Below are 288358 nucleotides of genomic sequence, written 5' to 3'. Positions count from 1 at the left end.
TATCTAGAATCTTAGTAAATCACTATTGTAAAATGCGCTTTCACTTTGAGCTTCATTTCAAATAAGGTCATCACAAAATATATGTCTAGATGATTTAATAACTTAACTCATTGTATAACATTATTTATTTATTTATTTATTTATTTATTTATTTATTTATTTATTTATGTAGAGACGGAGTCTCGCTCTGTCGCCAGGCTGGAGTGCAGTGGCGCGATCGCCGCTCACCGCAAGCTCCGCCTCCCGGGTTCACGCCATTCTCCTGCCTCAGCCTCCCGAGTAGCTGGGAATACAGGCGCCTGCCACCATGCCCGGCAATTTTTTTGTATTTTTAGTAGAGACAAGGTTTCACCATGTTAGCCAGGATGGTCTCAATCTCCTGATTTCGTGAACCGCCCGCCTCAGCCTCCCGAAGTGCTGGGATTACAGGCGTGAGGCACCGTGCCCGGCCCTATTCATTATTTCTTAAAGCTAGGTAACGTCCTTCTTTTAGGTGTTTATAACAGAAACTTATCTTGCTCCTACTATAACACTTACCACACTCATATTAAATTGCCTTTTTATGTGTCAGTCAACCGCATTTTATTGCAAGTAGCTTGAGGAAAGTGACTGTGCCTTATTCATCAGCAGTTCCTAGCACACAATAATAGTTAGATAAATATTAGCTAAATGACCTAAAGAATAAGTTAATAAATGTCCCTAATTTTTATTGTAGATTGACATACAATATATTTGAAAACCCCAGTTGGATGAATATCTGTTTATTTCAAGTGGCATTGTTGATAAATTTTTCCTGTACAGAGCATCAAAGGCAAAGAAAAGGTCAATATTTATCACTACTTACAGATTTATCCACAAGATTATAAAAATAGCCACTGCCAGAATAGTGTTGTCTAGGGTCCAATTTGTAAGACTGCGATTTGTCAATAATAAAATGGCATGTAAATATTTTGGATAGTATATCGAAGAAGATAGTAAGTCTATGTTTTGAGAAGAGTATCAAAATTATCATATTTAAGGATTGGGAATTACTCTATCCCAGCTAGATATCAGATGTAAAATGTTCAATTACTTGATAAAACAAAATATGTGGTAAAGATCGACATTCACCATTAAGTATAATAATCTCAAATTGTTGAGTAAAAGGAAATCTTACCCTGGAACTTAATACAGAAATTTTGCAAGCCATTTGGAGGGTTGATTTTTGAGAAATAAAAATTCCAATTAAATGAAATGCTTTATTCAGGAAAGATCATGAGTAGGCGAAATCCTTAGGGGGAAAAAATCAGTGTGGAGCTTTACCAAGGACAGATCAGGCAGTTGCTACCTGACTCACTAAATAGTCTTCAGTCTTGGTAACCCTAGAGTGGGAAAACCAGACATTTAAAACTCTTGATGTGCTGCTATATGAAGCCCAGGCTTGAAGGATTTTTGTTAAAAGAAAAAGAATGAGCATGATTCTATTCATGTCATTGGAGATAACTTTCAATTGTCTAGAAATATCGAAACTAGAAAAGAAATTCAAGTGAAATAACATTTCAAAGAAGTCAACAGACTAATCCAGATCCTAGGGTATTATATCATGAATCCAGTTTCTTTTAAAAGATAATGGGATAAGAAAGGGGCAAAAGGGCTGCTGCATATTAAATGGCATTTGAAATCTAATGACTACATGCAATGTTGGCATTGTTTTGAACCCGATTTTTACAAAATTCGGTGAAAAGACATGTTTTTTTTTTTTTTCTGACAGTGTAGTCATTTGACTATGGATTGGGATTAGATAACTCCCCCAAATACACTGTTAATTTCATTAATATTATGTAAGAAGATTGGCATAGGATTCAGAGATGAATATTAAAATACCTAGGACAAAAATGGTATAATGTTTGAGAGTTGATTAAAATGTTTTAGCAAATATAAAATAAGACGGGTAACTAGAGCAAGTCTAGTCAAACTATGATAAGTTTTTAATGCTAAGTATATGGGAATTCATAATGCTAATCTCTTACTGTGTAAGAAAATGTTATTTTTTAAAAATCCAAGATTAGATACATATGTTCTTTAAAATCCATTATGCATGCATCACCTTTCAAAAATCGTAGCTACTCTTTATTCTTCGGCCACCACGGTTTTGTGTAAAGTCATGTATATCAAAGGTTATATAATCACCAGTCCCTAAGCCAGTGCCATTTACCTAATGTGTACTGAGAACTGTAGATAATAATAAATGAATAAAAAATTCAGCCTCTGGTTCCCAATTGATTTTAAGATTGGTGAATATTAAAAACAAATAAACAAGAAACTAATATAGAAACAAGGCAAATCATACTGTGTTAACCAGTTTTCTGGACATTATATGTGAAAGTTTTGTTTTATCTTAAAACATTTTGTTGCCATATGGCCTTGATAGTTTATAAGTATGTAACAGTATTGCAACATTCTTTAGGTTAGAAGGCTTACATAAGAAAAAACGAATAGTAATCTCATCTTTGTCTTTATTTCACATTACAGCAATTGCTGAGAAAGATAAAGGCTTAATTTATGCATATTATACATAATTTGTATCCTCCCTTTCTTAGGTAATATAGTTAATGCTGTCATTATGATCATTGTAACAACCAATTCACAAGGTTCAGAGAGGGGACATAATCTAGCCTTTCCTTAGGGGTGAGTTTTTTTTTGTTCTTTAGCCAAAGGATACTGTTGTGAGTCAAATAAAAGACATTTGAACTTTTATTTGAACTTTTAGTTGAACTGCATGGAAGATTTCTCTTGGAGAGCCAATGTATTTCCCTACCCAGAGTGAACATATATTTTTTATATGAGAAGGAGAATTATCATATTTCTATCAAGTATATACTCATGGTATATTCTTTTTTTAGACTCTATGCAATATATCTATGTAATAAAACTGCACTTGTACCCTTTACATTTATCCAAACAAAAATAACAATATAACTATAAAAATAATGCAATTATTAAAAATAAGACCAGTTTTTAGGGTTGGAAATATTACTATAATCCTATTTTGTGAATAGTGAGAAATCCTATTGTATGTAACACTATTAGCTGTTACATGGTTTAATTAAATTTTCATTATGAATTTAAAAAGAGTAGTGCAAATTTTCATATTACTCAGTGCCTGAAAATAACATAGGTGGTTAAGTAACACTTCAGTCTACTATGTGTTTAAGGGAATTCATTGTTATTTGTCTACTCATTTTTCAGAGAACTGCCTGCATGACAGTTTACATCTATAAGCATTTCAAACATATTGTAATAAAGTTATCAGAAAATAATACAATAATTAAGAAATATTGAGAGATGCAAATATAGATGCAAAGAAGCTATAGACATATTCACACAAAAATCAACTGGAACGTTTCTAATTTGTATCCAACTAAAAAATCTGGTTATATTAGGCATTCATTAAAAATGATTACTTGTACTTTTCCACATGTAAACAAGGCTACTGAAGACAGATAATTATATTAGAATTAAATCATGTAGGTCTTTCCTATGAAAACATTTATGCTGTGCAACTAGTGAACCAAAACAACAATCTTTATATCTCCATGAGTATCATTAAACTTCAATAAATTATTAAGATTTGGTAAAGCAAAATAGGAACACCTGCCACTCTGTCAGCAGAACAGATGGTCAATAGTAAATTTTCAAATAGTCATTTCCCAAATTGACAAGAAGAGTCAGTTTGACACTTGGCACACAAAACCATATGTCTCTTGTGTAAAAAAGATCTATGCAAGTCTGAGGGTGAAATCCCATTTCCATTTTTTTGTTAAAAAGGCAAAAGAACCAATTGTTTTTAAGTATCAATGTGCATTTTAAATGTCTGCCAGGTGCTTAACATTTCATTTAATATAAATTCTGTCAAATTACACATTATAACTTAAACTCTCTGGTGAATCCATTGGTGTTTATTATATTATTCTTTATACGTTTTTTTTTTGTATTTAAAAAGTCATGAAATAAAACCCACACTGCTTCTAGTGACAATTGATCCTTGTTCTTTCCAAATATAGCATTTTAGATATTTTCACAGGGCTGCAGTTACATAGAATTCAAGATGATATTTTTCACATACTGAATAAAAAATAAAATAATTCAACCTGAAATGCAATTTAATTTTGCTTTGAAAGAAATAAGAGGCCCTGTAGTGAGGTTAAAAGTCAAATAAATAAATATAAAATAGGTTTTCTTGCTGACTAATGAAAAGGTATATTACTAGTTTGACTTACCAGTTATTGTTAGTGGATCAAAAAATCACAGAATTATCTTTTTTATTATATTTAATGACATAAAAATGTTATTGAATATAATTATGTTCTAAATATGCTGAAGTAAGAAATTTGCAAATTTCTTACTTCAGCATATTTAGAACATAATTATATTTCTAAAACAGGATATTAAAAATATTTCTAGAAATTTTGTGAAGATATGTTAACTAACATAGTTTGCCCAAAAACTGTGCTTAGCTAATATAAAGGTTGATAAAATTGAGTCATTTTATTGAAACTGAATGGTTGAATTATAACCAATTCAATAAGTGTACCTCAATCTGTCCATACAATTCAAGAAGTAATTTCTGAAGAATGCAAATATGAAAATGCTTTACTAATTTTAAATTTGACAAAATCTTTCTGGTACTTATCCTCTTTGTGGATGTGATTAAGGTGCTTCAAAGTTTTTGAGCCTTAGTTTTCTTATCAGTAAAATAGACATAAATTACAACATTTTCATGTATATCTTATAGATATTAAACAGGAAAAAGTCTTTAAAATTTCAAGAACAGTTCCTGAGTATACATTAGTTTCTCCCTGTGGGTTCCTTAACCTCAAATTTTGATCTCACTCAGGCCAACATGTACACCTATACACCCATCCATACACTCACACAAACTCAAATATACATGTGTACACATACATGCTCACATATACATACATGCTGATACACACACTAATAAAACACACACACTCACAAAACACACACATTTGACTTGTCCCTACATGGACATTTTTCCATATAAAAGGCCGAAGTGTCATCATTTCTGAACTGCTCTATAAGAGTTCTGTACATCTTACTTTTGCTGAAACACATGTACCTTCAGGGTTGTAATGACCCTGTATCTTTTTTTAATACCCAATGATTCATGTCTTCTTAAGCTTACATTCACTTAAGACCTCTGCATAAAGAAGGCTTCTATGAACATCGTATTATTTTGTCGTAAAAATGATCATTATATCATGGATAATTATATATGATGGATTATATTGAGAGATTTACTAACATTTAGCCACTTTTCTATCCCTGAAACACAATTCAACTGATTACAATGTACTATAATATTATTCAATATGTTGATAAATTATTTCTATGATTATGTTTTTATTTATTAAATCATTATTATCTTTATCAACTCCTCATTCCTCCTGTGTTTCTTTTAAACATATTTTCCCTTACTGGAATTTCATGAATTGTTAATTTTTAAGGTTTTTTTCCTACGGAAATGATCGAAGTTATAATATTTTCTCTAAATACTGCTTTAGCAATATCTTGTAGGTTTTCGTAAGTAGTGTTTTCATTATTATTTTTATTGTGTTTTGCTTTATTTGTTTTTCATAGTGATACATATTTTGGGGATACATGTGATATTTTGACAATTCATGTAATGTGTAAAAAAGATCAAATATGGGTATTTGGGATATCCATCACCTTAAATATTTTTTCTCTTTATACTAGGAACACTTAAATTATTCTCTTTTAGCTATTTTGAAATGTATAAGAACTTATTGTTAACTATAGTCACTCTATTGATCTGATGAATGCTAGGTCTTATATGTCTTCTAATTGTATGTTTGTAACCATTAATCAACCTCTCTTCATCCCCTTCCCCCAGCCCTCTTCTCTTTCCCAGTCTTTGGTAATCAGCAATCTACTCTATCTTCAAAAAATCCACTTTTTTAGCTCCCACATATGAGTGACAACATGCAATATTTGTCCTTCTGTGCTTGGCTTATTTCACTTAACATAATGTCCTCTAGGCTCATCCTTGTTGTCACAGATGATAGGATTTCATTCTTTTATATATCTAAATATTATTCTGTTGTGTATATATAACACTATTGTTATACACTCATCCATTGATGGACACTTAAGTTGATTTCCTGTTTCAGCTATTGTGAAGTGTGCACATGTGGTAGCGCAGCTTTCTGTTTCATATATTGATTTCCTTTTATTTTGGATATATAACCAGTAGTGGAACTGCTGGATCATATAGTAGTTCTAGTTTTAGTTTTATGAAGGACCTCTATATTATTTTTCATAGTGGCTTTACTTATTTATGTTGTTACCAAAAGTGCATGAGGTTTCCTCATTCTTCACATCCTTGTGAGAATTTCATCATTCTCTTTTTGATAAAAGTCATATTAATTGTGGTGAGATAATATCTCCCTGTGGTTTGTTTGCTTGTTCGTTTGTTTTAGAGACAGGATTTCACTCTGTCACCCAGGCTAGAGTGCAGTGGCATAATACAGCTCACTGCAGACTTGAACTCCTGGGCTCAAGCCACCATTCCAACTCAGCCTCTCAAGTAGCTGGGGTTACAGGTATGTGCTACCACATACAGCTAATGTTTTTTATTTTTATTTTCATAGAGACCTAGTCTCCAACTCCTGGCCTCATGTGATCCTCCCTCTTGGGTCTCCCAAAATGCTGAGATTACAGGTGTGGAGTCACTGAGTCTGGCTTCCCTGTGGTTTTGATATGCATTTCTCTGATGGTTAGTCAAGTTGAGCATTTTTTTTTTATATCTGTTAGCCATTTGTATGTCTTCTTTCAAAAAAATGTGTATTTATATCTTTTTTCCATTTAAAAATAAAAGTATTTTTTCACCATAGAGTTGTTTGAGCTTCTAATATATTCTGGTTCTTAATCCTTTGTCAGATGGATAGTTTGCAAACATTTTTTTTCCCATTCTGTGTGCTGTCTCTTCACTTTGTCGATTGTTTCTTTTGCTGTGCTGTAGCTTTTTAGCTTGATGTAATCTCATTTGTCTATTTTTTGTTTTGTTGCTTGTGCTTTTCTGGCCTTATACAAAAAATATTTGCCCAGACCAATGTCCTGGAGCATGTCCCAGAATTTCCCCCACAAAAAATGTTTTATTTTCTAATAGTCTCATAGGTTTACTTCTTAGATTTATGTCTTTAATCCACTTTGATTTGGTATTTGTATATAGGAGAGGTAGCAGTTTAGTTTTATTCTGCTCTATATGGTTATGCAGTTTCCCCAGCACAATTTATTGAAAAGGCTCCCCTTTCTCCATTGTCTGTTATTGGCACCTTTGTTGAAAATAAAAGTTAGTTGTAAGTGAATTCATTTATATCTGGGTTCCTGACTCTGTTTCACTGGTTTATGTGTGTTTTTATGGCAGTACCATACTGATTAGATTACTATAGCTTTGTTTGTTGTGTATTTTGAATCACATGGTATGATGCCTCTAGCTTTTTTTGTTTTTGTTTTTGTTCTTGATTTTTTGCTTAGGATTCCTTTGGCTATTTGGGGTCTTTTGTGGTTTCATATAAATGTTAACTTCTTAAAAAAAAATTCTGTGATCAATGCCATTGATGTTTTGGTAGAGATTGCATTGAATCTGCACATTGTTTTAGGTCGTTATTGACATTTTAACAATAATAATTCTTCCAATCTATGGGCATTCAATAGCTTTTTATTTTCTGGTTCCTGATCAATTTTTTTCATCAGTATTTCTTCAGTTTTCCTTGTGTATATCTTTCATTTCCTTGTTTAAATTAATTTCTAGGCAGTTTATGTCCTTTGTAGCTTTTGTAAATGAGACTACTTCCTCAGTTTCTTTTTCAGATAGTTCACACTTGGTGTGCATAAATTCTACTGATGTTTGCATGTTGATTTTGTATCCATCAACCTTACTGAATGCATTCATCAGTTCTAAGAGGTTTTTTTTGTAGAGACTGTGTTTTTCCAAATATAAAATCATGTCATCCGTGAATAAGGCTAATTTGACTTCTTCTTTTCCAATATGGATACCCTTTATTTCTTTTATCTTGCCTAATTGCTCTTGCCAAGATTTCCAGTATTATGTTGAATAAACTGGTGAAAATGGACATCTTTTTTTGTTTCAGATTTTAGAGGAAAGACTCTCAATTTTTCCCCATTTAGTATGATGTTCATTGTGGGTTTGTCCTATATGGCCTTTATTATTTTGAGATATGTTCCTTCTATACTCAGTTTGATAAGAATTTTCATCATAAATGGATGTTGAATTTTTTTCAAATGCTTTTTAAATATCTATTGAAATAATCATATGATGTTTCTTCTTGTTTCTGTTATTGTGATATATCACATTTATTGATTTGTGTATGTTTAATCATCCTTGTTTCCCTGGGATTAATCACACTTATTCATGGTGACTGATATTTTTAATGTGCTGTTGGATTCGGTTTGCTAGTATTTTATTGGCAATTGTTGGATCTATGTTTATAAATTATATTAGCCTATTATTTTCTTTTTCTTTTCTTTTTTTTTTTTTTTTTTTGGTGCTGTGTCCTCATCTGGTTTTGGTATCAGGATAATAGCCTTGTAGAATGAGTTTGAACATATTTCTTCCTTTTCAGTTTTTTTTGGAGAGTTTTAGTAGAATTGATATTCGTTCTTTTTACTATGTTTAGTGGAATTCAGCAGTAAAGCCATCATATTTTGGGCTTTTCTTTGATGGGAGACTTTTTATTATGGCTTTGATTTCATTACTCATTATTGGTTTGTTCAGGTTTTCTATTTCTTCATGGCTCTATGTTGGTAGGTGGTATGTGTTCAGAAATTTAACCATTCCTAATGAGTTTTCTAGTGTGTTGGCATATGGTCATCCATAAATCTTTAATGATTCTTTGTATTTCTATCGTTTTGACTGTGATATCTCCTTTTTGTTTCTGATTTTATTTATTTGGGTTTTCTTTTTTTTTTTCTTAGTCTGGCTAAAGGTTTTCCTGTTTTGTTTGTCATATCAAAGAAGCAAGTTTTAATTTTGTTGATATGTTGTATTTTTTGTCTCAATTTTATTTATTTATACCCTAATATTTATTACTTTTTTCTTCTACTAGTTTTGGATATGGTTTGTTCTTATTTTTCTAGTTCCAGAATTCCCTTTTCCCGTATGTTTCTGGGTAAGTTCCTTGAGATGCATCATTATGTTGTTTATTTGACGTCTTTCTACTTTTTTGATGTAGGCATTTATTGTTAAAACTTCTCTCTTAGCACAGCTTTTGCCATATCCCATAGATTTTGGTAAGTTTTGTTTCCATTTTCATTTGTTTCAATACATTTTAAAATAATCTTCTCAGTATCTTCATTGACTCATTGGTCATTAAATTACATGTTGTTTAATTTCCTCATATTTCTATTGTTTCCAGGACCTGTTGTTATTAATTTCTAGTTTTATTCTATTGTGATCAGAAAAGATACTTGACATAGTTTCTACTTTTTTGAATTTATTAAGCCTTGTTTTTTTGGCCTAAGATATGCTCTATTCCAGAGAATGTTCCATGTGTAGATGGAATGTATTCTATAGCAATTGGGTGAAATGTTCTGTAAAATCAGTTAAGTCCATTTGGGCTACAGTATAGTTTCACTTTGATGTTTCTTTTTTGATTTTCTGTCTGAGTGACCTCTTCATTACTGAGAGTGGGATGTTAAAGTGCCCTACGATTATTGAGTTGCAGTTACTCTATCTCCCTCTTCAGATCTATTAGTGTTTGCTTTATATAGCTGGGTGCTCTGGTGTTGGGTGCATAGATTATATATAATTGTTGAATCCTCTTGTTGAATTGAAACCTTTATCATTATATAGTGACCTTGTCTCTTTTTACAGTCTTTAAGTTGTCTATTTTGTCACATATAAATATAGGTATACCTTCTATTTTGATTTGTGTTTTGTTTTGATATTTGTTTTTAAGAGAAAGTAGGCAATTTTCTTTTGCGTATGGTCCAGAGTTCTGTCAGACAAACAGAGCCACGATAAGAATTCTAGATCCATGATAAGAATTATGGAAATAAAAGGTATATTTTAGAATTTATTTAAAAATTGGAAATAAAAATCTGAAAAATAAATGAGAGAATCAAGTAAAAAGTAAGCAATCAGTTATCCTAAGTCAGTAGTACAGAAAGAAAAGTTGGAGCTTAAGGAAAAATGTGAAAAACCAGGCATGGCCAGCTGCCCAAATGGGACCACAAAATAGACAATTGTGACAAAACTAATATGAGCTGGCAATTCTTGGAGAGCTGTGTCTTTGGTGTAGCTCCTGCATAGATTAGTGTACAGCACCAATTGGAAGGGTAGGGTGGGTAGGGCTGTTAATCAGAAGGATCAGCAGTCCAGAAGCCTAATTAGACCTGTAGCAGAGTAAAGCCTCTGACCTTGTCAGGCTATCATAACCTTGTGATAATACTGGCTCCTTTTTCATTCCCCCCTTTCAAATTTTATGAAAGTTCCATTTCTGGCTAGATGTTACACAGAAACATACAAGAAAAGGGAACTCTAGAAACAGCTCTAAGCCCTGGCTGTGTTGCCACAATAAAACTTTGTTGAAGAAGGGGGAAAAAAGCTAGTTTCCTTATATTATCATTAATTTCCAGGTATAATACATTAAGATCAGAATTATATCTGCACTTTTCATAATTTAGAAAATATCGAGGCATTCAATTATTTTAATATATAGTAATTTTCATAAGTATTCAAGGTATAGTTAGCAGAAAGTTGTATTCTCAATGTTTCATGTTTCAAAGTTTGATTATTAAACCTTCATTATTTTTGGCTACTTCATCTTTCTTAATTAGGGAGGTAAATAATTAATTGCCTTCTAATATTAATATGTTGCCTTTACTTTTCTGGGTTTTTTTTGTTTGTTTTTTGTTTGTTTGTTTGTTTGTTTTTGAGATAGCATCTCACTCTGTTACCCAGGCTGGAATACAGTGGCACAATCATGGCTCACTGCAGCCTCAACTCCCTGGGCCCAAGCTATCCTCCCACCTCAGACTTCTGAGTAGCTGGGAATACAGGAGCACACCACCACAGCTGGCTAATTAATTTTTTTTTTTTAGAAACAAAGTCTCACTTTGTTGCCTGGACTGGTCTCAAGCTTTTGGGCTCAAGCAGTTATCCCACCTCGGTCTCCCAAAGTGCTGAGATTATAGGTGTAAACCACCACAACCAACCTAATATTAAAATATCTCTAATTTTCCTTGTATCTTCTACAGTCTCTGCTTTACAAAATTTGCTGCTGTGATATTTGAGGCATATATTTTATACCTATTTGTTCTTCAGTGTTACTTGCAAAGTTTGGAGTGTGTCATTTTAATAACTGGAATCAAAAATATGTGAATTTTAATATTTACTGCTTTATAACATTTAATACTGTTTGGGTCAAATTCTTTCTTGTCTAATATTAAGAAAAATAAAAGTAAAACATTAGCAGGAATCAACACTTAGCATATAACTAAAGCAGTGACTGAGCTAAGCCAAAAATAAAAAGAAGGCCTAATTCTTAATATAAAACATTAATTTGAGATTTGCTTTTTGACCCAGTCTAAAAACATTTTTTTCTTTATGTAGATGGGTTAAAGTCATTTACTTTACTAAAATGACAGACATTTGGCCTCCATTCTGAGTGCTGAGAAGATGAGAATATGGATTTCAATCATGCCAATTATTAAATATAATTATACTTTATCATTTACTAGAAGAGTAATTGTTAACATGTTCAAAATTCATGTATCAGTTTTTCCATCTATAACATTATGATAATAATATTACTTCTCTCCCAATGCTATTATGAGGAGAAAACAAAATACGTACGAAAATTAACAGAGCACATACATTTTTTGGAGATGTAATTGATGACAAACAGTAAACGTATGATTAGAATTCATATCCTCACATGTTCTACAGTTTATAAATGATCTTTATGATACAGTATGGTCTAAAGCACATAATCCCAGGACGCAAAAATAAATATTTTGACAATATTCTAGTTTTCAGGATGTAGAAAAGATATTGCATATATTTGTCAAATTTTGAATTATTTATAAAACAGATTATTTTGGCCTTCATCCTTCTATTTCCCTTCATGTAGCTATATTTTATTCAATTTTATATTCAATAGTTTTTTCAATTTTATATTTCATAATATTGACATACAGTGCTATAAGTATTTTTTTAACTCTTAGCAAAAGAAAGTCATTGCACTCAACCTAAGCACATTAGTGCATGCAATGTTGGTATTTGAATGCATTAATAACTTTGAAGTTAACTAAATAAACAATATTTAATAAGTGAAGAAGGATGTGGAGAAGTGAACACTTCTAATTTTTTATAGCATGATTCTTACATTATTTTAATTGAAGAACCATTTCTGGAAATCAAGGGAGATAGTTAATTTCTTATTCCTCAGCACTTCTATGAAACCCTCTAATGATGGCAAGACAGTTAATTCTGAAATCAAAGGGGAAATCAAAGAAAAGATCAGAGAAGCAACATCTGATGGAGTTGAAAAATGAAAAAAAAGTCTCCACCCTGTGTATTCCTAGAACCATAATAAAACTATAAATAGCTGTGTACTTTATACAAATTACAAAAACTTCTTAACCTCTGCCCCAACTTTGACCACTCTCTATCAGGAAAAAAACATGGCATCACCTACAAGCAGCCCCATGTCTGTTAGTCAAAGATCTGTCATTGTTTATAAGGACAGTTTGGCTCTAGATTACAAACATGAACCAGATATTAGTTAAAAAAATGGGAGTTTTTCTCCTTTCAAAAAGAAATATAAGATATATCCAGTATCAGCACAGAAGTTGTCACCTCTGTCTTTACCAAAAACAAACAAACACAAAAAATGGGCAAACCAAAAATTAATGATTTCTTGCACCCATCAAATCATGAGCATCCAGAGAGGTACTTGAAGAGAGAGCAGCATATCTGGAAGAGAAGCCACTGGAGCCATAGGTTGATTGGGACACTGAGATGGAAGTTTTGAAGAATTGTTAGAGGCTATGAGTGGAATAGTGTGAGGCAGAGTAACTCTTTAGGACTGCAGTCTTACACAGGTATTCTCACTTGCATGGACTTTTCCTCTAGTAACCTCACCAGGTTCCCATTCCAAGGATCTGATAAAATCCCCCCCACAATCCTAGCAGGCAGAGAGGAAGCATAACTTTTGTGAAATAAGCTCAGTGCCTTCTCCATAAAAAAGAGCTACTATCCAGAGGAAAGGGCTTTGTCAGAGTACAATTCTAAAATTTTATCCCAACTGGAAGAAAAGAATAACTCATCACTCCAGTCTTTTCCAGCCTTCTTATGACACTTAATAGGAAACACAAAATTACACAAAACTGAAATCAGCATAACAGCAGATAGGGCCTCAAGGAAAAAGATATGCAATGCTGACTGGTCATGGGGGGCAAAAAGTTACAACCATGGGGAAATATTTGTGAAGGCCACAATCTTTTAGTAAATAGGTCTACTAAAAGACTGAGATTTACTTGGAGGATGATAGAATGTTTCCCATCTCCCCTATCTTATCACACCAACAGGTATCCAGAATAAGAGCAGTGGACTGTAACTGAAAGAGCTGCAAGACTTAGATTCAAGAGGGTATATCAAAATCAAAGACACTGGAGGAATTTAAAGGCTCTGGTGCCCATAGTTACATCAAAAAGAGACCACAATTTGTACTCAGACTAACATAAGTCCTCACAGTAAAGGCCTATTTGTCTGAGTTTCTGTAACTTAACACAACATATCCAGCTGTGGAAAAAAATACAAGCCATGACAAGAGACAATGCAATCATCGAAACCAGGCTGAGATTTGACACATATGTTGAAATTCTCGCACAAGGATATTAAATGAACTATGACTGATTAATATGTTAAAGGGAAGAATTAGACAACACGCAGTAACTGATGGGTAAAGTTAGGAAAGATGGAATCTCTAAGAAAGTGTCAGAAGGGAATGCTAAAAATCAAAACTGTGGTAACATAGAACAATGCTTCCAACAGGCTTATCAGTAGACTGGACACTGCTGAGGAAAAAATTAATGAACTTGAACATAGGTCAACATAAACTTCTCAAACTCTATTGCAAATATTTGTTTTAAACAAAAACAGAATAAAACCTCCAAGAACTATGGAAAAATATCAAAAGGTATAGCAAACACCTAATATGAATGCCACAGTGAAAGAAAAAGAAAAACACTGAGAAGAAATATTGGAAGTAATGATGTCTGAAAACTGTCCACAAATATTGACAGACACCAGACCAGAGATCCAGGAAGCTCAGAGAACACTGAGAAGCATAAATTCCAAAAACAAAATCAAAACATTTATACATATCATATTTAAAATTTAGAAAATAATGAACAACAACAAAAGGATCTTGACAGAATCTAAACAAGAAGAGGAGAGAAGCTTACCTATCCAAAAACACGGGTAAAAATTATATTAGATGTGCTACTGTAAATTCAGGTAAAAAAAATCAGAAGCTCTACAGGGAAAAAAAGAGTTGAATGGAATCTTCAAGGTGTTGAAAGAAAAATACAAAGAATTGATCAACCTAGAGTTGTATATTCAGTAAAATTATTCTTCATAAATGTAGAAATAAGACTTTCTCAGATAACTAAAAACTGAAGTGTTATGATTCTCTCAGATTTCCTGTTATGCAAGAAATATGAAAAGAGTTGCTTCAGGCAGAAGAATAATGAAATAAGTCAGAAACTTGGCAATACATAAAGAAAAAGCGAGTATTAAAGATGTAATAAAATAAGTAAAATAATATATTTTATTTTTCTTATTCTTAATTGATCTGAAAGAAAACTATTTGTATAAACACATAAATAAATGCAATGTACTGAATCAGAATAGCATAAAAATAAATAAATAAATGATAATAATATCACAAGGAAAGAGAGAGAAGAACTGGGAATGCTTTGTCATAAATTTCTCATAGTACACGTGAAGTCACATAGCATTATTCGGAAGTGCGTGTACTTATTTTCACACTATATTTTAAACAATACAGTAACCACTGAGTTTTCTAAACTTAAATGATAATCTAAGAGACAAGAAAAATGAAAAGATAAAATATTTAGTTAAAAGTAGAAATGGAAAAAAGAAACTTACAAATGTAATGAACAGAAAACAGAAACAAACAGGCCACTCTTGCTATCAAGTGTCCATTCTTTTATTCCTTGACTTAAAAAGGAAATAGTTACAAAGCACATAAATAGTAATCAAATAATAGTAGAAATTATTTTAAATGTGAATGGTGAAATCATACGAAATACCAAGAGAGATTCTCAGAATGGGTTTTGAAAAAAAGAGTCAGAATGGATTATGAAAAAAAGAGTCAATTATTTTGTCGTGTATAAGAAAACCACTTTAAATATAATGGTTCAGGTAGGTTAAAAGTAAAGAGGAAGAGAAAATATACCTTCCTAACATTATTCAAAAGAAAGATGACACTAGCTATATTAATTTCAGAAAAGCAGACTTCAGAATAAGGAAAATTATCAGAGAGTAAGAGGGGCAGTACCATTCTTCAAGAAGACATAGCAACTCTAAATATGTATGCACTTAGCAGTGGAATGTGAACATGCATGAGGCCAGCATTACACTAATACCAAAAAAGTTAAAGACATTATGAGAAAGGAAACCACAGGGCATAATCTTTGTGAAACTAAACACCAAAATCCATAGCAAATCTTATCAATTTAATCAAGCAATACCTAAAAAGGATAATACATCATGACTACATGGATTTCATTCCAACAAAGAATGCTGATCAAACATTCATAGGTCAGTCAATGTAACTCATCATCTTAGCAGAATAAATAAGAAAATAGAAAGATCCTATCAATAGACGCAGAAAAAGCAGTTGACAAAACTCAATTCCCCTACATGATAAAGTATTGCACAATATTAGAATTGGTAGAGAATTTTCTTAATCTAATAAAGATTTATGGATACTTATACCTAATGTTGTACTTAATGGTGACAGACCAAGCTGTTTTTCTCTAAGATCAAGAATAGGTCAAGGGGCCGGCTTGGTGGCTCACGCCTGTTATCACAGCACTTTGGGAGACTGAGGCAGGTTGATCACCTGACATCAGGAGTTTGAGACCAGCCTGGCTAACGTGGTGAAGCTCCATCTCTACTAAAAATACAAAAATTAGCCAGGTGTGGTGGTGCATGCCTGTAATCCTAGCTACTCTGGAGGCTGAGACAGGAGAATCACTTGAACCCGAGAGGCGGAGTTTACAGTGAGCCGAGATTGCACCATTGCACTCCAGCCCAACATGGGCAACAAGAGCAAAACTCCGTCTCAAAATAAGATAAAATAAAATAAAATAAGATAAAATAAGATAAAATAAGATAGATAAAGTAAGATAAAATAAGATAAAATACGATAAATAAAATAAAATAAAATAAAACAAAATAAAAAAATAAAATAAAATGGATGTCCTCTCTCACTACTCCTAGTCAGCATTGTACTGGAAGGCCCACTGAGTGGAAAGAGATAAGAAAAAGAAATGAAAGTTATAAAAACTGGAAAGGAAAATTAATATTGGTTTTATTCATGATTACATGACTATGTGAAAATCCCTGAGGAATCTAAAATAAAAACAAGCTCCATAAGTGTTTGCTGTGCATAGTGAATTTCTTCTAAATAGTGTAGCATGGAAGGAAGAGGGACTTTCCAGTGGAGAAACATGGCAAACCTTACCTCAGCCAGGTGATCAAGGTTAACATCAACAGTGATAAGCCATGTTGCTAGCATGTACCCTTGATATGATGTGATAAGAGTGGCACTTTACCTCTATAATCTTCCTTCCCCAAAAGTATAACCTCAAAGTAATTATAAGAAAAACATCAGACAAGCCACAAACCTAGGGAATTCTATAAAGTACTTGAAGAGTTGTCGTCAAAATTGTCAAGGTCATCAAAAGCAAGGAAATTCTGAAAAACTCAGTCTATAGCAGCCTAAGAAGATATAGCCACAGAATGTAATATGGCATTCTCAATGAAATTGTGTAATCAATAAGTGACGTAAGGTAAAATATGAAGGAATCTAAATAATATATGTACTATAGTCAATAATAATGTATCATTTTTGGTCCATTAATCATGATGATTATAACATACTAATGTAAGATGATAATAATTGTCACGACTGAGTTGCGGATATAAGCAAACTGCCTGTACTATTTTCCCAACATTTCTGTAGGTCTACAACTATTCTAAAATTAAACCTTTATTAAGCACTTTCAGATAAAAAAAGACATCTAGAGAAGACTACAATTCTACAAAAGCCACAGCGAAACTAATGATTTACATCCAAGAAGTGTTCAAAATTTCTGGGAATGCAGCATTCAAAAATCACATAATCTCTTTTGTTAGGGAAGTAATATCTAGTGGGGACACAGAAAAATTGAAATACGAGGAGAGTATCTATCCCATCTTTGAGGAGTAGAGAATTCCTTGTGGAAGGAATGTGTATGCTGATATTTATACCATGTTCGAGAGTTAATCAAGGTAAATGTGTAAAGGAGTTGTAATTCAAGAAAAGAGTGGGAAGAATTTTCCAGACTAAGGTCATGAATACAGTCTTAAACATTCTACTTACCCCTTTTCGTTGCAGCTTCCTCTTGCTGGACCTAAAATTTACTCATTTTCTCAGGGTACTTGTAAGAAATATCTTCCCTCCTCCTTCTTCTCCTCTTCCCTCACCTTCTCCCTTTACTCTTTCTGAGCTTTATCTTCCTTCTCTTCCTCATCTGCTCTTTTCCCTTTGTCTCCTCTTCTTCCTCTTTCTTCTTCCTCTTCTGCTGCTTCTTTCTCATGTTTTTTTCTCCTGTTTCTCACCTTCTTCCTCTCCCTTTTTCTCTGTTTTCTCCTCCTCCTTTCCGTCTAATCCTTAATGTTCTTTGTTCTTAGGACTGACATTAAGAAATATCCAGAGGAATGTCATTAATTATTATTTTATCAACACCTTCAACTGGATTTGGATTAAGAAGTCTGACTACCATCAACTAAACTGGCCTCAATTTCTCCTCCTGCTGAGTCTGAGGACCAACAAAAAGCACTAGAGACTACAAGAACACAAATAGGAATGGAAGGGTAAAGTGACATTTAAAATAAGACTCAAAAAGCAAGCAAACATAGTTATGAAAAGATTTTATTTTTAAATGAGTTTTCAATTCTACCCTTGCCACCCCACTAAGTAGTTGCATGATAAAATTTCACTGTTGCCTTTTTATAACTCCAGTTATCCTTCTTGTGCCTAAACTATGCCCTTGCTGTAAATTAGACATTTTCAAAAGATATTTTCACTCATTCTTTTCTCCACATTCCTATTTAGCACACTAGCAGTAATGCGTCTTCAAAAAAAATTATTCAATCAGAGCATAATACAATTTATTACTTCCTCATATTAAATGAGCTGACACCCTGATGATCATTGAGATTCAAAACAATTTCCAAAGCTTCTTAATTTACAGCACAGTCTAGTTAAAGCTTTGGGGGAATCTGGTCATATAACATTTGTTGTGCTATCTGTCCAATGAAGGATGAATCTCCAGATACACTGAGCACATGACCATGTGATTTGTCCACTCACCACAGTGGCCAGAGATGCAAAAATACCATTATTAGTTCAGAGACTGGAACAGTTCTCTGCACTAAGATACTTTTCATGTTTATTACACTGTTTCACCTTCTGTATAATTTAATATTCAAGCTGTGTAAGCCTAAATAGCTCAGCACAGCTGGTGTGGTGTCTCGTTATTTCTCACTTTTCCTCTTATCTGTGCAATTTTAATAATTGGGAGCCTAAAACTGTTATGGTAAAAGGATAAAATTATTCAAGAAATTCACATACTTGGCACATAGTCAGTGAGAAGCTTAAATCAATTTTCTTGAACTGTCAGCCATGATGTAGATCTAAATGGAAAGCTAGAGTTTAGTCAGATTCATTGCTTATTGTTTGCCTCTGCAATTATGAAATATGAAGGTTGGTAAGGGTTGTTCAATGTATTTTATTTTTTTCCAATTTGAATGGCTCTGGTAAGTTATAAATATTTTGCAATTTAATCATAGAAATAATATCCCTTTTTTATTTAAAGAAATACACATTAAAATGTTTTCCTGTTTTTGTTAGGGAAAGAAGCAATAAGTTAAATCAAACTGCACAGTTTTACCTTGACCTCTCAGCCTCAGCAATATGCTTTCTCATATTTGATTCAACTAAATGCAATGTCTATGCAGCTCCAGATTTAAAATATGAATGTTAGAATATAGTCTTTCTTTGTTCTACAGTGACTTATTTAGATTGATATCTTAGCATTTTTCATCCAGATGCTTTTTTTGTGATAAAGAATTAAAACTTGTATTTTTATAAGTACAAGTTTGTTTACAGAAAAAGTTGAACACCTTGTGGAAAATAGAAAGATTTCATATTGGATAAATCTCATTCAAAGTTAATACTACACATTTCTATTCACTGCTTCCTAATTCTAAAATGAAACTGTCCATTAGGAAATATTGCAAAGGCTAACTGTTTATATTGAAGTGCAGAAAATTGCCGCTTTTTCCTTTTTAAGTTGTATAACAGAACATAGTTTTTCTGTTTTTTTGCTTTTTTTTTTAAACTGCCTACAACAATCATGTATTGTCTAGGTGTCTAGGTAATTGTCATTTGGCGTCATTTTAATTTAAATTTTAGATGAGCAAATTAGTAGCATTTTGAAGAGGGGGGACATCTCATCACATTCTTATTCTCACATTGAAAATGACTCCATTTAGCTCAGTCCACTGGGTATTAATTCAGTAACTGAAATATAGCAATGTAGGATGACATTGTTTCATGGGTGTGCCTCCGAGTGGAATCCTAGACAAAGTGATCTGCATTTTACCTTTCTTCTTTAATTTTGGCCCACACAAGCAAAGCCTACATCTCTCACAGGACAGCACTCCAGATTTCTTTAACTACCTATCATCTCAGGTATTTCCTTTCTCTTTAACTTCTGAATTATTTAGAGACATGAGCCAGTTTGTGAAAAGAACTGTCTTTTAGCTGTTCTTTGGATAAGGAAATTATTTTTATAAATGTAAAAGTGACTTTTGTGAGCAAAGCTTCAGTGAAGTTCTGTATAGTGCAGTCATCTTTCCTGACTCACGCTACTGCTGTTGATTTGTTTTTTTCTTGAGGCAGAGTCTCACTCTGCAGACTACACAAATTGGTATCACGTCAGAGTCACCTTCTATTATAAAGACACAGGCACGTATATGTTTATTGCATTCTTTTGCATTTGCTGAGGAGTGTTTTACCTCTGATTATGTTATCTAGTTTAGTGTATGTACTATGTGGTGATAAGAAGAATGTATATTTTGTTGTTTTTGGGTGGAGAGTTCTTTAGGTGTCTATCAGGTCCATTTGATCCAGTGCTGGCTTCCAGGTCCTGAATATCTTTGTTAATTTTCTGTCTCAATGATCTGCCTAATAGTGTCAGTGGGGTGTTAAAATCTTGCACTATTATTGTGTGGGAGTGCAGGTCTCTTTGAAGGTCTCTTACAACTTGCATTATGAATCTGAGTGCTCCTGTGCTTGGTACATATATATTTAGGTTAGTTAGTTCTTCTTGTTGAATTGAAGCTTTTATCCTTATGTAATGTTCTTTGCCCTTTTTTTTTTTTTTAATCTCTGCTGGTTTAAAGTCTGTTTTGTCTGAAACTAAGATTTCAAACTCTGCTTTATTTCTGTTTTTCATTTGCTTGGTAGATTTTTCTCCATCATTTTATTTTGAGCCTGTATGTGTCATTGCATGTGAGATAGTTCTCTTAAAGACAGCATAGCAATGGGTCTTGGTTCTTTATCCAGCTTCACTCTGTGCCTTTTAGTTGGGTCATTTAGCCCGTTTACATTCAAGGTTAGTACTGATATGTGTGGATTTGATCCTGTCATCATGATGTTAGCGGGGTTATTTTGCAGACTTGTGAATGTGGTTGCTTTATGGTTTCTCTCATCTGTGTACTTACCTGTGCTTTTGTAGGGGCTGGTAATGGTCTTCCCTTTCCATATTTAGTGATTCCTTTAGGAGCTCTAGTAAGGCAGGTCTGGTAGTAATGAATTCCCTCAGTATTTGCTTGTCTGAAAAGGATCTTATTTCTCTTTCACTTGTAAAGCTTAGTTTGGCTCGATATGAAATTCTGGGTTGAAAATCCTTTCCTTTAAGGATGTTGAATATTGGCCCCCAATCTCTTCTGACTTGTAGGGTTTCTGCTGAGAAGTTCACTGTTAGTCTGATGAGCTTCCCTTTGTAGGTGACCTAACCATTCTCTCTAGCTCCCTTTAACACTGTTTCTTTCATTTCAAACTCAGAGAATCTGATGATTACATGTCTTCGGAATGATCTTCCTGTGAAGTATCTTACTGCGGTTCTCTGCATTTCCTGAAACTGAATGCTGGTCTCTCTAAAAGGTTGGGAAAGTTCTCATGAATGATATCCTGAAATATGTTTTCCAAGTTGGTTCCATTCTCCCCATCTATTTCAGGGACACCGATGAGTCATTGATTTGGTCTCTTTACATAATTCCATATTTCTCAGTGGTTTTGTTTGTTCCTGTTATTTCTTTTTTTCTCTATTCTTGTCTGTCTTATTTCAGAAAGTCACTCTTCAAGCTGTGAGATTCTTTCTTCCACTTGTTCTATTCTGCTATTAATACTTGTGATTTCATTATAGTGTTTCTTGTAGTGTTTTTTAATTTTTTTCAGGTCTATGAAATCAGTTTATGGTTTTTTTTTTCTATGCTGGCTATTTGTCTGTCAGTTTCTGCATTGTTTTATCATTATTTTTAGCTTCATTGGATTGGTTTTTAATGTAGTCCTGTAGCTCAATGATCTTTGTTCCTATTACTATTTGAATTCTAATTCTGTCATTTCAACCATCTCAGCCCAGTTCGGAAGAAAGAAGGCACTCTGGGTTTTTGAGTTGTTAGGCTTCTTATGCTGAATCTTTCTCATTTTTGTGGGATTATTTTCATTCAATATTTGAGGTGCTGATCTTTGGATGGGTGTTATTTTCTTTTCTCCTATTTGATGCCCTTGAGGAGCTGATTGTAGTATAAGGTGAGTTCAGCCAATTCGCTTTTTTTCTGTAAGATTTTAGCAGGTCAGTGCTCAGTTCCCAACTCCTAGACTTTATGCTCTAACTCCAGGAGACTTGTATTGGGCGCTGACCTTGTTTACTGGCTCTTTGAATTTAGGAATCCACTGTGCAGGAGGAGGTGAGGTGCTCTGGGACCGCTGATCACTACACTCCAATGGGTGGTGTCAGCTAAAGCGTTTCATAGCGTAGTGGCAGCAGGATCCACCCTCATTTTCAAGTGCTAGCAGCAGTGGTGACGGCCGCTGCAACAGAGTGCTAGTGGGTGCTGGGGTGCCTGCCTCCCTGCCAGCGTTCACCAGTGTCAGAGGCAACGCAGCTCAGGGGAGTAAACGGAGCCTGCTGGTGACTGTGCACATGGCCTTGCTGGTGGCGGTGTTGGCATGGGGACAGGGCAGTGGCTGCTGCAGGTCTGGGTGCCTCTTCTATGCCCTGCAAGCAGGAGTGGTCGCTAAGGGTAGGGGAGGATCTGCTGTTCTCTGCCTAGTGTTAGAGTAAAGGCGGGGTGCTGGTAGGGCAGGGCTTCCTGGATCTGTGCCCGCCAAGGCTCTGTCTTCAATGGCAGTGGGGGTGAAGTGCTCTTGCGCAGGCTGACAGAGCAAGAGAAACAAAACCCATCTGCACAGACACACTCCAGCAAAGCAATGTGGTGGGGCCCAGGGAAGCTGCAGTGTGGAGAGGGAGCCTGCAGACTGGTACGTGGCCCTAGGGGCCGCCCTGCTGGGGCTCTCCATCAGTCAGGCATGGTCCTTCAGTACAGAAGCTATGGGGCAGGCCCCCAAGGCACTTGAGGCTGCCTTGCAAGCAGGCATGGTCACGCAAGGGCCCCAGGAGAGGTCAACAGACCAAGAGGTGCTCAGTTCATAGGAACTGGTCTGATGGGCAAGACCACCCTGCAGAGTTGAGAACCACAGTTCCTGTAGCCTAAGTCTCCTATGGGAGCAAATTGAGCCTAGTGGGATGGCCGTCCCTGGCCATGCTCCACCCCAGGTGCTCCCACACCAAACCCTCTGGGCTCCACATCAGTTGGCTTGCTGCCCCTACGAGTTCTCTAAGCAGCTCTCTCTGCCAACTTGCATGTCCATGGTGGTTGAGCGGTCTCCTGGTGGGATTCCAGAGGCCCGTGGGGATAACAGGTTTCTCCTTGCCAGTTCAACTCACCTGTTCCTCCAGAGCCTTTGGGGACCAGGAATTAGTCTGGGTATGCTGTAACCCCAGATAGAATTCCCAGTTTTTTTCCCATTCAGCCTAGCTTCTGTGTCTTCCCTCCATCTGCTCTCAGTGGCTTCCCATGAAGATCTGTTAGGGGAACGCTCGTCATCAACCTGTTTTTGTGGGAGCTGTTCCACCTGGCTACATCTAGTTGGCCATCTTGCTCTCCTCCCTAGCCTTTTAGTTTTACCTCTGTTATTGATTTCAAATCATTCCATTGTGATTGGAGATGATACTTTACATTATTGTAATCTTTTGAACATTTATTAAGAATTATGTTATGGGCTAAGATATAGTCTGTCCTGGAGGATTATCTGCATTTACTTGAGAAGAATATGTATTCTGTTTTTGTTGAGTGGAGTGTTTTGCATAAGCCTGCTAGGTTCAGTTGGTCTCTACTGTTGTTCAAGACCTTGACTTTCATTTTAGTCTTCTGTCTGGCTGTTCTATTAATTATTGTAAGTGGGGTATTTACCTTTCTAATATATCTCTAGCCTTCCATTTGTAGTTACAAAAGTGTTTTGGCAGCTGCCAACATCTTCATTTTGTACCACACTGGAAAATAAAATAATAGTAGTCACTTATAATGATTTGTACTAATCCCTGGGTTCGCTTTTTCCGATTATCCAAAATTATATCACTTGGCTATTTGTAAACCAATTGCTATGGACAGGAAAATGTGCTGCTCCTGTTGCCTTAAGTGAATGAGGACCTATTCCTAGATTTGAGAGTAGGGTTATCCCTGCCCAAATCATAGTCATGAATTCAAAGGAATAAATTGTCCCCCTGCCCCCACCCCCCAAAAAATGAGAGTAAAGGTCTTTAGTTATGTTCCCACAGAAGTGGACTCTAAAACAACGATGTGAATACAGTTTATCTCACCTTGGGAGATGAAGCAGTAAGTCTCTAAAGGGTGAAGTTTTAAGCAGTTTTCTATGTAGGCAACTGGTGACCAATCTCACTAGAAAATTTTGGAAGAAAAACGTATTGATTACTGGTTGATGCCCGATTCAAAAGGGTGGTAACTCCATAGACCTTTCCACTTGGTTGGTAAGAGGGCAAAGTGGGGTCAGGCAGTTAGAGAAAGGCCTTAATCAAAGTCACAAGGGATTGCAGTTGGAAGTAGTTAGCTCTTGGGACACAGGAAAAGATGCAAAGGGGTATATACTGTGCATGTTCAGCCTATAGTATAGAAATACAGATGTGAAAACCAAAACAAGACTGAATAGATTCTTGAGAGTCCAGAAAAAATATCTACCACCACGGCTCTAAAAAATTAAGCTTATCTAATTTGAAAATACAAGTAGTATTTATTTATTTTGCTGTTTTAAATAAGTATTTTTTAACTTATTAAAAGGTTGCCAGTTTTAACTAATTGCTTCATAAATTTTAATTGAATAAAGCAATATTCTGCTTACACTGCATTCTTTCTTCTTTTTATTTTTGATTTAAAATTTAAGAAACTATTTTTCAATGTATGTGTGTGTGTGTATATATATATACACATATATATATATATGTCAATTTAAATACATCTTTTTTGTAAAGAGCTGAACAGTACTTTGGGTTTAGCATAGCTTCAGCACATCACATGTTATGTTTTAAAGCAATGCCAGAATCCACAATGTTTTGGACACAATGTCTTTATAAACCTATTTAGGAAAAGTAATAAAAATACAACAGCTTTCATCCCAAAATTATTCAAATGTGCTATCCTCAAGATGGCCTACTTTCTAACATTTTAATAAATTAACCCTCTACTTTCCATATTGTCTCATAAATGCAAGAATGCAATTCTTTTGGCTACATTCAGCTGAACTAAATTAAGTGCATAAGAACCTCTTAAGATTTTTCTTTTGAAAATATCTTTATTTCTAGAAAAATATGTAATATGTCTTTTAAATATAAAATCTGTATCTTTATTTAAATCTAAAATAAAATTATTCATAATTATATATTATTTTTGATATAAAAATTGTTTACAGAGCCATTTTCTTTACAGTTATCACTAAGCAGTCTATCAATATAGTATTTTACATTTCGGCCTTCCATATTCAGCAACTATTTTAATTTTCTACATCACCTGTTTAAAATAATTGTAGTCAATTTAGAAATAATCTTAGACATCTGAGATTAACCACTTCCACTCTGAGATTTAAACACAAAACAAAACAGAACAATAAAATACATGGTGTATTGTCTGAGGCGTATCAAACAATAGTGGGCATTGCTGATTGCCTCCCCAACATCCATTTCCCTCTTTCCTAATGGAAAATCTTCCTTGGTGTCATATATCTCAGGGGAAGCTCTTCCTCCCTCATTCTCAGGAATGGTCCTAATTATATCTGCTTGTAGTAATTGACTAAAAAACAATTTGATTAAATTAAGGCCAATGAATTATAAGTGAATCTTTATGATAGCATAGAGATTATATCTTAAGAAAGGGAAGTTGGAAAACTATCCCCCTCCTTTGTGAATGAAAAAAATCTAATTGCCCTTGGATGGCATCCTGTGTTCTTTATGGGAGAAAGTCAAAGGATGAAGCTAACACTGTGTGTGGCAGAAATGAAATTAGAAAAGCAAATCCAAGTATTTGATAACACTGCAGAATGACTGGTTCAATATTCTTAAGCTCACCCTGTCTCTGAACATTTTGTAGACGAGCCAATCACTTTACTTATTGTTCAAATGAGTATTTATTTCTATTATTTTTAGTGATACATAATGCACAGCTACTGCTCTTAGCCATTTAATGTCCTATATTTAGCAGTTTAATCTATAGCTTAGAAAAATCATAAAGTGCTTGTGGTTATTTTTAATTTCGTATATTGTAATTGTATATGATTTATCTCTGTTTTACAAATAACTCTAGCTTAAAATAATGAGCTACTTTTAAGCAGCATTCAATAAAGCAACAAGAGGATTGTAGAGAAGTACATTTTCCCCAGATTCCTACAGTAACAATAATATTTCTTATAGAAGATAACATTGTCATCTATGTATCTAATATCAGATTCAAGTATACACAATAAGCAAGCAATGCTATCTCTAGGAGTCTACTTGAAACTTAGTGTGTAATTTTGCTTGAAATACATAAAGACAACAATGATTAGTTACCTTTTGATAATTTATTGCCTTTTTGTGAGCTGCAGTTGACTAAAATTTTTTTAAAATGGTCCTGGAATACAATGATCAAGGAGGCATAATTTGAAGCTCATGCCATATAGTGATGTATTTTTTTCTGAGCAACTTGTCTATATTTTTTTTCAAAGCAAACATAATGACAATGAAAAGGTAGTAAATTTGTGTGTAACTTTAGGTAATTAGCTTCCGTCAAACTTTCTCTTTATCTCACTGGCAATATTTCTAAGTCTTGATTCAATTATGTTCTGTAAACTATGAAATCAGTAATGTGTACTCAGATATAGGCTTAGTGCATCCAAGAGACTGAGAGTTTGGGAAAGAAAATGAAAGTAGGTAGTAAATTCCAAGTAAGCCTAAACATTGGCATTTGGTAATAAAAGAAAATTGAGAATGTAATGACCATCAATGTATCCATGAGGTACAAAAGTGTGTGTGTGTTTGTACATGTATATACACTAAATATATATACACACACTACATATATATACACACACTACCTAGGTGTGCATATATATTACATATGTATGTAGACATATATATTCTACATATATATAGGTGTGTGTATATATACATATATATACACACTACCTATACAGACAGACACATACACACAAACACACACACACACACACACACACACATAGGTACAGTTGTCTCTCAGTATCCATGGGGAATTTGTTCCAGGACCACCTGGTAGATACTGAAATATATGGATGCCCAAGTTGCTTATAGAAAATGGTGTAGAATTTGCATATAACCTACCCACATCCACTTATATACTTTAAATCATCTCTAGATTACCTATAATACCTTCTACAATGTAAGTACTATGTAAAGAATCATTGCACTATATTGTTTAGAGAATAGTGAAAAGAAAAATAGTCTGTACATATTTAGATACTTCAGAGCTGTGGTTGGTTGATTCCATAAATGTGGAACCCAGAGGTATGGAAGACCAGTTATAAACACAAATATATATATTTGTGTGTGTGTATATATATATACGCACACATGCAAATATAAATATATGTGCACACACACATGCACACACACATATCAATTGTCACAAAGAAGTTAAAAATCACACCTTGCCTTATAACATAATTTGAGTTCACACCTACAGCATCCTCAATGCTCTAATCAATCTCATGTTAAAGCAATGACAATGACACAGTGAAAAACTGATCCACTCACTACAACATCTTGCACTTACAAGGATCATTTCTGGAATTAGAGTCATAGTGAAGCACTGGCTAGAGATTGCCTTAGAGAGTTGCATTTTATTGGATGGACAAGTGACTTTGATGATGAAAGATTATTGTTATGTTCCTTATGCATGCTTTGCAACTACTGCTATACTACCAATAAATATTGTTTAATAATTTATTTTCATAGAACTATGCTTAGATAACACATTAAAAAACAAATTTATACAAACATGGCATTATTTAACTAATATTTTAACCATTGCATTCCACAGGCAGGCTACCTCGGTAACATTAAATACTTAAAACAGAAGAAAGAGATAAAGTCATGTTATAGCTTTGAGTTAAGAAACAAAGGGTAATTCAAGCCTGAAATGGGTAATCTTTGATTTACAATCAGAGACAGGAAGCAGTGAATGGAAAGCCCAGTGACTGAGATGAGATACTGCATACAAAACAAATGCCTAGCTGATTTGTGATACTACCTTGTGCCTTGTACTGTTAATAGAAGCTCACAATCATTTCATTCTTAAAGTGAGAATTCATTAGGCTGAAATGAAACATAAGTCTCTATAGAATAAGAATAAGGAAAATTATCCCAATAGCTTTGCTTTTTTTACATAAAACTTTTCTTCAACAGCAACAGATAATTCAATATAGCCTATGGACTTACCACTACATACAGAAGCAAAATTTTAAAAATCATATATTTACTCTTCTATATGGATTAAGAGGTAAATAGGCCATATTTGGATGAGGTTTAAATACAATAATAGAATGAATATCCATACTCTATTTCTCAAGATTATCTCTGCATACATGACTTCAAATTTTACTTAGCAAAGGTTTATTGAGTATCGAATAAAAAAACACTGTGTGTATGCTGATATAGAAAAAAATCTCTGCCTCACAGAACTTAAATTCTAGTGGAGAACCTAGTATCTTGTTGGAAGGCATCTTTCATTTCCTATAATTTATCACGCTCTTTTTTTGCTGCTCTTTGAACTCAGAGTTTCTTTTGTTTTCATAAAAATTACTCTTACCTACTTCTACTCATTCTCCAATATCCCAAATATTACTTCTGGAAAGGTTTTCTAATTATATAAAATTTAATTTAGTGCTTACACTTTATATCCTAAGAGTAGCTGATGCATACTCTATTATAGTGCTAATTATATTTTATTGAAATTGAATTGGCTATCTTAATAAGATTTATATGTATTATTGGGTCTATTCCAGTGTCTACAAAACTGCTTGAGACATAAAGAGTGCTGAATAAAATTTGTTTAATTTAGGGGATGAATAGGCATTGTGTTATATTCTCTTTCTATATAAAGAACCGTTATGTATAAGTATGTTCTCTTTTATTTTAGAATGGATAAGATTAAGAGTTAAATGTTTCTTAATGAAGCAAAATCAACTATTTAATTTAAGAATCTGGTCAACAGATGAGCCTGGAAGACATTATGTTAAACAAAATAAATCAGGCACAGATAGATAAATAATGTATATTCTCATATATGGGAGCTAAAAAAAAATGAGCCCATGAAAGTAGAGAGTAGCATTGTGGGTTAGAGGCCAAGAATGGTAGAAGGGAAGGGAGACTAAGGAGAGATTGGTTAATGGTTAATTACAGCCATATAGGAGATATTAGTTCTGGTGTTCTACAGCTAGATTATGGTTAGCTATACTTTATTGTGTATTCTCAAAAAGCTAGAAAAGAGGATTTTGAATCTTCACAACACAAATAAATGATAAATGTTTGAGGTGACGGTTTTGCTAATTACCCTGATTTGATTATTATACATTGCACACATGTATCCAAATATCATTCTGTATTCCATAAGTATGTATACTTATTACCTGTCAATTAAAAATAAAAGAAAAATAGAATCTGGCCAAATTTATCTATAACATTATTTTTAAAGAATTCACTTTTTTTATTTTTTTCTTTTTGTTTTGATGTTATTGGGTCATGTCAAACAAGCAAGCAAAATAAATTAGATTTTATATTTGGTGACTTCTCAAATAAGCATTGAGAATATGGAAGCATACAGTGATGGAAACGTTTTATTAGTATGTTAGAACATAATTGGTAGTTTGTTCTACTAAGATTAAATGTAATTATGAATCTAAATTCATTTAAAGACAATATAATTTTCTAATATGCAAACTATATTTATTAGTCACAGTATGAAATGAGGAATTGGATGGACTGAGCAGGTAAAAACATTTGATAAAAAGCCCTATTCTTACAATTTGTACCTGTACAATTGTGACAAGTTTTTAATTTCTCTCAGTATCTACTTCACTTTTTAAAAAATCCAACTTATTGTTATATTATAAAATGATACTCTTTTTAAATGTTTGACATGTATATATTAGAACTAGAGTAGTTGCAAAAATAATAATAAAATGTCAATGCTTTAAACTCTATACTTCATAATATTGGCTTAGCAAATTTTCTTTCTTCAGTGTAATGTATCACTGACAGCTTAACAAATTATTGAAAAAATGAAAAAGAAAAAAATGAAGACAATTTGTCTTTTCAGTCTTTGTGTATACTAGATTTGAATGAAAAACTATATTATGAATTGACCCTAAACTGTAATCTTAAAATAATCTGATAGCTATTATCTGTTCTTGTCAGAATATTTAAAAATCTCTCTATACATGGTATATTTAAATAATTTTCCTTTCGTTAAATAAAAATCTTGTATGCAACATACTATGAAAGACTTAATTCATAAGGCAATATTATGAATGGAATTCTATAGAGGTCATTGTACATATTTATTAAGATTTTAAAATAAAGCTTCTAAGATACAATGTTTAATTTCTTTGCCTAACACAAAACACTTCATCTTCTATGTCTACAAAAGTTTTAAAAGCTTGCATACAGGTAAATGTTTGAGGAACATTTACCTGTGAAATAATTATTTAAAAATTAATATAAAATATTTGAAAATATTTATTTAAAATATGTTTTAAATTGAAATGAAAATATAAAAATATTTATTTAAAAATTTTAAAATATGTACTTAATATACTAGTACAATACCACCTGGTAGAAAGTGTTTATTTTTATTTTTCATTTTTTCAGAACAGTATTAGTCATTGTATGATACTGCAAAAGTCACACCTCACTATACTAATAAGCACACTGCAAATAAGTGACAAATTTGTTTGAAAAAGCCTTTTGTCTAAAGTCATGATTATGTCCTAACTGAATGGTAGACAGAAAGAATAAATTGCTGATTGTTCAGATTATACACAGCAGCTAATAATCTATAACACTGGATAAGAAACACATTACAGTTATCAAGTAAAATGATACTTTTCATATAGTTGAGATTAATGTGAAATAATATGGCTAGCTTGAAGCATATTGCTTTAAAATATATAACCCAACTTCAGATTTAAAAAAAAAAAGATTAAAAGTAAGCAATATTAACGAAGGGCAAATTATTTTTCCTCTGAAAATGAAATGAAAATCTCTAAATGTAGTGAAGTACATCCAAATTAGATTTTTTTCCTTTCCTTAGTCTTTCTTCCTTTGGCGTGTCCTTAATTTTTCACTTGCTCTGGATTTAAAAAGTGGTTTGACTCTCTTTCATTTCCTAACAAATCTGGTGCCTGATAAATGTTCACCGAGATCCTCATACTCTGGGGAACTTAGATCTGTATATATTAATCACAATGTGGATAGTTTATTTTCCTTTTTTGTTCTGCTTTCCTTGTCAAAACTTGAGCTGATATATGGACCCAGGAAGAAAGTAGCAACCTCAGTTCGATGTAATTCATATAATACGAGTTTGAATTTTTGTTCTCAGGATTTCCTCCTTGTCTTTGTGTTTTGAAGAGGCTTTAAATCTTTCTTTTTTCCTCTTTCGTCACTGTCACCATCTTTTGCAATTTCTTTGGCAGCTTCCTCACCATTCTGTTCAGGTTTAAAAAATCTTCCTATTACAAATGGCTTTTAACACATCCGTTCTCTGTTCTTCTTTTCACGGCATTCTAATGTTGCTTTGATCCCTTTTCTTCCCATTTCTTCTCATTTCTCCTCTTTTTTTTTTCTTTTGGTTTTCATTCCAAATGTCTTCTTATATTGACACTAGATTACTCAGTAGGTAGTTCACATTGATCTGGCTACTGTTTAGAAAGCAGATTTCATTTTAAGTAGAGAAATGGGAATGTCTGAAGAAGTATCCTTTGTAGAACAAAACACTAGGCTGCTGCTTTCAGATTCTTCCCCACTTTGGGGAAAGTGGGGAGTGATCGACCTCTAAAAATACTAACAGTTTATAATTTTATCCATCTGATTATTTTAAAACCCATAAAATTATTAATAAAATTCAAACCTTTCTGTATGTATTTTTCAAGTAATTTTGTTAGTGTAGTCTATTTCTTCATATACTAGAATAGCTCTAAGTTAGAAAAAAACAGAGGAAAGGAGGAGCCAAGGCAGGGATTGTTATCAAATCAAATGGGATAAAAATATATTCCTCTGGAAGCATGTGCTCATTCTCTTTAATTGAGCCCCTATTTGTTTCTCAATTTTTCTCTGTTGCAGTATGATAGCTTTTATCCTCACTGTTTTGTTTCTCCCCTCTTCTCATTTATACTGTCAACTTACATTTAGGGCAGTGAGAGTTAACTAGCTCACTGTGACATTGCAATCAATTAATCACATTTAGCTTTCCATCCTGACTTCTTATTGGCTGGTTTGTAATTGAGCCATGGGGCAAAAGCCATTTCCAGCCGCAGTCTGTCAGCTTGTTCAGCAGTTCATTTATTAGTTTGATAAGATAACCTTTCACAGCAACATCTAATCAAAAGCATCAAGTTTCACATACAGTGGAATTATTCAGAAATTCACGCCTAGATTTTTCTTGGGTCAGATATAAGGGACAGAATTTTGTTCTCTGGGAATTCGAAATAGTAATACAGTGTGTAGCCCCCTGGCCATTAAGCTCTGGGTCAAGATTTTGATAAAGACCGTAGACTATAAGGCACTTGACAGCTAAGTTCCTGGAGTACAGAAATGTAATTTTTTCCCTAACTTTAAATTTTATTATATAAATCTAAATTTACTAAGCCATAACATTTAGAAATGTTAGTAAAGTACTATATTTTGTAGAGAAATTTTAACTTTTTCTGTATTTTATACTGTTTAATATCTAGTAAAAAATTATCCTGACTTCACTCCTTTTGTATAATAAAAATGGCACATCAGCAAAAAGCCTCATTTTCTGTAGAGAGACATCTTTACTGTACTATTTAGTTCAGTGTAGTAGAAGGAGGCAGGGTTCCACTTACCCTAGGAGATATATCGCCAATACGTCAGTACTAACTCACAATACAAATACAACTCCCATCATATTAAATCCATGGCAGAGCACAACAGAACAGAAAGCAACATCACATACTCTCTAATATCCAAGTCCCTACCTCCCTTACGGAAAGTATTACAGTCCCTTTTCTTTTAATCTTTTTATGTTTAATTTTATATGTACATAATATTTGTACATATTCATGGGGTACACATTATATTTTGGTAGAAGCCTACAATGTATAATGATCGAATCAGGGTAATTGGGATATCCCTCAGCTCAAATGTTTATCATTTCTTTGTGTTGATGGATGAAGGGGGTTATGTAAATGCCAGGCCATTGCAGCCCTTTTAAGGACTGGACAATTTTAACAGATTTTTTAGATCCAGAGCTTCTCCGTGAGGTTGGTTGAGGCTGACACACCCGATCAGCATCAGAACCCAACTACTGTCATTTTTATTTTGCTTTATTTTCCAAGATGGCAGATTAGAGGCTTTTAGTGTACCTCTGCCACTTGGAAATAACAAGATAGTGCATAAAAATAAATTCTGTGAGCTTTCATTCAAGAAGGAAAATGGAAATCCACCGGAATCAGGAAGGACATTCCAGATCCCTGCGAGGAGAACGTGGGCAAACAGCCCCTGTGATGGATCCGACTGATAAAAGTGAGTGAAGCCCCAGTATGTGAGAGCAGCAAAGAGCCTCCTTCTGTGACTCATCTTTCCACTGTGAATCTGAGCAATAATCCAGGCCAAGAGATAGCACTTTGTTTTTCCCCAGTGTTAGAGCTAACTTGGAAAGAAACTTGGAGGTGTTTAGTGGGAAAACGTGGGACGAAGAGCAGGATGACATTTTTCATCCGAGTACATACAAAGTCAGCTATTCTTTGGAAACCTAGTAGCGTGGCTAAACAGGCATTTTATTCTTGGGCCAAAAACTGGAGTGCTTGCTCTGGAGTGGGACAGGCACCTCCACAGGCAGAATTGCAGAAAGCTCCTCAGCAGTAGATGCTGAAATTCTGCTCTCTCCTGGTGCAGGTCTGAGGTAGGAGGAGAGTTGCTCCAGCTACAGTTTCTACTGGGCAGCAAGACTTGCAGCCAGGACCAGTTTGACAACCTGGAACCCATTTGCATGCACTACTGCTGTATGCCCCAGCCTCCTTTCCTGAGATAGTGGTGCAGTGAGACCCTGTATGCTCCACTCCCAGGCAGAACTCCAGGCATTTGGAGCACACATTTACCTGGACCAGCAGCCTGAGCCACTGTACCCTTCCTGGGCATAGATCGTGATGCAGGGGAGCCCTCTCTGCTGCTTCATGACCAGGCAGATATCAAGGTATTTGGAGCACCTGCTCATCCAGATCAGCAGCCTGAAACACCCTCCGCTTCCTGTGCGGAGATTGTGGTAAAGTCGGGCCCTCTGTGCTCACTTCCCAGGCAGATCTCCAGGAATCTGGAGCACCCACTCTCCTTGATTAGGAGTTTAGGCTGCCCTCACTCTGCAGAGAACTTGGGGCCAAGGAGGATTCCCAGCTCCATGCCTAGGCACACCTCTGGTTGCTTGGTGGCTACCCACTGGATTCTCCCTTGGCACTGGTGCTTATGTCTGCTATTGGGGGACCTGCAGGTAGGCCTGCTTGGTCCAGCCCTGCCCATCTTTCCCCCTATCGCCCCTGAGGCAGAGCAGGAAACTCAGACCTCTGTGCATTCCACAAATCAGCCCCTTGCTGAGGCAAGAGAGAGCTTCTCCCAGTAAACAAGGATCACATAGAAACCCAGCCACATTGGCTGCAGCTGGCTCTTACACTTAAGTGCCATCTACTGTCTTGTAGGTCAAACCACATGGCTCAATATAAAATGTGCCAACATAAGTGCATAGGGCTATAGAAGCAAAACCAAAAGACCCTATCCATCATTCTCTATATTCACACCCACTAGGGAGAGAGTAGGAAAGAAAAAAAAATAGAAAAATAAAGAAAAGGAAAAAATCTTAATCACATCAAAATAATTACAATTAGTAGAAGTGCCAGCATCTCCAGATGATAAGGAACCAGGGCAAGAATCCCGGCACCATGAAAAATCTGAATGTAGTGACACCACCAAAGGGTCACAGCAGTCCTATAGCAATGGTCCCTAACAAAAATGGAAACACAGAAATAGCAGATAAATAATTCGAAGTGTGGATGCAAAGAAGTTGAATGAGATTCAAAACAAAGTTGAAAATAATCAACACAAAGAAACTTCCAAATCATTCCAGAAAGAAAAGGAAGGGATGAATATCTTAAAAAGAAATGAATCAGAGCTACTGGAATTGAAAAAAATCACTTAAGGAATTTCATAATACAACTTAAAGTGTTAGCAATAGAGTGAACCAAAGAGAAGAAAGATTTTCAGAGTTTGAAGGCCAGTCTTTCAAACTAACCCAGTGAGACAAGAATAAAGAAAAATGTTTTTAAAAAATGAACAAAGCCTTTAAGAAATATAAGATTATGTAAAGTGACAAAATATACAAATTATTGACATTGATGAGAGAGAAGGAGAAAAAGTAAACAACCTAGAAAACGTATTTGAGGGAAGAATTTAAGAAAATTTTCCTAATCCTGCTGGAGAGGTAGACAGTTAGATACAAAAATTCAGAGAACATCTGTGAGATATTATAAAAGACAAAAATATTCCCCAGGTATATAGTCACCAGACTGCAATGGACGATGCTAAAAAAAAATCTTAAAGGCAGCTAGATAAAAAAGGTCATATCATATACAAAGGAAACCCCTATCAGGCTAACGACAGATGTCTCAGCAGAAACCTTACAAGCCAGGAGAGAGTGGGGGCTTATTTTCATCATTGTTAAATACAAGAAATTCCAACCAAAAATTTCCTATTCCACCAAAGTAACTTCATAAATGAAGGAGAAGTAAAATATCTTCCAGACAAGCAAGTGCTAAGGGAATTTGTTACCAGCAGAACAGTCTTAAAAGAGTTATAAACATGGAAATGAAAGATCAAAGCCTGCTACCACAAAAACATACTTAAGTACATAGCCCTCAGATTCTATAAAGCAACCACACAATATAAACTACAAAGCAAGAAGCTAACAATTTCAAAACTTCCCATATCAATATTAACCTTGGATGTAAACGGTACAAATGCCCCACTTAAAAGGTATAGTTACCAATTGCATAAAAGAAAAGACCCATCCATCTTCTGCCTTCGAGAGACCCAACTCAAAATGGATTAAAGATTTCAATGTTAGACTTCAAACTATAAAAATTCTAGAAGAAAACCTCAGAAACACTATTCTGGACATCAGTCTTGGAAAATAATTTATGACTAAGTCCTCAAAAGCAATTGCAACAAAAACAAAAATTGACAATTGGGTTCTGATTAAACTAAAGCGCTTCTGCGCAGCAAAAGAAACTACCAACAGTGTGGACAGACAACCTACAGAATGGGATAAAATACTCACAGACTATGCATCTGACAAAGGGCCGGTATCTATAATCTATGAGGAACTCTTAACAATTAAACAAAAAGCAAATGAGCTCATTAAAATGTGGGCAAAGGACATGATCAGACCTTTCTCAAAGGGAGATATACAAGAAGGCAACCAACATGAAAACATGCACCACATCACTAATCATCAGAGAAATGCAAATCAAAACTGCAACAAGATATCATTTGACACCGGTCAGAATGGCTATCATAAAGGAAAAAAAAAAAGGTGCTGGCAACACTGCAGAGAAAAGGGAATGCTTATACACTGTTGGTAGGAATGTAAATTAGTTCAACCACTGTGGAAAGTAATTTGGAGATTTCTCAGAGAACTTAAACTGTCATTTGACTCAGCAGTTCCATACCAGTTATATACTCAACAGAAAATAAATTGTTCTACCAAAAATATACCTGCAGTCATGTGTTTATTGCAGCACAATTCGCAATAGCAAAGACAAGAAATCAACATACATACCCATCAACAGTGGATTGGATAAAGAAAATGTGGTACATATACACCATGGAAATCCATGCAGCCAAAAAAGAATTAAATCATGTCCTTTACAGTAACATGGATGCAGCTGAAGGCAATTATCCTAAGCAAATTAATGCATTATCATAAGTGAATAACAGAAAACCAAATATGGCATGTTATCACTTATATGTAGGAGCTACACATTGTTTAGTCATGAATATAAAGACGGCAACAATGGACACTGTGGTCTGCTGGTCAGGGGGCAGGAGCAGGAAGAAAGTTAAGTTTTGAGAAACTAACTTTTGGATACTGTCCTCACTACCTGGTTAACAAGAGCATTTTTATCGCAAATTTCAGCATCATATAATATACCCATGTAACAAACCTGCACATGTATCTCCTGATTCTAATATAAAAGTTGAAACTATTTTTAAAATACAATAAAATAAATAAAAGTTAAACAAAAAAGAGACAGAAACTCAACTACTCCCACTGCCAGACCCTGCTTCCTACTTCTCCTTTCCACAATCTCAGAGTCCATCCCAGTCTCCTTCCCAGAGAACTTAACCCATGAAATGTGGTAAGAATTTTTCACATTTTATTCATGTTCTCAATTCCAGTATGCTTTCATTATGCAAAAGCATAGGTTGACTCAATGCTACTAACTATGATTAAGAGTAAGGAAAATGAGCGTTTCTTCATTTGACTTACTATGTACTCACAAGACGAGCTGCTTAGAATGAAGTTAAAATGTTTCATTTGTTGAGTACTTACTATGTTCCAGCCATTTTTCTAAGTATTCTATTGGTATCAGTTTTTTAATGTAATCCGCAAAACAATTGAGGAAAGAGAAATATGGCATTTAAAGTAATGAACAAAGTTATATGGCTCCCTGAAAGTACCAGAACCTACATTTTGGATCTCAGGCAATCTGATCTCAGAATCTCTATTGTTAGTTAATTTGGAGAAGGTTTATTCCAGTGGTTCTCACATATGTGCATGCACATGTATCAGAAGTACCTGGGAAGCTTGCTAAAACACACATTGCTGGGCCCCACTCCCAGAGTGTTTCAATTAGTAAACTGGGGGTGGGGTCAGAGAAAGTGTATTTCTATCAAATTTTTAGGTGGTAATCCTGCCAACCCAAGACTACACTATCAAAACCACTGGTTTCAACAATGCTATAGACATCCTCTTCATTTATCTAGGTGTGATATAGTTGAATCAATTATCTATGGATCTAGACTAATTATTTACACAGTAAATGAAGTAAATGGATATGCTACTCTATTTTTCAGTTGCTTATAACTGCTATTGTCTCCCCATGAACAAGGGAGTTGAACCTGGATTAACAATCTATATATACACTTTGATTTGTTTGTTGATAACAATGCAAAGATCTGAGAAAAGCTAAGTGGTAGAGTGGTTGTGGTTGTGGAGTTCTTTTACTTTTAAAAAATTTTATACAATTCTTCATTATTTAAAAAATAGTGTTTAAATAAACACATTAACTTTATAATTAAGCAAGAAGATGAAGAAAAAGAGGGAGAATGGAAAGAAGAAAACAGAAAAGCAGCTAAGCCATTTTCCCTTGGCTGAATAGGTAGTCAGTTCTGCTATAACGTGACATGTGCATTTTAAACAATTCTTTTGCTACACAATATTGCATAATAAAAATCACAAGGATTATGGAAATATGGAGAAACAACACAAAAATTTTCTCAGTGACATACTTTTTAAAAGGTAGAATCCTAATAAAAATTACAGCAAATTTTATTTATGTTAAGTAGTTAAGAAATGCAAAAGTAGTACATAAATATATTAGAATGCCTTGGAAAAGACCTGACACTTGCTACAGGAAGTGCTGATGTTAGGTGGCTCATTTTTCTGAAATGTTGGAAGGAGCATTACTTAAAGTTGGATGTGAAATTTCAACACATCCAACACATGCGGATGGGAATGGTTAATTGTCCTTTGCATTAGTACCAAACATTACAATTGCAGCAAATAGTTTTTATTTTTGACACTGAGGCATGATTTTATTCTTTCGGGATGTAATCTCTTGAGTCATGCATCTCTGAGTGATGCCTATTTCATCAAAATTGAAAAGTCGATCAAATGTGTAGTCTTCTTCAAATAATTTCTGTAGAATGCCTGGGAATTTTTTTTTTTTTTTTTTTTTTTTTTTTTTTTTTTTTTTTTTTTTTTTTTTTTTTTTTTTGCCCCTCAAATTTCTCCTATGCACTAATGGCTTGACCCAAAAGCTAAATACGTAGGAGATTATAGCAATGTTTGAAATCACTAAACCAGTCACTTCCACCACTCAAATGAGACCCTTCTACAATGTAGGCATAGCAATTTAAAGTCTTCATATATACATAATGCTTTTTTTTTTAATTGTGAAAATGGTGCTTCCAAAATTTTTACAATTCGTCCATCCTTAGGCTCAAAATGGTCTCCCTTTTACTATTTCTTTAGATCGTGTTCTTATGGCTTCGCAGCATTTGAAGTTGTTCTTTTATTTTTGTGTCATTGTCTGATGTTCTACGATGCCGATTTCTTTATACCTACAGCTGGAGATACCACATATAATGTAGTTTCTCCCAAAATACTTTATTATTCCAATCTCTTTCTTACTGTCTAGATTTCCTTTTTTCATTCACGGCTTGGTGTTCTGGGATTGGAAGTGTTATACCTATTTAGTGTTAAATCATATATGTGTGTGTTTGTGTGCAAGTATATACATATGTATTTTATATATATGTGTATAAACATACATAATCTCTCACGAATGAAAAAGAATTGCAAAACACACCTTAGTTGAATAACAAGCAACATGAACCAAGACTGAGGTAGGTGGCAGATGTTTGAGGCCTATGCATGTGTGTCTTTTGTGTATTCCTACACAGCTCAATTCAGCTGGATGTAGTTATCTGCATTCAACTAGGGTTTATCAGAAACAAATCATGCCTAAGCAAACATGAAATTTTCATTATATTTAAATTGTTGACTAATATATCAATTGCATGGAGTAAATTGTTTTAAAACAAGCATTATAGCAGAACTGACTGCATATGCTTGTGAAGATAAAATATAAAATCATAGAAGCTGTGGCTGTTGGAGAGTAAATATTGAAAATATGCCTTAGAAAGGTTATAGGGCTGCATCTGCTATTATATATGTCATTTATTTCAATGTGTTTTATAGGCTGAAGTCTTCTTATTGGCTGACAGAGAATTTATTTTCCAGATAAATGCACCCAAGTTAAAGATTTGCATTTGTATCTTCTTTTTTTGCTTAGCACAAATCACTTTGCACCTTTGGTTCTTGGCAAACAGCATCAGTTGAAGAAATTTTGCTGGCAACATTTGACAAATATACCCATTTAAATGGTTCTTATATCTAATACCATATTAAATATTTTCTCCTAAAAATAATATCCTTTGTTCCACCAGATTCTATGATTTCACATATTACTAAAGCTGACAGTTACCTCTGAGACCAGCATTTTATTACCACAGGTTATACATGAAGAAACTGAGGTTCAGAGAGGTAGAGTGCTCCCTCTATTCCCACAGGTGTTCAGAGGTTACAGCAGGGCCTATATTACAGACCTTTCTACTCACATCACTGTGATTGTTTGCATTAAATATAGTTTTGTTTCTTATTGCACATTTTACTCTCTAATCACTTCATACACTCTCCCAGATAAAACAACAAACTTTTTAGAACTCTGAAACAAAGAGAATCCTTTCTCAAACTCACTGTCAATTTATCTGAGATGGCTTAACATAAAATCAATATATTTTCAAGAACTTCCTTTTGACCCAGCCATGCTTAGCAAACAAGGAAAGGTATTTCTGTGCACTAAGTGTAACAGGCAAAAAAGCCATTTTCAATTAAAAAAATTCAACAGAACTAGAAAAGCCAGATATAACTGAAAACACTCTCCTGTGATTTTTATATTTATGCCTTCTTTCCTTCTTTAGATCACAACTCTCAAAGAAGTCTCCTTGAACTGCCAGGTATATGCATATCCAAGGGTTTTTCACTCATTACAAAAGACATAAATAGACTACTGTCTTTGAAGTTAAAAAATATTGAGACAGACTTAGGAGTTCTGCCTGTTTGTAAAGACGGCGTTAGTTAACCTCTCCGGGGATCTTTATGTAGAAGAGAGATCACTCTTGGATTGGTTGTAAAGATTAAGTAAGAATATAATAATGGTGGTCGGCTCATAGTAGGCTCTGAAATGTCATAGATATCATCATTACTTCTGTAAATGTAGCATTGCACCTATTGGTCACAGTGTGTGAACTTTAGAGCGTCATCACTTGAGTTTGTGTCTAGATTGCCACTTCCTAGATGAGTATCTTTTATCAAGTTCCTTAAACTTGTTGAACATCACTTTTCTCGTTTATAAATGGGGTGATATTATTAGTACTTACCTTATTGGGTTGTTGTAAGAATTAAATGAACAACCTAAAACTTTGCATGTTATTTCACCCTCCACCCAGCCACCATAAAAATTCCCTATGGGGACTGTTGTGGAGTTGGGGGAAGGGGGAGGGATAGCATTGGGAGATATACCTAATGCTAGATGATGAGTTAGTGGGTGCAGGGCACCAGCATGGCACATGTATACGTATGTAACTAACCTGCACATTGTGCACATGTACCCTAAAACTTAAAGTATAATAATAATAAATTTAAAAAAAATCCCTAAATGAATTTATATGTTTTCCCAATGGCACAAAAAACACAGGAAGTCAAACTTAAGGTTAGCTACTCTTATTGGAGGCAAGTTACAAAGAGAACGAAATACAATGATCCATGGTTTTCAACTAGGTTTAGTGCTATTTTTTTTTATTTTGTAGTTTAGTCCTGATCTTATGTTGTAACAAAGAGTATGATTTTTAAAAGTACTATAAAGCCTAGAATTCTTCTGTGCAAAATCTTGACTATGTAATTTATAAATGCATTACATGTTTCACTGACCAAATATACCTCATACAAACAATCACATTCAAGCACCTGGAGAATTCTAGAAAAAAAGGAAATTGGAGCATAAAGGGATACTGAAAGCTGCATAGTGAAACTGTGGGTGCATAAAGCTACACTTTCAGATAGGGAGGCAGCTTTATGTCTGCAGTTAAAACTTAATCTACCATTATAACTCAAACCCAAGGTCTAATAGGAGAGAGGAGGCACTGCATAGCGAGAGCGAGACTTTTATTCATACACAAATAGCAGTCAGGAAATACAACGCAATTATATAGAGAATTCCAGGCACAATAAATAAATGCACTCTTGTTAAATTTGCCTCAATGTGAAGGTAATATTTTAACATTCTGTTCTCAGCCTTTCAAATTGATTTCCTTTACTTGTCGTACATTTTTAAACAAACAACTGCATTAAAAAAATAAAGTCATTTCAATTGTTGAGCAGTTAATACTAGTATCTACCTTATTTAAAAGAGTCAAAACAAGGTTAATGCAGGTGTATTGACATCTTAACGGCTCCTGACAAGGTAATAGCTCCCTAAGAAAAGTAAAGGGTAAAGGTGTGGATACTGTAGCAACATCTAACATAATAGGATAAAATTATATTAAGTATATTTTTTGCTTTGTTTTCAGGGGTATAGTATATAATAGCTTTTTGAGAATAATGGTCTTACTGAAAATCACTACAAGAGTTAACTAAGAACACAGACATAAAATGTATATTAAAATATTAATACAAGTTAGTAACTAGTATTCGTTAGCTAGTAAATTAATAAAAATGTTAATATTAATATAAATACTAATATAGATTAAATATAATATGAGTCAATGCACTAAAAGTTGTATATATTTCTTTTAATATGCATAAGAACTTTGGTGGTAGGTTTTATTTTTATCCCAATTTAATACACAGGGAATGAAAATACTGCAAGAGATCAATTACCCTGACCAAGGTCACGGCAACTTAGAGACACAGCAGAGACAAAAGAGCCCAGTACCTGATTTACTTTTAAATATCAATCAAACACATATGAGTTTTTCTTTTGTGTGACTTTTAATTCAGTTGTGCTGACAACATTTTCAAAATCTATACCTATACCGAAGTCAACTGATAAACCCATTTTAACATGGTGTTTATGTTCCTTTTACACAATCTGTAAATTAATTGCATTATGGTTTCTGCCCACTCACTTGTCATTACAGTCAGCCTTGTTTGGTGGATGCACTTCTCAAGGGTCTGCAGTATTTGAACAATTCAAAGCAATATTTATGAATTTGCAGTGATCCTTCCTTAATAACTGAGACAAGCCTAGTCATTGCTCAAAATTTTCAAGATATTCTAGGACTTTCATTGTGAAATTTCCTTTCTGAGCAAAGCCACATATACTTGTATTTTTCTCACTTCCTAACTCCTATGCAACAGGGTGTGCTTGCTTTATTTCCCTGTTTTCTAGTTTATAGGCTGTCCTCTGAATTAACCTGGTCTTCTATTAAGTCCAAACCACATGAACCACAATTTTAATGATGCCCTGTTTGTGCAGCATTAGGCTTTTCTCAGGACTTTGTAGAAGAATGTCTGGGTTTCTAATTTAGCTTTAAAATATGCTATGTTTGTATTCTTGGGAGTTAAATAATTTTTGAAATCCAATTCTTTCATGTGTGAAAATGGATTAAATAACAGTAGTAACCATATAAAGTTGGTGAAAGCAATGTAATGAAACAATTCAATTAAAACATGTTGGCTGACAAATAATATGTGTTAATTGACATTATTAGCATATAAAATATCTTTACCATGTTTAACCTCCACCATATATACTAGCTTATGATCATTTCACTAGTTTCATCTTCAAGTATTTTCAGAATGAATCTATATTTTTATTACTAATGCTTTCTCAATATCTTGATGGCTAGTTGGAACTATTACAAATAAATTCATTATATCATCATAAATGGACATTTTCTCTGTTGTCTTCCTTAGAAATTATTTCAGAATTTGGCACTTTTGACAATAATTGATTTTAATTCTGATTTTTTTGTTTCTGCAACCTTTACTATTCTTGTGTCTTCTCCCACCTCATCAGCACTTTCATATCTTCATCACTTCTCCTCCTATTCAATGAAACTCCTGTCATCAAAATATGTCATTGTTTTACCAAAAGGGTTTGGATTGCAACATAAATCAGACCTTACCTAGCACCAACCTACATTAGTAATGTAAAAATCTAGGTGAAACTCTTGTTTCTGTAGAAATTCATATCTGTCAGACAGTTTCCTCAGTTTCCAAATTGATTTAAAAATAACTGAAGATCCTGAAAAATGTGTGCAGATATATTATTCTCAAAAAAGTTGTCCCAGTTTTGAGCTCCTTAGTTTTATGCTCTTATACAGAAAATTCCTAAACAACAAGCTCCTTTTAATCACGCATCCAAGCCCCACTAATCCAGATCTTTATTAATAATAGGCAAATCAAACATATACTGCTAAAGAGCATTTTTTTAAAAAAATACCTCAGTTAACTTTTCATTAGTACTACCATTAGTACTTTTCCAAGGACGTGTGATCAAAGTTGTTTATTTTCTTCTGCAATGAGACTTTCAGTAGGGAAGGAGTGAGTCAGTTATATGTATTCATTTCATGGGCTATTTTTTTTCAATCCAATCCTAGAGCTGGCATTTCCCCGAAATCAATGTCCACATCTCTTAACAAATTACTAACTCAAATATTCCTGCAAATGCCCTGCTATCACTTCAAACTCAATATCTTCAGAATCACAAACATCATCTTTTTTTATTTAAAATTTGTTCTTTCCATATTTTCAATTTGTCTTGATCACCTCAGTGTCCTGGTAGTCATTCAAACTTGCCTGGAATTCAAATCTTCAAATGTGTCATGAATTGGTCCTCATTTACATTTTCAAATCTACTTTCCAGTCACACTTTAGCCAAGTGGTACAGCTACTTATTACTTACTGTTCTAGTCTATATTCTCTCACCTTTAATTCTTTTCTCAGTTCCTTTATTCAGAAAACCAATTTATATATTTCATTATCTCTGAAAACCCCGCTTAAACTAAACTTTCTTTCTCTCTCAAAACACATCTATAGATCTACTTCATCATTAAAGTAATTTTCCCTTTTTATTTATTGCTAACATTCAGATAATATGAAAAATTCAAAATGAAAGTGATATTCCTAAGTATACCTGCCATTATCCATTACAAATTTGTAGTTTCCACAGAGCAAGACCTCCAGTGTCTTATTGTGGATAGCTTTCAGCACCTAGCTAAGTGTAGTTTTGATTTTAAAAAAATTTAGATGTTGTGGATTTAAATCAAATTGCTTCTTTGAAAAGCTCAAATTTTCTAGATCAATTTTCAATGAAATGTAATGAATAATATTTTTTCTGAAAGCAAAGCTGTGAGGAATGAAATAGATTGTAAGTAATATTTCATTTCATATAGAATCTCTTGCAGATCCAGTTTCTGACTAAAAACACTAGTAATTTTCTTCTACTTTTCCACTTGCTTTGCCTTATTTGCCCACACTGAATTACATGTTTTTCTCAAATGAGCTGCGATCTTGCGATCTTTAATGCTTCTCTGTTTATCCATAATGCTTTCCTTGCTCCTTCTGCTCCCTTCTCATTGCCAACCTAAGTTTTATTAATTCATCAAAAAGCAGTGAAACACTGCCTCTTCTAAGAACGCTTACCTGAAATTCTTTGGAGAACTTAAACTCTTCTTCAGCACCTTCACATAATGCTATGGGTTTAATGTGTCCCCAAATTTTATGTGTTGGAAACATAATCCTCAAAGTGGCAGTATTGTAAGGTGGGACCATTAAGAGGTGGTTGGATCATAAGGGTTCCACACTCATTAATGAATTAACGGAATAATGGGTTTTCATGAGAGTAAAACTGGTGGCTTTATAAGAAGGGGAGGAGAGAGTTGAACTAGCACACTCATCCCCTCTGTCACATGATGCTCTGTGCTGCCTTGTGACTTCATAGAGTCGCCACCAAGAAGAAAGTTCTCACAAGTTGAGACCCCTCAACCTAGACTTCTCAGCCTCAAAGTTGTAAGAAATAAAGTTCTTTTCTTTATAAATTATTCATTTTCAGGTATTTTTCTTAAAAGCAACAGAAAACACCAATACACATTACCTCTACTATAATATGTACTATATGTCTTTGTACCGTCACCCTCTATAGCCCAGGCTCTATGTGATAATACAATAAAACCACATCGGAACAACAATTATAACTGAAGAAGTTTGAACCTTTACTCAATATATTGAGACATCACAACTGAGTGGTGTGAATTCTTAGCATAAGCTAAGTACTTTAACTCGACTGTTCTCCATCACCTTCAATGTTTCCCTAATGGAGGCATATGTCATGCTTTCTCGCTTCTAACTATCATTGAAAACTTTACTTAAACCCAGATGTCTTACTGTGGTCTCTCCTTTCTCATTTAATTATTTAATATGGAGACAATTTAATCTTTCTATATCCTTTAGTATTCTTTTTACTGGCATGTTCAAAAGGTAGAGGAGTGTGGTGAGGGGAGAGAGAGAGAGCACCTAATGAGTTTTTTATTTTAGTAAAAAGGAGGTCTGTATGCATTGATATGTATGTTTTAAATATCAAGGATAACTGTAATTTTATGCTTTTGTACATAATAAATTTGTAATTGTATGTGTGTATGTGTAGTGGGTGTGTGTGTGTGTGTGTGTGTGTGCTTCCAGGACAGGAATATTCTATTCAGCTTTATACTCATAATGTATAACCCAAAGCATATTCCCTCATGACTGCTTAATTTTGGTAAAAGGAAATGAGTTAAAGTAACATTTTCATAGTTTGCTTTCTTTTAAATTTTAAATATTTAATTTTTATGGGTACATAGTATGAGTATATATTTATGGGGTACATGAGATATTTTGAAAGAGGCATGCAATGCATGATAATCACATAAGGGTAAATGGGTATCCATCACCTCAAGCATTTATCACATCTCTGTGTTACAAATGTTCAAATTATACTCTTAGTTATCTTTAAATATACTATTGTTGACTGTAATCACCCTGTAATTCTATTAAATACTAGAACTTAACTCATTATGTCTAATTACATTTTTGTAGTCATTAACCATCCTCAACTTCCCCCCATTCCCACTACCCTTCCCAGCATCTGGTGACTCTATCTCCATGAGTTGAATTGGTTTTAGTTCCCATAAATGAGTGAGAAAATGCAAAGCTTGTCTTTCTGTTATAGCCTATTTCACTTTTTTTATGTAATGTTCTCTGGTTCCATCCATGATGTTGCAAATGACAGTATCTCATTCATTTCTATGGCTGAATAGTGTATTTGTATATTATGCATAGTGTATAGTGTGTGTATTGATATTAATAGTGTATATGTATGTGTATATGTACTACATGTTCTTTATTCATTAGTTTGCTGATGGACACAGGTTGCTTCCAAATCTTGGCTATTGTAAACAGTACTTCAGTAAATATGGGAGTGCAGATCCCTCTTCAATATACGGATTTCCTTTCTTTTGGCTGTATACCTAGCAGTGGGATTGCTGAATCACATGGTAGTTCTATTTTTAGTTTTTTGAGGAACCTCCATACTGCTCTTCATAGTGGCTGGACTAATTTATATTCCCACCAACACCAGATGAGGCTCCCTTTTCTCCACATCCTCATCAGCATTTGCTATTGCCTGTCTTTTGAATAAAACCCACTTTACCTGGGGTAAGATCATATCTCACTGTGGTTTTGACTTGCATTTCACTGATGATCAATGATGTTGAGTACATTTTCATATACCTGTTTGCCATTTATATGCCTTATTTTAAGAAATGTCACCTCACAGGTTTTGCCTGTTTTTTAATTGAATTAATTTTTTTTTCTATTGAGTTGTTTGGGCTTCTTATATAGTCTGGTTATTAATCCCTTGTTACATAGGTAGTTTGCAGATATTTTCTCCTACTCTGTGGGTTGTCTCTTCACTTTGTTGATTATTCTCTTTACTGTACATAAACTTTTTAACTGGATATTATTCCATTTGTTTATTTTTGCTTTGGCCATATGTGCTTTTAGTGTATTAATCAAGAAATCCCTGCCCAGATCAAAAACCTGGACAGATTCCCCAATGCTTTCTTTAAGTAGTTTCATAGCTTGAGGTCTATTATTTATGTCTTTAATCCATTTTTATTGGATTTTTGCATATGGCAAGGGATAAGAATCCAAGCTTATTTTAGAAACTAGAATGAAATATTAGCAAGCTATGCATCTATATATGGATATCCAGTTTTCCCTGCATTACTTGTTAAAAAGACTGTCCTTTCCCCAATGTATATTCTTGCCATCTCTGTCAAAAATGAGTTCACAGTAGATGTATGGATTTACTTCTGGGTTCTCTATTCTATTTCATTGGTCTCTGTGTCTGTTTTGATGCCATTACCATGCTGTTTTGGTTACTATATCTCTGTAGAATAATTTGAAGTCGGGTAATGCAATTAACCCAGTGGTTTTTTGTTTTTTGTTTTTTCCTCAGTATAGCTTTTGCTATTCTGGGTCTTTTGTGCTTTTGTAGTTCCATATAAATTTTAGCATTCCTTTTTTATTTCTGTGAAGAATGTCATTGGTATTTTGACAGGGATTGCATTGCATCTGCAGATTGCTTTGGGTAATATGAATATTTTAACAAAGTTAATTCTTCCAATTCATGACTATAGAATATATTTCCTTTTTTTGTGTGTCCTCATCAACTTCTTTAGCCAATATTTGTATAACTTTCATTGTAAAGATATTTTACCTCTTTGGTTAAATATATTCCTAGTATCTTATCAATTTATTTTTCAGATTGTTCTCTGTTGGCATATATAAATGCTACTAGTTCTTATATATTGATTTTTTATATGTACCCTGCAACTTTACTGAATTTATTTATCAGTTCTAATAATATTTTTGATGGAGTCTAGGTTTTTCCAAATATAATTCATGATAAGATCATATCATCTGCAAACAAGGATAATTTGACTTTTTCCTTTCTAATTTGGATGCCCTTTTTTGTTTCTGTTATCGTAGAGCCTTACCTAGGACTTTCAGTTCTACATGAACAACATTGATTAAAGTGGGCATCCTTGTCTTCTTCCTCGTCCTTTTTTAGAGGAAAGGCTTTCAGTTTTTTCATGTTGAGTATAATATTAGCTGTGGGTCTGTCATACATAGCTTTTATTGTGTTGAGGTATGTTCCATTTATACCCCGTTTTTTAGGGTTTTTATCATGAAGGGATGTTGAATTTTATCAAATGCTTTTTAAGTATCAATTGAAATGATCATATGGTTTTTGTCCTTCATTCTGTTGATATGATGTATCACATTGATTGATTTTCATGTGTTGAACTATACTTGCATCTTTGGGATGAGCCCCACATCTTCATGATAAATGATGTTTTTTACATGTTGTTGAATTTGGCTTGCTGGTATTTTATTGAAGACCTTTGCATTAATATTTCATCAGTGCTATTGGCCTATACTTTTCTTCTTTGATGTTTCTTTGTCTAGTTTCAGCATCAGAGTAAAGCTGACTTCGTAGACTGAGCTTTGAAGTATTGCCCCTCCTATATATTTTTTTTATTATACTTTAAGTTTTAGGGTACATGTGCACAATGTGCAGGTTTGTTACATATGTATACATGTGCCATGTTGGTGTGCTGCACCCATTAACTCGTCATTTAACATATTTTTCACGATAATTTGAGTAGAACTGGTATCAGTTCTTCTTTAAAAGTGTGGTAAAATTCAGCAATGAAGCCATCGTGTTCGTGGATTTTCTTTTCTGCAAGACTTTTTATTACGGCTTCAAAGTCATTACCTGTTATTGGTATATTCAGGTTTTGGATTTCTTCATGGTTCGATCTTGGTAGGTTTATTGTTTGGAATATATCCATTTCTTCTAGGTTTTCTAATTTATTGGCATAGAGTTGCTTATGGTAGTTTCTAGTAGTCCTTAGAATTTCTGCATTATCAGTTGTAATATCTCCTATTTGCCTCTAATTTTATTTTTGTCTTGTCTGTTTTTTCATAGTTGGGCTAAAGGTTTGTTAATATTATCTTTGTAGAAAACTAGTTTTTCATTTGATTGATTATTTCTATTGTTTTTTATTTCAATTTCATTTGTATCTGCTCTGATATTTATTATTTATTTTCTTCTACTAATTTTAGGTTTGTTTTGCTCTTGCTTTTCTAATTCTTTAAGATGCATTTGAAGTTTTTCTATGTTTTTCAATTTAGGCATTTATTGGTATGAACCTTAGTATACCTTTTACTATATCTCACAGCTTTGGTTAGAAGTATTTTTACATTCAACTGTTTCAAGAGATTTTTAATTTCCTTCTTAATTATTTATTTGGCCTATTTGTCATTCAGGAGCATATTGTTCAATTTTTATGTGTTTATATAGTGTCTAAAGTTCCTCTTATTATTTATATCTAGTTTTATTCCATTGTGGTCAGAGAAGATACTTGATATGATTTCATTTTTTTTGAATTTTTAAAAGTTTTATATTCTACATATGGTCTATCCTTGAGAATAATCCACGTGCTGAGAAAAAGAAAGTGTATTCTCTAACCGTTGTGTTGTTGTCTCCAGCTATTATTATATTGAAGGGTCTATCTCTGTCTTTAGCTTTAGTAATATTTGCTTTGTATATTTGGGATCTCCAGTGTTAGGTGCATGTGTATTTACAATTCTTATATTCTCTTGTTGAGTTGACTTTTACCCTGTCGGCTCAAGTGATTCACCTTCTTCAGCCTCCCAAGTAGGATGGGCCACAGGTGTGCATCACAACCCCTGGTTAATTACTTTTTTTTTATTTGTTGTTAAGAAGAAGTTTGCTTATGTTGTCAGGAACTCTTGGACTCAACAACCCTCCCACCTCAGCTTCCCAAAGTGCTGGGATTACATGTATGGGCTACTGGGCCCAGCCAGAAAGTTTTTCAAAATTAATGCATCTTTCAAACATAATAGTAAAATACAATTTTTAAAAAATATATTTTTAAATTTTAATTTTTTTAACCTGTTGTAGTATTATGGTACCTGGTTCATAACTCCCATACATTCTTTTTTTGTAATGTTAGGTGTGTTAGGCCTCAGGACCAGGAATCACAAAACAGAATATTTCTGACCTTCTCCAGCCTTCCTTTCACTTTCCCCAAGGCAGGACTCTAATCTTCCCTTGCTTTTCTGATTGTGAGCTGTAAGACCCTGACCAGAGAGGGTGCTACCTTATACCCTGAAAGAAGGACTGCAATGCTATGAAGCTTCTGTAAAAACCCAAGAGAACTTGGTTCAGGGAGGTTCCTTATAGCTGAACACACGGAGGTTCCTGGATGTGGTGCACCCAGGGAGGGCATGGAAGCTCCCTGCCCCTTCCCCTATTCCTTGCCCTATGCATCTGCATCTCTCTCTGTATCCTTTGCAATATCCATTATAATAAACCAGGAAATGTAAGTTTAGTTTTCCCTGAGTTCTGTGAGCTGCTTAAGCAATTACTCAAACCCAAAGAGAGGATTGTTGGAAACCACAACTTGATGCTTGTTGGTCAGAAGTTCCGGAGACCCAGGTTTGCAACTGGTGTCTGGGGGCATAGGTGGCAGCCCCCAACCTGTGGGATTTGACACCATCTCCAGGTAAACTGTCAGACTTGAATTGGAGGACACTCAGCTGGTGGCCACTGCTTGGTATGTGGGGAAAAGTCCTCACGCTTTTCATCACAGGCATTTTGTTCTGTGTTGATGATTGTTGTTTCAGTGGGCTTTGAGTGCAGAGGAAAAACATGGTTGGAAAGAGTTTTTCCCTGAATACCTGTCTATACCAATATAATTGATTTCTGTATATTGACCATGTTGTCTTTGAACTTGCCCAAATCATTCATTAATATTATTAGATTGTATGATACTATGCACAGGATTTTCTAAATACACCACAATGTAAGCTGCAAATGATGACAAATTTTTATGCTCTTTTCAGTATTTATATCTTTTATCTCTTTTTCTTGACTCATGCTTCTTTCTGAAGTTTACTGTAAAGTGTTTAATAAAAGTATGGAAGGGAGACAATCTTGCTTTGCTCCTTATCATAAGGCAGAAGTGTTCAATATTGCACCAAATATAATGTTAGCCGTTAAATTCTGGTGGAATGGATTTGTCAGATTTAGAAGTCTGACTTTTTTTTTGATAATTTTTTTCTTTTGTTTTCTGTTTGTAAACATGCATTAATAATGAATTTTGTAAAAAAATTTTTCTCTATTGAGATGATAAAATATGTTTCAATAATGTAATGGTATTCATTGTTTAATTTCAAAATGTTAAACTAATTTTGTAAAATTCAATTAACTCTGCTGTTTATATTTTCCTTTGTGTATATTCCTGAATTTAGTGTGCTAATAGTTTGTTGATAAATTTCTCATCTATTGCATAAGGGACACTGGTTTGTAGTTGTTTTTTGTTTACTTATTTTTTGTAATGCAATTATCTAGTTGTAGTATTAAGTATATGCAACTAATGAATAAAATTTAGAAGCATTTTCTCTTCTAATTTCTGAAAGAGCTTATGGGTAATTGGCGTTATCTATTGCTTAAAAGTTTTTTTGAACAAACCAGCAAAATCATTAGGGCTTATATATATATTTTTTTTAATTGAGAGATTGCTAATAACAAATTTAATTTTTCAAATAGAAACCTTCCTAATGTGTTTCTTTTGACAGTTTTGATTTCAAGAAATGTGTCATTTTAATTGGTTATTAAATTTGTTGACATGTTTGCATAATATCTCCTATTTTCTCTTTCATGATATTTATCATTATTATATTTATCATTTATTGAGAAACAACTATGTAGCATGTGTCTTGATAGATTTTAAACATTTTTCTTTTTATATAATTACAGATTCAAAGGAAGTTGCAAAAATATTGTACAATTAGGTTCCATGTACTCTTTATTTTTACTCAATAGTAATATCTTAAATAACTCTCATAAAATATCAAAGCTATAAAATTGACATAGATACAATACAAAGAACTTATTCAGATTTACCAGTATAACATTGATGTTGTCACATGTGTTTACGTGTACATGTATATTTTTATGTGATTTTATGAAGTATAAATTTGCATAATCTTTTTTAAAATGTCTGTATATTTAGTAATGGTGCTTCCTCTTTCATTTCTGATTTTGGTAATTGGTAATTAGTATATTTTCTCTCTCTCTCTCAGCTTTATTATTAGGATTTAAACATTTTACTAGTCTTTCCAAAGTACCAGCTTTAACATGGTTGATTTCTCTATAGTTTTTAAAAAAATTTTATTACTTTAAGAAAATCTGCACATATTTTATTTATTTTATTTCATTTACTTGTTTGAGCTTTAGTTTTTTTTTTTTTCTTTTTCTAGCCTTTTCAAGTGAAACGTTAATCATTGTTACTGAAGTAGGAGGTGGGACTCGATTCTGGAGATGGGGCTCAGACACCAGAGCAAATTGAGGACTAGCTGAATCAGGGCTGGGATAGAAGCAGCTTTCCATATGATACACTCACCACTGTGCAATGTCAATTTACCATTGCCATGACAACCCTGGGGCATTTTGCATGTAATTAAAACTGGGTATAAATATGACTTCAGAATTGCCTCTGGGTTGCTATTATGGCCACACTGCCTATGAGGCCCTGCTCCACAAGGAGTAGAATCTCTGCTGCTATATATTGCCACTTCAATACAAGTAGTAGTTTAACACCACTGGCTCACTGTTGAATTCTTCCCTGGGTGAAGCTAAGAACCCTCCCAGGCTAAGCCATGATTTTGGGGCTTGCCTATCCTGAATCAATAATAAAGCATTATTTTGTTCTAATATAGGCACTTAGAAAATAAATTCTTCTCTAAGCAATGCTTTAACTCCATCCTATATTGTGTGTGTGTGTGTGTTTGTGTCAGGGTCTTATTCTGTTGCTCAGGCTGGAGTGCAGTAGTACAATCATGGCTTACTGCAGCCTCATTCTTCTGGGTTCAAGCAATCCTCCTGCCTCAGCCTGTTGAATAGCTGGACTACAAGAACATGTCATCATGTCCAGCTAATTTATTTTAAATTGTATTTGGAAAGATGAGATCAACAGCTCAGAATGTTGATCTGGGCCTCAAGTAATCCCCCTGCCTAGGCCTCCCAAAGTTGTGGGATTACAGGCATGAACCATCACACCTGGTCATCCTACACAATTTGGTATGTTGTTTTGGTTAATATAACTTAATTCCAAATATTTCCTAATTTCTCTTGGTATTTATTCTTCAACACATGAGTAATTTATAATGTATTGTTATCTAAATATCTTGGAATTCTCTATTCATATGATGCTTATTGATTTATAAATTGCTGTCAGAGAACATACTCTGAAATTGAGTTGTGACTTTCATCAGGCCTTATTTTATGTTACATCATATGGTCTATTTAGGTAAAATTTCGGCGTGCATTTGAAAAAAAACGGTCTATTCTGTATTTGTTTGATATAGTGTTCTACAAATTTCAATTAGGTAAATGTGATTGATAATGTTATTTAGATCTTCTACATGTTGACTGATATTTTTGTACTTGTTTTACACAATTACCAAGATGATTTAATATTCCATATTATGATTATGTATTTGTCTAGTTTTCACTTTAGTTTTGTAAATTTTTGTTTCATATAATTTAAAGCTCTATTGTTAAGTATGTACACATTGAGAAGTGTTAGGTGTTTTGATGAACTGAATCTTTTATCTGATACACACACATTTAGGATTCTTATCTATTCTTCTGAAATGATCCTTGTAAATGGAAATGTCCCTTTGAGACGAGTCTCTGTCACCCAGGCTGGAGAGCAGTGGTGCAATCTCAGCTCACTCCAACCTCTGCCTCCCAAGTTAAGTGATTCTCCTATCTCAGCCTCCCGAGTAGCTGGGACTACAGGCGTGCACCACCATGCCCAGGTAATTTTTGTATTTTTAGTAGAGACAGGGTTTCATTGTGTTAGCCAGGATGGTCTCGATCTCCTGACCTCATGATCCACCCGCCTTAGCCTCCCAAAGTGCTGAGATTACAGGCGTGAGCCACCCTGGCTCGCCAAAAATGTCCTTTTTTACTTCTCCTAACTTTATGATCCTTAATGTTTCCTTCGTTCATCTTTTTCCACCTCTTAAATTTCACCCTGTCTTTGTCATTTTATTTTAAAGGTGTTGTGTAAGCAACAGATAACTGTTTATTGTTCTCAAAAAAAAAAAAATTCCAGTCCACCACACTCGGCCTTTTAATTGGGAAGTTTATCTATTTTCATTTAATGTAATTGTTAATACGATTGGGTTTAAGTCTACCACTTATTTGTTTTCTATTTATTCAATCTCTTTCTTGTTCCTACATATCTTCTTTCCTTGCTTATTTTCGGTGGTCTGGCTATTTTGGTAATATTCTTTCCTTGAATTGTCTTTTTAGTTGTGTATCTTTTGTATCTTTAGATTTGCTCTATAATTTACTATATGACTTTTAAATTTATTAAGTCTATGTTCAGCTGAAATTGTACTCCTTCACAAATAATATGAGAGCCTCCCAAGCTGTGAGACATATCTCTTTTTTTGTATGCCACCTGCTAGCTTATGGCATCACTGGAGAGTCATCCTTGCCTTTTTATATGCCAACTGCTAGCTTATGGCATCACTGGAGAGTCATCCTTGCCTCCAGTTGTACCCCTTGTGTTCTGCTCCTCGGTGGTAGCTAACCATTTTGTAATCCTGCCTCCAGTCTTCAAAGGGTGGCTACACAGTATTCAGTGAAGCTCAGATATGCAGTCCTCAATGAAGCCGTCACAGGCTGGAGCTGAATTCTCTTAGCCCTTTTACTTTTGCTCTAGTTTTTGATTCTCAAATTTTTGTATTTCCACTGTCTTGTATTGTGGAGAAGCCCTGAATGCTTTAGGATACTCCTTATTCAGATCTCAAACCCTGTCTCCAGTCATAAGTTTACTAGCCTTGGGGACTCAGTGAAAATAGGTAAGAAAAAAGGGCAGGCAGTTGCAACTCTGTGGCTTATATTCCTTGGGATTCTAATCCATTATGTAAATCCACATGTACTACCTATTAAATGCCCACCTGGTTTCTCCTTAAACCTATCTGCCAATGTTGGATTTATCTTTATAATCTTACTTCCACACTGTAAATGATGAAATGATGGAAACAACTAGTAGAAAACACGTGTTAATACTTAGTATTTGGTTCTTCTAGATTTGTTTGTGCTTCCAGCTATGTATTTCTTTTAATGTTAGCATTCTGTAGCTTACATGACTTGTTCCCCTGGTTCAAATGAAAGTGACAATCTCTTGCTACTTTCCTACACTGTAACCAGTAATTGTGCTTCATTTTCCACTTAACCCTATATTTCAGGCTCTCCCATGAATCTACAATTAAATCTAATTACAGCTCCTGTTTGTTGCATAAACCATGCTATAATAATCCTTTTACCTGGTCTTGGCCCCATAGATCCCCTCAAGTCTGCGTTACCTCCCACAGGCTGTGTTGACTCTCCTGGCATCTGTCTCCTTATGAACTTTAGTTAAATTTATTGGAAGGGTTGTTTTTAATTGCTTTCCAGAAAAATCATGAGAAACAGAAGCTGAGTCGACCTTTCTTAACCTCTTCTACTATATTTTTGTTGGTTCTATTTATATCTTAGGTGGCTGGTCAGATTTTATCAGTTTTATCTGAGGCTGAACTCTCAGCTCCTCCGTTTGCCTCAGTATCTACCACAGCATGCTGCTTCTGGACAAGCCCACACCTGAAATGGTACAAACAATTGTACCATTTCTTCACCTGAAATGGTACAAACAATTTTCCTACCTCTCTGGTCCACTTCCTGACTTCATTGAGAAACCATTTCACAGGGCTTTAGATCCACCATCCTAAGCATCTGCCAAAAGTTCTGAATGAAACAAATTGTTCTCCAATGGGATGGTGGAAATAGGAAAGAACCAACGAGATGAGTTATTTTTCTCCCTTGGAGTGTTCCTAGGCAAATATTTTCTATGATGTTTCTTCAGTGATTTGCAAAATTTCACGTGCAGAGCCATTCATTAAGTCTTCCTGTGGCTCATTGTAAATTGGAAAGAGCTCCAACACAACACATTGCATTTTTTCTCATTCTCCCTGACCTTCCTTCTCTTCCTCCACACCTTTATTGTCCGGGATTTCTTCTCCCAAATAAAGCTTTAGTATCCATTTCTTGTCTTCATCTTTGTTCTCTAAGAACTGGAATATAGTGGTTAATAGTGCAGTCAGATCAGCTTGGCTCTGCCACTTCCTAGGTGTATGGTTTCTGAATGTCACTTCATCTATAGAAACATCAGTTTCTTATTATATAAAACAAAAGTAATATTAATAAATAATTTTGGGCTACCCTCTTTGGGTCCCCTCCCTTTGTATGGGAGCTCTGTTTCCACTCTATTTCACTCTATTAAATCTTGCAACTGCAAAAAATAAAAATAAAAAAATAAATAATTTTATGACTACATCAATGTAGTTAGAAGAGCCCTAGATAGGAAATAACAATTAATGTAGCCTGACTGGTCAGCCTCCAAGTATTCCCTGCCTCTACTTCACATCCTTTCTCCCAGTCCTATGTACTTGCCGTCATAACAGATGGTGGCAGGCCCTCGGAAAGGCCAAAGCCTGAGGGGTGAATGGAAACGGGGAGAATGATCCCAGATTTCAACGCTAGTGCTCTGAGACAGCCAGCTCTAAGGAGAAGAAAAGGCATGCAGCAGAAATGGAAAAGAAAGCAGACATGCAGGAAAAAGATTATAGCTACAAGAGACCATGTGATGAAAATGACTTTTGACATGAATGTAGATAGCTTCTACTTTGTAGTTTATGGTTCTTACTAAAAATCAGTCATCATGGCTCTGGTTTTCCATGTGTTAACCCAGTTTTCTCAAATACCTTCCCATTTTTCCCAGAAGCAAATTCATAACAGATTTATATTATTTGCAACAAGAATTTTAATTGACATATTCTTTAACATTTTTCCAATCTTATTTTCTTATCATATATTTTAAATTCATCAGCATTTACTCTCTTAATAAACTATTATGTTTTTGTAAAAGATTTTTCTTTTCATTTTAAGAAAAAAGACACAAACATAAGTATGATATGTTATGTGTGTGTGTGTGTATTGATTATTACCAAGGTCTGTGAAGTTGAGCATTATATATTTAGGAAGAATTACCTTATCTTCTCTCAGCATAATGCCTGTCATATCTTCTGTGCTCAGTAAATATTAGTTTGATTAAATGGAATATGAATATTTAAAAATCTCATAGTGATCACTAACTATAGAATTTGGTAAAAATGAATACATCTTTCAATTGCGTTAGTGACAGAGATATAGAGGGAAATATATTTTTGGAAACCTAATATATATCTACATTTTAAATAATTTTGCCCAGAGCTTAGATATGATGTTTGAAACATGAACAAATGTCGGAAAAGTATTATGATAAACTTTACATTAACACTAAATAAAGGCATTTTCTCTCTTTCTTTCTTCTAAGGATCAATAATTTGAAAGGTTAACATGTACTCCTTTGCCTAGTAACAAAAGGCAAAAGCACTGGCAAAGCTTCAAAATCAATACACATATTGGAGAACTGTTGAAACTCGTGGCTACAAGAAATAAAATTGAAGAAATGACATAAAAACCAATTATTGCTATCAGGTTTAACAAGATAACATGAAACAAAACAAAATTTATTGCAGCTTAGTGGCTAAAAATCAAATTATACATTTCATGTAAGAGCATATATTGCTACAAATTTTATCATTCTTCTTTGCCAGTTCATATCTACTGTAATATAAATTTCATCAATCCTATGATTGTATTGTGTGTCAGTATCTAATTCTTAAGCTACTGTAAAGCAAAATGTTATCATTAGCATTCTTTGTTTTACATTTTATATGTGGTATTTAAAAATGTGATATTATAAAGTCCAACTTTGTAATTACTTCATGTTCCATAAATAACATTCCTGGCTATTAATAAATGATTAAGTTTTTCATGTGTTTATTACAACAAATGCTAATCACAGCATGTTCCCCAAGTACTTGCTTCCATTGTTATCTTTGCATGGTACCTAAGTGTATTTATGGGAGAAGTGTGTGTATTTACTAAAGAAGATGTTTCAGTTGTTTACTTTTACCATTACATACATAAGGTCCCATGGCTAGTTAATTTATAGCTTCATGATCACATACTATGCTAAACGTGTAGATGGTAGCTCTCCAAATATTATCAGCTCTTTTATAAATATATGATTAAAAAAGATATCTCTGGCCATTTATAATTTGAGAAACAAAAACAACTACAAAATTATTTATATTTTTAAGCTGTGCAATGTAATTTTTTATTGGAGTACCTACAACTGATTTATAAATGTGCTGCTTAATATGTGGATGAAAAACTCTGTAAAAAAGAGAGCTGGAAAACAAGAGTAAATTAAGGAACATTTCACACAGCAAGAATGTAATACATTTATATAGAAAAAATTAATGAATTACTGAATTAGTGCATTAATGAATGAATTTGTTCTTGCCTGCATGATGGATGAATGAGTAAAACACTGAATTAAAATCACAGAAGTTGTGGTTAAATTGGAGTTTCATTTTTGTTCTCCAACTGAGTAACTTAAGTTTGGAAAAGATAGATATATGTAAACATATATGTATTAATATACATTTTACATGTTATAAAGTATATATTTTTATAAATATAGTTATATATATAACATATAACTATATATTATATAGTTTATATAACATAGTTTATATCTTTATGTTAGATGCTGGATAAGGATGAAATTCATCACACTGAAAGAAGAAAGAGCATATATTTTTTGTCCACAGGTTTGCTGACTTGATCAAAGAGGACTTAAAGTGAAATTGTAGGAATCAAACCAGATATCCAGATAAAAATTTAAATATTGATAGTATGAAGAACATTGCACTATTCATTCAGCACCAAACATGACAGTAACAAAATTAACATGATAGTTTAACATAAGAATTCCAAGATGTGGTAATAAAGTTCTCATGGCTGTATTACTTTATGTGAAAAAAGAGATCTTATTCACACTACTAGGTAAAGTAGAATTTTTTTTATATTAAGAAGATATAATACACCTGTCTAGAATTCTATTATTCTGGGAATGAAAATACTTTATGGGCTATTCTGATGGAGAAAGCTGAAAGGGAAATGAGCAATATAGTTGTATGATACTATTAAACTGGTTGAGCAATACAAGGACATTTATAATACAGTCTGAGTACAGATCGAAACTCTAATAATACAGAAAAATATCAAATATGGGAACTGCAAATTTCAGGTAATTCTAGAATTTTTACAGGAGCATTATATCTAATAAATTGCTCATATCAGAGATAAATAAAACTATTTGTATCAACTTATGGAAATTGGAAATGAAAGAATTCTGAAAATTTTGGAATAACCATAATTAAAGAGTTCAGTAATACTGAATACACAATAGGCCTAGAGGAAAAGAAAACAAAACTGTTGACCAAAAGCCTGTAGCATGTTGGGTTACTTTCCTCAATATACATTAAATGTCTGGGAGATTTTGCAATTTATTAAAAGTTTCACATAGCTTTAGGTCATCCTGGGAGGCATAATTAGTCAGTTTCTTAATGTGATCAGGCCACAAAAATCTACCAGGAAGCCAGAAATGTTATAGTAATCTCTTCCCATTAATACTTAAAAAATTATTCTAATCAAATTTTTACAGAAATTTTGATCTAGAAGTGTATGTCACTTCTGAGAATATATATTAAAGACAATATTTAGAAATGCAGGCTCCAGGAAACAAGCAAGAGTCACTTGAGTTTTAAAATAAAGGACCTTAAATGCTTATACAGGCAGACTATGGAATAGGTGAGATATCAAACAAAGGATGCTGAAACAAACCGTGGTTTAACAGCTAGAAGGGATTGCCAATGCTTGTTTGGAAGAGCAGAAGGAGACATTAACAGAGCCCCAAGTCAAGGATAATCTAACAGAATATGAACCCAGGGAGGAAAGAGTTGTTGCCACTCCCTCTTATTTGCCTGCTTTCTACCCTCTCCTTTCTATCCTCTGCTGCCATCCAAACTCTCACTAGTATAGCTCATTGGCCAGACACAGCCAGAAGCCAGCCTGGAGCCAAGTAGATGCAGCGACAGGAGTTAGCTCCTCTGTATTTTGAAAGAGGAAAGCAGAGGAGGAATGTAGATGTACCCCAGTTTTCACAGGCCCCAAACCATATACAAGCATTGTGAACTTGGACACATTGTGAAACTACTCTGAACTTTGGAGGCTATATCACTTTTCTTTTGAGAGTAAGAGTGTATGTGTATATATATATATATATATATATATATATATATATATATATACACACATACATACACACACACATATACACACACACTTTAATATACATTATATATAATATATAATAAATTGAAAACCTAAGATTATGTACAAATTAGAGTTGTGACAAAATTAAATCAGTAATCCATGGAAAGGAACTCAAGGCAGCCTTTTTTTTTTCCAGACAGAGTCTCCCTCTGTCACCCAGGCTGGAGTGCAGTGGCAAGATCTCGGTTCACTGCAACCTCCGCCTCCCAGGTTCAAGTGATTCTTCTGCCTCAGCCACCCCAGTCGCTGGGACTACAGGCATGCGCCACCACGCCCGACTAATTTTGGTATTTTTAGTAAAGACGGGGTTTCACCATATTGCTTAGGCTGGTGTCCAACCCCTGCCTTCGTGATCCGCCCACCTCGGCCTCCCAAAGTGTTGGGATTACAGGCGTGAGCCAGCGTGCCAGGCCAAGGCAGCCTTTTTTAAGATAAATATTTTACCAATATGATTCAAATATTATAAGCTAGTCTTTTTTGGCAAAAGAGCAACAACAGAGCACAAACCTTGACTTACCCTGTGATCAAACTACATGAGATAAATATGCCTACCTAGAGAAATTAGTATAATGGAACCTAGCAAAATGTTAGACACAACTTTCTCTGTGTGCTAAGAGTATAAGTTTATTTTAGGTGTTTTATTTTTGTATTTTCCAAATTTTAGCTTTATATGGAAAATGAAACAAAAAAGTTAAATTATAAAGGATGGAGGCAGCATGCTGTGGAAAGTGGAAGCATACAGAACCTGAATTTAAGGATAGACCCATGTGCTTATGGCTAACTATAAAATCTTTGCCAAATAAATTGACATCTTTTAATAAATTAAAGCATCTCAGTCACACTTTTATCATGCATAAATTATAGTTAATAATATCTAAGTTATAGCATATTTGTTGGGATTAGTGAATTTAAAAAACCAACATGAATAACATAAAGGATTACATTAGTGCCTACTATAAGATAGCAGACTGAAAACTGTTCACAAAAATCCATTTCTTCTTCTCATATCAAACTTCTGGATTGTATTTCCCAACCGTCTACTGAAATTAGGTTCAAGAATGTGAATTAATTAGTTTTTACTGCAAAACAAACAATGCCCAAACTGTGGTTTCAAATAAAAGGCATCTATTAAATTTATAATTCCTTGGATTTGCCTTTAGGTTGGGCTCAGCTGGGCAATTTTGGTCTCAGCTTAGCTCTATTAAATGTCTTCAATCAGCAGATGGCTACGTGAGGGGCAAACCACTTAAAAGCCTCAGCTCAGAAGAAACACACATCAATTATAGTTGTATCTTGTTATATGGAACTCTTCAATAGAACTTGCTGAGATGCTAGAAAAATTCTATGATTTATTTTGTCCAGTAAAGTAGCCACTAGCCATATGTAGTCATTGATCACTTAACATAAGGTTTGTGTGACTAAATTTTAATTTTATTTACTTACAATAAACAGCCACATATGGCTTAGACCACCATATTGGACAGTGCATGCTCAGACCTTAAAGACAGAGTATACTAGAGAACAAAAAATGCTCACAGCTATTTTTGTCTCAATAATCATGGCTCCGGCAATCTGACTTTTCAGTAATTACCAATCAGTTAAAATCCACTTCCTCTCTTCTTATATTTGGGCTGTTTTTATGACCATCCTTTGGCCAAAACAACATGGCAGAAGCACTTGCCAGCTTCATACCTAGCCTCCCTCTCCTGGAATCTGCCCATCTATCAAATGAACAAAAGCTGCTAGCTTGTGCAACAATGAAAGAAAACCAGCAACAGAGTCAATGAGGTTGTACACCCACAGTCCCAGAGATGTGAGATAGCCCATTAATATCATCATAGCCATCTACACATGAAATAAAATTAAACTCTGAAATCTTAGTGTATATAAAGTACTTAATGCAGCATCAGCCTGATTGGTGTTTTTGAAATTATCACTAATACTATTAGTACTACCAGTAAGCATCATTATTTTTATTATGACCACTGCTATTACTATCACGATTACTCTTAATCTGTCTCGCTATGACCACACTACTATTACCCATGTCACTACTACTGATAATTATGAATAGGATTTAAGTAAAATATAGATATCAAAGAATATGTATGTTGAAGTAAAATAACAGCAATATTTGTCTCCTGCTTACCTAAGTTTCAACTTAAAATTTTTAGCATTTAGTCAACAGATGCTTATGTTAATAACGTTTGTCCAAGAGAACGGCAGTATAGGTGGAGGTAGTTAAGAACAATGCAGACTGGGGAATGTGATGTATCATCTCTGGATTCTGGGGAATTTATTTACATTTTCTGTGCCTCAGTTATCTCCTATATAAAAGAAAATTATAATTGTGCTTTCTTCATAAGATTGTCATAACAATTACATTTTTTTCTTGACACACATAGAGTGATTACTTCAGGTAATTAATCAAATGTTATTATTATAAACTTTAGGAAATCTGCATGAGGGCTCCATTAACGTAGGTTCTATTTTATACTCTTTGCCAAATTTGAAAAAAAATCTGTTTTTGAAATTTATTGAAACATAAATCATTTTGAAAGTTCCATTGAAAAATATTTTTTTATCTGTTTGTCTTCCATCTATCTTAACCTATCATAAAATCCAATATGAACATATATGCTGATAATCAGATATGAAAATCAAACATGGTAGTAACAGATGTGACTTTTCCAATTATGTGAAATATCTCCTTAAAAATCAGTCAATTGCTATTCTTTAGGAAACAAAAATTGATACATTAGAAAACGTAAAAGATATCCTGTGAAATGTTTATCATTACTAAAAAGAGGCATTCTTTTTCTAAAATTAGCAGATTTATTTTTGTGAACCCTTAATTTTTTTGTTTCTCCAGCATTGCATGATTTGGGGAAACTGCCCCTTCCTCACCCTTGAAATTATGGTGGGATAATCACCCATGGGAAAGCACAGTCTTCCTTCACCAAAAGCAGAGTGGTAGGATGTAATCGGCTGAATTGTTATCATAAGCTGTGCCACTTTAGCGTAAGAGGTAGTCGGATCTTGTATTAGCATCATCAGACAATTTTTATGCCAATGTACTTGGGAAAATGTGTTCAAGTTTCTGCTTCTTAAATAACTAGAGATTCTTTTGTTTCTGTTCTTCTGAAGGTCTTATTTTTCATAATCCACTGTTACCGTGAGCTATCCATGACCATTCCCATAAATACTGTTTTCTTGCTTCAGTTAGGTAGTGTTACTTTCACGAGATGTTCAAAAGAGCCACTTGAAGAAACTGTCCGATTTATGATTTCTGTTAACGAATATAAAATGAATTGGGCCAATAAAACAATCATTAATAAAATAATGTAGGTAAGAATATGTATAATGTCCATAAGACTATGTAAAAGATTCTTATATATATATCTGTGTATATATATGTATGTGTATGTATATATTTATATACATACACATATGAAACAAATTTTTCTCTTCTAAAAAAATAGTATGCCTCAGAACTACCTGCTCTAGCAGGGGAACATAGTGCTAATTTTTTAAATATTTCTTCTCAATTATTTCTGAAGCTGGGAAGTCCATACATCAACAAATAAGAAGAGAAAATGAAAGAATAATACTTAGTGTTTCAGCAGGCCTAGGAAATAAGAGAGAGAAAATGTTCTCACAGTTCCTCACAAAAATTCTATAATCTTGCCTTTATCACTCATTATATTTACTTAGTTAACAGGAAATTAATCTTCATAAATTTTGGTTCACTTCAGATTCTACCAATTTTAATATTTGGTTATTATTTACGGTGGATAACTAATGCCCTCTTACTCCCTGTTGGCAAATCTGACACCTGATGATCATCTGACTTCTTGTGTGGATCTATTTATATAGGGAATATGCTGGTTGGGGGACAAAGCATTTGGTATTATAATTCTCACTGGAATTACATATTTATGAATTAATTTAAAGTAAATTAAAGCTTTCTAATTTTTTAACAATGATAAAATAATGCTAAAAACAGTAATGCTATATGAAGTACATTAGATTGAATTACCTAAATCTATACAGAAATGGATCTCAACTGTTCTTTTTTTCCAACATAAATAAATGGTAAGACATTTGCCTAGGCATCAATAGTGTTATATCAGATAGAGTCTTGGCAATAATTATATAACACATTCAAATTAGTAATTTGAGAGTCTATTTACAAAGCTAGTTAAGGGCAACTGGATAATGATATTAGAGGACCTCAGAGATGGAAATAGCCAGAAACTCTTTTTACCTTAAACCTCAGAAGACAAGGAGACAGAGCAGTTACCAAAGCCCAAAAGGGCAGCAATTGAGGTACCAACCAAACAAGAGCTGTGGCCTTCAGGAGAGGAATGAAGCCATCTAATGTGAACTTACAGGGAGGAAGTGGTGGAATATGCACCATGACTTCATCTTCTTGCTCACTTGAACTACTGCTAGTATTTTTCACTGGTCAAACCAGTTGGAAGAAAGAAGGCAAAGGACTTGATTTATGAAATCTTTGTAAGTCAGCTTCTCAGGGTACAGAGTAGGGCGGAGAAAGGAGGGAGTTTACTAGAAAGGGAAATAGAAAATCTCTGCAACAAGCAGCTTACTGCTAAAGTGAAGGCAAAGGAAGGCAGGAATGGATAGAGCACATGCCCAGCAGAAATCTCAAGTAGCTTCATATTTTCCAGGTGACTTTGTATGTTGTGCTAGGAAGCATATTTTCTCCCTTTAGTCAATTTACATTGCTGCTTCCCCATATTTTATAAAATACATGGTTTATTTTAAATGACTTTGTTTACTAATCTTGAAATATCTTTAATTTATATAGGGAATATGCTGGTTGAGGGACAAAATTAGTTGCTGAAATAATTTCTCAACTTGTTTTGGTTGGTTTGATGTTTTTAAAATTATAACCAACATTTTTGCTTAATATAAAAATGCTTAACATTAGGTCTTTGAGATTACTAACTTTTAACATAAAAACAAATTATTTTAAAGTATGCTTATTTTAAAAGCTACTTTCTAAATCTGAAAATCAACAACAATTGATTTGGTAGTTGCCTTTTCCATATCCTCTTCTAACTTGCCAACGACAGGATACATTGTCTCTTCAAGAACAACAACAAAAAAAGGCATATAAATTTATCACAGTGGATCGTACCAAGTATTTTGAGGGAAAATTATAATCTAAGCATGTTGCTATGCCTTTTTTGTTTCTACTTACTGAAAATTTGATTATAGATAGTTAAAAAGTCCAAAGATATGCATGGAAATATGAACATACATTATGTAACTGTGAGTTTTACAATGTAATTTTGAAAGTATTGATGTGATTTGCCATAAAGAAAGAGCTTTAGTGAAAACAAAGACAAACAACTGATATATGTAAATAGGTAGCGTAGGCATTACATCAAGTGTATATCAAAGGAAAATGAAGTACAGTCTCCAAATTAGTATGAAATTAGACTCTATCCATTGAATACATGTGGTCTTGTTGACTATAAATTTTGGATTCTTAGTTACAACTGCAGGAAGTAGATTCTGGCTAATGAAAAGAAAAAGGAATTCAGGTATGTTATAATTGAAGAACCCAAGTCAGATGCAGGCCAGCCAGAGTTTTAGCCACAATGGCACCCTGAATCTGTCCCTTGAAGTCATTACTGCTATCTCTGCTGAAATCTAGGCACTGTCATGGTTGCCAACACTGTGAGCACAGGCCACTGGAGAATGTAATGCCCCTGCGGTTTGAAATTCAGATGTTGCATAACTGGTACTGCCTTTTTTCAGAGTGAATATTTCTACATTGTTCTTTGCATCACCAGCCACTACTATGGAGGATGTATTTTGTAGGCTGAGACCAGGTTATGTGCTGTGCTCCATGTACAAGAAACGATAGGAAAGTAAGTATCTGACAATTTCAACACTTGTATTTGGCAAGGGAGTTCCCTTTCCTAACAAGGATAGGAAATGTTCTCAATACAGAAAGGGTGTCAAACACTGGAAAACCAAAACGATAATAAATATAATTCCATTAGGGTGTGGGTACCTGAGAATTTTTTGAATAACCAGATTTTCAAACTTTACTTTTGTTTTATATTCTAATTAGATATCCAATATTTTATCAGTTAAATGTCTTATAATTTTATATACTGCACATAATACTGAATATTAATATATAATAATTAATATAAAATGTTATATATGTTTAAATGCACATGTATAATTTAATATAAAATATTGTTTATAATTTTATAACTTGAGTAACCTATAGTTATTTACTAATTACATACCAAATAACTGCCACAAGATGTCTGTATTTTGTCTCATTTTAATAATAATAAAAAATAAGGATTATTAAATGTGTTGTAAAAGACAGCAGTTACATGAAATTAACTTAATTTTCTCTTTTATTAAAAAAAGGAAATTAACAGTTAGTTGGAAAATTAAACCACTGAAGTTATTTAGCTATTATTTTCTCTATGAACTTTTCATGATACAAATTGCATATATTTGATTAAAATAAACAAAAAATGGAATTTCTGCACATGTATTCCAGGACTTTAAATAAAATAAAATATTTAAAAATAAAAATAATAAATTAGAAAACAAAAAGTCACTTTTTTTGAGACAGATCTCACTCTGTCACCCAGGCTGGAGTGCAGTGGTGCAATCTTGGCTAGCTGAAACCTCCACCTCCTGGGTTCAAGTAATTCTCCTGCCTCAGCCTCCCGAGTAGTTGTGATTACAGGCATGCACCACGAACCCGACTAGTTTTTTTATTTTTATTTTTGGTAGAGACGGGGTTTTACTATGTTGGCCAGGCTGGTTTCCAACTCCTGACCTCAGGTGATCCACCCACCTCAGCTTCCCAAAGTGTTGGGATAACTGGCGTGAGCCACTGCGCCCGGCCTAAAAAAACACTTTAAATCTGCACTTTATATTTATGTCAAATCTTCAGGTATAGGAAGAGGAGTGACGAAGAGGTAACCAGGTGAGAGTATATATCGCTTTGTGTATCTGTGTTTGGGTCAAAAAAAGGACTGTAATTTTATGGCATAAAATCTAATAAAGTGTATATAGTGTATAAAAGAGTAGATGGTGGTTACCTTAGTAAGAAATAGCTTTTTTATATTGAAGCATGGTGTTGAGGAAAAAATGTTTGTTCAAAAGTAGACAACATCTTAATAAACATGTATAGACCTGTGAAAGTTTGGGAACTTGTCAAATCTTATTATTCATACTTAATAAATATCAATTTTCTATAAATAGAGAGAGGAACTATGTGTGAAGCTTAATTTTGAGAAGCAAAACCTTTGGTGTGTTAAAGTAACTTGACAGCAGTAGGGTCAGTTAAACAAAATGTACCACATAAAATGACAGTTCCATAATTTTACTTAGTTAAAAAACAAAATTACTGACTTCATTGCCAAAACTAAAGATTTATTCAAGCACAGAGGTAGTGAATAAAACACCCAGAATATCTAATAAATATTAGTCCTAGACATTCATTTGACATCTTTTATCATTTCTGCTCAAAAACACACTATTCTTCCAGATTCAAAGGCAGTTATTTAGGCATTTTCATGCTCTACTACCCAATATTTAAAACTCTCTGGCAATCAAAACCATGGCTGAATTTACAGTGATTACAGAAAAAAATTGAGAAAGTTAATCTTAAATAATATAATGTGTGGGGACATATAGTGTGTCAATTGCACTGAATTGACTTGATCGTAGATATAATTCATTCATTAGTGCATTCATTATTCATTTATTTATTCAACAAACACTATTGAAAGCCTATGATGTAGCAGGAATTGTGAATAAACTTAATTAAATACTGTATCAGTTTTAAGGAACCTACAATTCATTGGAGAGAAATTATATTAGAGTAATAAATGATTTGGAAGCACAGAGGAATATTACATTTATTAGACCAGGGAGTAATTCATAATATCCATCATTAGTGAGTTATTACACTATAATATTTGCTATATTTGAGTGTATCTCTACTGTTTACACATTTTTAAAATGAAACTTCAAATCAAGTTAAATGCCTGGAAAGAGAATAATCATGATGACCAATTAGAGATGCATGATATATTTCTAATACAAATAGATATAAAGGCACAACCTAATTTTTATCTCACATAACATATATAGTTATCTGATGTCCCTGATTTTGGATAACACTAGATTTCAGGGTGAAGAAATTCATCCAGGTGAAAATTAGAATCAGTGTTTTATTGAAAATAAGAAAATAGACCTGATTAATCCACAAATTTGGAGAAAGGGATTTTAGACCAGCAAGAGCAAATTTGAGAGAAGAGTAAATGTGCAAAAGCATGTTTTGATTAGAATACTCCAAGAAGATGGATATGGCTGTTACCACTTTTTTCTGATTTTACATTCACCAAGTATGGAACTTATCTGTGAGATTCATCTGCCCATCACTTGTTCCTCACCTTCTTCTGTAAACAGAAGGCTGCTCTCTCAATGGAAAATAATTTCATGGGATTCAGGCAGGACCAACTCTACCTCTCTCTGTAGTGAGGGTAGACCAATGACAGAAGCCCTAGGAATCATATTTACAGATCTCTCTGACCACGAAGTTTCCTTCAGAGATGGTAAGATGAACCAAAGTACATCAAGCTGTATTACATGAATGTAAAATCATGGCTTAATTCTTTTGGCAACTTTCTTTCCTCTGTCTATTCAAGAATTTTGCCATCTTCAGCACAGAAATATTAACACTTTAGATGTTGCTAAATATACGTTATGATGAAAAAGAAAGAGCAAAATTATATTTCAGTTAGCATGAGGGTAAATTTATAATTCATAGATGTAAAATTTAGTGCAGTGATCACAAGGGATGGCTGACAATTAACATACAAATAAACTGATGAAAGCTGACATGGAGGCTGTCATAAAGTATATATTGTGGTGGTGGTGTGGGGGTGTGTCAGTGTGTGTATGTATGTGTGCATGTGTGTGTATGTGTGAAGTAATATAGTGTAAAGGAATAATGGATAATTCATAGTCATATTGAAAATTCCAAAGAAATTAACAAGAGTACAAAAGGTTCTATTTCACATTAAATAAAATAGTTGAAAATAATGTGAAAAACATTAATTCACCAGGAAAAGACAGGGAAGACAGACCATTATACAATAACCACAGCAAAAACAAACTGATGGTACAGATAGAAAACAAATGCCAAGATGGGAGACTTCCAACCATATTATTCCTTATCTTGTGTGAAAATTAATTAAACATTCTGATTAAAAAATAAAACTTTAAAACTGAATAAATTCAACTCTATGTTCTAATATATCATAAATATTAAAAAGCCATGACCACTTGGTCCACTTGCATTTCATTGCCCAAGTTTGTTTTGACAAGAATTAAAGAGATAACTATACTGGGGAAAGATAGCTAGAGAGAGAGACAGATATTCATTTACTATTTGACAAACTAGACTGTTTCATTAAGCAATGAAAACAAGAAAGTTTGAAATTTAGAATCATGAGATTATATGTGTATATTAATGAAAAGGTGATAAATGAAAGAAATTATAAAACAAATAGCCAATGATTAATGTACAAAGCGGTTTTTCTAAGACATTATTTATTATTTTAAAAAGTTGAAAACTAGCAAAGTATCACACACCAGAAGAATGGTAAAATAAATTATAATATTGTGCAAATATATTGTAAACCTTTATGTGGCTATTAAATCATGTATTCAAATACCATTAATACAAATAAATTATGGTTACAAAATAACATTCAAAGAACAAAGCATGATATGCTATATAACATATCTTTGTTAAAATAAGTAAAACTACTATAATTTTTAATTGAATATACAAAACACATATGGGCTTTTAATTTTCTGCATTATGTCTTTTTATGTTTCTCATGATTTTATAACAAAGTATTCATTCTATGTGTATAGTATAAAGGGTTATAAATGAAATATTTATAGTATCTCTTCCCAAACACAATTATAAAAAAATGGTTTCAGGGTATTGAGCATATAAATTCATAAAGAAACTTATGTGAAAAAGTATCTTATGATTAAGTTTTGTTTAAAAAGGCTTTTAATATACTTGGTCTGTAGGCTCTACCATGAGATTGCGTTTGAATTTGTTCCTGTTGGAAACAAGAAAATAATTTTTAGACAAATTCATCTATTTTTAAGAAAACTTTAATGTAGATAATTGAAAAGGACCTAATACTTATTGGTATTCTACTATCACTTCCAGAAGTACGTAAGACTGGTTCATGAGAAATAATAAATAAATTAACAAAAATGATCCTATTCCCCCAAGTTTTATGCTTGACTTCATTGTCTATCTTAAATTATGCCAACTTATATTGTCCAACATGGAATATACAGTGTCCAAACTGGGATATACAGTGAGTCAACTACAATCTAGTAACTCCAGGTAAAATGCCAGCTATGTAAAAAACTAGAGGTGTAAATGTCATCAACTCAATTCAATTATTCAGTTACTATTGTTTAATTTTCTAAATGAAATCTACTTCCCATGTTAAAGCCTGAAATATAAAAGTACAAATCTCTCCCTTCCTAATTTTTTCTTCTTATTATTAATTTATTAACAAGTATATAATTTGTGGGGTACAATGTGATATTTTGATGTATTTACACAATGTGGCATGACTAAATCAAGCTAATTAGCATATTCTTTATCTCAAATCCTATTTATTTATGGTGAGACATGTGAAATTTACTCTCTTATTTTGAAATGTACATTATTATATATAGATCTGAAAACCTATTCTTCCTGTGTATCTGAAACTTTACTTCCTTTCATCAGCAACTGTACATTCCTTCCCCAGCTCCTAACCCCCTGCCTTGGGTAACTATCATTATACGCTCTACTTCTGTGAGATCAACTTCTTTTTTATTCCTACATATAAGTGAGATCATGCAGTATTCGTCTTTTCAGTGCCTAGGTTATTTCACTTAGCATAATGTGAATTCATCCATATTGTTCCAAATGACAGGATCTCCTCCTTTTCAAGCCTCAGTGGTCTTCCATTGTGTATATAAACACATTTTCTTTTCCATTCATTCGTTGACAGACACTCAGCTGATTTACTATCTTGTCTTGGCTGTTATGAAAAATACTGTAATGAAAATGAGAGTGCAGACACTCTTTGACATGCTGATTTCATTTCTTCAGGCATAAACTCAGTAGCGAGATTGCTGGATCAGATAATGGTTCTATTTTCAAATTTTCGAGGAATGTCCATACTATTTTTATAACGGTTTTATACAAATTTACATTCCCACTACAATGTATGAGAGTTGCCTTTTCTCCACAATATCTCCAACACTTGTAATGTTTCGTCTTTTTGATAAAAAGCCATTATAATGGGTGTGAGGTGATATCTCATTGTGGTTTTAATTTGCATTTCCTTAATGATTATGATGCTAAGCATATTTTCATGTACCTGTTGGCCATTTGGGTGTCTTAGTTTGGCCAGTGTCTTTTCAGATCATTTGCCAATGTTTTAATAGGTATATTTGTATTCTTACTATTGAGTTGAGTTTCTTATATACTTTGGGTATTGACCCCTTATCAATCTCATCTAGACAACATAGCAAGACCTCATCTTTAAAACAAAACAAACAAAAATTTAAAAAGATTCATATTTACCTATTTCTGCTTAACTAGTTTCTACATTCTTCGAACATGAGTACATTTTCCTTATAAGTCTTTAACTTTCCCACAATGTCTATAAATGTTACATTCATAATAACACAATATATGCTTATTAAATGAAATATAAAGTTTTATGGCATTGGATTAGTTTTAAGAAATAGGTATTAGTTCTCTAGTCAGTATGAGTAGTTATTTGATTTTCATTGAAGAAAAACGTTTTTCTTCAATAAAAACAAACACTAAAGATTCAGCTACGATTGCTCAAATTCTTCTATACTGCCAGAAAAATAGCTGATAAAATTCAGCAACTGGAAAATACAAAGAATCAGAAATTCTAAGAGTTCTGGAACTCAACCCTTGCTTTAGGCAAATTTTGTATACCAAAAGACAAACAAGGAAACAGAAGGCTTATAATTTATGAAAAGTGTTCTAGGCAACTTGAAATCACAATTCTAAGTATCTACTTCTGTTCTGAGATATGTGGCCTGCATTTAGCAATCAATAGTTTCCCGAAATAAAAATGCACACTTGGCCGGGCATGGTGGCTCACGCCTGTAATCCCAGCACTTTGGGAGGCTGAGGCGGGCAGATCATGAGGCCAGAACTTTAAGGCCAGCCTGACCAACATGGTGAAACCCTGCCTCAACTAAAAATAAAAAAATTAGCCAGGCATGGTGGTGCACACCTGTGATCACAGCTACTCAGGAGGCTGAGGCAGGAGAATCGCTTGAACCCAGGAGGTGGAGGTTGCAGTGAGCCAAGACTGTGCCACTACACTCCAGCCTGGGGGACAGTGCGAGACTCCATCTCAAAAAAAAAAAAAAAGCACACTTATGACTTCGTTATTTACATTATAGTTGTTTAGACAAATGATCACAAATGCATAGGATTTACAATATATTTATGGTATATAAATTTATCTAAATAATATAAGAGAACTTTGATAAAGTGATAATTTAAACTACCCTTGATTATAAGCGAAATTGAAAGCCTAAGTAACATTTTAATTCAAGTTTCTCTTAGAGGTAAATATTTTAATGACAAAATTACCATTATGCTGTGATTTAAAGTTCTGAGTAATACTCATTTTATAAAACTTAAAACATAAGGGATACCTACTGTACTCAGTATTCTTCATACAGAAAAGAAAAATATTTGTGACTGTAAGAACACAGAACATTTTTCTTTTCCTTCCTAAAAAATAGCAATAATTTAGTATTTAAAAAAATAATTGCAGGTTTAGTAGTAAAATTATTTCATTTCTTACAGACAGTACGTTTTGTCTTAGGTTAGCATTACACATTTTTCTTTGAGTTTCACAATTTCAATTTACCTAATTAAAACAAATTTAAAGTAGTAAAAAAAATGAAATTAGGTTCCAGTTCAGCTTTCATTTTTCTAAACTATATTATGTTCTGAAATACACACACATTTTTGTAGCACATTTTTGCAGACAGAGAATTTACTATCAAAAACTTAAGTCAATAAGGAGCCAAGTCAGCCAATATTTATTTCATGTAACATTAATGTGGCTTTCATGAAGTCTTAACTCAATTTTACCCTTTCTCTAGGCCATATTCATGTTACTCATGGTTCTGCATAGATAAGCACTGTGTCATAAGCTCCAGTATTAACAGAATTAAGTACAAAGGAGTACATAGAAGTATGAGAATCCCCAGGGGAAGAAGAACACGCCAAAGGTCTATATCTATGAAGAGAAAATAAAGAATTAAGACTTTGGCTGTATAATTTGAGAAAAATACATTACTTGGAAAACATCTTCAAATATTTTTTAGAACAGAGCACTTCTGCCTGAGACTTTCCCTATGAAGATAAATAATTTTTCCATGTTATTATTCTTGTTGCCAATAAGTCCAGCAAGAAGCAAAACATTATTTTTTAATCTTTTAAAAAGAGTTTTCTGCTATTTGCTCCATTTAGTGTCGATGCAAATATTTTAGTTTTTATTCACCTAGAACAGAACAGTGTATGTTAATCAAAATTTATATGAGCTGAGATGGAGAAACAGTTCATTCTAATTCAAACAAAATTTTCAGTATCTTTGAATTTATATAAATTATTTTTCTATTCTAATAATTCTGGATATTTGTGAAGGGCTATGAGAATTTTGTAACTATTACATAAAATAGTTGAGATTTGTTCATTTAGCTCTTTAAAGTACACATATTGAGGCTATTTTCCTTAGCAAACTAATGCAGGAACAGAAAACCAAATACTGCATGTTCTCACTTAGAAGTAGGAGCTGAATGATGAGACCTCATGAACACATAGAAGGGAAAAACAGACACTGGGGCACACTTGAGGTCAAAGGGAAAGAAGAGGGAGAGGAGCACAAAAAGTAAATATTGGGTACTAGGCTTAATAACTGAGCGATGAAATAATCTGTACAGCAAACCACCATGGCATGAGTTGATCTATGTAACATTCACATGTACCCCAAAACCTAAAATAAAAGTTTAAAGGTCTTAACTATTATTATTTTTTTTAAATTTAGCCAAACTTCAAGCTTTCTGTCACACATAAATATTCTTCCTCATCTTCTATTACCAGGACATGGACCTGAGTGAGAAAATGGTCATATGTATCCAACACCAAACTGAAGATATTTAAAGTTTTGCTTATTGATATATTAAGGGTCTTTTACTAACACTTCTAAAATTCTTTCACTATTTATATGTGATTTTATAACAATAAGAGATAGAGTGGATTGAACTGATTTGATTTATTCCACCATGTTTTAGCTACACAGACCATAAAATATAATTACATAAAATTTGCCAATTGATAAAGCTGTAACATCTATGAACCTTAACTTTATGAATAAAATTACTTTGCCTTTATTTACTCAGGGAATGAATCATCCATGTAAAATTGCCTTTTGAGAATAGATTTTAAAATAAAGTGTGACTGATTTACACTTCTAGCCTTTTTTATTTGGCTCCAGTAAGTTAACTGAACTTCACTTAATTCACCTTTATAATGGAACTAATAATCCCTACTTCAAATAATTTTGTAACAACACAATTCATTTAAAACCCCAACGATGTACATAAAATTTAATATGTATTAATGTTTTCATTTGTAACTGCATGTTAATTTACTCTGACTGCATGTACAGAGTATGAAAGGTAACATTCAGTTGAAATGTTATCAACTGGTACTAAACATGGTTACATGAACATACAGAGATCCTTTTTGTCAAGGCTCTACCTAGACAAGAGTACTACAATAAGAATGATCTGTGTAGAAGGTTAAACTAGCACAGCTGGTGACATGATCAAATCAAACTCACAGAGATCCCACCTTGTGTCAAATTTTACTAATAAATTTGAGGACACAAGTAACCAAGGAAGCCAGGCAGAGAAAGGGAAATCCGGGACATCCTATGTGGATCCTTCCTTTACTCATCACTCACCTGCAGTGACCCAGAGTAACAGATGGATTCTCTAAGGGAAGTTTTGGAATCATCTCACAAAGTGGGGAGCATTTAGGTTATTAAATGTCTCTATTTTATATCTCAGATTGTCACTCAGATTTCTAGACATTCCTGGGGTCCTGGGAGACATGCCCCATAAATCTATGGAACTTACGTTTGTGAACCATAAAATATTTTAAACTACTAACTTTGTGCTGAGAATATTCCATAAATAAGAACCTACCTTCTAGAAAATATTGTTAATCTACCTACCAGGAGGTCAGTTATCAGTGTATTTACTAGAAGTTTAGACCATAATCTACCATTCCTTCTCTGTGGACATTTCCCACTCTCATAATCTAGAGAGAAGTGATCACAGGCCCATTACTTTAATGTATTTCTCTATAACCTGAAATCAGTCAATATATCCAGGCCACATTTCCCTCAAGTATGTTTTCATAATTTGACCTGACATATATCATTCACAAAATGTGAGTACACTCTGATGACTATGAGGCTTTGAACATCTCACAAAGAGTAGATATTCAATCTATAGAAACATTAATGTTGGTCATCTTACTTCCAATAACTTTCAAAGTCTTTGTATATTTTCTAACCAGGTGAATTACTCTTTTTTTCTCAATTATCTGTATTTATGTGACTTCTTCATACGTATTGGTGAAGGCATTAATTAAGTATGTAATTATTCTAGGGCTGAGCTCACTTGCTTTTTGGGCCCATTATCTTCCATAAGTACTGAACCAACAGGTGCTCTGACTCAGGTTTATGTAATATTTTCTCTTCCTGGTTCATTAATTCTCTACAGCTTACATTGCAATGAAGGGAAGAAGAAAATAAATAAGTAAAATAACATCTGCTGGTACTGTGATAAGTACTGTTAAAAAATAAAGCAGTAACATGATACATAGTACCTGAGTGGAAGAAGGTGTTTCCTGAGTTGATTTATATACTGGGTCACATTTGGTAGGAAATAATTATTCCAAGACATAAGAGAAGAAATTTCTAAGAGGGAAAGCAATCAGAAAGACATAATTCTGTGGCATGCATGTATGAATAACAAAAAGAAAGGTAATTAAGTGATGTGAGCCAAGTGGAAAATAATTTGATCAGATATCAGAGAGGTAAACAAGGATCAGGTCTGGGTGTTCTGGCTTGGTCAAGTTTGGAGTTTTATTCCTCAGGTGATGGGAAGCCTTTTAAGTGTCTTTGAGCTGAGGAGTCATATGATCAAATTTCATTTTTAAAGATTACTCTGGGAGCTTCTTTTTTTTATAATAAACTACAATATTAAGGTTAAGAGCCAGAAGACTAATTAGGAAGTAAGCATATTTAAAGAGAAAAAAGTTAAATGATGTGAGTTCCAGAATCAAAATAATGATTTGTTTTTATTTTTGCAAATTTTCAACCTAAATATTAAAGGAAAAAGAAAGTATTGGATGTCTGCCAAGAACACAATATTAACATGATAATGTAAGCCATCTGCATTGTTTGTGCACTAAAAAACTTACCTTTCTTGTAGACATTTTTGGGAGTTACGGCTGCACATTGACTAACCTATTACTAAAAATAATATTTCTTCTAAAATGTATATTGTCTTAGTTATGTTTCCTTTTCCTACATAATGCCTTTCAAGTTTAGTTTAAGCACCAAGTTTGTCTTTTAAGCACCAAGTGATTCTGATTGGAAAAATTGAATAAATTATTGGTTTTCCCCAGAGTGAAATGACATGACTACTTGGCTCAGAAAATTCAGAAACAAAAATGCTTCTGGCTAATTCTTCCTTTATTCCTTGTTGCTAGGCTCCATAAGCCATCCTCTAAGTTGAGTTTAATGAAAATGAATTGCCGTATTATGTTCCATTCACATGATAACACAATTGGAATCCCTTTGACTCAAGAGAACTAAATAAGAAAAGCTAATAAGAAAACAAATATAATGTTAACTTTGGAAAGGAATAAACACATAGTTACTGTAACTGTTTTCACACTGTTAGTAACATGGCAATTACTTGAAAATTGCATCTTTTGACATAAGCTTCCTCATACTTCTCCTGCAAATTAAATTACTCATCTCTGCACCTGCAGTTCACTGGAGAACAAACGCTGATAAACACAAGACCATACAGGCATGCATATTTACTCTTTTGTTTTTTTGTCTGCAGTGTCTCAAGATAAGAAAAGTTAAACCTAACAGTTAAGACAAAATGATAGCCAATGAACATCTCAATTATTGCCCTAAGAAAGTATTATCTGGAAAAGCATATACATTATGTTAGGATTTATATTTACTATTAAATGCATTTCAAATTTTGGCATGAGAGGCAATCTCTAATTTTCCAACTAATTCTCTAATTCATAGATAAGTAATTGGCATGAATGGAACCAGCATGGGAATCTCTTGTGAGTATATATAAGTTGAGAGGAATCAACTTCCCAATACCCACCAACACTCCAACACACTATGGCAGATACATTTAGTTAATTTTCAAATATATTATCAATTAGATTTACGGAAAAGACTAAAAGTAACTTATTATTCAATTCAACTCACAGGAATAATACATTATTTGAATTCTCTTTTTTTTCAATCTGCACAAGAGCTAATTGGTATTAGTTTAAATGCAAGTAGGGAGAGAAAATTCTCAAATTAAAATCTTATCTAAATGTGTTTAGTTCTGAATAAGCGATTAGCAGAATTTTTGTAGACGTCTATCTCCATTTGACCTCTAAAGACAAATTTGAAAATTAAGATATCAAATTATTGATAATAAACAAACATATGAAAATTAGATTAAAACACTGTATGGCCAAGTCACCGTCCTTCCTATAAGCTTAGTATGACTCTTAATAGTTTGTGTGACTAAGAGAGTAATTTGTTTGCTTGTTTGTTTTCAATTTGAGTAGCAAGGATATACATATGAAATATATGAAATATGGGGTGTTCATGTTATTTGTGGACAGTTCTAAGAGAACAACTGCAAAATACATAATAAACTTGTAATTCATAAGGAATATAATAACATAATGAAGAAGATCAAGATAGAAAAAGAGTAAGTTGCTATAGATGAATAGAGTACTTTTTGTAGCAGCTTATTCTGTGAAAAATCTCTGAGAATAAGGTGTTCAGAAAGATTTCAATAAGGCAAACACTTAATGAGAATATAAAATTCTAATACTTGAAAGCCATTTGTATGTAGTTCTTTAAGTATTAGGCGAAGGCAGAAATAAAGGGGAAATTAAGCTGGAAGTAAGGAAGATTTGGTCTGAGATTTGGAATAATATCAGATCACAATAAAGGACAGACAGAAGAAAAATAATCAGAAAACTTAGGATACTGAAGCTAAAGATGCCTTTAAAGTAATAAGCTCTTCAAGATGTTTCACAATAAATAATTTTAAGATAACTAATGTCAACTGATACATAGGTTACATTTTCAAATATTGGAGGATAACACTGTAATATTAGCAATATTAAATAAATACTTTCTATATGCCAAGCACTGAACTAATAACTTTATGTAGATTATCTTATTTGAGTATCACCAAAACCTTATGACATTAGTGTTTTTGTTACTCATGAAGAAATTAAACCAAATTATGCCAAAGCTATATATAACAGTAAAATAATAGAATATATATGCATATACATGGATATAAACACACACATTCATACATATGCAAACACTAGTAAAAATAAGCTGGAGTCGTTATATTAACATGAGATACGGTAGACTTTAGAACAAGTGGTAGTAACAGGAATAAAGAGGGACATTGTATAATGATAAAATAGTTCATTCTCATAATTGTAAAGTGTGTGCATCTGAAAACAGAGCTTCAAAGTATAGGAAGAACACTCCTAGAACTAAAAAGAGGAATAGGAAAATCCACATATAATTGGATGCTTCAACATTCTTCTCTCAGTAATTGGTGAAACAAGTAGAAAATCAGCAAAGGTATAGAAGATCTGAACATTATCAACCTAATTGACATATATAGAACACTATAACCAAAAAAAAGGAATACATATTTTTTCTAAAAGTGAACAATATACAGTCAAGATATATCCTATTCTGAGCTGTAAAGCCTGAATTAACAAATTAAAATAATTCATACAAACTATGTCCTTCAGTTCACCACTACAGAATTACACTAGAAATCAATATCAGAAAGGTATTTTGGAAATTCCAAATATTTTAAAAGTAAAAGACATGTATTTATACCTATAACTCAGAGGGTCTCATGGAAAATTAGAAATTATTTTGATTCATGTAAAAATAAAAATATAGCATATCAAAATATGAAGGACACAGCTAAAGCAAAATGTAAATGTACATTTATAGCATAAAGTAAAATTTGGGGATAAAAGAAAAATCTCAAATTGTAATCAAATGATATATTTTAAAAACTAGAAAAATAAGAGCAAATTAATCTTAAATAAAATAAGAGGAAGGGAATGATAAAGATAAGGGCAGAAACCAATGAAATTGAAAACAGAATAACAATAGGCTGCATTACTAAACCCAAAACTGGTTCCAATAAAAGGTCAATAAAATTGTTAAACATCTAGCCTGATTGACAAGTAAAAAAGAGGAAAGATACACATTACCAGAATCATCATAAAAAATGGAACATCATTATAGACACCACAAATATTAACTGGATAATAAGGGAATGAAACAAACAACTTTCTTCTAATAATTTTTACACTTCAGATAGAGTACTTCTTTAAACTATCAATACTAACTCAGGAAAAAATTAATAATCTTAATAGTACTAAATATATTAAAGAGATGTAATCCATAGCTTAAAACTGTGCAACAAAGATAGCTCCAGGCCCAGAAGGTTTTGCTGATTAAATCTCTCACATATTTTAGAAAAGAGAGTCAATTCTATACATTGTCTTCCAAAAATATAGAAGGAGAGAACACTTCCCCACATACTGTATAGGGCTGGCATTAGCCAAATACCAAATCCAGGAATAGACATTACAAGACAAAAAACACGGACAACCATCCCTCATTAACATATATGCAAACATCTTCAAAAACGTATTAGAAAATTGGATATAATAAAATGAAAAAAGGAGAATGGACCAAGAAAATGAGAGAAGTTCTTCTTAAGAATGCATGGCTAGTTCAACATTCAAAAGTCAATCTATATAATTCACATGAACTAAAGAGAAAATGTGAATAGTATTCAATAAACACAGAAAATCATTTAAAAAATTGACTATTTAAAAATACAAGAAGACTGAAAAGAAAAAATTTTAAAACAACAATATTTGCAGGTGACATAATTGTCTATACAGAAAATACTAAAGAATTTACAATCTCACATGACTTAATTTAGCATGGTTATATAATAAATGTCAATATATAAAAAGCAATTATATTTCTATATACCAGCAGTGAATAACTATAATTTAATTTTTTTTAAAAAACTGTACCATTTATAATAGCACTAAAATTTTGAAATTCCTAGATGTAACCCTACCAATATCAAGGTAGGATCTGCATGCTGAAAACTGCAAAACACTGATAAAAGTAATCAAATAAAACCCAGTTTAATACAGAGATATACCATGTTTATGGATTAGAGAAATATTCAACTATTGCTAAAATATCAATTCATTCTAATTTGATCTATAGATTCAGTAAAATTTCTATCAACATACTAGCAGGCTTTTCATCAATAAATATTTTATCAATAACATTTTTCTGGACATTATATGGAAAGGCAGAAGTATTAGAACTGGCAAGAATATTTGAATAGCCAGACAGTTTTGATGGGTTGAAGTTAAGAGACTCTGTGCTCCAAATCGAGGCTCACTAAAAGTAATCAGAGTTGTGTGAAGTTGGTGAATGATAAATATGTTAATGGAAAAGGAGAGTTCCACATATAGACCCACACGTATAGAGTCAACAGGTTTATGACACAGTTATAAAAGCAATTCAATGGCAAAAGGATTGTCTTACTTCTTAGTCTGTTTAGGATTTCTACAAAGGAATACCTGAGATTAGGTAAGTTACAAAGAAAAAATGTTTATTTGGCTTAGGATTCTGCAGGCTGTACAAGAAGCATGGCACCAGCACACACTTCTGGTGAGGGATTCATGCTGCTTCTACTCATGAGGGAAAGTGAAAGGGACCCAGCATGTACACAGATCACATGGTGAGAGAAGAAACAAGAGAGAGAACGAAAATGCCAGGCTCTTTCTAACAATCAGCACTGAGAGAACTAACAGAGTTAGTTCTCTCACTGAGCCTCCAGAACCTCCAGAGAACGTAAATCCCTCACTGAACCTCCAGAGAACGTATTCATCTATTCATGAAGGATCCACTCCCACGACCCAAACACCTCCCATTAGGCCCCACCTCCAACACTGGGGATCAAACTGTCACATAAGATTTGGAGGGGACAAATATCCAAACTATAGCCTCTTCTAAACAAATGGTGGTGGAACAGTTAGATGTCCATATGCAAAATATTAACCTTGACCTAGACCTCACAATTTATACAAAATCACTTCAAAGTGGATCATGAGCCTAGTTATAAATTTTTAAATTCTGGAGGAAAACAGCATAGAAAATGTTTGCAAACGTGTTAAGCAAATAATTTTTAGATACACTATAAAAATGGCGTCCTTTAAGAATAAAAATAAATTGGCCAGGCACGGTGGCTCACGCCTGTAATCCCAGCACTTTGGGAGGCTGAGGCGGGCGGATCACAAGGTCAGGAGATCAAGACCATCCTGGCTAACACGGTGAAAACCCGTCTCTACTAAAAATAAAAAAAAAAACTAGCTGGGCGTGGTGGCGGGCACCTGTAGTCCCAGCTTCTCAGGAGGCCAAGGCAGGAGAATGGCATGAACCCGGGAGGCAGAGCTTGCAGTGAGCCGAGATGCGCCACTGCACTCCAGCCTGGGTGACAGAGCAAGACTCCGTCTCAAAAAAAAAAAAAAAAAAAGAAAGAATAAAAATAAATTGGACTTCAAAAATAAAAACTTTTTCTATACAAAAAAAGAATGTTGAAAGAATGAAAATATTTGTAAATCACATTACTGGAAAACAAATTTTTCAGAATATATAACAAACCATCAAAACTCAGACATGAGAAAACATATAACCCTATATATGTAAACAAACATTGACAAATAACATATTCGGATAACACTAGACCAACATAACAAGACATTCTTAAGGAATTTCTAAACATGGAAACAAAAGAACAATACCTGCTACCACAAAAACACATATAAGTACATATATATTCCTTACACTTTATAAACAATCATATAATATATACTATAAAACAACCAGCTAACAAGTTCATGATAGGGTCAAAACATCATATGTGAATATTAACCTTGAATGTAAATGGTCTAAACAGTCCACTTAAAAGACACAGAGTGGCAAGTTGGATATAAATAAATAAATAAATAAATAAATAAATAAATAAATAAATAAATAAAACAAGACCCAGCCATCTGCTGTTTTCAGGAGACCCATATTACATGTAACAACACCCATAGGTTTAAACTGAAGGGTTGGAGATAGATCTATCATGCAAGCAGATTCAAAAGAGAGCAAGGGTCACTATTATTATGTCAGATAAAACTGACTTTAAACCAACAATAGTGAAAATAAAAGACAAAGAAGAGCATTGCATAATGGCAAAGGGGCAAAGAGTTCAATTCAACAAGAAGACTTAACTGTCCTAAATGTACATGCACCCCATATTTGAGAACCCAGATTTATAAAACAAGTACTTCTAGACCTATGAAAAGACTTAGTAAGCCACACAATAATAGTGGAGTAATTTGGCACCCCACTGCATTAGGCAGATCATTGAGGCAGAAAACTAACAAAGAAATTCTGGACTTAACTTTGACATGCCACTAACTCTACCTAATAGACATCTACATAAGGCTCCATCCATCAGCCACAAATTTTACATTCTTCTCATCTGCCCATGGAACATACTACAAGATCATCCACATGCATCCCTTAAAACAAGTTTCAATAAATACAAAATAAGTTGAAATCATACTAACTATACTCTCAGACCAAAGTGGAATAAGAATAGAAATCAACACCAAGAAGATATCTCAAAACCACAAAATGACCTGGAAATTACATAACTTGACCCTGAATGACTTTTGGATGAACAACAAAATTAAGGCAGAAATAAAAAAAATCATTTGAAATAAATGAAAATAGAGACACATATCAAAATCTCTAGGATGCAGCGAAAGCAGTATTAAGAGGAAAGTTTATACAGTTAATTGCCTATCTCAAAAAGTTAGAAATAGTTCAATGAACGATTTAACGTCATACCTAAGGGAACCAGAAAAATAAGAACCATAGAAGAAAAGAACTAGAAAAATAAGGCCATAGGCATGGGCAAGGACTTCATGACTAAAACACCAAAAGCAATGGCAACAAAAGCCAAAATTGACAAATGGGATCTAATTAAACTAAAGAGCTTCTGCACAGCAAACGAAACTACCATCAGAGTGAACAGGCAACCTACAGAATTGGAGAAAATTTTTACAATCTTCCCATCTGACAAAGGGCTAATATCCGGAATCTACAAATAACTTAAACAAATTTACAAGAAAAAAATCAAACAACCCCATCAAAAAGTGGGAAAAGGATATGAACAGACACTTCTAAAAGAAGACATTTATGCAGCCAACAGACACATGAAAAAATATTCATCATCACTGGCCATCAGAGAAATGCAAATCAAAACCACAATGAGATACCATCTCACACCAGTTAGAATAGCGATCATTAAAAAGGCAGGAAACAACAGGTGCTGGAGAGGATGTGGAGAAATAGGAACACTTTTACACTGTTGGTGGGACTGTAAACTAGTTCAACCCTTGTGGAAGTCAGTGTGGCGATTCCTCAAGGATCTAGAACTAGAAATACCATTGGACCCAGCCATCCCATTACTGGGTATAGACCCAAAGGATTATAAATCATGCTGCTATAAAGACACATGAACACATATGTTTATTGCAGCATTATTCACAGTAGCAAAGACTTGGAACCAACCCAAATGTCCATCAATGATAGACTGCATTAAGAAAATGTGGCACATATACACCATGGAATAGTATGCAGCCATAAAAAAGGATGAGTTCATGTCCTTTGTAAGGACATGGATGAAGCAGAAACCATCATTCTCAGCAAACTATCACAAGGACAGAAAACCAAACACTGCATGTTCTCATTCATAGGTGGGAACTGAACAATGAGAACCTTGGACACAGGGTGGGGAACATCACACACCGGGGCCTGTCATGGGGTGGGGGGAGTGGGGAGGGATAGCATTAGGAGATATACCTAATGTAAATGACGAGTTAATGGGTGGTGCAGCACACCAACATAGCACATGTATACATATGTAACAAACCTGCACACTGTGCACATGTACCATAGAACTTAAAGTATAATAATAATAATAATAATAAATAAATAAAATAAAAATAAGAACAAACTAATCCCAAGGCCAGCAGAAGAAATGAAATAACTAAAATCAGAGCCAAACTGTACAGAATTAATACCAAAAAATCCATACAAAGAATCAAAAATACCAAAATTTAAATCTTTGAAAGCATACATAAGATTGATAGACCTCTAGCTAGATTAACAAAGAAAAAAATAAAGATCCAAATAAGCACAATCAAAAATGAAAAAATGACAAAGGTGACATTACAACTGATCCCACAGGTATACAAAAGATACCCAGGGATTATTATAAACACATTTATGCAAACAAACAAAGAAGAAATTGAAATCCTGAACAGACCAATATTGAGTTCTAGAATTGAATCATTAGTAAACCTACCAACTAAAACAGGTCTCGGACCAGAAGGATTGACAGATGAATTCTTCCAGATGTGAAAAAAGAGCTGGTACCAATTCTACTAAAACTATTCCAAAAAGTTGAGGAGGAGTAACTTCTCCCTTACTCATCTTACAATGCCAGCATCACCCTGATACTAAAACATGGAAAAGACACAATGAAAAAAGGAAATGACAGGCCAATGTCCATGATGAATATACATACAAAAGTCCTCAACAAAATACCAGCAAACTGAATTCAGCAGCACATTATAAACTTAATTTACCATGATCAAGTTGGTATCATTCCTGGTATGCAAGGTCAGTTCAAAAAACACAAATCAATAAATGTGATTCACCACAGGCATAGAATTGAAAATAAAAACTATATGTTCATCTCAACCAACACATAAAAACTTTTCATAAAATCCAACATCCCTTCAAAATAAAAACTCTCAAGGTACTAGGCATTGAAAGAACATACCTCAAAATAATAAGCAATACCTCAAAATGATAAGCATACCTCAAAATAATAAGAGCCCTTTATGACAAACCCACAGCCAACATTATACTGAATAGGCAAAAACTAGGAACATTCCCCTTCAGAACTGGATCAAGACAAGGATGCCACTCTTACCACTCCTATTCAACGTAGTATTAGAAGTCCTTGCCAGAGCAATCAGGCAGAAGAAAGGAAGAAACGGCATTCGAAAGAAAAGAGGAAGTCAAACTCTTTGTTTGTTGTTTGTTTGTTTGTTTGTTTGTTTGTTTTTTGAGACAGAGTCTAGCTCTGTCGCCCAGGCTGGAGTGCAGTGGTGCCACCCCGGCTCACTGCAAGCTCCATCTCCCGGGTTCAAGCCATTCTGCTGCCTCAGCCTCCCGAGTAGCTGGGACTACAGGCACCCGCCACCACGCCTGGGTAAGTTTTTGTATTTTTAGTAGAGACGGAGTTTCACCATGTTAGCCAGGGTGGTCTTGATCTCCTGACCTCGTGATTCGCCTGCCTCAGCCTCCCAAAGTGCTGGGATTACAGGCGTGAGCCACCGCGCCCGGCTGAGGAAGTCAAACTCTTTTACTGATGAGATGATTCTGTACACAGAAAACCATGAAGACTCTGCCAGAAGGCTCCAGAAACTGATAAATGACTTCAGTCAAGTTTCAGGATACAAAATCAATGTAAAAAAATCAGAACCATTTCTATACCTCAATAACATTCAAGCTGAGAGCCAAATCAAAAATATAACACCATTCACAATAACTGCAATAAAACTGAAATAAAATGCCTAGGAATATATTTGACCAGGAAAGTGAAGCATCTCTACAAGGAAAACTACAAAACACTACTGAAAGAAATCACAGATCAGAAAAACAAATGGAAAAGAATTTCATGCTTATGTATTGGAAGAATCAGTATTGTCAAACTGACTATACTATCTAAAGCAATGCACAGTGTCAATGCTATTCCTATCAACCTACCGACATTATTTTTCACAGAACTAGAAAAATATATTTAAAATTCATATGGAACCAAAAATGAGCCCAGATAGCCAAAGCACTTCTAAGCAAAAACAACTAAGCCAGAGGCATCATATTATCTGGCTTAAAACTACACTAAAGGCTACAATAACCAAAATAGCACGGAACTAGTACAAAAACAGACACAAAGACCAACTGAACAGAATAGAGAACTCAGAAATAAAACTGCACATCTAAACCTATCCGATTTTCAACAGAGTCAACAAAAATAAGCAATAGAGAAACAACTCTTTATTTGATAATTAGCGCTGAAACAAATGGCTAGCCATGTGCAGAGGAATCTAACTGAACCCTACCTTTCATTGTAAACAAAAATTAACTCAATATGGATTAAAGATTTAAATGTAATAACAACAACTTGAAGATTCCTAGAAGAAAACCTAGGAAATGCCATTCTGGACATCAGTCTTAGGAAATAATTTATGACTACATACTCAAAAGCAATTGCAACAAAAACAGAAGTAGACGAGTAGGACTTGATTAAAGTAAACAGCTTCTGCACAGCCAAAAAGCAATAAATAGAGTAAACATAGAACCTACAGAATGGAAAAAAATATTCACAATATGCATCATCTGACAAAGGTCTAATATCCACAGTCTATAAGGAATTTAATTAAACAAGCAAAAAATAAAAAATAAAAAGTGGGCAAAAGATGTTAACAGATACGTCTCAAATGTAGACATACAAATGGCCAACAAACCTATGAAAAAGAGTTTAACATCACTAATCATCAGAGAATGCAAATCAAAACCACAATGAGATATCATTTCACAGTAGTCAGAATGGCTATTATTAAAAGTCAAAAACCACAGAAATTGGCGAGGCTGCAGAGAAAAGGGAAGGGAATGCTTCTACACTGTTGGTGGGAATGTAAATTAGTTCAGCCAATGTGGAAAGCAATTTGGAGATTTCTTTCCACAAAGAACTTAAAACAAAACTACCATTTGACCCAGCAATCCATTACTGGTTATACATAAAAAACAAAACAAAACAAAACTGAAACAAACTCTCCTAGCAAAAAGATGCATGTACTCATATGTTCATTGTGGCACCATTCACAATAGCAAATACGTGGAATCAACTTAGATGCCCATCAATGGTGGATTAGATAAGGAAAATGTAGTATATTTACTACGTGGAATATGACATAGCCATAAAAAAGAATGAAATCATGTACTTTGCAGCAACATGGATGCAGCTAGGGGCCATTATCCTAAGTGAATTAATGCAAGAACAGAAAACTATGTATTGCATGTTCAGTTGTAAGTGGGAGCTAAACAATGGGGGCTTATATAAAGATGGGAACAATAGACACGGGACTGCTGGAGGGAGGAGGCAGGGAGGGAGACAAGAGATGTTAAAAGTTAATTATTGGGTACTATGCTCAGTACCTGGGTGATGGGATTAATCATATCCAAAACCTCAGCATCACACAATATACCTAGGTACAAATCTGCACATGTACCCCTAAATCTAAAATAAAAGTTGAAATGATTTTTTAAAAAAGATGTCTGAATAACAAATGATAATATAAAAATATTTTCAATATCATTAACCTTTAGAGATACCCAAATTATAACTGCAATGAGATACCACTGCACACCTATTAACATGCCATCTTCCCAGCAAAAATATAATAATGATAGCATTGTACTAGATAGCTGACAATATCAAGTACTGGAGAGGATACAGAGCAACTGGAACTCTCATACTGCTGTTGGGATTGAAAGCTGATGGAATCATTTTGGAAAATAGTTTAGCAGTTTCTTATGAATTCAACATATAACTAATAATAGTATTATATGCCTACATATGTAACTCAAAGAAATAAAAATGTATGTTTACCCAAAACTTATATGTTAATATTTATGACATCTTGACTTATACTCACAGAAAGCAGAAAACAACCCAAATGTCCTGTGACTGATGAGTGACAAACTTTGGTATACACATACATATTAATAGTATAAAAGACTTGGAATACTACTAAGCAAAAGAACAGAGTGAGTCATTGATATATGAAAAAATGTGGATGGATCTCAAAAGCATTTTTTAAGTAAAAGAAAGCAGACTTGAACTGCTATATGTTATTTGATTCCATCTATGTGACATCTGGAATAATCAAACAGTAAAATAGAAGCATAGCAGAGCCTATGAAGGAGCAGTACAAAGGAATATTTGAATTGCTGGAACTGTTCTACATAACAGCTATGGTGGTGGACGTGTGACTCTATGAATTTGCTAAAATCCACAGAAATGTATGCATCAAAGTCTAAATTATACCTTTTGTAAATAAAAAACTTCAGTGACAAGAATAATATTGCTTTATATTAGTAAAGTTCTGTAAAGTGGATGTTTGTTCACAATGTTTAATTCTACCCCAGAAGAAAACAGAGATTAAAAGAACAAATTCATATTATCTACATCATATAGTTAATATTTTTAAAGTTGGCATTCAAACCCAGCTCTTTTGATTCTGAATCCACTGTTCTTTTTATTATACCAAGTGAAACAATTTATATGATTAAAGAAACTATATTGCGTGAGATAATTCTTATTTTTAAATTATCCTCTGTATTTTTCAATGATTTAAAGGACATTTATATTTGCCAACTTGACAAACATTTAATGTATTCCAAATATTATTCAGAGTAGAAAAAGCACTGTTGACTCCACAAATGCCTTGAAGTTTTAACATCTAATTTAGTATGCACAACACATATTTTTAGGTAAGTATCATTACATTATTTATCAGGGTGTAGTAGTCAAAATTGCTTTTACCGTATTGCTAAAAGCAAGCTTGTGACATGATGATGTTACCTTTAATCATTTAGAAGCATAAGCTGATGAAAGCAAGTTTTCTTTCCATAATAATTAATTATTTAATGCAATATTGCATTAAAAATAAATCATTGTTTCTCTGATTTTTACTTTGTGATCATTTTCATACAACATAACTACTTTGTTGCATACCTCATTTTTAAGTTATGTCTATTCTATTATTTTGTCTGCTTCTTCAGGTGTGTTTTAATAGGCGCAACCAATTCATGTGTTTTTTAAATGGTATCAGTAAGCTATAATGATATTTGAATAATTCAAACTAAAGAGCCAACAAGAAAGATAAAGAAAAGCATTTTAAATTTAGTCCAGATCCACATTCTTCATAATAACTTATTCTTAGTATATATTTGGCAACTAATCTCAGTGTTTCTGAGAATATCAGTCCTTTGTTTCTATGGCTACTCATCAGAGTCAGTGTATGAGTATATGTGTGTATATATTTGGAGCTCAGAACAATGGGGTCCAGTACTTTTATAGTTCCAAACATGTCTGCTAGATTTTTCCTTTTTACTCTAGGTAAAATTTAACAATTTTTCTAACTGATGGAATGCGATTCTGAAATAATGGGAATTTACCCATGAGAAAACCTATTTTTTGTATGTAAATAAAAAAATTGAGGCAATTTTCTACAGTATAAGGAAATAAATGACACAAGTTTATGCTTGTTCTTGTTCAACAAGGTTACCATTATTCTTCCATTTTGTGACTATCCAAATAAAAAGATAATAATGTACTTATAATTTAGACAGGAAATGAAAGAGCTTTGCTGAATATTGCCATGCTTAGGATTATAAAATATTGTGGGAATGATGCGAGAAGGAAGAAAGATTTCCTCAACAAAGTTTCTTTCTGTATACTATTAAAGAGATTCTAAAATCTATTTTATCTCCTTTGATGAAGACGTTACTGATAAACTTTGGTAACAGCATTTCAAGACATGGTAGTTTACATTTTTTAAAAACAATTAACCTAGACAAGGGAAGGACAAAGGGTGCATTTTTCCTTTACTGGCAAGTATGGAGGATTTTGCAGCACAACTCCTGTGAATATTAACAATGCCGATTACTGATCCAGTAGATGATGACGGCTCATTCTCAGCAGTCACAGTCCATCACGTAGAGTCATATTTAGGGACTGTAAGCAAGTTATGGTTCTTGGGCATCCTTTAGCTTGCAGATTCTTGACACAAAAGACAGTTACAGTATATTTATAGCCTTTAAGGTCACTGATCATTGATATGATGGACCATTATGTCTCCGGAACGTGTCAGCTGTTGGAACTATTGGTCTATTAACAGAATCTCCCCTGCACTAAGCCACATACACTATGAGTCCATCTGCCACATACCTCGATGAAAGAATTGCTAGAATCTGTTCTGCATATCCCTGCTACAGTAATTTCAATTTACACAGTGATGCTTCTGTGCATCTATCAGGCTTATATCTGAAAATCCTTGAGTATCTTTGCCACCTTCCTTATTAACAATCTGAAATATTATAGTTAATTATATTGTAACACGCTACTATAGCAGCCAACAGCAATGTTTATTAAGTCTCTTCATTGACTCCTATATGAGGCAGATTATTTCTTTTATTTTAAGTTTCACTTTTTATAAGAAGAGTTTTTGTGAAATAAAAGGCAATTTTAAATAAAATTTCATTGATGTTAAATTTTGGGGGAGAGTAATTATATAATTTTGGACTTACAGAAATGTACAAAAACAATGCAGAGATTTTCTGTTTATCTTTCTTCCAGCTTCTACTTACACTGATGTTTTATATAACAATAAAATATTTTAAAAACCGTAAGCAATTAACCTTGGCCCAGCACTATTTACTAAAGCACAGACTTACTCCAAATTCAGTGGTTTTCTCATAATGTCCATATTTTTAATATGCCACTTATTATGCCCGGCATAAATTTTTTTTCCTCAAATATACTACATTCAATGCTCATCATTCTAAAAAGAATTTCTTTTAGTATATCTTATTTCCTTCAGGCAAACAAGAGGGAAGCAAATAACATGCAGTGAGTAGCTCTAATGCTTACCAAGGACCTGAGGCCTTCCAACAGCCCTGATTGAGTTTGAAAGTGGACCTCCTGAAGCCTGCCAACAGGCTCTTTTTCCTCAAGTTTATTTAGTATTTTCCCTGCTGGGGCTTAAAATCAATCAGTTCTCCAAGGAATCTTGACTTCTTTAATTGGAGAATTGTATTTAGGAACTATGTTCTTGGTGCCAGGTGTGCTCAATGCTATTGTGGTGTCACTGCTTCTACTCACAGAAGAGACACATGTATAATCACACATGCTTATACACAGACATGTACTTATTCCACCTTTTCTGTATTTTTATACATAAAATGAGTACATATTGATACCACTGACTCCAATCTAGCACCACACCATTTATTCTAGCCTGTCCACTTTTTATTTATAATGTCTCTCTCTAACAACTGTTTTTGAATGTTTAACTCATACCTTTATGAGAAATTTATCAACATACAACATATGTATGGCATCCTTTTTGTCTTTAATCTTACAGTGTTCAGTCAAGTCCTGAACTGTCTTGAATAAACTCTATCATAAAATATGAGAAGAAATCTGTAAATTCATTAACTATTGTTGTATACCAGATTATCACATATTTAGTAGCTTGAAAAAACTTTTTTAAAAATCTCACATATTTTGTAGGTCAATCACCTGGGTATAGTTGAGCTGGGTGCTTCTGATTTAATAGGTTTCACAGGCCTGCAATCAAGACATCAACTGAAGCTGCAGTCATCCTAAGTTTTTGTAAATAATCCACTTACCAGCTCACTCAGATGGCTATGGGAAAGCCTCAAAAATGCACTTCCAGATTCCACACATGACTGTTGGAAGGCTTCAGAAGATCCACTTTCAAACTCACTCAGAGCTTGAAGGAAACAAGAAATAAAAAATATATTTGTAGTAAATCTCCTCTTGGTGAACATAGTTCATATGTGTTCTCCACATATATAATATATATTTTTAAACTATCAGATCTCAAACATATTTTTGTTTATTTTGTATTTTTTTTAAGACAGTCTCACTGTGTCGCCCAGGCTGGAGTGCAGTGGTGCAATCTCCTCTCACTGCCATCTCCGCCTCCCAGGTTGAAGCAATTCTCCTGCTTTAGCGGCCCAAGTAGCTGGGATTACGGGCATGCGCCACTATGCCTGGCTACTTTTTGTATTTTTAGTGGAGACGGGGTTTCTCCATGTTGGCAAGGCTGGTCTCAAACTCCTGACCTCAAGTGATCCACCTGCCTCAGCTTCCCAAAGTGCTAGGATTACAGGCATGAACCATTGCTCCCGGCTTTAGAATTTTTTTTTAAAGACTCAATTATGTGCTATCTTTAAGAAATGTATTTACATGTAAATATACTTTTCTGATAAAAGCAAAAGCATGCAAAAGTTATACTATGAGAACACTGAATACATATAGAAAAATTAGAGTATCCATATCAATATTAGGCAATGTAAACGTCAGAGCAAGGAATATTCCAGGGATACAGCAGTACTTCTCATAATGATGAAGAGATCAATTTATCAAGAGGCTAAAACAAAACTAATGTGTATATACCTAATAACTGAGATTGAAATTATTAATGAGGCAATTAAAAGAATAGAATAATATCATTTATAATGGACTATTTTAATACCTCTCTCAATAATTTATTAAAATTACTTACTGAGAAATTTAGTAAGGATATACAACTTTTGAACACAACTGTTAAGCAAACCAATCCAATTATTTATGGATAACTCCACCCCAAAACACTAGAACACATATTCATTTTAATTGTACAAGTAATATTCAACAAGATAAAACATTTAATGCCAAAATGATTTTCAATTAATGTAAAATGACTGAAATTATTCACAGTATATTGAACTAGAAATCAATAACATATTTGTCAAAACTCACAAATATCAGAAATGTAAGTAAACATGTCTAATAAGTCCAATATGTCTAATGTCTAATAAGTCAAAAATCATAAAAGATACTAGAAAATATTTTAAATTTGATGAAACTAAAAATAGACCATATCAAAATTTATAAAATCTGTCAGAGTGACATTCATAGAACTAAATACTCTTATTAGAAAATAATTGTTTAAATGAATGATCTAAATTTCAACCTCAAGAAACTAGAAAAAGAAAAGCAATCTTAACTAAAAACGTGAAGAAGGAAGAAAATAATGCACCTTAGAACATTCCTCTTTTCTATTTTTGGATTAATAATGGATGCAGAAAAAAAAAGCACTTGACAAAATTCAACACCCAATCATGATATAATTAAGAATAAAACAAACTTCCTCAACCTGATAAAGGGCATATACCATGAATCTACAGTTGATATCACATTAAATATTGAAAGACTGCATCATTTCCCTGTAGTATCAGTAGCAAAGCAAGGATTACCTCTCTCAACACATCTATTTAGCATTGAAATATAGGCTCTGGAGGTCTGATGTCTTGTCAGATACATTTGCCCTTCTGCCAAAGACCTATGATCTAAAGATTAAAATTATCTGCTTCATATTCACATTCTACAACAAAGGTACAGACATAGCAACTGCAGGGCATTTTTCTTTGAAAATGGAAATAAATGTCACTGTTCTGTACAATATCTGACATCCAAGCAGACACATGACTGCTCTCTCGAGATCATTTGAATGACTTGGTTCCACCCTCTCAGCTCTTATTTTCTCTCATTAAATCCTCTTTTATTTTCCATAAGAAATAACCCATCTTTACAATTGAGTACTTTTCTAACTGTGCTTCCTGTCCAAAAAAAATCTGTGATCTACAGATCTTTATTAATTATCTACTATTTACTGTCTCTGTCCTTTTCAGTTCAATTCTACAAGTCTTTCAAAAACCTTGTGTGATTTTTATAAAGCAATTTATAATCCACTCTCTTCGAGAGAAAGGACACATGCACATTCTCTATTGGGAGCCATCCTCTACCTTGGGGTCGCTATGAGATGGCTGTAGGAGAAAACATGAGAGAATCTTTGAAGTTCTAAATTTCAACCCAAAGATTAACCCGAGGGCCAAAGCAAACCTTGAAAGCCCTTTTCTCTGCTGGAAATGGTCTATTAGGAACCACTTTAAATTTTTCTGAGGATCAAATCGGTGTAATAGGTAAACACTTGGTTTCATCTTTATCTGAAGAATATTTTACTGAGAACAGCAGCGATTTCCTCCTTAACCAGAGGCCCTTTCCAAGTTACAGAAACTTCTGCTTGAGAGAGTTGGGATGATATATAGTTGTATTTTCTAACCCAGCTAACCTTATTCCTTTATATTTCCTCTACATTCTGCTCTATAACTGAATAATTCTTCCTTTATCATATCTCTATTAGCATCTTACAAATCTCAACTAAAAGAAACCAACTGACGCTTTCTATATCCTGCCTGGAAATAGTCTTGGTCAAATCCATCTATTCATTAGGTACATTTTCCCACTTTTCATGTTATCACAGCTGAAAATTTTGTTAAAATTTCTGCCACTATATAACACTGCTTCTTTTCCTTCAGCTTCCAATTATTATTTTTTTCCCTCCCTTCTTTAAGCTTTCACCGACAGACATAATGAGAACCATCAAATTTCTGAAGTCTTCCTCCAGGCCCTGCTAGCTTTTCAGCTGCTCAGTCCCAAAGCCAACGCCAAATATTTTAAGTTTTATTTGTAAATGCCTTACCTTCAGTTACAAATTATGTTCCATACATCTATTGCTGAATTAAATATTCCATAATTTTTTGTGGTTTAAAACAAAACCATTGTATTTTAACTCATGGATTCTATGTGAGTCAGGCATGTACACAGACTCAGCTGGGATGCTTGTTTTTCTCTTCATGGAGTTGTCAGCTGACAGATGAGCTGGTCTGAAGTGTTCAACATGGTTTTACAGAATGCATATACCTGTTTATTTTTTCCACTTAATCAGCTATTTAAATTTCACTAAATATATTTACTTCAGAGCTAACATTATGTACCTTGCAATTTTATGACCACATATTTCATATCAAGACATATTTTTAAAACTTGCTGATAATAAGTGGACAAAGATAGAGTATCTTCTATGCCAAATGACAGGCTGCTATAAACAAAACCATAGAAAAAAAAGGTAACGGCCCAGCGCAGTGGCTCACGCCTGTAATCCCAGCACTTTGGGAGGCCAAGGTGGGCGGATCACTAGGTCAGGAGATTGAGACCATCCTAGCTAACACGGTGAAACCCCTTCTCTACTAAAAATACAAAAAATTAGCCGGGCATGGTGGCGGGCGCCTGTAGTCCCAGCTACTCAGGAGGCTGAGGCAGGAGAATGGCATGAACCAGGGAGGCGGAGCTTGCAGTGAGTCGAGATCGCACCACTGCACTCCAGCCTGGGCAACAGAGCGAGACTCCGTCTCAGACAAACAAACAAACAAACAAAACCAAAAAAAGAATAAAAGGGTAACAATAAGACAAATATTTCACTAAACAAAGGAAGCAGCTTTAATTAAAAACTATGAAGCAAAAACTAAGATCATAAATCAATGAAATATAAAACAACAGTTGAAAGGGTTAGTAAATGAAAGATGACATTTGAATGAATGAATAAAACATATTTCATGGCAAGACTGAAAAAATAAAAAGGGATTGTGAGTAAAACAATATATGGAGTGACTAAGAGAAAACACCGAGTACAAACATGCCTTTCAAATATAATTATTTATAAATCACTACACACCAATAAATTAGAAAACCTAGCTAAAAATGTATACTTTGGGGAAAATATTAACTTTCAAGATAGTGTAAGAAAAAATTGATTAACAATAATTAGTAAAATTTATATATAAATTAAATTTTCTTAAATATCCCCACACTAGTCAGAGTTAGTAATCAACTTGTGCACAATTTTGAGAAACATTAAAATTTCCATTATATATTTTATAATAAAAATAAAAAAGAAAATTTTCCATTTCATTTTTAGTGTCTATTAAAATATTGGCTTCAAATCCACACATTGAGAGTGTACGAAATAAGTTAAAAGTCCTATTCACATATGAAAGTAAAGTGATACAGTGTATATATTTGTCTATAAGTTAACAATAACTAGCAATCTATTATATAATTATAATCCATTCATATAAGTTAGATAAAGGTAAAGAAAAAAGTATCACAGAAATGCAAGGACACAAGACATACAAACAAAAAAAAAACAAAAATAAATGCAAGGACATCTGTGGTATAGAAACTCTGTCAATACAATTTATATTAATGAACTAAAAGATATTTTTCAAAGTATAATTCATTTTATGGGCTAGAATAACAAGCTGAATTACAAGAAAATTTATTTATGTAAGAAAGTCAAAAATGAAGAAAGAAAAAATAGAAATGTAACAACAAAGAAAAGATAACCTATGGTAGACATTATATTTAATTGTAGATATATTTCTCTAAAGATCGTTTTAAAAAGGGAGGTCACCAATTATCAACAATACTAAAAATCTGTAGCCAAAGAAAAGAAATAAGAGAAATAAGGACTGAACGAGAAAATGTCAGAGAAAGAGCTAACACAAATAATTAATAAAAACTTAGAATAAATAAGATAATCAACAATGCTCTAAAATACAAGATCAACCATAAAGTACTGTTTCTTTCTAGCATAGTAGCACACTAGAACTTATGTTAGAAAATAGTAATGCTTATGTTTTCAGAAAAATCTGTGAATTTTCTTGGATTTAACTGTTCAAGATCTTTAGAAAAAAAATTTATTAACAAAAGTAAATGGCCTGAGTAAATGTAAAAAACAAATGCAAAAACATGAAAAACAAATGTAAAAAAAAATTCAGCATATATTCAATGTCTACTACATGCCAAGTACTCCTTTGCATTTGGGGAAAACACACTTCATAAAACAGATATAACCAAATATGTTCATGTTCAGTTCTCTACACCTTAACTTATTCATGAAAATAAATCCAAATAAAAATACCTGGATTATGAATAACATATATATATATATATACACACATATATGTATATATATAAAACACATCCTATGATTTATATACAACACTACATTTTCATTAATAGGTAAATAAGTTTGGAGAAAAAACAGCACAGATGGTAAATTCACATCAGATAAGAATTTTGGTATAAAGACTTAAAAAGTAAAACAAAACCAAACAAAATATGCCTGTGGATAAAATACAATCAGAATAATAGAATATAAAAGACTAAAATCTGATTTATCTGTATAGGAATATAATGTATGATAAAAGTATCACAAATCAATGGAGAAATGGCATGTTTAATAAATGGCATTGGAGATAATGACATATATAAAATAATAAAGCTACATCGTAACTCTCTTTACAAACATTGCATAGAAAAGTTAACCATATGAATTATATGCCTAAAGGAAAAGCAAACTATAAATTTTAAAAATCTAATCAAATAAAGAGAACATGAAAATATGTCTTTGTGGATGTGGAGAATGTGAAAGACTTACTAAATAATACAAAACAAAACAAAGTATTAGTCAAATATTTGCTAAACTTGATTTAATGAAAATTAAGAATTGTTTTTCAGGAAGAGGGAAGGGAAAGTTAAAATTAATATATTAAAAACATTTATAGTTTGAATGTGTAACATAGACTGAAGAAAAAATACGTATATAAACACATATATATCTATATATAGATATATATCCATATATGTGTATATATACTTACATATATACATACATATGTATATATATATGTGTGTATAAATATGTGTGTGTGCATATATATACACACATCTGTGTATATATATATCTGTATATATATACATATATATCTGTATATACATATATATACAGACATACATATATATCTGTATATACATATATATACAGACATACATATATATCTGTATATATATACAGATGTGTATATATATACACATATATGTGTGTATATATATATATACACACAGATATATCTTTTTGAGAATATGTCTCACTCTGTTACTTAAGCTGGAGTGCAGTGGTATGATCTTGGCTCACTACAGCCTTGACCTTCTGGGCTCAAAGATCCTCCCACCTCAGCCTCTCCAGTACCTGGGACTACAGGCATGCACCATCAGGCCTACCTAATTTTTTGTATTTTTAGTAGAGATGGGGTTTTGCCATGCTGCCCAGGCTGGTCTTTAACTCCTTGACTCAAGAGATCTGCCTGCCTTGGCCTCCGAAAGTGCTGGGATTACAGGTGTGAGCCACTGCACCCAACTCTGAAGAAAAATAATTTTTATACACAAGAATTTCATGAAAATCATGAAGAGACAATGATAGAAAAAAACTTGCAAAGATTAGAATAGTTGATTTTCAGAATGCTATGGACTGAAGGAATGTTTGTGTCTCAAAATTGATATGTTGATAATATCAGAACATAAATGAACATATATGCTTATGCCAAATAATACAAATTAATATTGAAGGAATGATAAAGTGACATCTTCTCTTTCGTGTAAAATAAATTGTCAATGTGATGGTATTTGGAATTGGGGCCTTTAGGAGGTAATAAGAGCTAGTTAGGTCCCCTAATGGGATTAATGCCTTATTAAAAAAAAAAAAAGAGGCAGTAGATATCTCTCTCTCTCCCCATGCCCACTCATTCTTTCTCTCCTCTCTCTCTCTCTCTCTCTCTCTCTCTCTCTCTCACCAAGAAACCAACCATGGTATCACCCTAATCTCACACTTCCAGCTTCCATAACCATGAGAACTAAATTTGGTATTTAGGCCGCCCAGTTTATGGTCATTTGTTGTAGCACCTGAAAATACTAAGACACAGAAAACCAATCCAAAATTACAAAAAAAAAGAAAAAGGAAAAGAAAAAAAGGGCCAGGCACAGTGGCTCACGCCTGTAATCTGAGCACTTTGGGAGGCCGAGACGGGTGAATCGCAAGGTTAGGAGTTCGAGACCAGCCTGGCCAACATGGTGAAACCCCATCTCTACTAAAAATACAAAAATTAGCAGGGCGTGGTGGCGCACACCTGTAGTAATCCCAGCTTCTCGGGAGGCCAAGGCAGGAGAATTGCTTGAACCTGGGAGGTGGAAGTTGCAGTGAGCCAAGATCATGCCATTGCACTCCAGACTGGGTGACAGAGCGAGACTCCATCTCAGGGCATGGGGTGGGGGGAAGAAAAAAGAAAAAGAAAAGAAAAAGTGAAGAGATACTTGATCACTACAGAAATTAGTGAAATGCAAGCCAGCATAGCATTGAGATGCACCACACAGGCATCAAACTGACAAAATTAAAAAGTTGTCTCAAAACGAATCAAATAAAGAACATGTCTTCTTTCTCCAAAATTAAGGGGGGAAAGGTGGGAATGGCAAATGGAACTCATTTTCATTTGTAACAAAGTAAAAGTTGCAGGGAATTTGGTTTGAGAGTTAAATGAAATGTTTCATATAAATTCAACTAAATAGCACAATTCCAAAATGGGGTGGGCCTTTATCACATGGAGAGATTGCCCAGGTAAGCTGTATGGCATGGAGAATCAGAAGAGAATCCCTGCTGCTTATGGGCTAACCTTACCAAAGAGGAAAATGAGAGTAGCAGAATCAAGTAAATAATATCAGAACATAAATGAGCATATATGCTTATGCCATATAATACAAATTAATACTGAAGGAATGATAAGATGACATTTTCTCTTTCGTGTAAAATAAATTATACAAACAAATAGCAGAAAAATTGCCCTTCTTATGGCAAACAAATTATGTCACACACACAAAATCAAAACTGTACAGGTGAAATAAATAGGTATTATATGGGGATGATAATTGTATTAACTTTTATTCAGTATATTACATACATTCACATTCTGAAACGAATACATTTGAGCAAAGATAGGCACAAAGATACAAAGTAGCTTGGCCACTTTCATTTTAGATTCATAATGTTAATTCCAGATTTCTCTTTTCCTGCTTAGAAGTTTTATGTTTTGCATTTCTTGGAAACCTAATCCTTAGATAGCAATAAGTGTGAATTAGAAAACTATTTCTCCAAAACATCTCTCATCTTCATTACTGTATACTACTGCCCTGTCCTCCTCTCTTCAATTCTCGCTGTCAGAATTAAAATATAATTTATTTATATAATATATATTTATATACAATATATAGAAATACAAATAATATTTATAATTATATTAAAATATCATCTATATAAAAATTAATATAGGTATAAATATATAAATGATATATAAAATTATGTACATTTAATATATAATATATATTTTATAATTGCATATATAATTATAAGATACACATGGAGAAGTGATTGAGGTGAATTTGAGTAGTATTTCCATTATAAAGTTAAAAAAATTAGCCATGCAGTGACTACCCATTGTTAAGTCAAGCTTTCTTTAACTGACTCCTCTTTTTCCTCAGAATGGCTTACATAAATGAAGAAATTCCAAGTAGTCTCAAACAAGTCATACTTAAAGCATGCTAGCATTCTTAGTCATTCAACTTTCCTAAAGTTAGCTCAGGCTCAAATAGGAATTCTTTCAGAATTTGGTGTCCTGAAACAACACTAACAGTGAACACATTAAAAAGGCTGTCTTGGTCTATTCAGTCTGCCATAACAAAATGCTATAGACTTGGTAGCTTAAACAACAGGAATGTATCTCTTAGAATTCTGGAGGCTAGAGGTCCCAGATCAGAGCTTCACATGGGTGAGTTCTAGTGAAAAATCAGAGCTCCAACATGGGTGAGTTCTAGTGAAGATCAGAGCTTCAGCATGGGTGAGTCTGGTGAAGGCTCTCTTCCTGGCTTGCATATAATCTCTTCTTGACTGTATCTTCACATAGCAGAAAGAGAGAGGAGAGAGAGAGAAAGAGAGAGAAATCTTCCTCTTTTTATAAAGCCATTAACCCATCATATTAGAGTACTACCTTCATGACCTCATCCAATTGTGTCCCAAAGTCCCCATCCCCAAGTACCAACAAATCAAGGGTGACAAATACACTACAGATTTTTGGCGGACCACAATTCAATCCATAGCAAGCACCAACCCTAAACATGGATATTGTAAGCAAGGCGGTCTCTCTCTTTACCCTATTTATTCAAAGGATGTCAATTTTCCTTTTTACTTTCATTTCCACAATGAAGGTTGAAGAAGGAGATGCCCTAGTTAAATGAACACTCTAATAATTCTATAACAAAGAGAGTAATTTAAATTCACTCATGTGCAGTATTATTAATTAAATAACACTTTGGTCTCCATGTTAAAATAACATAAACCCTGAGATTAAGAATATACAATTAAGAGTAGGTAATTAAGAGATAAACATGCAAGTATACTAATAAAATAAAAGATATACAGAGGACTACGTAGTAGCAATTCTAAAAGGCCAGTTAGTTTTTGATCATCTCTTCCTCCATACCACAACTTGTTTCAATTAAACTATTCTAAAAAGACCACTGTTAACTTGCAGCATTATAAAGACATCTTTACAGTTTCTTTAATCATATCATTGGTCCACTCTTCTACTTTACTGCTAGGATTTTTGTTTTTGCTGGTTTTTGGCTTTCTTGTTTACCTCGATATTAATTCTATAGTAATTGCCTTAAGTGTTCAATTGCTGGAAAAACAAGACTCTGGTTTTTGTTTGTTTGTTTTTGTTTTTATTATTCCGAAAGAGATTTATTATAGGCAACGAAACACAACAGCACCAGCAAGGAAAGGACATACATTGAAAATGGTTTGGAGAGAGCAGGTGCAGCCTTCATTATATCACTGGGTCTCACAGGACAAACTTTGGCTCCAGGTCTTGAAGCCCCTTGTGAACAGAAAACCAGAAGTCCTCTCCTGCTGGACTTCTCTTATAGAAAGCAGGTTGCAGAAATGCCTGACCTGCTTTTACAGTAGAAGAACTCCCAGCTCTACCAAAGTCAGTCACAAATCTAGCTGTTCTTATCAAAAAATGCTGACATGCTAATGCATCCTCCCTCCAAAAGAGCTAACAGATTCATGATTATAGAACATCACCGATCTCTAGTTGATACATTCTATATATTCTTAGCCAAAATTCACCATCATGTTTCTTCACACAAATCTGAAGATAAGCATGTGATCAACCCAGCACAGCTGGAATTAGCCCATGCTCTTCACCATCTTTTAATAACTAATATGCCCAGGGGAAAATTCAGCACGTATCGAATTATGTGTCCATGCAGCAAAATTTTATCAAGTAAGTCAGTAAAGTTTTACACAGTTTATAATAAAGTAGGAATTTGTAAAAAAAAAAAAAAAAGTCAAATAACTATCTCTCCATTTTCTCAGTGTGATATGTTAGAAAACCATACTACTATCAGAAAGCCAGACAAGATTTATTTTACTAAAAGTATAATGTTACAAATATTTTATATTTTTTCTTTTATAAGCCTTATACCACAGATTTCAGCAAATGTTTATAGACTGCTACAGAGTGTCTATACAAATAAATGTTGAAGAAACTGATGAATTTTAAGATAAAAATAGGAAAAAATTAAAAAGAAACAAATAAATTGCAATAATGACAAACCCACAGATATGTATAGCTGAACTTGCCAAATAAAAGGCAACAGGAAGTTTTCAGAGGAGTCTCAGAAACAGACTGTTTCATTCAGTATAATTTGGTGTTGCTGTTTATTATTTGCAATGCTAACACATTAAAAATAATGTTACATTACTACACTTCTCAATATTACTATAGATTTAAATCTAAGGCAGGAGAAGATAATTTCCAGTTTACAAAACAGCACTGAACTTTGTTTGACCCAGTTCAGGGGACAGTCACCAGAAATTCCTAATCTCATTTATGTCTTTCTATTGTTGAAATGTAGGTGTTCCCCCAAAACCTATATGTTGGAACCATCACCAATGGGAGGGTATTAGGGGCCTTTTGAAGGTGGTTAGGACACAACAGTGGATCACTCATGAATGGCATTAGTGCCCTTATAAAAGAGAACGAGTTGAACTCCTTGCCCTTTCCACATGTGAGGACGTAGATAGAAAGCACCATTCTGAATCAGATACCAAAAATGATGGTTCCTTGATATTGGACTTCCGGGTCTTCAGAACTCTAAGAAATAAATTACCGTTGTTTATAAACTGCCCAGTTTACGATTTCTATACCAGCCCAAATGGACTGAGACATGTAAAAATAAGCATGCCTTATTAATAATCAGAACAAATCCCAAGAATTATTTCACATTAACAGCTCATGTATTTCTCTTCCTTTGACTGGTTGTTTATAGGTTTCTATTCATCTTGTTGACTATACTTCTCTTATTTCTATTCTTTTATACTTTTTTTTTCTTTTCTTTTTTTTTTTTTTTTTTTTTTTTTGGAGACAGAGTCTTTCTCTGTTGCCAGGCTGGAGTGCAGTGGTACGATCTCAGATCACTGCAACCTCCCTCTCTCCGGTTCAAGTGATTCTCATGATTCAGCCTCCCAAGTAGCTGGGACTACAGGAAAGTGCCACTATGCCTGGCCAATTTTTGTATTTTTAATAGAGATAGGGTTTCGCCATGTTGTCCAGGCTGGTCTTGAAATCCCGCCCTCAAGTGATCTGCCTGCCTCAGCCTCCCAAAGTGTTGGGATTACAGGCGTGAGCCACCACGCTGCGCCTTGTTTTTATTTTGTAATACAAGAAAAATATATGTGAACTACTGGAAAATATAGTAAGTTCTCTATTCCAAAGGCTCAAAATATAGAAATGTGAATACTTAATACTTCTCCTTAAAATGGCAAAACATGTTTTCCTTTTTCCTAAAACTGAGAGACTTATTTTCCCCCCAAGGCTAAAATCACTCTTGGTAGGAAATAAAGCTTCCTTATCACTCATTGTTCAAAGTATGAAATTTTGTGCTTTAAATAAAAAGTAATATAAAAATCATTCAGTCATGTATTGACAGCATGATTTTTAAGATGGTCTGGTTTGGGGACAATAGGAAAAGGTAGGATAAAACATTTATTTGAGATGGATGCAGAAGAGTAATTGTCAATCATATTTTATGAAACAAGAGTTCTCATTCTTCAAATGATCTTTAATGTAAGATGGAATTTAAGCATAGTGGTCAAAACCTGCTTTCAAAACTGTAAGATATACAAATGAAAATGGGAGCTGCAAAGGTCACCAGCCTCTTTTATAAGACAAACTAAACGTCTAAGGATTCACAATTCACTTTGCTTCTTTTCTATGTATTGATTTAAAAATCCAATCAATGACTCAATCAACAATATTAAAGATCTACTATGTGTCTAGCATTATTTTCAGCAGCTATAGGCACATCCATCTTAAAGCATGTATACATCAGTAGCCAAAGCATTTTTGGTTGCACAGCAATAAAATATTTGTCAATAATAACTAAATAAATAGTAGTATTGAGTGAAACTCAAATTAAACCTTTCTATATAAAGTGGAATGTCAGATTACAATAAATATAAAGTTAGCTGAAGGGCAAAATAATTTATATGTGATGTGTCATCTCATGAGAACCTTTATTTTCCCCCAAATTTTCCAAAAATGCAATCACTTCCCATCACAGATATGAAAAAAATTCCAATGTCTTTTAAAATACTCTGTGATATTTTAACACCTTATGTCATGAGCATAACTACCTATGGAAAAAATGGTATTTACAAAAGGAAGTATGAGATTTTTAAATCACATTGTAAATTATCTGTAGGCTTCAACTAACAGTAAACATAACATCTAGCCATTCACACCCCAAAACCATTTTCCCTTTAATCTTAAAATAACATTATACAACACACTAAACAAATGACCAAGAGTTTAATTAGTACTTACAATGTTTCAACTGGTAACATATATATTTTCTTCAACATTCTATGTCACCTTGGTAATTTAAAGAATGACTGTATATATAACCAAGTTGGAAAATACTACTTATTTACCCCCATATTCATTTGTGTTTTTCCCCCATAGAGTTGCAACTTTTCTCTTACTGTTGCTACAGTTCTGTGATTTCTCTATTGGGCATTGAGTTAGCAATTTTCGGTGCAGAGTGCAATCTATCAGCTACTTTACTATATCACATTACAATTTAGGTTCCATTTTGTCAGTTTTGCAACTATTCTGCTGTGGGATGTGATATCTCAAGACAATTCTGTACTTTTCCAAGCTATCTTACCACTTTGAAAGTGTTGTCAGAGGAAGTATTATTTGGAAAAGTCAGTCTGAATTATGCTGCTGCAAATCTGTGCTGCACAGCTAACACAAATTGATTTACCAGAAAGCTTGCTGCATTCCTAAGACATACAGCCACTACAGCAGCTTAGCGAAATTATCATTCACAAATAATATATTCAGATACAGCATAAGAAACTCTCAGAATAAAGCTCTAATAACACTTCAGTACATTTAAGATATATTTTTATTACTAATTTGGAAGGAAAGGAAATATTTCCTGTTTAAGTAATGAGGTGTTATTAAAATTCATAAATTATTTACAACAATTTCTCTGACAGTGAGAGAGAACTAGTGTTCTAGAAGATACATGGTTCTTCTAGGATTGAACCAAGGGCATTTTCAGTCAAAAAGCAATGGTTGGTTTGACAAGGAGAGAAATTTCTATATATACATTGTTATATTTTGTCTATTCTGTAGTTCGCCTGTACGTTCTTAACTTTGGGGATACCTGCACAAAACACACATGACATCTCTTCAAAATGCAAGAACATTGTGTTGATGAGTCATTGGACAGGAACCTCAGGTATCAAATGCAGATGATTTGGCCTCTAACTAGGAGTCACCATTCTGTGTGTGCCAGCTCCCTTCACCCCCTCGAAGGAGCTGCATATAGATTCAGTAAATCCAAGGAGTTAAGGCTGTCATGCTACTAGAAGGATTATAATTTATTTGAAGTGTGTTTAATAATCTGCAATTTTCCTTTTATTGTCACTTATTTGTTTGGGGCTCTATTTTCCTTGCTAAATAATTTTCAATGTTAAACAGAAATTTTAAAAATGCCCAAGAGTTATTAGGTTGGATTTTGGTGGTAGCCTTAATAAATAAATCAAGGGAAGATTATACTTGGTATTGTTCAGAACTTTAAAAGGGGTTGTTCAATACACAGAAAAATAACACTATTCATGGTATTTTGGTTTCCAATAAAATCACACCTCTATGAGCCAATGTGTCCTCTCTCATAAACTCCTCTCCACGATATATAATACTATACCTGCAATTCATTCCCATTTGTTGTGTACCAACAAATGTGTTCTCCTCCTTATTTAAGCTTCCATTCTCCACATTCCATGAAAAAGCAAAGGGAAATAATCACCATTTTTCCTATTCAACTTCCTGTTGAAAGACTACTGATTTTTTAAAAATAGGCTCTATTTTTAGAGAGTTTTAAAGTTAACAGAAAAAAAGACCAGAAAGTATACAGAATTCCATATACTACCTCCCTCCCCATCACCCTTTGTTTCCTCAATTATTAACATGTTGCATTAATGTGGTGTGTTTGTTAAAACTGATTAATTAATATCAATATATTATTATTAAACAAACTCCATACTATATATTAGAGTTCACTGTTTATGTCATACAGTTCAATGGGTTTTGAGAAATGCATGTCAGATAGTAAGTGATATATTATCATATGGAATAGTTTCACTGCCCTAAAAATCATCTATGATCCACTGATTTATCTCTCCTTTCTTCCCCTTTCAGGTTGCTTCCCTAGAAACCACTCATCTTTTTACTGTCTCCACAGTTTTTCCTTTTCCAGAATATAGCTGGACTCATGCTCTGTTGTCTTTAGAGACTGACATTTCATTTAGTAGTATGCATTTAAGTTTTCTCCCTGTCTTTTCCAGGCTTAATAACTCATTTATTTTAATTGTTGAATAATATTTCATTTTTTGGATGTACCACAGTTGTTTACCCATTCACTTATAGAAGTGCATGTTGGTTGTTTCCAATTTGGGGCAAATATGAACAAGGCTACTATAAATATTCATATGCATGTTTTTGTGGACATCAGTTTTCAACTTATTTGAAAAAGTAACAAAGATCATGATTGCTAGATCTTTTGATAAGCCAATCTTTACACTTGTAAGAAAATGTCAAAATGTCTTCTAAAGCAGCTGTATCATTTTGTTTTCCTACCATCAGTGAATCAGAGTTCCTGTTGCTCCAGATTCTCAAGAACATATGATGTCATCAGTGTTTTAGGTTTTGGTCATTACAACAGGTATGCTTTAATTTGCGATTTCCAATTACATGTAATTTTGAGCATCTTTCCAAATGCGTATTTGCCTTATGTGTATCTTATTTGGTGAACTCTCTCTTCATATCTTTTGCCCATTTGTCAACTGGGCTATTTATTTTATAATGGTGGAGTCATAGTGGATTTGTATAGTTTGGATATGAGTTCATCGTCAGGTTTGTATTTTGCAATATTTTTCCCCATTCTGTGGCTTCTGTTTTCATTCTTTTAACACTGTTTATTTTTTTCAGAGTAGAATTCTTTACTTTTTAATTTCTAATAAAGTCCACATTATTTTTTTCTCTCATGGGTCATTTTTATTTTATTTTATTTATTTTAATTTTATTGATACATAACATTTACATATTTGTGGGCTATATGTGATATTTTGTTACATACATAGAATGTTTAATGATAGAGTCAGGGTATTTGGGGTATCCAAATACATGTGAGTATTTACCATTTTTATGTTTTGGGAACAATTTATTTTCTCCCTTGTAGTGACTTTGAAATATACAATATATTGTTGTTAATTATAGTCAATTTATTCTGCTATTAAATATTACACTTAATAACTTTTGTCTAACTCTATGTTTGTACCCATTAATCAACCTCTCTTCATTCCTCTCTCCTACTCACATGCTTTTTGCAGCCTCTGCTATCTTTCATTCTACTCCTACCTCCATGTAATCAAGTATTTTAGCTCCCACATATGAGTGAGAATATGTGGCATTAGGCTTTCTGTGCTTCGCTTATTTCACTTAATAAAATGACCTCCAGTTCCATCCATATTGCTCTAAATGACATAATTTTATTCTTTTTATAGCTGAATAGTATTCTATTGTGTATAGATACTACATTTTATTTATCCACTCATCTGTTGATAGACACTTAGGTGAATTGCTTATATTTGACACTGAACACTGCTGCAATAAACATGTAAGCCCAGGTAGCTCTTTGATATACTGATGTTTTTTCCTTTGGATAGATACCTAATAGTGGGATTCCTGCGTTGTATGGTAGTTGTAGTTTTAGATTTTTGAAAAATCTCCACTATTTTTATAGTGGCTGTACTAATTTACATTCCAACCAAATGTGTGTAAGAACAGCTCCCTTTTCTCTGTTTCAAAGCCAGGATCTGTTATTTTTTGTGTTTTAATAGTTTCCACTCTAACTGGGATATGGTAACATGATATCTTATTGTATTTTTTTTTTTTTTTTAGATGGAGTCTCACTCTGTCACCCAGGCTGGAGGGCAATGGCATGATATCAGCTCATTGCAACCTCTGCCTCCGCGTTCAAGCAATTCTCCTGCCTCAGCGTCCTGAGTAGCTAGGATTACAGGCGCATGCCATCACACCCAGTTAATTTTTGTATTTTTAGTAGAGATGGGATTTTGCCAAGTTGGTCAGGCTGGTCTTGAACTCCTGACCTCATGATCCACCCACCTCGGCCTCCCAAAGTGCTGGGATTACAGGCGTGAGCCACTGAGTCCGGCCTATTGTAATTTAAATTCACATTTTCCTGATCATTAGTGATGTTAAGCATTTTTTTTTTTTTTCATATAACTGATGGCCACTTATTTTTCTTCTTTTGAGAAATGTCTGTTCATTTCATTTGCCCACTTTTCCATGGGAATATTTGCTGTTTTTCTGAGTTGTTTGAATTTGTTTTATATTCTGGATATGAGTCCCTCATCAGATGAAGAGTATGCAAATATTTTCTCCCATTAAACAGTTGTCTTTTCATTCTGTTAAATATTTATTTATTTATTTATTTATTTATTTTATTATTATTATTATACTTTAAGTTTTAGGGTACATGTTTTAGGGTAAGTTTTAGGGTACATGTGAACATTATGGAGGTTTGTTACATATGTATACATGTGCCATGTTGGTATGCTGCACCCATTAACTCGTCATTTAGCATTAGATATATCTCCTAATGCTATCCCTCCCCCTCCCCCCACCCCACAACAGTCCCGGGAGTGTGATGTTCCCCTTCCTGTGTCCATGTGTTCTCATTGTTCAATTCCCACCTATGAGTGAGAACATGCAGTGTTTGGTTTTTTGTCCTTGAGATAGATTGCTGAGAATGATGGTTTCCAGTTTCATCCATGTCCCTACAAAGGACATGAGCTCATCATTTTTTATGGCTGCATAGTATTTTATGGTGTATATGTGCCACATTTTCTTAATCCAGTCTATCGTTGTTGGACATTTGGGTTGGATCCAAATCTTTGCTATTGTGAATAGTGCTGCAATAAACACACACGTGCGTGTGTCTTTATAGCAGCATGATTTATAATCGTTTGGGTATATACCCAGTAATGGGATGGCTGGGTCAAATGGTATTTCTAGTTCTAGATCCCTGAGGAATCGCCACACTGACTTCCACAATGGTTGACCTAGTTTACCTTCCCACCAACAGTGTAAAAGTGTTCCTATTTCTCCACATCCTCTCCAGCACCTGTTGTTTCCTGCCTTTTTAATGATCGCCACTCTAACTGGTGTGAGATGGTATCTCATTGTGGTTTTGATTTGCATTTCTCTGATGGCCAGTGATGATGAGCATTTTTTCATGTGTTTTTTGGCTGCATAAATGTCTTCTTTTGAGAAGTGTGTGTTCATATACTTTGCCCACTTTTTGATGGGGTTGTTTTTTTCTTGTAAATTTGTTTGAGTTCATTGAAGATTCTGGATATTAGCCCTTTGTCAGATGAGTAGGTTGCGAAAATTTTCTCCCATTTTGTAGGTTGCCTGTTCACTCTGATGGTAGTTTCTTTTGCTGTGCAGAAGCTCTTTAGTTTAATTAGATCCCATTTGTCAATTTTGGCTTTTGTTGCCATTGCTTTTGGTGTTTTAGACATGAAGTCCTTGCCCATGCCTATGTCCTGAATGGTATTGCCTAGGTTTTCTTCTAGGGTTTTTATGGTTTTAGGTCTAACATGTAAGTCTTTAATCCATCTTGAATTAATTTTTGTATAAAGTGTAAGGAAGCAATCCAGTTTCAGCTTTCTACATATGGCTAGCCAGTTTTCCCAGCACCATTTATTAAATAGGGAATCCTTTCCCCATTGCTTGTTTTTGTCAGGTTTGTCAAAGATCAGATGGTTGTAGATATGCGGCATTATTTCTGAGGGCTCTGTTCTGTTCCATAGATCTATATCTCTGATTTGGTACCAGTACCATGCTGTTTTGGTTACTGTAGCCTTGTAGTATAGTTTGAAGTCAGGTAGTGTGATGCCTCCAGCTTTGTTCTTTTGGCTTAGGATTGACTTGGCAATGTGGGCTCTTTTTTTGGTTTCATATGAACTTTAAAGTAGTTTTTTCCAATTCTGTGAAGAAAGTCATTGGTAGCTTGATGGGGATGGCATTGAATCTATAAATTACCTTGGGCTGTATGGCCATTTTCACGATATTGATTCTTCCTACCCATGAGCATGGAATGTTCTTCCATTTGTTTGTATCCTCTTTAATTTCATTGAGCAGTGGTTTGTAGTTCTCCTTGAAGAGGTCCTTCACATCCCTTGTAAGTTGGATTCCTAGGTATTTTATTCTCTTTGAAGTAATTATGAATGGTAGTTCACTCATGATTTGGCTCTCTGTTTATCTGTTATTGGTGTATAAGAATGCTTGTGATTTTTGTACATTGATTTTGTATCCTGAGACTTTGCTGAAGTTGCTTATCAGCTTAAGGAGATTTTGGGCTGAGACAATGGGGTTTTCTAGATATACAATCATGTCATCTGCAAACAGGGACAATTTGACTTCCTCTTTTCCTAATTAAATACCCTTTATTTCCTTCTCCTGCCTAATTGCCCTGGCCAGAACTTCCAACGCTATGTTGAATAGGAGTGGTGAGACAGGGCATCCCTGTCTAGTGCCAGTTTTCAAAGGGAATGCTTCCAGTTTTTGTCCGTTCAGTGTGATATTGGCTGTGGGTTTGTCATAGATAGCTCTTATTATTTTGAGATACGTCCCATCAATACCTAATTTATTGAGAGTTCTTAGCATGAAGGGTTGTTGAATTTTGTCAAAGGCCTTTTCTGCATCTATTGAGATAATCATGTGGTTTTTGTCTTTGGTTCTGCTTATATGCTGGATTACATTTATTGATTTGCATATGTTGAACCAGCCTTGCAACCCAGGGATGAAGCCCACTTGATCATGGTGGATAAGCTTTATGATGTGCTGCTGGATTCGGTTTGCCAGTATTTTATTGAGGATTTTTGCATCAATATTCATCAAGGATATTGGTCTAAAATTCTCTTTTTTTGTTGTGTCTCTGCCAGGCTTTGGTATCAGGATGATGCTGCCCTCATAAAATGAGTTAGGGAGGATTGCCTCTTTTTCTATTGATTAGAATAGTTTCAGAAGGAATGGTACCAGCTCCTCCTTGTACCTCTAGTAGAATTCGGCTGTGAATCCATCTGGTCCTGGACTTTTTTTGGTTGGTAAGCCATTGATTATTGCCACAATTTCAGAGCCTATTATTGGTCTATTCAGAGATTCAACTTCTTCCTGGTTTAGTCTTGGGAGGGTGTATGTGTCGAGGAATTTATCCATTTCTTCTAGATTTTCTAGTTTATTTGCATAGAGGTGTTTGTAGTATTCTCTGATGGTAGTTTGTATTTCTGTGGGATCGGTGGTGATATCCCCTTTATCATTTTTTATTGCATCTATTTGATTCTTCTCTCTTTTCTTCTTTATTATTCTTGCTAGCGGTCTATCAATTTTGTTGATCTTTTTGAAAAACCAGCTCCTGGATTCATTAATTTTTTGAAGGGTTTTTTGTGTCTCTATTTCCTTCAGTTCTGCTCTGATTTTAGTTATTTCTTGCCTTCTGCCAGCTTTTGAATGTGTTTGCTCTTGCTTTTCTAGTTCTTTTAATTGTGATGTTAGGGTGTCAATTTTGGATCTTTCCTGCTTTCTCTTGTGGGCATTTAGTGCTATAAATTTCTCTCTACACACTGCTTTGAATGTGTCCCAGAGATTCTGGTATGTTGTGTCTTTGTTCTCGTTGGTTTCAAAGAACATCTTTATTTCTGCCTTCATTTCGTTATGTACCCAGTAGTCATTCAGGAGCAGGTTGTTCAGTTTCCATGTAGTTGAGTGGTTTTGAGTGAGTTTCTTAATCCTGAGTTCTAGTTTGATTGCACTGTGGTCTGAGAGATAGTTTGTTATAATTTCTGTTCTTTTACATTTGCTGAGGAGTGCTTTACTTCCAACTATGTGTTCGATTTTGGAATAGGTGTGGTGTGGTGCTGAAAAAAATATATATTCTCTTGATTTGGGGTGGAGAGTTCTGTAGATGTCTATTAGGTCCGCTTGGTGCAGAGCTGAGTTCAATTCCTGGGAGAAATAAAAAACTTCACAGACAAGCAAATGCTGAGAGATTTTTCACACCAGGCATGCCCTAAAAGAGCTCCTGAAGGAAGCACTAAACATGGAAAGGAACAACCAGTACCAGCCACTGCAAAAACATGCCAAAATGTAAAGACCATCAAGGCTAGGAAGAAACTGCATCAACTAACGAGCAAAATAACCAGCTAACATCATAATGACAGGACCAAATTCACACATAACAATATTAACTTTAAATGTAAATGGGCTAAATGCTCCAATTAAAAGACACAGACTGGCAAATTAGATAAAGAGTCAAGACCCATGAGTGTGCTGTATTCAGGAAACCCATCTCACATGCAGAGACACACATAGGCTCAAAATAAAGGGATGGAGGAAGATCTACCAAGCAAATGGAAAACAAAAAATGGCAAGGGTTGCAATCCTAGTCTCTGATAAAACAGACTTTAAACCAACAAAGATCAAAAGAGACAAAGAAGGCCATTGCTTAATGGCAAAGGGATCAATTCAACAAGAAGAGCTAACTATCCTAAATATGTATGCACCCAATACTGGAGCACCCAGATTCATAAAGCAAGTCCTTAGTGACCTACAAAGAGACTTAGACTCCCACACAATAATAATATGAGACTTTAACACCCCACTGTCAACATTAGACAGATCAATGAGACAGAAAGTTAACATTCTGTTAAATTTTTATTTTGGTTTGTAGAGGCTTTTTAGTTTAATACAGTCCATTTGCCTATTTTTGTTTTTGTTTCCTGCACTTTTGAGGTCTTAGTCATAAAATCCTTGCCAATATCAATGAAGATTTTGCTGTATGTTTCCCACTAGCAGTTTTATAGTTTAAGGTTTTCTATTTAAGTCTTTAATTCATCTTTGTTAACTTTTGTATATGGCAAGAGACAGAGATCCAGTTTTATTCTTCTACATAGATATCCAATTTTCACTGCAATACTTATTGAAGGGGCCATTCTTTCCCCAGTGTATGTTCTCGATGCCTTTGTCTACAATCCTTTGGCTGTAAATATGTGGCTTTATTACTGGGTCCCCTATTCTGTTCCATTGGTTTATGCATCTGTTTTTACACCAATACTATGCTGTTTTGGTCACTATAGCCTTGTAATATATTTTGAAGTCAGGTAATGTGATGCTTTCTTCATTTGTTCAGGGTTGTTTTGATGATTCAGGCTTTTATTTTATTTTATACAAAATTTTAGATTTTTTTCTAATTCTATGAAAAATAACACTGATACTATGATACAGATTGCATTTAAACTATGGATTACTTTGGGCAGTATGGCCATTTAAACAATATGAATTTGTCTAATCCATGAGCATGGTATGTCTTTCCATATATTTGTGTCTTTACTTTCTTTCATCTGTGGTTTGTAGTTTTTCTTTTAGAGGCCTTTTATGTTTTTGGTTGAAGGAGACTTTCTCTCCCTTTAATCTGGGTCCTCCAGAGTTGGATGCAGGTATGTTTAGAATTGTTATATTCTCTTGCTGAATTGATCCCTATGTTATTATATAATGGCCTTCTTTGTCTTTTTTTACTATTTCTATTTCATATGAAATATTATTTTATCTCTTTTATTTCAGTCTGTATGTGCCTTTACAGGTGAAATAAGTTACTTGTAGGCAGCATATGGTTGGTTCATATTTCTATTCATTCAGCAAGTCTGTATCTTTTAAGTGTGAAGTTTAATCTCTTTTTGTTCAAGGTTATTACTGATACGTGAGAACTTTTTCCTGTATTTTTATTAATTTATTTCTGATTGTTTTGTATATTGTTTGTTTCTCTTTTTCTCTCTTATTTATTATTGTGGTTTTGTGGTTTCCTTTAGTTGTATCATTTCAGTCTTTTCTCTATGTGTTTGTTCTACCAATATATCTTATATTTTCATGTGTTCTTATGATGATAGATGATGTTCTTTAGCTTCTGGGTATAGGACTTCTGAAGCATTTCTTGCAGGACTGATCTAGTGGTGATGAATTTCCTCAGCTTTTATTTACCTAGAAAAAAATATTTCTTCATTTATAAAGAATAATTTTGTTGAGTATAGAATACTTGGCTGGCTTTTTTTCCTTCAACTCTCTTAATGTATCTTTTTTTTTTTTTTTTTTTTTGCCAAGGAGGTTTCTACAAAAAAATGCTTTTAGTCTGATAGGCATTCCTTTATAAGTGACTTGAAGCTTTTCTCTTGCTGTTTTTAGAATTCTGTATTTGTCTTTCACTTTTGACATTTTAAATATAATATGCTGTGGAGAAGACCTTGTTGAATTGTATCTATGAGATTCTCTGGGTTTTCTGTATCTATGTTTATAAAGGTCTTGCTAGACTTTGGAAGTTTTCATCTATTATTTGGTTAAATAGGTTTCCCAATCTTTTAATTTTTACCTTCTGGAACATCTAAGATTTGAATATTTGGTGCTTTATAGTGTCATATATGTCATGTAGGTTTTTCTCTTCTTTCTTTTTTTTTATCTTTATCTGAATTGAGTTATTTCAAAAGACCTGTTTTCAAGTTCTGAGATTTTTTTCTTCTGCTTGATAGATTCTAAATTATTGAAGCTTTCAAATATATTTTATATTTTATTCAATTAATTATTTGGTTCCAGAATTTCTATTTGATGCTTTTTTATGGCATCCATTCTTTTGGTGTATTTTTCATTTATGTCCTGAACTGTTTTTTCTGAGTTATTTATATTGTCTTTCAGTATTCTTTTTGTATATCATTGAGCTTCTTTAATATCATTATTTTGAATTCTTTTTCTCAGAATTCACGATTTCCTTTTAATTGGAATATTGCTAGAAAAGTTTGTGTTCTTTCGTAGGTGCCATATTCCCTTGCTTTTTAATTTTTCTTGTGTCCTTATGTTAATACTTGCACATCTACTGTAACAGTTGCTTCATCCAGCTTTTAAAATTTGCTTTCTTAGGGGAACACTCTTTTCTGAACATGTATCTATGGTGTTGGATGGGTAGGGAATGTTGGCTTTGATTCTGGGTGTATGCAGTGGTGTAGTCTTTGTATGATTTCCTCGGATGTAAACAGGGTCAATCGTTTCTGTGATTTCCTCAGTGGCTTAAAATGTAGTTGTTGGTAGAGGCTGTGGTGAAGTTTTACTGCGGACTAGGATGCCAAATAGGTCAGTCTTGAATCCCTTTGGTGGCAGTGTTAGGCAGAGAATGCCTGTTTTTGAGCCCCAAGGTAGCATATTCTGGCACCAGTGTAGCAGATCTAGTTAGCCAATTCTTGGGCTCCTAGTTGGGTTGCTTGTGTGCCAGTATGATAACAGTGGGCTGGGAGAATGCGCAGGTTCTTGGGACCCTGAGCAGTGGATGTGGCAAGTGGTCTGCACTGATGTGGGCAATGGTTGCAATGAGCTGGATAGACAAGTTCCTAGGTCCAGAGGTGGTGCATGTGGATGGATGCCAGCTATGGTAGTAGTGACAGGTTGGATGTACCTGAATTCAGGCCCCTGAGCAGAGTGCTCAGATATCAATGCTGATGGGCTGAACTGAGTAATCTTCAGGCTGTAGGTGTGTTTGGATACTGTGGGGGCAGAGCTGGGTTGAGTGGACCCATTCTGAGGCCCCATGGTGACATGTGCGTATGCTGCCTGTGGTAGGGAGGGGCAAATGGTTCCAGGCTACCAGTGTAAAGCTCAGGCGAAGGTAGCAGTGGTTTCACTGTGGCCCTGCTACTGGGATGAAAGTGGTTGCTTTCAGTGGCTGCAACCACAGGTAGGCGACTGGGAATGGCACATTTTGCTTTTGCCTTGCCCCTGGCTGCAGCAGCCTGTATCAGCAGTGGCTGCAGGCAGTGGTGTTCTTCCTTGAGCTGTGTAAAAATGCGCAGTCAATTGTCTGCTTGGGGGCTTGGATCAGGGTTGCTTCCAGTGGTTCATTCTTGGACCCTAGCACTGGGAAAACTGGCAGTTTTGGCCATTATAAATGGGGTGGCCTTCACAGCTGCCCCTCTGCTTGGGGTCAGGTTTGCTGGTGATGGCTCACTCTTTGGCCCTGGGGTGACATCTGCTGGCAGCAGTATCAGTGGCTGCAGGCAAGATAGCCTTTAGTCACAGCTGCCACTCTATTGGAGGGGGAGGTTGCTGTTGGCAATTCCTGTTTTGGCTCTGGTGGCACTGGCAGTAGGCAGGGAATGTCAATGGAGCTACAGGGGTGTGGAGATACAGGGGCTCTTCAGCTCCAGAGCAGGATACAATCTGACGGGGTGCTGAGCTGTCAAAATGATGCCATGCTGTAGCTGCTCAGGACTTGGAGGTTTGTGGAACTCAGCATGAGCTCTCTCTCTGGAGTAATGCAGTTGTACAGTCTTCAGGCATACACCTATGTTGGTTTCAGGGCATGTAAGGGTCAAGGGGCTCTCCCATGTCTAGGGTTTTGGGAGTCCACAGTGAGAATATGGAATACTGGGGGTATCTCACTTATTCTTTCTCCACATTGAAGAGTTTCCTCATGCCTCCAGCTGATCCTGGCCAATCAGGCTGCCTCACTTTCCTCTTTTTATTCTCCTGTAGGTGTTTTCTGTCACTTATCTGTTGAATTTCAGTGTTCTCTTTTATATGATCTATTTGAGGTGTGATTATCTACTTGCTGTTTTGGTTTTACTTTGTGGAATGTGTGAGTACCAAATGTATCTTGTCAGCCATCTTGAAGCCCCTTAATTGGGTCATGGTTTTTGTTTGTTGTTGTTATTATTTTTGTTGAGATTACTGATTTTCTGTTCCCATTTAAAATATTCTTTGTTGTACACATACTTTCTTTTGATGCCCGCTTTTATGTTGAAATAATTTTATATTTTTCAGAGAATTGCAAGTAGAATACAAATAGTTTCCATATATTATTCACTGAGCTTCATTTAATATTAATATATTGAATAACCACAATACATTTATCAAAACCAAGAAACAAACATATGTACCATGCTGTTAATTAACCCACAGACTTGTTTCAGGTTTCACCAGTTTTCCACTAAGGTCCTCTGCTGTTCCACCATCTAATCCTAGATGCCAGGTTGTATTTAGTTATCATGGCTCCTTAGATTCCTCAGATCTATGACTGCTTCTCAGTCTTTCTTTCTTGTGTTATACATTTGATAATTTTCAAGAATACTAGTCAAGCATTTTGTAAAACATCTCTCAAGTTTATATCTCTTCTTATGATTACACAAGGAATATAATTTTAGGGAACAATATCAGAGATGTCAAATGCCCTTCTCACCACATCATATTAAATAATATCAACAAATTTATTACTGGTAATTTTAACTTTAATCATTTGATTATAGTGGTGTCTGAAACACTTCTCTATTGTAAAATTACAATTCATCTTTGTTATGAACTGAGAGTTGTGTCTCTTCAAACTCCATCTGTTGAAGCCCTAACCTCCAACATGATGGTATTAGGAGGTGGGGCTTTTTGGAATTAGTTAAGTTTAAATGAAGTCAGGAGAGTGGAGCATCCATGACGTAATTTGCACCCTAATACCAAAAGGAAGAACAAATTTTAAAAAGGAAGAGAAATCAGAGCTTCCTCTCTCCATCATTTGAGTATACACAAGAAGGAGGCATCTGTAAATCAGGAAGAGATCCCTCACCAGAAGTCAAACATGCCAACATATTGATCTCAGACTTCTAGCCTACAGAACTACAAAAACATAATTTTTTTTCTTATTTAAGCTGCCCATTCTATAGTATTTTGTTATGGCAGCCTGAGCACACCAAGTAATTTGTAATGAGAAGTAGGGTGCTGCTGTAATATGTGTGTAAAATTAGATAAGCAGCTTTGAAACAGGGTAATTGGTAGAAGCTAGAAGAGTCTTTAGGTGTATGCTAGAAAAAGCCTACATTACTTGGTGATTCTGGTGAAGACTCAGAAAAAAAAGGGAGGAGAGCTAGACAGGAAGCCTCCAACTTCTTAGATGATAAATAATCATGAACAGAATATTGATATAAATATAGATGGTAAAGGTCATTCTGATGAGGTCTCTGATGGAAATAGGAAATATGTTACTGGACAACGGAGAAAAGGAGATTGCTTATGGTGTGAATATGCCTTAAAATTCATATGCTGAGATTTAATCTCCAATGTGATAATATTAAGAGGTAAGTCCTTCATGAGGGTGGATCCCTAGGATTAGCACCCTCATAAAATGGCTTGAGGAAAAGGATTGATTCTCTTCAGTCCCTCGTACCATGTGAGGATGCAGCAAGAGGTACCATCTTGAAAGCAAAGAGTAGACCCTTGCCAAACACCAAATATGACAACTTCTTGGTCTTGGATTTTCCAGCCTCCAGAACTGTGAACAAATAAATTCCTCTTTAAAATAAATTACTCAGACTTAGGTATTTAGTGATAGTATAAGAAACAGATGAAGACAGTGATCTTTGTTATAAAGTGATATATAGCTTGTCTGAATTTTGTTTATGTTATAGTGTTTCAGGGAAGGTAGAACTTGCAGGTGATGAAATTGAATATTCAGTTGAGGAGATTTCTAAGATTTCTAATTTTTGAAGGAATGGCTTAGTTTCTCCTGTAGGCTTATAGTAAAATGCAAGAAGAAATAAATTAATTGAAGATGAAATTGTTACGCAAAACGGAACCAGAAGTTAAAAATCTGGAAAATTCTCAGCCTATGTTGCAAAAATTATCAAGCGTGTGACTGAAGACCCTCTTTTGATGAGATTAATAGAAATATGAACCATAGACCTAAAAGCCAGCACTTTAGAAACACTGTCAGTTTGAGTTGAACGAACAAAATTAAGGAAGACTGCCAGACTTCTTAGAGCCTATAGGAGTGCTATTTGGCTTCAAACAGTGTTACTCTTCAAGACAAGGGAAGAAATGCCCCTAAGGCAACTCAAATACTATATGGTTCCAAGGACAGCTTCAGAGATGAAGTGGTTAGTGGGGTTATGGAGTAATCACCCTTCACCCGAGTGAGTTCTGAAGGCAGAGCATCAGACCAAAGAGAATTATTCCGAGCCTTAAGTATTTGCCTTGCTAAGTGGTGGACTTCCTTGAGACCTCTTACTATTACTATTCCCTTCTTTTTGATTTCTGTCCTTTGGAATAAGAATGTTTATCCTTTGCCTGTCCACGATTGTAGTTTGGAAGTGTGTAGCTTACCTGTTTTCACAGGTTCACAGCTGGAGGGAAAGCCTTAGGATGAACCATACCTCTACTCTTATTTGTATCTGATGATGTAGATGATATTTAGGTGAGACTTTTGACTTCAGGCCTTAGAGTTCATTCTGGGACAAGTTAAGACTGGGAGCTTTTGGAACAAAATAAATCCACTTTGCATGTGAGAATGATCTGAATTTTGGGAGGTCAGGGGCAGAATGCCATACACAGAATATTTGTGTCCCCTCAAAATTCGTATGTTGAACACCTAATACCCAATAAGATAATACTAAGGGATGAAGTTTTTAGAAGGTAATTAGTTTAGATGAGGTCATGAAGGTAGAGACCCTGTGACGGGATGAGTGCACTCATAAGAAGAAGAGACACCAGAACTTCCTTTCTTCACCACATACATATACTGTAAGAGGGTGGTCATCTACAAGGCAGGAAGAGGCCCTGCTCAGAACCAGACATGCTGGCACTATGATCTCAAACTTCCAGCCTCTAGAAGTGTGAGAATAAATTTCTGTCATTTGAGTCATTCAGTCTATGGCATTTTGTTATGCAGTTAGAGCAAAACAAGACAGTTTATTTCCATACTTAATTCATGGAAGTAACTAAATTCAGACATTACTTGAGGGGAGAAAATTAAGCTTTACCTTCTAGAAAAAAAAAATTATCAAAAAGTGTATGAACATGTGTTACACCACCACAGTAAGTTATAAGTATTTCAGAGGAGAGGCCTTGAGTATCTCATTTCTCTTTAAAAGTTCCATCTCTAATTTTAGCATTCATCAGTGGACTTTGCCTAAGGTGATTATCTCTATGGTGTTCTAATAGTGATTTTCTGTGTCCTTGATTCCACATATTTATCATTTAAAATTATTTTGTAAGGAAGGATTCTCTCATTTATTTATTCATTAATTTATTTATATCAGGATGAATCAATGGATATTTTATTATTATGTAATAATTCAATACTATGGTTATTTATTATATTCAGCAAACACCCTTATTTACTGTCCACTTATCATCTTTCTAAACTCAATTCAAATGTTACCTTCACTGGCTATCCAATTTAAATCCTGTATTCTGGTTTAAATGTCTCTTTTCTAAACCTTTGTAACATAAACAGATCTTTTTAAAGCTATCGATCTACTTTCTCTCTCTCTCTCTAGGGGAATCTGACTGTGCCTTATGTCTGTGTCCTTGGCATCATAACAGTGACTAGAGCAGCATATGCACTCAATATGTCTTTTTAAAATGAATGTAATTGTTAATGAGAGATAATGAAATGGAAGTAGTGCATTTGGACCATTCTTTCAGGAAACTTAGCTGTGCAAGTTAACAAAGAGTACACTCATCAGAGAGGGATTTATATTAGGAGTATAATTCACTTTTGTAGATAGAAATACATTGAATATACAAAAGGCATAGGAAACAAGACAGGGTGAAAAGAGGCTGGCATACTGAAAAGATTTGTTGCCGCTATGAAGGCAAGGCCCCAGAGGAAGTAAAGGGAGCAAGATCATAAGGAATCTAGAGAAGAGTGGGAACGCTATCCTTGGTCAGAGAAACAGGGAAATGTGAATACAGATTTATTTGGAGATAAAAGATGACAAAGAACTGAGAAAATTGAAGCAGATATGTTGCTGTAAAAGAGAAGATAATGTAACATTCTGGAAGGAAAGTGAGGTTTTACTTTTGCTACTTTAATACTTCTAAGTTGCCAAAAAAGGGAGCAGTAGAGAAAGAAGTATGGGTGTGGGTACTCACCTTTGTGAAACACACTGATTCTTCCAGGTATTGCAACCCATGCCAGTACCTCAGCCTAGAATTCTTGCTGGAAGAAATTTTGCCAATAGCCAACTTCTTCGACTCAAACTTCCTCTACCAAACCCACCATACACACACACACACACACACATACACACACACATAATTGCTACTCTCTAAGTGCTGATATCACATTTTGGAACTACTTAATTATAACACATATACTGTACCATAGCATCATTGTACTCATATTACATCTACCTTACCAAGTAGATCTCTTAATATTTTTCCTCATCTGGATATGAACCATATCTTGTCTTATTTAACAACAGTGCAAGGACAGTACCCTGATTATAGTAGGTTTTAAAAATAATTTACTGAATAAAAAATAAATTATATACATAATGACATAGCACAGACATATAGGTTAAGGGCTTTGTTATATTTCTAGTTCTTAAAATAGTCTATAAGGAAAATTCAGAACTAAGCATCTATTTGTTAAATGAACCAGAGACTATTATCAGACTTTTACATAAGTTTTGAATTCACAGCTCAGAGATATAAAGAAGCATTAACTCCCTGCTCTCACCAAAATTTAAAGATAAACAATAACATATTCACTAAGGAAGAGAAAACCAATTTTCAATTTAATGGGTAAGATTGAGAGATATGGTAAATTTGAAAAACAGAATTAAATCCATTCCAAAACAATCAAATAAACTATTCTTAATGATTGAGAAAAGATTTACACAAGAGGAAAACCCGTATTAAGAATTAATCAATAGCAAGTACAAGAACATCTACTAAGCAAGATTAACTACTGAGATTCTAAATGTTGCCAACGCTGTTTTATGTTAGAGTAAGAAATAATTGTCAATACATGTTTTAACAACATTCCTAATTCAAAAGTAGTTTTCTTGACTAGAGAGAGAAGAAGAAACAAACAAAATCTTACTTGAGTGAGGCAGGATTTGATGGAAATTCTGATTAAGAGATAAGAAAGGAGTAAATAAACTATTAAATCTCAGAAAAAAATATAGAAGATGTGCAAATTTTTCCATTGTGTCATCACTTTTATATTTTCAGGGAAGGATCAAAGAATTTGAAAATAGAATACAGATTTTGTGCATGGTCATAAAGTAAAACCTTTCTATTACTTAGTCACGATAACTCCTCTTATGTGCATGAGATATCCTAGAGAAAATAATTTTTTATTCTTTTTCAAAAATATCCTCTAAACTTTAATACAATTTATTGAGCTCCAAAAATAATATAAAGTAAATCCCCTATTAATTTGATGTTTTCATATATGATAAGATAAATAAAATTTATTTTTTTAGCAAGGCTGGAAATCATATTTTCATGGTATTATTTTATGTTGAAATCACACTTGCTATTTGGTGGTATCTCTGAGTCTCTATTTTTTCATCTAAAAATTGAAGAAGACTTTTTTAAGAGTTTATAGAAGAATTAAAATAATTACGAAGCTTAGAGAAGTAATTTTTTTCTGGCTTGGCTATCAATAAATATTAATTACTTTTATTTCCCCTCTTTCCTATTTGAGCAGATTAAAAAACATTAATATAGTCTTAAGTTTCTAAACAAATAATGCAGAATCTTTATTTTAGGCAGCAGCATAAAAATGTCCGGAAGTACAGATCACATGATCTCATTACTGTGAAATAACTTATGTGTTAAAACTTTTATTATGGAAAATTTCAACCATCTAATAAAAGTATATAAAGTAATGTCTGTTAATGTGGTGAAATCAATTGATTTTTGAGATTAAGCCAATCTTGTATTTTGGGGATGAACCATATTTGAACAGGATGTGATAAACTTTATATATTAATTGGTTAGATTTGCAAATATTTTCAAGGATTTTTGCATTTATGGTCAATAGAGTTATTGGATTCATTTTCTTTTCTTATAACATACTCGCTTTGGAACCAGAGCAATGCTGTGAATATAAAATTAGTCAGGAAACATTATCTCCTCTTTAACTTTCAGAAAGAGCTTGAGTAGAATAGGTTTATTTTCATATTTAAGTATGTGTTATAATTATGCAGTGAAGTCCATAATTTCAATTCTTTTAAGTCCATTCAGCCTGTTTAAGATACATATTTCTTCCTTAATGAGCTTTGGTAGCTTGTGTGTTTTAAGATATTTAAGCATTTTATCTAAAATGTCACATTTATTGGGATCAGTTTCCCCATAATGTTTTTTATATCATTTTCACATTTGAAGGATCTGCAATATTTCTGACTTTCATCCACCATATATATAGATATTCTGAATATTCTTTCTATTCCGATTTCCTGATTAGTTTGATTAGAGATTTATCAAGTTTATGCATTATTTTAAAATGACATTTTATTTTTATATTATTTGTTTTGTATCTTGATTTTCTGTTTTCCTTTGCTTTGGTTTATAGCTTTATCTATTTTTATATGTAATTTGGGTTTAATTTTCGTTTTTTTCTCTATTTATCTATATATTCAAATTTGGGATTCAAATAATTTTTATTTTTATCCATACATTAATGATATAAATTTCATCTTAGCACTGATTTATCTGTATATTACAGTTTGCATATGTCTTGGTTTCATCTTTATTCAGTTCAAAGTATTTTCATACATCTCTTAAAAATTCATCTTTTGATCCATGAGTTATTTAGATGTGTGCTTGTTTATTTCTAAATATTATCAGATTCTCCAGATATATGTCTGTTATTTATTTCTAATTTCATTGTAGTCAGAGAATATACTTTGTATAATTTGATCCTGTTGAAGGTATTGTGATTTGTTTTATGTTCCAGAAAATGATTTGTATCTGTGAATGCTTTGTGTCCACTTAAACCAAATATTTATGCGTCTGTGTTGGTAAGAGCTTTTTAAACTTATCAAGTTAAATTGGTTCATAGCATTTTCAAGTATATTAGCTAGTTTTTCGCTTGCTTATTTTGTCAATTACTATGAGATGAATGTAGATTGGTATTTCTCTTTTTAGTTCTAACAGTTTGTCTTTTTGTAAGTAGAATTTCTGCTGTTAGATCCATACGTATTAGGCTTATTATGTCCTTGTGATGTGCTAACTCTTTACAATTTGGTGATACCTGTCTTTGTCATTGATATTTTTCTGAAGTCTACTTAACTGATGTTCAAATTATTCCCTCATGTTTCGTTTAGTTACAAACTGCATATATTTTTATTTTTAATTCTTTTAAGCCATCCATCAGTAGGCATTTTTTTCAGACAGAATTTTTTAAACCTGTTTGAACTTCTATGCTTTTTAATTAGTATGTTTAGGGTATTTATAGTTAATATAATTATATTATAATTGAGTTTCACATCTATTGTTTTGTATTAATTAGCTACTAATACCCTCCTTTTATTTTCTTTTTCTGCCTTTTTTATTAATGGAGCTTCTAGTTCTTTTATCATAATAAATATACATTTGTCTTATAGATTTATTATTTATCATAATAAATATATATTTGTCTTATAGATTATTTTAGATATTATTTCCCTTACATTCATCTAATATATTATTTGATTTAGATATTATTTCCCTTAAATTTGTCTTATAGATTATTTGATTTAGATATTATTTGCCTTACATTTGCCTTACACATATAATATTTTTATGGTTATATACAATTATATGCCTTATTTATTTATTGGCTATACCTCTATGATTTTTAAAATTATTTTCTCTACAATTTATGATATAATACTCAATCACCAAATAATAATATATTATTCCATGTCTAATAGAAGGTTTAACAGCATATTTTCATTTCAAGCCTTCTATATTTTTTGCTTTTTTATAATATGCTATAAATCCCTCTATATGTTGTTACTATGTTTGCTTTAAATAGTAAATTATCTGTTATGAAATTTAAGACATGGGGAAAAAGTGTTTTATATTCATCTATCTATGCCACTTGCATCAACTTTTTTTTTCTTTATGTACATTCAAATTTTCGTCTGGTATCATTTCTTTTCTGCCTAAAATGACTCCGTGAGTATTTTTTTGTTGCGCAAGTCTGTTAACAATGAGTTTTCTGAGCATTTGTTTACCCGAAGTGTCTTTATTTTGTCTTCAATTTGAAACTATTTTGCTGAGTCTAGAATTTGTTGGTTCATAATTAGTTTCAGTTGGTCAAGTATATTGGAATGCTTAATAGTTTTTTTCTGGGCAATTAATACACTTTGTAAATGTATTTATACACTGCATCTTTCAGTATGGAAAATTTCTATTACTATATTCAGAATCATTCTTCTGCAGTGTTTATTTTGCTACTAGTGATATACGATGTATTTTAAATTTTATATTTATTCTTTAACATAAAAAGCTTCATTCAGCCTTTACAATATCTTACATTTATTTCTTATCATGCCCTGTATCATTTTGAACTTATGGAACATATTTATAATTTATACTACAATGGTCTTTGCTGTGTGTCTCACCATCTATGTCACATTTTGATTTGTTCCTATTGATTATTTTGCTTCTGGTTTAGGGTCATATATTCCTATTTTTTTGTGTGCCTGACAATTCCAATTACCACTGAAACCTGGAAGTGGTGAATTTTATACCTTAGCTGCTGGATTTTTGCATTTCTTTAAACAGTGTTATATGTTTTTTTCTTTCACATTTAATTTTCTTGGGATCTGTTGGATATTTTCAAGAATTAAGTTTAAATTATTTTTTTCTAAATATTTCTCATGCAGCTTTTACTTTAATGATACTGTTCCTTCTGCATCCCTAAAATATCTTTCAGAGGATAATACCTAAATGCCTCATAACTAGGAAGTGTTTTCCTCTGTCTTGTGGAAATCTAAACTATTCCCAGTCCTGTGTTGTCCTGGATACTTTTCAGCTTAGTCATTGCCAGTGATTCTTTTCTGTGCTTTGAGTAGTCTCCTCTCATTACTGTGAAGATCAGCTCTGAGTCAGCAGTTTGAGTGGCCGTTTTGAACATTTATCTATCCGGTTTCCTCCTCTCCAATACTTTGCTTAAAAATTCTCATTGTCTTGGCTTCATTGAACTCCAGTCTCTGTCTTGTGTCTGCATTGAGAAATCTGGGATCTATCTGAGTTCCTTCTCTCTGCACTATAGTCTGGAAATTTCCTGTAGGTGACTTATACTGCATTGCGCTCATGTTGTTTATTCACCTACAACTAGGAATCATAGCCCTGTACCAACTGTTGACTAAAGGCTAAAAACCACTTTTTATATGTTTTGCCTGGTTTTCTTGTTGATCATTGTTGTGTGGTAAATCCAGTTTCTGTTCTTCCACATGTCCTGAAGCATAATTTTGAGGAGGATTTTTTTTCAGTGTATGCTAGTCAGAATAATGGCCCCACAAATTTACCCATGCCATAATCTCTAAAACCTGTGAATATGTTATTTATGTGACAAATGGAATTTTGCAGATGTGATTAAGGGCATGGATCTAAAGATGGGAAAATTATCCTGGACACTTTGAATAGGTCCAATGTAATCACATGAATTCTAAGAAGCAGAAAACCTTTCCCATTGAGTTCAAAGAGATTTGGCCTGAGAAGTACTCTACATGCTGTTGCTGGCTTTGAAGATGGAAGAAGTGGACCATGAGTGATAGCTGTCTCTTGAGGTTGGAAAAGACTTGCACACAGCCAGAAAACGGGGACTTTCTGTCTTATATAATAATTGCAAGAAACTGAATTCTGCCAACAACAAAAATGATAAGAAAAATCCATTTTTCTCTAGAGCCTTTTCTATTCAAGAAATAGTTGTTGAGTAGTAGGCTTTCGTTATAGAAGTATTCCAGCTAATAAATGAATAAAAATAATAGAATTACAATACTTTTATTTTTCAACCTCAAGTGAATTAATAGGCACTACATATCAGTTGATGCTAAAATCACAAAGAGAGATTATGTGTCTGCTAATTAAAGAATCTTACACTGCTGATACAGTTGTCTTGCAAAAATCAAAGATAATGATTATGGCAAAAATCACAATGACTTTTGCACCAACCTAATAATAGATCTACATATGATTAATCATAATGAATGTAACACTTTTGAAGACATAAAAAGGAAGAGGGATTTATTTTATTTTATTTTATTTTTTTGAGATGGAGTCTCGCTCTGTCACCAGGCTGGAGTGCAGTGGCACGATCTCAGCTCACTGCAATCTCCACCTCCTAGGTTCAAGAAATTCTCCTGCCTCAGCCTCCTGAGTAGCTGGGACTACAGGCACACATCACCATGCCCAGTTAATTTTTGTATTTTTAGTAGAGATGGGTTTCACCACATTGGCCAGGATGGTCTTGATCAGAAGAGGGATATTTTTTAATGTTTCCATGGGATGCAGTCACTAAGATCCAGAATATATAAAATTCTACTGGACAAATAAATAGTTTACTCATAAAAAAATTGCAAGGAAAATCAAGAGAGATGGAGGGAACAACCATATATTGAAATAAATGTTAAATGCAGCTAAACAATAGCAGTGTATTTGTATTCTGAGTCAAATGATTGGTCAGAAAGGTATTTCTGACATTTATGAAACAATTAGATGAACAATGGGTAGATATTTGATGAAATTAAGTTGTTATTGTTAAATATCAAATAGGTGTGGTGATGGAATTGTGGTTATAATAAAAATACTCAATAACTTTTAAAATTAAGGAGAAGACTCATGAAAAACAACAGTAAGGTATAAGAAAGAATTTTGTTTTCTCCTAAAAGAAGACAAATGATCAAAGGAGGAAACATTTAATGCAATAAAAAAATGAAGATAAATGAAAAAATAAATATTTAGGTAAATATAAATGAACACTGACTGCCTAAAACATAAATAATAATGTTTTGTGGAATTCAACTATACAGTTGGCCCTCCCTATCCATGGGTTCTGCATCTGCTGATTCAACCAACCATGAAATGAAAATATTAAAAAACAAACAAAGCAAAAAAACAAAATAACATTACTGCAATAAAATATAACACAAATTAAAAATAATGCAGTACAGTATAAGAAGTATTTACAAAGCATTTATCTTGTGTGTTAGGTATTATAAGCAATTTAAAGGTGATTTAAAGTAAACCATAGGATGTGTGTAGGTTATATGTAAATATTATGCCATTTTATATAAGAGCTTTAGCATCCATGGATTTTGATATCAATGGGAATGGGTTCTAGAACTAATCTCCTCGGGATACTGAGATACAATTATATATGGACTTTCAAATGCATGGCAACAATTGCAGAAAATGCAGGAGGAGGTATATGGATCTTAGGTGTTTCTAATGTCTTGTACGGCCTGGGAAGTGTTAAAAGTGTTCAAATTAATATTTTATAAGCCAAAGATGCATGTTGTAATTTTCAGTGTTACTATTAAAAGTGCATCAACATATTTTAACTAAAAGTGCATAAGATTAAAATGAAATAATAAAAATACAATTTTAATTAAAAAGAAGACAACAGGCCAGGCACGGTGACTTACAACTGTAATCCCAGCACTTTGGGAGGCCAAGGCGGATGGATCACGAGGTCAGAAGTTCAAAACCAGCCTGACCAATATGGTGAAACCCCATCTCTACTAAAAATACAAAAAAAAAAAAATAAAAGATTAGCTGGGCGTGGTGGTGCACCTGTAGTACCAGCTACTTGGAAGGCTGAGGCAGGAGAATCACTTGAACCTGGGAGGTGGAGGTTGCAGTGAGCCAAGATAGTGCCACTGCACTCCAGCCTGGTTAATAGAGTGAGACTCTATCTCAAAATAAATAAATAAATAAAGACAAGAATAGAAAGAAAACGAAATATAAAACAGAACAAAGAGAAAACAATGAATTTGTATATTTAAATCAAATTTATCGTCACTGTATTTTTTTACTTTCAAACTCTTTAATTATCTTTAAAGTTTGTTAAAGATAGTTTATAATTAAAAGTAAAATTTCTTTAGACATTATTGCATTTTAATTGGATTATTTCTTAAGGGCTAAATCAATTTAATGAATGCATTTATTATTTCACATGCTTATTTTTTGTGGTGAGAACACTTAAAATCTACTCTTTCAGTAATTTTCAAGTATAAAATAAATATGCCACAAACAATCTTTGTCCTTGGAAAAATGAGCCAAAGCAATGAACCTCTGATTAGCTGAGAAGAGAGAGAGAAAGGAAATTAGTAGTAGCAGAAGTTAAAACGGAAATATTACTGAAGATTTTACTGACATTAAAAAGAATGAAATAATATCACCAAGAATGTCGTGCTTGTAAATTTGAAAATTTAAGTAAAATAAACAAATTTTTGGAAAAATTCAAACTGTAAAAATAAGTAGAAAATTTGAATATTCCTAGATCTATTAAGCAAAATTTTTCTTTAATTTGCTCTCTACCACAAAATGAATCTCCAGGCCAAGACAACTACATCAGTAAGTTACTTCAAATATATAAGGTGGAAATAAGAGCAGTATTATGCAAATTTCTTTGGTAAACAGACGAAGATAGAACATTTGTAAAATATTTCTAAATATTGACCTCTGAAAAGTTTTGAGGCCAATTTCACTTATGGATATAAATGCAGAAATGCTAAATAAAATGTTATCAAGCCAATACAGTTTTAGATTAAAAAAATAATATGCCATGATGGGTTAATCCCATTATTGCGAGTTTGAGTTAGTTTTCAAAACTCAATACATAAATTATATCACAACATAAGAATTCACGTGATCTCCATTTTATACAAGTATCTGATAAAATTCAAATTCATAGTAATAGCAAATTCACAGAAACTGTCATTTCTAGGAGGTACGTCCTTTAGTGAATTGAACGTTACGTACAAGAAAAAGCTTATGGAAAACATCAAACATAATACTTAAAATTCAAAATCAATTTCCCTGCATTAGGAAATCTCACAATATGGTATCACTATTTTTATTCAGTACTGCATATAATTTATGTTATTCAAAACTTCATGTAACATATATGTTGGAAGAAATCTAACAAGATCCCACCATAAAAAACTGCAATAAATTATTGAGAAAAATATTGAGCAATATCTGAATACTCAGTTATGAGAAATATGATGTCATGTTTTAGAACACCAATTTTGTGAAGATGTGAACTATTGTCAAAATAATCTATAAATTATTTTGATTTATTACTATGTAGTAATTAGATGAATTATCAGTATGATTTATTATATTCTGTGTAACTTCTAAAAAGTGAAATGTGATGCTATAAATACTTACACCAGGACAATAGAGTAAATTTTGAATGTTCCAGGCAAGCCTGGTTATATGGCCACCCCCTAACTAGAGTCAGTCAATTTTCATTCAAAAACACAGCATGATGTTTCATGGAAATGGCTGTGACAATCCTAAAATTTCTACAGAAATCTAACAGCTAAAATTGACCAAGGCATTTTCTTTAAGAAAAATAAGATTAGAAAACTTGCTCTACCTCTATAAGTCATGATCTTCTCAAATATGTCTTATTCTGTACACCAAATGAAGGTTATCATATCAGGATATGCTCCATTAAGAGGCTAGATTATTTTATATCCACTTTAGAATAAAAGTGCTAAATACATTAAAAGGTGTACTTTGTATCTCTATAATTTTTTTCTCCTTCTCCTAGGCATTATTGGCAAGTGGAATGAGAACAAGAAGAGGTGAAGTAATATAGTTTTCTGTGATTATATGAGGAACTATTTGCTCCTTGCTCTTTCTGTCTTGTACGTTCCATAGATCATCTTCCATATTAGAGCTTAGAAAATGGGTTTTCTCTTTTTCTTTTCTGATTTTTAAATTATTTTCTGTTTTTATCAATGCTGTGATTGTCTCATCCTTTCCTTTCCCTTCATGAATGCATTGTTATTATTATTTTAACATTTTAATTTTATCACTGTATTATAGAATATTGTTTTAAATGTAAATATATTCATATTTTTCACGATTAATTGGGAATACTATTAATATTCTACATTTTAAATATTTTTATACTACTGAGTCTAAATGTTGATCATAAATCAATAGTCAGGTCACACATAATTCATTAAATGACTGGGTTATTATGTTGCATTCTTAAGATGTATCTTTATACTTCTGAAAAATCATCCCACTTGAAATAATTATAATTGTACATTTGATTTTTGAAATTTCAGATTCTTCCACTGCTATTGATTTGCATTAAGTACCAAAAGACTTCCTGACTTAAAACAGTCCAAGAATATGCTAAATTTAAAAAGAGTTGCCATAGTGATTTTTCTTTCTGCTCACTCTGAGGTGTCATCTTCCACCTTTCTTTAATCTCTCTTTATCTCCTGAAGTGCTGAGTGCTTGCTTCTACTTCAAAAGAAACTTAGTAAAATATATTTCTGCAAGGAGTAGTTACAGAACCCCCAAGGAGACTGCAGGCTAACCTGACACAAGTCATTGTCAATTCTTTCCTTTCCTTCTCCCACCTGAGTCCCTTACATTATCCAGATCTCAATTGACAAAAGAATTGCATTTGTACCAAGATCTATCTGTGTGCAATGGGCAGTTTTTATGCTTATTTGGTACTACCATTAAATAAACAAATTTTCTTATCAGAAAATTTCCCTCGCTTTTTATGGCTTTATATAAGTTTTGACTTATTCATGTTTAAAAATTCACTTGAAATGTATCATACCATGGGAAAATATATTCTATAGTTAACACTTATTTTGTCAATGGTAACTGAAGTGAAGTTTGGGGCCAATATAATAAAATAATAGACAAACAGTCATCTGTTACTAGGATATATTTATTATAACTGAGTACTCCTGATGGATTATAAAGCAGTAGATTGGAATTGAAGTGTTGTGATCCAATAACTACAGATCTTCTATTAAACTACAAATTTGAAGAATATATCAATTTCATTTTTTTTAACTTGGTAATACTTCCTGTTGAGAGAAAAAAAAGGGAAACATATTCTGGAAAAACCAGGAATGAGCTTGTCAGCTCTAAGATCATATATAAAAAAATGAGTTCTGCATTTTCAACTAGTTAGACAACTCAATTAGTACAGATAACAGGAAGCCATCCAAAATATTCATCATTTTGTCCTACAGTGAATGGATTTGCCATGATCCAGACTTGCCTTTTGCACAGCCACTTGTGAGGATACTAAATAGTTTTCTTTATTCATAGATGTTTTCATGAGAACCGATTCTGACAACCGATTGCAAAAGCTGAATAAAAATAATAATATAAATTGCAAATTGGATTTAATTAAATGTGATGAAATTGCTACATGAAAACATGTAGATGTATTTACCTAGCCAAATACTGATTAAAGGCTCAAGAGTTGAGTCCTTAATTTATATTATTTCAAAATAGTGTTGGAAGACAGTTCTACATGGGTCTATCATGTTTTGTTTTTGGTTGTTGTTTTTGTTTTTATTTTTTGCCTGGTAGATCTTGTAAGGAAGACATGTGCTCCCTTTTGTCCTAGACTATCTCTTCAAGGATATCTTTCTAGTGAACAAACTTGAGTTACAGACGTAATGTTTATATAGTGACTTATAAAAATAAACAAGTTTTCCTGCAGTCTTAGAGGAGTTACACTCTCCCTCCAGTAAAAAGGCAAAGGCTACTATCAAGAATCTTACAGCTAATGCATTCCTTGAAGGCAAATAAATGTTTAATTTATATTGTAAAAGCTATGAGTTCTCCAAGATCAGTGTTCTTTCCCTGTAAAGCAACTCACTGTGTGTGCAGGTGTTAACTGGCTTTTACCTCACTCTGTAGTCACTGGGGTTCAAGAAACCAGAAAAAGAATCCTGATACTATGACTACTGCTTTTGCTCTGAGCAATAAGCTGTCCCTCTCTGACTCAAGAGTCTCATGTCTTCTACCAGCATTCATTAGAATTTTGGTTGATTCTGGCTACACCACTGTAGCCCTTAAAACTAATCTTTGTCATGTTTTTGCTTCACAGACTATTTGTAATCTAACACTTTATTGCAAAAAACAAAACAAACAAAAAACAAAGAAAAACCACAATAATGGGGTTATAGGCAAATTGTCCATGTCTCCTACCTTCCACAGTCATCCAGTCTTGTGGAGTATTGAAATGGCTTTCTCAGTAATTGACTCAAAAACAGTTCTGATTCTACCTTCATCATTTCCTTCTGGTTCTCTACCTTAGTAAGGCAAGTTGGTCACTAAATGTGGATGTCCTCAGAAAGAGAACACATTATATCGGCTGGTTTCTGAATAATAATCACAACAAAAGTGATAGGAATTCATAAAACATCTATTTTATGAATTTGAGATTCTGCTCAGACTATTTTGGGGCATCATATATCTTTCTTACCTACTGACAATCCCTGGTTGGACTTGTTCAAATACCATCTGGGTGGCAGGCTGTCCAGAGGGAAGCCTAGAAAATTATGACTTAATTCCAGTTTACTACCTGGATTTCCTATTGAATTCTCATGGTCCTAGATCATAAGGATAATAATTTTATGTTTGAGTATACTGTGCACCATGCATCTCTACATATGCTTACATGGGTATTTATGAATTTTGTAAAAATTCCCTTGTCTCTCCTTCACTTGACATTGGACAAAGTGTCTGGGTATATATAGGGTCGATTGGAAACAATATGCAAATTATTTGCTACTAGAATGGCACACACTATTTTTTTTTACAGTAGAAGAACAACAATCTTAGAACTTAACATCTCAGATACCAAGATTTATCAAGGAGAGAGGCGTATTAATGACATTTATCATCCAGAATTGTTAACTGCCTTAGAACATTCCTCATTAAGGAAAATGACCTGGCATATCTCTCCTAAACAGTCTCAATTGCTTTAAATTTAATTGACTTATCTAGATCAGCCGTCAATTGTCAGATGACTGGTAATGATTTGATTGAGTTATGTTAACTTTTCTCATAAGTCTATCAAAGTAAGCAAGGATGGCTCTAAAATCTAAACTTGCCATGTAAACATGTTGCAGTGTCTGCAGCTTTCTTTCCCAGTGCCATTGCTATTCCTCATCTTTCAGTGATGTAGACAAATTCTACACTGGAAGATATACATAATTCTCCCCAAGAAGTGAAGGACATGCTTGATTACCTCTTTGGAAGATATAGATAGTGTCTCCTACCTGAGAAAAAGCCAATGTGGCAGGCCAAATTCTAAGATGTCTTCTGATGACACATCTCTCTCTATGAACTCCTCCCTTTTGAGTGTGTGAAGAGCCTCTGTATATAGTGAGATATCACTGCTGCAATCACGTTACATTATGAGGCAAAAGGGACTTTATCCTGGACAAGTATGACCTAATCAGGTAAGCCTTTTAAATGCAGATATTACAAAAAAAATCAGAGAAACTCATAGTGGGTGACCTGAAAGAAACCAAACATCCATTTTTTGAATTGCCTCTGTGGACCACACTGTGAGAAACTGTGGGCAGCTTCTAGGAGCTGAGATATATCCCTACCAATCACTAACAGGAAAATGGGAACCTCAGTCCTGTAACTGCAAGAAAACACATTGTTTCAATAGCCAGAAGCTTCGAACAGACCTCTGAACCCCAAATAATAACTACAGCCCAAGTGACACCTTAATTTCAACCTGGTAAGACCCAGAACAAAGAACCCATCCATTCTATGCCATGACATCTGACCTATAAAACTTGTGAAATTATAATTTCTGTTGTTTCAAGATTCTTAATTTGTGGTAATTTGTTAGTATTACAGAAAACTATACAGGCAGGCAAGTTATTGCCCATTATGAAAGATTTGGGCTCCCTAAGCTCAAGGAACACACAATCCACTATTATGTAGATACCATTTCACCCTCCTCACATTGTCCATGAATTTGGGACTCAGAAAGCTGGTACAAAAATGCTGGTACACAAACTACTATTTCCGTAAGCAACAAGTCTTGTGTCAAAAAGTTGTGCTATCTTCCAGCATTTATGAAACCAGCATCTATGAAACCATGGCATGCTAAATTGTTAGGTTGTAAATAGGATGAAATCTCAGAGTCTTCACATTTGTTCTAATATAACTTTCCAAATTTCAAAATACACAACTTTTTTTTTTTTTTGGTTTTTTTTTTTTGAGATGCAGTCTCACCCTGTCACCAGGCTGGAGTGCAGTGGCGTGATCTTGGCTCACTGCAAGCTCCACCTCCTGGGTTCACGCCATTCTCCTGCCTCAGCCTCCTGAGTAGCTGGGACTACAGGCTCCCGCCACCACACTGGGCTAATTTTTTTGTATTTTTAGTAGAGACAGGGTTTCACTGAAAATACGCAACTTTTTATACCCATGCCCTTATGTGGAAAAAAGCTTAACATTACAAGCTATGGATAATTATTAGCCCTTACTTGACCTCCTGTAATTATATATCTTCACTTATTTAATTATGATTGATAAAAGTTATACTAATTTTATAGTCCTTCAAGATAAATACCACTATGTGCTGCTTATGTTATTTTTATAAACAGAAATGTCAAGGTGGCAGAAAATTGTAAAAGTCCTTTTCTAATAGTAAGTTTGAAGATATCTTTTGACATCTTTTTCTCTGCTTTCTTTTTATTCCCATCTCATATATATATATATATATATATAATTCTCACCTTGAAATAAGTCCTCAGGGATGTCAATGAAAATGTAGGGTGAATAGTAAACATTGAAATGACTCAAACAGGACAGTAGGAGTTAACTCATTATTGAAAAGATTGTCAACATTGCATTTAGTTTCATAATCAATTAACCAAGTTAGCTGAGGACAATGAGCCCTAAGAATCACAAATGACACATTTAATTTATAAAACTTGGGAAATTTTTTCACTTTTAACTTTAGTTAAATGTCAGATTTTTTAAATTTAAGGATTAATTTTACTTTCAGATCTTCGAAGAAGCTTTGACATTATCTGAAGCTTCCTATGAGGTGAACTTCGAAAAGTAGATTGTTGTTCCAGAATCTATCCTTTTTTTTGTTCCTTTGGTAGTTGGTCCCTTGGGATATCTGCTTACTCATGAAACAACTGAAAACTGAAAGTTCTTAGTTGATATGAAGGACTAAATATAAATTTTTTACCACATGTGTTTGTCAGAGTGATGTGTTAAAGTATTATCTGAGATGAAAGGATACTGAAGCTTTACCCAGAGAAGTAAGAATGTTAATCCAGACATTAAAATTAACTTCAATTAAATAAATGCAGCATTGGATATTAAAAATGTAAACATCAAAAAGAAAGCTTTGCAAACAATTAATTACTAATGTATAACAACACAAAGAGATTTCTAATGAAGTACAGGACAAATTTTAAGAAACCTTTACTTTTATTTTTGTGTGTGTGTGCTGTTTGTTTGTTTGTTTGTTTGTTTGTTTTGAGATGGAGTCTCGCTCTGTCGCCCAGGCTGGAGTGCAGAGGCGCAATCTCTGCTCACTGCAAGCTCTGCCTCCCAGGTTCACACCATTCTCCCGCCTCAGCCTCCCAAGGAGCTGGGACTACAGGCACCTGCCACCATGCCCAGCTAATTTTGTTTTTGTATTTTTAGTAGAGGCAGGGTTTCACCATGTTAGCCAGGATGGTCTCGGTCTCCTGTCCTCGTGATCCGCCCACCTCAGCCTCCCAAAGTGTGTGTGTTAACTTTTTAGTAAATACTAATTTAAAAAGTTTGCATTTTCTACTCATTAGGAAAACAACTGAAACGCAAATTTTAACTTCTGATAGTATTAGGTGGAATATTTGCATTTTTAATATGTGTCATACACTGTTCTGAGTACTTTGATTTATCAATTAGCTATTGCTACATAACAAATAACCCCGATCTTTGCGACTTAAAACAATGGCAATTTAATCATAGACTAATTTAGTAGTAGTGTACAATTCTGTTAATGGACAATTTGAGATAGTTTCAACTGGATGGTTCTTCTCCTCAGAATTCACACCAGAGTCTGGGTGAGCTCATGCTACCGTCTACAGTAGATACACTCTGCAGTCACCTAGTGGTCATCCAGGAACTGGCAGTTTTAAGATGGCCTTATGAACATATTTTGTCATTGGCTGGTTATCAACTGGGGTGGTATGAATGAGCAAATTTTCTCTCATTATCCAGTAGTCTAGCATGGGCTTATGCTCATGATAGTTTGCCAGGTTTCAAGAGAAAGAAGTCTACAAGACTCTTTATGCAAAACCTGAAAACTAGCACTCAGTTACTTTTGCCACAGTGTATTGGCCCACTCAAGGAGAGGGAAAGAGACAACACAGCCTAATGAGAGGAGTTTCAAAATCACACTGTAGAGGATACAGGATGGAGTGAAAAATCACAATTATTTTTGTAATCAATCTCTCACACATGCATTATCTTGTTTAATTTTCTAATTAACTTTTGCTATTTGGATCATTATAATTTCCTCTTTACAGTTGGGAAAACATGGGCTTGCAAGAGTTAGTAACTTGAGTAAGGTCACAGTTACAGAGAGTATAAAAGTTGGATTCTAGTACAGGTTTGCTTGAATTCTGATGATGCTCAGCTATCAACTACTATTCTATGCCCTCCAAAACAAATCTACATACATTTTGAATAGGTTTCCTTCTAATATTTGAATTTGTGAGCACTTATTTAGTGAGAAAGATGAATAAGACAAACTGAAAAGACTTTTGTCTCCATTAGATCCATTTTAGTAATAATTTCCTATTTTTTAGGTCACTTAACCACCAAATATGCATATATTTTACTGCTAACCCAAAAGAAAAGAAAAAAAATTGGTTTTACATTTTTTGGTTTTTGTTTCCTTTTTTTATTAGAAAGATAAACAGGATGAAGGAGGGAATCTATTTCAGTGCAGGAAAAAAATCTATACAAAAATATGTTTAGAATTATTGTTTAAAATATTAATGTTTTAGGTAAAAAAATTCCAAGACCATTTCTAATATGTTTTATTAAACTGCCCTTTAGTGTGCCCTATATTCATCCCATAAGATATTCATTTTTCTTCTCTAGTTTCAAAGATCTCAGATATACCTGTGTAATTTATCTTTGATTTTTCTTTCTTTGTAGTACTGATTATTGTCTAAATAAGCATTCCTTTTCCTGCAGCAGTGATTTCTTTTCTTGGCACTTTTTTATTTTTTTACAGTAATTTGAATCTTGATGATATACTAAAAATCATTCTTAAATGAGGCAGGGGACACTGCAGTTTGCTTAGTTGATGTGATGCATCCTATAAATCTCATGAATGTTTATGAGCATAATTAAATCACATATAAATGTAAGTGGAAGAAAATTTACTTCTTACTATTACAGACTCTGTTTCCTAAAAAAAGATTACCTACCACAGTGTGAAAGGAAGAAGTGAGAATTATTTACCAGGCAAAAGAATGACATGTAAATAGTCACCATACACATGTCATGATGAGTACATTAATAAGCAGGTATTTATTCTAACAACATTTTCTAGAAAAAAATGAGCATAATATGTAATACTTTTTGCAAAATAGCAGGTAGTAAATTTGCAAAACTATAAGACAAATTAGATAAATATTATAATTACGGTATGAGAAATGTAAAATTTGTGCTACTAATAATAAGTGCTACAAAAATTTTGTAGTTTTAAAGCTTTTGTTTTTTTTTTTTCAGCTGGAATAGACAATGCTTTGTTATCAGATCCTATTTTCCATTGATTTAATACGCCAGATGATTTCTAAAATTTATTTCTCTATGTAAAGGTAGTCCATGTTGATTGAGGGCAAATTATCTCACACTGCCTGAAAATAAGATTTTTTAAACTCTAACATGGTTTACTCATCTTTGCGTAGACACAGTTGGAGTGTCTGCCAGCCCTCATGACATTGCTGTGTTGAAGATCTTGCTTAAGAGGCCATAGGAAGCCACAATCAAGACACAAACTGATTGGATCAGGAGGGAGCAATTGATGTGCTTGTGATTTCTCCTCCTCCTTTAGCCAGGAGTCAGTGAGATCCCTGTGAGTGAGAATTTGAACTAAAAGACAAAATACTAAATAGCTGATGCCTGGAAATGCTACATCAGGACAAGCAGCTCACTGGTGTATAAGCAGAGAAAGGCAGTTTGGAGAGAATATCAGTTGAAGAAAGTAAGGCTTTAGTTGAACTAGTTTAAAGTTTTCTCTTTTAGAAATCAGGTCATAGTAGCTACAGTACAGCCATCCAGAGGAAACCATAAGTTAATAAACAAACCACTCAATTTCTGGCACAATTCACACTATTTAGGGAAATAGTAAAAATTTGTTTTAACTGACATTTTTGAGAAATTTAATCTGTATTTCTGTGTGTGTCTGTGCAAACAGTCAAACCATGTGCAAGATTCAAGAAGAAAATGACCTCAGAATTCTGATGTAATGATCTAATACCAAGCATGAGTATTAATTTTTCAAAGTGATTTATAAAGGTATCAAGGTATCACACAAAATTCACTCTTAATAAATGTGCAATTTGCTAATTTTTAACACATTTAAAGAATTCTGCAAATGACACAATCTAAATTTTACAAAACAAAATACTTACATTTAAAAGAATAGAAACATTATGATGAAGAATATACTATGCTATTAAAATATAAATAAAATACCTAAAATGTGTATATATATATATGGTTCATTATTTTTCATTAAAAAACATTTTCAGATGTCTTTCTCAATAGGATTTTAAAATTGAAAGCATATTACACTAATCATCGCATATATAATGATGCATATATATTGTTTCATGAACCAAATTTGGAGTCCAAATATAATATGGATAAATTGAAATAAATGAAATAAATATAATTATGAAATAAATATTAATTAAATATAATACAGATAAATTGAAATAAAATGAAAGAATGGAATATGTCTATAAGATCATTGGGTAAAGGAATTAACTAAACAGAGCAGATATGCTTCCTCTGATGATTGAAAGCTAAAGTGTGTAGTCAGCCTGATTCATGGCTTTTTCATGAATATTTTGTCGTTACTTTCATCAGCCTGACTCCTTAATTTTAAGAGGTCCTGTTCAGTCATTATCCTTTCCCACTCATTCTTAACCTCTCTTTAGTAAAATTCTCTTAATTGCTATGCTACTTCACTCAGAATATTGTTTCCTGTTGAAGGTCATTAAATTCAAATATTCATTCAGCAAATATTTATTGAATTCTTACTGTGTATTCATACAAAGCATAGTTTTAAGCACTGAGGCTAGACTATTGAAGAAATCAGTGTCTTCCTTTATAGAGTGTATTATATTTCAGTGAGGATTAGAGGCAATAAACAAAGGATCAAACACAATATTAGATTGTGACAAATTCTAAGAAAAATGGAGCAGAGCAAATAAGACTGCAAAAAGACTCAGAAGGAGCCTCTGGAAGAGACTCAGAAAGACTGGAAAGAGACTCACTGTCTATTTCAAATAGTGTGGTTAGCAAAGGTTAGTTCTGAGGAACTAACATTGAAGTTGAGGTTTAAATGAAGTAAGAGAATGGATCCAATGAATATCTGAGAAAAGAGCATCCAGGCAGAGAAAGTAGAAAGTGAAAAGGCCCTGGGCTGCAGTGTATTTGAAGAACTTCAAGAAAGCCAGCAGGGTTGTGGTAAAGGATCAGATGCACCTAGTAGCCACTTGGGTTTTAAGAGCCAGGGAAATAATATGTATGTGGTTTTAGGTGTGATAAAAAGTCGTAGGTGTGCTTTGAGCAGAAAAGTAGTAAAATCTGATTCCCTGGGTAGAACCAAGTGAATAAACATATAGGTGTACATGTGCTTAAGCAATAAACCTTGTTGTGCTGGGATACATTGCTTCAAGAAATAAGTTATCAAAGGGTTATGACCTGAAGGAGTAGTCTCAGGGCATTTACTGCTTGGGTCACAGGCATCTATCTAGAGAGAGAAGGCCAATTAAAAGGAATGCATGATATAAATGAGATTGAGTCAGTTTCCTGGCAGCAGAGTAGGTGGTGTTTTTCATTGCAAAAAAATGAGATTAAGTTAATGAACATTAGGGCTGGCAATGAATTGGTTATATTGACTAATCATACGTGTTTGAATTCAAGCCAGTAAGAGCAGCATCTATAGTATGATCAGGAATGATGACTAAGATTTATTTAAGGATGATATTAAAAGTGTATTTCTGCGCAGAATTTGTACACATTTAAGAAAATATACTCAGGAAGTACGAAATCATTTTAATTAAATCACGACAATTTTAAATCTATATGTTTTACAAATGAGCTGGTAATCTAAACTTGCATTTTACAAAAACTTTCATTCAGTGTTTAATTTTTTCCATAACTTGTATTTAGTTTTTGGGAAAACCCCATACAACATCGATTTCTTAAATTTAGTTTTAATAATTGAGTTTTTTTCTATGCCTTTGCAAATTCTGATTCTTCTGCTTCAGAGTCCCTCTCTTCTTTGGTTAACCTCTACTAATTTTTGAAGACTTAGCTCCATACTATTTCTTCTGAGAAATGTTTTTTGATTTTATACAATTTAGGGAAAAGTCAAAGTTCAGATTATTGGTGAATAAATAATAATTCCAGGTATGTGACTTAATGTTATCACTTAAGGAGGAAGGGGATCTAGAGAGGAAAAGGGTAATAAGGGCATAATCTTGTGGCCTAGGGGCTTTGAGTATATACATTTGGATATTTGCATTTAATGAGTTTCTTACCATTATAATTTGATGAATATTTCAATCAGTATAATTATTTTGTGTGCCAAAAAATACCATGGCCCATATTCATTCAGAAAATTTTTCAAGTATATAGATTGTGAAATACAGACTATACATGGCTCAAATTGGCAGATATCAGAGTTCTATTAAAATCTCTTCTGTTAAATGCTATCTTCTACAATATATCAATTCATTAGGTATCTAGTATCTTGTTTTTAAAAATAAATTTTACTGTGTATGTTTGAGGTTTATGACATAATATTAGGTTGATACATATAAATAGTAAAACTGTTACTATGGTAAAGCAGACTAATATATCTATTATCTCACACAGTTACTTTTTGTGCAAAAAGATAATTTTAAAAGTTAAATCTGGAATACTTACATTGTGTCTACTGGAAGACAATTTGAGAAGATGAGAAAGACTGTTTTTAGAGTTTTAGAGGCAGAAGAAGTGGCCACATAGGTTGTCTAATCACAATTCTCTTTAATAAGTAAAACCATGAAGTCTTGAAATGAAATGTTAGGTGACTTATTAGGATTGTATGTCTAGTTGTGCCAGACCCAGGATAAAAACCTGGATTACTTGCCTTATTTGTCATCACTTTTCAGCTTCATTCCAGGATTTCACTGAAACCTACAACTATATTAATTGTATAATCTCTTTCACCTTTCTCTTGAAAGAGAAAATTTTCATTTTAATATATCACATCTTAAGATGCTTGCACTTTCACTTCCAATCAGGATATTTTTCTGATAATTCTGTGCCTAGATATGCCGGCTACAGTGAGTGAAATTACTTGCAGAATAGCAAAATGGCATAGTAAGTAGTAGTTCTTTTGGGGACAGAGGTTATCCATGACGATATTCTAACTTTAATGATTAATCTATTACATGCAAGTTTATAGATACATCCAGATTCACGCCTGTCCCCTGACTTGACATTTCATTTTAATCTTGAATCTTCTGGATGTTGTGTTTTGTTTTATATATATATAAAATATATATTATATATATTATATATATATAATGTATAATATATATAAAATATATATTATATATATTATATATATATAATGTATAATATATATAAAATATATATTATATATATTTTATATACATTATATATATTATATATATAATGTATAATATATAATATATATTATATATATTATATATATAATGTATAATATATATATAATATATATTATATATATTATATATATACCAGAATATATATATTATATATACATAACATATATATTTTACATATATCATGTAAACATAACATATCTATTTTACATATATCATATATACATAACATATCTATTTTACATATATCATATATACTATAACATATATTTTACATATATCATATATACTATAACATATATATTTTACATATATCATATATACTATAACATATATTTTACATATATCATATATACTATAACATATATATTTTACATATATCATATATACTATAACATATATATTTTACGTATATCATATATACTATAACATATATTTTGCATATATCATATATACTAGAATATATATTTTACATATATCATATATACTAGAATATATATATTTTACATATATCATATATACTAGAATATATATCTTTTATATATATTATATATACTAGAATATATATATTTTATATATAATATATACTAGAATATATATTTTATATATTATATATACTAGAATATATATATTTTATATATAATATATACTGGAATATATATATTTTATATATATTATATATACTATTATGTATATTTTATATATATTATATATACTAGAATATATATATTTTATATATGTGATATATACTAGAATATATATATTTTATATATATATGTTAACCAGAAAATCTATACTGCAAAAACATCCCAGATCTTCAATATTTTTCCTCTTGTTATCATAAATGATGAAAATATCCCATAAAATCCTATGTATCTGTATTCAAACAAAATCTTACATGTTATCTCTCTACATAGTTATAGAGAAATGCCGACCTTGGGTTTCACAAATATTCTCATTACAGTTTTTTTTTATGCTGTGCATTGTTGGAAGATCAATTTTATCCAATACCACTCAACAAACAAGTAACCAACTTTTATTACATATAAGAATTTTACAGGTACTTTAGCTCAACCCCCTAGAAAGAAAAATATGGATATGTTATGCCAAAAAGTCTAATGACAAGCTCCAAATATGTCACCTTTTTTTAATCATAGAGAAATTGCCTCTGGGGAAACAGACATTATGGCTGTAAAAGAATACTAACAGGTCAAACAAAAATGAGTCAGTTGGAGAGTCAGCCAGATTCAGAACCTGGGAATGAAACAGAAGGAAGCAAAACCCCCCTGTGAAAATCTGGACATGAGGTCACGATTAGAATGTAAACTTCATGAGCATAGTGGTATTATTTTATTTAACTTTTTTTTAGGTCCCTAATACCAAGAAAAGGGTCTGGTATCTAGTACGTGCCTGATAAACAATTATAGACAGGGTGAATGAATAAAATAATATGACATAATATGATAAAAAAACATTTTAAATGTCAAGGATCATGTTTCATCTGAGTGGAAGATTTCTAGTTAATGTTTTCCTTCTTCATGAAATTCATTTCTCTATTTTAAAAATGTACATTATATATTACTAACCTCATTTTGCTTTCAAAAAAAGGCAATATAATTTCAATAGGAACTGAGGGTACCACAGTTAATATTTTGCCTGAAACTGGGTTCAACTTGCAACTGGGTGGATAAATTTCTTCACTTCAACCTAGTTCAATGTACTGCATTCTACCCCAGACTAACATTTTCTAAAGAAAAGCCTCAGTGAAAATTGGCATGTAAGATTACAATTTGTGTCACGATTCAAAATAAGCACATGCCTATTAATGAAGGAGATATACTGATGACCTATTTAAAAGTAAAAATCTCATCGAATTCCAAAAATAACAGTGGAAAATGATAGGACATTTAAAAAATGGTGAACTACTTAAATGCAAGCTAGGCTAAGGCAGACTTTCAGATGAGATGGTGATATGAACACACACACATTTAACATTTTTCATTGTAATGGTCAAAATAATGTTAAAAAAATAGGAATCAAATCAGCATAAGCACTAAGGAAGAATGCCATTCATGAATGGTCTAGAAATTTTAAGAAATTTCTGCTAGATACTATAAGAACGAGATACTCTAATTTGATAGCCTAAGGGCAGCAATATGCTTAGTGAGAAATGAAAAGCTTAACATTATTACTTCTTAGTTGCCAGGCACTTTTCTGTGAACTTTACATATATTTACTTATTTAGTTCTTGTAACACCATGAAGTAGATATTCTTATAAAAAGAACAGAGAATCTGTTACTTACCCACTAACTCATATTTTTACTAACTTGCAGAGCTGGGACTCAACACTAGGTAAACAGGTCCCTGGAGCCAACATGCTTAGCTACTCCTTTGCCTTACTTTATAAATTAATAGTTAAATATATTGTGATGTGTCTATGCACCTTGATCCAACATAGTCATCAAAATATAATTTGGAAAAATATTTAATGACAGATGTAAATATTCACAGCTCATCACTGAATTGAAAAAAAAAATAACATGAATGAATACATCCACATACAATATGTTTGGTTAAGCATATTAACAGCTATATTTATTATTGAGGAGCTCATGAGTGCTTTTTTTTTCTTCGCATCATTGCATATGTAAAATTATCTCACTGTTGCTTTCATGCATGGATGAAAACTTGTCTGCATATAGAATGTTTATCTACATGTTTAAGTCTTTTGAAACAAGAAAATCAGTGTATCAAAGGACTACTAAGAAACGAGACCAGTGAAACTTATGAAGCAAAATAGAACTGTTACAGATGTGAAAGCAAACTTAAAGGCAAAATCCAAGAAATATTTTTGAAAATGTTAGTGTAATTACATTTTCTACAAGTCCAGATTAAAACAATGCAGTCCTCTAGACAGTGGAAAATAGGTAGATTTCAAGAGCAGTTAAAATAATTCCAGGTGAGGCTGGGCGCAGTGGCTCACACCTGTAATCCCAGCACTTTGGGAGGCCGAGGCAGGTGGATCATTTGAGGTCAGGAGTTTGAGACCAGGCTGACCAATATGGTGAAACCACATCTCTACTAAAAATATAAAAATTATCCAGGCATGGTGGCATGTGCCTGTAGTCCCAGCTACAAGGGAGGCTGCAACAGGAGAATTGCTTGAACCTGGGAGGTGGAGGTTGCAGTAAGCTGAGATCATACCACTGCACTCCAGACTGGGTGACAGAGCAGACTCCACCTCAATAATAATAATAATAATAATTCTGGTGGAGAACACCTTTTTTTTTTTCCTTGGACATCATCATTGGATAAATATATGTTAACTATAATCACTACAAGTGCACAGATAGTTATTAGTAGAATTAAAAACTAGATGCCTAACACTCAAATCAAATAATAACCTAAATAGCAAGCATACAAAAGAAAATTGAATTAAAAAGAGAAACATACTGCTTAAAATGAAAATGACTAAAATTAAACAAAAAATGCTTAATAATGATACTAAGTAATTGAAAACAACTGTTCCATAAAAAGGTCATGGATTTCAGTGCAACGTTTGGGGCCACTTTTTTACTCTTGAAAATTAGATGATTTCCAAGAATGAATGGTAGGAGACCCGGAGGCTGAGCAGCACTCTTGCTTCCATCAAAGATTTAAGACAACAAGATTTGTTCTAACAAAGAAGTGAGGGCAGGAGAAAACAGTGGTAAAGCACTCCAACCTTGGTGTACACTTGGGTTACAAGCAAGATATCAAAGCAACCTCAGCTCATTTTAATCCAGAGTGCTATTCTACCTGGGCAACTGAGAGAAGAAAAGCAAGTAGTCTCTGGAAAAACATAACATCATTCTAGGGCTCACATTATTCCTAAAAAATCAGCTTTCCAAACCAATGGTTTTTGGTTACATGGGTAAATTTTGTAGTGGTGAAGTCGGAGATTTTAGTGTACCCATCACCCAAGTAGTGTACATTGTACCCAATATGCAGTTTTTTATCTCTCATCCTCCTCCCACCATCTCTGCTTCTGAGATTCCAGTATTCATTATACCAATCTGTGTGCTTTTGCGTACCTATAGCTTAGTTCCTGCTTATAAGTGAGAGCATACCGTATTTGGTTTTACATTCCTGAATTACTTTACTTAGAATAATGGCCTCCAGCCCCTTCCAAGTTGAAAAATACATTATTTCATTTTTTTTGTCTGAGTAGTATTCCATGGTGTATATATACCACATTTTCTTTACCCTGATGTGGAGGTTCTATAAGAACTCAGAAGGCCATAGGAATACTAAGTTTTCTGTTGTTTGGAAGTAGACACACTTGATTGAAGTGGTGTATTACATCCATGCCCAGTGCCATTGTTGCTGGAATTGACAACTTTGAGGCCAGAAAGTGAGAAGGGCCAACAGCTCTAATCATCAAAAGTTGCATGACTGGGAAAAGCATATGCGTGTCTCAGTCTGTGTATATGTGCAACCAAGAATGGAGAAAGCCTAAGTCAGACTCATATTCCTGGCCAATCCTGGCTTGTACACATGTGAATACAAGATTCAAAAGGGCCCAATGGAAAGTAACAGCTAAGACGACTTAAAGGTGGCCTGAACTCTCAATGTGTTTCCTAACAGATCTTTTAGAAAGAAGCCTTGCTAGTTTATAATGGTTGACCACAAATCACTGTCGAACTGACTACTAATTTAAAAACACAGAGGGTTGACATATATGAAGCCAGGTTTAAAAATAAAACAAAAAATATTTTTTTCCAAAAATCTGAACAAGTATATCAGCAGTAACCCACTTCAAGAAATATTAATTTCATAAATCTAGTTTAACAAGTTACTAGACAAAGAAATAAAGACAAAACAACAAAAAAGAGGTATCAGTGGGGAAATCAAATCCGCAGTTGCTACAACATGTTATCTAAAATATTCAGTTGACAAAGAAACAGGAAAGTGTAACCCATACTCTAGGATAAAAATTGTTCATGGAATCAATTTCTGAGTGTCCTTCATATTGTGAATTTAATAGACAATAGATGAACATTTCTAAACAGCTGCTACAAATGTATTTAAAAAACTAAGAGAAACCAAGTTTAAAGAATTAAAGAAAAAACACAACAATTAAGACAAAAATTATGAAAAATAAGAAAATGGAACTTCTCAAGTTGAAAAGTATGCTAATATTAATAGAATTGTAGTTAACAATAATTTATTGTATTCTTCAATTCAGCTAGAACAGAAAAATTGTAATGTTCACAACTCAAAGAAAGATAAACGTTTGAGGTGATGGACATTTAGTTACCCTGATTTAATCATTACACATTGTCTACATTTATCAAAATTCCATATACCCCCAAAATATACAGCTATAATATAGCAATAATAAATACAAAAATTATTCATGAGAGAGTCTCAATTTGAATTGACAGGAAAAAAAGAATCAGTGAACTTGAAGACAAATAAATAGAAGTTATACAATCTGAAGAACAAAATAAAAAGGATTGAAGAAAAATAAGGACAGCCTCAGAGACCTGTGAAGTAGCAATAAAATGTACCAACTTATGTGTAAGGGGAATTACATAAAGAGAGAAGGTAGAGAAAGGGAGAAAAAAATCAGGAGAAATAATGACTGAAGACTTCCCAAATTTGATAAGAACAATCTCCACATCCAAGAACCATACATAGACATATGATAGTCAACTGTTGAAGACCAAAGATAAATACAAAATCTTAAAAGCAGCAAGAGGAAAATGGGCTCATTAAGCACAGGAGAGCATCAGTGAAATTAATAGCCAACTTTTGCTCTAAGTAAAACAGAGGCCAGAAGGCATACTTAAAGTGCTGGAAGAAAAAAAGGAAAAAATCCCAAAACCTGAGAACCAAGGACAAATGAACATATATACATACATCTATATGTTTGTGCATATATATATGTATATCTATAAAATATCCAACAAAAATCTACATTCTTTAAACATGAAAGTAAAATAAAGGCATTGTCATATGTAGACTGAAAGATTTCATTACTAATAGACCACCTTACCCAAAACACTAAATGAAGTCTTATAAAATGAAATAGAATGACTTCAGATTGTAACTCAATTTCAAAAGGAGAATATGAATGGGCACCAGACATGGTAAATATATGGGTTAATATGAAATATTCTAATTTTTTTTTTATCGAGTTTCACTCTTCTTGCCCAGGCTGGAGTGCAATGGTGCGATCTCTGCTCACTGCAACCTCCGCCTCCAGAGTTCGAGCGATTCTCCTGCCTCAGCCTCCCTAGTAGCTGGGATTACAGGCATGTGCCACCATGCCCAACTAATTTTGTATTTTTAGTAAAGACAGGGTTTCACCATGTTGGTCAGGCTGGTTTCGAACTCCTGACCTCAGGTGATCTGCCTGTCTCAGCCTCCCAAAGTGCTGGGATTACAGGCGTGAGCCACAGCACCTGGCCAAATATTTTTAAATCATTTACTGTCTTAACACTTTAAAAATACAAGATAGCATATGTGAATAATTGTGACAATGTATTATTAGGTGCATATCATATAAAGATTAGTATATGTGACAATAATATCCAAAAGGAGAGGGAAGGAACAGGCCTATATTTGGACAGGTTTCCATATTTAACTAGAATTAAGGTAGTATTAATCTGAAGTAGTCTGTGATTAGTTAAAATGTCTATTATTATCCCTCAATCAACCAATAAAGAAACCTCCAAAATATACAGTTAAAGTGAATAACAGAAGAATTATAATGATATTCTTAAAATTATTTATCACAAAAGAGTAGTCAAATAAGAACAGAAGGACAAGAAAGGAGATATATAGAAAACATACAGCAAAATAGCAAACATAAATCCACTTATATAAATAATAACACTAACGTGAATGGCTTAGACACCTCAATTAAAAAGCATAGATTGTTAAACTGAATAAAAATCCAAGATTTAACTATATGCTGTTATGTAAAACAACTGACTTCAATTCAATAACAAAATAGATTGAGTGTAAAAAGTAAACTATGTAAATCTCAAACGGAAGAGTAACTTTAATATTACTATCAGCCAAATAGACTTAAGACAAATATTCCTATTGACAAAGAGGGATATTCCATAATGATAAAGTGGTCACAAATCAGGTATATATAAAAGTTATAAAAGTATACACACTTAAAAAGAGAGATTCAAAATAGATAAATCAAAAACTTGCAGAATGGAAAAGAGAAATAGACAACCCCACAATAGAAGTTGGAGATTTCAATTCTCAGAATAATAATGATAGCATTATTATTATTTAGAGACAATTATCATTATTTAGAGACAGGGTCTCACTTCACTTTTAAGCCTAGGCTGGAGAGTGCAGCAGCACAATCATAGCTCACTGTAACCTCTAACTCCTAGGATCAAACGATCCTCCCTCTTCAACCTCTGAGAAGCTAGGACAACAGCTGTGAGCCACAATGGTTGACCATCTCACAATTATTGATAGGATAATTAGACAATAAGTCAAGAAGATGTAGAAGACTGGAACAATACTATCAATTAGCTTGACCTAATTGACATATATAGAATTCTCCAAACTACAAATACACATTTTTCACAGTTTCACATGGACTACTCTACAGGACAGAATATATACTAAGCCATTAAAAGAGTCGCAATAAATTTAAATGGATTCAAATCATAGAAAGTATAATTTCTAGAACACAATGGATTTAAACTGAAAGTTAAAAATAAATAAATAAAATACCCTTAAATAGTTGGAAATTTAAAAATCACATATCTAAATACTCTAGGCCAAAAAAGAAATCAAAGGAAAAACTTGAGTATTAAAAAATTGAAGTAAAATTTAAATCATAATTGACTAAATGAAAACAAAGTATTTATATAACAGTTTAAAAAGTACCTAGGACATTCATAAAGGCCATAAAGGTTTTGTAGCTGAAGAGCCTAGCAGAAAACATTACTAGTCATTACTGTAAATTAACAAAAACAAAAAGATTGTAGCATATTTTAAACTCTAGTTATTTATGACTTCTGGAAAACACAAAGAAATTAATAAATATTTACTCTATATAGTGCTATGTTGTCCAATATTTTCTATCACCCACATGTAGTTATTGAGCATACCAAATTGAGGAGTGCTGTAAGTGTAAAATACATAGTTTTGGATTTCAAAGGCTTAATAAAAAATTGAATATATAATATCTCATTAATAATGTACCTTGATTACATGTTGAAACAATGTTTTGCTATTATGTTGAAATGTTTCTGTACTGTGAATAATGGATGTGTTTTACCAAATGTTGCGGTTTTCTGCTCATCTCAACTTGAATATAATGAGATGTCTTTTTTTATTTTTGAAAGTCAGGAAAAAATAGGGATATTAAAAAAATATATACCTGAAATATCATCAAGAGAAAATACTTCTAATCTCTTAAGTGTCAAAGCCAACTTAAGGTATTCTTTTATCACCCCTGAATACCCATATTACATTATTCTAGATTTTATGTGGCATATAATTTTATAATAGTAATTTATTAACTTTTTTTCTGTTATTAGGTTGAAGATCCATTAGGTCATAGTTCAGGTCTTATTCCTTTTTGAATACCACATGCTAATCCTTTAGTGGGTGATCAATGCCACTTGTTACAGGCTTTTGAATTAACTAATTTAAGTGTAAAATCACATTTCAGAGCTAAATGGTCATAAATTTTGGTTTATTATCACTTAGCTCACATATGTTTCATTTACTAGATGAACACTATATTTCACACCTATAAAAGGTTCATCTTTCAATACTTTGATTCTTAAATATTTATTGAAAGGAGATTTTGTGCTAGCTGCTATAGGAGACGCCAAGTTAAGTCAAACATTTGAAAAGTTAACAGTCTATATCTTTCCAGGTCTGAAGTAAGATTGCACATATTTCTAATGGATACACAAACGTAGAAAATAGATACGTTTTTTGCAGTTAAAGACTTAGATGCAAGGTAATTTCTTTTAAGAGAGAAAAGAACATGAAACATTATGCAAACAATGAAACCAAATTAAAGAACAAAGACTAAAAATTCACCTCACAGAACCTCATATTTAATATGAACTTAATATTTAATGTGTTAATATCTTATCTCAAATAATGTGGTATTTTCAACACAATTTTTCTTATTGTACAAATAGTCACACATTTGTATGATAAATTTCACTTTAATTAATGCCCAGAAAGGGGAAAACAGAAAGAAGCGTTTCCTTCTTTTAAAAACTGAAGGGCCCATCATTGACTGGAAATTTAAAAATGCAAGAATGAGCTCATTGTGTATTTCCTCAAGTGTAAATTTCTTATTATGAAAAAAGACAGTGTGCAAGAAAATGTCGGGTTATATATGTGTCAAAAAGGAGAGAGAGCTTGGGCTGAAAGCTGCCAGTCTAAGTCTAATTCACATGAGTATACAAAGATTTGCATACACATGCACACACACAGACACACACACCCACATACCACCATAGCACTTGGTACTGAGAACCCAGGAAAATGTGCCTACACATCTGGGTATTTCCAGACACTTTGGGGTACAGCTTGCTGAGAGACAGTTTTAAAAGTTTTAACTAAGAGTAAGTTGCTCACAGAGCAGCTTAATTTTAAAGAACTGTTGGCCCACTAGGTTTATATTCAACCAACAAAAAACAGTTGAGATATTGCATGTAAATTACTTTCTAGGAAAGACAGAGAGAGAGAGAGAGAGAGAGAGAGAGGAAAAAGAAGAAAACATATATTAAAGAATACATGACTGAGAGAAAATTGTTCTCTTGGAGTAAGTTTGTTGTGAGGAGAGAGAGAAGAAACTGTTTGAGAACTGAATGATTAAAATTCAAGCCTAGATACCATGAGGGGATTTGAGATAGAGAATTGAAGACACAGACAAACATTTCCCACTTCACATATTTTATTATCCTGGTACTATATGATAGTAAAAAATTAGTTACTATATAAGACATAAACGTAGAATTGGAAAAATAAATATTTTGCTCTAAGTATGTTTGGGTAAAGAAAATAATCTTGTCTGACAAAAGAAAAAACCTACTGTTTAACTTATGGCAATAAATTGAATCCAATTTAATGACACTAGGTATTTTGTGGGCTCCAAAATGTAATTCGTAACCTATAGTTATTTGTCTAATTGACAATTTTATACCTATGGTAGTTTAATTTGAAAGTAAGGAAAGATAATTGCACTTTTAATTTTCTCATTTTCAACCAAGCGAAATGTTCCTCACAATAATCTTTCTGCTTTTTGAGAGAAAATTACTCTGACAGAAATGCCACTTTGAATATCATGAACTTTTAAGTAGGATTCTTATTATGTAAAATGTAGAATATTTAATTATTGCAGTTGTTATAATTTCTAAACCCATATGGAAACTGATCTGATAGATTATAGAATAAAGAAAAAAATGGAAATGGTTTAATTAAAATTAATTTAATTCTCTGATTTTCTGTACATGTAATATGATTTTAGTTTTAGTTTCTATGTTCTTCTTAGGCATCTGTGCCAGCACAAAATGTATAGTTCAACATTAAAATTGTTTCCTTAGGCAGAGACTCAATTTTACTTATCATCATATGCCTACCATTTTCTCATCACACACTCCTTCAAAACAGACCTCCATACATTCCTCTGAAGCCTGGTTGCTGATTGTCATGAATTACTTCTCCCCAACAAATAACCATAAATCAAATCAGAAATTATTAAGTAGTAGCCTGAAAATGATGCTCCTTGCCCATCTTCTCCTCTCCCTCACCACCTTCAGAAGAGCCACTGCAAAGGGGATGTTCAAGGCACTATTTATATATGTGTCTGCAAAGTGCCAAAGCAACAGATTTAAAGTCCAATTTTAAAGTATAAACTATTTTTCTGTCTATGAGGAAACAGATAATCAGCTTGTATATTTTTATAACTTTCCTCAGTTGTATTTACCATTTTTTATATTGAAATACAGGGATGTGAAATCTGTTTAAATGTGATAAGTCAACTATTCATTACATGTCTACATGGTACTAAAAACAGGAGTAGGATCCACAAAATATGTGGAAGAAAGACATAGCAGGGCACCTATTATTGCAGATAAGGTAGTCAATCCTTATTGAGTAGATAGCTCTACATGAATTAAACAACTAAAAATGTGTGAAGAACTCATGAACTGAATAAAACCAAGACCAAATGATTTGCAAATTAGTATGTCTATTCTCCATATGTGTGATATCGGTTGCCTTACGGTCAGATGAAAATATTTGTGTTTACTCTACTGATGATATAGCTAGCCAAAAAACATTCCCTTTTATGTCACTGCCAATCTGTGGCTCATGAATTAGTATAATACTTTCACTTATTTATCCAACTAATATTAGCACTTATTACTTGCCATACATTCTATAAAGAGATCAATCAAAACAATCATAGTTCTTGGCCCTATGGAGCTTCCACTATAATGAGAGGGATGTATGTTAATCAAATAATTATGCTATATATTTGATTTTAAAATAAGAGTGCTGAAAAAAATTCAGAGAGGAAGAAAAAAATAATAGGTTATTTATTTTATCATGGAGAGCAGAAGGAGTTTAGACAATTCCTTCGACCCCTGAAAGTAAATGATGGTTTGAAATTTTGAAGTTTAGAGAATGAAAATGAGTAAGCAAGTCATAATAGAACCAAACAGTTTGTGGGTGTGGTGGACAGACAGGTGGTGAGGAGTGTTCACAGATTCTGAGGACAGAGGAGTATAATGTGAAAAAATTTTGTAATGAAAATTCACAAAATGGGCTCGGCATGGTGGCTCACAGCTGTAATTCCAGCACTTTGGGAGGCCAAGGCCGATGGATCACCTGCAGTCAAGAGTTTGAGACCATCCCGGCCAACATGGCGAAAGCTTGTCTCTACTAAACATGTAAAAATTAACTGAGCGTGGTGGCGGGTGTCTGTAATCCCAGCTACTCGGGAGGCTGAGGCAGGAGAATTGCTTGAACCTGGGCGGCTGAGGTTGCAGTGAGCCGAGATCACACCATTGTACTCCAGCATGGGCAAGAGAGCAAGACTCCATCTCAAAAAAAAAAAAAAAAAATTCACAAAATCCAGTTGAAAAGTGAGATGTTTTGGGTGAACCTGGAGAAACAGACAAGGGTCAAGTCACGTTAAATCTTATTCACATGTCATGATACTATTCTTTGTAATTATTTTTTTAAAAATGCAGAAGCCATTAACAGATGTTAGGTAGGAAAATAAGTAAAATTGTGCTTTAAATAGATTTGTTCTTCAGGATTAAGAATGCATTAGAAGAGTGGAAGACTATTCAGTTCATAGCTTTATTAGTACTGCTCACCTTTTGCTTGGTAAGAGTGGAGATCCATTGCCTTACTTGGGAAATTATTTGGGAAAAATATTAAATTATGGAATTAACAACTACTTTGTTGACCAGATCAGAACAAGCTCATAAAAAGCAGATATTCTTTAAGACTGATTATGAAATTTATCTTGTAATTGATTTATGATATCTTAAAGGTTTCAAATATGTGATCTTTTCAAACACCGCATACTAATTATATTGTTTGCATTATAATAAAAAAGAAACATCTGACATCACTGCCCACAAATATATGACCATTCTTAAATCCTTCCTGAGACACGGTGAAAATTGGATAACCCAGAATTTTATGGCAATCACACAGTTTTATGTTGGCTCCCCTGGTGCTATCAGGAACTAAGAGAAATGTTCACAACTGTGCTTCTATTTTTAGTGGGATTAATATTTTATAAGATTTCTATCTCTGTATATTGCATTAAACAATAATGAATTGAATTATGCCTGACAGCTCTTTTCCATTTGTGTTACTTTTTCCTCATATACAAAAATAATAATTCACATTGCTTCAGTAACATGAACTCTACTTGACAGCTAACTGATTTTTTGTCAGTAGGCTTGGCATATAGAAGAACATTTATGATGGACTAATTAAATTTTAAAAGCAAACAAAAATCAGTAAAATGGTCTTAACCATCCACATTTAATTTTTTTCACTTATAGTACATGTCTATTCTGGAAAACTGTTAAACTGAGGAAGCATTCATCAAGCTGTTATCTAATTACTGAAATGGGCTATTTGTTAGTTTGGTTTCTGTAATGGAATCAGAATTCAATTAATACTAGAAATATCTTGAAACAAACTTTGAATAATAAGTACATTGCATGAAATAGTTTTCTAAGAATAACTTGTATTTGGAAGTTTTTCATTTCAGTTTTACCACTGATATAATAAGTAGGACTGTTCACTACTGAAAAGACACCTATCCTTAGTTTTTTGTGTTATTATGAAAACTAGCCTTTTCTGTTAATCAGATTTCATTTCCAAGCATTTCAGTGGGTGCAGTTAAAATCCTTCTCTTGTTAAAGAGCAGGTCTTTTTTTTAAAAAAAAAATAATAGTACAACTTTTTTAGAGAACTAAATGAATTTTAAAATTAAATATATCATCTCCCTTGTCTTTTATAACACTCCAATAATTCAACATCTGTAGAAGGCTACCATAATACATAATTGTAGGCAGAGTCAAACACATTACAATTTATAGGTATAGAACTTTCTGCAAGTCCACTCACATCCACTCTTTCCTGTGGCATCTTTGGGATTTCCTAGAATTTTTATTTGTTTTTTCGGACTGAGTCTCACTCTGTCACCCAGGCTGGAGTGCAGTGGTGCAATCTTGGCTCACTGCAACCTCTGCCTCCCGAGTTCAAGAGATTCTCCTGCCTTAAACTCCCGAGTAGCTGGGACTACAGGCATGTGCCAAAGTGTCTCTCTAATTTATTGTATTTTTAGTAGAGACGGGGTTTCACCATGCTGGTCAGGTTGGTCTCGAAATCCTGACCTCAAGCAATCTGCCCACCTCAGCCTCCAAAATTGCTGGGATTACAGACGTGAGCCACAGCTCCCAGCCTGGAATTCCTAGAAATTTCTGAAGCCTCTGACCATGTTGGAGTAACTGGAATGTGGCTTGATTTCCTGCTATTAGGTATATATAATATACACCTTTATAATATGAATTTCTAAAGCTGTAAAAAAACTATTTTCAGATATTGAAAACATAGTGCAGAACTTCGATGCATGAGAGAGGGAAAAATATAAAAAAGAGCCCCATATTTGTTTAAACTTTCTGCCTAGAGTCATTCTCAGACTGGTGCAGAGAAATGAAGGCCAACCAGAGTGTATGGCTTTGCTGAGCTAGACTAATACTGGAGATTGGGACTGACAAGGTGACTGGGGTTTGTGAAGTAGGATGCTGCAGAGAATAACAGCTGAGCAGAAAGGAGGCATCAGAAGTCTGGGTGGGGGTTTTCTACAAGTTCTTGGTTGAGAGAAATATGCACAAGTGTAATGAAGTTTTCATGAGTCCTAGCAGAAATCAACTTCCGTGAGACGCAAAAGAAGATGAAGGTTGTGTAGTGTTGGGAGGTTTTACAGTTTTAGTCAAGTCAGATGGTAGAGACCTTGATGAGCATGCATAGCATTCATTTGACACCCTAGAAATAAAATAAAGTCTCCAGAAACATTTTAGGTGAATGGAACACACACTGCAACTAAAAACCAAAACTGAGCCAGATCTTCCCTAAGAAAAAATAGCAGAAATATAAAGTCAAGGATGAGAGCATTAGCAGGATCATCAAGTAATATGATTGTCTATGAAAACATAATGGGAAGAGAACATAATTAAACACAATAATTAATATAATCCTCATTGTCCATCATTCAATCAACATTACTAGATATGAGAAGAAACTAGAATATGTTACACACAATGAATCAAAAAAGCAGTAAATAGAAACAGATTCCAAGATGACAAAGATGTTGAAATAATCAGATATAAACTTCAAAATCTCTACTAGAAATATTTTAGTAAAGTTTTAAAAATAGACATAAGTAGTAAAGTAGGGAATCTTAGCACAGAAATATAAACCATGTACAAAACCAAATGAAACTTATAGAATTAAAAAGTGTGCACTAAATTCTGAGTGACAAACTAACAGGGTAAGACCTTGTCTAACAACAACAACAAAAAAAGACAATTGCATTTCTTCTGGAAAGAGACATTCTTGGTCAGTTAAGAAAATTCCAGAGTCCCTTCCTGCACTTAAAGGAACAAGACAAGCTGGAGTGGAGAACGAGACAAGGTTAGAAAACCCTTGACTTGGAGTTTTGAGCAAGATGGCCGAATAGGAACCACTCCGGTCTGCAGTTTCCAGCGAGACCAATGGAGTAGGTGGGTGACTTCTGCATTTCCAACTGAGGTACCCGGTTCATCTCACTGGGACTGGTTAGACAGTGGGTGCAGCCCACGGATGGCAGAGGGCAAGCTGAAGCAGGGTGAGGAAGCACAGGGGCTCGGGGAACTCCCTCCCCTAGTCAAGGGAAGCCATGAGGGACTGTGCTGTGAGGCACAGTATCTGGCCCAGATACTATGCTTTTCCCATGGTCTTCACAACCCACAGACCAGAGATTCCCTCTGGTGCCTACACCACCTCGGCCCTGGGTTTCAAGCACAAAACTGGACATCCATTTGGGCAGACACTGAGCTAACTGAAGGAGTTTTTTTTGTTTTGTTTTGTTTTGTTTGTACCCTAGTGGCACCTAGAAAGCCAGCGAGACAGAACCGTTCACTCTTCCGGAAAGGGGGCTGAAACCAGGGAGCCGAGTGGTATTGCTCAGCGGATCTCACTCCCATGAAGCCCAACAAGCTAAGATCCACTGGCTTGAAACTCTCACTGCCAGCACAGCAGTCTGAAGTCAACCTGGTATGCTCAAGCTTGGTGGGTAGAGGGGCATCCACCAATACTTAGGCTTCAGTAGGTGATTTTCCCCTCACAGTGTAAACAAAGCTGCCAGGAAGTTTGAACTGGTTGTGGAACCCACTGCAGCACAGCAAAGCCACTGTAGCCAGATTGCCTCTCTAGATTTCTCCTCTTTGGGCAGGGCATCTCTGAAAGAAAGGCAGCAGCCCTAGTCAGGGGCTTATAGATAAAACTCCCATCTCCTGGGGACAGAGCACCTGGGGGAAGGGGCAGGTGTAGGTGCAGCTTCAGCAGATTTAAAGTTTCCTGCACGCCGGCTCTGAAGAGAGCAGTGGATCTCCCAGCACAGTGCTCGAGCTATGGTAAGGGACAGATTGCCTCCTTAAGTGGGTCCCTGACCCCCATGGCTCCTGACTGAGAGACACCTCCCAGCAGGGGTCGACAGACACCTCATACAGGAGAGCTCCTGCTGGCATCTGGCCAGTGCCCCTCTGGGACCAAGCTTCCAGAGGAAGGAGCAGGCAGCAATCTTTGCTGTTCTGCAGCTTCTGCTGGTGATACCCAAGCAAACAGGGTCTGGAGTGGACCCCCAGCAAACTCCAGCAGACCTGCAGAGAAGGGACCTGACTGTTAGAAGGAAAACTAAGAAACAGAAAGCAATAGCATCAACATCACCCAGCAACAAAAAGGACGCCCACTCAAAAACCTCATCTGAAGGTCACCAACATCAAAGACCAAAGGTAGATAAATCATGAAGATGACGAAAAACCAGCACAAAAAAGGCTAAAAATTCCAAAAACCAGAATGCCTTTTCTCCTCCAAAGGATCACAACTCCTAGCCAGCAATGGAACAAAACTGGACAGAGAATGAGTTTGACAAGTTGACAGAAGTAGGCTTCAAAAGGTAGGTAATAACAAACTCTTCTGAGCTAAAGGAGCATGTTCTAACCCAATTCAAGGAAGCTAAGTACCTTCATAAAAGGTTGCAGGAACTGCTAACTAGAATAACCAGTTTAGAAAAGAATATCAATGACCTGATGGAGCTGAAAAACACGGCACAAGAACTTTGTGAAGCATACACTAGAAACAATAGCTGAATCGATCAAGCAAAAGAAAGGATATCAGAGATTGAAGATCAACTTAATGAAATAAAGCATGAACACAATATTAGAGAAAAAGGAATGAAAAGGAATGAACAAAGCCTCCAAGAAATATGATACTATGTGAAAAGACCAAACCTACGTTTGATTGGTGTACCTGAAAGTGACAGGGGAAATGGAACCAAGTTTTAAAACACACTTCGGGAAATTATCCAGGAGAATTTCCCCAACCTAGAAGATAGGCCAACATTCAAATTCAGGAAACACAGAGAACACCACAAAGGTACTCCTCAAGAAGAGCAACACCAAGACACATAATCATCAGATTCACCAAGGTTTAAATGAAGAAAAAAATGTTAAGGGCAGCCAGAGAGAAAGGTTGGGTTATCCACAAAGGGAAGCCCATCACACTAACAGGTGATCTCTTGGCAGAAACCCAACAAGTCAGAAGAGAGTCAGGGCCAATATTCAACATTCTTAAAGAAAAGAATTTTCAACCCAGAATTTCATATCCAGCCAAACTGAGCTTCATAAGTGAAGGAGAAATAAAATCCTTTACAGAGAAGCAAATGCTGAGGGATTTTGTTACCACCACACCTGCCTTACAAGAGCTCCCAAAGGAAGCATGGTGGCTCATGCCTGTAATCCCAGCACTTTGGGAGGTCAAGTCAGGTGCATCACGAGGTCAAAATATCGAGACCATCCTGGCCAACATGATGAAACCCCATCTCTACTGAAAATACAAAAGTTAGTTGAGTGTGGTGTGCATGCCTGTAGTCCCAGGTACTCGGGAGGCTGAGGCAAGAGAATCACTTGAACCCAGGAGGCAGAGGTTGCAGTGAGTTGAGATCATACCACAGGACTACAGCCTGGTGACAGAGCAAGACTCCATCTAAAAAAAAAAGGAAGCACTAAATATGGAATGGAAAAACCGGTAGCAGCAATTGCAAAAACATACCAAAATATAAAGACCATCAACACTATGAAGAAACTGCATCAACTAATGGGCAAAATAACCAGCTAGCATTTTACTGACAGGATCAAATTCACACATAACACTATTAACCTGAAATGTAAATGGGCTAAATGCCCCAATTAAAAGACATAGACTTGCAAATTGGATAAAGAGTCAAGACCCATCGGTGTGCTGTATTCATGAGATCCATCTCAATGCAAAGACACACATAGGCTCAAAATAAAGGGATGGAGGAATATTTACCAAGCAAATGGAAAGCAAAAAAAAAAAAAAGCAGAGGTTACAATCCAAGTCACTGATAAAACAGACTTTAAACCAACAAAGATCAGAAAAGACAACGAAGGGCATTACATAATGGTAAAGGGATCAATGCGACAAGAACAGGTAACTATCCTAAATATATATGCACACAATACAGGAGTACTCAGATTTATAAAGCAAGTTCTTAGAGACCTACAAAGAGACTTAGACTCCCACCCAATAATAATGGGAGACTTTAACATCCCACTGTCAATATTAGACAGATCAATGAGACAGAAAATCAATATGTACATTCAGGACTTGAACTCAGCTCTGGACCAAGCAGACCTAATAGACATCTACAGAACTGTCCACCCCAAGTCAACAGAATATACATTCTTCTCAGCACCACTAGCACTTATTCTAAAATTGACCACATAATTGGAAGTAAAACACTCTTCAGCAAATGCAAAAGAACAGAAATCATAACAACCAGTCTCTCAGACCACAGTGCAATGAAATTAGAACTCAGGATTAAGAAATTCACTCAAAACTGCACAACAATATGGAAACTGAACAACCTGCTCCTGAATGACTACTGGGTAAATAACAAAATTAAGGTAGAAATAAATAAGTTCTTTGAAACCAATGAGAACAAAGACACAACATACCAGAATATATGGGACACAGGTAAAGCAGAGTTTGGAGAGAAATTTATAGCACTAAATGCCCATGAGAAAGACAGAAAGATCTAAAATCAACACCCTAACATCACAATTAAAAGAACTAGAGAAGCAAGAGCAAACAAATTCAAAAGCTAACAGAAGATGAGAAATAATGGAGCAGAACTGAAGGAGATAGAGACACGAAAAACCCTTCAAAAAATCAATGAATCCAGGAGCTGGTTTTTTGAAAAGATTAAAAAAATAGACCACTAGCTAAACTAATAAAGAAGAAAAGAGAGAAGAATCAAATAGACACAATAAAAACTGATAAAGAGGATATTACCACTGGTCCCACAGAAATACAAACCACCATCAGAGAATACTATGAACATCTCTATGCAAATACATTAGAAAATCTAGAAGAAATGGATGAATTCCTGGACACATACAGCCTCCCAAGTCTAAACCAGAAAGAAGTCGAATCCCTGAATAGACCAATACAAGTTCTGAAATCGAGGCACTAGTTAATAGCCTACCAACCAAAAAAAGCCCAGGACCAGAAGGATTCACAGCTGAATTCTACCAGATGTACAAATAGGAGCTGGTACCATCCTTCTGAAACTATTCCAAACGACAGAAAAAGAGAGACTCCTCCCTAATTCATTTTATGAAGCTAGCATCATCTTTATACCAAAACCTGGCAGAGACACCACAAAAAAAAAAAAAGAAAATTTCAGGCCAATATCCCTGATGAACATTGATGCAGAAACCCACAATAAGATACTGGCAAACTGAATTCAGCAGCACATCAAAAAGCTTATCCATCACAATCAAGTCAGCTTCATCCCTGGGATGCAAGGCTGGTTTAACATACGCAAAACAATTAACATAACCCATCACATAAACAGAACCAATAACAAAATGCGCATGATTATCTCAGTAGCTGCAGAAAATGCCTTCAATGAAATTCAACAGCCTTTCATGCTAAAAACTCTGAATAAACAAGGCATTGATGAAACACATCTAGAAATAATAAGAGCTATTTATGACAAATCCACAGCCAATATCATACTGAATGGGCAAAAGCTGGAAGCATTCCCTTTGAAAACTGGCACAAGACAAGGATACCCTCTCTCACCACTCCTATTCAACATAGTATTGGAAGCTCTGGCCAGGCCAGTCAGGCAAGAGAAATAAATAAAGCGTATTCAAATAGGAAGAGAAGAAGTCAAATTGTCTCTTTTTGCAGATGACACAATTGTATTTTTAGAAAACCCCATTGTCTCAGCCCAAAAACTCCTTAAGCTGATAAGCAAATTTAGCAAAGTCTCAGGATACAGAATCAATGTGCAAAAATCACAAGCATTCCTATACACCAATAAGAGGCAAACAGAGAGCCAAATCATGATTGAACTCCCATTCATAATTGCTACAAAAAGAATAAAATTCCTAGGAATACAACTTACAAGGGATGTGAAAGACTTCTTCAAGGAGAACTACAAACTACTGCTCAAGGAAATACGAAAGGACACAAACAAATGGAAAAATATTCCATGCTCATGGATAAGAAGAACCAATATCGTGAAAATGTTCATACTGCCCAAAGTAATTTATAGATTCAATGCTATTCCCATCAAGTTACCATTGACTTTCTTCACAGAATTAGAAAAAAACTACTTTAAATTTCATATCGAATCAAAAAAATAGCCCATATAGCCAAGACAATCCTAAGCAAAAAGAACAAAGCTGGAGGCATCATGCTACCTGACTTCAAACAATACTACAAGGCTACAGTAACCAAAACAGCATGGTACTGGTACCAACACAGATATATAGACCAATGGAACAGAACAGAGGCCTCTGAAATAACATCACAAATCTACAACCATCTAGTCTTTGACAAACTTGACAAAAACAAGCAATGGGGAAAGGATTCCCTATTTAATAAATGATGTTTGGAAAACTGGCTATCAATGTGCAGAAAACTGAAACCGGACCCCTTCATTACATCTTATACAAAAATTAAATCAAGATGGATTAAAGACTTAAATGTAAGACCTAAAACCATAAAAACACTAGAAGAAAACCCAGGCAATACTATTCAGGACCTAGGCATGGGCAAGGACTTCATGTCTAAAACACCAAAAGCAGTTGCAACAAAAGCCAAAACTGACAAATGGGATCTAATTAAACTAAAGAGCTTCTGCACAGCAAAAGAAACTATCATCAGAGTGAACAGGCAACCTACAGAATGGGAGAAAATATTTGCAATCTATCCATCTGACAAAGGGCTAATATCCAGAATCTACAAGGAACTTAAACAAATTTACAAGAAAAGAAAACAACCCCATAAAAAAGTGGGCAAAGGATATGAACAGGTACTTTTCAAAAGAAGACACTTATGCAGGCAACAAACATATGAAAAAAAGCTCAACATCACTGGCCATTAGAGAAATGCAAATCAAAGCCACAATGAGATGCCATCTCATGCCAGTTAGAATGTCAATCATTAAAAAGTCAGGAAACAACAGATGCTGGAGATGATGTGGATAAATAGGAAGGCTTTTACTGTGTTGGTGGGAGTGTAAATTAGTTCAACCATTGTGGAAGACAATGTGTTGGTTCCTCAAGGATCTAGAACCAGAAATATCATTTAACCCAGCAATCCCATTACTGGGTATATACCCAAAGGATTATAAATCATTCTACTGTAAAGACACATGCACATATATGTTCACTGCAGCACTATTCACAATAGCAAAGACTTGGAACCAACCCAAATGCCCATCAATGATAGATTGGGTAAAGAAAATGTTGCACATAAACACCATGGAATACTATGCAGCCATAAAAAAGAATGAGTTCATGTCCTTTGCAGGGACATGGTTGAAGCTGGAAACCATCATTCTCAGCAAACTAATACAGGAACAGAAAACCAAACACTGCATGTTCTCACTCATAAGTGGGAGTTGAACAATGAGAACATATGGGCACAGGGAAGGGACTATCACACACTGGGGCCTGTTGGGGGGTGGGGGGCAAGGGGAGGGAGAGCCTTAAGAGAAATACCTAATGTAAATGGCAGGTTGATGGGTGCAGCAAACCACCATGGCACATGTGTACCTATGTAATAAACCTGCACATTCTGCACATGTATCCCAGTACTTAAAGTATACATATATATGATATCATATATATATGATATATTTATTTTATTAATCACTCAATTTTTCTTAACCAAGACCGTTTTCGAAATGTATGTGGTATATAAATATCATATATATATATATCTGAAAATATATTACCTGAATTAGGAAAAAGGCTCAATAGCAATATATTGGACACTACAGAAGGAAGTACTAATAAACTTCAAGAAATAACAGTAAAATATACCCAATCTGATGAATACATTAAAAAAATTGAAAACAATGAGCAGAGCCTTAGAAACAAGTAGGACAATAATAATCACAATAACTTACATGTAATTTGACTCAGAAGGAAAGAAGAGAGAGAAAGAGAAACAGCGGGGTAGAAAAAAAGTATTAGAAAGAATAATGGCTTAAAATTTTCCAATATTTGCTGAAAACATTATCCTACAGATCCAAGATGCTAGCAATCATCTTGATGCTAGCAATTCATCTCTAAATAGATGAATAAAAGGAAAATCACACGAAGCACATCATGGCTAACCTGCTAAAAAACAATGATAAAGTACATTTCTAAAAACCAAAACAAAACAGGAGGATAAAACCCATTACACACAGAAGAAAAATTATACAAAGCCATTTAACTTCTCAGAAACAAAAGACATCAAAGTCAAATGATGTTTAAAAACAATTTTTAATGCTGAAAATAATTAAATTATCAGGTAGAATATTGTAATCAGAATAAAATATCCTTCAAAAATGATGCTGAAGACATTATAAAATAAATGCTGAAAGGATTGTCAAAAGAGTTACACTACAAAAAGTGCATCAACATAATCACACCAAAGGAATATAATACCAAATGGAAAACTAGATCTCTAGGAAGGAATAAGAAGTCCCCAGGAATTGAAAATATATGTGTATATATTAATTTTTTCTCTTATTTTTTAAAAAAGAATCTGCTCAAAGCAAAATAAATAAATACATAATTGTATGCTATGAAGTCTATAACAGGTAGAAGTAAAACGTGTGACCACAAGTATATTACAAATAGTGTGGGAAAAAATATAAATATGCTTTTATAAGTTTCTCATATTTTACACCGAGTGCCACAATAAAACCAGGTCGACTGCATTAATTTAAGGATGCACATATTCATTTCTAGTGCAACCACTAAAAACACAAAAAAGAAACTCTTCACAATTATAAGGTAACAAGTAAATTAAAGCAAAATGCCTAAAATGTTTGCCCCAAATGAGAGGAGGAAACAGGAACAAGAGAACAAAAATAGATGGGATAAACAGTAAAAATAGCCATGAAAATATATATATTTGCATGAAATAATAATTGAATAAAAATTCAAGTTTAAGGCAAACACATTTATAAAACATTAAGAGAATAAACTATATGATACCTACAATATATGTAGATCAAATATAAAGACATAGATATGTTGAAAGCAAAAGGATGAGGAACAAATGCAGCATGCAAAGTATTTATAGAAGAAAATGTTGACTATGTAACATATATAGAAACTGAGATTTTTTTACTGATAAAAATATCAGCTCAGTAGGAATTACAGAAAACCTACACATGCATGCCTCTGTGAACAGGTCAACTTGGAGGCGTTTCTTCAGTGTTCTGTATCTTTACTGATATTCAGTCAATATTTTATATTAATTATTGAGAAATGCGTGCCCAAACTTTCCAAATATATTTTGATTTCTCCTTTTATTTCTATGAATTTTAGGATGTATTTTAAAGGTCTCTTGTTTTCATGTGTACACATTTAAGATTGTCATATCTTCTTGGATAATTGATTTCTTTATCATTATGTATTCCCCTATTCATCTCTGGTAATGTTTCTTTTTCTGAAATGTACTTAATATAGCTATGTTAGGTTTCTTTTGATTATTGTTTTCATGGTAAATCTTTTTCTATTCTTTGTTTTTTAACCTACTTATATCTTTGTGTTTCATTGAATTTCTTGTAGACAGCATATAGTTAGGCTTTGTGTCTTTAACCATTCTGAAAAATCTCTAGTTTCTAATTGATGTAAGAGCATTTACATTTAATGTAATAATTGATGTTCTGTTAAAATCTACCATCTTGCTAGCACTCATCTTTTTTTATGTCTGTTCTTGTGTATTTTTTTCATTTTACAGGCAATACTTTGAATTAATTGAGCTTTAAATTTGTTTTTCTTTTATCTCCATTATAGGCTTATTAAGGCTTGTTATTGGAATAATTTTTGGTGGTTACCCTAGGTTTTATAATATCCACTTTTAGAATTGTGCTATTATGGTCATAAACTTTATTTTTATATATGCTATACAAATGCAATCCTTGACTTTTTGACACCACATTTCTCCAACAGACTGCATCTTTCTTCTTTTTTCATCCCACCCTTACCATCTATTTAGTTTTCTGTTATCATGAAAGAAATTACCATGAACTTGATAGCTTAAAAAAAATTCAGAAGTCCAGGTATGGCATATCTGGGCACTCTGCTCAGGATTTCAAACAGCTGAAATCCAGGTGACAGCCCGGCTGCATTCTCATCCATAGCTTACCTGGAGGTTGGCAGAGTCCTGTTCCTGTGGTCGTGAAACTTACGTGCCTGTTTTCTTGCTGACTGTTAGCTAGGAGCTGCATTCAGCTCATAGAGGTTGTCTTCAGGTTGCAGATTTGTGGTTTTCTCTCAACACAGCAAATTGTTTATTTGAGGCCAACAGAAGAATGTCTCTTTTTTCAAATCTCTCTGACTTCTTTTCTCTGACCTCTAAATTATCTTTTTAAAAGGTATAACTAAATTAGGCCAGGTTCTTCCACACTCAATGGGAGGAGATTATTCAAGGTACACAAATCACGGGGAGAGAGCTTGGGGGGCTATGTTGGAATTCTGCCTACCACTTTGAGCTTTACTTCCTCTTCCAACAATCCACTCCTTGCAGTATTTAATTATCAAGATAGAATTAGCCTAATTTTCAACAAGAGAATATCCATGCTTTTCATGAAGGAGAAGAAAACTAAATCAAGGTGGTAATAATAGGATTCTATTTAGTCAGAAAAGGGAGGACATCTGGTCAGGAGGGAGGAATTCATGCATGTTTTATTTCATTAAGCAATAATCATTAGGTATTCTCTTTTTTTTTTTTTGTAAAAGATCACCAGGGTGTCAGAATTGTCACCTTTCCTTTCCAAGTATTTCCTGAATTTGCTTATTTTTTACTATCTCCACAGCCATTTTCACCAATATACTATTATCTCTTTCTGGAAGATGGCCCTCTAACCAATATCTCTTACTATCTACCTTCTGATCTTCTCTGACATCATTCAGGCCCATCCTTCAATCCTTCAAAATTTAGTCAGATTGAGGAGTGAAAAGAAGTATTCAATTGTGGCTTCCATTAAGAATTTTGATAATTGTATCTTTTGATTAATTATCTCCTAACTATCTCCTTAAACTTCTGCTTTCAACATTCAGACCAGTAAAAATTGACTGGCACACATATTTATAGCCACAATGACAAACTGGCTTAGTTTGATAACTGTAATTGATGCTCTACTTATGGGACTTTCTAGACATTAGAGGTTCAATTATAACAATATAGGGAAAGACAATTTATATGACATTTAAAAGACTAATTCAGAGGCTCTATATAATGCAGTATTAAATAGAAAATGAGAAACATCTGGGGTTTTATTGTTCACAAGACAGTTGAAAATTGATTATATTCAGATGACTGCACTGATACAATATAAAATAATCATGGACAATATATTGATCATAATGAAATATATCTCTTCTAAGAATGGCCATATAGCATTTTCTTTAAAATTTTAGAATATTTAAAATTCAACATAACTGAATAGAGAAAACAAAATATCCCTTGAATAAAAACAGGTCACTTCTTATCTTTGAAAGATTATTCTTCTATGGTGTTTGATTGTTCATCATGATCAAAGAAAGGCATGAGTTGACTTAAAATAAATGTATTTTTGTCTTACAGATCCAAGGCTGAATTCTGCAGTTTTTGGCTTCATTCCAACTTGAATTTATATAGGTATTACTTTAAAGGTTCTTCCCAAATTAGCCATAGTCAATTTCACACAGATAGAATAAAGATAATGATCATCTTCTGCCTGTAAAGATTTGGAAATCCAAGTATAAAATTGCTGCAAAGTACAAAATATTACTTTAATAGGATACAAAACACTGAATTCTGAGGCTCTTGTTGAGTACTTCCTTTTAAGATATTTAATGTTAATGTGTCTCCAGCTAATTTTTCTGGCTATACACCATACATCTGCTCTCTGTCTTTCTGATAAATGACATCCTCCCACTTTTTCTGTATCCTATGTGTTATTGAAAATGTAAATCTTCAAGAAAAGAGGCCCAGCAATGACTTTGCCAAAAGACTTTCCAAATTTCTACTTACAAACTTGGAAATTATTATTTAAACTTTGCAAACTCAAAGTTATATTTTCTCTACATTCATTTTTAATATAATTTGACCGTTAAGTCAATCTTGGTTTTACTTTTTCTTTTTTTTTTTTTTTTTTTTTGCTAAGCTGCATCTTTGCATACGCTTTTAAATTTTCTCTTTGAATGAGAAAGTCCTGTGAGTAAATCTGGTAAAAGTACTCTTCTGAGGGCAGCTATGGTAGTTTTCCCTTATCTGTGGGATATATATTCCAAGATTCCCAGTGAATGCCTGAAACCAGGATAGTACTGAACTGTATATATACTGCTTTTTGCTATACATAAATATCTATGATAAAGTTTAACTTATAAATTAGGCACAGTTAGAAATTAACAATAACCAACAGAAAAATTATAAGAATATGCTGCATTAAAGTTGTGTGAATGTGTTCTCCATTTTCCTTCTCTCTCAAAAGACTGCAATATTTTTGAACCAAGGTTGACTGCAGGTAACTGAAACAAGGGAAAATGAAACCATGGATAAGGGAACACTACTGTACTAATGATGCATCTCACTACCCTTTCGTTAACTTTGTCAAAAATATAGAAACTTGAAACATGAAAATTAGTATGACTCCGTGAAACAGATGAAATTAAGCTGACCTTAAGGAAATTAATATTGAGAGATCACTTTTTTAAACATGTAACTAAACATACAAGTCTAACCTGAAGTTTATCTTTGACCTTCTTTGGGTTTCTGATGTATTCTTTCATTAGATGTATCATTAATCTTCTTAAAATACCTACTAAGCCTGCCTAATATATGCTTTTACTGTAACACTTTCAATAATGGCTGCTATTGATTCAGTCCATGTGTCGTTAGACAAGATCCTCTCATAATTCTTACATTTATCTCACACAATATTTTCCATATTTATGGAGGCAAAATAAGGTGTAGAATTATGAGCAAGATTTCCTTACTAGAGGTCTTCTCAGGTATTTTAATATCTTAATGTGCATTTTGCTTCTCAAGAAATGAGTGTATAATGCAATATGATGCAGTGCAATGATCCTAAAATGTATACATTTCACAGAAGCAGCCACAGTAGAGTATTTGATGAGATATATTTAACCTCTGGATACAATTAGAGTAATTCCTAATTCCTGAGGTCCTTCACATTAGACAGTAAAGTTGACAATGTGGTTTCTGGTTTTTCTTGCCTGGCTGCTTGACTTTTTAAAAAGAAAGCAGTAGCATCATTCTGATTAAAGAGAATAGAATCACAAACTACATACTTATTATATAGTTTTATTTTGATTTAACTGGATGGAAAAAAAGTATTTTTCTAGAATAACCAAATTTTTTTAATTAAAAGAAAACTATTTGAAGATTTAGATATAATAAAAATAACAAACAGAATTATTTTACAGATTCCTGTATGTGGTTTATTTCTAACCTACCATTTCAATGAGAGAGCCTACTCCTTAGAGAATTAATTGTTTACGGGGTGTGAACATGATACTAATTTAACTCAAAACTAAAGGTATAAATTATGTATTCTCTTTCTTCTGAAATCTCAGATGATATTCATGTTGACATAAACAAACAGCTTCTGAGACATTCCTAAGAACGGTCTAGAGAAGTAATACATTTACATTAATTATTAATGCGTATTAGCCATATATTTTAAGATAGAGTAGAAAACATTATTTTCTTTGCAATTTAATGTTACAATTAGGATAAAACTTAGAAAACCAAGAGAGAATAATCAGACAAATGTTACGCCTTGATAGAGTAGAAAAGCAATGGAGAAAAAAAGAAGAAAAGGTAGTATTGTGTTAGGAAATGGAGGGAAACGTTGAGTGACTATAACAACAAAATCTACATTTAAGAAGGGCAAGAAGTGGGATTTAAAGTAGCATTATATGGAGCTTGATATATTCTGAAGACATGCAGAAAGATAATTTTGAGCATACAGTTCAAAAGCCAAATCTCTGCAGATAGAGAAATTTCAACAGGATAAAGGACCTTTACATTATTCCTTGGTATTAGCAGGGGATTGGTTCCAGGACCTTCTGCAGATGACAAAATCCTTGTATATCAAATTCAAGGATGCTCAAGTCCCAAATAAAATGCCATAATATTTGCATAGAACTTAAGCACATCTTCCCAAATACTTTAAATCATCACTAGGTTACTTAAGATATCAAACACAATGTAAATTCTACATAAATAGTTGTTACACTGTATTGTTTAGGAAATAATGACAAGAAAAAAATGTTTATACATTTTCAGTACAAAAACATTTTCTTTTCCAGAATATTTTCAATCTGTGGTTGGTTGAATCCACAGATGCAAAACCCACAGACGTGAGGGCTGATTCTACGTGCAAACTGGCCACAAAAGTCCTGGCTGTCTTCAAAGCTGCATCCTAACGAGGGCAGAGTACCTGGTACAATGAATCTGATTGTAATTTACAAGAAAATCACCTCTACTGCCTACAATATGTTACCTCATTTGTTTCCCAGTTCCTAATTTGTACCCTTAGATTCTTAGACCATAAAGTATTTCCTGAAGGAATAGAGGGCTCCAAGTGGGATGATTTGAGTAGTTCATTTTGGTGGCTTTTGTTATGGAAATATGTGAGGATGGTTGAACTTTAGTACTGATTTTTCATTCACATGACAAGAATGCCTACATAAATCATGTTGCTCTCCCATTTAAGTAATTACTAGGTTTGAAGCCAGTTAAAACAAATGATAGAAGATATTTTAGGTTAAACAACATGGTTTTGCTTTCATTGACATCAACCATAATAGGCCTAAAAATATAAGTGCAGAAAAGCATGTTAGTATCTTTTATTTCTTTCAAGTATATTCATTTAGTTGACTTTTTCAAATATATTTTAGCTTATTTTGCCTTCTGATAAGAATAGGACAATTGAAGAAAAGGTTTTCTCACTTCCTTAACATTATGAAAGAATTTTATTTTGGAATTGCCTGAGAGGTAAATGGAAAATATGCTCAGTTGGCCCAAATTCTTTATTAAACAACATTATAAGTGAAAATCTGTTTTCCCTGCTATTATCTGAGTGCTATGCTTAAAGAAACAAATAAACATCCTGACAGTTGACAGACAGGAAATATGTTTTGTTTCCTTTTTTATTCCGGCTTCATTATTTTCCATGGAGATGGATTCTTGAAGCGACAGGCTGTGTTCATTTCAGTTCAACTGTTCATTGACTTATGCAACATATCAAATTCCTTACCAAAGTGAAAAAAAAAAAAAGCAGAATGAAATTTAGCTATGATTCAACCAGAGAAATTTACATGTTGGGCAAGGATTCTTGTTATTTAAAGATAAAGGCATTTTTGAAAGTCCACTGAAAAATGGCTAAAATTTTTCTAATTCTGGTTTGGTGATATATCCTATTAATCTGCCACCACTTATTAATGGCACTCATAATTTAAAGCCCTCTAACACTGGCACCTCACATCTCATTAAGGTATCTCCTCCCATTCTTCCTGCAAACATGACATTTAGGAGACCATTATATGACTTACACAGATAATTGCCACAAGGTTCTAAGCAGCCTTGATCCTGCTCTGGCTTACAGCTTGTCAGCCTACTAGCCTACTGTCAGCACATGATAGTAGAACTCTTATTAGTTAAATATTCTTGGCAGAATCTCACAAATGGTATGTTTTTAATGTTCGAAAGTTTAAATAGCTTGACATTTTAAAGGTTATCGCTTTCTTTCCCAGGATAATTATTTCCAGTGTCAATAAAGTATTTTTTAAAACCCATGTATTGACAATAGAAATAAGTTAGAAGTTCATCTTTTACAGATTTATTTCAGTGTCATTTTAAGAAATAACACAGTGATATAAACAGTAGGTGATATGAGTCTGGTTTTTTTTGCACATATAATTATTCTGTGCTTATTCTTCTGAAATCATGTAATGCAAGATAAAGCTTAGATAAAGTAGAGTTTAAAGGTCTGAAAGTTGAGATAAAAGCTAAATTCATGGCAAAATTGCAAGTCTTCACTTCCTTTTTAATGTAGGAGACAGCTAATTTAAATTTAAAGTCACTCTCAGAGCAGAAGTAAATTAGCCTGGGAGAACTCCTTGGATTCCCACCCAGCTTTGAGCCCTGGCCTACGACTGGAAAAATAAGAACAATTTTCTTATCTGTTAAGTATAGCAGAAGTATGAAAACAAATTCAAGAGACACTTCGGAAATATACATTTTTCTAAATGTGAGAATATTTCCAAATAATTGCAATACTGAAGCAAGCAAATATTTATTAGAAGGGACTTTAAATGTGCTTAATAAACTACAGAATTGAATTAATGCCTTACTTATGGGTCTGAAAACAGAAATATTGATATCTCAGAATCTGAAAAATGGACATTTACCATGTTCTTGAACAATTCTGATAAGGAAAGCTCACTTTAAAGCAAATAAATTCTCAGTGTTGGATAGAATTCTTTTTTTGAAAGCTTTTTTTCATATTAAACCAATAACTGCTTTTCTGCAACTCATCTTTATGGTTGTGGTAGCAAAATGACTCTGCAAAAAAAATAGTCACATCCTAATCCGTAGAACCTGTAAATAGGTTCTGTTACATGGGAAAAAGGACTTTGCAGGTGTGATTAAGGTTCAGGACTTTGAGATGGGTAGGTTGTAGATGATTGATCACATGAGGCCTTAAAAGCAGAGAACTTTTTCTAGCTAGAGGCAAGAGACATGGAGCCAAAGTGGAGGTAAGAGAAATCTGAAGCATAAAAAGGGCTCTATTTGTCATTGCTGGCCTTGAAGATGAAGAACCCATAGGCTGGGGAGTGCCGGAGGCCCCTGGCGCCTGACAACAGTACCCAGTTAAAACAAGTGAGTGAACAAGTAATTAGTCCTACACTGCATGACAATGAATTCCGAAAACCACCTGAAAAAGTCTGTTAAGTGCGTTTCCTCTCCAGAGCCTTCAGATAAGAGCCTACAGTGACCTTTCTTATGAGAACCAAAGCAAAGGAAACAGCCAAGCCCACCCTAATTTGTGAAACACAGAATTATAAAATAATTTATGTTGTTTTAAGGTGTTAAATTTGTGGTAAACAAAAATGGCAGCAATACAAAATAACACAGTTTTCAGTGGTTCTTTCCTCTGGCCCAACATAGAATATCTATAACTTTCCACCCAACTGCCTGGAATCATTTCAAATTTTCAAAAATAACTTAATGTTAGCTGGGCGCACTGGCTCACACCTGTAATCTCAGCACTTTGGGAGGCCAAGGCAGGAGGACTGCTTGAGCCCAGGCATTCAAGGCCAGCCTGGCAAGATGGCAAGCCCCATCTCTATAGAAAATTTTTTAAAATTAACCAGCCTTGGTGACAATGCACCTGTGTTTCCAGCTACTGGGGAGGTTGAAGTGGAAGGCTCGCTTGAGCCAAAGAGGCTGAGGCTGCAGTGAGCTGTGTTGGTGCCACTGTACTCCAGCCTGGATGACAGAGTGAGACCCCTCCTCAAAAGCATTAATTAATTTATTTCCATATGCCATGCTTCCTCAATGCCCATCATAAACTCTGGTGCTCTGTGTTAAACACAGTGATTCAGAAGTAAACTGACTTATAAGAACTCAGAAAGATCTGCTACTTATGGTATAAAGTTATAACAATGCAAGGGTTTTTTTTTTTTTTTTCGGAAGATTTTCTACATGGTTGACATACTTACATGTGCCCAAGTTATATCTTTGGATATTTCTCACATAAACTTCTCTAAACTACTGCATTCCATTCTAAAAATGATCAGTTGACTTTTTAAAATTGCACCTATATAAACACTCATGTAGACACATTTATTCCACAAACAAACATGCAATTGACATTATATTTTTAATAATTTTTCTCTTGCTGAGATTTTGGTCCATTAACCAATGAGTCAAGATTATTTAAATTATCTTATTTCCCTAATTCAAATAAATATTGCATTTTAATAACAGACTTTGGAAAGAAAATAAGCCTATAACCAAATTAACTATGCACATCTATGATACAACATTATTTAATTTATAAATGCTAAAATATAAAATATAATTCTTCTTAGGAATGTTCTATATATAATATACATAAGCACATATGTATGTACACATATATATGCACAGATACATTTGCATATATATCCATGTATATAGTTTTATGTGTGTATATATACATAGTTATAAGAGTATACTTACATGTATTTACAAATTTTTACTCTCTTTTTCAAAACAGTTACAACATTTTCAAGTATTATCTTCTGTAGTGAATGTGACCATACTTGGAAACAGAATCTTTACATACATAATTAAGTCAAGGTTCCCCAAATAAGATCATCTTGGATTTACAATAGGCCCTAAATCCAATGACACGTGTTTTTATAAAGGAAAAGGAGGGTGAATTGAAATAAAGAGGCAAAAAGAAGAGAGAACCAGGTGGAGACTGAGGCAGAAATTAAAGGGATGTGAAGCCAAGAAGCACAGAGGATTTCTGTCAACCACCAGAAGCTAAGAGAAAAGCATATAGCGAATTCTTTCTTAGAGTTTCCAGCAGGAAACAACCCTACATAAATACCTTGCATTTGGACTTCTGGCTTCCAGAACAGTGACATGAAAAATGTCAGTTACCAAGTTTCTGGTACATTTTTATGGTAGTCCTAGGAAACGAGTAGATTTTGGTACAAAGAAAGGTGAGCTTTTGTTACAAATATCGAAAATATGGAAGTGAGTATGAATTTGGACAATATAGATAGAGGATGGAAGTATTTTGAGATACGTGATAAAAGATTATATATAGATTGGCTTGAAGGGACTAATGGTGGAAATTTGGATTTTAAAGATGCTTTTGGTGAGATCTCATAATAAAATGAGGAACATATTATTGGAAACTATAGGGAAAGCAACCCTTGTCATACAATTACACAAAAGTTACCTGAATTATATTTCAGAGTTGGATGGAAAGCATATATTGTATGCAGGGAATTTGGATATTTAGCTAATATTTCCAATCGAAGTGTGGAAGCTCTGGTTTCTTCTTGCTACTCATAATAAAGTCTGAGAAGAAAGAGATGAATTGAGGAAGAAACCATAAGCAAAAAAGAACCAGCACTTGATGACTTTGGAAGTTCTTGGCCTATCTGGATTGCAAGGGATTCTAAAGTTAGGAAATTCACTGCTGAGAAAGTGTGCTCTGGCCAGAAGGCCAATTGTGTTCCCAGACAACCTTTTGCTGAAGAAACTAGGTGTATGACTCAAGGATCCCATCAGCCATCTCAACATAAGCCAGGGATAGAGATGGGGTTATCTAGGGAGGATCCTTGGGCGACCCTCTTGTCTACTGTTACATATCACTTTGACATGCACAGAAGACACACAATGTTTCATGGAATGTTATACCTACAAAAACTTTGCCAAGCTCTATTGAAAGGGGCAGAGATGGGACATAATAAAGGAAAGGTGCTAGACTTCTAGGATTCTACAGGCAGAAAACAGGCTGATAGAGCTATTTGGCTGTGAGCATGTACTAACCTTCAAGAAAAAGAAATAATGACTTCAAAAGCAGAGCCGCAGACACTGAGGCAAAGGGCAGAGAGGCATGCCCAGAAGCAGGGGCCAAGGGAACCTCCACAAGCTCAGGGGATAAAGGACTAATCACGGAGGATTATTTCAGTCCTTGAAACCTACTAGAACTTGTCCTTCTGAGTTCACACTCCTTTAGGACCAGGGAATTTTTAAAATTTCTTCTGATTTCTCCCTTTTGGAATTGTTGCTAAAAAAAAAGGGTTCCAATCCAGACCTCAAGACAGGGTTCTTGAATCTCATACAGGAAAAAAAATTCATGCAAGTTGCAGAGTGCAGTGATAAGACATAATTTATTGAAAGCTACTCAGTTACAGAGTAGAACATCCTCAGAAAGCAAGAAGAATGTACTGTCTCGGTTTTAACGTCTTAAATTGGGGTCTTATCTATATAAAAGCTAAATTCCGTCTGTGTGAGAGTGGACTGAGATTGTGACCAAATTTATTACTTTGTTGATTTAAAGTAAGTTACCCTTGGCATATTAGTGAACAAGCACTTCAAACATGACTATAATTATCTTTAAAAGCATACATTATTTTGTGATATTAGGACATCTGGACATTTTGCTATTGTAGGAGTTTGTCCTTGCAGGCATTATTAAGCTACTTCTTTAACTGTAAACATCTTATGACCATTGGTAATGAACAACAAATAATGTGTTTTGCTAATTTAAGATGAGGTCATTTTTAAGATGGTGTCACCCTGGCTCTCCTAGGCTACTGCTTCCCTAATAGAATGAAAATTTTAACCCTATGCCTCTCCATCACTCCATTTTGGGAGGATATAACTTGTTTTTTTTTTTCTTTTTCTCTTTTGTTTCTTTCATTCTTTTTTTTTTATTATTATACTTTAAGTTTTAGGGTACATGTGCACATTGTGCAGGTTAGTTACATATGTATACATGTGCCATGCTGGTGCGCTGCACCCACTAACTCGTCATCTAGCATTAGGTATTTGTTTTGTAATCCACAGGTCCATAGATGAACAGGAATTTTACCCAAAGATGGGTCATACCCAGAGTCTCACCTACACCTGACTTAAATGGCATATGGGACATTTTGAATTGATGATATCTGAGATTTTGCACTTGGGTTGAAGCTGGAATGAATTAAGACTTTTAGGATTGTTGAATTGAGTGGATTTATTTTTCACTCCATTGGGACATATATGAAGTATTGTGGGACAGAAGATGGACTACATTGGTTTGGAAGATGTTTCCCAAAAAAGATATATCCCATTCAGAAACCCCAGTTCCTGTAAATATGACCTAATTTGGACATGGTATATTTGCAGATATAATTGAATTAAGAATATGAGGATAAGATCATCTTATATTTAGCGTGAGTCATAAATCCAATCACTTGTGTTCTTGTATGAAAATGGAAGGGGGGAATTTGAGACACAGAGGCACACAGAGGACAAAATTTATGTGAAAATGAAGGCAGAGATTGAAGTCATGTGTTTATATGTCAAGGAATGTCAAGGATTTCTGGGAGCCACTAGAAGCTAGATGAGAGGTATTAAATAGATGCTCCCCAAGAACCACCAGAAGGAACTAACCCTGCACTGATACCTTGATTTTGGACTTCTGGGACTCCAGAGCTGAGAGAATAAATTTCTATTGTTTGAAGCCTCTAAGTCTGTGGACACTTGTTAAGGAAGCTCTAGATAACTAATATATATGCAGACACTGTAGTCAAGAACTTAAAAATTAATTTTTAGAAAATAATTGATTCATTAACTAATTCAACAAATATTTATTGAGCATCTTCTCTCTGCCACACAATAATCTACATCCTGACAACACCCACTTTGTGTAATCACAACTATGTTCCCTGATAATTATGAAATGTATAGTATGTTAATAGAATGTGACAGAAAATGTAAAACTAAAGTTGTGACAAAAGTTTGAGTGAGAGTATATCTCTGAGGGTCTTTAACTAACTGGAAGTTATCACTGTGAGATATTAATGCCTAAGCTTGAACCTAACAGGTCAGTTGAATTCACCAAGTATAAAATTGAAGGTTGAAGACTTAAAGAATGTGCAAAGCATTTGAGACGATAAGGATCATTACAAATAAGAGGGACCATAAGATATTGACAATGTCTGTAAAATGGTTGTATAAATCAAAAAAGAGGTATATAAATTAACTGGACATTTTCCAATACTTTTGTCAACTGATCTGAAATATATGGCAATTGTGAAATAATCTCACTGGGATAATCCTGTTTCTCATCATAGAAGTTCATAATTCCATACAATTTCCCTACTCTCTCAAATCTAGGGGACATGTATATATGAGTTAGATTATACCAATCAGTATCCATCACTGATGTTTAATCAGAAGCCAGGGCAGGAAAAATTTGTAATGTCTTAGACCTCTTTCTAGTTGAAGACTGATGGGAACAGTAGCAGCTATATCTAGTTTCCAGGAATAGTTTTGAAATCAGTATCTCATGATCAGTTATCAATTGTGTCCTGTATCTGACAATAAAATCTTTATTCTCAGCATTGGCAGCAAAAGTGTCTTCGTGGCATCAATCCTGTGGTGTGATTTTGGTTACTGTTGCAAGTTGCATAGCATGTGGGCTTGGCTGTCTGTCTCTTTGGAAAATTCTATGAGCTACCCAATATATTTTCATACGTTTTTTTTTTTTTTTGCCAAACTATTTTCTCTCACTTGGAATTAAGAGGCAAAACTATGCTTGATTGTTGGGATTCATTTAAGAAAGATATTTAACCTCTTGTCATACTTTGAAACATGCTGACACTAAGATCTGAAATAGTCACATTTAGATTTTGAAAGATCGCTCTGGCTTGAGTGCCATATTATAATGTGATAAAACCAACTAGGAGACTATTTCAGTTATCCAGGGAAGAGAATAATGATAGTTTCTCAAGCACAGTGGTGATGGATATGCAGAGAAATACATATATTTAAAAAACATTTGGGGAAAGAAGTTGGCAGATCTAAAAAATATATAGCAAAAGGGGTGATGAGCAAGACACGGGTGTCATTAATGACTACATTTTCTTCATTACAGAGCTGAGTGGATTATTGTGACATTTATGCAAACAAGACACACTGGAAAAAGGTCACTTTGTGGAGATAATAGGAGGGGATGACTTGATTTAGTTTGGGCAGGTTGAGTTTCTCTTTGCCACAGCCTACCAGGTGTGATCAGTGAGTGATCTGGGTAAGTGATCAGTGAGTGAATGGGAAGGCCTAGGATTTTATTGTACACTACCATAAACTTTATAAACACTGCATGGTTAGGCTACATAACATATATTTTTAAACCCTTTTTATTAAATAATACATGAGCCTTATCTTAGTGTAACTTCTTTATTTCATAAACTTTAAAAACTTTTTAACTTTTGGATTCTTTTGTGTTCTTACCTAGAAGTTCAAATTCTCAGTTGCTGAAATACAAGTGGAAACCCTATTCTAAGAGTTTGCCAATGCAATCTAAGATATTGGTATGATTTGGTTGCCCAATAAAAAGTGTTTTGTGTTTCATGAAGGTAAGGGAAATATTATACCAGGCTTATAAGCTCAGCACAGGCCTCCTATTCTTTTAGTGCAACACTGAAAAGCAGTGAGCTTGGCATAAGAATATTTTAATTTTTATTTATTTAAGCTTTCAATTCTTCCTATATATTTCCATTGGGTAATCAGAGAGGTCTCTGAAAAGTTTCTCTGAAGAGACAGAACATAAAACAGGTCTGAAACTTTCTCCACAATCATCAAGAACTTTTTGAATAACTCAAAAGTAAATAAATTAACAGATTCACTTATATGCCCCATGATCTCTTCTATGGCTTGTGACTTTTATTACTTTGGCAATTAGAGATGAACTAATTAATTTATTTGGATAATTGGAACCAGAGAACACAGGGCTTAAGGGGATTCAGGAACAAAGAGGTGAAAGTTATTTAGCCATGATATAATAAGACCATTCAGATTCATAAAAATAATCCTATTTTATATTAACAATAACTCTGTATGTTGAAGATAAAATAATTGTAAATCAGTTTAATTTGAAGCAAATGTAATTGGAATTACATAAAAAGAATTACTTATGAATATTAAATATTTAAGTAGGAAAAATAGATTTAAAGTCCACAAATTTATCAATCATGTTAAATTAAGCATTTTAATTTTGTAATCAATTATATTTTTACTTACTAAATATCCCATATCATGCCCAAATTATAAAATATAACAATAATATTTTAAGAATCCTGGTAGCAAATACTATGTCTTTATACCGTCACAAACCTATTTTAAATACAAAACTTCCATTGAAATAGTTTTCTCATCAATGATACTGTATGTTTTCTGGGTAGATAAAATAATGACTTTGTACTTCTACTTATTAAAATTCTATTAATATGTTATGATCCTTGCACTATCAACTTATGTTGTAACAAAGGGAAAATGTTATTTTGAGGCATAGATTAAAACAATAATACTTGACTTCAGAGAACTATTAATTCTATTAATTTAATGATGTTACCCCACTCTATTTTTTTTTAATCAAAATTCCCTCCTGGACACAACATCTGTTCTTGCTTTTACTACTCCAACTTAATTAATACCAGTTTTATGCTATGGAAGATATCTGAACCTTAAAAGATGATGATAAATGAGGCCAAACTTCAAAATAAAAGGCGGCAGTTTTCTTTGCTAAAATGAACACATAGACACATAGGCTTTTAAAAAATCATACGGTGTTCTATTGTGAGTTATTGTATGAAAAGGATAAATAAAGAAATTACGTCTAAGAATAAGGATCAGGTAGAAAAGGAAACTTTATTGTAACCTCTTAGGTGGGTGTCATATAGGAGAATTTTGAAGTGCTTTTAGAAATCTAAGAGATGAGTGAAAATTAAAAATAAAAACAGTAAGTTTAGTTTCTTTTCAGGAAAGAGCTAGAAATTAGTCAAACTGAAAATATTATACTAAGAATTTAATTTATTATCAAAAAATAAGTACGGAAAAGAATATAGCTATTGTGGTTTAATTTTATTTGAAGGGTCATGATTTTTTTTTTCTTCTTGAAATATGTTTTCTCTTAAGGTTAAGATGTACATAGAAGCAGAAAGATTAAGTTTGTTCAGGAAATGAAAAAGCTAATAATAAAATCCAATAGCTTTCTTCATACTCCTTGTAGATTTTGGACAGCTGCCTAATCTAAACCCGAATGTAATGGAAGCTTTAAGAAGTGATATGTACATTTGATATTTTCAGCCCAAAAATAATTTATAAGTGTAATGAATGGACTACCTACTTTACTTGTCTTTATTACCTGTAGAATAAAATATATGTATAATTAACTCCTGTTTAATTATGTTAAAGGTGACCTACAAAAATATCATAAATTTCAATTGCCTCAGCTGTGTGCTTCAGCAGTTAAATATCCCTTCCAGCCAAGCCAAGATAAGTCAGCAAATAAGTTGATAAATAGTGACCCTTTGAAGCACTTTTAAAGTCCTCAAAGTCAAACTATGCCATGCTTTACTTTTGCCAATAACATCAGGCCTTAGGTGTCAGGTCTTACAAGAGCTAATGGATAGAAAGTCCGGAGACCTTCATAATCTTGTCCACTCAACTGCCTTTATTCAATAAAAAAAAAAAAAAATGGGTTGATAAGATAATTCTCTGGGTACTTTCCAACCTGAAAATACTGTCATTCTTAGCCATCAGATTCCAGGAAAAGATAATGAGAGAATAATGACTATGATGTATATTTTAATAAAAGATGTAACTTCAATAATTTATAAAATTTAATTACTAAAATTATTAAAGTTCTAATGCTGTACCCATCATTTTCTCTTACTTTTCCTCCTATTTCAGGATTCTCCAGATAAACAGATTCAACCAATTAGAAGCATATATCCGTCCTATTGGTGGAGAGAGAGAGAGAGTAAAAATTAATCATCATATCCCATATGTGATGAGTCTGGATATGTAGACTCTTCAAGTGTCAGAAAGCTGCAGCTCAACAAAAATGAATGCTCTTGTCTTGACACATAAACTGATCTGAATCTACTAGAAAGAAACGTCAGTGGAATCGACACTTCCTCTGTATGAGACAGGTCACTTCTATGTTATTCCATAACAGAACCTCTGATTCACTCCTCTGAAATCTACATATGGATAACAATTTTAAAATTGCCATGTAATCTGGTAATAACAATAGTCATCATTGTTACTGTGTGCTGAAGGCAGATACTTACCAAATGGGAACCCTGAGAAATTAAAACTATATCCTCTTTTCACATAGCAACAAAAAGGATCAAGGAGTTCAAATAATTTTTTCAAGAACAGATACATTGTGAATTCTAAAGCCAATATCTAACACAATCTGACATATTTCAGAGCTTTTTCTGTGCTTCTATTTGCATTCTTTTTGGATAGTTAAGAGATCCTACCGCCTCCAACCCTGTTCCTCCTGGAAAGCCTACTGCTTATTATCTGCTTCCTGGCCTCCCCAGCCCTACTGAGATGAATTATAACCACAGCCTAAAGAAACCCCTGCTGCTCTAGCGTACTCCCTAGAGTTGCCCAGGCAAAAAGCGCCTTGGGAACAAATCAACACCTGCAATTCCTAGTGAATCTTCTTATGGATTGCTTTGGAACTCATCGTGGAAACAACTGTGTGTCTTCTCTTCCAAGGGGGTTTAAACCACTTCTTTGAATTATTAATTACACAGCGTCTTTCTGTATTTTCAGTGATCATCATTTCACTATGTGACTGTACTTCACTATGAACTGCCTCAAAGTCTTTCCGAGTTCCCCTATACCACATAGCCTATATTTAAAGACATACTATTAGTGAAATACTCTCCAAAATGTGGCTTAAATATTTTCATCCATTTTGTTTGATGTGATGACAGATGCATTGAAACTTAAGTCTTATTTATACAGTCGTAATGATGCTCAATACACTATTACTGGTCTTGATTAACTGCTTCATATGTGAATATCTTGAATACTCATAATGAATATGAGCTCCTCTACTTCATTTTGTGTGAACATGTTCAACAAATATTGGCTCATTTAATAAATAACTGAATGAATGGGCAACTACAGAACAAATAACCAAGCTAGTGGAATGATATTCTGAAAATGAAGAGTGCTATATAAACAATGTTTGTGTCCTCCTAAAATTTATACATTGAAATCCTAACTCCCAACGTGATGATATTAGAAGATGAGGCTTTAAGTAGATGGTTAGGTAATGAAGGTGGAGCTCTCATGAGTGGATTATAATGCTCTCTTAAAAAACAGACCTCAAAGAACCCCCAAACGTCTTCTGCTGCGTGAGGACAGAGGGAGAAGCATCCATGAACAAGGAAACTAGACACCAAATCTGCCAAGACTGATGGTGAATTCCAGCCTACAGAACTGTGAGCAATAAATATCTGCTGTTTATAAGCCACCTAGTCTATGGTACTTTTTATACCAGCCTAAACAGACTAATCCAAAAAGTAAATACATGACAGAAAATTTTCATAGAAGCTAAATAAAGCCCAATTACCATACCTTCTAAGTTGTCATCGTGCAGTATTTAGACTCAATAGATTTCAAAGTTTTAGATATACCATACTTAATTAAATTAAGACTGCATGTCTTTGTATGTTTTATGAGAATCTTCTGAGAAAATTAAGTAAATTTCAAGGAAAATAATCAATATAATAGGGGTAAAGAAGAAGAAAACAAAAACAGATTTATAATTGGAAGGATTAATGGCAGAGTAATGTTTACGAATTAGGAAAAAAAATACTGTGAGGGGTTAGGCTAGTTCTCACAGAATTCTCTGTGGCAGGCCAATCGTTCCTCTTATATTTTATAAGGATTTGGAAGAAGATTCTTTGGCTCCAAGTTATGTGTGGGTGTGCTGTTTAATAATCATATGTTCAAGCCCTCCATTACTGAAGATGGAATTACCACACCTCTTTAAAAGTTCAATTTTCTGTTTATATGCTGGATTACATTTACTGATTTGCATATATTGAACCAGCCTTGCATCCCAGGGATGAAGCCCACTGGATCATGGTGGATAAGCTTTTTGATGTGCTGCTGGATTCGGTCTGCCAGTATTTTATTGAGGATTTTTGCATCAATGTTCATCAAGGATATTGGTCTAAAATTCTCCTTTTTGGTCGTGTCTCTGCCCGGCTTTCGGTATCTCAATAGATGCAGAAAAGGCCTTTGACAAAATTCAACAACACTTCATGCTAAGAACTCTCAATAAATTAGGTATTGATGGGATGTATCTCAAAATAATAAGAGCTATCTATGACAAACCCACAGCCAATATCATACTGAATGGGCAAAAACTGGAAGCATTCCCTTTGAAAACTGGCACAAGACAGGGATGCCCTCTCTCACCACTCCTATTCGATATAGTGTTGGAAGTTCTGCCCAGGGCAATTAGGCAGGAGAAGGAAATAAAGGGTATTCAATTAGGAAAAGAGGAAGTCAAATTGTCCCTGTTTGCAGATGACATGATTGTATATCTAGAAAACCCCATTGTCTCAGCCGAAAATCTCCTTAAGCTGATAAGCAACTTCAACAAAGTCTCAGGATACAAAATCAATGTACAAAAATCACAAGCATTCTTATACACCAATAACAGACAAACAGAGAGCCAAATCATGAGTGAACTACCATTCACAATTGCTGCAAAGAGAATAAAATACCTAGGAATCCACCTTACAAAGGACGTGAAGAAGCTCTTTAAGGAGAACTACAAACCACTGCTCAATGAAATTAAAGAGGATACAAACAAATGGAAGAACATTCCATGCTCATGGGTAGGAAGAATCAATATCGTGAAAATGGCCATACTGCCCAAGGTAATTTATAGATTCAATGCCATCCCCATCAAGCTACCAATGACTTTCTTCACAGAATTGGAAAAAACTACTTTAAAGTTCATATGGAACCAAAAAAGAGCCCGCATCGCCAAGTCAATCCTAAGCCAAAAGAACAAAGCTGGAGGCATCACGCTACCTGACTTCAAACTATACTACAAGGCTACAGTAACCAAAACAGCATGGTACTGGTACCAAAACAGAGATATAGATCAATGGAACAGAACAGAGCCCTCAGAAATAACACCGCATATCTACAACTATCTGATCTTTGACAAACCTGAGAAAAACAAGCAATGGGGAAAGGATCCCTATTTAATAAATGGTGCTGGGAAAACTGGCTAGCCATATGGAGAAAGCTGAAACTGGATCCCTCCCTTACACCTTATACAAAAATCAATTCAAGATGGATTAAAGACTTAAATGTTAGACCTAAAACCATAAAAACCCTAGAAGAAAACCTAGGCATTACCATTCAGGACATAGGCATGGGCAAGGACTTCATGTCTAAAACACCAAAAGCAATGGCAACAAAAGCCAAAATTGACAAATGGGATCTAATTAAACTAAAGAGCTTCTGCACAGCAAAAGAAACTATCATCAGAGTGAACAGGCAACCTACAGTTGCCAGTTAGAATGGCAATCATTAAAAAGTCAGGAAACAACAGGTGCTAGAGAGGATGTGGAGAAATAGGAACACTTTTACACTGTTGGTGGGACTGTAAACTAGTTCAACCATTGTGGAAGTCAGTGTGGCGATTCCTCAGGGATCTAGAACTAGAAATACCATTTGACCCAGCCATCCCATTACTGGGTATATACCCAAAGGATTATAAATCATGCTGCTATAAAGACACATGCACACGTATGTTTATTGCGGCACTATTCACAATAGCAAAGACTTGGAACCAACCCAAATGTCCAACAATGATAGACTGGATTAAGAAAATGTGGGACATATACACCATGGAATACTATGCAGCCATAAAAAATGATGAGTTCATGTCCTTTGTAGGGACATGGATGAAATTGGAAATCATCATTCTCAGTAAACTATCGCAAGAACAAAAATCCAAACACCACATATTCTCACTCATACGTGGGAACTGAACAATGAGAACACATGGATACAGGAAGGGGAACATCACACTCTGGGGACTGTTGTGGGGTGGGGGGAGGGGGGAGGGTTAGCACTGGGAGATATACCTAATGCTAGATGACGAGTTAGTGGGTGCAGCGCACCAGCATGTCACATGTATACATAGGTAACTACCCTGCACATTGTGCACATGTACCCTAAAACTTAAAGTATAATAATAAAAAAAAAGTTCAATTTTCACACAGATAAAAATGAAGAAGATAAAGAGAAAGGTTTCAATTCTTTATCTCACATTTGAGGATGCTTATAGATATTTTCTCTTTCTCAATATTTTTCTGTTTAAAAGTATATGTTTATGTTTAATGGGAATATATACAGAGAGAAAAATGGAGTAAAAATGTCTCATAAGAGAGAGGTAATGACTATCAACATTTTTTTATATCCTCTAGTTATATCTCCATTTCATATGCTACCTAGATTGACCCTTCATCATCAGACTCAGGAAAGAATATGGCAAACAGTGTTCCCCTATTCTGTGGTATATCTGATGATATATTCCCAAGAGTTTAGTGAATTCCTAGGAGTAATTTATTTTTCTTTCTTTTTTTTCTTACTGTCTTTCTTTTCTTTTTCTAGTTATTTCTGGCTTTGATTAGTGCCTTCTGTTGAGTTCATTTTCTCTACCCTGCATCTGCTCACCCCAGTATTGATAATGATCCTTTCATTATTTCCAAAAATATTCAGTGAATTCCAGTGCTGTGTTAGGCACTGTTCAAGACACTAGGGAAACTACAGTAAGAAAGATAGATGGAATCCCATCCTTGTCAAGTTACTTTCCAGGGGTAGTGAAAAGGATGTGGGGCAGAAAAAAGATGAACAAGTGTAAGTAACTCATATTTCACATGACATTCAGTACTATAGAGAAAAATAAAACAGGAGACTAGAGGAACAGTTACAGAATTGGAGGCTGCAATTTTTTTTTTTGAGACAGGATCTTGCACTGTCACTTGGCCTGGAGTGCAGTGGCACCATCTCAGTTCACTGCAACCTCTGCCTCCTGGGTTAAAGTGATTCTCCTGCCTCAGCCTCCTGAGTAGCTGGGATTACAGTCACCCGCCACCATGCCCAGCTAATTTTTTGTATTTTTAGTAGAGACGGGGTTTCACTATGTTGGCCAGGCTGGTCTCAAATGCCTGACCTAGTGATTCGCCCATCTTGGCCTCCCAAAGTGCTGGGATTACAGGTGTGAGCCACCACACCCAGCCAGATACCTAAAATGTTATCTGGGAAGATGTAACTGAAAAAGTGGCATTTGACCAAACACCTGGGTGGATCTGTCGGGTCTGAGGATATTTCTTATTGCTAACTCTTCCTATCAAACTAAAATGAGAAGAAAAACAAAAACAAAACTAGTACAAGGCAGCTGTGCTTTGACTTTTTTGTCCTTTAGTTTTAGGAGAAGTAGATGTGATTTCACTATAGCAACCACAAAATGAAAACATTAAAATTAAATATTACTTTTTATTAAAAAATTCTCATTGACATGACTCTAGCCTCTTGCAAGTCTCCCTTGCCTTTTATTTGTTTTGATTTCATTTTCTTTCTCTTTCATCTCTTTTATTCTTATTTTTCCAATTATTTTTCCACTTCTTTTATCTTGGCTTTTCTTTCCTTTAATGTCATTCTTCTCCCACACTAAAATCCTATACATGAATATATAAATACAAATACATATTAATTTTTGTCTTCTGTATTGTGATTTACCAATCATTTTCTTGGCCTCTACCTTGTAATGACATCAGTGTCTCATAATCTATACTTAGACAATTATCAGGGTACTTTCTTGGACAAAGACCATTCCATCTTGAGGATAAATAATAGTTGCTAAAGATAAGTTTCTTGCTATTTTATACATGCATACATTTATAAATAATCGGTAATATATTTAGATGCGTTTTTAATCTCATATTTATTTTATAAAACACTAGCTTTTTGTCCTATCAGTAGAAATTTTCAAAAAAAAAAATTTTGGCCGGGCACAGTGGCTCACACCTGTAATCCCAGCACTTTGGGAGGCTGAAGTGGGTAGATCACAAGGTCAAGAGATCGAGACCATCCTGGCCAACATCTTGAAACCCCGTCTCTACTAAAAATACAAAAAAAAAAAGTAGCCGGGCGTGGTGGCGGGCGCCTGTAGTCCCAGCTACTCGGGAGACTGAGGCAGGAGAATGGCGTGAACCCGGGAGGCGGAGCTTGAAGTGAGCCGAGATCGCGCCACTGCACTCCAGCCTGGGCGACAGAGCAAGACTCCTTTTCAAAAAAGAAAAATAAAAAAATAAAATAAAATTAATTTCAACTGTTGCACATCACTTCGTCATATGTTTCCTAGTTTTTGTAAAGTATTTCACCCTTATAAGGTATTATGGCTATTTCAGTTATTATTGTTATCCCTAACATAACATAGTATGTAACAGCACATAGTCTCCAAGAACTTCCTAGGTATCTAATCTGAATACACTCCTAAACAACTGTGAAAGTGTAAAAGTTACTTAAACCCTCTGGTCCTCATTTTTCTTATAAGTAAAATAGGAATACTAATAGTACATATTTACTAGGATTGTTGTAATAATTAATAAGTTAGCATGACAATGGTTCATAAAATGTTACCTGTCTTCATAATCATTATTATTATCATTATTAAATATTGGATAAATATTTGTGTGTAAACTTCTGATTATTTCATTAGGGTTGGAAGTTAATATTTTAAGTAAAAGTAGATACAACAAATTTTAAGGCTATCATAGTACTTATTATAGACTGCTTTTCAGGTAAGAATAAGGATACTTGTCTAGCATTATTAGTACTAAATATTACATTTTTAAAATATTTGATAAATTGATGGGCATTAATGATACAATAAAATTTATAAGTTATTAGTTTTATTATTTTTCATGTGTTTATTGGATATTTTTGTTCTTCCAATAATCATCATGTATATCTCTACCCATTTTTCTATGGAGTTTTAGGCTACTTTTTATTTCCATTTAGGCAGAAGAAATGTAAATGTAAGATGGTGCACATAACAGGCTTTCCAGCCCTTTGATTTTAGAAATGATTTGACAGACACATCTATATAGATAATGAAAATCAAGATATTTAAACCCACTATCAAAATAATTATGAATTTTCTTCTAGCAATCCATTCTGATCTTAGAAAAAATTAATTATATGTGGCTTTCTTATTAAACAAAGGGATATCTTTACAAAGTTCCATTAAAGATTGATTTCTGACTGTAGGAGAGTAGAAAAAACGATAATAATAAACTGTATTTTAGAAATTAGAATCATCCAAAACTCAATGTGTAAATGATAAAGATTCTTTTGGCACTTACTTGTAAATTCAAATTATGAAAATCCCAGCATTGTTCTATTTAAATTACAGGCGTTACAATAGCCAAATTGAATTCTGATGGCTTACCATTATAAGATCAGTTGGTCAGCCGATTGTTATAGATTATTGTCTCAGCAGCTTTAGATTTGTATCAGGGAACTGTTGGAAGCTTAAAATTTAAAGCATATTTAGTTGTGCCCTGTGTGATATAAATAACTAGCTTAGTATTTACATTTCCCTCTGTTCGAACACAAAAGATGTATCTCTATGTGCTTTGTGCAAACAGAAGATAGATACATTCTGTGGTTTTAATTTTCAAATCTCTTCACTGATGCACTCTGTCTTACGATAATCAGCTTTCTTTAATTTTCCTTTTACATTATGGAACCCTGTATACCCTATGAATAAAGACTCCATGGAAAATGTTAATAACCTCTCAGTATGAAAAATATTTCTGATTTTGGAAGGTATGTAGATTTGTATATTAGAAGAATCTCAGGGGTTCAAGTTTCTGTCATTTCTAATCATTCACTTAGGGGCACAGGTGAGATAAGCTTGGGATGTCGGGATTTGGTTTTCAATTAGATTTCAATCTTTCATTCCACCTGGAAGTACAGAGGAATAATGAAAACAACCAGAAGCTGTTAAGGTTTTCACCCAACATTTGCAAGAAAGAAATAGTACGAATTGAATAGTTTAAGTTGAGCTTTTTATAGAATGATATCCTAAAATATTCTAAGTATTTGGAGAACTATTTTGCAACTTGTTGGTTTCTACAAGGTTATGATAATCGTTTTATTAGAGTTCCCATTTATCTTTATTTGATGTAAAGATATACTTCCATTTTCTTATACAATGTAAGCATCTCATTCTATCTCATGATTTAAAAACATTAAACTACTAGATAACATAATTATCTCTGCAGTATTATAGTAATTGAAGGAAAAATTTATTTCTTTAATAAGTTTACTGCAAACTCTGTGAAATAATGAAACAGAATTTAAATGTATTGATACATATAAGTCTATTCTATTTTGGAGAAGATAATCTACATGGAAATGATTAATATAAATTCGTGGAATCTTCTCTTTTTTGCGATAGTTATTAATAAAATGTATACAGAAAAGTTTTCTAGAGCAAATGCAAATCTCTTTTTAGGTATAGAAATGTGGTTTATTCATTTGCTTATTTTAGAGACAGAGTCTCACTCTGTCATCCAGGCTGGAGTACAGAGGTGTGATGATAAATCATTGTTGCCTGGAACTCGGGCTCAAGCAACCTTCTGCCTCAGCCTCTCGAGTAGCTGGGACTACAGGCGTGCACCACCACGCCTGGCTAATTTTTTAATTTTTTGTAGAGACTGAGTTTTGTTATGTTGCCCAGGTCTCGAACTCCTAGTATCAAGCAATCCTTCTGCCTCTGCCTCCCAAAGTGCTGGGATTACAGGCAAGAGGCACCAGCCCAATCAAAAATGTGGTTTAATACCACCTCTAGGAAATAGAAAAGCATGTGGCAAAATTGGCTCGATTCAATATTTTTTTAAAATAAATTATAACGTTACCTAGTGTTAGATACCAATGCATTTACATCTATTAGAAGACAGAGTCTATGACTCTTCTCACAGCTGTAGATAAGCAAAACAAAAATGTTCTCTCAATGCTCTGATGCAGTTTCATTAAATTACTAATGGATAATTCCTTACCTTGTTATTGTATTTCTGATGATTCTAAACGATCAGGAAAATCAGATATCTTACTTAGGACTGCTTTAACATATATTAGAAAAGTTTCCTTTGGACAAAGGCCAGGTTGAATTGATCTTTATTCTCACTCTAATGCTGTTCTGAATCAGTCAACTGTCCATTCCTTTCTAGTTATCTTCAAAGAAATATGTGTTCTTTCCTGGGCAAGATGTTCTCTAATACTCAGGGAAATTGTTCTGTGTGTGCTTTTTCCTTTTCTTGGAATTAATTGTCCCTTGCTTATTTTCTGCTACTATTTAAGCCTTTTCCTTATTTCAAAACAGTTAATAACTATGTCAACAAGCAGTTAGAAGAAGGGTTGTATAGCATTGACAATACATGTAAGGAAGCTCAACCTTTTCCACTATTATATAGTCCTAAAGGGGTTCTTTAAAATTTAGGCATAAATATTAATATTGTTTCCTGTTTACAAGGACACAAAATAATTGAATGCCAGAGGCAGGAAAAGGGTATTTAAGAGTTGCAGGAAAACAAAAATCATATTGAGGAAAGAAAGTTTTTTTAGAAAATCATTTTACTGTGGAGCTTAAATGAAAAGTTGAAGCCACTGCATATAGCCTAAATAGAAGTCTACACATATTAAAATAATATAATTGTAACTCAGTGAGTGTGCAATGGGTAGCAGGAGATGAAAAGGCTTATTTAAGAAAGAACAGAAAGTTAATGAAGAAAGATTTTTATTGAGAAGGGAATTGAAAGGGATATGGAATCCAGAAGAGGCACAGTTGGTACTACCCCAAAGGGTTCTTTTGTGGAACTAGCTGATGTCGGAGATTAACCCTAGGCCACAGCTCAGAGCTGAATTTCACACTTTATTCATTCATTCATTCAGTTTAGTGTCCTTTTTCAAGGCACAGTCTGTACATCTACATGTGGCTGTCTGCGGTAGGGCTCTGGAACAGGATGATCTGTTTCTGACAAGAGGAGTGACTAGAGAACACAGGAACATGATACCTAGCAGCCAATCTTCAGTCACTCTTTGGTCTGTGTTAGGAAAAACTTCATTCTTTCTTATACTCTATTTGGTGAGAAGACAAGTGAAATAATGTAATATTTTACAATAAATTTTGTGTGAACTGTGAACATGAGAAGGTTAAGTCCCCCAGGAAACCTTAGAAATTAATGTGGAGGTATCTGACGTATTTACTTAAAGACAATTTCCAAGTTTTCAGAAGATTTGAGAACATCTAGTAGATACACAGAAGGGTGGGTGGCTCTTCCATTGTTACATTTTAAGTAGCTTTAGTTATCACACACATTTTGATGGTGAAAGAAACTGAAGAGATTTTTAGGAAAATAACAAGGCAGATGTTATTTCCTCTTATTAGATCATTTGTTTTGACTCTTTTGGCACTCCATCAAATTATCTACCAATATATCTTTACATTTATTAGTGAATTATTTAAGAGCATAAGTAACACTTGAGGAAAAACACTGGCAATTTCCCGCAAGTAATGGGAATATTGCAATTTCCCATTGTCTCCACACCCTCAATCTTACTGTGGGTAACTAAATTCTGAAACAATCCTATTTCAGTGAAAAGAATGAAAAACAATGTATGCCCTTGTTAAATTACTAATAAGTTTGTTCATTTTCTACTTTGTTCCTCTAGATTTACTAAGAAGCTGACCATTTTCCCTTTGGCATTTAGCCTTGTATTTCCCTGTGTTTTGTACTTGCCTTATTTTTTCTGTCTTTTACATCTTTTATTTATTGGAAGGTGGGGGTGGCACCAAATTTTCTCTTAAACTATTTGTTCTTGTTGGCCTAAACATTTTCAATTCCCCCTGCTGGTTAAAATGTCAATAAACAGAGAAGAAAACCAACAACTATTCTGAACTCAAACAAACAAAAACTTTCTAGGCCTTGCTATCTTATATCTTCTATTTCAATTATATAAAAGTGAAGAAGTTCCAAACATCAGTTTACCCTTCGTTCATTTTTAAAATACAGTCATACTCCCCATAACAATGTTTTAGTCAACAATGGATGCATTTACAACAATGGTAAATAATGGAGCTAAAAAAATTCATAAGATAATAATGGAGCTAAAAAATTCCCATCACCTGTTGACATCAGTCATCATGATGTCATAGGTCAGTGCATTACTCATGTGTTTGTAGTGATGCTGCTATAAACAAACCTACTGTGCTGCCGGTCATGCACAAAATTATAGCATATACAATTATGTACAGTATGAAATAATTGATAATGATCATAAATGACTGCTACTAATTTATGTATTTACTCTACTATGCTGTTTATTGTTATTTTAGACTGTACTCCTTCTATGTATACAGATAAATTAACTATAAAACAATATCAGGCAGGTCCTTCAGGAGGTATTCTAGAAGAAAGAATTATTTTAGGAGGTGACAGCTCCATGTTTTTTGTTGCCCCCTGAAGACATTCCAGTCTTTCAGACCTTCCAGAGGAAGAAGATATGGAGGTGAAGGAAGACAGTGATATCAATGACCCTGAACCTTGTAGTTCTAGACTAATGTGTGTGTTTGTGTCTGATATGGTTTGGCTCTGTAACCCACCCAAATCTCATCTCGATTTGTAATCATGTGTCAAGGGAGGGACCCATAATCCCCACATGTTGAGGGAGAGAGGTGCTTGGATCATGGGAAAGATTTCTCCCATTCTGTTCACATGATAGTGAGTTCTCATGAGATCTGATGGTTATATAACTGTTACATAACTGTTTGACAGTTCCTCCTTCACACTTGCTCTCTCTTGCCTGCCACCATGTAAGACGTACCTGCTTCCTCTTCTACAGCGTTTCTAAGTTTCCTGAGGCCTCCTCAACCATGTGGAACCATAAGTCAATTATACCTCTTTTTTTTTAGATTTGTCAACCTTAAGGTATGATGTAGAATTTTTTTTTCCCCTTTTCTTTTACCCAGTGTATTAGTTACCCAGTGTATTACCCAGTGTATTAGTGGTCTCATGCTGGTAATAAATTTACCCAGTGTATTAGTCTGGTCTCATGCTGGTAATAAAGTGTATTACCCAGTGTATTAGTCTGGTCTCATGCTGGTAATAAAGACATACCCAAGACTGGGTAATTTATAAAGGAGAGAGGTTTAATTGACTCACAGCTCTGCATAGTTGGGGAGGCCTCAGAAAACTTAACAATCATGGTAGAAGGCGAGAGAGAAACAAGACATCTTCTTCACAAGGTGGCAGGAAGGAAAAGTGCTGAGTGAAAGGGGAAGAGGCCCTTATAAAAACATCAGATCTTGTGAGAACTCACTGATAATCATGAGAACAGCATGAAGAAAACCACCCCATGATTCAGTTATATCCACCTGGTCCTGCCCTTGTCATGTGGGGATAATGGGGATTACAATTCAAGGTGAGACTTGGGTGAGAACAGTGCCAAACCATATAATTCTGCCCCTAGCCCCTCCCAAATCTCATGTCTTTTCACACTTCAAGAACAATTGTACCTTCCCAACAGTCCCCCAAAGTCTTAACTCATTTTAGCATTAACTCAAAAGTCCACAGTCCAAAGTCTTATCCGGGACAAGGCAAGTCCCTTCTGCCTATGAGCCTGTAAAATCAAAAGAAAGTTAGTTACTTCCTAGATACAAGGGGGGGTACAGGCATTGGATAAATTCTCCCACTCAAAATGGGAGAAATTGGCCAAAACAAAAGGGGCTACAGGCCCCATGCAAGTCCAAAATGCAATAGGGCAGTCTTTAAACTTAAAGTTCCAAAATTATCTCTTTTGACTTCATGTCTCATATCTGGGTCACACTGATGCAAGAGGTGGGCTCCACAGCCTTGGGAAGCTCTGCCCCTGTGGCTTTGCAGGGTACAACCCCACTCCTGGCTGCATTAATGGGTTGGCATTAAGTGTCTGTGGCTTTTCCAGGCACATGGTGCAAGCTGTCAGTGGATCTACCATTCTGAAATCTGGAGGATGGAGCCCTCTTCTCACAGCTCCACTAGGAAGTGCCCCAGTGATGACTCTTTGTGGGAATTCTGACCCCACATTTCCCTTCCACACTGCCCTAGCAGAGGTTCTACATGAGGGCTCTGCTCCTGTAGCAAACTTCTCCCTGGACATCCAGGCATTTCCAGACATCCTCTGGAATCTAGATGGGGGTTCCCAAACTTCAATTCTTGACTTCTGTGCACCTGCAGGCCAAACACCACATGTAAGCTACCTAGGCTTGGGGCTTGCACTCTCTGAAGCAACAGCCTGAACTGTACCTTGACCCCTTTTAGCCACAGTTAGGGACGCATGGCACCAAGTCCCAAGACTGCACAAAACAGCAGTGGGGCCCTGGGTCTGTCCCAGGAAACCATGTTTTTTCCTAGACCTCTGGGCCTGTGATGGGAGGGGCTGCTCTAAAAACCTCTGCCATGCCCTGGAGACATTTTTTCCATTGTCTTGGTGATTAACATTTGGATCCTCATTAGTTATGCAAATTTCTGCAGCCTGCTTGAATTTTTCCCCAGAAAATGGGTTTTTCTTTTCTACTGCATCATCAGGCTGGAAATTTTCCAAATTTTTACGATCTGTTTCCCTTTTAAATATAAGTTCCAATTTCAGATCATCTCTCTTGAGTTCAAAGTTCCACAGATCTCTAGGGAAGGGGCAAAATGTTGCCAGACTCCTTGCTAAAGCATAGCAAGAGTCACCTTTGTTCCAGTTCCTAACATGTTTCTCATCTCCATCTGACACAACCTCAGCCTGGACTTCATTGTCCACATCACTATCAGCATTTTGGTCAAAAACATTCAAAAAGTCTCTAGGAAGTTCCAAACTTTCCCACATCTTCCTATATTCTTCTGAGCCCTCCAAACTGTTCCAACCTACGCCTGTTACTCAGTTCCAAAGTTGTTTCCACATTTTCCGGTACCTTTATAGCATTACCCCACTACCCCATACCAATGTACTGTATTAGTCCGTTCTCACACTGCTAATAAAGAAATACCCAAGACTGGGTAATTTATTAAAGGAAAAAGGTTTAATTGACTCATAGTTCTGCATGGCTTGGGAGGCCTCAGGAAACTTACAATCATGGCAGAAGGCAAGAGAGAAGCAAGGCACCTTCTTCACAAGGTGGCAAGAAGGAGAAGTGCTGAGTGAAGAGGGAAAAGCCCCTTACAAAACCATCAGACCTCATGAGAACTCACTCCCTATCATGAGAACAGCACGAGGGAACAGGCCCCATGATTCAATTATTTCCACCTGGTCCCACCCTTGACATGTGGTGATATGGGGATTACAATTCAAGGTGAGATTTGGGTGGAGACACAGAGCCAAACCATATCACCCAGTCTCAGGCATTTCTTTATAGCAGTGTGAAAATGGACTAATACAGTGTCTTAGTTTTTAACAAAAAACGTTAAAAAGTTTAAAAAATAAAAGAATAAATAAACTCTAAAATTTAAAAAAGCTTATAGAATAAGGATATAAACAAAGAAGATATTTGCATACATCTGTACAATGTATGATTTAAGCTAAATGTTTTTATTAGTATAAAACGTTTAAATACTTAAAAAATCAAATTTATACAGTAAAAAAGTTATAATGAGTTAATGTTACTTTATTATTGAAGAAAAAATATTGTTAATAAATTTATTGAAGCCTACATGTACGGTGTTTATAAAGTCTGCAGTAGTTTACAATAATGTCCTAGAACCTCACATTCACTCTCTAGCCACTCATTGACTCACGCAGAACAACTTCCGAATATGCAAGCTCCATTTATGGTAAGTTCCCTATACAGGTGTTTTTTTATCTTTTATACTGTATTTTTACTGTACCTTTTCTACACTGAGATATGTTTAGGTGCACAAATACCATTATGTTACCATTGCCTAAATTTGAGTACAGTAACATGCTATACAGGTTTATAACCTAGGAACAGTAGGCTAGGCCATATAGCCTAGGTATACAGTAGGCTATTACCATCTAGGTTTGTGAAGATTCACTCCATGATGTTCTCACAATGACAAAATCACCTAACCATTTCTCAGAACATATTCTCATTGTTAAATGATGCATGACTGTACTTGCATTCTGAATTAAATCTGCCCATATATTGCTACTAAAAGCTCTACGCTTTCTCAATTTATTTTATTTTATTTTTTTCAAGACAAGATCTCATGCTGTTACACAGGCTGGAGTGCAATGGCACGATTATAGCTCACTACAACCTCAAACTCCTGAGCTCAAGTGATCCTCCTGCCTCACCCTCTGGAGTAGCTGGGACTACAAGCACACACCACCATGCCTGACAATTTTTTTTTTTTGGTAAAGACAGGGTGTGGCTGTGTTGCCCACACTTGTCTGGAATGCCCAGAATCAAGCAATCTGCCTCACCTTCCAAAAGTGCTGGGATTGCAGGCATGAGCCACTGCACTCAGCTGATTGATTTTCACTTTCATTCATTAAATAGATACCATTTTTTCGTCCTTTTCTTTGTTCAATCTCTGCTCTTTAATTCCTTGTTCCACTTTGATCTACAAATCACCCAATCTCTCTCACTGACATCTTCTTTACACTGTTTTGGTTACACAGTTTGTCAACTACTTTGCTTTATCACTCATTTTATTTCTGGACTTTTCTTATAGATTTTATTCTGAAAAAAAAAAAAGTGATTTTTTGCCTATCTAGACAGTCTTGAAATTTCTTAATGCCTGCTGAAACTTTTTCATGAAAATGTCATTGATCACTTGACTCATATTCCTAAAATATATTCTTTTCTCGGCACATCCTCATTCTCCACTATGCTGTATCTCAAATTCAAGTTAGAAACCTCTGTGTGAATTGTACTCATGCTGGAAACTTCTATGTGAAATCAGGAATGTTTCTTTCATCTGACAACTTGTTATTTGATTTTGCTAGTTTTCCTTGTTATCAATTCAAGATTTTCCAAGAAAACTGAGTAAGTAAACTTGTGCTACCTGTAATAGGAATCCAACAATATGTATTGATAATAGTCATGACCTTGGTCTCATGCCAAGCATATGACAAGTTCACATTATTTAACTCTTGTTCTGACTTTTCCATAATAGCACTGTTTTAATTTTATGTTTCCTATGTAAGCAAAATACATCACTAAAAGAAAATTTATCACTAGACATAAATATTCCTTTCTTTTCCCTAATACGTTTCTTAATCAAATAATAATTTTCACAAGAAGTTTCCTTAGAATTAAAAATTTCCATACCCAGGTTCAGCTCCTAAGATACATAAAAAGTGTTTAAATATTTTATTCAAGATAAAAGAATATGTTTTTCCCCCCACAGGCAATTTTAGTCATGTTTATTGAATTCAAGAGTACTTGAATTTTAAAAATTAAGCTTTCCCATTAATTTTTTATGACATATATTGTGAATAATTTTAATAAATAATATTTGAATGCATTGAAATCCTACTCACAATTTGCATATTAGCATATAAAATTGCCCTTTTAAAGATTGTGACATTTCATGTAAGTTGACTATGTTTAGTATTATTACAGAAGCTATAACTGATTTATGTGCAGCATGACTCTCCAAAGGAATTTTACATTATTTAGTACTTTTTTAACATATTAGCACATTAACCTTATTTTCAAAGGAACATTTAGTAGAATACAAGGGGTGATATAAAGTGGGAAATAGTGATCCAAAGCAGAGAGTCATGGATTTTTATGTTAATTAAGTTTTTTCCACTTTAGAAGAACATATATCATTACACTAAAATAAGAGTACAAAATACTAAATTAAAATGAGTAACAAAAATATGCTTTTAATATAATTAATATTATAAATTACTGTATTATTAAATTCTTTTTATAAAGGATGATGATGCTCATGATTAACAAAGGCATTTTACCTTTGTGACACCAACTATTTTGGTTGTATCGAGATTAGTCTACAAAAGTGTCCTGTCATTTCTACTTTGTATTATTATTATTATAAAAATGCCTGTTGACACAGTCCTACCAAATTGTATGTTGGAAAATGTTATCTGTATTGGAAAAATGATAATAAGACCAACTACCATGGGTACAAAAGCAAGTTAATGTTTATAAAATAGAATTAAGCATGTATATATAGTATGGCTGTATACATGTGTTTGTGTGTAGGGGGTAGACATACAATTATATTGGCAAAAATCAATATATGTATGTGTAAACAGATTTATATTTGCCTGTATGTATAAAATACAATTAAAGCAAGTTAAATTCATGTTTTCATAAAAATAGGGCATTTTCAAAAATAAACAATTTTTAATGTGGTTATGCTAAAATAAAACCACTTTGATGACTTTAATAATAATTTTAAAAATTCTTTTTCAGCCAAAAATAATATTTTCAGAGTTTCACAGAGTAACAATAACAGAAACATGACAAATACGGGAAAAATTAATATACATTTTTATATACATGTCTACAAAAACGTATATGCATGTTATGCTTTCAATGTGTAAAAGAAGCTGCGCTCTTTAATGCATCCTCCTCCCCTATCTTATTTCTCAGACAGGAAACTATATAATTAAAAAGCCTTTTCAGTGGACCAATATAGACATGGGTATTTTTACCTATTACAAATAAAAATATGTAATGAGATTATATTTCCATGTTCTTAACCATATATGCTTTAGTCAGAACAGGCTTATGAGCCTTTCATCCGCACATGCATGTGCACATACATACACAAAGACTTTAATAGAAGGGAAGATATACAACATAGAGGGATGATTGATTATAGAATGGGAGTTATGTTAAAATATATAGGTTGAGGTGAAATTATCTGGATTGCATATTTACTGGTGGTGTCCCTAGTGGAGAAGCACCACTTTTCAATCATAATACTTGGAGCTATGAATCTACATGAACATCTTTAGACAACATAGGCCTCATATATCTTAGGTCTTTTGGTTCCCAGAGGTAGACACTGAAGTGGTCTGCCTTCCACCTAGAGTGAGCTATTTGTAAAACCTAATAATAGCTATTCCTGTCTTAGTTTAAGTGCCCACAGAAAGTGTATTCTGTCATGGACTCACTCCATTTATCTTATATCCAATTATCTTACTCTACTGTGATGAAAGCCTTCTTCAGGTAAGTGTATCAATTTTAATTTCTATTCTTTTACTACTGTCAGTACTATACTATATTATACTGTAAAATTTAAATATATAGTATATTACTGGTCACAAGTACCTTAGAATTTAGCGTATGTATAGTAAGATAACATGAGAGTAAGAAGGATATTTTCTATGGAGCAATGTAACCTAGTATGACCTGAGTTAATTACTTCCATCAGTTTGTCTTTAGATCATACATTATGGAAATATATAAAATATTCCTAATGATATATTAAGAGTGTTGCTGGACCCAGAAATATTAGCTTCCACTTTGTGACACAATTCTGAGCAAGTGAGAATCAGTATAAAAGGTCCACTTATCAAAAGGGGCTTTTAAGGTTGCTTAAGACAATGGTAGGTGTATAATTCACCTCCTCAAAATTCCTTCTCAAATAGTATGAAATAACCTCACAAGTAAGAAAATTCTACAAAAAATTATACCCTAGGCATTACTAGATGACAGAGAATGCCAAAACTGGAAGGTGTAAGTGAAATAAAAAAGTCGAAACCCCAGCATTTTGGTCTAACGTGTCATCTCCAACTTTGCACCTCCGCAAGGCTTTGAGGAAAGGCCAATTGAGCAAAACTGCAAGGAAGACAAAGGAGGTTCCTTGGGAAGAGTTCGAGCAACCACCAGAAAAATTAAAACTATTATATCTGAAAATTTAAAATACTAAAATAGTATTTTCGCAAGTCAGAGTGCAGACCACAGAGAAGGGATTTCAGAGAAGGTGCCATTTAAAAACATAGATGCTATGGAAAGGACCAAGTGTACAGCTTATGGCACAACTTTAGTTTAAAGGTTATGAGCAAGACATAAGGGACAGGATTCTAAATACATAATTTATTTGAAATGAAAAGACAAATAGGAAGGAGAAGGTGTCTTTTGGCAATTGGGTGGTAAAGACAGAAACAAGAAAAAAGGAAAGTTTTAGAGTCTTCTGTGGCTAAAGGGTAAGAAAAACCGTACATCAGATTGAAAGACCTACCACCTATCCAGACCAGCCAAACCAACAGATGATCAAATAAATGGGCAAACTAACTCTGATTTTGTACTTGAATTATCCTAGTCTGGCAGTAAAAGATACTACTAATATAAGAATTTAGTAAAATTACTTAACATCTTAAATGAATAAAAGAAATGTAGAGTTAAGAGAAAAATATTTTTAAAAATCAAAACACAAAATTTTACACAAATAAACTAAGTAAACCTATCCTGAAAAAAAAAAAAGAAAGCAGAAAAAGAAAAATATAACCAAAATAATGAAAATGGCATAACAATGCAAAATTGTTAAAAAGAAAGTAGTGGAATTTGAAGACCAACAAACCAACAAAGAATGAATAATATTTATACGATTGGAGTCATAAAAAAGTGAAAACATTAAATATATTTAAAACTATAAACAAAAATTTTCAGATAGAAAAGAACTACACATTGAAAAGACTTACCAAACACTTGAGGAAGTTATCCTGAAATAATAACTACCTAGACATTTCCCAGTAAAACAATTACATTTCAAAGATAAAGATAAAATCTTCAAGGTCTTTAGATAAAAAGACCAAATCATTCACAAAAGCAAAAGAATTAAACAAGCAGCAGACTTTTTATAACCAACATACAAAGCAAGGTACCAATGGAGCAGCAATTTTTAAAAATTCAGTAAAAGACAGTTTGAACCCAGGGATTTATATCTAGGCAAGATGCCTTAGAATATCAACTCTTAGAAAAAGAGTGTTTAATATACAAGACTTAGAGGAATCTGTGCCTATTAGTCTTTCTCAGAGGATCTACTACAAGATAATGGCATCCAGTTGATAATGGAGAAAACTTTTGCTGAAGACTGATGGTGAGCATTATAAAACATGTAAATATACATATACAATTAAAACAAAGGTAAAGATGAAGGTGGATGATTAATGTCATATATTCTGACAAAGTAGTAATAATGCAGATAAAACACTAGATGAGAGGAAAGCATAAACAGACAAAGATAATTGTTACCAAGGCAGTAAGTTATTCAGAAGATATGAAATAGCCAAATAATAAAACTTAGCATTAATGGTGTTAGTGAAGATATAAGTCCAAAAGCAACCACTAGAGCAAAACTAAAAGTAATTGCAAAAACGACAATTACTTTTGCTCCAACCTAATGTATAGCTTCCTAGGAGTTAAAAAAGAAAGAGAGCAAAGAATGTTTACCTAGTTGCAGATAATGGATTATAAAACTAGTGTGTGAAAGTATGAGGAGAATCAGGATTTACATATCCTCAAAGTATTTCTCCCAATATATTTATTAACTCCACAGGAAAAGATAATAACTGATATAGTTTGAATGTTTTTACCTCCAAATTTCATGTTAAAATGTGATCCCCAATATTGGAGTTAGGGCCTGGTGGGAGATGTTTGGGTCATGGGGGCAGATCCCTCATAAATGTCCTGGTGCCCTCCTCACAGTAATGAATGAGTTCTCATTCTGAATTCATGTGAGATCTGGTGTCTAAGAGTGGGACCCCTCTGCCTTTCTCTTGTCAGGTAACACAATGGCTCTCCTTTCACCTTCCACCATGAATGAAAGCTTCCTGAGGACTTCACCAGGAGCAGATATCGGTTTGTGCTTCCTGTACAACCTGCAGAACTGTGAGCCAAAGTAACCCTCTTGTCTTTATAAATTACCCAGTCTTAGGTATTCCTTTATAGCAATGCAAGTAGACTAAAAAGTAACTTTATATTGGAAAAACCTATCAAAAATCGCCTTAAGCAAGTGATCAAGGTAAACATCCCTGTTTATGAGACATAGTGATATCATAAAGTCCTTGATATTATGCATTGAGAACATAACATTATTTCTGTGCTATTCTTGCAAAAATGCATAAATTCATTCCAATTATAAGGAACATCAGACAAACTCAAGCTGATGGGCATTATGGCAACAAGTATAGTAATCATTAGTCTAAGTGTGTCAAAATTGTCAAGGTGAAGAAAAGCAAGGAAAGACCAAGAAATGGATACAGATTGAAAGAGACTTGAAAGACACAAAAACAAAATGCAACATCGAACCACTGACAGAATCCTGGAACAGAAAAAGGACATTAATAAAAAAACTAGTAAAATTTTAGTAAGTCTGTAGTTCAATTAATAAATTACATTAATATTCATATCCTTTGCCCATTTTTTGATGGGGTTGTTTGTTTTTTTCTTGTAAATTTGTTAAAGTTCTTTGTGGGTTCTGGATATTCGACCTTTGTAAGATGGGTAGATTGCAAAAATTTTCTCCCATTCTGTAGGCTTCCTGTTCACTCTGATGATAGTTTATTTTGCTGAATAGAAGCTCCTTAGTTTAATTAGATTCCATTTGTCAATTTTGGCCTTTGTTCCCATTGTTTTTGGTGTTTTAGATATGAAGTCTTTGCCCATGCCTATGTCCTGAATAGTACTGCCCAGGTTTTCTTCTAGGATTTTTATGGTCCTAGGTCTTACGTTTAAGTCTTTGATCCATCTTGAGTTGATTTAAGGATATGAACAGACACTTCTCAAAAGAAGACATTTATGCAGCCAACAGACATATGAAAAAATGCTCATCATCACTCGTCATTAGAGAAATGCAAATCAAAACCACAATGAGATACCGTCTCACGCCAGTTAGACTGGCAATCATTAAAAAGTCAGGAAACAACAGATGCTGGAGAGAATGTGGGAAAATACGAATGCTTTTACACTGTTGGTGGGAATGTAAATTAGTTCAACCATGGTGGAAGACAGTGTTTCGATTCCTCAAGGATCTAGACCTAGAAATACCATTTGACCCTGCAATCCCATTACTGGGTATATACCCAAAGGATTATAACTCATTCTACGATAAAGACAAATGCACACGTACGTCTACTGTGGCAACTGTTCACAATAACAAAGACTTGGAGCCAACTCAAATGTCCATCAATGATACACTGCATTAAGAAAATGTGGCACATATACACCATGGAATACTATGCAGCCATAAAACAGGATGAGTTCATGTCTTTCGCAGGGACATGGATGAAGCTGGAAACCATAATTCTTAGCAAACTATCACAAAATCAGAAAACCAAACACCGCATATTCTCACTCATAAGTGGGCGCTGAACAATGAGAACACATGGACACAGGGAGGGGAACATCACACACCAGGGCCTGTCAGGGGGTGGGGCGCTAGGGGAGAGATAACATTAGGAGAAATACCTAATGTAGATGACGGGCTGATGGATGCAGCAAACCACTATGGCACGTGTATACCTACGTAACAAAATTGCACATTCTGCACATGTAACCCAGAACTTGAAGTATAATTTAAAAAAACTAATTAAAAAATTTTAAAAATACATTGATGTTAATATTCTGATATTGATACAATTGTTAGGCTTTGTAAAGTGTTAACCTTAGCAGAAATGGGTTGAGTACAATATTTTTGTTGGTCTAAAATTTGTACAGTTAATTTTTTCTTAAAAAATGCTCATTGAAAATAATTAATAAAAATAGGTAATAAGTTCTTCAAGAATGAAGAGAAATTGAGTGATCTGAATAAGATATCATCCTTATAACAAAGGGGACTATTCAAATATATTCCATTTCTAACTTTAATTTAACAGTTAACAAGACACTTGCCTAATTAGACATCAAGTAAATATTAAATTATGAGCTAGCCAAGTTCGTGATTAGGAACAAAAATCCAATATCCTATTTAAATTAACCACAGTTAAATCCACTTTATTTGTTATTATTCAAAAACTAGAGCTTGCAGTGCCATGTAGGCAGGGCACCTCAAACCTGGATAGATACCTGTAAGGAGCTGATTTTGATCTCCTCTGCAGGAGGTTCTCTAATACTGTACCAACCCTGCCCACAGACCCCACATGCAACATTACCATCACCACCACTGGCTGACATGATTCCCTTCATGATTTCACCCAGAACTGCAAGACTGGGGCACCAGAATGGTGTTGACACCCCAAATAAGAGTGATTCTCACTCAAGTTGGACATGGGCTGAATTCAGGAATTTGGATTACCACTGTCTACCCTTAAACTAGAGCTACTTCTGTGGGCATATGAAAAAGGCTCTATCAGGTTCCACCTCTGGTCTAGAAAAACCTAGAGAAGCAGGAGGCAGCCCTTAATAAATACTGGGTTTGCCATATCTGGCTGAATGGCACAGAGATATTGAGTATTGTTTATGGTACTATTTCCCATCCAAAGCCAAAACAAATGTGCCCAAGCTACCACTAAAGAATGTATTTGTCATGAATATGACAGGTTATCAAATGTTACCGAGGGATAACCTAAAAATTTTCAGTTGCATACTTTCTTGTTTTAGCATTCTATAGCAAAGAAACTTCTTGTTCAGTAAATTGAAAGATACAAAGAAGAACATTTTCTCCTTTGATATTCTTGATAATGACTTTCAAATGTTGGCATTTATGCATGAGCGGAAGCCACTTTTCAAAGAATAATGTAACTGAATTTATCTTCTTCTTTTGACCTTTAAATGACTTTTTGGTCTTGCCTCACTTATCTATCTTACTTTTTGGTTTGCCATTCTCTCTCATCTTCTGAGATCATTGGGCCAAGGCTTCAGGGTGAACTTCTTCAAAGAAAAATGCTTTCATATTAAAGCCTTGTCTGTTTTGGATCAAGACTTCAGAGCTTGTTCCTGCAAGAAAAATTAGAAATAATACATCAGTTGTGTAATTACTTTTTAAAATCCTTCACAAATGTAGACTTTTCTGTTTCTCAAGTAATGACCTGTATAGATTTTATTTGATATTTTAATAATAATATTTCCAATAGAGTAGTATCTTCTAAAAAATCTTCTAAAAATATTTCAAAATTCTATTACCTTAATTAAGCAAAGTAGTTCTTAGAAAAAGTCTTAAAAAATAATAGCAATACTCCTTTCACATATGTTTTATATTTTTTAAAAAGTGACCCAATGAGAAATACAAATTATAAAATATAAAACTGAGTTTTTAAAGTAAATTTTATATCTTCTTATGTACACCATTAGATTGAACCACTATTGATCTATAAAAGTTTAAAAAAACAAAAATCCTCAGTCTTTGTGGTGATTTCTTTTTAAGGTTTATTATATCTATATCCATATCTATAGATAGATACATTCATACTGCCCAAAGGAAGATAATGTTTGACAATTATTAAATTGTTGCTACTCCAATAAAAATTATTGTTATTATTATAATTTTTATTAAAAAGAGGCCCTTGTATTTACTAATCTATATGTACTTACATAGTGGGAAATATTGACATAAAATAAGGTAGTACCTTGCCAGTAAAATTTTTTTATATTTTTACTTCAAAATAAAGCTTTTATAAGTTAAATTTAGGCATGTGGATCTAATTTATGAAGTTGTTTTGTAGCATCTTACCGTGTTATCCTAAAATATACCTTTATTGTCTATTTTACATTTTGTCAGCACAAACTTTAACCAAAACATAAATACTGTCAAATCATACATATTCTTAGGAAATGAGCTCTATTTTGCTTTACAATATATATTAAACTAAAATGTTCTAAAGTAAATAAAATGTGCAAGTTATTAGAGGAATTAGATGAGTTTTTATTTTAATAAATCGGAGTATAAAAATATAATTTAGCTCAATAATAGTTTTAAAGTTTTTCTAGATTTACATAGATTTAGAAAATTTTACATATATGTAAAACAAAATGAGTTATGCAATATATATACATATCATATTAGAATATCTGCAGTGACAGTCATTGTACAAAATACTTGCTTCACTAAATTTTAAAAAGCAGCTCATTAATTATCTAAATATTGTCATGTTAGGCTTTTCCTAATTTTTTCCGTGTAGCTTTATATATGGGGACAGTGGGTCTGAGAAAGACTTTTTAAAAGTTTTCCATTGTACACTAGGTTCATTTAAATTTAAATTCTCAATAGAATTGAAAACACTACTGCTGGCTTATAGGGTGTTAGACATTTTGCTAGATGCTGTGAAAATACAGACTAGTGGTTTCTTATTTAGAGGAGTATGCAGTCTAATGGAGGAGACTTTCATGCAGGGGACTGAGTAAAGTGCAGTATACTAAATTTCAGGGTATACCAGAGGAGGGCTGATTTATGTTGTCTGAGGATAGTGAATATTCATTTTCAGAGCAACCGGCATTGAATTGGGCTATGTGTGATATGTTTTTGCTTTTTACCTCTTTCTGTATTATCTCAATGAGAGCTACTCCAAACCTGTGACTTTATAATCCTATCATCCCATTTTCTTCCCACATTTTCACATATTTGGAGCTAGAATATATATGAAGCAGTAATGCATGATAGGAAATCTCCTTGATGATTAATCTCCTAAACATTATAAGACTTAGCCAGGTAGACTTCTAACAGCAGAAGACTTGTAAACTCCTCTGAGGAAATTATTTTATTTAGTCTCCTCATTTAATATATAAGGAAAGTAGGTACCAAAAGGATTATGCTATTTTTTCTTTATTCTATTTTATTATTATTATACTTTAAGTTTTATGGTACATGTGCACAACGTGCAGGTTTGTTACATATGTATACATGTGCCATGTTGGTGTGCTGTACCCATTAACTCATCATTTAGCATTAGGTATATCCCCTAATGCTATCCCTCCCCCCTCCCCCAACCCCACAACAGTCCCCAGTGTGTGATGTCCCCCTTCCTGTGTCCATGTGTTCTCATTGTTCAATTCCCACCTATGAGTGAGAACATGCAGTGTTTGGTTTTTTGTCCTTGCAATAGTTTGCTGAGAATGATGGTTTCCAGCTTCATCCATGTCCCTACAAAGAACATGAACTCATCCTCTTTTTGGCTGCATAGTATTCCATGGTGTATATGTGCCACATTTTCTTAATCCAGTCTATCATTGTTGGACATTTGGGTTGGTTCCAAGTCTTTGCTATTGTGAATAGTGCCGCAATAAACATATGTGTGCATGTGTCTTTATAGCAGCATGATTTATAATCCTTTGGGTATATACCCAGTAATGGGATGGCTGGGTCAAATGGTATTTCTAGTTCTAGATCCCTGAGGAATCGTCACACTGACTTCCACAGTGGTTGAACTAGTTTACAGTCCCACCAACAGTGTAAAAGTGTTCCTATTTCTCCACATCCTCTCCAGCACCTGTTGTTTCCTGACTTTTTAATGATCACCATTCTAACTGGTGTGAGATGGTATCTCACTGTGGTTATGATTTGCATTTCCCTGATGGCCAGTGATGATGAGCATTTTTTCACGTGTCTGTTGGCTGCATAAATGTCTTCTTCTGAGAAGTGTCTGTTCATATCCTTCGCCCAATTTTGGTGGGGTTGTTTGTTTTTTTCTTGTAAATTTGTTTGAGTTCATTGAAGATTCTGGATATTAGCCCTTTGTCAGATGAGTAAGTTATGAAAATTTTCTCCCATTTTGTAGGTTGCCTGTTCACTCTGATGGTAGTTTCTTTTCCTGTGCAGTAGCTCTTTAGTTTAATTAGATCCCATTTGTCAGTTTTGGCTTTTGTTGCCATTGCTTTTGGTGTTTTAGTCGTGAAGTCCTTGCCCATGCCTATGTCCTCAATGATATTGCCCAGGTTTTCTTCTAGGGTTTTTGTGGTTTTAGGTCTAACATGTAAGTCTTTAATCCATCTTGAATTAATTTTTGTATAAGGTGTAAAGAAGGGATCCAGTTTCAGCTTTCTAAATATGGCTAGCCGGTTTTCCCAGCACTATTTATTAAATAGGGAATCCTTTCCCCATTGCTTGTTTTTGTCAGGTTTGTCGAAGATCAGATGGTTGTAGATATGCAGCATTATTTCTGAGGGCTCTGTTCTGTTCCATTGATCTATATCTCTGTTTTGGTTCCAGTACCATGCTATTTTGGTTACTGTAGCCTTGTAGTATAGTTTGAAGTCAGGTAGTGTGATGCCTCCAGCTTTGTTCTTTTGGCTTAGGATTGACTTGGCGATGCAGGCTCTTTTCTGGTTCCATATGAACTTTAAAATAGTTTTTTCCAATTTTGTGAAGAAAGTCATTGGTAGCTTGATGGGGATGGCATTGAATCTATAAATTACCTTGGGCTGTATGGCCATTTTCACGATATTGATTCTTCCTACCCATGAGCATGGAATGTTCTTCCATTTGTTTGTATCCTCTTTAATTTCATTGAGCAGTGGTTTGTAGTTCTCCTAGAAGAGGTCCTTCCTGTCCCTTGTAATTTGGATTCCTAGGTATTTTATTCTCTTTGAAGCAATTGTGAATGGGAGTTCACTCATGATTTGGCTCTCTGTTTGTCTGTTATTGGTGTATAAGAATGCTTGTGATTTTTGCACATTGATTTTGTATCCTGAGACTTTGTTGAAGTTGCTTATCAGCTTAAGGAGATTTTGGGCTGAGACGATGGGGTTTTCTAGATATACAATCATGTCATCTGCAAATAGGGACAATTTGACTTCCTCTTTTCCTAATCGAATGCCCTTTATTTCCTTCTCCTGTCTGATTGCCCTCGCCAGAACTTCCAACACTATGTTGAATAGGAGTGGTGAGAGAGGGCATCCCTGTCTTGTGCCAGTTTTCAAAGGGAATGCTTCCAGTTTTTGCCCATTCAGTATGATATTGGCTGTGGGTTTGTCATAGATAGCTCTTATTATTTTGAGATACGTCCCATCAATACCTAATTCATTAAGAGTTTTTAGCATGAAGGTTGTTGAATTCTGTCAAAGGCCTTTTCTGCATCTATTGAGATAATCATGTGGTTTTTGTCTTTGGTTCTGTTTATATGCTGGATTACATTTATTGATTTTCGTATGTTGAACCAGCCTTGCATCCCAGGGATGAAGCCCACTTTACCATAGTGGATAAGCTGTTTGATGTGCTGCTGGATTCAAGGCTCATAGATTTAAAAGCTGCCAAACTAGTACAAAAATTCAGACATTTAGATTTAGAGTTTGAGTGCTCATCTTAAGTCTAATTTGATATTCCAAGCTACATCAATATTCCCCAAAGTTGCATCTAGATTAGAAAATAAGAATATCCTCTTAATTGTGTATATTTGTTTGCCCACTGTTTTCATGAATATTTGAGTCATTTCAGAGAAAAAAAAGATCCATATATAAATTGTATAGATTGGAAATGTGAGTTATCAATCATTTACTTTTTTTTAGAGAGATCTTCTTCTGCAACTTGTTCATAAAAAATATTATTTAATATTTGCTGTCCTAACTCTTTGATTTGTGAAGCAATAACAAGTATTAAGGTGATTAAAATATTTTACATACATTTTTCAGGTTCTTTAAATTTAGCTGTGAAAATTCTAGTATTCTTGTTCTTATATGGATTTTCAAGAAAACATTACTTAGCCTCTATGTACCTTGAATACTCTTTTATTATTTTTATTTTGAAAAAAAAATTTCTTAGTATGACCATATCTCAGGTTGTCTATAGATTTACACTATTTATTGCATTATTTTCCCTCTAGATTTCTTGCCCTGACATTTCAGTATAAGATATGTATCTACACAAACAGCACATTTTCTCACATAGCACCTTTAAAAATTAACAAATATTCTTTTTTCCCTAAGATTTCTTCTGCTCATGATTAAAATATATAAAAGACATTCTACCAATGGAACAGAACAGAGCCCTCAGAAATAATACCACACATCTACAACAATCTGATATCTGAGGAACCTGACAAAAACAAGAAATGGGGAAAAGATTCCCTATTTAATAAATAGTGCTGGGAAAACTGGCTAGCCATATGTAGAAAGCTGAAACTGGATCCCTTCTTTACACCTTATACAAAAATTAATTCAAGATCGATTAAAGACTTAAATGTTAGACCTAAAACCATAAAAACCCTAGAAGAAAACCTAGGCAATACCATTCAGGACATAGGCATGGGCAAGGACTTCACGTCTAAAACACCAAAAGCAATGGCAACAAAAGCCAAAATTGACAAATGGGATCTAATTAAACTAAAGAGCTTCTGCACAGCAAAAGAAACTACCATCAGAGTGAACAGGCAACCTACAAAATGGGAGAAAATTTTTGCAACCTACTCATCTTACACAGGTCTAATATCCAGAATCTACAATGAACTCCAACAAATTTACAAGAAAAAAAACAAACAACCCCATCAAAAAGTGGGTGAAGGATATGAACAGACACTTCTCAAAAGAAGACATTTATGCAGCCAACAGACACATGAAAAAATGCTCATCATCACTGGCCATCAGAGAAATGCAAATCATAACCACAATGAGATACCATCTCACACCATTTAGAATGGTGATCATTAAAAAGTCAGGAAACAACAGGTGCTGGAGAGGATGTGGAGAAATAGGAACACTTTTACACTGTTGGTGGGACTGTAAACTAGTTCAACCATTGTGGAAGACAGTGTGGCAATTCCTCAAGTATCTGGAACTAGAAATACCATTTGACCCAGCCATCCCATTACTGGGTATATACCCAAAGGATTATAAACCATGCTGCTATAAAGACACATGCACACATATGTTTATTGCGGCACTATTCACAATAGCAAAGACTTGGAACCAACCCAAATGTCCAACGATGATAGACTGGATTAAGAAAATGTGGCATGTATACACCATGGAATACTATGCAGCCATAAAAAAGGATGAGTTCATGTTCTTTACAGGGACATGGATGAAGCTGGAAACCATCACTCTTAGCAAACTATTGCAAGGACAAAAAACCAAACACTGCATGTTCTCACTCATAGGTGGGAATTGAACAATGAGAACACATGGACACAGGAAGGGGAACATCACACACTGGGGCCTGTCGTGGGGTTGGGGGAGGGGGGAGGGATAGCGTTAGGAGATATACCTAATGTATATGAGGAGTTAATGGGTGCAGCACACCAAAATGGCACATGTATACATATGTAACAAACCTGCACATTGTGCAGATGTACTCTACAGCTTAAAGTAAAATAAAAAAAAGAACAAGCTAAATCCAAGATTAGTAGGAAAAGATAAATAAGAAAAATCAAATCATAAATAAATAAAATCAAGACTAAAAAGCACAAAAGATTGATGAAATGAAGACTTGTTTTTCTGAAAAAAAAATAAATAAAGTTGACAAAACTTTAGCCAGGCTAACTATAGAGAGAGAGAAGATGCAAATTAATAAAATCCGAGATGAAAAAGAAGACATTACAACTGAAACTACAGAAACACAAAGAACCATTAGATAATATTATGAACAACGATGTGCCAAGAAATTACAAAACTTAAGAAAAAATGAATCAATTCCTGGACACATGCAACCTACAACAATTGAATTATGAAGAAATAGAAAACCTGAATAGATAAATAATGAGTCCTGGGGCCCTCATCGTGCTCTGTGCTGTTGCCCAGTCTCACAAAGTGAAATGTCAAGAATTTGAATCTTTCTTTCTGACCCAGCCTGTGTTCTCTTCATTTTTGAATATTTACTTTCTCTTTGGTATCAATGGATTTGAACAGATTTTTCTGGTCAGGAAAATGAATTTTCTGACTCGGCAGATATTTTGTGCACACAGCAGTCTAACTTCCACACAGAGTACAACAGACACCGCTTCTTGTAACATAGAAAAGAGCTACATTGTAAAATGCAGTTTCCTGAATCTCTAATACTATTTCAAATCCTTACCAACTATCCTTTCAAATTTCCTTTTCCTATTTAAATTTTTATCTTTTAAAATCCAAAACATCATTAAATCTAACAGGTAAACAATATTTGGGAATGAAAATACAATTCTGAAAGACTGTGAATAGGTGGCAAGTCTAAATTTACACAAAAGTCAGTTAAATGTTTTTGACAACATCCTGAAAACTGATGAAATCATGCTCCATTAGTTCATAAATGAACGAGAAATTCCAGATCTATGGCCTTTCCTGGAAACACCTTGCCCTTGTCCTAGAGAATAATTCTCTGTCTTTTTACTCTCAGCAGAAGGTATTTTGTTAACCTTAGCTGCCTGAGGGGAATTTCAGGTGGAGAAGCATTCACAAGCTGGTTCTCATTAGTTAGTTTTCCGGTGTCTGTTATGATACATGCCACTATTCTTTTCATTTGCCTCATCAGGTTGTAAAGGCAGAGAGGCAGAAAGGTACTAAGGCAAGATCACTGAGCAAAGTGCTAAGGTGTAAGTTCTGATTCTGGGTTCTGCCACTGACGATAACAAATTGGAAGAACCACCAAAACTTCTCTGTGCCTCTGTTTATTTGTGACCTAAAATTGTTAGATCATTCCTAATCACTCTAATGTTCCTAATCAGTCTAAAATATCTATGCTTAGGTATTTAAATAATTATATGAGTTTGAATCAACATGTAAGACAGAAAATCTAAAATATTGAAAAATGTTCCTAATAAGTTGTAGAATGTCTGAGTTCAAGCTTTATCTAGAAATGATAAATGTAGTAATGAATGATGTTAATAATCATGCTAATGATAAATAATTGTGTCAGCCTATATTCTCATTACTTTCTCTTGACTCTTGAGAGAAGTCTAAGTGGCATTAACATGATAAAATTGTGTAATAATAATCTATCTGTACAACACAATGCATCTATGTAATTGCTACTTTTAGTCTTTTCAAATGTCAGTAAAATACTTTTTTCTTTTAATTCAATGATGTTGATAAAATACTTAATTACATTTTATGACCCTGAAATATTGGGTATACATTTCCTCAATCATAATTTATTGACAAAAGCTTTGAATTCTACACTACTTTACTAAAATTACAATTATTGTACATATCATTTAGGATAGTAAATCATTGTTTGGAAAAACTATTAATATGAGATTGTTTATTATATTATCTATTTACTGATTCATTCTTGATAAATATTAAATAGAAAAACACCTTATTTTTTTTTTTAAAAACTATGTTATGTTTCAGCCAGCATTTATAAACCTAACTTGGAGAAGAGCTAGCCGTTTCAGTTAAAAGAATGAGACCAATCATGGTTCAGAAAATAATTTTAAGTAGAATTCCTGGAAAAGGTCTTTACCTGGTTGGTATCCTATAATCTTTCATGTTTAGCTAACCAGTCTTTCAAAATTAGCAGTTACTTACACAGAAATGCTTTTTGCATGCATTATTTTTTGCTTGTTGGAGATGAAACATTTTCATTCTGAGCGTGCTCTGAGGACCAGCAGAATTGGTACCACCTGGGAACTTTTTATGAACGCAATCATTGTGCCTCATCCAAACCAAATGGGAGAGACTAGGGATAGGCCCAACAGCCTATTTTAAGCAGCCTCCAGGTGATTCTGGTGCACATAAAGATTGAGAGCTACTATTCCTATGTATATATGGGGGTTTATTGTTTTGTTTTTGTTATTAAATTCTATTAAAAATTAATTTTCTTAGAGAAATGTTAGGTTTATAGCAAAATTACACAGAAAGTACAGAGAATTCTAGACCACCACCTGCCCCAATACATGCTTAGGCTCTTTTATCAACAACATCCTACACCTGAGTGGTACATTTGTTAAAACTGATCGATCCTCTGTGTAGTTTTAAGAATGAGGCCAGGCGTGGTGGCTCACGCTTGTAATCCTAGCACTTTGGGAGGCTGAGACTGGTGGATCACGAGGTCAAGAGATCAAGACCATCCTGGCTAACATGGTGAAACCCCATCGCTACTAAAAATACAAAAGTTAGCTGGGCGTGGTGGCAGGCGCCTGTAGTCCCAGCTACTCAGGGGGCTGAGGCAGGAGAGTTGCTTGAACCCGAGAAGAGGAGGTTGCAGTGAGCCAAGATTGCACCACTGCACTCCAACCTGGATAACAGGGTGAGACCCTGTCTCGAAAAAATGATAAATTAAAAAAAAGAATGATAAAATTTGTTTTCCTCTTTAAATCATATTTTGAACTTTTAATTTTTTTAACTGGTTAAAAAATAATCTAATGTATTAACTGCCATTTCATTACTATACCTATTACTTGTTCATCTTTTTTGCAAGTTAGAATTTATGTAATGGTAACATTGAAGTTTGAATGAGCACTTATTGGCATATAGAGCATTAGTGATATTGTGGAGGGTTTGCTGAGGACCCCAAAGATTCTTTGCATCCCCTAAGAAACTTTACTCCCAATGTCAGCCCATAACAATCAAATATGGCAATCAAAAGCAATTGTTGAATATTTTTAATGAACTAAGGTGTTCTTGTAAAATTTAGAGTTATCATTTTGGTGAAAATCTTGCTAAAGTATGATATAGTTTCTCGGTGTATCTCTCTTTAGTACTAATGGGTTAGCTGTGATATATCAGTTCTTGTGGATTTTTTAAATTAAGTTTCCGTGTTTAAATATTATAATTTCTAGTAGATGTCAGACATTATGCCAGCCTTAATAAGAAACACAGTTTCAGAGAAACCATTAAGAATTTGTCTAACTCATACAGCAGGGAATAGCATTTTATTTAATGTTTTACTGGCTCAGTATATTACATTCCAGTTTTTCAAAGGCAGAAAGATGAACCAGTATATTACATTCCAATTTTTCAAAGGCAGAAAGATGAACCTTCAAGAAGATACTTTTGAGAGTGAAAGAAGTGCTATCTATGATTACTCAGAGACAACAGGTTTAATTGGCAAGCTGGGATATAAACATACCTGACTTTTTTTTAAATTTTACTTTTTAATTAACAAATAAAAATTGTATATATATTTTGTGTACAAATGATATTTTGAAATATGTATACATTATAGAATTATTCAAGGTAATCAACATATGCATTATCCCACATACATAAAATTTTGTGGTGAGAATACTTAAAATACACTCTCAGCTATTTTCAAAGTACAATACATAAATATTTACTATAGTCTCCATGTTGTATCATAGATTTCTTGAACTCATTTCTCTTAAGTAACTGAAATTTTATATTCTTAGACCAATTTCTCCCCAACTCCTCATCCCCAGCCTCTGGTTAATCATGATACTATCTCTATCTCTATGAGCTCAATTTTTTTAGATGTCGCATGAGTGAAATCAACTTCTTTAGACGTCACATGAATGAAATCAGGCAGTACTTTTCTTTCCGTTCCTTAGCCACTCTACTTTAAATTTTTTTCTGACAGTCAAGGCTTGATTTTTAAATTTTCTTTTATATTTGTTTTTTAGTGATTCCTAGCTGTTGGGATAATGGTTGTGTTACAATAGTGGCCAGACAATATTAATCTATTTTATGTAACCTGTCAGTGTTTTCATCTTCTTGAATGGCAACTTTCATGAATACATGCTGCTAAGTTTAGATGAATCATAGAAGTGTAAAAGTAAAAGTATTTTAGTTTTTCTAAAACATGTACATTAATTATATTTAGAATCTTATGCTCTATAAGAATATATCATGTTTTACCCATAGCATATAAATACTATATTAACAAAATATTACTAGTTGAACTTCCAAAATATGAAAAAGAGATTATAAGGATAGTGATTAAGTTAAAAATAACCCCTATTAATAAGAAGGGCATATCTCATATAATCTGCAAAATAATGAACACAGTGTTGCATTCATATAGAGGAATTTTTAATTAGTTCTCATGACTGAAATCTTTTTAGTGTATTACTTTATGTTATTGATATAAATCTGTAGTGAAAAGAATATGAGATGAAGAAAGGGGAAAAAAGGCAGAAACGATGTTTTTGTTTTCACATAAAATGACTATTACTGAAGGTCAGCTTATGTAATTTATATTTTACCACTTGTAATTTATATTTTACCACTTGACATACAGAGAGTGTTTTGGGGAAATGTGGCAGAAGAGGATACTGGGCACAGAATTATAGGTACCGACTTAACAAAAACACTTTGCACTACCAATATTGTTATGTGTCCTTTATTGGAAAGGGGAAAACATTTTCATTTTATAATTCCAATTAATGGCTTATATGTTTGTTTCTGACTTAGAAGCAGATAACACACGTTTTAGGAGTTAACTGCTAGGTGTACGGTAATACAGCCGAAAGGTATCATTAAAAGTACAGAGCCAACAGAAATTGCAGTGGGCCTTATTCAGAATTTAGAATGCCTAGCGTAGTTTTTGTTCTTTTTCTTGATAGAACATGCAAATATTTATTTTTTCAGACACAGTCTCAATGCATTCTGCTATTCCTTTTAAAATGGTAAAAGGCATAACATAAAACCTACCATCTTAACAAATGTTTAAGGGCATAGCAGAACATAACAGAATATGCACATTGTTGTACCACAGATATCTAGAACATTTATCTTGCATTGCTAAAATTCTATATCTATTGAAAAGCAACTTCCCATTTCCCTCTTCCTGCAGACCCTGGCAACCACACCCCTACTTTAGGTTTGGATGATTTTGACTACTCCGGAAACCTGATATAGGTGGAATTATGCATTATTTGTCATTTTGTCACTGGCTTCTTTCACTTAGCATAATATCCTCAAATTTATCATGTTCTGCATATAGCAGAAGTCCTTTCTTTTAAAGGCTTTATAATATTCCATTGTAATATTCCATATAATCCATTCCATATATTATATATATTATATATAATATATATAACATATAAAATATATATACATATATATTACATTTTGTTTATCCATTTGTCTGTCAGTGAACATTTAGGTTGTCTCTAGCTCTTTGCTATAGTATGGAGTGCTGCAATAAACATTAGTGTAAATATGTCTTTAAAATCCTGTTTTCAATCTTTTATAATTAATACCCCAATGTGGGATTGCTGGATCATATGGTAGTTCTCTTTTTATTTTTTTCAGAATCCCTACAATACTTGAGCTATTATTACTCTTTGATTTAATTAACAATTTGCCCATCTCATATAAACTCTTGGGAAGCAGGAATTTCACCCTTCATCTGTATTTCTTTTTGGCTATTTTGCAATGAAAAAATAAAGAACGAACCTGTGAGGAAAAAGATATTCACAATGTTGTGAACAGATAACCTAAGTCAGTGGGTGACTTCAGAGCTACAAAGTATGTTTGCACTATTACAGTTTAGGATGTTGCTATGCCAGAATAGTTTCAACTACTTCTTTGTAGACACTATAATTGAAGACATGTTCATTCTTTGTGTTTTTATGCAAGTTCAATTTTATTAATAAAACAGCATTATCCCAGTGGAAAATGCTGGAAAAAAATGTGCCAAGGAACAAAGAAGAGTTGATTTCAAATCAAATTAGTCTAAGGATTTGAAGTGATGCTCTGTATTGATTTGTCTCTTAAATTTTTAGAACCTATCAATTTAATTCTTTCAACCTAGCAAATTGCTCTTTTGCATTATTTTTCAGTCTTACCAAAGGGAAAAACATAAGAAGTGAGAGGGAGATACCAAGAGAGAGAGATTAGACTGTAATAGCCTACATGCCTCTTTAATTATTTTATTTTTCTACGATAAAGGAGAATAGCATATTTCTAATGCTTTATATCTGTTAATTAATGCTATTATATTCTTAGTTTCTGACTGTCTCAAACTATTTCTGTTGATATTTTCATTTCTCTTAATGGAATAAATGTTAAAGATTTTTTTCAATACATATTAAAAATATGCTGAGAGAGAGACAAACATTAACCCTTGTAGGAATATCTTATCCTTGGATATACTCACTATGTTATAATAACAATTTATAACAATGATTGAGATTTTCAAGAATGCACTTCTTGTGCCTGCAATTATAGTAGAATGCTATTGTGTTCAAAATATCTGTGAGCATTTCTTTGCCACATAACTTTGGATAAGTAGAAAACACAATAAACATCAATTTTTAAAATACCTAGAATAGAAAATATTCCTGTGCCCTCCAATCATATATCTTATATGCAGGTTGAAACTGTTCTCAAAATCTCATTCTAAATGTCTTTGCCAACATGGTTGCATCTAAGAGACAAACATTTTAGTCAAATCTTTTCAAAAGCTAGGCAACAAATTATACCTTTCTCCCATAATGCCTCTATAATCATATACATCTAAGTAATATATTTATATCTCTCTCTGTGTAATGACTTGTTAAAGATGTTAAAAAATACTGTGCTTGATGCATGCCTAAAATAAAGATGATGCCAAAATATGAATGTTTGGAATGATTTCTAGTCTTGAGAAACCCCATCACTTCATAGAACTCCCTAGGAAAAGAGGGAAAAGAAGAGAGTTCATAATCATCCTCTCCTCTGTACATGTAACCCCCAAAATATCAGCATCCCAAATCTTTTAAAGGAATGCCTCATCTCATGACCAGCTAAGAGAGAGAATAGTGATGTATCGATTTTATTCATATTTCCTGAGTACTTTCAGCTCACTATTTATCTCATTGTTATACTTTTCTATATCTACTATAGAAGTTTTTTATGGGTACATAGTAGGTATATTTATTTATGGGGCATATTAGACATTTTGATACAGACATACAATGAGTAATAATATCAGTGTAAATGGCTTATCCATCATTTCAAGGATTTATCCTTTCTTTGTGTTACATACAATCCAATTATAATCTTTTAGTTATTTAAAAATGTACAATGAATTATTGTTGATCAGAGTCACCTTGTTGTATTATCAAATAAAACACCTTATTCATTCTATATGACTATGACTATATGACTATTTTGTACCCATTAACCATCTCTGTTTCCCTCCCTGTCCCACTATCTTTTTCAGCCTTGGTAACCATCATTCTACTCTCTATCTTTATTAGTTCAATGGTTTTAAGTTTTAGCTCCCACAAATAAGTGAGAACATGCTAAGTTTGTGTGTGTGTTCTTGGCTTATTTCACTTAACACAATGACTTCCATTTCCACTCATGTTGTTTCATATGACAGGATCTTATTCTTTTTTATGGCTGAATATTACTCCATTGCATATATGTACTACATTTTCTTTATTCATTTGACTGTTGATGGACATTTAGGTTGCTTCCAAATCTTGGCTATTGTGAATAGTGCGACAGTAAACATGAGACTGCAAATATATCTTCTGTATACTGATTTTCTCTCTTTTGGTTATATACCCAGCAGTGGGATTGCTGGATCATATGGTAGGTCAATTATTACCATAGAGGAATCTCCAAACTCTTCTCCATAGTGGTTGTACTAATTTATATTTCCAACAACAGTGTACAAGAGTTCCCCTTTCTCTGCACCCTCACCAGCATTTGTTATTGCCTGCCATTTGGATAACAGCCATTTTAACTTGGGTGAGATGATATCTCATTGTACTTTTGGATTTGCATTTCTCTGATCATTCATGTTGAGCACATTTTCATATACTTGTTAGCCATTTTATGTCTTCTTTTGAGAAATATCTATTCAGAATCTTTGCCTATTTTTAAATCAGGGTATTATTTTCTATGGAGTTGTTTGAGCTCTTTATATATTCTGGTTCTTATTTCCTTGTCAAATGGATAGTCGCAAATATTTTCTCCCATTCTGTGAGATGTCTCTTCACTTTGTTGATTGCTTTCCTTTGCTGTGCAGAAGGTTTTTAATTTGATGTGATTTCATTTATTAATTCTCTCTTCGGTTGCCTGTGTTCGTGGGGTATTATTCAAGAAATCTTTGCCCAGTTCTACATGCTAGAGAGTTTCCTCATTTTTTTCTTTTAGTAGTTTTATAGTTTGAGGTCTTAGATTTAAGTTTACAACTCATTTTTATTGGATTTTTGCATATGACAAGAGATAGGGCTCTAGTTTCATTCTGCATACGGATATCCAACTTTCCTAGCACCATTTATTAAAAAGAGTTTTCTTTTCCCAATGTATGTTTTTGGCACCTTTATCTAAAATGAGTTCACTATAGATAACTAGATTTATTTCTGGGTTCTCTATTATGTTCCACTGGTATAGCGCTCTACTTTTAGGCCAGTACCATGCTTTTTTGGTTACTGTAGCTTTGTAGTATAATTTGAAATGAGGTAATCTGATTACCCCAGTATTTGGGTTTTTTTTTTTTTATCCCCTTTTGCTCAGGAGAGCCTTAGCTATTCTAGGTTCTTTGTGATTCCATATACATTTTAGAATTTTTGGATTATTTTTTCTATTTCTCCAAAGAATGTCATTGATATTTGGATATGAACTATGTTGAATCTCTAGATTGCTTTGAGTAGTATGGACATTTTAACAATATTGATTCTTCATAAACATGAAATATCTATTTTTTGTATCCTCTTAAATTTTTAGCATCAATGTTTTATAGTTTTCTTTGTAGATATCTTTGATTTCTTTGGTTAACTTGATTTCTAGGTATTGTATTTCATTTGTAGCTATTTTAAATGGGCCTTCTCTGAGTTCTCGTAACTCTGCTTTTAATTTTGCTTCAATTACTTTATTAAATGTGTTTAAAAATAATTGAGTTTTTATTTTTATTTATTTATTTTTTTAGAGTCTTGCTCTGTCTCCCAGGCTGGAGTGCAATGGCACAATCTTGGCTCACTGCAACCTCCACCTCTCAGGTTCAAGTGAGTCTCCTGTCTCAGTCTCCTGAGTAGCTGGGATTACAGGTGCCCGCCACCACACCTGGCTAATTTTTGTATTTTTAGTAGAAATGGGGTTTTGTCATTTTGGCCAGGCTGGTCTCCAACTCCTGGCCTCAAGCAATCTGTCCACCTTGACCTCCCAAAGTGATGGAATTACAGGCGTGAGCCACCGTGCCTGGCCAATTGAGCATAATTTTTATCTTCTTCTTGACAATATGCATTTCTTCTATTTGATATTATTCATCTACTATCCATTTATTTTTTAACTCTTCTCCTCCTTTTTTGTAACATTATACAGATCCTGTATTGCTTTGTTTGTGATTGCTCATTGAAGAAAGAGTGGTAAATTTGTAGTTTATGTGGAGAACTGTGTTCCAAACTAAAAGGTTTCTCCTATGACGGTAAGGTTTTCATCTGTTGGCTCATGAGTGCTTAGTTTCACTGAATAATGGAAATGAGCAGCAGCAGCATTGTTCGCAATGCAAAGTCTCTCTTATCCCCAGAGCCACAGGGACATATTCATATGACTCCATGTTTTGTACCTTCTACAATGTTTCTCTTAGCCTGTCACTTTTGAAAAGTTGCATCATTAGGTGTTTTTTATATGAAAAGTTTTGGGAAATTATTTTGGCTTCCTCTTGCAGAAACCTCTAGATGAATATCCTTATTTTTCCAAACCGTCCTAATTTATAGTTTAGTACCTCCTATGCACTGAATGTTTGTGACCCCCAAAATTCATATGTTGAAATTGAATCCCAATGTGATGGTCTTGTTTGTGGCTCCTTTGGGAAGTAATTAGATTGTGAGGAGCAGTCCCTCATTAATGGGTTTAATGTCCTTACAAGAAGAGGCCAGATAGATAGCTGGCTCTGTTTCCATCATGTGAGGATACAAGAAGAAAACAGCACTTTGCAACCTGGAAAAAGGCCCACACAGGGGCTCAACCATGTTGGCATGTGGATCTTATAAATTCCAACCTCCAACCTCAGAACTGTGAGAAATACATTTTTATTGTTTATAAGGACCCCAGTCTGTGATACTTTGTGATAGCAGCCCATACTTACTAAGACAAAATCTTAGATGTCTAATTTATATTTTGCTTCTTTTTGTCATTTTTTGCCTTGAAATAATTTCTTCCAACAGTAGACAAATCAAGTTAATGCCTTCATTCAACTGGAAGTCCCCCATTCAGTTATTATGATACCATTCTTGCTGGGGTTTTTTTTTTTTTTTTTTGGTCAAAATGTACAGTAGCTTATTTTAGATATTATTCATCTCCCTATCTTTCAAACAAATGAAACATTGCTTCTTTTTGGGAACTTCAGGATCTGCCATTGATTTTATAGGACAAAAATGCATATTAAAATGTATCTGAACCCTGTATATGACCATTATCTTTTTTTCTGAAGAAATTTTTAAACATTTTCCCCCATAAATTTAATTATGTTATTGTTATCTAGTTTTTCTTTAATCAGGTGCAATACATATAATAACATTAACCTTTTTAAAGTAAATAATTCAGTTCCATTTAGTACATTCAGAAGGTTATTCAACCTATAGCACTATCTAATTCCAAAATATCTTATCACCCTCCCCCCACCAAAATCTTGTACCCATTAAACAGTCATTCTCCATTTCTTATTTCCCCTGGATCTTGGCAACCATCAAACTATTTTTGTGTCTATGGGTTTACCTACCTTGGATATTTTACATAAATGAGAAGATAATTACCTAGTTTTGAAACCACTGTTATTCAAAAAATATTTTGAAAATTATTTTTTAGATGCCATTGGCCTGGGTGCCAGGACCTCTGCATTTAACTCTTGATTCTTGCAGGGACTGGTGCATAAATTAACACAAATGGCAAATTCTTTAATTTCATTTCAACTGCAACCCAGTATATTTCTGTTAATTAATAAGAATCGCCTATAGACAACAAGTGCAACTGAGTTTTCTATTCATAACAGGATAACATTATTAAGCATGTACTTATTCTCTCCATAAAATATTATGTCTTTACACCTTTATAAGATTAAAAGAATGAATAGATGATGATCATAATTATTACCTTTATAGAATTATCTTTATAGTATTTACAAAAATTCTGCCAGTAACTTTTTTAACATTACCAAAATAGAGTTGGTAATTCTGGTTTGAGGAATTTTCCCAAGCCCTTATGATTCAGGGGTGGCAGAGCTTAAATTCAAACCCATGTCTTCCTGGGAACAATGAAATAACTTTGCAATATTCAACATTTTTCTTTTATTGGCATCTACTGTCAACAATTAGACACCTGTAAATAATAAGTGCAAATACAGCTCTGATAACATGCAAAGCCCATCTCTTTCTAGAGCATTCTGCCTTTTGCCTATAAGCTTCCAAATAATGCATTATACCGAACTCCAAACAGAGTAATGTAATGAATTTGATGGTAATCACAGTGATACTAATAACCATTAGCATTCAATTGATATTACACAATATTACATACATATATACACATACTCATATATAGAAATTTATGGCTTACAAAAATCACTTAATATTAATACTTTGTTTTATTTAATATTTAAACATTTAGTTTGATATTTGATAAATAAAATATTAAATAAAAGCAGGAGATAATTATGTTTCTATGCAAAAAAAAAGTCAAAATGTTGTCCATATAAACCAATAAACAAAATAATATAAAATTGCAAGGAGTTTTAAAATATTATTGCTAAATTATTTCTACATATGGCATATTTAATTTGAGATGTAACATCACATTTATTAAAACCCCCAAAATCCATTGTATTTCTAGCAAATCTCTGCAAAAGGTATAGTACATGGAATTATAGTTTGATATTTTTGGGTAAAATTTTGGTTTTTGAAACTTGATCCAGATTGTTTTGATTTTTGCTGTTGTTATTACTGCATTTAAAAATTTAGTTTCCTTAGAAACTTGCAAACACATACCTCTGTTTCAAAAATATACTTTGCCCCCAATTTCTTCACAGCAGCTTATAAAACTGTTGATCTTATCAAAATGGTAATATATAATTATTTTCTTAGAGGGGTAAATTGAAGTACAGAATGCAAAGGATGATTAAAACTATAATTTGACCACAGATTTACATAATTTAATTGCTAAAGGTGTAATTGCATTAGAGTATTCTCTAAAATTAAGAGGTTTATCTGCTCATGTCTTTTAAAGCGTATAGGTACTACATAATAATATAAATGATTGAAAATAAAAAGTCATTGTGAAAAGCTGCAATTTGAAAGAAAAAATAAAGTTTAAATTGCATATAACGTATACATAAATAAATCTCCTTTAAATATTCTAAATATCTTCTTTTGAGAATTGTCTATTCATGTATTTTGCCCACTTTTTGATGGGATTGTTTGATGTTTTCTTGCTGATTTGTTTGAGTTACTTGTAGTTTCTGGACATTAGTCCTTTCCTGGATGCATAGTTTGTTAATGTTTTCTCCCACTCTGTAGGTTATCTCTCTATTCTGCTGATTATTTATTTTGCTATGCAGAAGCTTTTTAGTTTAATTAGGTCCTATCTATTTATCTTTGTGTTTGTTGCATTTGCTTTTGGGTTCTTGGTCATGAACTCTTTGACTTAGCCAATGTCAAGATGAGTTTTTTTGACGTTATCGTTGAGAACTGTTATGGTTTTAGGTCTTACAGTTACGTCTTTGATCCATCTTTGATGGATTTTTTGAGTTGATTTTTTTATAAAGTGAGAGATGAAGATCCAGGTCCATTCTCTACCTGTGGCTTGCCAATTATCCCAGCACAATTTGTTGAATAGGGTGTCCTTTCCTCACTTCATGTTTTTGTTTGCTTTGTCAAAGATCAATTGGCTGTAAATATTTGGCTTTATTTCTGGGTTCTCTATTCTCTTCCATTGGTCTATCTGCTTGTTTTATACTAGTACCTTACTGTTTTGGTAACTATAGCCTTGTAGTGTAGTTTGAAGTTCGGTAATGTGATGCCTCCAGATTTCTTCTTTTTGTATAGTCTTGCTTTGGCTATGTGGCTCTTTCTTGGTTCTATATGAATTTTAGGATTTTTTTTCTAGTTCTGTGAAGAATGATGATGGTATTTTGATGAGGATTGCATTGAATTTGTAGATTTCTTTTGGCAGTATGGTCATTTTCACTATATTGATTCTACCAATCCATGAGCATGGTATATGTTTCCATTTGTTTGTATCATCATTGATTTCTTTCAACAGTGTTTTGTAGTTTTTCTTGTAGAGATCTTTCACTTCCTTAGGTATATTCATAAGTATTTTTTTTTTGCAGCTGTTGTAAAAGGGATTGAGTCTTGATTGAGTACTTGATATTGGCCGCGGGTTTGTCATAGATGGCTTTTATTACTCTGAGGTATGTCCCTTCTATGCAAATTTTGCTGAGGGTTTTAATCATAAAAGGATGCTGGGTTTTTTTCAATGCTTTTTCTGTGTCTATTGAGAGGATCATATAATTATTGTTTTTAATTCTGTTTATGTGCTATATTGCATTTATTGACAGGTATTTTGAACCATCCCTGCATCCCGAGTATGAGACCCACATGATCACGGTGTATTCTTTTTGATATGACGTTGGATTCAGTTCACTGGTATTTGGTTGAAGGTTTTTGCATCTATCTTCTTCAGGGATATTGGTTTGCAGTTTTCTATTTTTGTTACCTCCTTTCCTGGTTTTGGTATTAAGGTGATACTGGCTTCATAGAATCATTTAGAAGAACTTCCTCTTTCTCCATCTTATGGAATAGAGTCAATAGGATTGGTACCAATTCTTCTTTGAATGGCTGATAGAATTCAGCTGTGAATCCGTCTGGTCCTGGACTTTTTTGTGGGCATTTTTTAATTACTATTTCAATTTTGCTACTTGTTATTGGTCTGTTCGGAGTTTCTATTTCTTCCTGATTGAAAATGTTTACCTTATGCACACAAACCAGAAAATCCAGAGGAGATAAATTCATGAAAATATTCAATCAGGAGATCTGTGCATATTCAGTCATGAGATTGTGCATAGTAGCCTTGAGTGTGTGCATAGTAGCCTTGAATGATCTTTTGTATATAAATGGCAAACAAACATACGAAAAAATGCTCAACATTACTGATTATTAGGGAAATGCAAATTAAAAACACAATGAGATACCATCTTACTCCTGCAATAATGGCCATAATTTAAAAAATAAAAAAAAATAGATACTGGTGTCTATGTGTTGAAAAAGGAATACTTTTACACTGCTAGTGGAAATATAAACCAGTACAACCACTATGAAGAACAGTATGGAGATACCTTAAAGAACTAAAAGTAGAAATACCATTTGATCCAGCAATCCCACTACTGGATATATATCCAGAGGAAGAGAAGTCATTACATGAATAAGACACTTACACACACATGTTTATAGCAGCACTGTTTGTAATTGCAGAAATATGAAACCAGCTTAAATATTCATCAACCAATGAGTAAAAATATAGTATATGTAAATATAATATATATATAGTATGTGTGTGTGTATATATACACAGCGCATGTGTGTATATATACAGTACATGTATAAACACAGTGTGTATATATATATATACATATATATATACACACACACATACCTACACACACACACACACACACACACACACACACACACACAGGAATACTACTCAGCCATAAAAACAAATAAAATAATGGCATTCACAAAGACCTGGGTGGCGTTAGAGACCATTATTCTAAGTGAAGTAACTCAGGAATGGAAATGGAAAACCAAATATCATATATTCTTACTTATAAGTGGGGGCTAAGCTATGAGGATACAAAGGCATAAGAATGACATAATGGACTTTGGGCACCTGGGGGGAAAGGTGGGAGGGAGTGAGGGATAAAAGACTATACATTGGGTACAATGTATACTGCTCTGGTGAGAGGTGCACAAACATCTTAGAAATCACTGCTAAAGAAATTATCCATGTAACCAAACACCACCTGTTACCCAAAAACTACTGAAATAACATATAATAAAATAAAATAGTCTGAATATATAGAATTTTATTAAAATATAAATGTTCATTAAAATATTTATAATAACCACATTAGAGATAAAAGTTATTGTCCTATTATTAATTGGATAGTCCATATAATGCTCTTGACTACTTTTGATGACCAAAAAATTATAATTAAATTTGTCTAGGTCATTTGGCCAAAAGATATTATTAATAAGTTAATATCTAAATTTACTTAGTTACAAAAACTAGTATTTATTTTCCCATACTATACTCTCCTTTAAGATGCCACTTTTAAATTCTGCCAGTCAGAAGCAGTCTACTTTTAATAAATGTGTGTATATTTTTTCATTTGATAACAATGCCCACAAATTGACATTTGAGTTTAAATAAATTCAACCTCTAACAACGCTTCTTCTCTTGTCCAACCTTAGAAAGAATCTGGTGATTGATCTTTAAAGTCATATAATAGCTTGAATGTAAGATTCTAATAGTCTTGCGACATTTCACAGTCTATTTTATAGCACAATTGTTGCTACTCATGCCTTATTTCCTCTACTAAGCTAAATTCTCTGAGGCTGGGGTCATGCCTAATTCATTTTTATATCACTTGTGGTGCTTCCTATGAAGCTTGGCACATAATAGTCACTTCGAATATGCTAATTGATTTTCATGTTTGTGCCCTACTGAGTTCAAACTGTTCAACAACCAGTTAACAAATTTTATTTAAAACATGCCTAGGAAAAGCACCATTTTAAAATTATAGTACAGATAAACAGATTTATAGTGGTATGACAGGAGCTAAAAAATGCTTAAATGCTATTAAATTTTTTCATCTCTAATATTTAACATTTTAAGTTCTCCAAAACATCCCAATTATTGGCATTAAGGAATTTGATCCTCATGCTTCTTGATTTTAAGGCTGAGCTCAATGCCAGTGAGCAAGTCACACTGGCATTGACTGGCAGGAACTCAGGAGAAAAGGAAAGCCTGCTTACTTTTTCTAAATCTGCAGGACTTCTCTGCTATAAATGGCTCACTGTGAAGTCTGTGTCCTTGGTCTTTGTCCTTTGTGGATAAGGTTTCAATGACTTCCAGGAATCAGAGACATATGAACATGTATTGAAATAAATTTCTTAAAAACGTTGTCAAATCTAAACCAGAAACTTTTAATCTATTCCTTTCTAGTTTTAGTTGTTGCTATTCCAAAAAAAAAAACAGGAATTGCTGATGAAATGGTCATAAGTCAACACTTAAAAGAGATGGGGTGTAAAAAATTCAATATATAAAAACAATTGATAATTTCTCTCTTCAGCACTCAGAAAGAAGGCGGTAATTTCTAAGGCTGTAATGACACTGTAGATGTAAGGCTCTAATTATGTGTGCCATAGCACACTATTTTATATTACAATTGTTGCAACACATGCCTTATTATTAATAATACTTAATACTTGTATTAAGCTAAATTCTCTAAGCCTAGGGCCATATCTTTTAGGAGTCCATATATTTTGATTTGTGTACTAGTTCAATTTAGCTAAACTGAGCTATTCCCCAAATCCCTTTCCCTGTGTGATGACAGGTTAGGTTTGAGTTGGAAGTCAGAGTGTGGCAGGAACCATCTGGCTCTGAAGATCAATGATGAGCACCAGGACCTATTGAATTTCTCCCTGTTGACCCTGATGTGCTGTGTCACATTGGAGCATTAGGAAGCAGCCACGTATAATTGCTTAATGTCCCAATGGACACCCTCCTTCAACAATGTCTTGGGACAGGTTTGCATGTAGCACCATGGCAAAGAGTGCCTGCAGTGAGTGAAGGATACAAATTTCATTTTATCTTCTTGAATTCTATTTTATCTTCACTCACCTCTGCTTCACTTGGGACATTTCTTCTTGGCACTAGCCCACAGTTCTAGAGCAAATTCAGGTCCTCCACCAATTACAGAAACCATAGGTTCTCACAGAATCATTTTTAAAAAAATAACTCAAAAATTATACACTCTTTAATGAGTACCTTATGCCATATCTTTCACAGTGTTTCTACCTCCTTGATCACACCCAAATTGACATGAGTAAATACTGATATCCCAAGCATGTTGTCTGTTTAATAAACATGCTAGTTTTGTGCTGATATAGCCACAAGCATCTGAAAATGTCTCTTACTTCACTGAAAGCAAATTCTGTGCAAAAACATATTTTCCTTAAAAGACTATTCGTTAACAGCCTAGTTCATGCAGTAAAGGGAATCTAAGATGATACGGAAATTTTTAAAATTTATGTCATGCCTATGTCATTCTCGATTTTCAAGCTAATTTTATGTGCATCCTTAAGCAACATTATCAGAAATATTCTGGGAAAATAAAGATTCTATTTGGGCTGCCTTAAAATGTCTTTGATTTCATAATTGTAAAACAGTCAAGTAAGCAAAATAAATGGCTGTTATTAGGCAACTCTGTTTCTAAGGAATCAGACATTAATGGTAATGAACCATCAGCAATTGCAGAAAAAAATAACACTTAAAATATATCCCGAATAAATTGAATACATACTAATGCATACTTGTAAACCAATATTTTTCTAGAAATTACATCTATCATATCTCACATTTTTCTTACAACTCTGACAAATAGGTCATCATTATGACATTTGCTGCATTTGGCTGTCAGTCTGATTCTTAACCCTGAGTTCTTTATGATCTAGTGAATTTTCATTCTACTATCAACAATGTTAAACTTTTTAATATTAGAAAAAAAGTGGAAAATATTTAATTATCTCAATTGATTCTACATTGTAGTTAACCAAAGGTATACTAGGATACGATATCAATGCCTCAAACCATATTTCCATCACCTACTTCTCTCTTAGACATATTTACATATTTTAACTCACGAACAGATAGGAATGTGAAATGACATTGCATATGTATAAATCAGATAAATCTTTGATTTCAATTATATTTGCAAACATCAATTAGCTTGATGATATATTAATGCATACCTGATGAAATTTGCCATGTGTTAAAAATTCAAAAGTGTATGATTTCTGGAAAGATACATAAATGCTATATTTTGTTTTAAAGCTATGAAAATGAGAATTATTTTGAAATTGATGTATGCATTTTAATATATCCATTTAATTTCCAAAGTCTTAAAAATTGAATGGCAACTAAATTCAAATGTTTTGAAGTTATCCATAAATTCAGAAAACAAAGATATTGGATGGTAATTTGAAAAACACCTACCTTTAAATGTCTTTTAAGACTTTTTTATAATCATTAAAACATTAAATAAGCCATAAAAAAAGAACTCTCTGGTGTATTTATTTGTAGTTTTTACCATTCACATTGCTTTGCCATAAGCGCAATTTAACTTATAAAGTGAGCTTTAGCATGACTAAAATAAAATTAAACTGAAAAAAAGTAGCAAAACTTTAAATGTAAGAAATTAGAGTTCAAATAATTGAGTATGTGTAGCTGAGAACAGAGCATTAAAGTGCTATTTTCAAGTATTTAAAAAGAATATTTAGATAAAATATCAAAGGAAGAAATAAAAGCTTTATATGAATGAAAGTAAATTTAAACAAATCTTACATATCCCATTATTGTTAATGGCATTGCCATCTTAGTCAAATTTTTAAAAATATTATACTAATGCAACACATGTAATTTTGAAACATACTCATTGATTTGACTTAGGCATGCCACTGAAATAAGACATATCTCAAGGACTTTAAATATTAAAAATAAAATAATCTGTAGCTTGGGCTTTCACTATCAAATAATTAAAATTTCTTCCTTTTTTAGCCAACTTTCTTACCGAACTTTAGAAGAGTCTATATGCTTGGAAATATGAGTGCAGTATTAATCTTCCTTTACTAAGTAAAAGGAAAGATAGACTGTTGATCACAAACATCACATACAGAGTGTAAATTCCATAGGTCTAACTTTAAAAAATATATATGTAAATGAGTTTTAAAACTAAAAAACTATTTTTTAGATTTTTACAGATTGCTATTTACAGATTTACAGATCGCTATTTACAGATTGCTTTTCTTTTATATCAATTCTGAGACACAACCCAGTATATAATCATTCACCATGCTATGGGTTTTCAAATCTAAACAAAATTTTGTTTTCAATGAATTTACTGAAATTAAACAAAAGCCACTGATTTTTAGCATTAATTTTTCTTAGTTAACAATATATTTAATTTTCTTAGTTAACAATTTATTTAATTTTAAATGTATTTAACATTTATTATTATATTGTTTTCTTTGCTTACTTTGGGAATGCTATATATTATTATTGATCATAAATACTATTCTAAAAAAATTTCAATCCTAATATCATACTATTAAAATGGTTGGCTGTTATATATCTTACAAGAAACTGCTTTTTGTTTTTGTTTTTAAACAGTGTGGCACTTTAAAATAGATGTAATAAATTTTAAAATAAAATTATTTTCACATTATTTCAAGCCTCAAGGAAAAGTTCTCAAGGTAATAAAGCATCTTCCCTCTAAGCACTCAAAATATTTTACAAGTACACTCATTAAACTTTATGTTATCATGTCATATTGGTACATGATGGGTATAATGATGACATTTATTTTCAGGTGAAAAGTCCCATCAAGAGGGCTCCAAATGATATGCTCCTCTCCAGACTGCAAATCAGGGTCAGAATTAAGATAAATTGCACTTACTTTTTTCAGATTTTTTTTCAGTCCATTTAATCTTGATACTTTTCTGCCAGTATGTAGTTTTCATTATTGTTATGTAATTTTCTGGCACATAGTTCTAATGATTCTTTACATCTCCAAAAATTGTAATTAAAAATAAAATAAAATTTATTTTATAAATCTTTAATTTTGTGTATTATGAACTAAATTTCTACTATTTCTGAATACAGATTAAATAATGAATTATATACACAACAAAAACTTCGATTATAGTTCATTTAAATTTAATTTTATTAAGAAAACATATCCAAGTCACCACACTATGATGAAGTAATATTTGAAATCAGTAGGATTGGTCAAGGAAACTATTTTTTAGTTACTCTAATTGCAATGAATATGGAAGAAGATTTTTTTTTATTTGTGTATTACAGGAAAAGAAAGCATAACCAATTAACAACTGCCTTGCTTTCAGGCTTTCTTGGGACACAGTTATGTAACATTTCATAACTCTGTAGGGTTTTAATGAAGGGAATAATAGTATTATTCCCTATGGGCAGGGTATACTTAACAGAGCATTTAATCTTACAGTGTTTTAGGATGATATAACAGCAACTGTAGTGTAACTACATTTTTTGAGTCATTTATCAGACCAAAGCTGCACAACACTATAAAGCTCTTGACATAATACTGTCAAGGAACTTGTATAGATTTACCCATGTGACAGGTGAACGAAATTCATTAGGTTATATATATACATTTCTTGATCTGCTTTCTGAAGGTTCAGATTAATGCACTTTTATATTGATGTTTCATGAACAAAAGAATAAAAATACTACACTACTCTTAAAATACAATACAAAACAAACAAAATGCTATCTTTTCTTTTTAAATATTTCTTCAAAATATTGATACTAGTACTTATTTTTTTATGGGAGTTCAGACTACTTAAATTCTGTTATATTGGGTTGATTTACGTGGCCCTCTTCCTCTGCACTGTGGTCTCATTAAAATGTAGGATCATAGAGGTCTCCACTAGAATAAGTTTTGATGTTACTTTATCAATTACCATCAAAAAGTCCCTGTTTAATTTGATAAGCAAAATTATATACTAATAGGGTAGCATCCTAGTTTCCAGCAAGAGTATGTTTCCTGGTGAACCAATAATATTACACATTCAGAACCTTTTTGGAATGTTTATTTTAGCAAGTTTTTGTCTTTATTCTCTAATTCACCCTTACTATGTGTCTTCCTCAGACTTATTCCAGAGAATACGGATTATGGTTTCTAATATTTTCTCTTAAATTTCAGAACTGTGACAATTTTGTAACACAGATCTAAGATATCACCAATCATGGTTTTATACATTCTTACTAATTTTTATTTTGTAGTAAGAGTTGACCATTGCCATCTACTTTAAAAATAATAATATTCTAGCATTCAATTGAGTTTTAGAATTTGCATTTTCTTGGCTACTTATTAATTAGAGCACCATTTACTATGCATTTGCTAGCAAAAATATACTTACTATATATTGTCCATATATTTAATAGGTTGTTTTTTGCTTTTTTTTCTTGTCAACATGTAAGGTTCCTCATATATTAATCAGGTTCCCCAGATATTTGCCCAATGCCTTATGACTGTCCCATGTCTATCTTTAGCAGGTGCCTATGTTTATGGTGACTTTTGCCAGACACAAAATTCATTCCTTTCCAATTTCAATGTCCAGTGTTAAGGACCACTGATTGTGATTCCTTACTATGGATTTCAGTGCCAGAATCAGCTTTCTGAAGGAATTGCCATTAAAGCAGTATTTCTCAAAATAGCTTATTAACTAATTTCCTGCAGGCTGATATATTTCCCCTGCTAAAAATACAGTAATATTTTTAATTCAAGTCTGAGCATGATGATCTGTCTTAAAATCCCTCAATGGCTTTTTATTTTTGTTAGGATAAAGGCCCAAGTCCATGATCTTGTTCAAAAGGCCTGACAGAGTCTAGTTCCCAGCTGATGTTACTGCCTCTCTTCAGGACAGGTTTTTCCTGCACTCTGGTCTGTTAAATGTTATCTTCCCCTAGATCCTCACTTCCTCCAATCCCTTTCTAGCTCCCAACTTAAATACCATTTTCCCAAAAGAGTCTTCTCTTCCCTCTCAGACTTGGCTATGTACCTCACTAAACTTTCTCAGAGCCTACTTAGCCTTTTTATCTCTGGCTCCAATTGGGATGGTCGAATTATTCACATAATTATCTCCTCATGAATTTTGATTCTTCTAGACTATTGGTATCATAAGAGCAAAAAGATCATCTGCCTTTTTCCTCCTTGAGTCACTTCTTGCTGGTACCTGGTCAATATTTAGTGGAATAAATAAGGGGACATTCGATGTGTATTTATGTAAAATGTTGTATCTGTGCCCCTTTCCCCAGTAACACTCTTTCTTAGTTTTCCCATAATCTCCTTAATACCAACTTTCCATCTTGTTACATTTAGTCCTTTGTATACTGGAGAAAAGAAACTATGTCTTGTAATTTAACATTGTTACTCAGCACTTAGATAAATAAATTAATTAATGGTACAGAGTAGACATTTAATTCTAAGGATGAAAACAGAATTCTGACCAAAAAATCCACCCTCAAAAATGATGTATATTTGTCTATCAAACTACTCTGCTCTCTATGTAATATTCTATACAGTCTAAAATAGTGAAATTAATTCCAAAGCCTGATTTGTTCTATACTTTTGAAAAATCACTCTTTATTTATTCAATGCATAGTATTTAACATTTCAACAATTTAACATAAATGTCATATCAATCACAATATGGAATATTTGAGAACAATCTTACAGGTAATTTTGAATTCAGTCTTTGGTAAGTGGAGTCTCCTACTGTAGATGAATTTATAAAGTTTTATTTGTAATAATCTAAAGATTAATTTGATGACAACCTATGTGTTGAGAAATGTACTATGTGGCAGGCCTCAGTGTTCCAATTTTTTCTTCTCTTAAAAAAAAGAAGCATATATTGTATTAATAGGCAAGATCCAATTATTAAAAATGATTAGTTAGAAATTATGCAATAAATACAAGAGATTTGTACTACTAACTTTTGGTTTATTGGTTATCTCTATTATTTTTCTATTATCTATTTTATTTATCTCACTATACTCTTTGTAATTTTTTTTTCTGCTAGCTTTGGGTTTAGTTTTTTTCTAGTTCCTTAAGAAGTAAAGTTCCAATCAATGACAGACTGGATGAAGAAAATATGGCATATACACCATGGAACACTATGCAGCCATAAAAATGAATAAGTTCACGTCCTTTGTAGGAACATGGATGAAGCTGGAAACCATCATTCTTAACAAACTAACACAGGAACAGAAAAACAAACACCGCATGTTCTCACTAATAAGTGGGAGTTGAACAATGAGAACATATGGACACAAGGAGGGGAACATCACACATGAGGGCCTGTTGTGGGGTGGGGGACAAAGGGAGGGAGAGCATTAGGACAAATACCAAATGCATGCAGGACTTAAAACCTACATGACGGGTTGATGGGTGCAGCAAATCACCATGGCACATGTATACCTGTGTAACAAACCTGCACGTTCTGCACATGTATCCCAGAACTTAAAGTAAAACTAAAAAAAAAAAGAAAGAAAGAAAATTGGAAGAGTTCCAATAAAAAAAGCCAGGAAGTTACATTATTCATTTGAAATCTTTTTTTAAAATGTACACTTATAAATTTCTAAGGACTGTATTTGCTGCATCCCATAAATTTGGGTATATTTTCATTTGTATTTATTTCTATATAATTTCCAGTTTATCTTGTGATTTCTTCTTTGATCCATTGATTATGTTGTTTAATTTCCAGGTATTTGAGAATTTTCCAGTTTTTCTTCTGTGACTTATTTCTAAATTCATCCTATTTGGGTCAGAGAAGATATTTTGCATTATATCTATCTTTTAAAATCTATTAAGACATGTTTTGTGAAGTAAAATGTGGTCCATTATAGAGAATGTCCCATGTGCACTTGAGAGGAATGTGCATTCAGCTGTTGTTACATGAAGTGCTCTAAATATGACTGTTATTGCTTTACAGCGCTGCTTTATGGTGCCACTCAAGTCCTCTATTTTCTACCAATGCTCTCTCTAAAAGTTCTATTATTCAAGTGGTTTATTAATGTCTCAAACTCTTATTATAGAACTGTCCATTTCTCCCTTTGACTCTGTAAATGTTTGCTTCATATATTTTAACGTTCTATTGTTTTTGTGTATATATTTATAATTATTATACTGTTTAATGAATTGATGACCATGTTATCTATAGAATTTTTTTGTCTCTTGTAATGGTTTTTGATATAAAGTCTATTTTTTTCTGCCACCCCACTCTTTTTTCATTGTTATTTGCATTAAATGTCTTTTTTCATCCTTTCACTTCCAATCTATTTGTGTCTTTGATAAAAAGCATCTTGTAGACAGCATAGTGTTGAATTATTATTTTTTCTATTGTGCAAATCTCTGTCTTTTGTTTGGAAAGTTTAATATACTTACATTTAAAGTAATTACTGATAATAAAAGACCTAATTCTAGCATTTTTAATTTTTGTATGTCATATACCATTTTTATTCCTCATTTCCTCCTTTACTGTCTTTTGTGTTTTTATGATTTATTGTAATAAACCATTTTATTCATTTATTATTTCCTTTATGTATATTTTTAGATTTTTGTTGACATTGTATTTAAAATCATACATTTATAAAAATCTAATTCAAATTGATGACAACCAAAATTCAGTATCATACAAAAACTTTCTTCTCATACTGCTCAACCCCCCCCTTTATGTTTTTGTTGTTACAAATACATCTTTATATATTTTATAGCTCTTATAGATTTATAATTATTTTTACACCTTTGTCTTTTAAATCCTGTATGAAATAAAAAAATAAAGTTACAAACCAAAATATGTATAATACTGGTGTTTGTATTTGTCCATGTATTTACGTTTACCAGTGACATTCATATGGCTTTGAGTTACTGTCTCATATCCTATCATTTCGACCTGAAGAACTGCTCATGGCATATTATGTAGGGCAGATATAGTGGTAATGAATTCCCTCAAGCTTTTATCTATCTGGAAATGTCTTGATTTCTAATTCATATTTGAAGGACAGTTTTGCCAGATAGAGGATTATTGATTAACTGTTTGTTTTTCTGGTAATTTACATATATTACGCCAGTGTCATTCAGCCACCATAATCTGATGAGAAACTGGCTGTGAATCTTATTGAAGATCCCTTGTATATGACAAGATGTTTCTCTTTTGTTTTTATAATTCTTCCTTTATCTTTCTAGTTTGATTATAGATTAATTATAATGTGTATTGGTGCAGATCTCTGAGTTTATTTAACTTGGAGTTTGTTGAGATTCTTGGATTCATAAATCCATATATCTTACTAAATTTGGGAGGCTTTTGGCCATTATTTTTTCAAATATCATGTCTGTCCATTTTTTCTTCTCATTCTGGAACACCCATACTGTGTATATTGTTCTTTTTATTGTGTGCCTCAGATCTCTTAAGCTCTGTTCACTTTTTTCATTATTTCATTTTTTTCTGTTCCTCAGAATTAATCATTTCAATTCTCCTCTTTTAATGTTTGCTATGTTTTTTTCTGCCTGCTTAAATTCACTGTACAAGCTTTCTAGTAAATTTTTCTTTTCATTTCTTTTATTGCAGCTCCAGTACTACTGCTTCATTTCTTTTTGTAATCTATTTCTTATCAACTCTCTCATTTTGCTCATGCACCATTTTTTTCTGATTTGTTTCTATGTTTTGTCTATGGTTTCTTTGAGCTCTTTGAGAATATATAAGACAACTGCTTTAAAATATTTGTCTAGTAAGTCCCATGTCAGTATTTTCTTAGGAATGCTTTCTATCAATTTATTATTTTTTCTTTTAATGGGCCATGCTTTCCTCTTTCTTTTCATCCCTTGTGATTTTTATTTTTGTTTACATCTGAGTATTTGAAGATTATAATGCCCAAATATTGGAAATAAGGTTTTTCCACTTCTCTGGGATTTCTGGCTTAGGGATTTTTGATTTATATCTCTTGTGTTGCTTTTGATTATTGAAAGCTGTATTCATCCGTTTATTTTGGGAGTTTCCAAAATTATTTTTTTCTGAAGACTGTATTTCTTATTATGTGTGGACATTAAAGTCTCTGTTACTTAACTTCTGGTCATGTGTGGACATTTCTTATCATGTGTGGACAGTAAAGTCTCTGTTACTTAACTTCCAGTGCTTTGACAGAGATTTCTTCAAACACTGGGTACTAAAAATAATAAAACAAACAAACAAAAACCTTTATTCAGTCTTTGCAGATTCTCTGTCTTGGGCACTCATTCAACACTGAGGTTAGGGATCGGCCTGATGTGAAAGCTTAGGATCCTCCAAGGTCTTTACTGAGAATGCCTCTTGCTGTGAGCATGCTTGTGGGCTTCCAAATTTCCCCATTTAGAGAGATGGTTTTGAATGTTTTAATTTCCCACAGAAATTTTTTCCAGCTCTTGCTCATGGGCTTTAAGCAGTCAAAACATACAATAATCTTTTGTCTCATGTATCTGTGGGTTTTCATTTGACTTACAAAATTTTCAAATGATTCTCACCTCTCTTCTGGCCTGAGTTCTTTTGGGACACTGCTTATGAATTTCATAGGAGAGTAAATTAATATTACTTCAATTTTGTTCTGTTTATCCACTGCTGTATACCAACTGGTATGTAATTAGGCTGGTGTCCTACTAACATAATCTTTAATTTCCTTGAAATATGCTGATGGACTATAGAACATCTGTGAATTGTGTATTTGACCCAAGAGTTTGACTGTTTTCTGACATTTATCATGTCTGATATCTTCTATTGGCCTCTCGAGAGCCATCCTTCACTTGGATCTCTGAGCTTAGATTGTATAAACCACATTAAAGGACACCCAGGTACTCAGGGTCCTGGCTGGATTTAGTTAACAGGGAGATGCTTGAAAAGATCTGTGAAAGAAGAAATTTGAATATTTATCCCCTTGCTTCCTTACTTTGAAGTTTTCTATGTCCCTCAACCAAATGAACCTGCTCTTTTTAAGGAAACTCTTTCAACAGGAAATTTACTTTTGAGGTTCCAAAAATGTTCTCTTCCTAAATTCATAACAAAGGGACTAGGGCTGAAAATGACATGATTCCTACCAGTCTGAGAATCCCAGGACGTCTCATGTAGTTCCTCTATATCTTATTTACTTTATATTTAGTTCTTTTATTAAGCCTTCCATCAATTATCCTAATTTTAACGGCAGTCTGTTTCCAGCTGGGACTCTGACTAATAAAAACACTAAATAGAAGTCTTTGAAATTTACTATTTTAATTATCCATAAAAAGAGCTCCAGGAATAAATACATCAAAAAGATAAATACCCAGCCTTCCTTTTAGGAGAACTCTACAAATTTGTATAAAAACAAAATAATGAAATGCATTTCAAACCTCACAATGACTATACATTTTCTCTCTTTAAATGCAGATGTATCTAATTAAACATTTACATTTATAGCTACAATGTCTTTATATTATATAGAACTGTATTCGCTGAGTTAAAAAGATATACTATAACCTGATAGCATATTAACTAATAAAATCATTGCATATTTCCAGTTGAATTGCATATAGAAACAATGATAATCTATTAGACAAGTAGAGATTCGAACATGCTAAATATTGATTCTAACATGAAATAAAAAGAAGGAAATGTTGTTTCCTTTTGTATTGTAGTTTTTAAGGTCACATAAGTTTACCTCGGTTTAATTAGAATTTGAAATCCAATTTCAGGGTAAAAATTGCAGGCTTAAAGTCATATTTGAAGAAATGATAAAATGAATGTTTGAGAAATCTCCTGAGAGAATTATTTTAAGACTATATAAAGTAGGATACAAAACTGTGTTATTGACAATTGCATAAGTAATGATATTCTATTTTAAAGGAACTAAGGATAAGTTGGCTGAGATCTAATAAATAATAGAAGTATCAGATACAGAGAAAGAATTAAAAAATCATAATGTGGAGTTAGTGTTTGAAAAATGAATTAAAAACATCATAGTTATCAAGCTTCTTGCTTATATAGGAGAATTGACTATTATATAACTTGAGAAAGATAGATGTTTAGTAAAGTTAAAAAAAAACAAACCAGCCTGGCCAACATGTTGAAACCCCGTGTCTACTAAAAATACAAAAATCAGCTGGGCATGATGATGTGCGCCTGTAGTCTCAGCTACTAGTGGGTCCTGAGGCAGGAGAATTGCTTGAACCGGGAAGGCGGAGGTTGCAGTGACCTGAGATTGTACCACTGCACTCCAGCCTGGGTGACAGAGCAAGACTCCGTCTCACAAAAAAAAAAAAAAAAAAAAAAGCACCTCTTCATATTTTCAAAATCCTTGTTACTGTGTATATTTTACATCACACATTGTAGACTTCTGGACTGGAAAACAAATGCTTAAATTTTCCTGAAAAAAAATAAGCATTGGTGGAAAAGTACTGAGATATTAAAGTTACAATTCACATCCTAAGTTATTCATCATGGTTCATGGTGTACTTGTAGCTACAGCTATTCAAAAGCAGCACATGTACCTCTCTTCTACAGTGGAAGGTTCCTTATGGAGAATACCTGACTTAATTATCTTTGCTTGGCTCAGTACTGAACACATGTGTTGCACAGTAGGCACTTAATAAATTGTAAAATTAAAACAACATGTGGCTGAAAAAGTATAAATCATCATGGAATAAGGATATCAAACCTATTATTTTTGGAATATTTACCTGCTCAATATTTCCCATTACTTGCTAGAAATAGAATTGGCCTACAGGTATGACAGGGAGAATAGTGAGTTTGAAATAATGAGGCATGCATGCCATGCTCCTCTAGGAGACTTTGGCCATAGGGTGACTGTTGGATCTGTACAGAGCAGGGCTGTCTTGCCTGTGAGATGAAGCCAGTCCAATCTGAGTGCCACCCTGTCTCCCGGGGCCCCAGCTGCTGGACCTGGTGCTTGCCTAAACAGGGTGCTTCCTCGGGCCCTCATCATAGCTCCTTCGCTGGCAGACTGCTCCTGCCTGAGAGCTCCAGCAGAGGGGCCCCTGCCCATGAGCATTAGTCCACTTGCACCTTCTTCCCACCATAGTCTTCCCTGCGCTACTTCGTTGGCACATACCCATGGCTACCCTCCCACCTCTTTGCTGCTGCCTATACGAGAAGACCCCAGCTCCCCTCCTCTGCTGGCACTCATGTGCAGGAGCAACCCACTGCTGTTCTCAGCGTGAGCGCAACCCACTGTCCTCTCCTCCCTTGCTAATGTGCAGGCACTCAGCCGTGTCGCCCATTGCCAGTGCAAATGTGCACACAACTGTCTGCGACCCAGTACACTCCTGTGCTGCCACCGCTGATGGTTCAAAATCACACCCTGACGCAGGCAGCACTACCCCCACCAGTGCCCTGTGCCCAGTGCTGATGGCACAGGTGTAAGCATGGACATCAGCAACCCCACCTTAGCCTGCACCCTGTTGCCAGAGCAAATTCACGCAGGAACACCTCAGTCCCATTTCCGCCAGTAACCTGCCCCAGTCAATACCATGCACCCCACCATGCCGTCAGGGCTCCTAGCACATACAATCAAGCACGGATCCCACTGGCACTGCCCCAACAAAGTCCTTGGGTGGCACAATCTATAATATCAGAGTGTTGGGGCCAGCAGAACTGGAACACCTCAGCCCCTCCAGTGCAGCAGATTTCTAACTTTGAAATACCAGAGAACAAAGTCATGGTCCTGGTAACAGCCCGGAGTTAGAGCATGCAAACCGAGAGTGCTGAGCTGAGCCTTGGCCCCCTAATATCTTACAGAAATACCAAAATTAAACCCCCAAGGGCATTATAGAAGATAAAAGAAAAAAGAAAAAAAGCCACCAAAAGGACAATAACTTCAGAGTGAAGGAACATCAGCCCACACAGATGAGAAAGAACCAGAGCAAAAGCTCTGGCAACTCAAAAAGCCTGAGTGTCTTCTTACCTAAAAACAATCACACTAGTTCCCCAGCAATCATTCTTAACCAGGCTGAAATGTCTGAAATGACAGAAATATAATTCAGAATATATATAGGAACAAAGATAACTGACATCCAGGAGAAAGTTAAAACCCAATCCAAGGAATCTCAGGAATACAATAAAATGATACAAGAGATAAAAGAAAGCTGGCCATTTAAAGAAAGAACCAAACTAATCTGATATAGCGGAAAAACTCACTTGAAGAATTTCATAATATAATCTCAAGTAGTAACAGCAGAATCAACCAAGCTAAGGAGAGAAAATCAGTTTGAATATAGGTTCTCTGAAGTAACTCAGTCAGACAAAAATAAAGAAAAAAACAATAAAGAAGAATGACTAAAACCTCCAAAAATATAGAATTATGTAAAAAGACCAAATCTATGACTTATTGTCATCCCTGAAAGAGAGGGAGAGAAAGCAAGCAATTTGGAAAACATATTTAAGGATATCTCATTGATAAATATGTCCCCAGCCTTACTAGAGAGACTAACATTCAAATTCAGAAAATGCAACAAACCCCTGAAAAATACTACACAAGACAACCATCCCCAAAGACATATCATCATCAGGTTCTCTGAAGTTGAAAAGGAATAAAATATGTTAAAGACAGCTAGAGTAAAGGGGCAGGTCACCTAAAAAGAGAACGGTACCAAGCTAACAGTGGATCTTTCAGCAGAAGCCCTACAAGCCAGAAGAGATTGGGAGCCTTTATTCACCATTCTTAAACAAAAGAAATTCCAATAAAGCATTTAATATCAAGCCAAACTAACCTTCATAAACTAATAAATAAGACCCTTCTCAGATAAGCAAATGCTATGGGATTTATTAGCAACAGACCTGCCTTACAAGAGGTCCTTAAAGGAGTGCTAGATATGAAAAGACAAGACCATTACCAGCCACCACAAAACATTCTTAAGTACATAGAAAATTGACAATATTAAGCAACCACACAATCAAGTCTGCAAAATAACCAGCTAACAAAATGATGACAGGATCAAATCCATACATATCGATATTAACATTGAATATAAACTAGCTAAATGCCCCATTTAAAAGACACAGAGTGGCAAAATGGATAAAGAAGCAAGACCCAACTGTATGCTATCTTTAAGAGACCCATCTCACATGCAATGACACTCATAGGCTCAAAGTAAAGGGATAAAGAAAAATCTACCAAGCAAACAGAAAATACAAGAAATCAGGAATTGCTATTCTAAATTAGGACAAAACAGACTTTAAACCAACAACAATCAGAAAAGACAAAGAAAGGCATTACATATTGGCAAAGGGTATAATTCAACAAGAAGATCTAACTATCCTTATTATATATGCTTCCAACAAAGGAGCATCCAGATTTATAAAACAAGTTCTTAGAGATCTTATGTGGAGACTTAGACACCCATGCAATAATAATGGGAGACTTCAACACCTCAGTAACTGTATTAGACAGATCAACAAGGCTGAAAATGGATAAATATATTCGAGTCCTGAACTCAGCACTTCACAAAATGGGCCAAATACACATTTACAGAATTCCTCAACCAAAACAACAGAATATACATTCTTCTCATTGTCACATGGCATATACTCTAAAATTGACTATATAATCAACCATACAACAACCCTCAGCAAATTCAAAGACCTAAATCATAACACTTTCAAACCGTATCACAATAAAAACAGGAATCAGTACTAAGAAAATTGCTCAAAACCATACAATTACATGGAAATTAATTAACCTGCTCCAGAATGACTTTTGAGTAAACAATGAAATTAAGACAGAAATCAAGGAATCATTTGAAACTAATGAGAACAAAGATAAAACATACCAGAATCTCTGGGACACAGCAAAAACGGTGTTAAGAGGGAAGTTTACAATACTAAACACCCATATTAAAAAGTTAGAAATATCTCAAATTAACAACGTGACATCACCCCTAGAGGAACTAGAGAAACAAGAGAAAAACAAGCCCAAAGCTAGCAGAAGACAAGAAATAACTAAAATCAGAACTGACTTGAAGGAAATTGAGATGCAAAAAAAAATTCAAAAGATTAATAAATCCAGGAGATGGTTATTTAAAATAATATATATGATTGATAGATTGTTAGCTAGACTAATAAAGAAATAAAGAGAGAAAAGATCCAAATAAACACAACCAGTAATGACAAAATGAGTATTACCACCAACCCTTTAGAAATAACAATTTTAAAAGCCCTCAGAGACTGCTATTAACACATCTATGCACACGAACAAGAAAATCTAGAAGAAATGGATAAATTCCTGGATGTATACAACCTCCCAAGATTGAACTAGGAAGAAATTGAATCCCTGAACAGACCAATAATGAGTTATGAAATCAAATCAGTAATAAAAAGCCTACCGACCATAATAAGCCCAGGACTACAGGGATTCACAGTGGAATTCTACCAAATATATAAAGAAGAGCTGGTACTATTCCTACTGAAATAATTCCAAAGAAAATGAGGAGGAAGGACTTCTTCCTAACTCGTTTTATGAGGCCAGCATCATCCTTATAACAAAACCTGGTAGAAAAACAGCAACAAAAAAGAAAAGTTCAGGACAATCTGCTTGATGAACTTAAGTACAAAAATCATCAAAAAATACTAGCAAACTGAATTCAGCAGCACATCAAAAAACTTATCCACTACGATCAAGTAAGTGTTAGCCCTAGGATGCAAGTTTGCTTCAATATACACAAATCAGTAACTTTGATTCATCACATAAATTCATCACAAAAACAGAAACCACATGATTATGTCAATAGATGCAGAAAAAATTTAAATAAAATTCAACATCCCTTCATGATAAAAAAAACCCTTAAAAATTAGGCATTGATGAAACATACCTTAAAATAATAAGGGATATCTATGAAAAACCCACAGCCAACATCATACCGAATGGGCAAAAGCTGGAAGCCTTCCCCTTGACAACTGGAACAAGAAAAGGATGTCTACTCTCACCACTCCTATTCAACATACTACTGGAAGTCCTAGCCAGAACAATCAGACAAGAGAAAGAAATAAAGGGCATCCAAATAGGAACAGAGGAAGTAAAGCTACCCCTGTTTGTAGACGACATACATGATTGTCTGCCTAGAAATCCCATAGTATCTGCCCAAATACTCCTAGTTCTGATAAACAACTTCAGCAAAATTTCAGGATACAAAATCAATGTGCAAAAATCAGTAGTATTCCTATACACCAACAACATTCAAGTTGATAGCCAAATCAGGCATGCAATCACAATCACAATTGCCCCAAAATAAATAAAATACCTAGAAAACAGCTAACCAGGAAGGTGAAAGATCTCTGCAAAGAGAATTACAAAATATTGCTCAAAGAAATCATAGATGACACAAACAAATGGATAAACATTCCATGCTCATGGATAGCAAGAATTAATATTGTTAAAATGGCCATACTGCCCAAAGCAATATGCAGATTCAATGCTATTCCTATCAAACTAACAATGACATTCTTCACAGAACTAGAAAAACTGTTTTTAAAATTCACATGGAACTGAAAAAGAGCTCAAATAGCCAGGGCAAACCTAAGCAAGAAAGAACAAAGCTGGAGGCTTCACATTACCTCCCCCTCAACCCTTTTTTTTTTTTCCTGTGCCCCAGGCTGGAGTGCAGTAGTGAGATCTAGGCTCACTGCAACCTCGGCCTCCCGGGTGCAAGCAATTCTCATGCTTCAGCCTCCAGAGTAGCTAGGATTACAGGCATACACCATCACACTCAACTAATTTTTGTATTTTTAGTAGAGAAGGGGTTCCATCATGTTGTCCAGGCTGGTCTCCAGTGATCCATGTGCCCTGGCCTCTCGAAGTGCTGGGATTACAGGCTTGAGTCAAGGCACCCAGTCCCCATCTTCAAATTATACTGCAAGGCTACAGTAGCCAAACAGCATGGTATTGATACAAAAACAGACACATTTACCATTGGAACAGAATAGAGAGCCCAGAACTAATGCCACACACCTGCAATAATCTGATCTTCAACAAAATCAACAGCAACAAAAAGCAATGGGAAAATGACTCCATATTCAATAAATTGTTCTGGGACAACTGGCTAGCCATATGCAGAAGACTGATACTGGACCAACCCCTTCCTTACAATATACATATATATATATATATATATATATATATATATATATATATATATATAAACTCAACATGGATTAATGACTTAAATGTAAAACCAAAAATTATAAAAACCCTGGAAGATAACCTAGGAAATGCCTAGGTTATTCTGGACAGAGGGCCTGGCAAAATACTTCATGAGGAAGATGCCAAAAGCAATTGCAACAAAAACAAAAATTGACAAGTGGGGCCTAATTAAACTAAGGAGCTTCTGCACAACAAAAGAAAGTATTAACAGAGTAAACAGACAATCCACAGAATGGGATAAAATATTTGCAAACTATGAATGCAACGAAGTCTAATATCTAATTTGTATAATGAGTTCAAGCAAATTAACAAGCAATAAACAAACAACCCAATTAAAAAGTAGGCAAAGGACATGCATAGACACTTTTCAAAAGAAGACATACACGTAGCCAACAAGCATATGAAAAAATGCTCAACATCACAAATCACTAGAGAAATGCATATCAAAACCACAGTGAGATGCCATCTCACACCAGTCAGAATGGATATTATTAAAATACCAAAATATAAGAAATGCTGGTGAGATTGCAGAGAAAAGGGAACACTTATATATACACTGCTGGTGGTAATGTAAATTAGTTTAGCCATCGTGAAAAGTAGTGTGGTGATTTCTCAGAAAACTCAAAATATAATTACAATTTGACCCAGCAACTGTCTTGGGGTATATCCCCAAAGGAATATAAATCATTCTTCCATTAATAATATGTACATGTATGTTCATCATAGCACTATTCACAATAGCAATGACTTGGAATCAACCAAATGCTCATCAATGATGGACTGGATAAAGGAAATATGGTGCATATACACCATGGAATACTACACAGCCATAAAAAGGAATGCGATCCTGTCCTTTGCAGCAACATGGATGGAGCTGGAGGCCATTATCCTACATGAACTAACACAGGAACAAAAAATCAAATACCAAATGTTCTCACAAGTGGGAGCTAAGCATTGAATACACATAGACACAAAGAAGAAAACACCAAGGCCTACTTGAGGCCTACTTGAGGGTGGTAGATGGGAGGAAAGAGAGGATCAAAAAACCTATTGGGTACTATGGTTATTACCTGTGTGACAAATAATCTGTACACCAAACCCCCATGACACACAATTTACCAGTATGACAAATCTGCTCATGTACCCCTGAACCTAAAATAAAAGTTAAAAAATAAAATAAAACTTAAAAAATACATATATTTTTAAACGTAAAACTTACATCCTCTAAACCTATTTTTATTTTATTCACCACTACTTTAAATAAGTACCCCTTATTTCAAAGCTACCACTTAATATTCAAAGTTAAAAGGAGAGAAAAGCAATTATTACATATTCTATACATTAAGCTACTATGTATTCTTCATCTTTGCCTTCTACAGCAGATGAGAACAATGGCTGTATTTCAGAACTTAGAGTCTAACCACAGCTGGAACTCCCATTGTCCTTACCACTAGAAAGCAGGTTTCTCTCTCTGAGGAAACTTGCCATCTCTGAGAAAAATAACAGAATGGGTTTTGGGGGATGCTCAAGGGTCAATATTTATTTGAAACTTTTTGAATAATTATGCATTATTTATTTTACATAAATAAATAAATATATATGTGTTTGGAGAAACAGATAATAAACCATTGTTTTATCCTCTTCATACCTCTTTGCATTATATTAGAAAACTAAGAATCTCAGACTATTGTGGAAAAGCCTTAAACCATTACTTTCTTCGTATTCTTGAGTAAAAATAGTCTTTAAATTCCTAAGCCTGTTATTAACATATTTTGATTAATATATTAAATGTAACATTTTTGGAGGAGATTTTTCTCTGACTAAGCAATATAAATGACTTTTCTTCAAACACAAAGAATGGCTTCAAAAAGTGATGAAGTACTTCTACAGTGAACATGGACTTCCTGCTGAAGAACCCTTTGCCTTTCTCCCTCTGTGTGTGTCACTGAGCAATTTTAAACCAGATACAATCTAGTTCATATAACAACACCACACTGAGTTCAAAGACCTATCTAGGGTAGGTGAAATTCAAGTCCCAACACCTAATAAGAGGATAGGATATCAAGTTAGCAGGTGAACTGTAGCCAAAGAGTTAATTGTCTGGGCAGTGGCAGAATTGATCTTGTATTATTGAAACAGTCTACAGAATACAGGAAGGGCACAAGGAACAGCACACAAGTTCACTTGTTAGAAAAATAATTCTTTTATAGTTTGGGCAATTTAAACTATTTCGTAATGGGAAATCTTTTTTTAAGTATAGGTATCATAGAATACTTTCAGATGTTCACTGGCATCTTCAGAACTCTTTAAAACTGCTTTAGGTTCACTAGATGCAAAGTGGATAAATCAGTACACGGAGCGCATGGGTCAAAATACATTTCTTGAACCATAAAAAATGGGATTTTAACCAAAAGCATTAAACATCACAGGCCTTTTTTATTCTAGCACCACAGAGTGATTCAACAGCTATATAACCATATTATACAATATCTTAGGAGAACTAGTTTGATGATGTTTTATTCTCATGTTTCCAAAATAGAGCCATGCTAGTTTACAGTGCTATAAGCTTTCTTATAAATATAGACAAAAATTACCAGGCCATGAATTTGTTTTGTTAATCAAGTTCAGCCTAAAGCTGCTTCCTTACATGTTTAAATTCAGCCTAAAGGTTTTTCTGTACATTGTGAACTATAACAAGGGGAAGTATAAACCGACTGTGGCCCACGCTTGTATCAATCACTGAGTTTTAGCCAATTAAATGTAGCCAACCAAACAGTGTTCTAATAAGGTAAATGTCAAACTGTAACCAATCCAGGTGTTTCTGTACTTCACTTCCAATTCCTGCACGTCATTTCCCTTTTTTTGTCTATAAATCTTCTTCCACCATGCTGGAATCTCTTTGAATCTGCTGTGATTCAGAAAGCTGCCCGAATCGTGAATCGTTCATTGCTCAACTAAACTCCTTTAAATTTAGTTCGGCTGAAGTTTTTCTTTTAACAGCTTAATCACAGTGCTGTAGTCTCAGAATGTGAAAATGTGTAAAAGTAGATAATGGGTTTATTCACTATTAATATATACTATCATGAACATGAATTCCACTGGGATATTATCAAGTGGTTATTTTAAAGGGATTTTCTTCTATTTGCAAAAAAAAATTATGCTTTAAAATAACCAAACAAATGAGCCTGAATTTAACTTGCATATCAAAAGTTTCAGGCTTAATTCTCTTTAACCTGTGGAGGTTGTAAATTTAACTAAGCAATTTCTCTGCATGATTTTATTCTACTAAACTGACAGGTACCTTTTGTCGAACTGGTCAATACTCATATAACTTATCCAAAATTATGGCCTATAAATTTATCTATCTGCTGTTTACAGCTTTTTCAGGGAAAAAACAATTACAGCAGCAAATGTATTAGGAGCAGGTAGGATTGCTCCCTATAAGTTAATAGGGTTTTCTGGTGATTATGAACGCAGAGTGGAGCAGAGTACATGTAAATAAATATATTCGATATATTGAGATGCCATCTAGTTAGGTTTACTACGTATTTACTGAATATTATAATTAGTTTTACCCTTCTTAAATGTCACCAGTGCCTTGCGCACTCCACAAGTAGCCACAAGAGGGCTCCCCTGGGTGCTCAGGGCTTCTCAGACTCAGTGACTCATTCCACTCCCCCAAGTATCATGCTCTTCCAGTGGCTATAGATCATTTTCAGATGCTTAAGCTTAAAAAATACCCTTAACTTTAATTATTTATAAAATGCTAAAGTACTTAAAAAGAAGCTTCTAGTATTTGTTTTTCGTGGGGGGACTTACAGCTTCTTAATTTCCGTATCTACTAAACTGGTCTCCAGGCCACTTTTTTGTTTGTTTTTTGAGACAGAGTCTCGCTCTGTCGCCAAGTTGGAGTGCAGTGGCACGAACCCGGCTCAATGCAACCTCTGTCTCCCGGGTTCAAGCGATTCTCCTGCCTCAGCCTCCCGAGTAGCCTGGGGCTACAGGCACACGCCACCACGCCCAGCTAATTTTTGTATTTTTAGTACAGACGGGGTTTCACCATGTTGGCCAGGATGCTCTCGATCTCTGGACCTCGTGATCCGCCCGCCTCGGCCTCCCTAAGCGCTGGGATTATAGGCGTAAGCCACCGTGGCGGGCCCATTTTTGAATCTAGTACTTTGCCTCTTGGGATGGGTTCTGCTTAATGTTACTGTGGACACTCCAGGAAGACTGCTTGTTGCTAAAGCTTTTTCTGCAAGCCTCAAGATCTTCTTGGGGGAAAGACTCCAAAAAGCTTTGTTGACAACTTCATGGTGTAAAGTAAATCATCCTTAATTATCTAAACGGCTTCCCAGGTCTATGACGTCACTCATATTCATGACTGGGCAGCAACTTACCTAACGTTTCAGCGCCCTCCAGCCCGGTATCATAGCCTCTGTTGTTGCTGAGGTGCAGCCCCGAGCAGGGAGTGCTCAGTGGCCATGTGTCCAGAATTGGTGGGTTCTTGGTCTCACTGACTTCAAGAATGAAACCGCGCACCCTCGCCGTGAGTGTTATAGTTCTTAAAGGCGGCGTGTCCGGAGTTTGTTCCTTCTGCTGTTCAGATGTGTTCCGAGTTTCTTCCCTCTGGTGGGTTCATGGTCTCACTGGCTCAGGAGTGAAGCTGTGGACCTTCACGGTGAGTGTTACAGCTCTTCAGGCAGTGCGTCTAGAGTTGTTCGTTCCTCCCAGTGGGTTCGTGGTCCCGCTGGCTTCAGAAGTGAAGCTGCAGACCTTCGTGGTGAGTGTTACAGCTCATAAAGGCAGTGTGGACCCAAAGAGTGAGCAGCAGCAAGATTTATTGCAAAGAGCTAAAGAACAAAGCCGCCAAAGTGCAGGAAGCGACGCAAGCAGGTTGCTGCTGGGGGTTCCGGCAGCCTGCTTTTATTCTCTTATCTGGCACCACCCACATCCTGCTGATTGGTCCATTTTACAGAGATCCGATTAGTCTGTTTTACAGAGAGCTGATTGGTCCGTTTTGACAGGGTGCTGATTGGTGCCTTTCCAGTCCTTGACCTAGCCACAAAAGTTCTCCACATCCCCACTAGATTAGCTAGATACAGAGTGTGGACACAAAGGTTTTCCAAGTCCCCACCAGAGGAGCTAGATACAGAGTGTCGATTGGTGCATTCACAAACCCTGAGCTAGACACAGGATGCTGATTGGTGTGTTTACAAACCTTGAGCTAGATACAGAGTGCCGATTGGTGTATTTACAATCCCTTAGCTAGACATAAAGGTTCTCCAAGTCCCCACCAGAGTACAGTAGCTAGATACAGAGTGTGGATTGGTGCATTCACAAACCCTGAGCTAGACAACAGGGTGCTGATTGGTGTGTTTACAAACCTTGAGCTAAATAAAGAGTGCCCGACTGGTGTATTTACAATCCCTTAGCTAGACATAAAGGTTCTCCAAGTCCCCACCAGACTCAGGAGCCCAGTTGGCTTCACCCAGTGGATCCCTTACCGGGGCTGCAGGTGGAGCTGCCTGCCAGTCCAGCGCCGGTGCGCCCGCACTCCTCAGCCCTTGGGTGGTCGATGGGACTGGGCGCCACGGAGCAGGGGGCGGCGTTGGTGGGGGAGGCTCGGACCGTGCAGGAGCCCACGGCTCGGAGGGGGAGGCTCAGGCATGGCGGGATGCAGGTCCCGAACCCTGCCCAGCGGGGAGGTAGCTAAGGCCGGGCGAGAAGTGGAGCACAGCAGCTGCTGGCCCAGGTGCTTAGCCCCTCACTACCCGGGGCGGCTGGCCGGCCTGCGGCTCTGAGTGCGGACCCGCTAAGCCCACGCCCACCCGGAACTGGAGCTGGCCCGCAAGGACCGCGCGCAGCCCCGATTCCCGCCCGCGCCTCTCCCTCCACACCTCCCTGCAAGCTGAGGGAGCCGGCTCCGGCCTTGGCCTGCCCGGAAAGGGGCTCCCACAGTGCAGCGGCGGACTGAAGGGCTCCTCAAGCGCGGCCAGAGTGGGCGCCAAGGCGGAGGAGGCGCCAAGAGCGAGCTAGGGCTGTGAGGCCTGCCAGCACGCTGTCACCTCTCAGCCACACACACACAAACAGACTGTCTCAGCTCCTTCCCTCTCCCTTTGTGCTGTTTCTTTTGGTGGGAGCCAACCTGTCTCGAAGGGGCCAGGTAGCACCATCTGGAATTAGAGCACACGTGATGTTCCGTAGAACAATTTTGTTTAAAGGAATATGATAACTGGTAAATAAATGATATCTGTTTCTCACCTTTAGCCAACTGTCTGGAGATGCAGTTTTCCTTTGTCTCTCTGAAGACTTCCCGTGAGATCAAGCACCAGATAAGCTTGTTCCCTAGCTGTGACCAGTTCAATAATGCATGCCTTTAAGTATTTGCTCTGTTTCTTTCCTGATTTACTCAATAATTATCTTATCTCCAGCTTCGCTGGTCTTGTGCAAGCTAATAAATATTAACATCTAAGTTTTGGCATGGTCTGAAAAGTTTACCAAACAAGTTAGATGTCTTTTACTTTATCTGTGACTTAAGTATAGTTTATGTAATACATACTAATATATTATGTGAATAGTATAAAGTATACACAAAAACTGAAATTAAAGAGGACAAAACAAATATTATTATTATTTTTTTTTTTTTTAAGACAGAGTTTTGCTCTTGTCGCCCAGGCTGGAGTGCAGTGGTGTGATCTCGGCTCACTGCAATCTCTGCCTGCCCGGGTTCAAGTGATTCTCCTGCCTCAGACTCCCGAATAGCTGGGATCAAAGGCTTGAGCCACCACACCCAGCTAATTTTTGTGTTTTTAGCAGAGACAGGGTTTCGCCATGTTGCCTAGGCTGGTCTCGAACTCCTGACCTCAGGTGATCCACCTGCCTCTGCCTCCCAAAGTGCTGGGATTACAGGTGTGACCCACTGTACCTGGCCATAAATATTCTAATTTTAAAATAACATGTATTAATAGCATAAAACATTTTAATCTCACTGTGTTATTACTTATGGATCAATATTATTGGTAATATGTTTAGGAGAGCAATGTGATTGAATATACCTTATAATTAAACAAATGAACAAAAACCTTGGCTTAATTCTTGTGATTCTGTGATGTACAGAACTATATTTGTAAATGTTTAATGTATATTTAGTCAGTTTTAATATTGTAGCAAATGATAACATTCAATAGATACAAATTAAAATTGGTTAGCATACAGATTCAGTTGTTTTAAGAGAAATAGATGTTTAAGTAAAATAGATACTCTTCCCCTCTTAAGTAACTACCTGGCATAAACTGTCAATGACAGGAATGGCAGCTGTGTGGTATTGAAAACCAGGTCCTTTTCCCAAGTTATGCTCAAGGTTTGGCTTTCATATATCATGGTCTCAGATGTGTACTATAGTTCACAATATCACTTGTATATTTTGGCTAATGGAAAGGTGATAAGAGTGGAAGATATGGACAATTTTTCTTATAGGCATAATTGAGAGTCATACATGTACCTTTCTCTCATATCTTATTACCCGGAACTTAAGTCATAATACTTTACCTAGATACAAGGGAGATTTGAAATTGCAGACTTAGCAAAGATGGAGATAACATATGCCTAGCTAAAATGTGTGGATCCTTTTAATAATGGCAGAAATAGAGAATGATGTAAAGAAACAACTAACTACCTCTGCCATAGTCTATACTAAATACCGATATATGTATATATGCACACCCCCACAAGAAAGTCCAGCCCAGGTCCTATCCAATTACTGTATCCAGCTCAGAGTTCAGGATCTCTGGGTCTTCTCCATCAGCTCTGAGTGTGGTTCTTGTGGTCTGATTACTTATAAAACAAAAAGAAAATAAGATGACTACAATGATTTGCTGTGCAGAAGCTTTTTGGTGTAAGACAGTCCCATTTGTCTATTGAAACGAATGGATAAAGAAAATGTGGTTATATACACAATGGAACAGTATTCAGTCATAAAAGAATGAAGTTGTGTCACATGCAGCAACATGAATGGAACTGGAGGTCATTATGTGAGGTGAAACAACCCAGGCACAGGAAGAAAAAAATCCCACCTTTTTACTCTTATGTGAGAACTACAATAGTTGCTCTCATAAACGTAGAATGTAGAATGATAATTACCAGAGGTGGGAAAGGGTGTGTGTGGCAGGGGTTGAGAGAGGTTGGTTAATGGGTACAAACATATAGTTAGAAGGAATAAGGTCTAATGTTCAATGGTAGAATAGGGTGACCATATTTAACAACAATGTATTTTATATTTTAAAATATATGGAGAGGACTTGAATATTCCTAACACATAGAAATAAAAAATACACGACGTGATAGCTATCCCAAATATCCTGACAATAATTACATTGCACATTCTATGCAGGTAAACAAATGTTACATGTACCCCATAAATATGTATCAATATTATGTATCAATATTTAAAACCAACAAAAATAATAATAAATCAACTATAAAACTTTACTGAAATATATGTAAAACCACAGATAAATTAGCAAATATTTTCAGTATGGGGAGACTTAACAATATACAGATATCCAATCTCTTCAAATTAATCCATGTTCACACAATCAAAAGCACAAAAGGGGCCAGGTGTGGTGGGTCACATCTGTAATCCTAGCACTTTGGGAGGCCGAGGCAGGAGGATTGCTTGAGATGAGGAGATGGAGACCAGTCTGGGAAACACAGTGAGACCTAATTTCCACAAAAATAAAAATGAAATAAAAATTTTAAGAAAAGCACAAAGGATTTCCATGGGCTTGTCCAATGACTTTAAAATTAATCTAGGCTGGGCGCAGTGGCTCATGCCTGTAATCCCAGCACTTTGGGAGGCCAAGGCAGGCAGATTACCTGAGGTCAGAAGTTCAAGACCAACCTGGCCACCATGGTGAAACCGTATCTCTACTAAAAATACAAAAATTAGCCAGGCATGTTGGCACACACCTATAATCCCAGGTACTTGGGAGGCTGAGGTAGGAGAATTGCTTGAGCCTGAGAGACAGAGGTTGCGGTGAGCCGAGATTGTGCCACTGTACTCTAGCCTGGCCAACAGAGCAAGACTCTGTCAAATTAATCTAGAAACAAAAATGTACAAGGATATCTGAAGAAATTTTTTAAATATAGAAATAAATACATTTATACCTATGTAACAAATCTGCACGTTCTACACATGAATCCCAGAACTTAAAGTAAAATTTAAAAAAAAAAAATTAGGCCAGGCACGGTGGCTCACGCCTGTAATCCCAGCACTTTGGGAGGCCAAGGCGGGCAGATCACGATGTCAGGAATTCAAGAACAGCCTGGTCAACATGGTGAAACCCTGTCTCTACTAAAAGTACAAAAATTAGCTGGGCATGGTGGCGGGTGCCTGTAATTCCAGCTACCAGGGAGCCTGAGGCGGGAGAATCATTTGAACCCTGGAGGCAGAGGTTGCAGTGAGCCAAGATCGCACCATTGCACTCCAGCTTGGCAACAGGGCGAGGCTCCTTCTCAAAAAACAAAACAAAACAAAACAAAACAAAACAAAAAAAGAAATAAACACATTTGCAGTTAAGGCTGGTCACAGATTGTACAGAGAAGGCTAAAGACTTAACAGAATAGATGTAAGTTGCAGAACATTAGGCTAACAAGAATGGGTGATTAATCAATTTTTTCCCTGACACATGGAAAATAATTAGTCATCTGTGATTTAGCAGAAAATGCATAAACACCAGATGTTTCTATCTTGTTGTATGCCATGCAAATAACATTCTTTGTTTATCTAAAATTGGAATTAAATTTAAAGAATTTACTAGAGTAATTCTCTATTTACATTAAAAATAATGAAAATTTTTGCCATAATGGTAGCATTTTTTAATTAATATGAACAGATTTATTCACTGTTTTGCACCATTAATTCTTGAAAAGACTATTAATGGTTGATTCTTAGTTATCTCTTCTTATTATGTCTTTCATATATCTTATATTCAAGATGCTTCAGTGAGATAGCATGAAAAGCCTGAGAATAAAAATATACAGGCTATACAGTTGTCTGTAAGCAAATTCAATTACTGTAAATCAAAAACAATATTGATACTTCACAGTGTCATATATTTAATATTGGGAAATCTTAGTATAGACTAGCCATTAAGATGGCATAAATATATATTGAAATATTATTTAAATAATACGTCCCTTTAGAAGTTTTGTCTCGATATGATGTTATATCACTATCATCATTAATGCTTTGAGGCTCTTCTTACTATACTAATATCCAAAATCAACTAATTGCTGAATAATAATTATTACAACCTGTGCTATATTATTGATTTCACTTGGTTATTTTATTCTCCTTTACTCTCATGTGAATATTTGACATGAGAATGTATGCAAAATGTCAAAAATGTATGCAACATACCTGTGTTAAAGTAAAAAATAAATAAACACCGGTAGACACACTACTTAAATCAAGAACAAAACATTGTCAATAACTTACTATACTTAGATGTGCTTGTTTTTGAGCTTTACCAATATTGTTTATGAAGTATTTGGTGTTTTGGGACTACATTTTTCAGACTTCATTATGTTTCCATATATTGCAGTAGTTCACTAATTTTTTCTTTACAAATGCTTAGTTTTTTCTGTATTGATATCTAATGAACATACAATGCACTGCACATATTTAAATTATATAATTTGATAAGCTTTGATATATGGACACACCCATGAAACAATCATAATCGAGGTGATGAACATTTACGTCACTCACAAGTTTCCTCGTGTCCCTTTGTAATCCCTAGCTCCTGCTCCTTCTCAAAACACTTACCTAATTTGCATTTTCAGTATTTTGTATAAAAGAGTCATACATAGATATTATTTTTTGTTTGTTTTTGTTTCTGTTTCTTTTTTCTTTTTCTTTTTTTTTTTTGTTGTTGTTGGGTTTTGTTTTTTTTTTTTTTGTTTTTTTGGAGAGAATTTCACTCTTGTTGACCAGGCTGGAGTGCTATAGTGTGATCTCAGCTCACGGCAACCTCCACCTCCTCTCCACCTCCTGGGTTCAAATGATTCTCCTTCCTCAGCCTCCCAGGTAGCAGGGATTACAGGGATGTGCCACCATGCTGGCCAATTTTTTGTATTTTTAGTAGAGACACGGATTCTCCATGTTGATCAGGCTGGTCTTGAACTCCTGACCTCAGGTGGTCTGCCTGCCTTGACCTCCTGAAGTGCTGGGATTACAGGCATGAGCCAACACACCCCGCCATAGGTACTATTTTTTGTTTGGCTTCCTTGACTTGCATAGTTTGATATGTATCTATTTTTTACTATGTATCTTTTTCTATTTTATATTGCTAAGTAATATTCTACTGCATGAATATATGACAATTTATCATTAGCCTTTTGATGACATTTGGGTTGTGTCCAGTTTTTAAGTATTACAAATAAAGCTTCTGTGAATGTATTTGCACAGGTGTTTGTAAAGACATATGCTTTCATTTTGGTTAGTGTTACGAGTGCAGTGGTTAGATCATATAGTAGGGGCATATACAACACTTAGTATTGGGTGTGGGTATAGCTAAAATGGAAGGTTGTACAGCACGTTAGTATGTTTTGTGTTGCTATAAAGGAATACCTGAGGCTGAATAATTTATAAAGAAAAGAGATTGAGTTGATGGTTCTGCAGGCTGTACAAGCATGGCACCATCATCTGCTTGGCTTCTAGTGAGGCTTCAAGAAGCTTTTACTTATCGAAGAAGGCAGAGAGGGAGCTGGCATGTCACATGGAGGGAGAGAGAACAATATAATTTAAACTTAATTAATTTTTAAATTTTAAACAGCCAGCTCTCACATGAACTTAACAGAGCAAGAACTCACTCTTTACCATAGGGAGGACACCAAGCCATTCATGAAGGATCCAACGCATGACCCAAACGCCTCCCACTAGGTCCACCTCCAAAATTGGAGGTCACATTTCAATATGACATTTGGAGGGGACGAATATCCAAACTACTTCATAGAGAATGACCCAGAAGCTCTTCAAAATTTCAAAGATCCAGCAGTGGAAGTGCTGCAGACATAATGGCAGTGCTATGGGAAAAAAATAGGACAGTGTTAGAGTTTTATCATATTTATGCTGTGGCATATATGTTAGAGAATTTGACTTTGGTTTATAGATTTTAAAAGTGAACAATGAGCTATTAAAATGTTAAATGTCATATAATGCAAATGATTTTTTATTTACCATTTGCTTTTTAACGTTGCCAATGCCTGTTTTGGCATAATGTTATTTTAGATATGTATATAGTTATTTATACCAATATTTTCCTAGAAATTTGTCTCTGCTGCTTCCTTTGGAAGGCCTTCTCCAATCCAATATTAAAGAGATTGCCATTACATATTTTAAGTTTATTTTGGGTCATATATTTCTATAGATTAATCAATCTGTAATTTCTTAAACAGTAGGGTGTGAATTAAGATTACAATTTAGGCAGGGCACAGTGGCTCATGCCTGTAATCCCAGTACTTCGGGAGGCCAAGGCCTGCAGATCACTTGAGCTCAGGAGCTCGAGACCAGCCTGGCCAATATGGTGAAACCCCGTCTCTACTAAAAATACAAAAATTAGCCGGGCATGGTGGCGCACGCCTGTAGTCCCAGCTACTTGGAAGGCCAAGGCAGGAGAATTGCTTGAACTGGGAGGCAGAAGTTGCAGTGAGCCGAGATCACGCTACTGCACTCCAGCCTCAGCAACAGAGTGAGACTCCATCTCAAAAAAAGAGAAAGATTGAAGTTTAATTTTTTAAACATTTATCTCGTTGCAGTAGCACAAACTTCAGTGAATAGTCTGCATTTTAAAATACCAATCTTATCTCATATGAGGTTAATTAAAATAATACATTAATTAATAATTCTTATATTTTAGTATATTTTAATGTGTCTCATAGTTTAGAATATTGACTAATTGTCCCTCTCTCACTTTTTCTGTTAATATGAACATTAAGAAATGCAAGTATTTTCTAATTATTAGTATCAAGATTTAAAAATACCATGTTTAATACCCGCAATCTAAGATAAAAAACTAGTACATAAGCCACACTTATTTAAATTAACTAACTCCTTGTGTCACAAATACCCTTTCATAAATAAAGAATATTGGGCCAGCAATCTCAACTTTTTCTTTCAAATTTATAATTTCTAGGCCAAGTGATCATTTAACAATTCAATACATAATATAAATAATAAATATTATATTCAAGGAATACATATTTAATCATTGCCTCATATTTTCAAGGTACTATGTTAGGCAGTGGAGATATAATAGTTATAAGGCACTGAAGATATAACAGCTTTTCCAAATTATGTTTAAATTACATGGTGTCGACATAATCAGTGGCAGAATTATTTAGAAATATTCCTAGAAGTTCTACAGGAAGAGTAAGTCCATATTCTTAATAAACACCACACAAATGGACTGTCTGACAAACCCATGTGAATACTTTCTGATACACTCTTGTAATTACATTCTGGCAAAACAGTTTGTCCAAAAGTTGTGGTTGGAATGGCTTGGACCTTCATTAATTGAAAGGCCTGACAGTACCTGAGAATGTATTAAGATAGTTGGAATCTCAACTGCTACTCTTCAGCATGGCAAACCTTGAGCAATAAATATCTTTTCACTATGCCTGATTTTTTTCATCTGAAAAGTGAGACTAACAACATGTAGCTATTGTGAACATTTAAATAGTACATTTAGAACAGCACTCAGAATGTGGCCCATGTTCATTCCAGCTTAGCTCTTGTTATTTTTAATAAAGACACTCATTTTCTTATAAACCAAGAAAACAATAAGCATCTAGACATGTTTGCCATTCTCATTTTTTAAATCTTAATTATACATTTTCAAACAGAATTTTCAGATTAACAGGTTTTTGAGATACATTTTTTTGTAAAACTTCCGTGAATCAAGTGCAAAACACTTGATTTATTGCAGACTGCGGAAATGCAAGTGTAGGCTTAAATTTTCATGAAAGGTTTTAATGTGCGTTTTTTTCCCTCTTATTTATATAACAAGTAAATTGTTTTGCAACTATGAATTTTATTATATTTCACAGTGAGAATAACATTCCCAATACCACCTAAAAAGGCACAATAGAAATTTCTACTTTTGACCTTGATGCATTGCCTTAATTCAAAACCCTCCCCACCAAGGAAAACTAAATGAACAAAATGTGGTGGCTAAGCAGGTAGAAATCTCAATCAAATTTTCAGCAGTTTCATGAAGCTAGAAGGAACATAAAAATGTAGAGTTCAGGGCTACCAAAGCAGGCAGTTGTTAAAAGGCCATGATTCGAGAGAGAAATGGTATTCATTAAAGTTAGCTGAATATATTTGTCACTTTTCCCTGGAGGCATTTGTGGATGTCTAGGTATGAAGCCAAGAGGCTGACAGGAGGATTAGCTTTTGGCAGTCTCCTGGTGTAAGGAAATTAAAAATTGTAGTTTATCCCCAGTATATTGAGAGGCCATGAAAAATATCTCACACTTTCAAATAGGATCATGGAAGAACTGTAGTTTATTAGTAATGGTGAAACAGAGGTAGATCAGCCCTCCCAAAGACTGGTCTTTGGTCCTTCAAAGATATCAGCTTCAGATCAACTCAATCTCATATTAAAGAATTCTGTGTCCTATTCAAACTGCCAGCCAAAAGGAAAATGTAATCCTTTCAGGAATTTCTTCAAAAAGGACAAGAAGTGTGATAGAACAGAAATGAGTATCAGCGAGCCGACCCAAGAACCATGGAGAACAATGAACCTGGAGTCACAAGAAGCAGAACTGTGGCTGAAATCAAAGACAATTCCCCAACCCCAAAGTCGTGGGGATGTGGCAGCTTCCATTCAGCTGCATTTTAGAGTCACTACAGCCTAGTGCTGCATGCTTCCAATTCTTCCTGTTTATGGATGGTTATACCATAAAACCACTGCACATTAGTTACGTGGAAAACAGATAACTTATCTTTTTAAGTTTGAGTGTTCTCCTGATCAAGAAAGGTAGCTTCCCAGGAGACTCATTTCAACCTGATATGATAGTCAAGTCTTTCAGCTTGATGCCATGATTAGATAATTCATTTGGGTAACTTTAAAGACAATAAATCTTTTAATTTTTTGATACTGCATTTGGAGAAAAGTTAACAATTAGAGTCAAAACATAGACTATGGTAAACCAAGTGCATTAATGGCTGAATATTAGAGTTCGGTAGAAAACCATTTCTCTGGTTTTCTGTGTTTGTTGTGAGTACACAGTCAGGCAACCTTCTAGAGGAAACCAACCTCCTGAAAGAAAAGAGTCTCTTTGTTTCCATGTTCTGGTTGAGACTATTGTAACCATCCACCTGTAAAGTCAACATACAAGCTAACCTAAATGCACATGATACATACCATACAAAAGGAAAACCTTAAAGCGTTTAGAAGAAATGCAGTAAAAGGTTTTCATAAATTTATGATAAGCAAAGAGTGAAGTGGTTGCAAATTGTACCAATGATAAGTGAAGCAACTGATAAGTTGGACATTATAAGAATTAGAAACATTTCTTAATCATAGGACAAAAGGCAGTGAGAAAGCAAATCACAGATGTCATATGTATAATTCATAATTTATAAATACAATATGTATTTTATTATAAATTATTAAATTTATTAAAACAGGTTTAATGTGTTTTTCTATGAAACATAGTATAATATATATAATGTGTAATATATTATACAGACGCATTATACATCTACTATATATGTTTATATAATGCATGTTATATAACATATATAATACCATGTACATTTAATTCCTTCTATATGTATTTAAACTCTAATATTCAAAATATATAAAAAACTACAAATTAAACAGAAAGTCTAAAAATCTCATTTAAAAAGAGAACAGGCCACGCGCGGTGGCTCATGCCTATAATCCCAGCACTATGGGAGGGTGAAGCGGGCGGATCACGAGGTCAGGGGTTTGAGAGGAGCCTGGCCAATATGGTGAAATCCCATCTCTATTAAAAATATAAAAATTAGCCAGGTGTGGTGGCACACAACTGTAATCCCAACTACTCAGGACGCTGAAGCAGGAGAATCGCTTGAACCCAGGAGGTGGAGTTTGCAGTGAGCCTAGACTGTGAAATTGCACTCCAGCCTGGGCAACAGAGCAAGACTCCATCTCAAAAAAAAAAAAAAAAAAAAAAAAAAGAGAGAGAGAGAACAAAAACAAAACTTGAACTGGCATATCAGAAAAATAAAAATACTCTGATGGCCAAAAAAATGAAACATTTGAGAAGGTACTCAATCTCTTTAGTTATCAATGAAATGCAAATTAAAAACATAAAGAAATATCACTATTCATGGAGCAGAAACACTAAGAAAAGACTCAATACTAAGGTTTGACAAGGATCGGGAGTAACCTACATAATGGCTAGGAGGATAGTCATTTTGGAAAACAATTTTTTGGTTATTTACCTAAACTGATCAAACTGATCACAGCATACCGCATGACACAGTTACATCCCTCCTAGTTATATGCCTGCATTAAATTCTTACTTATGTATGACAAAATCCATGCACAAAATGTCATGTCAGAAACTATGAATAAATTCTATCTTATCTACAGAATAAAACGTTGTACATCGATGATTAATAAGCTGCTGATACATATAACGTGAATGAATCACAGACACTGTATCGAATAAAAGGAAACAGATGCAAAATAAGGTGATTGCAAGATTCTATTTATATAAATAGCAATAACAGAAGAAAAAAAACTAATCCCTAATAAGGGAAATAAAGAGAATGAACCTCTAGCAGTGGGGGCAGGTAATAACTTTGAGGGGTTATAAAGAGACTGACATTTTTGACAAATTCTATTTCTTGATGTAGAAGGTAGTTGTAATGTTTCAGTTAAATTTGGGAAAATCTATTGAAATTCACACTCATGATTTATATACTGTCCTGTATGTTATATTTGAATAAGTCAAAAAATAAATGGCTCTTGCTGTATACTTACTATCTATGTGAACTCAGGCAAAGTTTTATATAAAATATAAATTTGCTATTTTCAAATCAGTTTCTTCATCTATAAAATGTAAATAAGAACATATATTGCATAAGATTACTGAAAAGATTAATTATGATAACCCACAAAAATCACTTATCTGATTCTCTACCAAAATATAGATGTTTGTATTAGTAAAATAAGATATACATTTTTATAGAATGGAATGTATTTACTTTCTTAATTGCTTCCATCATTAAAATGTAAAATATTTGAAATTCAGTTTGATAGGGACATTAATGTTTACCAAAATAAATTATTCAGGGTGATATAATCCAACATTCTTGAGTACACATATTATCTTTTATTGATATAAGCAAGGCTGAAGCTCTCATACATCATTCCACAGTATGTATGAGAACACATTAATAACTACTAGCAAAAGGGTTACATAGTTTATTTTGGTTAAATTTGTTGACCCTAAAGCCATCTGTCCTGAACTGAAATGCTCAGAATTGTCAGTAGTTAGTTATCTATGTTATAATGAGTGATGTACCATATAAACTAAACCAAATATACAGCATGAGTGGCCCCAAATTAGTCAAATAGGAGCCTTCTCTCTCCCAGTTCTGGGGCATAATAAAATGTGCTTGGCTACTGAAAAGATTGATTGACCAGATGTGCTCTGCATTTCAGACAGAAAATAAAATCTGACTGTAGAAAATGAGACCAAATTATTTCAAAACTTAATATGCTCTTATGACACATTTATTTTGATGCCCTTAAATGACTATTAAATATTTAAGATAGTAAAAATACATAACGCAATAAAAACATCACCTGCAAAGACACCATGTAGCTTAAGCCAAAAAACATTATCAATAGAGTTGAAGAGGTACCATCATCTAGTGTATCCCCCTTTCTTCTGCACAGATGATCTCTAAAGTGCTTTTGTTGGCTAGCATTCTCATGCTATATTTTTATGCATAAGAATGCATAAAATAACTTTCAATAATTATGTATGTATACCTAAAATATGTATCGTGTGCAATTCATACATACATATTTGTATATGTCTGAATGTGTATGAAAACTATTTAAATTTGAAAAGCATTATATATTTATGACACATTTATTCAGCTGAATGCGTAAGTTGTTTTTTTCTAGTTTTAAAATATACCTCAATAAAGCTATCATATTGTCTGAGTGTTGTTTTTAGTCACATATCATTCATTATGACTTTTTATTTTTACATTTTTATGATGTTCTAAGTAGTCTAAAATATGTTTGTATTTTTTTACCCAAGACGGTCAAACTATTTAGATGGTTGAAGTGCTTTGTTTTTTGTAGCTTTTATTATTTTTTCATTTCATAATATTAGTATCTAGGTATTCAATGTATGTACCATTTCTGTGAAAAATATATAATTGTAATATATTCAGATTATTTTAAATATAAATCTTCATAAGCATTTGAAATCATGTAATTTATATTTTCAGGGTTCAAAATTAAAAATCTATCAATTAGATCCATCTGTGCTATTTCAATATACCAACTGGAGAGAATGGTCATGCTCAAAGCAAGAGAATGAGAAAAAAGAGTCAATACCAAAATCCAATTTTTTTCTTCAAACTGTTACCTCACTAAGACTCTATCAATATTGACATACTTCAATTCAAAACAGCCTCAGATCTCCTAAGGGTTTCCCACAATAGTTATGAGAGTTTCTCAGAGCCATACTTCACTCTTATTCTATATATATTTCAGAGTTGATTTTTAGGGTAGAAATCAGCAACCTGAGCTAAGTCACAATGTCACCATTTACTTTCTTACTATGAGAATTTTAAATGTTGGGCCATCTTTCTATTTATTTAATAAAACAAACTTTGTCAAGATTGAGTTTTAATTCACTCACAAATTTGATTTTGTAATAATTAACTTCCCCTATTTTAGTATTTTCAAGAATAGTTCTACAAAGTAGATGTTTTTCTCTGCTTTTAACCTGTTTTATTTCTGTTTCCATTACTATTATTAGAAATTTTTATAACTATTGGTTCCATTCCATAGTTATTGGTGTGTTCTAGTAATAAACAAGCTTCTATTGTATTTTTCTAGATTATTTCATTTAAGTTTTTACATTACCATCAATTGTTCATAATACTTTATGATATTTAAATTCCTTTTTTCATAAACAGATATATCTTTTAACATATTTCTAATACATATCATCTGCAGTCTTCATTTTTCTTCCTGATCATTCTGACTTGAAGTTGTCTATTCCCACACGCTTATTGGCTTTGCTTTTTTGTTTTTTTTTTCTTTTTTTTCTTTTTTAATAATCTCCATTAGTTTCTTTGTGTCTTTTGGTCTTGGTTTTCTATTAAATGCTCTTTTACTTGAATTTCCATATTTCTACATCTCTTGGACATTTTTTTCTTTTTTCCTATATTCTAAAGACTGAATAACTTTCTAACTTATTTTTAAACTTTATATCCAAGTAAATCTAATGATGATTTAAATATTTATCTGATTGGTAGTCTAGCAGCATTTCACATGCTGTGTAGCTCTAAATATTTCATAATTTGTGACTTTTAAAAGTCTGTTAATAATTCAAAGTGTGATTTTATTAAGCAAATTTTTAAAATACTGGGGCTATATATATTCTTTCATACCTAATATTCGATATCATAGTCAGAAAATAGGGTCTGCATAATCAAGTTTCTATGACATAATCAGTTTTTTCAATATTCCAAATAAGTTAAAAAGCATGGTTCTTTATAATTGACTATGTTCAAGTTTATGGATATTACTATTAGAACAGTCTTATTAAGTAAGTTGTTTCTAGTCTTATGTCTTTAATACTGTAGCCTTTTTGAGCTGATTTCAGAATTCTTTTTTTGCAAAACATCTCACTAAATTCCTCCTGTGATTATTTCACTGTATTTTATTTTTTGCTTTTATATAGTCTATTATATGTTATGTTGCATGAACTCACTTAGAATAATAGCTAGGGTCACTGGAGTTATATTACTTGGGTTCACATCATGGTTCTTCCACTTGCCAGTTGCATGATCTTGGGTGGGTTACTTAACCTCCCTATCCCTCAGTTTCCTCATCCATAAAAGGATGACAATAAGAATACCTGGAGAAAAGGTTTGTTATATGGATTATACAAATAGTGCCTGGAACACAATTAATGCTATATAAAGCTTTATATATATATAAAATATGCATATATAATATGCATGTGTATATATATAATGTTACATCTACATATATATTGTATATAACATTTGTTCAATGTAAGCAACTTCACGATTGTTATATTTTGACATTCATTTGTCATTATATAAATACTTTTTTATCTACTAATGATATTTGATGTAAATATTTATGCAATTGCTCCCATTACAGTTACGTGCCTGATGTTTTCCTTTGCAGCCTTTACTTTCAAGATGTCTCTTTGACTTTGTTTTGGGCATGTCATTTGTAAAAACAATAGCACTGAATTTACTTAATTAATATTCTGTGAATTTTTGTAAAATTCTAAAAAGATACACTTAGAATTCTAAATTCCAACAACCCATTTTAAAAAGTGGGCCAACAATAAAAAAAAAAAGAAAATTATGCCCTTTGCATTAATATGGATTCTGCTGGAGGCCATCATCCTAAGCAAATTGAGGAAGAAACGGAAAATCAAATACTGCATATTATCACTTATGGGTGGCAGCTAAACATTGGATACATATGGACATAAAGATGGGAACAAATAGACACTGCAGACTTCTAGAAGGCTGGGAGCAGCAAGAGCTGATAAACTGTATTGGATATTATACTCAGTACCTGGGTCATATAATCATTCATACCCCAAACCTCAGCATTATACAATATACCCATGTGACAAACCTGCACATACACCCCCTAATATATAATAAAAGTTGAAATTATTAAAAATATAGGCTAAGGATCTTAACAGAGACATTACCAAAGAAGACATACTAATGGCAAAGAAGGATATGAAAGATGGCCAACATCTTAAATCATTAAAGAATTACAAACTGAAACAATAATGGAATACAATTACACCTATTGGAATGACCAAAATTCAGAATAAAGACAACACCACATGCTGACAAGAAGTGGAGCAGCAAGAACTCTCATTCATTGTTGGTAGGCATGTAAACTGGTACAACCACTTTGTAAGACTGTTTGACAGTTTCTTATAAAACTAAGAGACCCTTACCATAAGATCAGTCACAGTCCTTGGTATATACCCAAAGGAGTTGAAAACTTAGGCCTAAACAAAATCTTGCACAGGGATATTTATAATGGCTTTATTCATAATTGCCACAACTTAGAAGCAACTAAGATGTTTTTTCAGTAGGTAAAGGGATAAATAAAATGTAATACATCCAGAGAATGAAATATTTTTTAGCGCTAAAATTGAGTGAGCTGTCAAGCCATGAAATAATTGGGAGAAATCTTCAGTGCATATAATTAAGTGAAAAAAGCCACTCTGAAAAGCCTCCATAGGGTAATCCAACTATATGACTTTCTGGAAAAGACAAAAATATGAAGACAATAAGAGCAGTGGTTGTCAGGGGTTGGGGGAAGGAAGGATGAATAGGAGAAGCACAGAGGATTTTTAGGGCCACAAAAGTACTTTCTATGGTAATATAATATTGGATACATGTCATTATACATTTGACCAAACCTATGGAATGAACAACACCAAAAGTGAACCTTGATGTAAACAATGGACTCTAGATGATAAAGATGTGTCAACGTAGGTTCATTAATTATAATGAATGTACTACTATGATGGTAGATTTTGATAATGAGGATAATTACAGATGTGTGTGGCTGTAGGTATATGGGAAATGTCTGTACCTTCGGCTCAGTTTTCCTGTGAACATGAAACTGCTCTAAAAAATAGTCTATTATATGTGTATATATATATATATATGTATATGTATATATATGTATATGTATGTATATATATAACAGTACTAAATGACAAAACACGCAAACAAACATACAAACACCTTATACCAGTAAATTTGAAAATATGTATGTAATTTTAAATTCTTAGAAAAAATAAGGAAAGCTAACTCAGGAAAAAACAGAAAATATCAATAGCCCAACATGTACTAAAGCAACTTAAAAAATAATTAAGAAGTCCAACCATATAGAAAAATATTAGGCCAGATGACAAAATTATTTTATTTATTTATTTATTATTTGTTTATTTTTGAGACAGCATCTCACTCTGTCACCCAGGCTCTGGAGTGTAATGGCACAATCTCGGCTCACTGCAACATCCACCTACTGGGTTCAAGTGATTCTCCTGCCTCAACCTCCCAAGTAGCTGGGATAACAGCGGCCCACCACCACCTTCAGCTAATTTTGTATTTTTCGTAGAGAAGTTTCACCATGTTTGCCCAGACTGGTCTCAAACATCTGAGCTCAAACAATCTGCCCACCTCAGCCTCTCAAAGTGCTGGGATTACAGGCATGAGCCACCACATCTGGCCTGGACAAAATTCTTATAAACACTCAAGGAAGAAATAGTGCAAACCTTTATAAAAATGTTTCAGAAAATAGAAAATCCATATCAACTCATTGTTTAAGTTAGCATAAGGCTGATATCAAAATCTCACAAGGACATTTCATGAAATAAAAATTGCAGGTCAATCTTCCGTAAGTTTATGAAAGAAATGATGGTCCTAAAATAATAGCCATTTAAATGCATTAATCATAAAAAGATAATGTGTAAAAAATATGAGTTAATTTAAAGAATTCATTATTGGATAAATATTCAACTATCAATCATAATTCTATCAATAATTGAAGAAATACTTTTAATAAGTCTAAAACCAATATATGACTTAGCAATTAGAAATAGAAATAACTATATTTAATCTACGACAGTTATCTACACAAAATTTAAAAGAAAATCATATACACAATGAAACTACATATCAAATTTCAGAACTACCTGTCTCCTACCCCAGCTCACTTATATTCAGAACAAGCGAAGCAGGCCCTAATTGAACACATGGATTCAACCTGTTATTATGGGTTTTGGCCACTGAAATCTGGCCAAACAAAAAGGATATAGTAATTGATAAAGAATAAATTAGTCTATTAATTTAACAAAAATCTTAATATAAAAATTTGACCTTGCGTATTTCAAAAGATAATACTTTAACAGTGAAATATTACAAACCAAAAAACATTTTTATTACATACATATATATTTGACATACAAAAACCTATAACACAGCAAGTCTACCGTAGGATAGATACCTGAAAGAAATGCATAACAATAATATTCAGAAGATCATTATTTATAATAAGCCCAAAGTAGACAGATTAAATATCAAACAACAGTGAAATTAATAATTACATTGGATCATATTTATACAATGAATTATTCTATAGCAATGAAAATGTACAATTTGGCCGGGTGTGGTGGCTCACACCTGTAATCCCAGCACTTTGGGAGGCCAAGGGGGTGGATCACATGAGGTCAGGAGTTCGAGACCAGCCTGGTTAACATGATAAAACCCCACCTCTGCTAAAAATACAAAAAATTAGCTGGGCATGGTGGTGGGCATCTGTAATCCCAGCTACTCAGGAGGCTGAAGCAGGAGAATCACTTGAACCCAAAAGGCAGAGGTTGCAGTGAGCCGAAATCATGCCATTGCACTCCAGCCTGGGCAATGAGAACGAAAATCTGTGTTAAAAAAGAAAAGAAAAGAAAAGTGTACAATGTATTGCTACATACAAAATAATGGTATCACAAACACAACACTGACCAAAAGCCATTGGTATGAGAGGTAAGAATGTTGTTACCTCTAAGGAGACAGATGGGGGTAGTGACCAGAAATGGGCCTGACAGGTGCTTTTTGTTTGATGATAATATATATCTTGGCCTGCAGAATGGTCAAATAGGCATTCTTTTGTGCTTGCTTGTTAGTTTCTTTGTTTGTGCAATTGGTATTAGGTTGTTATGAGTTTAAAATAATGGGTTATATGATAGTATTTGCAAGCCTCATGGTAATCTCAAATCAAAAAATACACAGCAGATACACAAAAAATTAAAAAGAAAGAAATTAAAATATTGTCCCAGAGAAAAACACCTTCACTAAAAGGAACACAGGAAGAGAAGACCACAAAACAATCAGAACACTAATAATAAAATGGCAAAAGTAAGTCCTTATTTAACAATAATAACATTGAACGTAAATGGACTAAACTCTCCAATCAAAATAGATACAGTGGCTGAATTGATAAAAAAAAAAAAAGACCCAATGATTTGTTGCCTATAAAAAAAAGCACATTTCACCTATAAAGCCACACATAAACTGAAGATAAAGGAGTGGAACAAGATATTCCATGCAAATGGAAACCAAAAGACAGCAGGAGTACCTATAGCTATAAAGAAAAAATAGATTTCAAGATAAAAACTATAAAAAGAGACAAAAGAGGTCATTATATAATTATAAAGGGATCAATTCAGCAAGATGATATAACAATTGTAAATATTCATGCATCCAACACTGGAACACCCAGATATAGGTATGAAACATGATTGGAGCTAAAGAGATAGATAGACCCCAATACAATAATAGTTGGGGATGTCAACAACCCACTTTTAGCACTGGACAAATCATTCAGACAGAAAAATCAGCAAACTTAAAGCTTAATCTACAGTATAGATCAAATGGTTCTAAAAGATAATTTAAAGAACATCTCATCCAATGGCTGCAGAATACAGACTTTTTTCTTTAGCACATGGATCATTCTCAAAGATAGACCATATTGTAGGCCACAAAAAAGTCTTACAATATTAAAAAACATTCAAATTATAACACGTATCTTCTTCGATCACAATGGGATAATACTAGAAATCAATAACAAGATGAATTTTGGAAACTATACAAACATATGGGAATTAAACAATATGCTCCTGAATGACAAATAGGTCATTAAGAAGGAAGGAAAATAAGAAGAAAGTTTAAAAATTTCTTGAAACAAATGATAATGGAAACACAACATACCAAAGCCTATGGAACACAGCAAAATCAGTTCCAAGAGGGAAGTTTATAGCTCTAAGCACCTAAATCAAAGAAGTAGAAAGACTTGAAATAAACTATGTAATGATTCACCTCAAAGAACTAGAAAAGCAGGAGCAAACCAAAGCCAAAATTAATAGAAGAAAATAAAAATAAAGATCAGAGAAGAAATACATGAAATTGAAATGAAGAAAGCAGTACAAAATATTAATAAAATGAAAGGATGGTTTTTTGGAAATATAAACAAAATTAACAAACCTTTAGCCAGAGTAACTAAGAAAAAAGACGACACAAGTAGTATCAGAGATGGAAAATAGACACATTACACCAATACTGCAGAAATTCAAAGGATCGTTAGAGGTTACTGTGAGCTACCATATGCCACTAAATTGGAAAACCTAGAAGAAATGGATAAATCCCTAGACACATATAATCTATCAAGATTAAAACATAAGGAAATCCAAAACCTGAACAGATCAGTAACAAGGGGAGTTTACTTCGTAAACATGCACCAAGCTAAACATTTATGATTCGTGCACTCTTCTGTATGTTATACCTCGTTAATTTTTTTAATCATTAAAAAAAGAAAAAATTCTACCATCCAGTTATATCCTATGACTAGAAACTCAGCCTAGAATAGCAAAAATATTTCATATGTCATTTAAGTCTCATTGAATTTGTTGTAGCATCTGTAATGTTATGTTCACAAAATAATAGGGATAAAATCTAGACTTAAATAATAGTGTCCAGATTACTTAGTGTTTTGCAATGGTAAAAGTATTTGGAGATTCAGTGTGCTTGCAGTGAACAATATCTCAAATTTTAACCAGTACTTAATAATTTCATACTCTTGAGAAATTGCCTTTTGATAAACAAATCTTTATACAACGTAGACACTATTCAAAACAGCCTTGCAGCATTTTAGAAGGTTATGTAAATACTTTTTGATTCCTTGTCTATCTTTTGTATTTGATAGGGAAGAAGAAAATATGTCTTACTTGTTCTATTTCAAAGGTTTGGCAAAATGCCAGATACAGTGCATGGGTTTAATTAATGCTCTTGTAAAAAAAGAAAATGTAATGACATGGCATTCACCTTGGTGAGTTTTTTACTAAGTTCACAATTGTTGCTGAAATCAAATGTTGATCATTCAAGGAACCATATCAGGTAAGACAAATTAAACATGGTTGATTTAATTCTAGTCAGATTAGACTATAGAAATACTCTTCCTAACTAGTACTAGATTTTATCATGCTTTTTACATATAGTATCATTTACAAGAACTAATGTAAAATATACTCATGTCAATCACATTTTTTTTACATCTTGCATAGGCCACTCTTGACAAGTAAAACCAGACAATCTGAGCAAATTCACTAAAATCTTCTGAATGTTCTGTAGACAAGTCACTGAAGAATTCTTAGAAAAGCATCTCATTAATAATCATATCACTCACGCCTGTAATCCCAGCACTTTGGGAGGCCGAGGCGGGTGGATCATGAGGTCAGGAGATCGAGACCATCCTGGCTAACAAGGTGAAACCCCGTCTCTACTAAAAATACAAAAAATTAGCCGGGCTCGGTGGCGGGCGCCTGTAGTCCCAGCTACTCGGGAGGCTGAGGCAGGAGAATGGCGTGAACCCGGGAAGAGGAGCTTGCAGTGAGCCGAGATTGCGCCACTGCAGTCCGCAGTCCGGCCTGGGCGACAGAGCGAGACTCCGTCTCAAAAAAAAAAAAAATAATAATCCTATCAGTGTGTTTGTTCGTTAGTTCATTAAGTTTATGCATGAGAAATCCTGCTGTTCTTGCAAATAATTTACCAAAGTTCTTCTAATGAAGCACTTCAAATTAGTATGCACTCATCAAATAAATAAAGCTCCGCTATTTTTCATAGGTTGACATTAACTCTGAATGCCTCAACTAGCTACAACATTGTATAAATACTTGTCCAAGTAAAGTAAATAAAATTGTTCTTCTCATCAGTATTAGTTATTATCAATTGTCCTAAAATGGTTAATAATGAGATGTATGGCTTCTCAGTAATATCTAATAATATTCATTGTACTTCAATTAGTTAATATATATACTGCTATTCGTGATTGTGATTGCATAAAAATAACATTAATAATAACTAAATATTAGTGTGTGCTTAGTATGCCTAAGGCTTTGAGTTTTGTTACTCATTAATTTTTTACATCTTCATTTTGTAGATGAGACAACTAAAACTCAGCTAAGTAGTAACTTTCTCAAGCTTATGCAATTAGACACTGGCAGAGCTGATATCTGATTGTAGATCCATTTATCTCATAATATTCATTTACAGGTAAAAACTATCTAATGAAAGTATCCCCAGTATTGACATTATTGTCCTACCAAGTTAACTGAATAATAACATTCAACAATTATAAATGCATAGGTACGGCATCTTCATTGTCTTGATATTATTCTTAATTATGATCAATTGTTGAGTGCTTAAGTTTAAACTTAAACAGTGAGTGTAAACATTTAAGCTATTTCTATAGTGCATATGAAGATTACCCTTGAAAAAGATAAGTAGTTACTTTATAGAGATTCTGAATCTCAAAATCTCTTCTATGGACACAAGATCAAAATGAATGTCTTTGTTCAAAAATAATTATTATACCCTTCTTTTTTTCTTCCCACTTAAATGCCCACACTGTTATTAAAAAAATGTTTTTGACAATCCAATTTACATGCCTTTTATACACTATTTAGTCTATAAATCTTGAGAAAATTCTGAAAGAGAAGATTTCTCTCATGAATGTGCATCTTTGGATAAAAACTTTACTGAAAATAATGAAAAGAAACCTCTTAACACCACACTATAATATTTATTTATTATTTATGTATTTTTATTTCCATAGTTTTTGGGGATACAGGTGGTGTTTGGTTACATGGGTAAGTTCTTTAGTGGTGATTTCTCAGATTTTGGTGCACTCGTCACCTAAGCAGGGTACACTGTACCCAATATGTAGTCCTTCATCTCTCACCCCTTCCCACTCTTCCCCCCGAGTCCCCAAAGTCCATTATATTATTCTTATGCCTTTGCATTCTGACAACTTAGCTCCCACTTATAAGTGAGAACACTATAATATTTAATGACACACAATAATGAGTGGAATTATCTTGAGCTATATATCGCTCATCAGCTTTGGAAATGTGCTTTATTATGTAATTGCAGATTTACTAAAAGGTAAATTTTCACTAAATTCAGAAGATTTATAGACATACGAATTTTGTGCTGAAATATTAGTTTCTTCTGAGGAGAGCGGAGAACGAGGGGGGTTAGAAACTGTAATAAAACCTAACATTGAAAGGATTCCATTGTGTTTTTCTGTTAAATGGTTTCATAAAGGCTTATTAAGGCTTTGAAGGTATATCTGTCTTCAAACTTAGGAAGTATATCTGTGTCAAATTTTAATTACTTGATTTGCTAAACGTTATCAATTCTAAATTCTAGCTCTTCAGATCATTGAAAAGAATTGAGTTGAATGTTTGTTAAATACAGATTAAATATATTAGGTAATATAGTCTTTCTGACTCAACTCCTAGCCAAAATGAATATGTGCATTCCAGCAGAATTAAAATCCATAAAAGTTCTACCAATGCACAGTAAAACGTTTGATTTTTTTCTCATCTGATGGAGCAAAGCTGAGCTTGATCAAACAACTACCCAGCAGGTTCCCCCGCCCTCCTCCCCTAACCAATCCTCTTTGATTTTTCTAGATCTATTTCTACAGCTCAGCCACAAATTGGAAGTTGGATTGATTCATTTCACCCTGGGATTGTTCAAAAGGTCACACAGGTGGCTTTGCTTTGATTCTTCCTTTTATTTTTGGCACTGGGATTAGTTCTTTTCTGTTCCTATCACCACTCGTTATCTCTCCCACTGTGTTTCTCTTTCTTCTGAAGCTCAGATACTTAAAGTGGGATAAGACTTTTTTACTTCACTGTTTTTATCATCCCAACAATATATCTATCTATAATGGGAGCCAACCTGTGATTTACACCACCAGAACTAAAACTTAACTGTCCATAGAATTTATTGTATATTGTTTGACTCATTTATACCATACTAATCAGACCCTGAGCTAAACTATAAATTTATTTTCACATTGTTTTCAGACTGAATCATTGGTCATAGTTCATATGCAAATATGAAGTTAGCCAGCTCTCCTCTGAGTTTTTATTGCTCCATAAAATTTAGAGTTTGAAATGTTCTGAAACTCCTTTCACTCTCTCTAATGGTCACGTTTTATTTTTCACTTGGGAATCTGTTTAGATTTTCTAGACAAATTCTTGTAAGGCAATTATGTTCAGACTCACTTTTCATTTTTTTAATGGAAAAGTTTTCTGCCATATGTCATGCTGATTACAAGTTGATTGAACAACCTGAAATCTCCTATTAGGCAGAAAATCAGGTGTGACTTATTTCAGAGTCAAATCCTCTTTTACTGCTTCTTAGATTGATGCTTGGAACAACCAGTGTAGCTCTATGTGGCTACTTTAAGAACTTGCTAATTGGCATATATCACCCTAGTCTGGTCTAGCTTCCTTTCTATCCTGTTGTTCAATAGCCCATTAGCAACTATTGTATTCCATTAATATCTATTTTAGAAAAAAAGTAGGAAAGACTGTGTTGCAGATAGCTTGTAGTTTCTGAGAGCACTATTACACCTGCTGTGGAAAATATTTAGCTGTATTTTCAAGTAATATATAGTCTGCAGATTTAATTTGAGGGAAGATTATTTTAGCAGTCTTATTTACGCTGTATTTGCCTTTACCCAATATTGTCATCACAGAAAAAAATCACATTTTTGTAAATGTACTTATTAAGCACAATTCAATTCAATTTCAAAAGTGTGGGTTTAGGTTCCATTATATAAGTGTTTCTTTGATGGAGAGGTTGCATAGTTAAGTATTTCAATGTATCAAGCTTTTGCTAAAGACGATGACAAAAACCAGGCATATACTTACCAGCTAAAAAGAAAACACTGTCAGAGAGTAAGAGCACATTTGTTACAAATTTTAATGTTGGAGTAGAGAGTATTCACATAATATATAGGTCTTTCATTTCAATTACAAATAATATCTATTTTACTGTTGCTATTTGTTAGCCACACCATGTGTACAGTATTTACCTTAACATATAGATCATATTCCATTATTAAATTAATTAGAATCTTATCATGTTTCCCGTTTAGAGTAGGTTCTTCCTAAGTATACTTCTTTCTTGTCCTTTAAAAATTATTCAGTATGAATTTTATTTGAATAATTTTAAGTATCATGTCAAATATTTGAGTTCAAAGAGTTTGAAGATGGATTATTGTATGCTGTCAGTTCTGAGTACACAAAAGGTCTTCTCAATACTAGTATTGCCTTCACTTCTAGCCACCTTTCAGCCTCATTCCCAACACTTCTGAGCAACTTGAGTATTAGAGGGGTTCAGAGAAGTGTATAATGATCATGATTATGCTGATTTATGCATTTCTATTATAAGTCTTTGATAGAGGCTCTTTGCTACATTTCATGTACAAAAATATTTCTAGAATTCTCTAATTGTATTCATTGCCACATTCTTAAGGGCCAAGAAGTTTCTTTAAACATAGGTAATGAAGTTTTAAACTACCAACTGCTTGATATTCTTTCCTATCATACCTAATTTGCCCTGAGCTTGGAGTGGTGGTCACTGACATGAAATTATTTAAGAAAAAAATTGTGAAATTGTTTAAAAAAGCTCCACAGATGTATATATTGTTAAATAGGCATTTTTAGAATCTGATATGTTATTTCAGGTTTTCAAGCTAATTCCTAACACTGAAGCCACTGTAAAAGATTCTGACTTTGAAGAAAAAAAAAAGAAATTATTGTCAGTGATAATTTCATTCTTAATTTTATTTAGAAATCATCAACTGGCCATCAAAATTAGTAAAGTAATGACATATGAGGTTTGCAGAGTGTTTGAATGGAAGAGCTTTAAGCTAATGGTGAACTTTGCAAAACAAAATAACGTTATCTAGTTTATAAGCCATTGACTTTTATGAATAATGAGAGGATCTCAATCTATTTTAACCATTTCTTTCTGATTAAAAGAAAGAGAATTTTCACTCACTTAACCTCCACAACTCAGAATGACTTAAAATGTAGAATTTTGAGTCATATATCTGTTTGTTTTGTTTTGTTTTGTTTTTTGACAGAGTCTTGCTTTGTCACCCAGGCTGGAGTGCTGTGGTGCAATCTAAGCTCACTGCAACATCTGCCTCCTAGGTCCAAGTGATTCTCCTGCCTCAACTTGCTGTGTAGCTGAGATTAAAGGCATATGCCACCAAGCCCGGCTAAGTCATATTTCTGGATTAAGTTGTCATTTGAAATAATACATCATAAGTCATATTTCTGGATTAAGTTGTCATTTGAAATAATACATCAGTCCTCAAAGGTGCAATCTGCCAATGGTGATGAACAGTGATTTGTTCTTCTTTCAACACAACTTTTCAAAATTTTAACTTCTCTAAGGTTAACTTTATTTTACAGCGATAACAGAATTTATTTGTCTTAATTGTTAATATTAAGCAATAATAGTGAAGTGACAATAGTAATAATAGTTCATATTTATTGTATTAGTGTGAATCACAGTCTTGAAAACTTACTATGTATCATTTATATACTCATCACTGCTTTCTTAGTAAAAGAAGGTACTATTAATATTTCTGGATTATAGGTAAGAAAACTGAGGCACAGAGATGTAAAGTAACTTGACTAAACCTGATATCTCTTTCTTTCCCTATACAGTACTGCCTTAAGATCATATAGAAGTATTAAAAAACAGCCATTATAAAAATAACAAGATTTATCTACTTCAGCATTCAACAATACAAAAATATAATAATGTCAAAATAACAATAAGGCAAAATTTGTTATAACCACAAAATCCATTAAAAACCTAGGAGTTAGCAAACCTACATGGAGAAAATTAATTTTAATAAAAACAGAAAATAGTGGGAGCAAATGGGGACGTATTTCATGATTTGGGATAGGACACTATTGCCTGAAATTTCTATATTAGCAGACAAGTTTTCAGTGAGGGGAGGGAAGAAAGTAATTTTTGAGTGCTTATAGTCTATGTTTCTAATTTCTTATAATAGATCTTTTTAGAAACTGTTAAAGTCAATATTTTATAGATGAGAAGCTGGGGGTATAAAGACATTCCATGAAGAAGAGAAGGACAAACAACATGCAGGTAATAGAACTGACATGTGACTTCTCTATGCCTTAGCTGCATTGGTATGCAGGACACCCAGTGGCACCCATTCCTACCATAAGGTTCTTGATAATGTGAGTAGAGGGAGGGAGGAGGTCCCAACAGCACCCTAGCACTTCCTAACAGCACCCCAATTCGTTTGCCAACAAGACTTACCAGATCTCCAGTGAACAGCCTCTCAGCAAGTCTTGGTGGTACACCAGCAGAAGGCATCCCAAGTTGGCTGGTATATCAGTGGGGGACTTCTAAGCACATCATTCTCCAGCAGGCAGTTTCCACTTCTGAGTCATTTATACCCTTTCCTAAATCTCAGCCTTTGAAAAAGAGGAGTCTTTTCAACCTTTTTTCTTCCTTTGTTATATTTTGTCAGCCATAGAAATAATGGCCACTCCCTATACATGCAATTCTTGTATTCTTTAGGATTCTCATTACCTCTACTAGTTGGTCATCTGTTGCAATTTAATTCTTTCAGTTGAATGTTTTATGTTCATTTCTGTCTTCTGACTGGAACCAAATACATACATAAAATATAAGCTCCATAAAAACAAGGACATAGTTTTGTTTCTGCTGTATCCTACGAGTCTAGAATAGTGTCTACAGTAGAGTAGCACACAAATAAATGTTTGTTGACATAATCAAAGTATTGGCTCTGATATGGTTTGGTTGTGTCCCCATCCAAATCTCACCTTGAATTGTAATAATCCCCACATATCAATGGCAGGGCCAGGTGGAGATAACTGAATCATGGGGGTGGATTCCCCCATACTGTTCTTGTGGTAGTGAATAAGTCTCATGAGATCTGATGGCTTTATAAAGGGAAGTTCCCCTGCTCATGCTTTCTTGCCTGGTGTCATGTAAGAAGTGACTTTGCTCCTCATTCACCTTCTGCCATGATTGTGAGGCCTCCCCAGCCATGTGGAACTGTGAGTCCGTTAAACCTCTTTCCTTTGTGAATTACTCAATCTCAGATATGTCTTTATTAGCAGCATGAGAACAGACTAATACAGGTTCATTAGATGTTGTAAAGATAAATAAGTCTAAGATGGCATCTGTGTTGTTGATATAAAAACCTAAGTGGATGATAAGGTCATTCTTTGGGAGAAATCGGAAGAAACTATTTGGTGTCAGATGGTTGATGGTTATAAGAAATTGCAGAGTTGAAATATTAATCAGCACATGGATGTAGAATGTTGTCTAACCAGTGTGTAAAATGAGGATTCTCTCCAGGGGAATACTACTACTTAAGGGATCAGCAGAGGAAGTGAACATTTTATGAGAAGCAGCAGTTAGAATAAAAAGCATAAGGGAATGGTGATGTGAAAACCAAAAATTTCCCATGCTTTGTATCTTAACAACCACCCAGTGCTGAACTCATCACAGATAATCTGTTTTCTCATGTCTCTGAAATCAGGACCATTCACAATAATCTCTTTTGCAATAGAAAAATAACTAGATATTTACAAACATATTTTTCATGTAATTTTAAAGATGAATACCTGTGAGGACATGCATACGCAAGTCAAACATAGAAACATGAAAAGACAAAGGCTTAGCACAGCGGCTCACACCTATACTCCCAGCACTTCGGGAGGCCAAGGTGGGAGGATTACCTGAGCCCAGGAATTTGAAACCAGCCTGAGTAACAGCAAGACTGTCTATACAGGCTGCAGCCTGGACTTGGAGGCTACAGTGAACCATGATTTCAGGCTTGAGTTCAGGCCACTATACTCAGCCTGGGAAATGCAAGGAGACCCGGTCTCTAATAATAAATTAAATTAATAAATAAGTCACTAATAAGTTTAGTTTACTCCAAATCAAAAAATTGAAATTGAATAAAAACTATACTATATATAGTTGTTGACTACCAGTTTTATAGAGATTTTTACAAAATAAAATTCCTTTGCTGTGGTGATGTTGTAAAATGATCATCCTCTGACACAACTTAGAGAAGTATAAATTGGACTGACTGTTACCACTGTGGGTCAAAGGCATTTAGAAATGTGCTTGCTTTACATTTAGAAATATTTCTGAGATTTTTTTATGAAAACAATTATTACAATTTAAATATATTTAATTGAAATATCCAATAATAAGAAAGTAAAAATAAATTATACACAGATAATATGCTGTGATGATTAAAATGTCATCATGGAAAAACATTTGCTTATGTGTATATTAGTCAACTTGGGCTTCCATAACAAAATACCACAATCTGGGTGGCTTAACCAATGGAAATTTATTTTCTCACAGTCTGGAGGCCGGATTTTTAAGATCAAGGTGTCTGCAGGGTTGGTTACTGATGAGGCCTCTCACTTCAGCTTGCAGGTACCTTCTTGTTGTGTTCTCAAATGGCCTTTCTCTGTGTATGCACATAGACAGGCCTCTTTCTCTTTTGTTAAGGACATTATTCCTATTGGATCAGGGCCCCTTCTTTATGACCTCATTTACTGTTTATTACCTTTTTAAAGACCCTATCTCCAAATATAGTCAAATTGCATGTTTAGGCTTTAATGTATGAATTTGGTGGGTGGTGGGGGGACATAATTCAGTTAATAACAATAGGGAAAGATGATTATGAGAAATTAGTAAATATAAAGGGAGGTTGAAAATTATGTAAAAATTATGAAAAATGAAATCCTTTTTGAAATTCTCAATTATGTAAAAATTTCAAAAATTTTATTTTTTAACAATAAAATAAAAGCAAAAAACTTATACACCTGGATGTCAATAATTGATGTCCAATGGTATTAAATTAGGCATTATTTTAATAGTCTTACTTTGCTCATCATATTTTCTGTTTTTGGTATAAAGAACTTCTACTAATTGTTTATTAATTGTTTAATAAACACAAAGAAGCACTTATACCTTAAGGTAAGTCTGGAAATCCCAATGTCAATTCTACTAATTGTTTATTAATTTATCATGGTCATGATCAGTATGCCATATCATGGTACTCACCACTTCTCCTGGTTTAGGATAGTTGAGCAATATGCTGATCTATAAATGAACATAACATCATCTGTGTAAAAATAATCTGAGTGAAAAAAATCTCAGTGGAAGGTTGCTCCAGAAAATGCTGTATTAAAGAGATGAGTATTAAGGCAAAAACACCATTTATTAAGCGATATAAAGGTCAGTGGGAGACACCTGGTTATTTGTCCTAACCTATTATGGACTGGACATATACAGCTGTGGCTAAGCAGAAGAAATATGTTTTGAGTTTTTTTTTCTTCCTATATAAAATATATATTTTAATTGGGGTCTGCTAAAATATCAGTTATTTTTCTCTAAAATTACATGCATATTTCATAATATTGATTCTTCTTTTTTTTTTCTTTTTTTTGAGACAGAGTCTCGCTCTGTCGCCCAGGCTGGAGTGCACTGGCATGATCTGGGCTCACTGCAACCTCCCCCTCCCTGGCTCAAGCAATCCCCTGCCTCAGCCTCCCGGGTAGCTGGGATTACAGGCACATACTACCACGCCTGGCTAATTTATTTTGTACTGTTAGTAGAGACGGGGTTTCACCATGTTGGCCAGACTGGTCTCGAACTCCTGACCTCAGGCAATCCGCCCACCTTGGCTTCCCAAGGTGCTGGGATTATGGGCGTGAGCCACCGCGCCTGGCCTTGAGTTTCTGTTTGTTTTTTGTTTTTGTTTTTGTTTTTTTTGAGACGGAGTCTCGCTCTGTCGCCCAGGCTGGAGTGCAGTGGCGGGATCTCGGCTCACTGCAAGCTCCGCCTCCCGGGTTCACGCCATTCTCCTGCCTCAGCCTCCCAAGTAGCTGGGACTACAGGCGCCCGCCACTACGCCAGGCTAATTTTTTGTATTTTTAGTAGAGACGGGGTTTCACCGTTTTAGCCGGGATGGTCTCGATCTCCTGACCTCGTGATCCGCCCGCCTCGGCCTCCCAAAGTGCTGGGATTACAGGCGTGAGCCACCGCGCCCGGCCGAGTTTCTTATTTAATGTTCTGTCCAACTCATTTAACTGGTCAATAGATAGCTTGCTTTTATGAGAAAGTCCATAACTGTTTTACTTGTTTGCCATTATTTGATGACATGCTTTCTGTTTAACCTTACATTCCCCAGTAACCTTACATTCTCTAAAAGGCAAAACTCTGGGAAAACAACTTTTACCTATGTTTGTATTAAGAGAAAAAGTTGTTTATAAGTTACCAAGAGAAAATTCTAAAGAGAAATCTGCTAATATTAGTAGAATAGTGCTCAGCTATTGTCTCCACTTTCTGAAATAATTTTCAGTATAGAGGACACATTTCACTCCATCCTTGGTAATTTTATCTGTGCAGAAGTTCACAAAGAAGCACTTATACCTTTAGGTAAGTCTGGAAATCCCAATGTCAAATAATGAGGCAGACTTTGTTTTGGTTTCAGAGACACATTATAGAGAAAGTTATTTTCTCCCAGTTTCCACTTATGACAATAAAAATTCTTATTTCCATAGCTTTCCAGTGTATTTCTCTGCACACAGTGGGTGTTCAGCAAATGTTGCTGACTAAATTGCATTAAGGATTGAAGTAGAGTGTTATGATTATTTTCATGTTGTTGCCATAGAAACAGTAGGAAAATCTATTGTTGAAGTCAGCCTTTTGTGATTATCTCCCCTACACAGATGTGAGAAACTGAGGTGTAAGGACAGGCTTGCTGTACCCACAATGAGAAACCCTTCACTGACCCCTGACTATGTTATAAGAAACTATTTCATGTTTCTGTGTGTGTCTCCCTAACTAGGTTAGAGATTTCTGTAGAAGAGATGACAATTTCATCATATACTCTGAGCCAGTTATTTATACATATTCTCTCTCAAACCCTGCAAATAGGGGGCATTATTTCCCATGGTACTCAAAACTTCCTAGAGTGTCATGCCAGGAAATAGTCCCTGATCTGTTTATTCCAGCAATATAGTTAGAACTTGAAGCTTCCATTTTGTACACTTATTATACATCCTCCTTATTATTCAATACCATCAACATTCAAGAATCAGCAACAACAACATAACACTCAACCTTTGAATTGAACAATGTTAAATTTGCACACAATCTTTGGGAGTGCCTAGTTATAAGCCAAATCTTCTCACTTTGCTTTTATATGTATACCTTTAAAACTTAAGCAAATAAAAGAGACTATAGTCACCATCTCCATAGCCCAACATCATTTTAACTGAGTAGGTAACTAAGATTTCTTGGTCAGATTGTAAGCAGCTTTCAGCACCTAGGCTTTTAAGGACTCATAACAGAGCACAGATTCCCAAACCAGGCTGTACACATACACTAAAGGACCTTTTAAAAATTACAGATATTAGATCCCGTTTTATATCTATTTAATCCAAATTTCTGGCAACAGTGACATGAAATCACAATTAAAAACAGACAAACACAGCTAGATTCATCTACTGGAGATGTACATAAAGTTTTTGCTTGTAATACTTTATTTGTTTTATATATGGCTGTGGATTGATCCTTTTCTGTTCATAATTCTGTATGTTTTTATTTGATATATTTCAAAACTATATTGCTAGATAGATGTAGGTAAATGAATAGCTGTGGATTCTTGGTGGATCTTATTCTTGGTGGACCTTATTGGATTCCTCTTATTTACTTTCTTTATTAATGCATTTGAGGTTAAAACTTTGAAAACAAAAGTTTCAAAATAGAAATTCAAAACCACTAGCAAATGCAACAAACTCTCCCCATTTGATTTTGATATGCAGTCAAAAGTAAGAACAGTTGCTCTAGGATGATAAATATCTGTAAAGATAAGAAATGTTAA

At 34.0% G+C, this 288358-nt stretch overlaps 3 long non-coding RNA genes across 3 annotated transcripts in view; 1 reads left to right on the top strand and 2 right to left on the bottom strand.

Moving 5' to 3' along the window:
• Positions 1-17809, bottom strand: part of LOC107986953 (uncharacterized) — an 18443-nt gene extending 634 nt beyond the window's left edge. Inside the window, exons 1-2 of the long non-coding RNA XR_001745983.1 lie at positions 17727-17809; positions 538-633 (exon numbers count right to left, since the gene is read on the bottom strand). This is a non-coding gene — a long non-coding RNA (uncharacterized LOC107986953). The remainder of the gene's footprint in view (positions 1-537; positions 634-17726) is intronic.
• Positions 17810-64535: 46726 nt separating this feature from the next.
• On the bottom strand, positions 64536-254773 carry LOC105375931 (uncharacterized). Its single transcript, XR_929115.3, has 4 exons — positions 254582-254773; positions 209223-209351; positions 93866-93969; positions 64536-64959 (listed from the first exon to the last, which is right to left on the bottom strand). It is a non-coding gene; the product is annotated as an uncharacterized LOC105375931 (long non-coding RNA).
• A 2-nt stretch (positions 254774-254775) lies between these two features.
• Positions 254776-256656, top strand: LOC124902064 (uncharacterized). The gene is made up of 2 exons (XR_007061178.1): positions 254776-254862; positions 256452-256656. It is a non-coding gene; the product is annotated as an uncharacterized LOC124902064 (long non-coding RNA).
• The last annotated feature ends 31702 nt before the right edge of the window (positions 256657-288358 follow it).

The sequence above is a fragment of the Homo sapiens genome, chromosome 8 (assembly GCF_000001405.40).
Source record: "Homo sapiens chromosome 8, GRCh38.p14 Primary Assembly".
Classification (NCBI taxonomy): domain Eukaryota; kingdom Metazoa; phylum Chordata; class Mammalia; order Primates; family Hominidae; genus Homo; species Homo sapiens.
The sequence above is the reverse complement of the archived record's forward strand: the minus strand, read 5'-3'. Positions and strand labels throughout refer to the sequence as shown.